A 246,306-nucleotide genomic window follows, 5' to 3' on the forward strand; every position below is an offset into this window, starting at 1 on the left:
TGAGGATTTTTATTTCCATACTGTGAAAAGCCACCTGCTGATTTGTGCATAACTTTTTTAAAAGTGGAGGAACGAGCTAACCTTACTGAACAGGAAGGTGTATGAAAGCATTGGCCATTGTTACATCCAGATATGTTGGTATAGAAGAATGCGGTGGATTCTATCACTTTTTCACCCCTTTTTAGCCATTTTGGCAGCTAACTAAGTAAGGCTTGTGAGGCTTTATCTAACAAATCCATTAGCAGATAACTTTATAAAATGTTTGTGGATCTCATAATTTAGCGTTTTAAACTCCCAGGTTTTATGAATCTTCAAGAACCTGTTTGTTGGATATCTTCACCAAATGCAGTATACGTAAAGATCAACGCATGTTAAGAGTGTATTAGCTTAAATTGAATTCAATAATATGAAAATTCTAAATATTTAATATTGTAATCATTTAAAGAATGCTGAGAGTTTGCTCTGCAAAAGTTATGTTGTCCTTAGGGCTGCTAGCAGCCCTAGTTGCAGGCATCCTTACTCTGCCATAAAGTTCCCCGGGCAATAGTGGGGCACTCAGTTCCTCTCCACTTAAGATATCTGATAAAGTAGCAGTAAAGATAAAATAAAGGATGGGAGAAAGTCTGTACCTGAGCATCATAGATGAAGGACTGGGATGGGGGGGAAGGGCAAAATCAATAAATCCCAAAGTCTCATTTTTGTGTAATAGAAAATAGCTTCTTTAACAGCCCACTGTGTTCATTCAGTGTTTACCCTTGGCAATCCTCTGTAGCTCTTCTCTAGGGACCAGTGTGTTACAGTAGTTAGAGAGTTGGTCTGCACTTGGGGAGAGAGAGAACAAGATTCGAATCTATTGTGAAATTCACTGTATAATCTTGGACCATCATTCTCCCTAAATCCAACCTACTTCACAGGTTGTTGTGAGGTTAAAATGATGGCAGGGGAGAATCATGCACACCATCTAGAGCTCCTGGGAGGAAAGGTGGAACAAAAATGAACAAATAAATTTTATAGGATCCCCACAATGTTGGTAAAGAGAAGGTAACGCACTTCCTTATCCTAGCCTCCACCTTATGAAATGGCCTGCCTGAGGTTGGGAATGCTCCCATTCTTCTGGCTTTCCACAAACTATGAAAAACTGAATAATTCTTGAGGGCTTTTTCACTCAGGTAACAGGCTATTCTGTAAGAAAAGGCTCTGAGAGATGCCTTGGTAGAGGGGCATGGACTGTAATTGGTCTACTGGGTACAGTCTGTTGATGTAGATATGTTTTTACTGGGTTGTTTCTATGCCATTAAAGAGGTCATGTTTAATTACATTGATTCAACAATGTTTTCATCTCTGCGTTTGGGTTTATGCTTGTTTTCAAATTTCTGCAACCCATCTGTGTGTGTATTTATTTAAGTGTGTAAAGTACTGTCAATCACAGCCAACTTATGGCAACTTCATTTTCAAATTCAAGAGATGAACAGAGGTGGTATGCCATTGCCTGCCACTGCATAACAACTTTGGGCTTCCTTGGTGGTCTCCCATCCACAAACTAACCAGGGACGACCCTAGGGTTACCAGGTGCCCACTGGTGGTGGGCAAACTCCCGGGGATTTGCCCCCTTATCCACCTATCGCTGAGCGATTGGCGGGAGGGGGCAAACTTCCAGAGCATGCCCACCACTGGCATGCACCTCAGGAGTGCACACTGTGCGTGCACTCCCATCCCTCGTGCTGGCTGCGGGAGCATCGCTGTGCTCTGATTTGGACCCAAACCAGCCAAATCGGAGCGCAGGAGCTCTCCCGTATCCGGTGCAACAACGTCACTTACAGAAGTGACGTCGCCACGCACTTGGCGTGATGACGTCACTTCCGGAAGTGACATTATCATGCTGCCACCGAAGCGCGCACATGTGCTGATGCATGCACACGGCGGTAAGTTCTAGGCCCCTATTCTCCCACTGAGAGGATAGAGGGATCTGGCAACCCTAGACAACCATGTTTAGCTTCTGAGATCTGACGAGATGCTAGCCTAGGTCAGGATCTGAAAAACATACTCTTTTGTATTTGTTCATTTAATTCCTAGCTGTTGATCATATTGTCTTGTACTGTATAATCCACCTTGGGTCTCAGTGAGAACGGGGAGCTATAAACAGACAAACCAATAGTAGAAGTATTAAGGCCCAGAAAGGATCATCGTCCTGTTCATTAGAAAAGATATCCACTCCTGACTTAAAGATGATATGAACATCAATAGAAATAAGATTAAGGTCCAGTAGGCTCATTTTTAAGTGTTTGTATTCATCTGTTGTTAAACTATGCTTATCTTTGATTACACCATGACAGTATGAAAAGAAAGAATCAGTCTAAGGCAGATGAAAATATAAACGCGGGGGATATAACAAAAATGCCAAGCTTGCTATTATTATTGTAGAAAATAACATGTTTTTAAGTGACATGATTTCCCCAACAAAAATCTGATTTGTGTGAATCACATTTAGCCACAAGAGGTATAAATTCCCCCCCCCCCCCCGCTCTTTGGTGTTTAGAACTTTATTGAATTTTGTTTGACACCACAGATGACAGTAAAAGTGATTAATTGCCGCTCATAATTGGAGTTTCATTCCAGTGGTTATTGCTTGTCAGTATCAATTAATAGCTCCACGAAAACCTCATTCATTTCACAATATTAAAGAATGATGGCTTGTGGGAATTATGCTAAAGTAGCATTTTCAATTAGGTTTTGGATTTTATAGTGTAATGAATAATAGTTTACTGTTTTATAATAGTTAGCAGTGATAGGTTATTGTTGTATTGCAATCACTCTAATCACATATATATGTTTCTTGGCAAAAATGCCATTGTTACAGGCATCATTTTTTTTAAAAAAAGGCTATTGTATGTAATTTGCTGCTTTTAAAATAAAGCTTCTTTAGGGTACATAAGAGAGAAATTTTGGTTATCTCAATTATAGAGCTTTGTTTCAATAATTAGGAAATAAGTACTGTTTCAAAGTAGTGAAACAGAACTTGTCTAACAGTCTAATGAGAAAAATTGTACCGTAAAATCTTCTGTATAGAAATTGAAGCTTCCCATGTTCAAAATGGCATTGTCACCTTTCTGAATCTCAGAACCACAAAGCCTCTTGCAGTGCAGTTCTAAGCAAAGTTATGCCCTTCTAAGCCCATTGACTTCAGTGGATTCAGAAGGATGTAACTCTAATTAGGATTGTACTGCCAGATTGCTACAAGTAGAGACTAGAGATGGACACGAACCGGGAAAATTGTGAACCATGCAGTTTGTTGTTCGTCAAGTTTCATGAACCACGAACTTTCATGAACTTGCCCTGGTTCACGAACCAGTTTGTTCGGTTCATGAAAATGTCACTTCTGGGTCAGCGGTCTGCAGAGAGCCCATCCCCTCTGTTGCCTAGGAAACTGATCAGCACCAGGCTGTCTGCAGTGATGAACTGAAATATGAATCAAATACACCAGGCTAAAATTTGTCATGGTTCATGAGAAATGAGCTCCCACAAACAGCTGGTTCATGAACCACAAACAAGCCCAGTTCGTGATGAACTTTGGTTCATATTTCGGTTCATGCCTGCCTCTAGTAGAGCCCCATTGCTTTCCATACTATTGATCTGGGCTAAGTGGTAGTTAGAGAATTGTAATAGGGTTAATAAAGGCAGATTCATTTATTGTGAGTTGTTCCTGGATGATGTCCCAGGGACTCATTCATTTATTGCAGTCATACTCCTCTTCCCCACCTCCTTGTACTCTAACTGACCCCACTGGCTTCAGCTGCCTTGTGGCTAGTTGTTTTTGGTAACATTCATGCTTATTTTCTTCTGTTGTATTTTGTTGCACAGGCTCATAAATGGGGTGCCTGGTCCCCAGGGGCCAAACTCGAGGGTGGGAGCCTGGGAAGCAGGATACTTACCCCTGCACCACCTGTTATGCCAGAAAATGATGTCAATTTCCAGCATGACATGGAAGCTATGAATTGTGCTGGGGAATAATTCACTGAAAATTGCTCCCAAACTTAGTGTTTGCAAGTGATTTTTAGTTAATTTTCGCCTAGTACAACTCGTAGCTGACTAGTACTCTGATCCAACATAAATTTGAGAGGGAGAGCTTTCAGATTCGGCTATCTGGAATACCATATACAGTATTCCAGATATTCTGGTCCAAAAATGCCAGTATAATATTCTGATTTAGGTTTTATTCAAAATTCCAAATGTATTTGGCTCCATTATTCTCTAGGGGGAATCTTTCTGGGGAGCTGGAGAGGCTGTTTTTCAAGAAAACTACACCAAAATTGCAGGAAACGTAGTCTTGCCTGTCCATTTAAGAATATCTGAGTTTCAAGTGAATTGGATCAAGAAGTCCAATTCTGTGTGTCCCTGAAACGGTGCCCCTAGCCACTCTCCATTATTTCCTAGAGGGGGGGATTATTCAGTGCTTTCTCCCAGTCAAAGACAAAAGCCTATAAAAGAGCCTTAGCCAAACACCCAAGAGCAACCACACTAGCCAAGCATCCCGATGCAAACAATAGCAACAAAGCCCAACAGAACCAATGCCAAACCAGAGAATCCCAGCACAACCAAACTGAAGCAAGGGACATTGGTACAAGTCCAACAGAACCAGTGTCACTCATAGGTGTAAGGAAAAACTCAGGGTTACTGCAAGCCCAACAGAATCAATGTTAAACTGGAGAATCCCAGCACCCAATTGGCAAGCCATTAGTACCAAGGGAGTCAGCCAGAACTAGCAATGGCATATGGCAAACAAGCAACAATTAACAAACCCACATAGAGTAACACTGCCTCCCTTCCCCCTCCCTCTGCAGCCTGGGAAACCTGCAAAAAGGGTGGGGTGGGGGGGTTAAATGTGAGGCAACCTTTAAAATGCAATTGCCATATATTCCTGAATATATCTGGATAATTCATGAATGTAAATACCATTTTATCTGATTATACCCAAAGAAGGCAGATATGTTCAGATATACCTGAATAAAACTGAATAGGTATTTTTCAAGTATATTTTTAAACCAGATATACAGAATCACACACCCCTATATATATATCCTGTTTTTCAGCACAAACGCATCCCTGCCTTGGCTTACGCTACCTTAAAATCTTAATTAAAAACCCATGGGTAATAATGACTCATAAGTTACTGTTAAGAATTCATCTGGCAGTGTGAATACTTTCGCCCCCTTCCCAAAAAAGTGAGAATGTTTTAGATACCCCCTTCAAGTATTTAAATGAGTCAGAGCATTTGTGCCATTGTTTTGATGAGATGGTGGATTCTGTTGGTATCTCAGGAGTAGCTACTATGAAACACTGAGTTGGATCTAGACTAAATCAGCATTTTACATCAACTCTCCCTTCCTGCTGCAGAACCCCCTTCACATCAGTGAAGAGACCATTGGGCTGCTCTGGAAAATATAGCCCCGATCCAACGTATTGTTAATGGTGTTGCAATTTATTTGTTATTATGCTGCAATTTTTGATATGCTCACCCATCATTATGCTACCTGTATATGAGCCAAATTTACCATTTCTCATTATTTATTGTCTCAATTCCTGTCAACAGCTCCAGGGGAAATTTTTCTTCAGGTGGAGGGGTCAACAGGTCAGCCATATTTTTGTGCTAGATGAGACAAAACCATCAACGCCTCAGTAACTTTTTGAGTGGTGATTGTTTGTGAGGAGGCACTGAGGCTTAAAAAAATCTTCAATATTAACTGAATTGTTTTTCCTTAGTCTCAGCTTTGAAAAGGAGAACATGGAGGTAGCTATTTGTAATTCCACATGATGAGTGGGAAAGTTGGTTTTTGAAGAAGCTCTGGATGATTACTTTAACGTGTTGTTAAACCTTCATACCATCTGGTCTGTGATCCAAAGGGACATGTATGTGCAAGTGCATATGTGCACCTGAAAAAAAAAATTGTTGCCACTTCCTGATAAAACGCTGTCTCTTTGGAAGTCACAGGCTGTTTTTTAACTCTTCAGTGAAAAGGGACAGCTTTAGGATTGGGTAGGAGCAGGGCTTTTTTTCAGCGGGAACGCAGTGGAACGGAGTTCCAGAACTTCTTGAAAATGGTCACATGGCTGGTGGCCCCGCCCCCTGAGCTCCAGACAGAGGGGAGTTTAGATTGCCCTCCATGCCACTGAGTGGCGTGGAGGGCAATCTAAACTCCCCTCTGTCTGGAGCTCAGGGGGCGGGGCACCAGCCATGTGACCATTTTCTCTGAGGGCAACCCACTGAGTTCCCCCACCTCTTTTCCCATTGGGTAGGAGAACTTTGAAGAGGGGAAAGTGATGGGGATTTGCGAAGGAACTTCATATTCAGCTTGTTTTGGTCACTCAAAATTTTCTTCAGACTACGGTTGCTAATCTCCAGGTGGGCCAAACCAAAACGTCACAACAAGTCAAAGAGTTATATCATATACATCATATGGCATGTTTAAAGATATAAACCCAATAAAGTTTTAAACTATATGCATGTAATCATATGCTACTCTTTTGGTATCTAGTAAAGTTCTCTAATGCCTAAGCAAAAAGTTCTCAATAACATAACAAGGGTAGGCTATAAATTTCAAGCCCACTCAAAGAACTAACAAAATATCCAAATCTTTTATAGAGAGAGTATCTCAGAATAGTAAAGTGCTGGTACATACAAACCATTCAAGAACTATATTGTACACACAGTTTGATAGGTCTTATATGTTACTAAAACAAAATTCACAATCTAATAATTCATCATGTTGTAGAAAGAAGTCCATTTTAAACCATTCTTTAAAGTGTCAGTGCAAATATAGTCCATTCATAAATAGTTCATATAAAGTTGTAGACTGTCCTGCTATATTTGAAGTAATCCAAATCGGTCCTTGACTCCTTCTTGTTTTGGTCACTCAAAATTTCCTTCATACTATGCTTGCTAACCTCCAGTTGGGGCCTAGAGATCTCCCAGGCTTACAACTGATCTCCAAATGACAGAGATCAGTTCCCCTGAAGAAAATTCCTGCTTTGGAGGGTGGACTTTATGGCTTTATACCTTCTCCTCCACAACCTCCTCTCTCCCCAGACTCCACCCCGCCCCAAATCACCAGGATTTTCCCAACCTGGAGTTGGCAACCCTATTTCAGACTCTTTCATGTTGTGATGGCATGTGTTTGGAGTGATTAAATTCAGATGATTCTTATATTGGTTTCAACAGAAATCAATTACCACATGTAACTTTTTTACTTACCTTCTAAATAGGACAAATTTTTCAGAGTGTTTTCCTCATCCAGTGCCGCCCCCCCCTCCAAAATTTCATGCAGATGAGAGATGCAATCCCTGGTTCTGAAGGCAATTAAAATTTCACCTGGCACAATGTGTCATGGGTGGGGTGAATGCTTCAAATTGACAAGAGCCATTTCCACACATCCTTAAGGGGACGGCCCACCCACCGAACACTGATGGCTTTTCTCCTTCACTACACATCTCCAGTTTCAAAGCGGTAGCAGGCTGTTTGGCTTTCATTTTTTTTCAGCACCTTTTCAGGGACATAGGAAAGTGCAGGCAATTGCGTTGTCGTAAAAGGCGCTGAAAAAGTGGAAGCCAAACAGCCTGCTACCGCTTTGAAATCGGAGACATGTGGAGTGAAGGAGAAAAGCCCTACATGCTTGGAGTATTCTAATAATGTCAAAGGTTATATCTTATAATATCTTATAATAGCAAAGTGGCCCTGATGTATCTTTAACCAAATGCTCTCAGTGGCTGTTGCTAGGCAACCAAGTAACAGTTAGGTCAGTATTTCAGGCTTTGAGCGGAACTACAAGTGACAAAAGGCACAGGTTGGACACTTGTCAGCTTCCCTCAAGTTTTGATGGGAAATGTAGGCATCCTGGTCTCGCAGCTTCGCTCTCTGACTGCTGTCCAATGGAATTTTCAACTGTCACTTTTCCAACATTCCGCCAAGCTGCCTACATTTCCCATCAAATCTTGAGGGAAGCTGACAAGTGTCCAACCTGTGCCTTTTGTCACTTGTGGTTCCGCTCTTTGTTTTTATCAGGAAAAGGCAGGAGTACGGCCCTTTCCAGGGCTGTTTTGGCCTTTGAGAGTGGATTCATGGGGGCCAGAACCTCCAGCAATCACTAGGTGGTTTGATACCATATGACATGCATGACAACTCAGGACCAGCTGCTTGCTACTGTTCAACAGCAGCCCCTCCCCGCAAAGCCAGTGTAGTGTAGTGGTTAGAGTTTCAGAATAGGATCTAGGAGACCCAGGTTCAAATCACCACTCTGCAGTGGAAACTCACTGGATGACCTTGATCTCGTCATACCTACCTCTCAGGGTTGTTGTGAGGATAATATGGAGGCAAGCAGAATGCTTTGGAATCCCCTCTGTGGAGAAAGGCAGTATATAAATGAAGTAAATTATTAAATATAGGTTACTATGGGGGCAGATAAAAGGTAAATTGTTTAGTGGGTTTGATGAGAGAAGGACATAAGGAAAGGTGAGCATGTGCTAGGAGGAGGGAAAGAGGAAATAGTATGAGGAAAGGGATATAGGGAAAAGTGAAATACCTCACAGAAGTCCTTGTAAGTTCCCCACCATGCATTTGGGCCCAGCTCAGCCAGCACCATGCAACTTGGCCGTAGGGGAGAGGCTACCTGGGGTGGAAGGTAGAAAGGTGACAACAGCCGTTTCCACACACGTTGGATAATGCACTTGCAATGCACTTTAGCGATCCTTTGGAAGTGGATCTTTTGTTTCACACACAAAAATCCAGTTCCAAATGAGCACTGAAAGTGCATTATCCAATGTGTGTGGAAGCAGCCAACAAGAGGGCAGACAAAGATGGTGGAAAGGAAACAAGGAAGCAGGAAAAGAGGGAGACGTTATGGGGGCAGGGAAGGGAAAGAGAACATGGGAGGGAGAGGGAAATGAGATGCCACCTGCAAGTCCTTGTAGGTCCCCAATTTATAGTTATATATTGAATATCATTTGTTTGTGGGGTGGTGAACCAGGCATACAGTAATTGCATATATGTGTCTCTGTGAGTTGCTGAGAGAGTACTACTGACTGAGTTTGAGAATGAAAGCCAGTTCCCTATGCAAACTAATACCAGAATAGGGGGAAAGATCACAAAAGGACCAATCTCTGGCCCTTTAGATGCCTGCCTACTGGCAGCCCTTCCACCTTACAAAGCGTACAACTAACATCTTTGCCTCTTTCTTTGAAGGAGCCAAGTGGTGGGCCTAAGAGGGAACTTGGACAAGGCTGAAATCTCTTCCTCTATTCCCCATCTCCCAACAAAATGTTTTCTTGTTAATCTGATAGCTCGTATACCTTTGGCAAGCAGCACACCTGCTCATGGAGCACAGGAGGCCTTCCTGCTTGCTCTTTTTTGCAGGTTTCCAAGCTGCTGAACCAACCAACAATGTGATTGGAGGAAATGATGTTTATTGAAACACCACTAAGCAACAATGTAATGTGGCATGAACAAGGGCCAAATGTTCTGGATGGACAGTGTGCATGTCAGGCACACATTTGGTGTTTCACTGTTCCTTGTTGCCATTACCTTACCCATCATTGGCCCAGTCATTTCAAATATGAAGGTTGGTGGAAATTTCATTTGAATTAGTTACTCTTCCAATGATAGCAAACAGGATGTCTCTGGATGTCAGGATGTCTGGGTTTTTTGTTGTTGTTTTACCAAGTTCCAGTCTATAGCAATATGTAAGCAAGTAGAAAGAGTGTATTAGGAGAAGCTGTATTTAGTTTTCTCCACTATGGTATGAAAATAAAGTTTTATACACTGTTGGGGAGGAGACAAAAAAGGGACATCCATCTGTATCACCCAACATGCTCCATTTCATTTTCCAGGTATAGCTTGACTTTCTAGAACTAGTCCCTTGAAACTGCTGTCCTTAGAAATATGACAGCTACTTTCTAAGTGTTAAGAAAAAAGTAAATTGCTTGTCTGTAGGGATTTCAGTGCTTTGCTCTTGAAGGAAGAAAATGGCCCTCACTTCTTCTTTGCTGTCTTTTCTGCTGTCTTCTTCTGCTAGTGCTTTTAAGGAAGAAGATCTGTGTAGTGTAAAAAGTAGGGTTTTTTACCAGATTTCAGCCTAATCAGTATATCTGCAGGAATTCTTATGCATGTCATATAACACTGTAATGTGGAAAAATAGATAAAGCACCAGGAGAGAAAAAAAGGAATCATGAAGGAAATAGATTCAGGCAGTGTTTTTTTTTCCTTTTTTTAAAAAAAAAGGTGCCCGCACTCATGATGTTCTTCCCTCTATGCCCAAGTCCGGAATGCCCAAGAAGTGCCACTCCATAAAGAAGTGCCAATACTCTGTAAAGAGGTGTCGTATGCTGTCCTAGCACAACCCCTTGAAAAAAGCCCTGGATTTAGAGTTGCCAGTTCTAGCTTGGGGAATTCTTGGAGATTTAAGGTAGTGCCTGAGAAATGGCAGCTTTTCAAGTGGGGAAAGCTGCCCTGTCCTCCATGGAACTGATCTTTGTACTCTGAAGATCAGTTGTACTTCCAGGAGAACTCTAGGCCTTATTTGGAGTTGTGTAATCCTAACTGTGTTGCAAGGTCTGCAATCCAGCAAATGCACAGAACGTTGCAGAAGTGAAAGTCAAAAAAAGTATTAGGTAAGGTTGCCAGCCCGAGGTCTGTACTTAGTACTAGTAGTATGTAACCTTTTTCTTAACCCAAATTTGCCTTGTCTCCTTATGTAGTTGCATTGCTTTCTCTTGTCACAACAACAGTATTTGGATGTCTCCCTCCACCCCGAACTTGTTCAATGCAATTTTCAAATGCTGAGAAAGTATAAGCGGGTTTATTTCAGTGACAACGATGAGAAGTCCCTAACTTTAGGAAGTCCATCGCTGTGCCAGTTAAACCTTAGGCTGACCATCTGGAAACAGACTCTGTGACATCCTAATGAGAGCCACTGGATGGGATTATGTTTGCCCCCCCCCAGTTGAAATGAAAGGCAGACACAAAGCTTGGGATTGAAATTGGGCCACTTTATTGATTACAACGTCACTACGGCAAAGAATCTAGTTAACTAGCAGTACAGGTCAAGCGCTGGGGTCACCTCGGACTTCCACCTTGACCTGTCCGGGTGAGCCCCCACTACCCCAGGGGTGAGCCATCCAATGAATGACTGTACCCGGCGGCCAGGCAAATGGTTCCCCCTCCAAGTCTGCAGCACCTCGCTGTACAGCAGGAGGGCCTTACTTGTATAGGGGAGCCACGCGGCAGTCTGCCCTCGCCGGTGGCTACCGTACAGCCCACCAGCTGCTCCGGACAGACCCCAATTCCTCACCAATGAGGATGTGCCAAGAGTCCAAGAAATTCCAAGAAATTCTGTTTCTTCTTATTCCTTGGCAGTTTTTTCCTTGGTACAACACATTTTTATTACCATCTAACATAGGAAAGTTTCAGAAAGTTCCTTGTCTTACTAGCAGAAGAAACTTTCCCTTTTTCAAAAAAACTGTACTTCCCATGACAGCCTTCATTTTGCATGATCCAAGTTGTGATGTATTTCTAGCTATTTTGAAAAGAGCAAACTGACAATCGGAACACCTTCGTAGCCTTCAGTAAAAAGGGAATCTCAGCATTGTGGGAAATGACTTGTTTTTTCACCAGTGAGTATCTGTTCTCATGGAATGGCTCTGGTTGCCAAGCTCATCTGTTGCAGTGCACAGAAGGATACAATCACACACACAAAATGTATTGTTAAAAACCTAATTACTATAAATTGTTGGTAATTGAAAGTAAACTGTTATACACAAGCCTTTCTCTTTAGAGCTATTGATTGAATTTGCTTGTGATACAACACTGAAAATTGTCCTTAGTTCCAGTGCTACTCAAAATTGCAAGACTCTTGGAATGATTTATTATTTATTTACTTAGAAAAAGTATGCGGTACCTCGCCGGACACCTGCTCAAGTTGACTCAAAAAGTAAAATAATACAATAAAATCATTAAAAAGCATACAAAATAATATTTAAAAGGCATAAAACCTCATCCGGGTATAAAAAGACCATAAAACAGTCAGCAACTCAAAAGATCATAAAACAATCCATTGGCTAAAGGCAATAAATAAATAAAAATAAAACAACAAAAGATGCCACCCCTCGGTAAAAAAGCTGGGCAAAAGGAAATGTTTTGTTCTGGTACTTAAAGGAGAGTAAGGGAGGCACCAGGCAAACCTCAAGGGGAGGTCATTCCAAAGACTACTAAAAAAGGTATGACTCTGTTTTGTACCCACATTACCTCTAGCAGTGGGGGAACACAGAGATGGATCCTAGCCCATCTTACCACTTCATTCGTTCGTTCGTTCGTTCGTTCATTCATTCATTCGCTTGTTTATTAAAATATTTGAATCCCTCCTTTCCTTTTGGCTCTCCTTTGAAGCCTTCTTTCAAGTGAACTAACTGCAGCCGTGTCCTGATCTAGCCAATCACAGTTCTCAGCTTGTGTCCAATCAGCTTTGCTCCAAGTGGCCTGTAGCTCCTCCCTGTCAGCTAAGGTAAATTATTTTGGACTTGGTTGAAAAGACAGAGCGCATGTAAAGTGCATCAGAGGTTTATGTATATAGAAGGAAAGCAAATGTGTAAGACCAGGAATCAGAGAGAAGCTAAAGTGCACCACTTCCAAATGCATTTTAAAAATTACATTAAGTAATTGTGCCTTTGTGGTGTTTGCAAGCAGCCAGTCTCTGAAATTTCCGAAGAGTGCCTTTTCTAACTTTTCCTTCCATCTATAACTTATTTCTAAAAAGCAAGGGAACGCTCCTAGAAGCTTTATAAGCAGAAGATAATTGTTCCCTACTCTTTGCAGTACCCTCACCAGCATCATAACATACATCAATTGGTAATGGTTAATTACTTGATGCTTTTGCCGTTCTGTCTCCTGGGGAGTAAATTAAATTTCTTTTCCTTAGCCTGGGAGATTTTTGTGAATATATAAAGCTTATTCTGAGTACCGGAAGCAACGTTATCTTATAGCTAGGCAGAATTGTGCCGTTGACCTGGGTTCTAGTAGAACATACACTGCAGTCAGCTGTTGATGTCTCTTTTCAGCACAGATGTACAGTAACATTTACACACAATTTCACATGGCTGAATATAACTGTTGAAAGTTCCAGTTATGCCCAGTGTACACACAGCAACAATGGAAATCATTCCAATAGTCAGGTGGTTTGTGATGGAGTTGTGTTACAAGAATCTGCTTTGGCCTTGTGAAAAAACAAACATAAAATAATAATAACATTCAATTTATATACCACCCTTCAGGATGACTTAACACCCACTCAGAGCAGTTTACAAAGTATGTTATTATTACCCTCACAACAAACACCCTGTGAGGTGAAGGGTTGTGTTGGTACAGAAGGGTAACTATTAGGACTGAACCATGTATTCACTTTACCAGCCAGCATGATGTAATGGTTAGACTGTCAAACTAGGATCTGAGAGAGAACAAGAGTCGAATCCCTACCCTACCAAGGAACTTCGCTGGGTGACCTTGGGCCACTCTCAGCCTGCTCTACCTCACAGGGTTGTCGCACTGTAATAATACTCTGTCACAATCAGAATATATCACCAACTTTGGCATTAAGAGCAGCCAAACTTTATGTACCCTATTGCCAGTTATTGCCAAAATGATGGGGGGAGGGGGATATGAGAAAGAATCCTTTTTTTACCTTTGTATAAGCTTTTGATTTATGAGACTAATAAAAACAGCAGTCTCTACACATCTGAAGAATCACTCAGCTGTTACAAGAGCACTGTACCTATTTCCTTCTCTTCTTCCTCAGAAATCCACGGAATCTGTTCTCTGACAGGGATTATTGTATGATTATATCCACGTGATGGTCTTTCTGATTTGTCTTTTCCTGCTGTCATCTAAGAGTTTCATGATGGCTCCTTGCATTTTATGCAGTGGGTTTTGTTTTTTGCTTGGCTGCATCCAGTGTTCAGGGCAACAAAAGTCTTGTGGTGATATTCCATAGACAGTATGACAGGAATTACATCAACAGGTTTAATTTTTGTGCTACAATAGTAGACTGTGGGGTTCAGGAAGGCAGTTTTTCCTTCCCAGATCCCATGTTTCCCCCCTTTTTCTGAGATATCTAAGAATGCCAAAATTAGAGATACAAAATAGTGAACTGTTTCGGTAGTTATGCAAGTAGGGATACTAAACAGGCTTCTGGAATATTACATCTTTTCTTCATCTTTTAAGGGTGCATGGTAAATAGGTTAGTGTGTGTATAGCTCTATTATTGGATGGTCAATCAATTTTAAAAATTCTATCTAGTGCATTTTATCCTAGTTTTATTCCAGAAATTTCAGGGCAACACACATATGCCCCGCCCCCTGCCCCGCACCACCATTCTATTCTTCCAACAATTCTGTGAGGTAAGTTTGATAAATCAGAAAGACCAACATATTGATATAATCCTGAGTTTCATAACAGAGCAAGGAGTTGAACCCCGATCTCCCTGTTCCTCATCCAGTATTGTTAGTACTAGACCACTCTAACACTGTACCACGCTCAAGGAGCAATCATACTCAGAAGTCCAAATTTTTAAAGTGGCACTTCCTCCCAAGAAAGCATACTTAGGATTGCAACTTGCGGTATACAGTTATCAACATGTAGCACAACAGGAGAAGCTGAAAATGCTCATCAGTGAATAGTTTGAATTGAGTATGAAACCTTTCTACCTAGTTTGTTTTCATATTAAATCTCCAGCTCTGTTGTTATATTGCCTAGTTTTTTACCATCTTGCAATTAAGTTTCTTTTAAAGAGGGCATCTCTGGTGTTTTGGATTTTATGTGATTGCTTCTCACTCTCTCGTTTTACAAACTGAGTAGCTATTTTACAGTCAATCGGATGGACCTGTTATGTTCTGTATGCATGTCAAAAGCACACAAAAAACCACTCCCCCGTTAAAGTGTGGGTGGCTGAATATTTAACCTGTGGTGTTAACGTTGCTGTACTTACTATGAAATCTAAAGCCTAACCACAATAAATTGTTGGGTTTTAAAAATTTATTTATCTTGCAATTCAGTCTTAAATATATGCAGAGCTAGTAGGTTGCCAACTTTGGATTGGGAAATTCCTGGAGATGTTGGGGTTTGAGCCTAGGAAAGGTAGAATTTGGGGGATGAAGGGCGTTCAGCAGGCGATAATGCCATACAGCCATTCTCTTCAGGAGAAGTGATCTCTGTCATCTGGAGATCAGTTGTAATTTCCGGAGATCTCCAGGCCCCACGTGGAAGCTGGTATCCCTAAGAGGTGGGCATTTAAACATTTAAATATTGATTCCCTGCCACCAAAATGATATTGCTGCTGAGTTATTAAGGTTCTATGAATATTAAGTGGCACTAGAAATTTCTTAGTGTTTAGTTATTATATTTTCAGTTGACATAGATATACTTCTACATGTATGTATGTATGTATGTATGTATGTATGTATGTATGTATGTATGTATGTATGTATGTATATGTCAACTAAAATATAATAACTAAACACTAAGAAATTTCTAGTGCCACTTAATATTCATTTTCTGCATTTCATTTGCTGCATTGATTTTGAACGGAGAAATTTGAATTCCTCCCATCCTTTTGACTGGGTAGTCATGATGACTTACCTATAATCGATTCCATCTCGTTTACTGTCTTCAAATTTGTTGTGCATTTTTCCTTTTTATTTATTAACAATCTGTATATTTGAAGTTTGAAAGCCTATGATGATAAAGTGGTTGAGAAATGTTTCAAAGACATTTATTTAAAACTGCATATCCTTCTTCATCTAATATTCAGAGAAGCTAAGAATATATTTAATACACAGAGCAACAATCCACAAATCCAATTATTACTAACAATACTGCCCCCAAACAATAAAGCCACACAAGCCAAGGTCCATGCTCAGTTAAACAGCAAAGCCTCATTGAAATAGCATAATAACTCCCCAGATTAGGAGTCCTCAATCTTATCAAGCCTATGGGTGCTTTTGGAAATTTGAGAATAGGTAGTGGGTGTCCTAACAAAATGTCTGCCATTAAGGATGCTAGGTCCCTGCCCAGGATAGGCAGGGATATGGGGGGATGCCGGGTCACCTTCCCCTTCACCAGCCCCACTAATCTGGTTGGTGGGAGAAAGGCAACCGGGGGGAGAAATGTTTGTGCACTCTCCTGTACTCCCCCCCCCCATCATGCTGAAGCACAGTTGAGTAAACATCCTCTCCAAAAGTACCCCACTGCCCATGTACCCCTCCACAGCCCCCTGCCCCTCGCTTAGCCCCAAGGTACCTGTCATCCATCGCTGTCATAGTGGCTGGGACCAATCACAAAAAGTTGGGCGGTTCTAAGAAATCTTACCAGGTTCCAAGCCAGGCATCGTCCTATGATGGAAGTGGCTGTTTCCAGATGGGTGTTTTGTAGAGGTGATGCCTCCTGGGCCCTTCTAAACCACTTCCTACTCCAATAAAGTGGAGAAGAACTCAAATTGGCTATTGGCTTTGGAGGAGATTTGTGTTCCACTTCTGAGTTTTAGCACTAAAATCAATATTTCAGGAAATACGGTGCTATAGGAGGGTCAAGAGTTTCACAGCTCCTTTAATCCTCCTGACCACAGCTCTATCCCATTTCCTTATCTGCTCTTTATATCCTTAAAACTAATCTAAGCTGATGATATAACACCTGCCTAGTCACTTTACATAAGACTATTTTTTCTGACCTTAGAAACATCTCATTGAGCAATTTAGGATACAGACAGGTGATTTATGGCTGGCTCCTCTTCCCTTTGTTTTTTAGAACTGCAACATCATCAACACCTACATTGTGTGCAGAGTGGCACAATTTACACAAAAGGAAATTGAACACCATCCTAAAAATGCATATTTTTGAGTGTTTATTCCTTATAAACTGGTGTGCTTTTTTGTCACTATTGCTTTTTGAGTAAAGTTCGGAACAGCCTTATAAAAATTTTCTTAATATGAAAGCCCCCCCCCCTCCGGTATATATAAGCTTGTGCTCATCTCTCTATTGCATGTACGTATCCACAACATTAAGGCACCAAGCCATACTTCAGATTCTTTTTTTATCTATGACTCACTGCCTGACCAGGATGTCCCAGGATAACTGGATCTTGTCAGATCTCAGAAGCTAAATAGGGTTGACCTGGTTAGTACTTGGATGGAAGACCACGAAAGAAGTCCAAGGTCTCTTTCCCTGGAAATCATATGCAACTTGACACACACATTGAAATCTATGGAACAGCCAATGCACAAGAATAAGAATAAGAATATAAGAACTGTCCATAAGATAGTGTTTTGTGCATTGTGTACTATTCTTCTCCTGTTTCTGCAGGGGAAGAAGGAGAGAAACAAACTGTAACAGTCACTCTTGTGGAATAGCTATTCTGTGCTATTGCAACCCCAACCGGAATGAAGAGGCAGACACAGGCTTGGATTAAAGGGCCGTTTATTAACATGACCATAACTTAATAAGGCAAGGGCCAACTAAGCGTACAGGTCAAGCCCTGGGGTCAACTCAGGACCTCCGCCTTGACCTGCCTGGGCGAGCCCCAACGCCTCAGGTGTAGGCCATCCCATGAATGACTGCAACCCGGCCAGCCAGGCAATGGATCCCCCCATCAAGCACCTAATGCCGCAGCTATATGGCATGAGGGGAGGCCTTGTGTTTGGGGATCCCCGCAGGCTTCTGCCAGTGCTACAGTAGCCGTCAACAAGCATACCGCAATAAACGGCAGACCCTGTTCCCCACCCTTGGGGAAGCGCCACTGGGTGCTCACCATCCTGCACCCTATTCCCAAAATCTCCTGCCAACGCCAGGGCCTAGCCTTGGCTTAGACCCTCGCGCCCCACAGATGGCCTAAAGCCAACCGAAGCCCTTGTCGCAAGTCATCTATGAATAATTCATTGCCCTCTGGTGATATATATACACCATCGCCTCCGTAGAGGTGGGCAAATTCGGCCCTAATCTTGGGGTGTGGCAAATAAATGCCCAAGCCTTGCCCCAAAGACCTCTTAATGGCGTGATTAGCCTTACGATGGGACCTTTCAATTGCCCTGGGCTCTAAGGCTTCCCGCCAAACCTGTCGCTGTAGCGTCTCTGACCACATTATAAGCACGCCCGGCCATCGGCTGCCTATAAATCTCAGGTCCTCAGCTACCTGCAGTGACAGGGCTTTGCCCCGCATAAGCCCAAGGTCATTACCACCCAGGTGGATGACCAAAATGTGCAGGGGAGGACCCTTTCATCCCTGAAACAAGAGGGGCAGCAGGCCAGGCCATCTGAGGCCACGCTGGCCCTGCCACTCCACCGTGGCCACAGCACTCAAACCCAGTTGAGATCCAATTGGCGTTCTCCTGGCCTGGTGGGCTGCCCAGAACACCATGCTGTGGCCACAAATCAGGATCCTCTTCCTCACATGGCCCGACACGGCACCTGAGGAAAGAGCAATTAGTTCGCCATTTAAAATTGAGGCAGGGGCCGGATATAGGACCTAAATGCCCTTGACCGCCACCTGCCCACTCTCTGTATTGCCTGCTGAAGGTACCCCATGGCTGCCGCCGTAGAGGCCGCCCCAATCTGGAAGGAATGAGTGCCGAATTTGACCCCCGACAAGCCAATTTTCTGTGCCCTCTCTGTCACAGCCCAAAACTGAAACTTAGTCAATGGGGCCTGATCTTCGTGGCAGAATAAGACCCCCTGGTTGTCCCCACGAAGCGTGACAAACTCCCTGAGGCCCTTAATAGGGTACAGCTCCTGCTCCGCGCAGGGGCCCAAGAGCAAGGTGCTCCCTCGCTGCCGCTGGTCTGTTTTGGACCTCCTAATCCCAATGGAGACTTTGTCCCCGACAAATTTAATGTCCTGGGCAGTCAAGGTCCAGCCAGACGCATCCGTACGTGATGAGGCCACCAGCTCACTGATGTGCAGGGCCCCAAAGAATGCTGTTAAGGAAGCAGCGTGAAAAAGCTTCCGTTCAAACAATGACTAGCAAACTTCCGCCCACGCCGTCCCCATCCCCTTCAACGCTGATGGGGAGATGGGCTGCCTAGGGTCACTTGGCGTTTTTATCTCCCTGGCCTAGCCTTCCAGAATCTTTCGAATCCTGAAAACACCCGTGAATTCAGGTAAGCCACATGCTTTGCTGGCAAAGGCTAAAGCGGCCAGCTGTCCCCTGATAGACTTCACTGCCAGGCCCTGCCCCTGCTGCACTACACAAAAGTGCATCAGGTGCTCCGGCGGGATAGGCCACGACTGCTGGAGCCCCGCCGACGCCCTGAACTGGTAAAGCTTCCCTACCGCACGGTCATAGGCCCGGCGTGTACTGGGGGCAATGGACAGCTGGATCGCTCTATTTACTTCCGCCATTCAAACTCCCATAGCTCCTGGGGCATCCTCACTGGCTGCCTGTCGGCCCAGGGGGCAAGCTGCCAGAATCGTTCCATCTGTGGCTACTTACTGAGGCTAAGTAGTGCTGGATCTTTCCAACTGCACAACCGCAGATGTGGAAAGTTTTCCTCTGAGCCAATCGTCTGGCTCCATTGAGTGGCATTTGCCTTGCTCACCCTTTTTGCTGATTTGTTGTTCTGCTATTTTATAAAGTTGGTTTTTTAAAAATACTTTATATTGATTTGCTTTATTATTGCCTTATTTGCTTTTATTTTACTTCAGCTGTGCTTCTTTAATGTCATTTTAAATAAATGCTCTATTCTGTGGTTTTTTTAAAAAAATGTTTATTACTATTGTTATTTTTGATTTATGAGTTGTGTGATGTCTTTTTAAAAAACTTGTATAATATTATTTTTATTGACTTATGCTGTAAGCTACACTGAGAATCTTACAGATGAAGAGAGGAATAGAAACTGATGAGTCAATGTTATACTGTTTTAACTGTCAAGACTTCTTCCAATTGTCAGTTAAGTTCTAGCACCCTGTTAAAGAACAATAGATCTCTGGACTAGATCTCTGGACAGAAAGAAAGACATTTCTATAGTATAGAACTACAGTGTAATCCTAAAAGCACTTTCCTGGGAGTAAGCTCCTTTGAATAAAATGGGACCTACTTCTGTGTAGACTTAAGATTGCTCTCTTAAAGTAGCAGAGTCTAATCCTAAGAAGATTTATACCTTTCAGTGTCCATGGGCTAAGAAGGGCTAGGATTGGACTGTTAATCAGTCCCTTTTTCAGGGAATTCTAAAAATTGTCATTCACTGAGGGTGGGCTAGGATGTCACAAAGAAGTCTCAGCACCCTCTCCAAATTACCATTTCAAGAATACCAAGGGATGTGCCATGACAAAATGATACAAAAATGGCACAAAGGGTACATTAATGGTACAAAATGCATATACAAAAGTTTGCCATGTTGAGGGCTTTGGCATCTGTAGTATAGATATACCCTCAGCGTTTTGATGGAAATGTGCCAGAGCAGATATAACTAGGGTTTTTTTTCTGATGGAGGAGGAAAATTTCCCACAGGTCAGGAATGGATTTCTCACTGAGAGCCAAGCTACAAGTGACACCTTACACAGGTTGGACACTTGTCAGCTTACCTCAAGTTTTTTTTATATAATTTTTTTTATTTTTAATTACTAACATCAAAAACTACAAAAGGGAACAAGGGAACAAGGGGAAAGGAAAGAAACAACATATGAAAAACAAACACTACATCTACAAGTATTGCATTCCCTTCATAATACAATTATTTAAAGTTAAACTTTCTAATATGCTATTAGATTGGTAGATCTAATAAAATACGAACTACAGCCAGGATCAGGTCTTCTTCCCCCCACCCCTGCGTCTCGGTCGCAGCTCTCTCTGCGCTCACTCCCTCCTCCCCATTCCCCCCTTCAGATTCTAAATCCTCTCTTTGCTGAAACTCTTGATGATTAAACACAAAGTCCCTCAGCTGTACTTCCGATGTTATCTTGTAGGCTTGGTCTTTATAACTGAACCAGATACCTTCCGGAAATAACCATTTGTATTTTATTTCACGCTTCCTCAGAAGAGCTGCAAACCTTTTATATTTGAATCGTCTTTTCCGGGCTAAAAATGGAACGTCCTTCAATATCTTAACCTTGTTACCCAGAAAGTCCAAGTCCACATTTTACGAATTATATAAGATGGTGTCCCGAGTCTTCTTAGATGAAAAATCGATAATAATCTCGCAAGGCAGCTGACGCTTCATTGCATATTTTGAAGATGTCCGGCAGACTTCCAGAACATCGCTTTTTAACTCTTCTTTAGTTGCCTTTGCGAATGACGCCAAAAGTTCCGACACTAAATCCTTTAAATTTTCACTTTCCTCCTCCTTCACATTCTGAAGACGCAATACCGTCTGAGCACGATCCACTTTTAACCCTATCAATTGATTCTCCAAAAGCTTTACTTCTTTGTTTGTTGCTTTCATGAGTACTGTGTTTTCCCGAGCAGACTGCTCTGCCCCAGACACTTACCTCAAGTTTTGATGGGAAATGTAGGCATCCTGGTTTTACAGCTTGGCTATCCATTACAGCTGCAAGACCAGGATGCCTACATTTCCCATCAAAACTTGAGGGAAGCTGACAAGTATCCAACCTGTGTCAGGTGTCACTTGTAGCTTGGCTCTGAGATTTGACTTAGGATAGGAATTTCCCTCAGGCTAAAACTTCTTGGTGTTTCCAGAATTGTTTTACTACAATGAATGGCAGGGAATATTTGCTTGAGTCATCCAACTTTGTGTAACTGAATAAATCCATTTTCCTATGGGCGTTTTGGGCGTTTTTGGCATGGAGCATTGTGGCCGATCCAGAATGCTACATTCTTTGTGCTTCTCTGTGATGTATCAGATCTCAGTCTGTCATACTCAGTTTTATGGAATAAACCCTTAGGAATGTTTTCGCAGAAGATGAAACCCCAAACCAGCTATATTTTATCTGCTGTGAAGGGGGGGGCATATATGTATTGCTGATTGACATTTTCCCCCTACATTTATTTTTATTTCATTTTTAAAATACATTGTACCAATTTAAAAGTGAAACCTGGTGGAAACAAAGTATTTTTGAACTATTTTTGAAGAGGGGTGGCTCTGACACAAATTAGGTTTGCTGGGATAAAGGCTCAGAATGTTCACTTGCTCAGGGAACAAAAAACGTTTTGAAGTCCAACTTCTATGAATGAAGAAAAAGTTGGTGGTGTTTCCCTGATCACCCATAGTCCTCATAGACTGTGGGATTTTCTTGCTTCCCCCTCTTGTTGCAGCATAGTGATCCCCCTGAAATTTTGTTACTGGTGGTCTGCAGACCCTCAGGAACAGTAGTGAGAGGGAATTGGAAGAAATTGCTCCCTTTCTGCCACAAATGGGAATGTCATTCAGTCTCACAAATTGTGTGGTTGGGTACATTCCAGTTGGTTTCAGATTAAAAAGTGCAACAAGATGTTATAGAAAAACAGAACTTGAAAGCTCAGAGACAGAGCAGAGAGTGGCTAAAGAAACAGGAACCTGAAAGTGGGTAGGTAAAGAAGGAGGTGATCGAAAATTGAGGAAAGAAGGCTCTAGTTTGAGACGAGGCCCTGAAGAAACTTCAGTCCCTTAGGAATGGGAAATTGAGGCCATGAGGGGGATGGAGAGAATAATGCTGAAGGGGGTGTTAAGTATAGGGTTGCCAGGTGGTTTCTGCAAAAATTCTGGACACAGGGGAGAGGGAGGGCCTGGTACTCGCCAAAGGAAAGATCTCACATACGCTCCTGGCCTTGATGCAATTATGTCACTTCTGGAAATGATGTTATAGCGCTGCCCACAGCTATCGATGCTGCTGGGCAGGGGCCTCTTCAGGGAAAGAGGAGGGGGCACTCCTGCCCCAGCCCAGGAGAAGCCACTCTTGTCTCTTTTGTTGCTATGATTGACTTGTAGTGCTGGAAGCAGAGGGGGGATGGGAGAGGAGGCAGGGAGGCAGAATGCGAACCCCCAATCCCCTTGCAGGCCCTGGGCCCATGCTATCTCCAGCAGCAGCAGCTGATTGGCTGGCTGTGCTGCCTGGAAGCAGGAGGGAGGGGAAGAAGGTGGAGGTGGCGCATGAACCTGAGTGCTTCTCTCAGCAGTGAGGGCCTGCTGGCACTGCTGGCCTGGTGCCTCTGCTGGCTTGCCTCAGCCAACTGCTCCTTCCGTGCATAAAAATACCAGGCATTTATACGTCTGGTATTTTCACTCCGTTTCCCCCAGACAATTTAAGAAAACACTGAACTGTTCAGGTGAAAGCTAGATACTTGCCAACCCTAGTTAAGGAGACGGAAGTAATACAGTGGTGGCCTAAAAAACAGGAACCTGAGGAAACAAGGGGTGACAGAAACATGGAAGTGAACTAGCCAAGGGAAAAAACTGCATAGTAACAATATACACAGGAAGTAGACGCAGGAGAGATTAGCAGGAAGGAAGTTGATAGGCAAAGGAAGGAACTAAAGATTTCTCATGTTGTTGAGTCCAGAGTCTAAATATCATCAGAGACTTCTGCCACTTGGGTCAAAAAACAGTGAGAGTTAACTGAACTCTGGGAATCCTGCTGGCATCCAATGTCATCTTACATTGGGAATAATTAGGTGAAACGGTAACTTTTAATTAATGTATTTAATGTGTTAGTCACTATTTGGTGGTGGAGAGTGCCCTCAAATCATAGCTGATCATAGCTGACTTGTAGTGACCCCTAGTGGGGTTTTCATGGCAAGAGACTAACAGAAGTGGTTTGGCATTGCCTGCTCCTGCAACCTTGGTCTTAGTTGGAAGTTAGCTTCTGAGATATGACAAGATCAGGCTCACCTGGACTATCCAGATCAGAGCTAGTCACTATTTAGTTTTGTAGTTTTGCATATTTCTATAATAATAATGTTAGCAGCAGTGAGTGGTAGCAACATAGCTGGAATATTCAGATTGATTTCAACTAATCCATCACCAGTGCCATTCTAAACAGAATTTATACACTGCATTTCTTTGGCTGCAATCTACTCACCTGTGATAAAATGCAAAATAATAGAGAACTAAGCTCTTTTCATTGGACAAAAACCAAACAGAAGTATGCTTCTAGAAAAAAAAATCAACTTACCCTTTGTATAACTCTGTTAAAAATACAGTCTCATGGAAAAGAATCTTACAGTCTTAGCTTCTGCAGCATGAATAGCTGCACTTCACCAAAACATACTCCTAATTTTGATAGAGCATTGTCTGAGATGAAGAAATGAAGCAGTTGCTGCACTTATGGGCAAATCATCCTCAAATGGAAGGAATTATAGCTAATTATACGGCAGTCAAAATGTGCATTCCTGTCTAGATATTACGCCTGGTTGGGTTTTTTTCCTGATATCAGTGTCTTGAATTCACCTTGTTTCCACAGAGGAGAGGCAGAATGGTCTGAGTTGATTCTTCATAATGTTTAACTATAAAAAACCAAAATGCTTACATTGAAAAAGGCCATTTAAAAAAAATAATAAGCTATCTTTCAAAAGATGTTGTTGTTTCAGTACACTTAATTCCAGCTATGAGTAATCCTGAAACGTATGCAATTTGAGCTGGATGGGGGAGCCACGCCCATAAGCAGCCACTCTTGTTCCCTTCCCCAGAGCAACACCTGGAACTCTGTATTCTGGTTTAATCCTTCTGATTGGTTGTTCGGAAGGGGAAACAGGGAGAGGTTCTTCCCTTTCCCACCAAACAGCTGGCAGTGAGGATTTTTAAAGAAGAGCTTTATGCGTCCCCTGCAGTTCTATATCTGGTATGTTAGATTCGAAGTCTAAAAGACTTCATATATATATATATATATATATATATATATATATATATATATATATATATATATGCATATTATGTATGCGTTCTGTATGTATGTCTTTATTGTCCAGCTCTTCCTCAGCTAACTACACACTGGTATATGGGAGTTGCCTCTCCTTTTTTATTCTTATAACAATCCTATGAGGCTGGATTGGCAGACAGATAGTGACTGCGTGTGGGATTGAACGAGATTGCCAAACCAAGCCTGGCAAGCATCAGGATTGGGGTTGGGGACATGGTGGGGGGAAAGCACTGCAAGTGTGCTAACATTTCAGGGAAAACCATAAAGTTTTCCTAGAGCTACCCACCATCACTTCTGGGTTTTCTAGGCTTGCCAGTCCCACCTCTCACCTGGCTGGTGAGAGGGAAAGGTGCGGGAATGTGGTGATGGGGGCAAATTGTGCCTCTGCATGCTCTGGAGGGCCCCATGTCATTCCAGGAATGATGTTGTTCCTGGCATGACATGGAAGTTGTGCATGGAATGGGTCATAATGAGAACCAACTGAGTAAAAATTGGCCCCCAATTTAGTGTTTGGGGTTGATTTTTGCTCAATCGGCCCCTGAATAACCCATTACTTTTGCGTTGTGTCAGGAATGACATCATTACTGGCATATTGAAGGGTGCTCCAGAATGTGTGCATGCTGTGTGTGTGCGTAAAGTAAGTACCCCCCCATGCAACTAGCTCCCCGCAATCCCCCCCCCATTCCCTGCTTTCACACACACCCCAGAGACCTGGAAACCCTAAGGTTTTCTCTGAAAGTGACATCATGCTTCAGTGTCACTTAAAACTGCTGCTTGGCATGGCAGTGGGCAATGATGATGATGATGATGATGATGATGATGATGATGATTGGCCCCTTGAACATTAATACACCGGACATAACAGTCGTGGAAAATCAAAAAGTCTGGATAATTGACTTTGCAATTCCTGGGGATGCCAGAGTTGAAGAAAAAGAACAAGAAAAAATGATTAAAAATAGAGATCTGGCAATAGAAACCACCCGACTATGGAAGAAGAATGCAACAGTCATTGGGCACTTGGAACCATCTCAAAAAACTTTGCAATTCATATGGAAAAACAGCAGCTTTCTGACATAACACCTACAGAACTGCAAAAGACGGCGCTACTTGGAACATTGTACATATTATGCCGATATCTGGTTGAGACTGGTTGAGGGAAGGCCAATCAATAATAACATGTGACCTCTGCTTATTGTTGATTGTGTTTCAGATAATTCAAATAATAATAATAAAACAACAACAACAACAACTGTACTTATATACTGCTCTTCTAGACAGATCAGTGCCTCACCCAGAGCGGTGAACAAGTTAGTGTTATTATTATCCACACAATACAGCTGGGGAGCAGGGGCTGAGAGGAGTGGCTTACCCAAGGCCACCTGCTGAGCTCATGGCAGCAATAAAATTCAAACCAGTAGAGTGCTGATTTGCAGCTGAACCACTGTGCTACAGCAGCTCTCTGCTAACAGCTCAGGGCGGGGGGGGGATCCTGGGGGGTCCTCTGCCCCCACCGGGAGGTTGGCAGCCCCAACTGGCAGTCCCAAATACACATCTTAGCTACTTCATCATACTGACTACAATTGAACAGGTTGTATTTACATTAATAAATATGACTCATCCTTATAGCAGGGGTGTTAAAGATATAGATGGGCAAGAATAGGAAAAAAACCGAACATGGTGTTCATTGTTCATTGCCACCCATGAGCAGGGACTCACGAACATTTACGAACATGACCTGTTCACAAACATGTTCATGGTTGGATGTTCAAGGGGGCTAGAACGGCCCCATTGGGATGTAGAGAGCCCATATTCGCAGGGAGTGTTCAGTAGGCTCTCCTCCAGACACAATCCAAGTTTGGTCAAGATTGCAATACAGATACCGGAGTAATACATTCCCAAAGCTGGCATCCCTAGAAAATGCCCATTCGATACAATAGGAGCAGGCAGCAGGACAGGTATCAATAATAAACAATAGCTTGGCTTCAGAGCCTGGCAGCAGCCCTGGAACCTGAGGGTGGGTAGATCCCCACCCATCACTCCCAGAAAAAATTCAAGCTCCAATGCATTCTCCCTCTCTGTAAAACTGTAAAAATATGGGAGCTCCACACTTGGTAAGTTGGGCTTAGATTGAGGCTTCCAGGGCAACAGAAAAAGTTCAGACAGAGTTCAAACAGTCCCTGCCTATGTTGCCAAGGGAATTGATTGATGGTGCCGGACTGTCTGGCTTGACGAACAGCAGAGGAACACAAGGAACGGGGCTTGGAATGAACAGATGTTCGTTTGGAACAGAGCCTCACAAACAGCTTGCTCACGAACAGCAGAATGGGTTGTTCGTGACTTTTTTTTAATTCGTATTGCTGTTCATGCCCATCTCTAGTTATAGATTGTAGCCCATGTATTGTTGCTTTGTAGTTACTATAAAGGAGACAGAGATGAAGTTATTGTTCCACTCTTGGGGATGGTACCAGGCCATTCAGCAGAAGAGCTAGTTTTCTTGCTGAGGTCAATGTACATATTACTGAAAGAATGGTTTTTTAAAAATGTAGCCATCTTGGATGCTGAAAGAACACTGTTAATCAAATATATAGAAGTACTCTAATGATTGTATTACTTGAAAGGTCTGTTGATCATATAATAAAGATGATGATGATCTTCTTATGCCAGTTTGGTGTAGTGGTTAAGAATGCGGGACTCTAATCTGGAGAGCCGGGTTTGGTTCCCCTCTCCTCCGTTTGAAGGGCCAGCTGGGTGACTTGGGTGTGTCACAGCTTCTATGAGCTCTCTCACCCCACCCACTTCACAGGGTGTTTGTTGTGGAGATAATAATGACATACTTTGTAAACAGCTCTGAGTGGGCATTAAGTTGTCCTGAAGGGCGGTATATAAATCGAATGTTGTTGTTGTTGTTATGGCCCACTGGGGGGTGGGGGAAGGGATGAGACCCATCAACACAAACAAGAATATTTTTGCTGTGGCCCATATAACATCTACTATGCTTATTCATAAGAGCTAGTTTGGTGTAGTGATTAAGAGCAGCAGGACTCTAATCTGGAAAACTGGGTTTGATTCCCCACTCCTCTGCTTGAAACCAGCTGGGGTCAGTCACAGCTTCTTGGAGCCCTCTCAGCCCCACCCACTTCACAGGGTGATTGTCATGAGGATAATAATAACACACTTTGTAAACCATTCTGAGAGGGTGTTAAGTTATTCTGAAGGACGTTATATAAATTGAATGTTGTTGTTGTAAGTTTTATTATTGTATATTCAGTGGAACTGTTCCTCTGTTATGCATACATAGGACCAGGGCTTTTTTTCAGCTGGAACGTGGTGGAATGGAGTTCTGGAACCTCTTGAAAATGGTCACATGTCTGGTGGCTCCGCCCCCTGATCTCCAGACAGAGGGGAGTTTAGATTGCCCTCCACACCACCGAGCAGTGCGGAGGGCAATCTAAACTCCCCTCTGTCTGGAGATCAGGGGGTGGGGCCACCAGACATGTGACCATTAGCAACCCACTGAGTTCCACCACTTCTTTTCCCAGAAAAAAAGCCCTGCATAGGATCGTATACTTGGCAAGTTGCAGCAGTTGTCTAGATAAAAATTTGGACTCCTGGATCACATCTTTCTTTGCTCATGCAAGCAGAGAATTCCCATTCTCTGGGAATTCTCTGCTGAGCAAAGCAGCAGAAAAGGTCCGGTGGTGTTGGTTCTGTGATGTTACCGAAGGGAATAATATTTGGCTTGAAACTCAGCTGGGTATCATGCATTAAAGCAAAATCATGAAAGTTGTGACCCTCAAATGAAAAAACACAGTTGTTTCACACAATGAGAATGTAGGGTTGCCAGGTGGGGTCTGGAGATCTCCTGGAATTAACTGATATCCAGACTATAGAGATCAGTTCCTCTGGATAAAATAGCTGCTTTGGAGAGTGGACTATATTGTATTATACCCCACTGAGGTCTCTCCTCAAACGCAGCCCTTTTCAGGTTCCACCCCCAAATCTCGAGGAATTTCCCAACCCTAAGGTGGCAAACCTAGAATGAACTTAATTGATCAGCGAAACCACAGCAAAACTTGAGCTCAAACAAAAATGCTATCAAATGCTTTTTCTTTCCCCATCTCCAAAGGAAAGATGGAGGCTCCATGAAATAGGCTCAGATTGTACCTAATGAATTTTTCACGGAAAGCACTCGAACACTTTGGTGACAGTTGCCAATAAGAACCCTGAGAGAGGGGGGGGAATGGGTGCATTTAATTGTGAACAGTATAGCGAGTAATACATTATGTCATTTTGGTTCTGTAATGTTCAGGGTGGGATTCCCCCCCCCTTCAGTCTCATGTACATAAATGTAGGTCTGGAAAGAGAAGCTGGAAAAAAAGAAGCTTTGTTTGAAATCCTTACTTGGGCTTACTTTAGAGTGACTGACTTGACACTATGATATTACTGATCAAGCATCGGGGCCTTTTGTATTCTGCAAATCATAGGCTTTACGAATAAATGCCTAATTCTGTCGCATGCCCCCTTCTGTTTGACGTTCCACTTGCAAATCAAATTTCTCTGCATATTCTTCATGTCTGTGCTCTGGAGTGAAATGGTATAATTTCTTTCTTAGCAGCTGCCAACCATTTCTGAGAGAAGTGAGCCTTTCTGTAGCATATTTCAATACTCCTACCGATTAATAACACAGCAGCAGGAAAAGACATGTTGTGCTGAGTTCAATTATCCTTCCATCCCAATTATACTATGACATTAAATCTTGTGACATTTAATAAGAAAGGGCATTTCACCCATGGCTACCTTGAGTGCTGACAATTTATGCAACAATGTTCCCTCGGAAGAATTTTTTAGAAGGCTTTTTTTAAAAAAAGAAAGAAAAAAAGAAGGCACTCTGACATGCTGCTATATCTACCACCCTGTGTTAATTAAATAAGATGTAGTGAAGTTGTTAATATTGCAGTTACCTGATACCTTAGACAAAGAGAAACAAATGAATTAAGCATCCTGGGCTTTGTAAATGTCTCAAAAAGTGAAAAAACAAAGCAGTGATTCAAAGAAAGACTGAGTAGAGGTATACCATGTTTTGTGTAGCGATTAAGAGCATGAGACTCTAATCTGGAGAGCTGGGTTTGATTCCCCACTCCTCCACTTGAAGCCAGCTGGGTGACCTTGGGCTAGTCATGGCTCTCTGGAGCTCTCTCAGCCCCACCCAACTCACAGGGTGTTTTGTTGCGGGGATAATAATGACATACTTTGTAAACAGCTCTGAGTGGTGTTAAGTCATCCTGAAGGGTGGTATATAAATCAAATGTTGTTGTTATTGTTGTTATTTATTTATTTATTTGTTTGTTTATGTTATTACCACTCTTCCTTTGAGAAGCTCAGGGTGGCAGACATGTTTCTTCCCCCCATTTTATCCTTGTAAGAACCGTGTGAGGTAGGTCAGGCTGAAAAAGAGAGAGCATCACTGGCCCAAAGTCACCGGTGTGGAGCATCCCCAGTTTGACACTCTCACTACTATACCATGGTGGTTTCTAAGTCTTTCGTAACACAAGACCATTTTGTGGTTATCTGTTGCTTACCTAAATGAGGTTTCCTCATAAATTAGCAGTCCTTGCAGACACAACTAGCAGCTCTTTCTCTCTTGTACAAAGCTCTGGTGAACATTCATAATATCTGGCGGCTGGTAGGTGGGTGGGAACAGATATTTCACACATTTTAGATCTATACTAATACCCTAGACTACTCTGATCTTGTCCAAGCTTGGAAGCTAAGCAAGTGACAAAACCAAGGTTGCTGTGCAGAGGAAGACAATGGCAAACCACCTTTGTTCATCCCTTGCCTTGAAAATCCCATTGGATGGAACTTCATGGGGTAGCCATCAGTTGGTCGTGATTAGGATTCGGTTTCGTTTTCTCAGCCATGCCGGACGCTCCTCTCGGTTGGTCCGGGAGGAAACGACCGGGCACCCTGACCGGGCGGCTGATCTGCAAGGATTAGCCCCCAGGACTCCCAGGGAGGGAGCCAGGGTCCGGGACGCGGCGGGAAGAACTCCCCGAAATCAATGCGGGGAGGGAATTGCCCGTTTGTCCCTATGGAGGCCGGCAGATGTGCGCGGCGCCTCGAGTGCCGCCGGGCAACGAGAAACGGCAAGTAAAAGAAACAGGCGGAAGCCTGTAAACAAGCGAATCCCTTCTGTTCTACAAGCGTTTGTGAAGGAGAGGTTGATCTGAAGAAGACTCGCTCTTCCCCTTAGTGGAGTTCCAGAATTTTGTTGGCGCCCCCCCCCCCCAAATGGCAGCAAAGAAGCAAAGTCCCGCTCTCGGTAAGTCAATCTCGGCCACCTTGCAGAAAGGGGAGTCGCTCGAAGAATTGGTGCGCAGGGCGGTGGTGGAAGCCATAAAACCCTTTGTTGACAAGCTGAACGAAACTGATCAAAGGGTGGGCTTAATTGAAAGCGAGGTGAAAACCATTAAGGCAGCAGCGGGGGGGGCAGAAAAGTCTGCTCTGGAAAGTGCGTCACTTGTGAAGGCTACAAAAAAGGAGCTGAAGTTGGTGGAGAACCAACTGATCGGGCTACAAGTGGAACGAACGCAGACAATTTTGCGTCTCCAAAACGTGAAAGAGGAGGAAAATGAGGATCTGTGGGATTTGGTCTCGGAACTACTGGCGACACCCGCGAGGACGACTAAAGAAGAGGTTAAAAGCGCCATTTTGGAGGTCCGTCGGGCTTCTTCAAAATATGCAACAAAGCGACAGTTGCCTCGTGAGATCATTATTGACTTTTCAACTAAAAAGATTCGGGACATCATCCTATATAACTCATACAATGCGGATTTGGACTTTATGGGTTTGAAAGTCAAGATTTTGAAGGACGTTCCATTTCTAGTCCGGAAACAGCGTTTTAAATATAAAAAGTTTGCAGCTCTTCTGAGGGACCATGGAATAAAGTACAAATGGTTATTCCCGGAAGGAATATGGTTCAGATATAAAGATCAGGCCTATAAGATATTATCAGAAGATCAACTAAAGGATTTTGAGAATAAAAACCCAGAACTCTGCTGCACCAAGAACGAAGAAAAGGAGGAGCCGGAGGGGGGGGGGGAGGAGGAGAGCATTGCAACAGCAGTTGCACAGAGAGAATTGCGTCCGGGACCCAGAAGGGGGAGGAAAGTTTAATCAGAATTTGAAATGTTTATTCTCTGTATGATTAACCACTCCATCATTATTCTATGGAGCTATTTTTGTATTATGACAGTATGAAGGGAAACATTGAAGTGTAGTGTTTAGTGTTTGTAGTTCATTCCCCCCCCCTTTTCTTTTTCCACTCCCCTTTGTCCCTTCCCTCTTCCCTTTCCTTGTGATAGTCTGGTGTAGTGTTTTGTAGTTATGAAAAATAAAAAAATTTATTAAAAAAAAAAAAAAAGGTTGGTCGTGATTAGATAGCACACTTTAAAAACAATTTTTATATGTACTTTCAAAAGGGTAAAGGCATGTATCATACATATACATTTGTCAGAGAACAAGGATGGGCTATCGGACAATTATAATGAGTGACAAGGTCATGAGATAAACAGAATGCTACTTACCTGGTGTCATAAGGTCTTTACCCAAAGATCTTGAAGACCCCTAACAAATCATCTCAACTGGAGAATCTCCCATTTTTACTTGTCAGAAGTAGAGTAATTAGCCCCATGGCACTGTGAGGATTTGAATTTTTTGCAGATTTTGCACAGCTTGGTTACCACCATAGAGTAGACTCTGGACTTTCACTTATGAAAAATGGCTGGGAAAAGATGTTGTTGTTGCTAAATATTCTTGGTGGTTCAATGTCCTGTAGAAGTGATGGGTTAGAACATTATTGTCAAGTACCAGTGCAAACCGCAACCTATACATAAGAGAGCCAGTTTGATATAGTGGCTAATAATAACATTCGATTTATATACTGCCCTTCAGGACAACCTGACATTCTGACATTCAAGGGTAGTATGAAACCATGTAATCTGACAGTTATTCTTGTGCCTCATTGTCTGGTTACATTTTCCTGTTCAGGAAAAAGAAGGGACAACAAGGGAACGATGTGACTCAGCAAATATCTGCCTGACATAGATAGTATCCAACCAGCACAGTTAGTTCATTTTACCAGTGAACAGAATCAGTTGGTATTTTTGTACGTCATCCCAGCTTTGGAAAGGCTTTCTAATCTTTATATGCATGGATCCTGTGTTTGTGTGCGCTATTCATTCTTTGCATCTGTCAAAAAAAGTATAGCATGGATTTACACACTGACGCCTACTGTGTGATGTAGTAAAACAATGTCTGCTCCATGGCCCGATGACAAGAAAGTAATATGTTGTCTGCTCTAAATGTAGATAAAATAACCTTTCCCTGATTTAAAAAAAAAAGACATTATGCAACCTGCACTGGTTTGGATCAAGATTTAACTGGAATTTATATATAACCTGGTTAAAGACTAGGCAACCCAGTGCATAACAGTTTGATCAAAATCTTCAGCCTATGTGAGGAATTTCATTTGCCCTGGAAACTCTTGCTTTTTGATACGACTTCCTGTTACTTCAGAGCAACAACTCCATTTTCAGTAACAAATGGAAGTAGAATTTTGTTTCCCTTTAAAAGAAAAAATCCAGGGTATTTTTAAGCCTCCCCAAATCAGTCATGTGACAGGTTTATCAAGTATGATGTGTCACATGATTGTGTCTTGTGTGGGATTTTTGACAAATACCTGACTCCTATTACAATCTGTTTGAAGCTGTGTGCCAGATTCGGTATGCGTTTTTGGAGGGAGGTTTGGATTTTCCCCAGTATTTGTGATGATTGCATGCTTCTGAACTGAGCCAAATCTTGTCTCATTCTGTGCGGCTTCAAGTCCTTTCTCCTGCCTTTAGTAATCTTAGCCAGTCAGGGATCACATAGCGACTTTGATGCTTCCAATACTGCATAGCCAGGCACTGTCACTGACATCAAAGTTAGCTGAGAATGAGTGAAATGCTTCCTGCCCCTTGTTGCCCTTTTAAGGAATGAATGTTTGTACATGTTTTTTTGACATGCTTCTCAAAGACTCGCTGGAAGGAGACGCTTTTTGATGCTTTTGGAAATATCCATGAAAAACCTGCCTTTGGTTTCAGTCTGTCTGTCTCTTCCTCTCATCAGAAATGGGACCAGGCCTCGAGCCCATGTTTTAGTCCACCTCTGCTTTCAAGGTGTTCTGGGCTCAAGTGTTTTAAGGATCAACATAATGTAGCCCTTGGTGCCAGCATGTCAACAGTCTGGATTGTGATCGGTTTAGGGTTCCTGAGAACTTCTGATTTGACAGGATTTTTACTAGATGCCTGGTCTAAGATATACATTCTTTCTATTTTTCTTCATCTATCCTCCTCTGCTTGTAATTGCTTCTCCCCTCCCTTCCTCTCATGTAAATCAAAATTTAAATAAGTGAGACCCAGCAGGAGATCTGTGGCCTGGCTCTTACTGTATCCTTTTCCTATTCACATGTGCACACAGCATTCGTGCACATGCTCCCAGCTTGCACGATGGCATCAGTTCCGGGAAGTGGTGTCACAGCGTGGGTCACAGGCCACCCTGGGAGTGCTCCCGGATCTGGCCACTGCACAGCACGGCAGTGCTCCCACGCTATGCAGTGGCCAGATTCCATGCAGTGGAGTCTGGCCATGCTATGCAGTGGGCCCAAAACAGGCCAAATCAGGCCCGATTCAATTGGGCCACTGCAGCGTCCAGAAGTGTACTGTGCCACCCGGGAGCATGCTGCACTACCTGGGGGCGGCCCCCCCTGGAGGTGCGTTCGCCCCTGCCAGCCAGGTAAGCGGGGATGGGAATTGGGGGACTGGCATCCCTACTTGGACACCACACAGAGGATCACTGACCTAACCTTTAAAATATTAATTTTATTAAAATATTCAGCTTGCTGTTCATTGCTGCATCTGAATGTTCCAGCTTGGGAGATACTGAAATCATTTTCAATCTTTGTAAATACTAAAAATTTATCCCACTGTGCATGGAAAGGGCAGATTGCTTAATGTGAAAGCAGGATGCTGATGGATTGCCTTAACTTGCAACATTACTTGGAGACAGCTGATAAAAATGTCTTCATATATAATCATTAGCAGTAGAATTTTCCAAAAAGCTGAGGGGGGTGGGGTGAGCCTGGGAAAAAACTGAAACATTGTAATATGTCAATATGCACATACATCATTTGCATTCTTTGATTTATGTAGAATTGTAAAAATGGCCCGTGTCACAAATGAAAAATCAGGGCTGCTCTCAAGAAGAATGCTGTAAAAGCCAATTGTAAGGGAGAGAGAGTGCCAAATAGAGTTATGCTGAAGTTGAGCTGTTTAGTATAAATCCGGGGGCACAGGGCATATCCATACCTAGCAATAGTGTTTCTGTAGGGCATGCCTCTTATGAAATATGTACACACCAGACGGACATCAGTGCCCTGGAATTGACTTACCATTCATACTATTGTGTGCTCCATTTCAGAGAAATACTTGCACATTGGTTCAGATCAAACCTACTTTAATGGAGACATTGCTTTGTTTGTTGGTTTACGTTATTACAGTCTGCCTTTCTTACTGAGACTCAAGGCGAATTACACAGTGTGTATATTTATTACACACACATACCTATGTAAGTAAGATTATATCCCCATCAATCTGAATTTTGCCTGCATCCATTCATACTTTCCCTCACTTCATTCCTATTTTCTGTGGCAGTTGGTGACAGAAACCTGGAAAATGTGCATATACTAGGCAATTTTAATCAAGACCCAGCGTTGTGTGTGTTTCAGTGTTGTGTATTACACTATTACATTACTATAGTTACAGTAAGGAGATCCAGGATTCCAATCTCTGCATGCCATGTAAAATTCATTGGGTAAATTTGAGCCAGTTTGCTGTAGTGGTTAGGAGCACCGGAGTCTAATCTGGAGAACCGGGTTTGATTCCTCATTCCTCCATTTGAAGCCAGCTGGGTGACTTTGGATCAGTCACAGCTTCTAGCTCACTCAGCCCCACCCACCTCACAGGGTGTTTTGTTGTGGGGATAATAATAGCATACTTTGTAAACCACTCTGAGTGGATGTTAAGTCATCCTGAAGTGCAGTATATAAATTGAATGTTGTTGCTGTTATTCTCTTTCAGCTTCACTTAGTTATCAATGTTAATGTGAAGATAAAATGACATCTGGGGAAACCATGCAGTCTACCTCAAATTCCTTGGAGGAATGGTGGGACAAAAATGATTTTAAGGTTGTTATTCGCCCTGAGCCCGCTTGCGGGGAGGATGGAATACAAATATGATATAAATAAATAAATAAATAAATAAATAAATAAATAAATAAATAAAACAGGGTTGTTAAAACAAATTCTCTTAATTCCTCTCTATCCAGTTTCTCCCTGAAACCCAAAAATCTTTTTCTTCTTTTTAGGAATTTGGAATCAGTTTCTAATCAATTCTTTTTTGATCAAAGGGAAATCTGAAGAGAGGAGGGGCAGGAAGGAAAGTTCTGCAGAATTTCACTCTGTAGATGCTCAGAGGCAGGTGACGTCTTCCCTAAGCCTTCTCAGCTTCCTGCTAGAATACCACCCTGGGTGTATAACATAAAACAACTTCAAGGGCTGAAGTTCCATAAAAGCACTTTGAATTCCCTTTGAAGAGAAATGAAAGAGAAATCCTGTATTTAAAAGAGAAAAAAAAAGAATAACAGGAATTAATGGACTTTGGAAAAAGAAATTCCCCACCCTATAACAACCCCAAACAAAAATGTAATAAAGAGGTCAAGCTCTTTACATTAAAACATGAATCTTCCCACATTATGTCACATGAAGTAACTGTAAGCATAATTTTTCAAAAAATACTTCTGAGGTGGACCAGTATTCAGGCACTGGTATTTGTCTACATACACGGCTATTCCTGATGATTTGCATCACTTCTATTAAAATAAAAGGCTTTGAAGGGAACTCAGTGATAGAGTCCATGTTTTGCAGGAGAATTCAGTCACTGACATCTCCAGTTAAAGGGATTTCAGATACTAGGGCAGGAGGAAAGATCTGCCTGAGACCTTGGAAAAAAGTTGCCTTTAAGAGAGAATCAGCTGAACGGACCAATCGTCTGTTGGTCTAGCATAAAGCAAATTAAAAAAAAACCCTTCCATCTTGAGGCAGGAACAATAGGTGGAGAGAAACAACCATTTGCCAAGTGGTAACTTTGCTGTCATAGGCGTGCAGCCACGGGGGAATCCATTTCATCAGTAACTTCCAGCTACATGCTGAGGATAATTTAACACTCTTCTTGCTTTCCCAAATATTTTCTCACAAGTACAGAAACATTCTCCTCACACACGGATCAGTGAGACAGAAAACTGTTTCCCTGTGTGGTTACATGTTTCGATAAATTACCCCGTTAGCAGTGATTTGTATTCATGGAGTACCCTGGGCCAGTATTGCTGCGGATGGCCTTGCAGACTCCATTGGCACCTGGCTTGTGATGCCAAGGGGAGTCAGAGCAGGTTGGGGTATAGAGCAGGCTGCCAGGGTCACATACACTGCAGACTGTATCTAGGAGCAGGAGCGGGAATAGCTAACTTATTGAAATCCACCGTATTTTTCTTTCTGACACTTCCTAAGGTAGGTGATCATGCAGTGTAGGACTCCCTGCTGTGGATTGCCTGGAAGGATTGATGGTTGTTTGTTGCGGAACGCTGTGGTGCTACAGAACAAGCACCGCACGTCCACTGTGAACTCCACTTTTTTGAAAACGTTACCTAGGGGTAGTGCAAGCATGCTGGAGAAAAGAGGACGGATGTATCAAGGGACCCAAGGAAAAGCAATAAAAGACATTTCAGAACCAGTGTTTTACAGTATGTACGTTCCTCAAATCCTACGATCCTGTGAGTTGACTTCGTGCCTTTAAAAATTCCAGCCATAGTGTCGACTTCCAACATGTATTCTGATGGCATTCAGGGACTATGACATCAAGCATTGACTTGCCTATATAAAATACTGCTGATGTGGGGAGTGACATGGCTCAGTGGTAGGGCATCAGCTTTGTATGCAGAAGGTAGGAGGTTCAATCCCCAGCACCTCCAGTTAAAAGGATCAGGTTGGAGGTGATGTTAAAAAGCTCCTCTGCAGACTCTCGAGAACTACTGCAAGTACAAGTAGGCAGTACTACTACTGACATCTTATTCAGTATAAGGCAGCTTCATGTGCCATTGGATGGGGCCATTTCTGTAGTGGTAATTCACATTGTTCAGATGTAAACAATCAATTTGATGGGGCATGGGACTCACCTGTCTGTGGGTATCAGCCTTAAGTCTTCTGGTTATTGGCATGAAGTACATTTGCACATTGAATCATATTATCTCTTATCAGGTAGAAGAATTATCCATTATAGTGGATAGGAGACATGTATATAATGCATTCTGAGGACATGCCGTTTCTTAAGCATATTCATAAGAAATCATTTCAGCTGTTACACTTGCCTGAGTTGCCTGCCAGTTTTGGTTGTGGCTTACTCATTACTAAACTTCTCTTCCACATCGCTGTGTGAACAAACACCCACATGCCAAGAAATGAGGGAATGGCCGTAGCACTGGGAAATCAGTGCTGACTAACTAGGCAAAGAGTAAAACAAAATGAGAAGGTGTGACATTTTGCTCTGTAGTGCAATATTTCTTACTCCCAATGTCATGCAGACATAGACCAAAATAAAGGTAGGAAAGCAAAATAGTTCCCTCCCGAACACATGCCATTCCAACACTGATTCTCATTGGTGTCGAGCATTATTTGATGAGGGGAAAAGATAATGACTCATATTGTTAGAGAGCAATTCTAAGCAGGTCTACTTGAATGTATGCAATGGGGCTTACTCCCAGGAAAGTTATCTTATGATTGCACTGTGAACCTTCATGTCTAAATATATATATTTATTAGAAGATGTCACAGTCAGCTTAGAAAGTCCTACCTAAGTCATTATGCTCAAACCCCTATAAGATTCACTCAGGTCCTATTCACCAGCTGTGAGCCAAGAGTCAGTTGTTTGGCTGTTTGGATGCATCCCAATGAATATGGGTGTGTCCGTTTGCATGATCACACTGCCTTCTCACACAATTAAGTGGCGCTTTCCGCAACAGCTTTCCCACCACTCATCTGCCATCACTGCCTCCTGTTTTAAAAGGTATATATTAAAAAAGAATGTTTGAGATTTTTGAGATGTACTAGTTAGCGTCTCTGTGTTCTTACAGAGGCCATTTTCACACGCATCCTGGGAGATCGTGCAAACTCACGGCATGAAGCGTCTTCCTAGCACAATCTCCCGGCATGATCCCCGTTAATGACCTGATGACGTCAGAAAAAGCGCTATTAAACAGGATCGTGCTGGGAAATCGCACTAGGAAGACTCTTTTATGTTGTGAGTTTTGCGTGATCTTCCGGGCATGTGGCCATGTGAAAACGGCCAATGTCTGCCCAAGAACCCAGTTAACCTTATGATCACGTCTCCTCAGACCGATGCCACTGACTGGACAAGTGTGAAAAGCAGGCAGAACAATCTCGCCAATTTAAATGTTTTCATCTGACTGCACAGGTGCAAAGAGGTGATGAACAGTGAGTAATTCCATACTTCGTACTCCTTGGTCAGTTGAACAACTAAGCCCCTTGGGGCTACTGCCATTTCTCTGGTAATTGAGGTTATACAGTCCTTGACCTGGACAAAAGCAATGGAGGTACAAATCAGGTACAAATCAGAGCAATGCTATTCACCAGATGAACTTCATCAGGGAATAAGGAGGCAATCCGATCTGAAGTTTCGAGTAATCAGGGACATTTAAACAAGTTCTGTTCTCAGCCGTGCTTGCCACAAAGTTCTCTGAAGGCCTGCTTCTAAGCAAACGTGCTTCAAATCATGCTGTACATGTCTGCTAAAAAATTATACCATTAAAAAAAAATAATGCCCTATAGTGGGTTGGTGGTTGAACATTTTTTGAGTTTCATGTTTCATTTTATGTCTCCTTAATCCTTGGGGATTTACATTGAGCCAAACTAATTCTGGCCAACAAAATGCTGCAGGATATCAACAATATGCCAAGTAAAATAAGGTTTGGAAGGATTAAAAGTGTGCTTCTGTGTGTCTTCATTTAGGGCTAATTGTACCACTGGATAAGTTGAAACAGCAAGCATCAGATGGAATATATGGGGCAAAAAATTAGCTGTATTTTTGCAGGCATCAACTGAACTTTCTGTCTCAGGCATCAAAGTGTTTCGGATCTTTTCTGGCTGTATTCCAATAATCATATGGAAAGAGTAAACTAGGATACCTAAAGGACCCTAACAGTCCTGGACGGACTCTTGTCTGTGAAAATAGTGTGGGAGGCCACAAGACAGATAAAACTTTTACATGGTGGTGCCCCATTTAGAAACTCTCTTTAGTATAAGCAGGGCTTTTTTTCAGCAGGAACGCGGTGGAACGGAGTTCCGGCACCTCTTGAAAATGGTCACATGGCTGGTGGCCCCGCCCCCTGATCTCCAGACAGAGGGGAGTTGATATTGCCCTCCGCGCCACTGAGTGGTGCGGAGGGCAATCTCAACTCCCCTCTGTCTGGAGATCAGGGGGCGGGGCCACCGGCCACGTGACCATTTTCACTGAGGGCAGTTTAAACTTTAAAAAACTCCCCCTTTGTTCCAGCTACCCAAACTGATGTCATTGTGTGGTCCTGAGTTCCACCACCTCTTTTTCCAGAAAAAAAGCCCTGAGTATAAGATTCTGTGGCACCTAATTCTGCTTGTTTTAGGGTCCAAGCTAAAGGAGTCCATTTCTTCCAGTCTTTTGTCATTGTGAGGGGCATTTCTCTCAAAGTCCAGGCTTCTGGTTTGTTTGTTTTCCACCATACATCTTAGACCCATTTATAAGCAAAAAAAAAACAACCCACCACAAATTCACTAAAAATGGCATAATGTGATGAGAAAAATTCAGCAGGTGGAATTAGAAAATGGCACAAAAAAATGAAAACAGATAGGTTTGATTCTCACAAGGGAGATGTAAAATCAGACCAAAGATTTTTAAGCTGAAATGGAGGAAAGGTGGAGTGTTTTCAAAAACTGGTAGCGTGATATAATGAAGGAATTGTCACAAGGCTGTCTGACAGTAAAAAGAGTGAGAGATTATCATTTATAGCTACACACACACACCATTCAAGAGCAATTCCATAAAGCTGTTTTTCAAACACTTTCATTCATTTCTGAATCTCTGAAAAGGTTGTGAACTATAACACTTCTTCTGGGGGGGGGGGAAACCCAGTTTTAAGAAAGAATGTAGTATTCTGAAAAGAAATGTACTATTAATATTTTGATAACATATTACACCTGTCTTATGGGGAATGAGAATTTGGGAGTAGGAAATGCCAAGAAATCTGTGAATTATTATAATATAAAAAGCCTATAAAATGCTGTCCTCGGCCACAGCTCTATAATGTTTAATATTGCATGATAATACTGAATATTGCATTCTACTTCTTGTATGCAACTTGTTAAGAAAAAGATCTATGTACTGCAAATGCTTAAGCTTGACAGTAAAACTAAGTGATTCTCTGTTACTCAATTTGTCAGTTTCCTAAATGATGAAATTACTTACAGTCACATTATAGTGGATAGGTTGCCTGGCCATGGTATAGAAACTGTTATTGGAGAAAGCTTTCTGGAGGAATATAACCATCCTGAGTCGGGCATTAGTACCTGGTTTAGATCATAGAGTTCCTCAGAGCTACAAAAATGTCCTTGTTCACTGTGACAAAGGGTATCCGATCTTCATGTAAGGTAGCAATCCCCGCCAGTGTGTTTTCTAGTGAGCACTGCTTCTTCCCCGAAGCAGAGTCATTCTCAGTTTTCCTGAACTTTGTAGGAGCAGAAGATTCTTTAGAAGACTGTCCCTCAGAGCCAAGCTACGCCTGACACAGGTTGGACACTTGTCAGCTTCCCTCAAGTTTTGATGGGAAATGTAGGCATCCTGGTCTTGCAGCTGTAATGAACAGCCAAGCTGTAAAACCAGAACGCCTACATTTCCCATAAAAACTTGAGGTAAGCTGACAAGTGTTCAACCTGTATAAGGCATCACTTGTAACTTGACTCTCAGTCTGAATCTGTGGGAGGCTACACAGGGAACCCTGCTGATCTGTGTTTATGAAACATAGGTGGATTTTGTAGTTACCTGTATTCTTGAAATTTGGGCATTGTCCCGTCACTCCACAAACATTAGATAAAATATGAGAGGTTTTCACAGCCATAATTAAACCCTTCGCCCCTCCCACCTACACATACTGCATTTCCATGGCCATTCCTGCTTCACATAGGCTATCATATGAAATGAAATGAAATGGTCAGATTTGGTAAGTAAAAAGACAAGTTCCTGCCTCAAGGAGTTTACGATCTACGGGATGGATCCTATGGGAGAGTTCAAGAAAGGAAGCTGATGGAGCAGGACTTTCCCTGATTATCTGTTATCTGAACCTCCTTTCTGAGAACTTGGAGACAAGCAAAAGCCACAACAAGATTAGGCTCTGCAGTGATGAGCGGGAGTAGGTTTGGTGTGGCGGTCAAGAGAAGCAGGACTCTAATCTGGAGAACCGGGTTTGATTTCCCACTTCTCTGCTTGAAGCCGGCTGGGTGACTGGGTCAGTCTTAGCTTCTTGAAGCTTTCTCAGCCCCAGCTGAGGATACTATTAACACACTTTGTAAACCACGCTGAGTGGGTGTTAAGTTGTCCTGAAGGGCTGTATATAAATCGAATGTTGTTAGGGTAAAATTGCTTCTTTCGCTTCCACTTGAGGCTTGCATCAGCGGAGAAAGAGAAAAGGGGATTTTTTAACCTTATTCCTCCTTGTAACATCTTGTCCCGGAGTGGCTTTTGCTAGTAAGGCTCTCCCAATCCTCAAGAGAATTTCAGGATAATTGGCTTGAGTGTTTGGGAAAGTCAGGGAAAGATCTGCTAAATGTTTCTGTGAACTCTTCTGCTAGACCCAACCCTATATTTTGACTGAACAGAGTATTGGTGAGAACCAGAACGTGAGCTGTTCTGGGGCAATCAGAATTCTTTGTGCACTAAAGGTCATGTTGGTAGTGAAACATACTCTGTAGATGTGTGTTGGATATATCAAAAAGACACAATGATGTATAACACTTTCACATAGGGCCAAGCTACAAGTGACAAATGACTCTTGCCTGGCAAGTGAACAGACTCACGTGTATTCCTTCCTGTTCACTTGCTATTCACTTGCGCTCCACTTGATCAAGTGAACAGGGAGGAATACACGTGAGTCTGTTCACTTGCCAGGCAAGTGTCATTTGTCACTTGTAGCTTGGCTCATAGTCAGCAAAGCTACAGCATATGTACGTGTAGTTTTCTTGAAATCTTGCTTCTGAAATATGATTTTTTAAACTTCCTGGCACTGGGAATTTTTTCCCCCTCTGAGCCTTTAAATATACAACATGCAAATCGGCACTTAGGAACTCTAAAGGCAAAATGTAAAAAAAATGACTAAAGTGAATCTCAAACTATAGGATTATATATCTTAATCTGATGCATTTGAGAGAAGTGTATGATATAAATTCATACTCTTCAGATATTAGGAAAGGTAAATGGGCTATTAGATCATACACTCTTCTTCCTGGCAATATTATGCTTTTAAGGATCTGTCTGTAGGACAAATATATTTTATCTGGAAGAAGCCACATCAGGAGATTGGCGATATGACATGTAATAATGGCTGACTACTGGCAATAAAGTGTTGGTTTATTTAAAACCAACCAGCAAGACCAAGTGGACTTTATAGGAATGGGGGACAAGATGTACTTTCTGATATCAAACTAATAAATGGTAACAGGAAGAGGGATACGGACCATATTTTACTGAGAGCATTGAAGGTGGCATCGAAGAGGAATTGAGTTAGGATCCTAAGTGTGATCCGAAGCAGAATTACACTATTATAATTCCACTGAAGTCAGTGGGATTAGAAGCGTGTAACTCAGTTTAGGACTGCACCATAGCGGTCATAGGAGGGGACTTCCACGTCTTCCCACCCCATCTCCAGCCTGCCATGACCCCCCAAATTCTGCTCCCATACATTGGAGGTCTTCTGGAATGGCACGGGGTGAAGTGGGGGTCTACAACAAGGGGGTGCTAAAAATCACCCATTCACTGTAGTCAGAAGTACTTTCTGTGACCAGGTAAAGAAATGTGATGTCTGTATTACTAATATCTCTAAGCAGGTTTTGCAAGTTTTTCTCTCGTTTCAGAAGATGCAATAGGACAAAAAAAAAGTCCTCCTCATGCTATGGGAAGACATACTTTTCTCAGATTGCTTTTACCTCTCTTCACTATTGTCTGTCTCTGGGGCAAGGGTGGGTGGACTGTGAGCTAGCATGCCAGAATAGGAAGGTTGCTTTGAAGAATTTCTTTAATGGAGGAGGTTTGACAGAGCGTTGTCCAAAGAGACCATAATTAAACAGTGATGTCAATCTCATTCCTTTGACTATCAAGAGACCATTGGGACAAAAGCCTCAATAACCTTAAACCAGCACCAAGTGGGCCCATAACATAAGTTATTTGGGAAGTGTCAGAGTGGAGAGATAATATTTATAAATATGCATCAATGGCTAAATTAACTACTTATCTATATAATAGACCGATGGCCAAATTTTGGGGGAAATGGAAAGATTTCTTTGACTACTTAGGTAGAAATTATTATTACTTAAGGTATTTTAGTACAAACATAAGAAGATAAAATACATGGAATAAAGGGCGGGGGAAGAAGTAGATATCATCGTTTATATAAGTAATAATAATAACATTCGATTTATATACTGCCCTTCAGGACAACTTAATACCCACTCAGAGCGGTTTACGAAGTATGTCATTATTATCCTCACAACAACAACAACACCCTGTGAGGTGGGTGGGGCTGAGAGAGCTCCAGAGAGTTGTGACTAGCCCAAAGTCACCCAGCTGGCTTCAAGTGGAGGAGTGGGGAATCAAACCCGGCTCTGCAGATTAGAGTCCCACGCTCTTAACCACTACACCAAACTGACCTGGTTAGTAAAACTAAACAAGGAGAGGGAAGGAGAGCTGTTACATAATTCTGTTTAGTTATGGCAAATTTTGAATGTATTCTTTACTAGTTCGACATAATTTCAAATGCAGTACTGTACAACTCTTAAAACTAATTTCAAATGTATTGTTTATATTAGATGGTATACGTCTCAACTTAATTTCCAATGTAGTGTCGGTTTAACTTTTTATTATGCACTTTCATCTTTTCTTTTTAAATAAAATCTCTTTTTTTAAAAAAATAACTTTTTGGAGGGTGAATTAGCCCTCTCGCCTCAATGTGAAAAGCAGAGGGCTCTGGGCCAAATTGAGAGCTCTCCCTGAGCATTCTTTTGAGCCACACCTACTGAGCATTAGTGTATACAGGCATCTGCATTGCTTGATTTCTCAAGATTATTGCTCACACTTGGTGACATGCAGCTGTACTTGTAGACTGACTCGGGTAAAATGCAGCATTTTTGAAATGATACGGAGTCATTTGAAACTGCCCCCTCTCCCATGTAAGGATGGTGTGGTTGATGAATTTGCATGAACTAGCCTCTGGAGTTGCATGATGTCACTTTTGTGTAGAGCAGTGTTAACTGAGATATCGCTTCACAGTTTAGATTGCTTTCAGTCTTACAACAACCCCGTGAGGTAGGTCTCTATGACTTCCATTTTACAAAGATGGAACTGAGGCTGACATCCCTTGCCACACAGTGAATTATTTCAGAGAGATGATCCTAAACTCTAGTCTGTAAGGACTGGATCACGCTGGTTCCTTCAACTAGTAGGATCCTTCATGGTCTCCATCACAAATTCAGAATCCTATCCATTGCAAAGCTGATGAATTCAGCAAGTTGTATCCAGTCTCTTGTTTTCTGTGAGTACAAGGATTCCTGCCCATGAAGCCTCTCCCTGTGGCAGCCCCCAATCCCCCCTGAAATCTTACATTGACCCCCTAGAAAAAGGATTTTTAGGGTATTTCAGACTGCTGCAATAGTAGGGGGAAGGGGGGAAATTCTTGTACACAGTTGGATGTCCTTACATCTGTGAAAATGTTAGTCTGGACCCAAGCCCCTCCCTTTTTTTAATCTGCTGGTAGTACAATATCCTCATAGACCCAGCGTTGAAATTTTTTGTTAGTAAAATTATCTCCCAATTGCTGTATGGTATTGAGATCTGGGGGAGGAAGATCAATTACTTCTAAAGTCAGAAAGAATCCAAAACCTCTGTATGAGGCGAATTCTGGCACTCCCTAAAGGGACACCGGCCGCCCATTTACAAGCTGAGTTGGGACTCCCTTCAGTGAGGGCTCGAGCCCACCTGATGATTATAAAATTTTTTGGGGGGGGGAACAGCTAAGAACTCCTGACTCATACAGTAAACTTAGTTTCCATCTACTGAATAACAAAGATAATGCTCGCCTTCAGTTTATTAACTACATCGTTGCCAGATATACTATCCCTGATGATTTATTGCAGCCCTCAGGGAATAGCTTTGATCTTCAGGATTGGGTCTTTAGAGAAGATACCCTAATTTATGCTTCTCTGATTTCTCAATTAAGGTTTGCCCCCTGGTTTAATATGATTTAAAAATATCATTGTAAGGCCTCCTACTTAACCAACATAACTGTGTATAATCTTAGGAGGACCTTTTCTTCATTGCGCTTTCAAACAATGCCTACAGAGATGCTAGTGGGTCGATATAAAAAGACGCCAGTTGACCAACGCATCTGTATATGTGGTCATTCAGCAGAGTACCTCCCTCATTATATCCTGGCTTGCCCTTTATACACAGAACCTAGGAATAAATTCCTGGCTAAGATCTTGCTTGCTCTATATCCCTTGTCTGTCTCTGATAAGATTTTTACGATGCTCTCCGACAAGGATTCTTTTATTTCCCTAAGACTGGTGGTTTTTGCTTTAGCTGCTAGGAAGATCAGAGCAAAGGAATCAGCCATTGATTCGCTGTGATTGCTTTTAGAAGGTTTTATTAATTTTTTAGTAGGGCATTTTATGTGGTTTTGAAGTGTTTGATTACCTGATCGCTTTGATTATGTATTATACTGACATTCGAGAGTGTTTTGATATTGTGAAGGCCAATGGCCGTATACAATAAAACGAATCTGATCTGATCTGGTAGTACGATACTGACAGTTGCTCCATCTTAAGGAGCTCTTCCATGAGAGGAAAAGCAATCTAAGCTGCAGGAAGTCAAGTTTGCTCAGTGTAGCAGTGGTGGGATACAGGCTAGTGCCATACGATGGACCACCTGTCCGTTTTGGTCACTGATATCCAAATCAATCTTACAGAGCTTCATTCTTGCATTATTAAATAAACAGCAACATCGAGAGGTGGGGTGCAACTATCCTCTAAATATGGAGAAAAACATACTTTTATTTCCATACCAGATTGTTACGCATACAAACAAACACATGGGCACTCAATTAAACTGGAATTTTCTATTGTTATGATAAATATAGCCTAGATTGACAGGCCATTCTAAACAGAGCTTACCCCTTTCTAATTCCATTGAAATCAATAGGCGTAGAAGGATATAACTCTGCTCAGGATGGAACTGTAAGGGTGCCAGTCCAGTCACCAGATAGAATCCCTCGTACTGCCCTAAGCTCTTCTGGAAGTGCTTTTCAGAGGCACAGGAAGCTGCCACTAGAAGGGGGAGAGTCAAAATTCCCTTGTTTGGTTGTAAGCAACATCATGGTTGCTTTCAGACTTCACAATAAATGATGTTTCTTTAAACAGTTCATTGCTCAAACCTCATTACTCATTTAAACAGTTCATTGCTCAAACTCCAGTTAGCTAACAGATATACATAACAGACCAGTTTGTGCATAAATCCTAATTAGTCTGCTGCTTCCTTCCTTCCTAGCCTCCAGGGAGCAACTCTGGATGCTATTCTTGGCATTGCCAAGTTGCTGGCAACCCTCACTACACATACTGTCTGTTTGCTCTTGGTCAGCTGCAATAAATAGGCAGGAAAGGGTGAGGTAAGTAACCTTGGCCAAGTCAAAGTCTAACCCAAGCCGCCTCCTCCTTGCTTTTGGCTGGGAATCACCAGTCTTCTGTTCACTCCCCCCACCCCTTTCTGCCTAGCTGTTTCTCTGAATTCATGAACATTTATACTTGGAAATAAAACAGTCTTCGCACCTGCTTTCTCAATTGCCCATCACTTTCTACTTTCCCTTTCTGCTAAGCCACTTCAATGCATCCTCCTAAAGTAAAAGAGAGAGACATCTTTTTTCAAGCTTTTCTCTTACCATTTTCCTGCTTTTTGTTTCTTTTCTGGAAATTATGAGGTCCCTAAAGCATATTGTAGGCCAGCACCAAAAGGGGAAGAGAGCTAGGAGGCAAGGCAACAAAATACACCAGACAACCATGATGGAGTTAAAAGAGGCCACAACTTTATTGATTTACAGCTTGCAGAACATTGGCACTGTATAGGGCATTGATCTGAACATCGACTGACCTGCCTGCCAGCCGATGACCACCATGCTCCCTTAGACCCCTGCTGAAGAGGGGGAACCATGGGATGACAGCAGGATAGATGTGGGTATGCACCACTGTGTGGATCCCCTGCCACCTAGGAGTGAGGTGGATGACAACCCCCGAGCTGGGCATGCACCTGTTATGCTGCACACCCCAGACCCTTTAAGGGGATCCCCATAATAAGGAAACTGAGCTCACGGGCCCTGTCCCCCCCCCCAAACAGATCAGTGCCCAATGCCCAAACAGCCTGCTCCATCAAAAATTGTGATGAAAGGGAGGGCCAGGTGGGATGCTGGCCATGAGCACAGTATCTAGGGGCTACCTCCATTTACAAGGGGTGATGGTGGACCTGAGAGGAGAGTGCACCTCCTAGGTCCCCAGCCCTCTCCCTACCCCTTGCCACCTGGGCCAGTCTGTTCTGATTGGCTGGCCCTGGCATTTGAATCTGGGTGGTGTATGCCGCGCTGCCGAGGCTGCAGGAAGCCCTCACCGCCCTACAACATGGTTCCCCTCTCTGTGCAGTCCGCAACTGAGACCCCCATTTCCTGCATGGTGAGACATCCCTAGTGGGGGGTGGAGAGAAGTCAGAGGGATGGAGATAAGCACAGTCAGTATCAGTAATTCACTACATCAGGAGTAGCAAGATTTTCGGTTGGTCTGTGTTTCCCTCTCTGTGTTTAGAGTTACAGCCTTCTAAATCAATTAAAGTCAGTGGGCTCAAAAGGGTATAACTCTGCTTAAGACTGTGTTGTAACAGTGCTACTAAATAAAGTGGAATTTCGGCATTCAGATGCCGCAACAAATCACTTAGTACGAACCACAGCTAACAGTCCAGGTACAAACCATGGTTCAAAAAACTAGATTTGAAACCTGCGTTCAGATAGGAAACTGAAGTTTAATCAAATCACAGTTTGTATACGACATGTTTGTTTGAGTGCAGCCCAAGCTGAGATGAAGTGGCACTACTGACACAATAAATCCCTTGTGCCGTTTTCTAAGGTATTCCTTGGCTACAGCAGAATTTGCAAGATTATTTGAAAAAAAAGAGAGAGATTCAATCCTTTATGACAAAGTAGAAATCATTGTTTTATGGCTATGAAAGAGATTCTCTTTGATCTCTTCCACAATTTATCCACTGACACACAATTTAAGAATGTTGCTTTCAATGCCCATCATGTCCATAGAACAATATTGATATTCAATAGAAAAATATAAATGACAAACCTTTATGGCCTAGAGGGATATTATTAGAAATGGCCCATAATTACTCCTTTTAACTTTTTATAATAAATCTGACTGAGTCATTGTCCTAAAGATCGGACAATCCCAGATGATCAACCAAACAATGATTTCCCATCATATTAAAGGATTTACTGTCCTTCAGGCCAAATTATGTTCTGTAGAGAAAGAGGTATGAATCTAAGCAACAAGCAAATCCCAAAAATGAATTGTGAAAGTGTTACAGTTTTATCTACCCTTCAATTCTTACTTATTACCTTATGAACAATATCTTCTTATTTCAGAAGGTTTTCAGTTAGATGGTGAAAAAGGACATGTAAATGGCTCAATCATTTCATTTCAAGCGAGGCCTGTTTTTCTGCCTTAACAGTAGAACATCGTTGCTTACAAAAGGCCACAAAATGCCACTGATATAAAAAAACAGATAGTTAACCTTTCAGCGGTATTACTGCTCTGCCATTATTCTAACTTTAGTGATCTTTCCATGGGTTCATTTATTCATTTAGCATAACTTATTTTCCATTATTATTTTAACAATGAAGGAATCATTGCTTTCATCAATGTATCAAATAAGAGTTGGTCTTAAAAGGGTAGCTTGGGCAGAATTGCTTGCCTAATTTACCAGATGGGAAAAGAAGAATACTATGTGATGGAGAAAGTGTGCGAACACTTCTGGGGGAAATAAGGTTGGCTGGTATCAGTAAGATTAGGTATGCCTCTCATTTGCCATTCTATGTTATGTGGCTTTGGAATTCAAACCATCCATTATAAAGTTTCCTAAAATCAAAAGAACAATTTTCAGTTCTCCTTACTTTTAAAGTCAGCCCTGCCTCTTCAGATATTTCTCCTTCCATTCAGTATTCTATTTTGTGACTTTCCTGTTCCCTAAATGGTGCAAACATAGAAGTTCTGTACTTTTTAACATATACTGAAATTCAGAAGCATCTTCCCCTTGATCCAAGTTACAGCAACAGGGGCTGTTCCACATATTGAATTTCTGACAATCTCCTAGCTATGAAATGATTAAAATGAAATGGTTGACATTGGGTTAGCTGTGGAGAACTGTGAGTGCAAATGCATCTTCCCTATCTACTCCTTTTCCCATCAGTCCCTTGTGATTTCCCAAAAAGACAATGCTTTGGAGGAAACCTGAGGACAAAATGGCATTTGTGAGGGGGACTGTAGTGATGGAAGTCAAGTTGGGCAAAATTGGCCACCCTCCACTTGCACAACTAGAAAAGTTGTTCTGCAGAGTGAGAGCCAAGCTACAAGTGATGCCTTACACGGGTTGGACACTTGTCAGCTTCCCTCAAGTTTTGATGGGAACTGTAGGCAGCTTGGCGGAATGTTGGACAAGTGACAGTTGAAAAGTCCATTGGACAGCAGTCAGAGAGCCAAGCTGCAAGACCAGGACGCCTACATTTCCCATCAAAACTTGAGGGAAGCTGACAAGTGTCCAACCTGTGTCAGGCGTCACTTGTAGCTTGGCTCTGAGAGAACGAGAAGGCAAAGTAGCCTGAAGCGGAGGAAAATCCACTCCGAACTCTGTCTACTTTTGGTTCATAGAGTCTAAACCTTGGTTTATAAAGTGCTTAAGACAGTAGGAATTGTAGGATAATTAAGTTAAAAAACTCAAACAAGCTTACATCAGAATAAAGGAGGGCAATCAAAAACAGGCCTAAAGTTCTCTACTTTACAGACCTGCATGATGCAGTGTTTAGAGTGTTGAAATACAATCCGGGAGACCCAGGTTTGAATGCCACCCTGCTGTGGAGGCTTTCCAGATACTCTTTCCAAACCTGACCTACTTTACAGGGTAAAATGGAGGAGCAGAAAACAGTGTAAGCCAATTGGTCCCCAGTGGGGAGAAAAGCAGGAGATACATGTATGCCTAGAGTTGCCAGCTCCAAGTTGGGAAATTCCTGGAGATCTGAGGAGTGAAACCTGGAGAAAGTGGGGTTTGGGCAGGGAAAGGACCTTGGCATGGCATAATTCCATAGAGTCCACCCCACAAAGTAGCCATTTTCTCCAGGTGAACTGATCTCTGTGGCCTGGAGACCAGTTGTAATTCCGGGAGATCTCCAGCCACTACCTGGAGGCTGGCAACCCTATGTATGCCTGTTGATACTAGCAGTTCTAATCTGATATTTCTGGAACATATTAGTTTCAGTCCATTTTTAAAATACATTTTAATTTTAGCCTCAGCTGATTTTTAATTGACGCTTCCTGTCAGTGGAAGAAGACTTTAAAAACCCCTGCTAGTTCCTGTGTGGATCTGAGAGCAGCTGCAGTCCAAGACAGAGTTACTTCAAAGGCCTACTCAGCAGATGCCATCCCAGGCAGGCAGAATCCGCATCCCCATAAGAAATACTTTGGTAGAAACTATAGTTAAGATCTAAAGGATCCTGGGGCCTCTGTTTTTACTTGAGTTAAAAAATTAAAACAGCAGGAGATATGCATCTTAGAAGTATTTTCCCCCCCTTTCTCCTCGTAGAGCATTTTCTTTTCTTCATTTGTTCTTTTTTTGCTTTGGGGAGAGTCAGGCAGAGGGAACACACAGTCAAACTGAGCTCACAGGAGCAAATAATTTTTTACACAGTTTGAAGATTATTTCTTAATCGCACAGGTTGAAATGGTTGCACGTGAGCCACACTTGTAGAGGGACGCTATTTTTTCCCCTCCCTTCTCAAATTCTGCTCTGGGAAAGCAATCAAACTGAAATGTTGCAAGTCCTGTGGGCTGTAATGCACGTCCTGCCCTTGGACCTCATGGGGAAATCTACAGGTGAAGACCAAGGTTTTGCATCGCTATGGCTCAGCTCTTGCACTTCCTGGCTGAACTGGCAAGCATCCAGGGAGATGTTTACCATCACTCTTTATGTATTTATCTTAAAGGGATGGTGTCAAAAAATAACTTTCTGTGGGCGGTTTTTCTACCACCCCCATCCCTGAATGTGATAGAGCCTGCTGGATCTGACTGGTCGTCTAGCTGGGCCAGTATCCAGTTTCACAAGTGAGCGATCACTTGCCCTGGAAGGCCAACAAGCAAGACCGAAGCTGAAGCCTCCCCCAAGATGTTGCCTTCTAGCACTGGATTTCAGCGGCTTCTTTAGATATTTATTTAGATAAATATCTGTTCCCCTGCTTTTCTCCCCAGCGGGGATTCAAAGGAGCGTGCAACACCATTTCCCTTTCTTTCATTGTACCCTCGCAAAACGCAGTCTGTGGAGTGAGTTAGGTTGAGAGAGAACAGCTGGGCCAAGGACTCCCAGCAAGGTCCTGTGGCCGCGTGGGGATTGGAACCGGGGCCTCCCAGAACCGTCTCTGACATTCTGACCACTACAGCAAGCTGCCTTTCACGGCACAAGAAGCCGCGCCTCCCACCCTAGCAGCTCAGCTATGCAGCCATGTAAAAACAACAACATAAGAGCGTGCCCGCCGAACCAGACCAGTGGTCTATGTAGTCCAGCATCCTCTTTCACACAGCGGCCAACGAAACCGGGCATAGAAGTTGAGGCCATCCCCTGCTGCTGCCCTCCAGCACTGATACTGAGAGGTTTGCTGCCTGTATATGTGGAGGCTCCCTATGACTAGCAGCCACTGAAGGATCTCTCCCCCGTGAACCTGTTTAACTTTAAAGCAATGTATGTTCACGGCTATTACGGCTTCCACCGGCGGTGAGTTCTACAGCTTTTACTTACTATTTCCCACCAATTTCATTGGGTGCCCCCAAGCTTTAGAACTGTGGCAGAGAGAAAGGAAAAGCTTCCTCTATTCACTTTCTTGACCCCGTGAATACTTTTTAAACCTCTGTCGTGTCTCCCCTTAGCTGACTTTTTCCCAGATTGAAAAGTCCCAGCTTTTCCTCATAGGAAAGGTCCTCCAACCCTCCAGTCATCTCAGCTGCCCTCCTTTGTATTTTTTCCAGCTTTGAAATATCCTTTTGGAGATACGGCAACCAGACCTGCACACAGTATTTGAAATGAGGCCAAGTCATAGCTTAATACAACAGCATTACAATACTGATCATTTTATTTTTAGCTCCTTTCTTAATAATTACTAACATGGAGTTTGCCATTTTCACCACTGCTGCACACTGAGTCGACATTTCCGTCGTGGTTTCCATAACGATACCAAGATCTTTCTATCTCGGTCTTATCCACTTCAGATCCCATCAGTATATATTTAATATTAGGATTTTTTTTGTTCTAATAGGCTTCATCTTACATTTATCCACATTGAACTTCATTTGCCACATAGTTTACCACTTTAGAGAGATCCTCCTACAGCTCTACAGAATCCATCTCGGTTTTTGCCATCCCGAATAACTTGGTATCGTCTTCAAATTTGACTACTCTACTGCTCACACCCAGTTTCAAATAATTTATGAACAAATTAAATAGCACCAGTCCCAATACCAAACATACAAATGATCAGTAACAAAACAACCCATAAAACAACCCGAGGCATAAAAACAGCATAATACAACATAAAAGGTATCCATAAGACAGTCCTCAGGCAGACCGTAAAACCATCTTTAAAAGATGGAACTCCTCAGTTAAAAGCTTGGGAATAAAAATGTTTCAGCCTGGCAACTGAAGAATAGTCAAGTAGGTGTCAGGCATTCCAAATGGGCAGTGCTGTCCCCACCCAAGAATTCCCTGTGTCTATACCAGATACAGATAAGAGGAATTAAACACAAATCAGGATATTTAACTAGCAGCTGCCTTGCTATATGATCCCTTTGGTTTCCTCGGTTAAGGGAACTGCAGTGCTTTTTACTCAGAACTCTTGTACAGAGGAAAGAATCCACATTGCAGTGTGATCCTAAGCAGAGTTACGTGTTAGACTTAATAGTTAAAAGTCCAGTAGCACCTTTAAGACTAACAAATTTTATTGAGGCATAAGCTTTCGAGAACCACAGCTCTCTTCGTCAAATGCATGTGTCAGAGCTGTGGTTCTTGAAAACAACCCTGAATTCCACACAATACTGCACAGCTGGCATGGGCTTCAGGACCATGGACAGCTCAATGGTTCCAGACTGCAAATGGAAGAGCATTCATTCTAGACCAGACAACTCTCAAGCAATGAGACAGAAAATAAGGGTCCTATTCCAAGCTACCACTTTTCCTCCTAAAGCAGTTGCCTGGTTCTATGAGACTTCAAAGGCCATGCTTTTTGTGAACCTCCGTGGCTCCCCAGCACGACTGATAAACAGAAAGATACAGAATATTCTTTTGGAATCTGTCATCCCACAAAAAGTTTTTTAAAAATTCAGAATGTGGGCCAGTGAGAAAAGTTAACTAATCTGAATTCAGCTGCAGCTAGAAGAAAACAATTGTCCAAATTAAATATTTGGTTAGAATCTGAACTGGTTTCTCAGGTGTTGTTTTTCTGACCATCAGGAAAATTCATTAATTTAAAGAAAGAATGCTCAAAGAGTGTGAATCCAGTGTTGGAGTTTGCACAGATGTGCATTGTTCGATATGAATGTGACCAGGTCATGCCAAGCCGATGATCCATTATGACATATTCTTTGATTCAAGGACAAAGTCATAATACATCTCTTACAGTGAAACCAGAAGACCCTTTTGCCACCATGCATAGAAATACATGCTTAATGAGAATCTATTTAAAAAGGAAAATATCCATGCATGCATTATGAAGAAAGAAATTATAACACAATATGGTCTTAGAAAACTTCTGGGTCTCTTGAAAAGCAATATAGATGAAAAAAGAAACCATCTTACATCCCATTTTCTGTAAATGTGTGTGTTGGCTTCTTCTTGACTTATGCCTTTCAAAAGAGGTGTATAGACCTTTGTGGTCTTTGTGGAATATCTAATCTCTGTGACGGTTGGTATTCTCTTGATTCTTAAATATGCAAACCAAAAAAAACCCCTCTTCATCAATTGTTCAAAAATTCATCACACTGCTAAATGCTGAATTTAGTAAATGAGAAGGGCATTGAGCATTATTCTACAGCCCTTGTATCTATTGGCTTTCTTGATCTGGCAAGGGCATTTCAACTGTAAATCCAGATAAAAGACATAATGGAAATGCAATGAGTGGGATTCTGCTTATGGAAGGGGGTGATTTCAACTGATTCCCCCTCTTTGCTGCACTCATTGTAGACCCCAAACTCATGTCTCATGCTGTTCCTCAGGAGAAGCATTTCAGGTAGCATTTTGGATAGCAGTAGAAGGGAACAGGTGAGAAGTTTCCATTCTACTGATGGAAATCATTTTTCTCAGTTGAAGATTAATATTGGATCCCACCTTTATTTATTTATTTATTTATTTATTTATTTATTTATTTATTTATTTATTTATTTATTTATTTTGCTAAAGGCTGTATCATGACTGGAAGTCTCTGTTCCTGTAGTACCCCGTATGCACAACACATTCTTATGCATGGCATCATTGATACTCTACACATAGCTCCTGAATCTTGGATTGTCAGAGCAATATGGAAAAATGCCATGGGGAAGTGGCTGTCACATCCTTTCCTGTAATATAAGAATTATCCCATCATGCTACAGTTTGCTGTTTGCATTTTTTGCCTGTAGGGGAAGATGCTGTGTTTGGTAATGCTCCATTGTGACACATCCCTTAAAGCTCCCAAAATCCCATCTAAAGATAAATGCATGTTTGAAAGCTACAAGCATGCTTCTTGCAAAATCCAGAGAACCAGTCATAGAAAGATAACTACATGTATAGATAGCATAAAATCACTCAGAGCCTATTATCCTCAAAGTAGTCTGAAGAAGGCATTAATCAAAACTTGATTTCTGGCCCTATTTTCAGGTAACTGTGTTTAGGGTTGAGTGGGATTACTCTAAAGATTATAACAGCATGTCAACATCCTGAAACTACTTATTTTATAACAGTCATCTGACTTCAGAAAGACAAGAGCTGGATATGTAGCTTCAGGTTGGCAAACTGAGACTGACAGACTTGCATATTCTTGTCAGGAGTTCATCTTCAGTACACTCCACCTGAAGTTGCTTGGACTCCTTTTATGCACAAATGTGGATTAAGGGCTGCATGTTCAGGAAACATTCTTCTAAAAGTGTGCTTTTGTCAAGGTTTGTCTAAACATTTAAGCATTTTGGCAGTCCTTCCAGATCATGTTATAAGCCCTTTTCAGATTTTACATCCAGATGTACTGGGAACCCACCAACTACGCAGAACCTGATCCCAATATGTGTGGTTACCTTCTTCTGAGAACGGGGGGACAGGTACATTTACAGATTTTAGATGCATAAAACATCCCCTGGGCAAGGCAAAATACATGTGTTGCCCATTTCATTCAACATGGCAATTGTGTATATGGGGAGCATCACAGGTAGTATATGCCCTTGATATGTGTGATTGCCAGTCTCCCAGCCCATGTGAACGCAATGTCTAAAAAGGTCTTAAATGATAAGTGAAACTCAATATAAACAGCCTGAACTAAAGGCCAGCCCACCCCCAAATTTTATCCCACGTCAGTATGCTTGTAAGCATTTGCACTTGTTTAAACAACACATGATGAAAGGGGTCCACATTGTTGGATCTATTCACACCTCTTGAGTTTTGGATTTCCGCCTTTAGGGCTATTACAATATTGTCGGATGGAAGCAGATGATGGTTGTATAAATCAAGGTGAAATTATATATAAAATCTTTCTTTTAAAAGACCCCCTCCAACATTTAGAGTTTTTAGTCTATGTAAAACATGCTCAGCAGCAAGCTTTACAGAAGAACAACTCTGTAAATAATCAATTTCATGAATTTGCTGTTTTTCTTTTAATGAACTGTGCCTAAGCAAATAATGATTTCCCCTTCATATTTATTGTTTATTTGGCAAATAAATCTTGGCTCACAGTTCACAAAGCAGTTTGCTGTGAGTTTTTCAAAACATGATGTCCATCTGTTTTCCAGTAACTCTTTGGGTAAATGGCATGTTTACTTCATGTACCTGGCATGTTCTGAATTGTGCTGCGCAATGTGCTGTCACAGAAAATGTCAGCAAGCATTTGGTGTATTTTCATTTACAATCATTAATGACCCATAAGCCTGCTACTAGCCATGCATAACTTCTAAAAAGACATTTTGGAATGGTACAATGAATGAATGGGTGATGTTACTACAGGGCACTATATGGTGTATTCTCATTAGGCTTATATATTCTGCCTGCAAGCATTTTTCATACACAGAATTTCTTCAGATCATATACACATAATCTATATATTGTTGAAGGCTTTCACGGCCGGAGAACCGTGGATTTGTTGTAGATTTTCCAGGCTGTATGGCCGTGGTCTTGGCATTGTAGTTCCTGACGTTTCGCCAGCAGCAATGGCTGGCATCTTCAGAGGTGTAGCACCAAAAGACAGAGACCTATCAGTGTCAATGTGTGGAGAAGATGTTAGCAGGTAATTTATATCTACTCAGGAAGGTGGGTTTGGGCTGAGTCATCCTGTAAGAGCTTCCCAGGGTGTGGAATGCTAATGGGGGGAAGCTTCACTGTATCCTGAGGAAGTTCTGTATCCTGAGATACAGAACTGTATCCTGAGAACAGCCCAGGAAATCTACAACAGCTAACTACACATGAGCTGTTCACATGAGCAGTTTAACGTCTAGAAGAGAAAGTTGTGCAGTAACATAAATGTTCTTTCCTGAGCAGGGGATGCTCAAAACATAGACAGAGCAGTGGGTTTCCGCTTCATATAATACAATGCTTTTGCTTGTAGACCACTCATGAGAGTGTTTAGTTTTGTGCTTCACTGACTGAACACATCAGAAACAACCCTTAGAATCACACTTGAACAGGACTTCTGCATTCCAGACAGCATGCTCTACCACCTCCTGTGCCGATGTCTATAATTTTAATCTGTTTAGTTTTGTTAAGTCATTCAATCTAATCCGATCCAAAATCTCTGCTCCCAGAATACATTGAAGCCACATTACTTTCCAGGTCTGAAGTAGTTTCAGGTGGGTAGCCATGTTGGTTTATAGTAGAAGAGCAAGAGTTGGGTTCGGTAGCACCTAAAAGATCAACCAGATTTGTTACTGTAGCTACACTCACACAAAGATTCTTGATGCTTTCTCAGTTAGTTAGTCATTTAGAATGTTTGTATGCTGCCACTTCAGCACTTGTTTGAGGTAGCTCACGACTAAAATAAAAACATGCCAATCCAATAAAAGTAAGTCAATAAAAACATTCCAAGCTAATAGAGAACAGGTTAATAAAAACATGGAAGCCAATAAAATGGTCAGTAAAAAGCATGCCAATCCAGTTAAAACACAGATCAATAAAAACATGCCAGGGCATAAAAGCAGCATAAAACAGACAGAGCAGTCTAAAATAATATTGTTAAAATAGCCCTCAGACTCAGAGGAGACCATAAAGTAGCTTTTAAAGGTGGATCCCCTTAGTTAAACAACTGGATAAAGACTGAGTAAAGAAAAGTATTTTGGCCTGGTTAATGCCTAAGGATAAGTAAGGTATGCACCAGGTGATCAAGCCTAAACACCCTTCAGAATTCATGGGCTTAGGAGATTGTCACTCAGCCCTGCAAGTGTGCTCAGCCAGCATGTGGAAGATAAAATTGACCAAGGCAATCTTAGTAACTGAAACTCTTGTTTAATTTCGTGTCCAGTACAGGCCAAGACTCTTAGGACTGGTCTAACCATGCAACATTTATGAGGTTAGTTGTAGATTTTCTGGGCTCTCTCTTCTACTGAACCCAACTCTTGCTCTTCTACTATAAATTCTCTTCTTTCCTGTTGAAATTGTGCTTATGCTTATGAATTTCAATGGCTTCCCTATGCAATCTGACAAAGTAGTTGGATGTGTTGTCCAGTATTTTAGTGTCCTGGAATAAGATACTGTGTCCTGTTTGAGTTAGGCTATGTTTAGCCACTGCTGATTTTTCAGGTTGGCCAAGTCTGCAGTGTCTTTCATGTTCTTTTATTCTTGTCTGGATGCTATGCTGTGTGGTCCCGATGTAAACTTGTCCACAGCTGCAGGGTGAGGGGGTCTCTACTGTCTTTTGCTGATCAGAGCACCTGTTGTATTTTTCTGGTGGGTCTGAATACTGTTTTTAGATTGTGCTTTTTCATGTTTTCCCATCTGAACAGTGATTCCTTTGATATATGGCAAAAACACTTTTCCTGTGGGAGACTGTTTTTCCTTAGTTGTTTGACTTATCCTTGGTTTAATAGCTCTTCTGATTTCATTTCTGGAGTAGCCATTTGCTTGAAGTGTGTGGTTTAGATGATTAATTTCCTCGTTGAGAAACTGCGGTTCACATATCCATCTTGCACAGTCTACTAATGTTTTTATTATGCCTCTTTTCTATCAAGGCTGGTGATTGGAGTTTTTGTGTAAGTACCAACCGTGTGAGTTGGTTTCCTGTAGACCTTGTGACCTAATTGAAAGTTTGCTTTGCGGATGACCAAGGTATCTGGAAATGGGAGTTTGCCCTCGATTTCTTTTTCCATGGTGAGTTGTATGTTCAGGTGGATATTGTTGAGTTGGTTTAAAAACTCCACCAATTCTTCCTCACCATGGCTCCAAATGATAAAGGGTATCATCCACAAACTGGAACCAGACTGTAGGTTTGGGAGGTGCTGATTCTAAAGCTGTTTTTTCAAAATGTTCCATGTAGAAGTTTGCTATAACCCGGTGGAGATGGCTTCCCATGGCCACCTCATCCATCTGTTCATAGAATTCGTTATCCCATTGGAAATAACTGGTTGTCAGACAATGGTGGAATAAGGCTGTTACATCCTCTGGAAAAATCTGATTAATAAGTGTGATTGTGTCTTTTACCGGAACCTTAGTAAAAAGGGATACAACATAAAAATTAATGAGTATATCCTGTGGATTGAGTTTCAGAGGACTGATTTTGTTGATGAAATGTGCTGAATCTTTGATGTAAGATGTGGTTTTTCCAATGTGGTCTTGTAGAAGATTGGCCAGATGTTTAGCTAATTCATATGTTGGTGAACCAATGGCACTCACAATGGGTCAGAGTGGGACTGAATCCAGGACACTAAAATACTGGACAACACATCCAACTACTTTGTCAGATTGCACAGGGAAGCCATTGAAATTCATAAGCATAAGCACAATTTCAACAGGAAAGAAGAGAGTTTAAGAATGAATAGGGCATGGTCTCCAGTCCTGAAAAACGCCAGACTAACAAAATACTCTACATCTTACAATAGCCCTGAAGATAAGATTAGCATATTAACCACCAATCCATATGCAAAAGAACCTCCTCAGATACAGTGAAGCTTCCCCCCATTAGCATTCCACACCCTGGGAAACTCTTACAGGATGATTCAGCCCAAACCCAGCTTCCTGAGTAGATAAAAATTACCTGCTAACATCTTCTCCACACATTGACACTGAGAGGTCTCTGTCTTTCAGTGCTACACCTCTGAAGATGTCCGTCACAGCTGCTGGCGAAACATCAGGAACTACAATGCCAAGACCACGGCCATACAGCCCAGAAAATCTACAACAACTAATGTTCTCCAGCCGTAAAAGCCTTCGACAATAGATTTATGAGAATGTACTATACCACTTTGGAAAGCAGGTAGACAGAGTCATATTTTAATGCTCTCTCACATAAAAACTCCCTGCAAATAAAAGACGAGCATATTATGGAGAATACTCTTGGCCTGGCCTTTTGCATGCTGTGTCAGTTTGCCACTTACAAGGAACTTATCCATGTAAGACAACACAGCTACCCAGCTTTTATTTGAAGCTGACCCAAAATACATGCACTACTGATTGGTTCAGATCTTTGATGCTTAGGACTTTGTTTCCAAGTCAAGCTCTAAGTGCTGTTCTGACCTTTAAATCACTATCGGCGCGATCCTAAACTCAGTTACAGCCTTCTTTGCCCATTGACTTCAGTAGATTTAGAAGGATATGACTCTGCTAAAGACTGAACTATCCATTTCCTGGCTCCAGTATCCCTTAGCAAGTGCCTTCTGCTATAAACATTCTAACAATGGTCTTCTCCTGACAGAGTGCTAGTTCAGAGGCTGAGACCAATGCAATTGCCTTTGTGTATGTTTGCATGTTTTGTTGTAAGTTGCCTTGGGGAAGCAGCTTGTGTAAATACAGCATTCATATTTAAAAGTAGATAGAATCAGTAACAAAAGTCCCATCTTGATGGTAGCTAGAAAGATAGATAGTACAGAGAGCGGGGTCTGTGTATTGCTCTGTGCAATTAAGTCTTGGAGTTGGCTGGGCTTACTGAGCTTCAATAAGCTCCACCCCTTCATCTGTGTAGCCTCATCTGCTGTTCTTGTTTCTTGACCATGCTGGTGTCTGCTGGGATGCAGGGATTGGCTTTTATGATATAGCAGTAGGAACAGCTGTATAAAGGCAAAAGGGCTTTCCCACTATTTTTCTATTACACAGCCTGGAAATTATAGTCATTATAAAATTGAGACAATTTATCCTGCTGGCATGAAATCCAACACAGAGAATTTACCGCAAGACGGGCATAATTGTGCTAAGTTTCGGAAAGATCAGCTGAGGAAAAAGAGTTCCTGCAATGTAAAAAAAATGCTTTTTGAAATACAGGCTTCTTGTATTGGCAATATTTTTTGCCAGTTTTTTAAAATACACCTTCAGGTTTCTGCATTCTGATTTAATTTGTCAGAAATTCAACCCATTTGAAAGAGACTTGGTCTTCTCTACGTTCATCTGTTATGTGTGCGTGTTTTCCACTTACCGTATGTAGAAGTTAAGATGGGCATTTATAGATGAGACTCTCAAACTCCTTTTTTATTTCTGCCTTTTGTTAAAGTTCTAGAACAATTTTCTTTCTTTAAAGGTTTTGACTTTAGATGAACAAAAATTGCTAAAAAATTATTTATTTCCAATTGTTATATTATTTTTCCTTTCCAGCTTTTGTTTCAAACTGTAATTTGGAAATGGCTGAGAATCTATATAACAAAATTGGAATCGAAGCATAACAGAGCAACAAACAAACACACAAAATTCTCTATCTGAAAAACATTATGAGCCCAAGAATGAGTTTGGGTGAAAACTCTGCATTTCACATTTCAGTGCTTCTGCCAAAGCTTATTCTTCTGCTGTACATTAAGAGTTCCAAGTTTAAATTCAAGCAATTGAATAATAATAAAAAAAAGACTTTCATTTTTTGACAAGGGGCCATTTGGGAGAAGGTGAAGTTGTTGAAATTGTACCAAATTAAATCTTGCAAGCTGTTTACAAACAAATAGCTTTTTAAGTGTTTTTCTCCTGGCATTACCTGTCTCTGTGTCCCACACTTCTTACCCGGAGGCATTCAAGCATTGATTCAACTGTTGTCGCTCTTCCTACAGTTCCACAGCTGTCTAAGCGGCCTTCGCACCTGCCACTTCTTCTCCATATGGGAATGTCCCCTCAGGTTGCCCTTAATGAATTGCATTAAAAATGAATTTGTATCTTGCGGGAAGAGCTGTATAGGCAGGCGGATTCATTTTACTATGGCTTGGAAACAGAGATATTCACCTTGACAGCAGAGAGGTCTGTGACGTGTAAGTCCCAGTGACTCTTTACACTATAGAATGCATGCAAGCCAGTATGCCACAATCCATGGCATGTGGCTGACAGTATATGTATATTTAGGCTTAATCTGAAGCCAGTGGAAAACCATTAGCCCTGAAGCCTCAATAACACACGAGATGACTTTTCTCCACCCACTTGATCGTGGGTGCCTTGCAAGCTACAAAAGGGTAAAATTTATATCAGGAAAGTTTCTCAAGATGCTGGCTATCTCTGCTGCTGTCCTCTTTATTGACAGCATGAATACTGAGCCATGCTGTACAAGGAACCTGACCCATGTTTTTAAAAAGCTGGCAGTCATTTGCTCTGTGAGCCAAAGAGAATTTTGTGAAGTTCAAACAGAGATGAGGTCAAATACAATTCTGCTGAGATGTCTGGACATGCTCTCCCGTAGTATAAGAAAGCACCAGATTTTTTTTAAAAAAAGTCTCTTCTTCAAATACGTGTGGCAGCTTTCACGTGGTACTTGGGCCTAGATTTCCCACTGAAGCCAATTGAGTATATAGTGGCTAACTTTTTTGGTAGGTGTGCCACCATTCAAGTTCATAGTGTCTCTTCAGTTTTTACCATACATTCCCTTTTAAGGTAGCCCTCTTCAGGTCTATTGAGCTGCGATTCAGCTGTGCAGAGTAGGAGAAAAAAACAGGCATGCATACCTAACTCTAAGCCACAGCAAGAACAATAGGCCCTCTTGATCTTCCTCAGGAGTTCTACACTGTGGCTCCATTGCTAATAGGGTTGCCAGTCCCCTGCTGGGGGAGGGGGATCCCCTGCTCCCACCCTCCACCCCCCACACCAGTATCCCCGTCTCTGGGAGAAAAGGCAGGGGAACGCGCCTCCAGGGCGTGCTCCCTGATGGTGTGGTGTGCTCTTGCCCGCTGCAGTAGTCTGATTTTGCCCTGAAACAGGTCCAATTCTGCTCAAAATGGGCCCAATTTGGCCTGCTGCAGAGTGGCCCCATTCAGACCAAATTGGGCTGCTGCAGAGTGCCGGAGCACTCCAGAGCCTGTCACGCCACCTTGGCAGAGCTCCCATGCTCTGCAGGGGCCCAATTTGGCCAGAAATGGGCTCGATTTGGCCTGCTGTGGAATGCAGGAGCGCTCCTGGGGCCTCACGTGGCCTATGCAATGATGTCACATCCCGGAAGTGACGTCATCAAGCCCGGGAGTGCACGATCACAGATAACCAAAAGGTGAATACCAGGTCTCCCGCCCAGAGGGTAAGGGGACCTGGTAACCTTCATTGCCAATGTTTGACTAACCATGTTCTAAAGGTGACTACAGGTTCCCTTAAATAAAATTTAAAACCCACTAACCCATATGAAGTTAAACAGCAATGTGTTGTGGTCTGCTTGACAGGCAACCAACGTGATGTATGGAACACCAGGGGAGCTATTAGGCATTGATGGTGGACTGCATTTGACCTGACAAGTCACAGGTTGAGAAGGTCTAGTTTTAGATGATCTTGATATGAAATACCCAGGAAGCTTATTTTATGAAATGTTTAGTAATGTGAAAAGACAGGGAGAAAGCAGTATATAAAACTGTTTGTCTCAGCATACCCTTGGTGGTAGTAGAGAGTGCCATCAAACTATAGCTGATTATAGCAACTCCTGGTGGGGTTTTCATGGCAAGAGACTAACAGAGGTGGTTTGCCATTGCCTGCCTCTGCGAGCATGGTCCTCGTTGGAGGTCTCCCATCCAATTACTAACCAAGGCTGACCCTGCTTAGCTTCTGAGATCTGATGAGCCCAGGCTTGCCTGGGATTTGCAGGTCATTTTCAGTATACCCTTATGTAAATCCATTTCTACGCATTTCTTAAGCAAGAGCCATTCAGAGCCCTCTGACATCTGATTCTGTGCACCAGAACTGAAACATTGAGAGGAAGATTGAGAGGAAGCTGAGCTTTCATTTCCTCTTCCAGTTTCCAGGTGTAAAGCTTGGGTAGGGCCAGAGCCACAAGCCTTTGGGAACAAGGAAAGGGTTTGTGTCCTTTAATTGTACCCTGTGGTCTTAAATGAGCTGGCCCACGGGGTCCAGGATTGACCCAAGATATGGACAGTTACTTTTATTTGTTTGCTTTATTTAAATTGCGTTTTTCCTACCATAAGTTGTTTTGGGTCCTTTCAGGAAGAAAACTGGGGAATTAAATGTTTAACTAACATAATCTTGTGAAAGCAAAAGTCTATCTTATTAACGTATACCTTATCTGAGTAGCATCTGCAGAGTAAGACTTATACCCCTGGAGTAAATTGACCTTAGCACAATAATTGTGACATGGTAAATTTCAGCAACCTTCGGGGTCTTGTGCTGATTGTATCAGTGGGACTAAATGAAGGATTGATTCAAGATTTGAGAGACACAAAGAGGAGATGGGTCACCAAGAAGGGCTGCTGCTGACCATTAGTTACTAATGTAGGGAACTGGGAAGAATGAAAGGAGTTGCTAAGGAAACAATACTGGAACCAGAGAACTGTAGCCAAAATTACAGCTAGCTATTTTAAGTGAACAAACACATGAACTGCAACCTTCCTAACTTCAGTAGCTCTTGGTCTATCTATCTACTAGACTTGTGCATTTCTTTCGTTATTAATTACAGTAATTATGAAAACGGAGTTTTTTGTAATTATAATAATTAATACAAAAACAAAACAAATCCCTTAGCTAAATAGCCTATAACAAAAGAAACCCATGCTTTTCTTCCCCTTTGTGTAGCAGTTTTCACAATTGCTGGAGGAAGTTTCTGTTTCTCTCTGTCTCCACTGTGTTTTCCTAATAAGGGCACACAAAGCTGTGTTCCTTAGAGAGAGGGGGAGAGACCCTCTGGGTTTTTTGATTGATTGCAGAATGTAGCCACTAAGATTATATATGTGTGTGAAGTAGTCCAATCCTGAAGCTTATGGGGTGGGATTTTGAAGAGTTGGTTTCACTTACTGCAACTTTCCTGTTTGTAGGAAAGAGGGAAGCGACTCTAAGGGAGAGGAATTGTTTGCAAGTTTTCTTGTGCCGAAGTACAATGTACCATTTTATACTATATTCGTCCTTTCTTACTTTCTTAGTTTTCTTCTTGAATATAGTTTCTGGTTTTGTGTGTGTGTTTTCTAATTCTTTCTGAAGCATTTTTTTGTTTTGTTTTTATTTGGAATTTGCTCCTTCCTGCCTTATTATTTGATCTGTGGTTTGCTTTCTGGCTTCTTTCTGTCATTTTTGGCTCTTTGGAGCCCAAATTTTTAATCCCCCCCCCAAACCAGTCTTATCTGCTTCATTAGGTCTTTGTTTCAGAGTGTGACTTGTTGTGATTTTGTGTTGTCTCAATGCCCTGCTCCTACCAAACCCTTTTGATTTCTAACTGTGCCCCCCACCCCCCCACACACACTGAAGCTGCTGTAGTTTTTTGGGGAATTATAATTAACTTGGGATTTGTTTGTCTTGTGTAAGTCAGTCTGTGCTGTATGTCTGGGTGTCCCTAGTAAAATACTTTAATTTTATTTATTTTATCACACCCAGTCCAGTAATAAAATTACACACATTTCATACATGCATTATAGTATCTCATCTGAAATCTGCGCATGAGCACATCATCATGGCTGGCAGAGGAACTTCTGGCTCTGGTGGGAAGAATGTGCATCATGGTAGGGGAGCCCTGACAGAGGAGCAGGGCGGGATGCCAGATTATGAAAAAGCAGCTGCTGCTAAGAGTAGCAGCAGTCTACCTGGCACTGAAAGTCTCCTCTGCAATCTCAAGCTACTGTTCTTTGAGCTAAATGGCTGCAGGGCCAATTCCTCAATCTGCTTGATGTGTCACTGTTTCCTATTCCTATCAATTTTCCTATAGACTTTAATTCATTTCATTTCATTTATTAGATTTTTGCCCTCCCTCCCCACAAGCAAGCTCAGGGCAGGTCACAACATTATAATAACAATACAGTAAAGTTAGAAAAATAACAATACACGATAAAAGAATAAAAAGGATTACAATGTAAAAGTTAAAAGCCAGATTTCCAAGATGTGGCCTTCTGTATTCACAAACAATACACCCCAACCCCCCTCCCCAATATCATGAGGTAGGGTGGGCAGATTACAAGAGTGTATTAACAAGCAGGTGGATCAAAAGGCCACAGCAGGGAGGCTGGATGGATAGTTCATCCAAGCCTCAACCCCACAGCTGTAAACCTGGTGTAATATCTCCATAACAAGCCACACAGGGCCTTAGTCTCGATGGAGAGAGAGTTTCACCAGGCCAATGCCAAGGTCAAAACGGCCCTGGCCCTAGTCTCCTTCTGGGGAGACCACCAGAAGATGTTTATTGGCAGAAGAAATGCCCTCCGGGGGAACATATAGCAAGAGGTGGTCCCACAGGTATGTTAAACATGGGAACATTTCATTGTTTCAAGGTGGGGGGGCCTTATTCTCTCTGTCTGATATTTGGAAGTGTAGATATCCTGGTGGAGTACTGTCACATCCCTGAGTTATGCCCAGCTCAGGTAGAAAACCAGGTGGATACAGACCCGAGGAAGGGGGTGTGGGGTAGTTCCATTGAAACCAATGGAGAAAAGTAACGGAATAGAATTATAAAAATGAAACAATGATAACGAATGAAACAATTTATGAAACCAAACCAAACAACCCAATAACAAAATAGTTCTTTTAGGAATTAATAATAAAAGCTAAAGGAACGAAACAAACTCTCCGGGGCCCTTTTCACACTACTTACTTGCTTCCGGAACATCACGAAATGCAGCGCAAAAAACGCGCTGCATTTCGCGATGTTCCGGAAACAAGTAAGTAGTGTGAAAAGGGCCCTGCTCAAGTCTACTATCTAGTATGCATTTATCCTGCTCTTCTTGGCATGCGTGGTTCTCCCTTCACCCCCTGGCTGCAGGGAACACATCTTCAGGGAAGATCAACCAGTCCCTGGCCCATCTACAGCACCACAGAATCCTTTTGACCTTTATGATCTAAATTGCTACGTCCTAATAAATAGAATTATATCTTTGCCACCGAGTTTAACGGTTGTAGTATTTGAACAACTATACTTTTAGTTATTTTATAAACTTGAGTAGCACTTGTGCCCTTATCATTACCAGAGCAAGTCCATTTTCTCCAGTTACAAAGATGCAAGAGAATTGCAGCACACTGCTACGCTTTATATCCTAACATGATTGTATGTTTCCATTCTCCAACACATTTTAACAAGGGTTAACTAGCATACACAATGTATGGTATGAAATGGTGGTTATTTAAATGTTAATATCTTTCCTTTTTTCCCCCCAATCTGATTGGGGAAAATAACCTACGAAAAGATTTCTGATGCAGGATAAAGTCTGCATAAATATTTCTTTTTCCTGAATAAGATGTGACACTGGGGAAAAGAATGTGGCGAATCTTAAAATAAGGTATAACTTTGCCCAGCAAATACAGCATGCTAATTTACAAACTTCTTGTTGGCACCTGTTCATCAGGATGGAAATTCACATCTGAACTGATTTTGTAGAAGACGAGCAGCTATATTAAAAATAAGTTCCCCGGTTCAGAAACAACTAGCGGCTGATTCGCATGGTTGCTTAGTAACAGGCAGTTTGTGGCAGAAATCTGCATGGAACCCATTCTTGTAAATGGATTCACACTGCACCTTGTTGTGAGGTACCTAGCTAGGCGCAGTTTGTGTACAAACGTAAGATTTGCAGAGCAATTCTACCCCCGCCCCCTTCCCAGCGAATAGTGCCTTGGCTCAGCTTCTCTGTCCAGGCCACTTTACGGAGTCATTTGTCTACCAACTATTTGTGACCAGCTTCTACTAGCACAAATTCCAATTGAGATCATTTTGCAGGAAGATGACTTCACATCAAGCATGACGTGGATGGGACATGGTGTTATGCAAATTCATACAGCGCAAAAAAAGCCTAAAGAGTGATAAAAATCCTAGCAATGAATAAGCAAGCTATATTGTCGAAGGCTTTCACGGCCAGAGAACGATGGTTGTTGTGGGTTTTCCAGGCTGTATTGCCGTAGTCTTGGCATTGTTGTTCCTGACGTTTCGCCAGCAGCTGTGGCTGGCATCTTCAGAGGTGTAGCACCAAAAGACAGAGATCTCTCAGTGTGAGAGATCTCTGTCTTTTTGTGCTACACCTCTGAAGAATGCCAGCCACAGCTGCTGGCGAAATGTCAGGAACTACAATGCCAAGACCATGGCAATACAGCCCAGAAAACCCACAACAACAATAAGCAAGCTGCTTCTAAAGAGCCGAGGAGAGAGAGGGGCACAATGCTGCAGGGAAAACTACAATTTCTTAATATATACAAAAATACTTTAGCAGATCGCGCTTTCCAAATACTGGATCTGCTTGCTTTTTTTTTTTTAAAGGATATTGTACAAAATGTTAATCTCTTAGGTGGCAGCTTCTAAGTAGCCAGTCATCTGAACGATTTTGCAACTTGTTGGATAATTTAGGTTTAGATAAAAGAAGGCAATTAGCATACTGCTGGCACTAATGAGCCAATTAGCACCGACAACATTACAAAGAGCTCAGTCACACAGGTAGCTAATCAGCTGTTCAGAACTGTCCTTGCTCAGGAGTGGAGAGCCAGCTAAATAAATTTTTCATATGCTAGCCAACTTGCAAGATCCGGTCACAGTGTGAGACAGCTCACGTTCATCTGGCTCACATCTGTATTGTTGGAAGGTATTCTTGAACTTCGTCATAGTTAGAGGTGAACGAAAGGCTCCGCAAATGTAATGCAGCCTAATCCAAAACCGAATGCTCATCAGGGAAAACCAGCCCCTGAAATGCTCCTTAACTTTAATGCTTAAAGTACATAGGATGTTGATCTAAGATCAATCTTGGACATTTTTTCAAAATTAAATGCTATACTTGAGTGCTTTGCAACAGCTATTTAGGAAGTGGGGAGTGTTTAATTTAATTTTTTTTGTTTTTGGCTTTTTGTTTTGTTTCTTTTCACAATCAAAATCATCCCTCCAAGTACCTTCCCCCGACAGTAGGAAGATGTGTTCTTAGAGAACACAAAAAACAAAAAATTAACCCCAAATCCCCATTCGTCTTATTTGTTTGGATTGTTTGGATTGTGACACTGAACAAGAGATACAATGAATGAAAAAAAAATAACTTCCTTTCTTCTCTCTTTCCCCTCCTGCCCCCCTCCCGCTTGCTGAGCTAAGGATAGCTGTGATGGTGCTAGACTTGTAGCAGCCATGAGAGTCTATGTGGTGTAGTGGTTAGCGTGTTGGACTAGGACCTCGGAGACCCAGGTTCAAATCCTTACTCTGCCATGAAAGCTCACTGAGTGATCTTGGGCCAGTCACACACTTTCTCAGCCAAACTGAATGAGGAAAAATGGAGGAGGGGAGAATGATGTCAGCTGCTTTAAATGCACACAGGTAGCCAACTGTCAGATGGCAGAATAGGAAGAGATTCCCCCTCCCCAACACACACACCCCTGGGAAATGTGGTGGATAATAAGATCCAGACCTTGAAATTTGTTGTTTGACATTCCCTCACTGAACCTCCTTCCTGTTTATGTGTTTTACTGGTTTATGTGTTTTGTTTAATTGTTGTTTTTAACTGATAGCTTTGATCATTTGCCACCTTGGGGACTTTGAGATGTGTGGAAAGGTGGCATAGCAATAAAATAAAAACATGTAAATAAGATGTTAAACAACCTGTGGGCTGCATTGAACAGGGTACACTGAGGCACAGTGCCTTGGATGTTGCCAAAGCAAAATATGGGGCACTGGTGAGGAGGTGGGGGCCGAGTTTATCTTGCCCCCCCCCACCTATGGAAGGCTAGGTGGCTGTCTAACCAAGATGACACCTGGCACCATCACAACAGCATAATAATACGTGTGAGTGGGGATGGAGAGATGAAGAAGGGCTGTCTCATTGCCTTGGTACCAGAATGGAAAGGAATGTAATAATGAAAATGAACCCGTGTAATAATGAAAAGGACCATTCACAAGGAAAACAACAGTTTTTACAAAGCAGAGCAGGTACCCAAAATATCTTGAGGATCCCTATAAAACTTGGGATGGCAGGGAGAAAATTAAAAGAAATGATTCTCAAGGAAAAGGTTAATTACCCACAGCCCTTAGGACAAATTGGCAGCCCTCCAAAACAGCATCCCACAGAAAGAATTGGGAGATGACTCAAGGATAACGTGGCATCATGTGGACTGAACCTAAAGATAGCATAGAAAAGAGAATTTTGCCTGGTGTGGCTTTTTGTTATCATTTTATTCCCCTGATGGCAATAACACACCTCACTTAGCAGAATTTTATCTCATGCGCTGCACTCAAAGGCACAGAAACCATCTCAGTGTCTGGAGTACAGGACTCCAGTCATCGCTGTTTGATGTCTTTGCTTCATAGGCATCACGGTCAATTCAGACATGCATCAAATAGTCGGAATGCATAGAGTAAACCATGAATATCTTGTACTTTTACACCTGCAATATTTTCAAAGGCAAGACACATGTTTCTCACCTGTACTAATCAGCAGGTCCTCAATCACTTGTGAATGTTGCTGGAGTTTGTAATACCTGGGTTTGGAATATAAACTTCCAATATAAACAAGTAACAATCACCTCTAGATTAGACTACTGCAACTCGCTCTACTCAGGGCTTCCCCTGGGCCTGATCCGGAGGCTACAGCTGATCCAAAATGCAGCTGTGTGCGTAATTGCAAGGGTCCCAATTAGGGAACATATAACACCTATACTACGCCCGCTGCACTGGTTACCAGTTGAGTACCGGGTCCGGTTCAAGGTTTTGGTGTTGACCTATAAAGCCCTATGTGGACTGGGCCCAGCATATCTGCAGGACCGCCTTCAACAAATAAACAACTGTTGGTGGTCCCTGGCCCAAGGGAGGCCCACCTGGCCTCGGCCAGAGCCAGGGCCTTTTCAGTCCTGGCACCGACCTGGTGGAACTCTCTGTCTGAGGAAACCAGGGCCCGGTAGGATTTATTATCTTTCCGTCAGGCCTGTAAGACAGAGATGTTCCACCAGGCATATGGTGGAGGCTAGGTTGGGCCCCCACTGGCCACACCACCCTACATATTATATGAGCCAGGGCTTGAAAAGCAGTATTTTTTCGTCGCCATCTGAAGAGAAGCTGTGTTGTATAAAGTTGTTTTAATGTTATTTGTTTACTGTTTTATCTGTTTTTAACTGTTATTTATGTAAATTGAAATGTTGTACTCCACCCTGAGCCTTCCTGGCGGGGAGAGCAGACTAAAAATCTAATATAATAATAAATAATAAATAAAACTTGACACATTCATAATACTCAACTTAAATATCAGGTGAGCAATGGCATTACCACCTCCTTTGTGGCTCCAACTGCCCCCTGTATTGTTTAGGAGAAGGGTGAAGGAACAGAGGAAGGTTTAGTCCCCACTGTGGCTCCTGAAATGTCATCAGTAATATGTGGGCAGATGTGCCGACAAGTCACAATCGACTTATGGCGATCCCAGCAAGGGGCGGTCAAGGCAAGTCAGAGGCAGAGCTGGTTTCCCAATGCCTTCCTCTGAAGAGTTTTCCTTGGTGGTCTCCCATCCAAGTACTGACCCTGCTTAGCTTCTGAGATCTCACAGGACCAGACTATACTATACCATGCCACCTTCCTTCCCCATCAGTAGCATAATGTGGTTCAATTAATTTTGGAAGACATTGAATTACTGTCTAATTTGGGGGGGGGATAGCTTGGTTTCCCAAGTTAATTGAAATGGTGTGAGGTAGTAACCCATGTCTACTCATTCTTTAGAAGACAACTCCCAACAAAAAACAGAGCCAGATATAAGCACTTGCTGCATTTGTACCATTATTTCCATGTTAGCTCCAGAAGAGGTAAAAGTCCCATGACTCTAGAAGTAAGAGGAATGTTTGCATACACCTTCCTTGCCTTCCTACAGCCTCGAAGTGTGAAATGAGCGATGTGCATCTAAAGTGCCACCAAGTTACAACTAACTTATGGCAACCATGTCGGGTTTTCAAGGCAGGAGATGAACAGAGGTGATTTGCCATGGCCCATCTTTGCATAACAACACTGGACTTCCTTGGTGATCTCCCATCTAAGTATTAACCAGGGCTGCCTGTGCTTAGCTTCTGAGATCTGACAAGGGGGGCTTGAGCATCCATTGGTTTGGCTCTTGCCCTCTTCAGTCAAGGATTCTATTGCTCCACAGGCAGTTTGGATTGCTCACGGGCAGCTTAAGCCTGTGTTTCTTTTTGCACATACACACGGTGAGTAGTAATCCCCTCACCTGTCACCACCGCCTTGCCACAATCTGTCACGGTTGCTTAATTGAAGAATGGACAAAATTAGTAATATCAATAAATATAATTAAAGTTAAAGTACATTTATTTTTATCCCGGCTTTCTCCCCAAAGGGAACCCAAAGCAGCTTATGTCATTCTCCTCGCCTCCATTTATCTTCACAACAGCCTTGTGAGGTAGGTTAGGCTGAGTGTGTGTGTGGTTGGCTCAAGGTCAGCCAGCAAGCTTCCCTGGCAGAGTGGGGAATCTAACTTGGGTCTCTCAGGTCATAGTCCATTACTCTAGCCACTGCACAATAAACATTATGTATTTTTTTTAAAAAAGTCTTATCAGTTGGTGTTTGTTTGAGTTTATCTGATAAACATTAATGGTCGCCAATCTATCTGTATATATTTAATTTTCCTTATCTCCACAAACCCAAGGTGGTTGTGTCTGCGTCAATTCACAAATGAGAGTTTTCACACACACCTGTGGGAGTCACATTGGCATCGTTTCATTACTTGATTCAATCTTCCATGAATAAAATCGCTTTCATCTACTAAGCAGGTAGTAGATGCAGCCACAAAACTGCTCATCGTGGTGCCAGAGGCAAGCCAAGCCAATACAAGGCTCAGCTCATGTGTTATCACAGCAGGAAAAAAAAGTGTGTTCTCTGCAAAATTCTTGACATTCCTACACAATTCTTGTATTCTCATACTTGAAAGAGAATTCTCACAAATCTGGCTCGATTGCACTAAATGAGATTTTAGTGAGCCTCTCTACAGATCTCTTGTTAGCGGGACTGTATAGTCATCTTGGCCCCCACCATGTTGGGATTTTAGCAAGTGGTCATGAACGTGTTAAATTGTTATTGTGATACTTAGTCAATTACTTTGCATAGGACCATTTAGCTCTAGAGTTAAGTTTCCCACCATAGAAAGGGGAGTCTTTATGCTTACTGAAGAAGAGCTGAGATTCACTATTGGACAACCAGTTTATGGGAGGGCAATTAGCTAGAAACATGTACTAAGGTTTTATTGCTCTTTGTTCAGTCTGTGTTCAGTTCAGTGTCTGAGTCTTTAAGTCTCTCCATCAAGATGTAGCCAGTTAGATAGCTGTTCTTTATTTTATCACCAATGTAATCTTTTTACCCTAATATGTAATATTTTTCTAGCACTAAACATGGAAGTCTATTCTTATTATGTTTTAATGCGCAATACTCTGCTCTGCTAATCAAATTCTTATACATCCAAGTTGTAGCATGGACAGCAATGACTGTTCCCTCCCTTCACACACACACCCCATGCACAGTTGCAGGGGTGGGCTATACTCTTCGCTATCTCGGAAATTGTGTTCTGTATTAATTATGATGTTGTTTTTATTCTGTTTTTAAAATGTATTTATAAATGCTCATAGATCCAGAGGAGTTAGCCGTGTTAGTCTGTAGTAGCAAAATCAAAAAGAGTCCAGTAGCACCTGCACCTGATGAAGAGAACGTGATTCTCGAAAGCTTATGCTACAATAAAATTGGTTAGTCTTAAAGGTGCTACTGGACTCTTTTTGATTTATAAATGCTGTAGCCCACTCTGAGCCCACTTGCGGGATAGAAGCCTAATTAATAATAGACTATGGAATTAGAATTCCTGCAAGTGAAAGGTATTCTCTTTGTAAATGCTCCCCACATTTAAAAAAAAACATTCCCAGGATATTGTAAGTAAGAACATCAGAAAGAAAGAAAGTGGTGTGGCCCTTTTCCTTTAGCAGAGGCTAGCTGACAATCTTGGAGTGATGCAATTCAGCATATTCTTTCCTGGCATTTTACTATACACTGTCTGGAATGATACAATCAAGAATTCTTCCACCCCACAGCTAGGAATGCTTGTTTGGCTGCTGGCGTGGCTTAGTTCCTTCTTACTAGATACCAGCGAGGACCTGATCGTTTGCCATCTGGATGTGGCCAAACAAATTGAGATGTGTCGTTTGTATGATTAGACTGCTTTCTTATAGCTCTCCCCTGCCATCTACCGCCATCACTTCCAATTGTTAAACAGCACTTGTTAAAGGGGGGGGGGGATGTATTGGAAATTTTGTGTTGCAACTTACTACTCAGCTCTTGCAATCACTTCCTGAAAACATGCCCCGACTGTACATGCAGGAGAAGCCATCAGTGCAATGTCTCCAGTGTCAGTCATTTAAAGGGTGCATCTGACCGTGCAAGTGCAACCGCGAGCGACTGTATACTTAACCAGTAGGTCACTGTAATGACTTGGCCAGGACCCTGAGGAATATGTGCCTCTTCTCTGATTTTTGAGATTTCCAGTGGAATTCTAAACAGTTACATCCGACTGATCCATTGACTTCAAAGGGTTTAGAACAACGTAACTCTGTTTAGGATTGCATGGCTTGTCATTTTTGTTATTTGTTCCTTATTACCACGGCATACCTTGCCCCTGTAGCACAAATGGATAATCCGCTTGGAGTCTCAATGACAGCGGGGGACTCTAAATAATATAAATAAAATAAAAATACTTTACAGCATAGGTGCAAAGCTGCTCGGTATGGCGCTTGAGACAAATTTAACAAAAGTCAAGGTGGTGTTCTGATTAGGAACTTGCTTTTCGGGTAGGTAAGAAGTCTGAGCAAGGCAAGTTTTCCTGGCAGTTGTGTTCTCAGCATAGCTGCTCATAACTTACCCTCTGCAGCCTGGAGGGATACGGTTCCGAATCCATCCAGCTCTTCCTTCCTCCACATTTTGTTTTCTGTGTCGCATGGGTCTGAAACAAATGAGCAAAAAGACAGGAGACAGAGCATAAGCAAATAGCTAAAATAATCAAATCAATTTGACATTCTCAAGAGAGTTAGAGGCAGAATCAATCACTTCTGTATTTCTCCCACTTGTTATTCTATTGAAAAAAATCGTGTTTAAAGTAGACTTATGGGAGATTTATCTGTAAGGTATTAGGGATTCTAATCATGTTTAAGGTTTATGCCTCCCTCTGGTATTATCCTTGTTTATAATAAACTAACTATAGTATAAATCCTGTTTCATGAGTCTGGTGTGATTGTTGCAAAGATTAATTATGATCATGGTGCAGATTTTTTTTTAAAAAAGTAAAGCCGTTCTATAGTTCTAACTCCTGGGCTGGATTTTGCTTTAACTGATAACAATTTACACATTCATAAATTCCCTAACCTCTTAAATATTTATAGTAAGAATAAAATTATATTGCCAAGATTTTACATTACATTATATCAGTGCCCCAAGGATAAATGTCTTGTTAGTCCTCTTATTTTAAATTACATCATAACTAGTTGACTTTATACAATGAGATTGGTTGTTTATCTCCAAAGAATGTCAATTCTCTAATTGGAGATTAGAAAAAAGAAGACAGACAGGCATTTAGGGTAACATTGTCTCGATAATATTAACGCATAAGCTTTTACTTTGTTCCAGAGGCCCCATTGGACACATACATCTCTGATGTACACACAGCAACTCAGTTTGTTTATGTATACCCCACTTTTCTCCTCAACAGGGAACCATCATTCTCCCTTCCTCCATTTTATCCTTACTACAACAACCAGGAGTGGTTGGTTAGAATCATAGAATCATAGGGTTGGAAGGGACCTCTAGGGTCATCTAGTCTAACCCCCTGTACAATGCAGGAAGTTCACAATTACCCCACCCCACCCCCATTGGGAGGGTGACTGCGAGAGGGTGACTGGCCCAATGTCATCCAGTGAACTTTCATGGAAGACTGGGGATTTGATTCTGAGTCTGCTGGATCCAACACTCTGTTATACCACATTGGATCTCTAAGGTGGTCCCAGTCAGAGCATGACACCAGGCAGGAAACTAGGGAAGTGGGAACACAGGGTTATGTCATGATGACAGCATGATATCATTTCTGGGGCAAACCTGTCATGTAATTCTAGGATTCAGTGGAAACTCTATGGCAGCGGGGGTTGAGAGCTAAAAGCAAGGGATACCCTGCAGGGAGCAAGAAAATGGCAACCTGGCACCCAGCCTACCTAGTTATTAATATCTTAGGATTTCATTTAACCATTTAGTTGTGCTCAGTTCTCAGTATTTAACGTTTAACCCGTCTAAATTTAGCAGAAAATGATAGAAATGTTTGAAAAGAATCAATTTAAATTTTAGTTTTAAATTTTATTTTTTCAGTATATTGAGATGCCCTCTGGAAGTCATTGCAGGTTCCCCACTAGCATATTTCTAGTTCTTGTTTTATTCTTGTAGCACATTGTATAAGTCGAGGTTATGGTAGAATGATAGTGAAGGATTTGTTTCAGTTGCGGGGGGGGGGTGGGGGGCTATATTTGTCTTGATTGAGAATTCTACCCCAGTGACCTGGAAGCCCCAGGTTCAGGATCTCAGTTCTGTCATCACCTCATTGAGTAACCTAGGTTAAGCAGCTGTCAGTGTGATCCTAAGTAGAGTTACATCATTCTAAGTCCTTTGAAGTCAAATGGGCTCTGAAGGATGTAACTCCTCTTGGGACTGCAGTGTATATCTCAGGTTCGCCCCACTTCGCACCATTGGCCTTCCCCATATTGTTGTAAGTTTTACTGCAGCAGTGTACACGAACCACCCTGAACACTAATGAAAATGCTATATAAATATTAAGGAATCCTTTAAGTGTCATGTCTGAATTAAGTCCCAAGCTGATGAAATGACATTTGCATTCATTAGAACTGAACACAACAGAAGGTAAGGCTGAGCTGCCTTTTACTTACAATATATTTCCTGCTCAGATCCACTGGACCAAACATGGTGTTTAATTTAAGCATTCATTGACGGGTTTGTTCTTTTGCCATCAGAAAGCCAGCGAGCAATACAGTTCAATTACATTTCCTGCAAAGTTTTTTGTTGCATCGCCAGTTTGAAAGGCACAAGGCTGCCAGTGTCTCCAGTGGGTCAAGCAGTAACTAACTTTAGAAGCACTGCTGTGAGATAACGTAGATGCAAAAGTTGATCCAGTGCTTATGATTTATTTTTCTGAACTTACAGCACTTCTCCATCTCTGGAGTCTTCAACTGAAGGAAAATGATCTGGGAAGAGACTTTCCCCCAGCACTAGGTGTTGTTACTTAATTTGGCATCCACTGATAGTCTACCTGAATTAAAATTAATCTCCAGTTTTGTTAATATAAGGATTACCACTCCCCACCCCCACCCCCTGCTTTTAAGGGACATTTAGTGGATAGCCCAGGCAAGCTCAAAGCCAAGCTACAAGTGACGCCTTACACAGGTTGGACACTTGTCAGTTTCCCTCAAGTTTTGATGGGAAATGTAGGTGTCCTGGTTTTACAGCTTGGCTCTCCATTACAGCTGCAAGACCAGGACGCCTACATTTCCCATCAAAACTTGAGGGAAGCTGACAAGTGTCCAACCTGTTACCACCAAGGGCAAGATGCCCTAGGAACCCAATAAATCAATAAATTATTTACTCGAAATCTTATTATTCGTGTCTTGCTCACCATGTAAATAAAAGATATACAATCAGTCAAATATTTACAATGTGTACATATACAATTACATAAATACACACATATGTAACCTGTGTCAGGCATCACTTGTAGCTTGGCTCTCAGTCTCATCAGATCACAGACTCTAAGCAGTTTCAGCCTTGGTTAGTAATTGGAAGGGGACACCTCCAAGAAAAACCAGGGCTACAAAGGCAGGCAAAGTCTCTTGCCTTGAAAACCCTAGCCGGGGTTGCCATAAGTCAGCTACAACTTGCCAGCACTTTCTACCACCAGTGTTTGAGAGATATTTGACCAGCTGCTTTTATTTTTTCAGTAGGAGGCTACTGTTCTTCATTCTTCTCCTCATAGTGTTACCAACCTCCAGGTGAAGGCTGGAGTTCTCCAGGAATTACAACTGATCTCTAGACTACAGAGATCAGTTCCTCCAGAGGAAATGGCAACTTCAGAGGGTGGACTCTCTGGTATCGCATCCCTACTGAGATCCCCTCGCCAAAAAACGGTCCACCCCCAGGCACCGTCCCCAAATTTCCAGGAATTTCCCAAGCCAGTGCAGGCAATCTGGTACCAGTTCCAACCAGCATCACTTTATCTAAGTCAGATCTGCATGGCGTTCTACGCAGGATATATTTAAGAGCTCTTAAGATCAGGGCCTGAAACATCTTTTTCTCTTTCGGCCTTTTTCTTTTATACATTCAATCGGATGAAGAGATCTGGAGAATTTGAATGTATGTACATTTGGTTGGTCCGAATAAAAAGTATTAATAGTTTTTGCTTTGCAATATTGCTATGGATCAACTTTTTGCAACCTCTAACACAGAAGGTGAAAAGCATACATGGATAAATGGGCTTGTCACAGAATCACAGAGTTGGAAGGGGCCATACAGACTTTCTAGTCCAACCCCCTGCCCAATGCAGGATGAGCCTAAAGCATCTCTGACAAATATTCCTCTAGCCTCTTCTTGAAAATTGCCAGTGAAGGGGAGCTCACAACCTCCCCAGACAGCTGATTCCACCTTTGAACTACTCTGACTGTGAAAAAGTTTTTCCTAATATCCAGCCAGTACCTTTCTGCATGTAATTTAAGCCCGTTGCTTTGAGTCCTATCCTTTGCTGCCAACTGGAACAGCTCCTTGCCCTCCTCCAAATGACAGCCTTTCAGATATTTAAAGAGAATAATCTTGTTCCCCCTCAACCTCCTCTTCTCCAAACTAAACATTCACAAGGGCCTCAGCCTTTCCTCGTAGGGCTCAGTCTCCAGACCCCAGATCATCCTCATTGCTCTCTTTTGCACCCTCTCAATTTTGTCCACATCCATTTTGAAGTGAGGCCTCCAGAACCGCGCACAGTACTCCAGGTGAGGCCTGATCAAGGCACCTGGAGTACTGTGTGCAGTTCTGGAGGCCTCATCATTTTTATATAGCTGAGACCATCGTCCTAAAACTTGCTTACTTTTGAGGAATTTCTTTGAATTAATGGGAACTATATTAAGCAAAATGGTCTGAAAGTCTACCAAGAGTTTTTAGAAAGTGGTAGGGCCAGGTGGGGCTTTTGCTTAGCAAGGCTTCTGAATGGCCATTGGAGATTTGATTGGCTGTGTGGATTTTTTTAAATGCTGCTTTAGCAGCCACTGCTACAACAGTGGATCTTTATTGTGTGTCTGAAATGGTGGCAGCCATTGTATGGCTGGCTCCACCTAATGAGGCAGCCATTTTGTGGCAACCGTTTTGTGGCTGGGCCCACCACATTGTGTCAGAATTACAAATAAGCAGCAGGCTCTAAAAGATTGGGAGCCACTATGCATGACTTTTATTATAACTGTGGCTAGATCTTTTCTTTGATCCCTGATTATACAGCAGAGTATCTTGACCCCTAATCAGAGTAGTAGTAAGGAACAGATTCCTGGGTGGAGTTACCAAGATCTAGGTGGGGCCTGGAGAGCTCTCAGAATTACAGCTGCATTTCATACTACTGAGATTAGTTCCTCTGGAGAAACTGGCTGACTTGGAAGATGGACTCTATGGCAGCTCTGAGCTGAGGCCTCTCTCCTCCTCAAACCCCAGGATCCACCCCCAAATTTCCAGGAATTTCCCAGCCTGGAGTTGGCAACCCTGTTTCTAGGTCATACTGTGTCCCTCTAAATCCGCCTATGGAAGCCACTTCTGCCAGTGCTCATGGTTCAGTTACACAGAACCTCCCCTCACCTGAATTAAGATAAGTAGTGACCTGAAGCATCAATTTACAAAATTTTATTGCAACGCCACACAGAAATGGAACAAGTTAAAATCTGTGTGTTAAAATGGATGAAAAACTTTGGCGAAACTATCCCCATGAACCAATGGGAATATCTATGGACTAAAGATATTAAATGTACAGTTTGTCAGTTGTTAAGAGAGAACTGGTATAAAACGTTCTTTAGATGGTATACTACCCCAAAGACATTGTGAGAATTAGTAAGGACTATAGGGGACAGTACTGGAAATGTCAGTGCATGGATGCAACATTTTATCATATGTGGGGGACATGTAAGAAAGCACAAAGATATTGGATAAAGATACATGAAGATTCTCAAACTCAGGTATGACCTAAATGCACAAAATATGCTATTAAACATTTTACCAAAACATGTAACAAAAGAACAAGGAGATCTTTTCCAGTACATGGTGACAGCTGCAAGAGTACTATATGCAGCGAAATGGAAAACAGAATTGTGCCCTGACACGCCAGAGTGGATAGACAAGATTTATGAATGCGCATCAATGGCCAAATTAACTTCTATGTGCACAATAAACCAATAGTGGAATTCTGGAAAAAATGGAAATATTTCTTCGGCTACTTAGGATAAACTAAGATAAATTAAGGTAATATGATACAAAGATAAAACACAGAAGAAATGATTGATTAAAAATTATTGATACTAAAGTTTGAGTATAAGTAACTAAGGAGAGGGAATGAGAGCTATTATAAAATTTAGTTGTGTTGTTATTTACTCTGAATATATCTATTAGCCTAATTTAAATTCAAACATAGAGCTTGTATAAGTTCTTATGCACATTCTATTGTTATATCTTTTCTTTTTAAATAAAATCTTTCTAAAAAAATTTAAAAGAACCTCCTCTGACCCCGGTCAGCAGAACAGAAAGGTAGATGGATCCCAGAAATATATTTACCACCTAGAGAACATCAATATTCCCATCTGATTTTTAAGTGCGTAGACTTGTTGATGTAAAGATTTGATTTCCTTGTGACTGCATCTGTTCTTAAATCGTCTCCTTACGGTTCCCCCTCCCTTTGTCACCTTCAATAAACCTTTTTAAGTGCCTTTTAAGTAGACCTCTTCCTCTGCCTGATAAATCTGTAAACTCAAGAATAACATCTCCTGTAAGCCAGGCCCTTTTTTTCACTTCAACAGTTTTAAGAGAATGAGAGCAGGCACATTTCTTCCCTCTGAAGTTTCCGTCTCCGATTGACCAAATGTGCTGGACTCAGATATAGATGGCTAAAGCGTTGTGTATTCCAGGCCAAAGTAATTCTCATCTTTTGCAGTCTTTACTTTCAGAACCATTTCCTCTGGCATTCTTTGGTGATGTTTAGGATTATTATAATGGGATTGAAATGTCAAATTATATGCTTTGTTTAAAAGACGTAAACCTAAATGCAGAGCGCATCTCCAGTGAAGGAAAGCAATTGCACTGACAGTTTGTAAATGCATGCATAATGACACGTTGTATGCTTAGGTGCATATTTTCCAGGGAGATTGCTGGGTATTTTACTGATAACTTGGAACTACTAATGTTTTAATTACAGGCAGATACTGCTGCTGCTTTTCCAGATTAAAAAAAGATATTTTTCTTATTAAAACCAAATTCTAATTTATGATTAAGTGTGTGCAAAGCCTGTGGGTAATTTATATGCCAGAGCTGCATAGACATAACTCTGGGCAGTTTATTTTATTTACCAGAACATTCCTGAGCACCTACCAATCATGTCCAAATAACATCAAAACATAAAAATAAGGTAACAAAAATGAATAGGGCTGCATTCTTTTGCACATAAGTCATATTGAACTCAATGAGGCTTACTTCTGAGCAGGGCTTTTTTTCTGAGAAAAGAGGTGATGGAACTCTCAAGAGGGAAATGAGGGGGAAACACATAGCCCCCCTTACCAAACGGCCATTTCCTCCAGGGGAACTGATCTCTGTCTGGAGATTGGGGGCGGGGCCACTGGACACGAGAGGTACCGGAACTCTGTTCCACTGCGTTCCCGCTGAAAAAAAGCCCTGCTTCTGAGTAACCATGTTCAGAAGGTTGCCTGTTTCTTTCCAATCTCTGCAACAGAGGAAGGAGGGAGGAAGAATAGGGAGGCAACTTTTGACTCTAAGATATGTCAAGATTGATCAATAAAGGAATTTTTTTTAAAATTGCTCCTCTAGTAATAATCACATTTGCAGTTTCCAAGTGGGAATACAGCAGAACCATTGTTATTAGAAAGAATACAATATTCACACTACTACAACCGCTATGCTTCAGACAAACACTGTGATGGCATCACAGCCTGGGTCTCTCAGACAAGCTACTTCTGTGGCAGACCACAAAATAATTGATTGTTGGAAGGGGGCACTGGGTATGTGACAGTGCTGTCCTAAGCAGACTTACCCCCTTATAAGCCCATTGACTTCAATTGTGTTAGAAAGGTATGACTTTACTTAGGAGGAAATGGTAGGGAAAAGCAACAATAGAACTTTTGATTGGACAGGTAATTTGAAAAACATTGATCATAATTAAGGTTGTTCAAGTAAGAAGTTAATTGTCCTTGAAAACTGAATCATGAGCTGTCTAGTAGTAGTGGTCATGGAAACTAGAAATCCATGGGACTACAGCAGAGGAAAATCAGACAGCAGCATCTATAGCTAAAATCAGAGGCTGTTGTTATCAGATACGGAAAGAAGGCTTGGGTCATATGCAGAGTACATCTGTGAGTAAATATTTCCCCAGAATTTGCAGTAACATATATGTACCCCTTGATTAAATAAATCAAAAAGGCCAAACTCAGTGGTTTCAGAAGTTTCATGAACCCAGTAAATGTACTTTAATTTTTTAGACATATTTTAATGAGAACAGTCTCTTCATGTAGGTCAGCATCTTAATATATAATGGCTTGGATCCTACCAGCTTTGGACACCCAAATGGCTATGGCAAGGATCATGGGACCTGCATTGGCAAAAACCATGTGGGGCAGGGCTGTGGTAAGGAGGCTGATTGGGTGAGATTGGTCAGAAAAGCGAGCTGGATACAACCCAATGGTACAGAATAGTGTATTTTGACTCTCCCCCCCCCCATGGTAGAAGAACCTAAAATAAATTTAGTGGATATGTAGTTATTAGGCCTGATACTCATAGTTAAATAAGCATGGTAAAAATGAAATTTGAAAATATTTGTGTGATGTTGTATTTGCCATAAAAGGAGCCACATATCTGTACCACTGGTGAAAAAAAAATAACCTATTTCATTGTTATAATCATTTTGATGTAATGGTGAACTTTGCTTGTGACATCAGTGCCTCGAAGCATTGCCTTTAGCTGAGTTTCAAAACATTTTCATATTCTTGAAGATGGAGCTAGCGCCTTCCCCTTCAAATTTAGCTGAAAGGTACTTTCCGTGTGATAGGGATACCATGAATTTTCCACTGAAGCTTTTTGCTGTTAAACTTCCCCAGTTCACCACAATCGAGCTTTGAGCCGGTCAGGAATTGGATTGCATTGAGCAAGCTGAGCAGCTGCCAAATAAGTTTGCAGCTACGTGTTGGTCAGAAGCTGGCTCACAGCTGATTGGGGGATTACACAGAGAGAGGGGGGGGAGAGAGCTGCACAGAGAAGATGGAGCTCAGAAGTAATTGGCTTCTGAGCTCCCCGTTGCAAAAAGGAGAAAAAAGAGATTATTTCTCTCCTTCTTTCAGCAACCCAAGCCAATAGCTTGTGAGGAAGAGAAGAAAAACAATCTTATTTCTTTCTCCCCACCCCAACTGTAGAGCTTGGGCAGTGGAGAACCTGAATGGACTCCTCCTTTTCTGCACAACCCAAGCTGACAGCTTGGGCTGAGGAGAAAAGAAGGGAAATCAGCTGCATTTCTGCTCACCCACTCCCCGCCCCAGTAAATCTGCTGTATCTCAAGAAGCCTGGGAAGCGGCAAAGTTCTCTGGATAGATCAGAAGAACCAGACTTCCAATGGATCAGCTAGGAGTCAGCTGCTAATTCCCCCTTCTGCCGTAAAATACTTCGCCAGGCACAAAGCAAAATTCCCCAGCAGGAGAGCAGATCTGATAGCTGCACTTTAGCCTCTTCTTTTGAATAGACTCAAACAGGTTGCAAACAGTTCATTGATTTATTGTTTGCCTGATCACCACTGGCCAATGGGAAGTACGCCAAACTGGTGCGTGTTCAAGAACCCCCTATTGTGTGATGAGAATTGAGATCTAATAAGTGAGCATCTCAGGAACAATTAATAAGTGGTCAGCAACAAAAGAGGAGCTGATCCAATGGCTTGTTCCATACTGTCTCATGCTCCAGCCAAAATATGGGGTAATATTCAGGTGATATGGAACCAACTCTTTGATAATGCCTGTGTGATTCCAAGGCCCAAGCACTACCTGGGAAGTATGAGAAGAAACCATGCTGTTAACAGTAACATATGAATTGGTCCTTCATCCGCAGTATTGCAGTCAGCAGTGTTACTCACAGTTAAGTGGATTCGGTTTTTAGCATCTGGCTGAATGTAAAGGCACAGCATCTAACTCTATGTATGATTACCTTTTAAATAGAGAATACTTGATTGTCTTACCCTACTGTATAGAACTGCCTTTTGTGGAAATAAAAATATGTTCAGTGAAGATAGTCTAACGGAATCAACCTAATTAGACTTCTGTAAAGTTAATTGTCGCTCCATTACGTGTTTACTTTGGTTTTCCATACAATGAGTGCCTGGTTTGAAAGAGGGTAAAGGATTAATGCATTGTACTGTAACTATGAATTTCATTTGCGGAGTATATAACTCATTGTAGCGATACTTTGAAATTAATGAACCTTCACAGTTCATTACAGATAAAAATGTTACACTCCCTCCTTCTCAATACGATAGAAGCAGAGTGTCCGCTATGTAAACAAGTCCTGGATTCCATTGGTGAACTATTATTTTTGTGGCCACGAAGCATCAATGGCTTATTTCCCTTGGTATGCTTCTGAGCTTTCTTCTCAAATTTTGTGAGATATATTGAATAACCAGTGAACTCTGACTCCTGCAAAAATCCCCAAATGCATTTTAATTAGGTCTCCGGATTTCCTTTAATGAAGATTTAAGTGCTTTCTTTTTCATCCTACCCATTGCAGCTTGTTCTCACTCACAGCAACTGCGGAATTATAATGATTTATTAATTAAAAACTCGATATCAGGCTAAGTGTTGTTGTTGTATCAGTAAATTAGTTTGGGCTTTCAAAGAGCCCTCAGTGCCATATCAGATTGCAAGAAAATGGCTCTCGGACTGGACAAACAAGGGAATTAAGGATTGGTATAAAATGACCATCTGAAAATGCATCTGGATAAGAGCTATTTTCGAAAAGGATCAAGAGACAAAATGGTCCACTTAAGGATCATTGGTTATTTCTCTGTCTCTTTTTTAAAAATCCTCAACTTGAAGCATGCTGGACCTGAAAATTGCCTTTCAGGTGGGAATCAGAGCTGGCTGCAAAACAAAATGGCATCCACAATGCAAACCGCATGTAATAATGATAAAACAAATGCAAAAGGATTATAACAGAAACAAGCATTTTATGTGGTGCTGCTGCCTCTAAATTCAGTATGTGCAGACAATATCTGGAAAATGGGAATGCATTAAAAAAGAGATGAATTTGCAGGCCAGACATTTAAGAAAGTTTTAATGAGACTGTAAAATATTATGATAAGCTCTTGTTCAAAATATACTCTGCACTGGTCACTGCAGTATTAAGGAGATAAAAAGTCACAGAGACAAAGAAAAGCATAATTACAAACCAGACAGAGAGGTAGTATTACCATGATAAAGTTTTGACAGTAATCCAGGCTGCTGGAAAGGAACAATCAGAAAGCTCAATCCTAATGCAAGAACTTTTGCTAAAGATACGAATTTGCAAACTCTGTTGGTCTCAAGAAAACTAATTTACAAGTAAGTGTAGCCCTATGGAGATGATGTGTTAGGTGGAGAGAAGTGACGCACAATGGATAAGTGCAATCAATTACTCTACTGTTCCTGCCCTTGCTCCTCCTGCCTGAGTGTTATGCGTTGCACATCACTTTTGCATGGCACTCAATGTAGCAATGCTACAGACTTGAGATTTTGAGAGGTACAAACCGCGTGGGCTCTTGCATAAATGTGAAGTCAGACGATGTTGGGTGGCAGACCTGGGTAGGGCATTTAGACTACAAACATCTTCATAGGGCTTAAGTTTATGATGATGAGTTTGGATTAGAGATGGGCACAATCCGCATTACGATCGAAAAAAACCCACGATAATGGCGATCACGCGATCATGACCCGGCGGATCGTGATCGTCCACGGCCAACGATCCAGCGATCGAGAGGGGCCTGGATCGGGGCGATCGGGCTCAGATCGGGGATCCAGACACTCAGGCACCAGCAATCTATTCCCCTGGCAACAGAGCCAGGGGAATGCCTGAGCTGTGTTTGCCCTCTTTCTGTTGCCCTGGAAACCCGAATGGAAGCCCAGCTTTCCTTGATCAGCAGGGCTTCCTTCCAACCATGGAGCAGCAAAGTAGTCACCAGTTGGGAGAAGACACCCAGGGGAGGGAGGGGGAAGGGGGTGTTCTGTAGCCATGGGCACTCCAATCTCATCCCTGCAAACCCTGATAGGCAGCTCTGACGGCTAAACACAGACGGCCAAACACAAACACAGATGCCGCCGGCATCACCCACCATTCCTGTATCGCTGGGAACAGCAGGGCGCCCCTCCGCTTTTGCCTCCACGATCCACGGATCGGGAACGGGAGATGATCGGTGTGGATCGTTTATTTGGGATCATTGCTGGCCCCAATCCACGATCAGTTGGATTGTTAATTTTTTTTGGATCGTGCCCATCTCTAGTTTGGATACAGTATTGTGTAGCTTTCCCTACAAAAGACTGTAAATTGGTTAAAAGTTGAGTTGATGAATATATCAACTAGGATCATCTGAAACAACAAGATGACACCAAATTATTTAGAAGAACAAATTATTTAGAAGACCAAAATTTTAGTGCAATAGCACCTTAAAGATCAACAAGATTTTCCAGGGTATAAGATTTCAAGAGTCAAGCTCCCTTCATCAGCATTTGAAAAGGGAGCTTCTCTCTCAAAAGTTTATACCTCAGAAAATCTTGTTGGCCCTTAAGGTGCTACTGCACTCAAATATTGCTCTTCTAATGCAGACCAATATGGCCGCTTACCTGAAACCAAATTAAATAGAGGATAGAAAATCCTAAGATGACTTCAAAGTGCTTCCCTTTAAACCTGGCAATTCCAAACGGTTGAATCCCTTCTCATCTTTGAACAACTTTACAAAATGAATGTAACTCAGCAATCAGAAAATTATTTTATAAAAATTAAGCCTTTTTGCCAACCTCTCTGGGTCATCAGCATAACAAAGGAATGATTAGAAGGCAGAGTTGCAAGTTAGAAAAAATGCAACTTTTAATAATCATAGAATCCTAAAGAAAAGATTTAATATTGATGTCTATTTTTAATCAAAATTAATCTGTAAGTCAAATATTTTGGCAACTGTGATTTGCCCCGTGGTTTAAAAGGACCTGTATAAACCACCAAAGTTCAAGTCAAACCAGCAAACTACCTAAATACTCCAGCTTCCCTGGTGGCTTCCAGGAAAGCCCTATGAACTGATATAGATGCAACCTGGATCCTGACCATTTTTTCCAGTTTTGCCTCTAGAAAACAAAAATTGTCTATCTAGTCTAGCGTTCTGTTTCCAGTAGTGGTCCAGGACTCCCAGAAGGGGAGAGGGTACACTTTACTGGGGCCAGAGTGTGAGGGGCCTGGCCCAGGTTGCAATCTTACCATAAGGTGGAAAATGAGATAAAATGTAGATTATGCCTGAGGATATTTATAGAAACTTATTTTCTTGTATTTATTTATCTGTTGTCCAGATTTCTTGTGAGATTTGCTGGAGCAAATCAGAAGCAGTGTTAGAGCAGCAATCTCAAGTAACATTCACAACTGCTGGACCTCCCAGGTCTATCATATCAAGTACTACCAGTCCCAGAGTTCCTTTTGTATAGGCAGGAGAGAGGGACACTTTGTGGGAAGGGCAAAGCAAATCACCATAAGAGAGTGAGGGCAAGTGCTACTGGTTCTTCTGGTGGGGTTTGCTGGTAGGATTGCCAGGTGTCTGCTTTCACCCCGACAGTCCAGTATTTGGAGGGACTGTCCGTGGGAAACGTTTCCCCAATACCAGACACCTGGACCCTCCCCCATCACACAGGCCATCCGCCTAGCCTCCTGCAGTTGTGCAGTACCTCTGCCAGCCTGGCAGAAGGGGACAGCCAGCCCAGGCTTCCAGAAGTGAGTTGTCGCAATGACGTCTCACCTGGTACTAATGTCATCATGCTGGACAGGAGTGCATGCACAGGATGGTTAACAATTGGTTAGTATGCACCCCTCTCCCTTTCCTCAGGCTCCAGTATTATTCTGGACCCCATCTGGCAGCCTATTTGCAGGCCCAAAGTAAATATGTCTAATTCAATCACAGTCACAAACACACAAGCTGAAGTGGTAGCTATAAATACCAACCAGGCAGCCAGAAATATAAGGAGGTAAAAGAAGGGGAACAAAAAGAGATGAAAGAGAACCAGTCTATTCTCTAGTTTTCCAAATCAGACAAGGCCTTTCTGCAGTCAGGCAACAATATAGTAAGTAGGCAAGACGACAAACAAAATCAAGGTGAAAATGATTTCCATTTAGAGACAGAGTTTGTGGAAACTAATTTCCAGTGAAGTGTGCATAGTTTTACACACTTGCCAGTGATGGTGGAAGAAGCTGAAAGAAGTTTCAGCCAGCGAGCACTCATCAAAAACTGTGGGCGTTCTACAATGGGGCAAGAACACTTAAGCCAACTAGACATCTTGTCTATTGAGTGTAAACTTGCAACAGAAATTGAGCAGCTAGTTCATGCTTTTGAAATGAAAATGACCAGAAAAATAAAACTTTAAGTTAATTTGAGTGAAGTTTTCAGCCTTGTCCATTAGAATTTTTTTTTAAAAATACACTGGCAGGAAGGTCAATGTATAGTGACCAAAACTTATGAAATAGTTAGCAAACTTGTACTGGGCCTGAAAAGTTAACGCTAGGGCTCTGCAGTGGTCAACAAGATGAAGACAATTATTAATTGTTCCTCCTTAGTATTGGTGATCAAATACATTTGAAGGTTGTGGTTTTATTTATTTATTTTATTTAAACTATATACTGCTTTCTAGCAGCACTTATAGTTGTTAATATCATGGATAATAGTCATTAACAGACCTGTCCCCCCCTCCCCCCAGGACTTAATCTGAACTATTTTAAAAACTTGGGCTAGTGGCCATGACAATATCCCATAGCAAAGATGTTCATTAGTTACATTGCAATACTATGCTGAGTTACCCCACTCTGAGGCCAATAAACTCAGTGGCTTGTATAGGATTGCGTTGTTAACTAACTAATTCATTCCAGATTAGTTTAGTCTAAAATCTGCCTTGCCATATTCCTTGGAAGGAAGCCTTGCTTCCTACTCTTAACTGTATAGGAAGAGGCTCTGAACTTCTGAATACTTGTTGGGGAGTACCCTGTGCCTTACTTTATTTTTTTTCACACTTAGTTGAGATGTTGAAAGCCATTTCCAAGGCATTGATTGATTGATTGATTGATTGATTGATTGATTGATTGATTGATTGATTGATTGATTGATTGATTGATTGATTGATTGATTGATTGATTGATTGATTGATTGATTGATTGATTGACTTTCTCACTGAAATTCAAGGTGGATTACATCGTGTGAGATTAGTACAATCAGTAGCAAGGACATTTCCATACAGTGTCAAGGACATTTCCATAAACAATGTCATAGGATAAATCAAAACAAGTTTACAAAGACATAGCATTAGCAAGGATCCAATATGGAGTTGAAGAATTACTGAAACAGAACATAATCCATTCTAGGACTGACATTAGACAACATGAAATACAGGTAGTATATAGGAGTACATGTTTAAAGCAACAGATAATATATAAGGCAACATAGTGGTGAAGTCTATGGTCCCTAACTCATTAGTGAAGCATCTGAGACCCCCCTCCCTACAATATCACCCTCCTATCTGAGTATTAGTTTGCATATTCCCAGGAATGACCAGGCAATACTGCATAGCCAATATGCAACGCTCAGACAGGAACCAACATGGTGTGTGGTTAGAGTGTTGGGCTAGGATTTGAGAGCCCAGGTTCAAATCATGGGCTAGTCACACTCTCTCATCCTAATCTATACTTCACAGGGTTGTTGTGAGGATACAATAGAGAAGACGAGAATGTTATATGCCGCTTTAGGTTCCCACTGGAGAAAAAGGTGGGGTATAAATAAAGTAAATATATAAATTTTTCGCACATGTGTTGTATGAAAAATAGCATACTTTGGCACGATGGAAGCACATGTGTGAGTCCAAGCTTAACAGTCTTTCTGGACTGTAGTGAATTCCAGTTGATCCAGAACAGGAAACCACTGAATAGAGATTACAATTTGAGAGCTGGGAGAAAGGAGGCCAGTGTGGGTAAACAATTCTTTTTCCAAACTCTGGACACTGAGGAGGTCTGTCGCATTTTTGTCTAAAGCTATCTGACGTCCCCTGTATGAAATGAAATTCACGCTTATCTCTAAAAGCCTGCCACAGTTCCCTTTGAATGATACATTGTTTATCGCACACACCACAGAGAAAAGCTCCTTTGCAAAAGAAAAATAACTGTAAAAATAGATTTAATTTTTTTCCTCACTTCTCTGTCTGGCCTCTTTCATCTACTAGTTTCCTTCACACCTTTCACATTTAATACTTTTTCCTGTTTTCCTTCCAAATCTTGTTCAACTCTTCCCCTTTTCTTTCCCCACCTGTTTTAATTGTATGTTTTCTTTCTTTGTTACCACCATCCATTCTATCTTCATTTGTATTTATATGCAATAGAACTAAGAATACCCAATTGAATGACAGTGCGAACAACAAACTGTCCCGGCTGACATAGTGTATCATCCATGGTTCTGCAGCTGATTATAATTAAAGAGCCAAACTATGTCAACATTGGGAGCAAGAGATCAACAAGGAGCTTGAGAAAGCCCAACTCAACATTAATGATAACTGACATGTTGATTAATGTTTCTGCAGCCCAAACCCTGGTTGTTATGAGCCCTTTGTTAGGAAGTGGCACAGTTAAAGTATCACAATAACAAATAAATATAAACCAGAGCACCTTGTGTGATTGTTTGCATAGATCAGTGCATGGTTCATCCTTGGATTTTAGTCTCATAAATCCTTTAGTCATAAAATGTTTTGCTTGCCATTTTCCTCAGTGGTTAATCTGGCATCCATTCTACCTCTCCAATCACTTTAACTTAAAGATTTCATTTTTCATTTTTAAAGAATCAAGTTTGTTTTAATTGCTGAGCCCCATTTGGCTCTAGAGCCATAGGTTACATTGTAGTCACTGGATCAATGAGAGGGTTTTTTTGTGTCATAATTGTTCTATTTGCCTTAATGTTGAAGTGAATTTGTACCTGAAATGCTGAGATTTTTTTAAATAGTTTCTATTTAAGAGCAGTAAGCAAGGCAGCCTATTGGTGCCTTAATGGAGTCCTGGATACAGATCTAAAGATATAAAAAGCATAAAAAAGATCTCAGAGGTGCATTGTACCTTAAAAAAATGGGAAATAGGATCTGAAGAGGAGGATACAGGCAGCAGGACAGTCTCGAAACATGATCTGAATGAAGAGCAATACTTGTTCCCACTTGAACTGCTCTTTTCTTTGAGGAAAGCATGAAGGAAAATTAAGTCTGAGGGACTGGTTCTTTGTGAAAGTATCTTTGGGAACATGGCTTAAAACCACTGCTGTCTTCTTGTATATTTAATTTGAATGGGGCTTGCTGAGGAGAATGTCTTACTGGAGTGTACCTTATGCCCAAAACTGAGGAAAAGAGACTGAAATAGGCTATAGATGTTCTCCAGGTCATATGGGAGTCACACATCCATGAACAGGTCCCCAAAAGCTAAGAACACGTTTAGACTGTCCAGTTGCCTTGGTTTTTCCCACAGAACTGCCATTGTAGACATACTTAGTTATGTCATTGAAATCCGGCCCCAGCTTTGTGGGAGCTGCTTCCAGCTATGCAGGTAGCAGAGATAACATTTAAAGGGTATCTCAATCGTATTGACATAAAGGTTGGTGCAACCATGGTCCACTATGTAGGGAACTGAATCCAGGGTCCGTTGTTCTTTCATTCATGTAAAACTCTGAAATGTTAAAATGATAAATGTTTGAGGCTGTCCAATTCTAAAAGAGTTTTTAATTGATTGTCTTTCATTGACCCAGTTAATTGATTATATTTAAATGTATTTGCATATTATCATTGCCACAGTGCAAGTCCCTGTTGGGTAGATGACTGAAAAAGTATGACCAAGATGAGTAGCTGTGTTAGTCTGTCTATAGCAGTAGAAAAGAGCAGGAGCATCTATAAGATTAACAAAGTTTTCATGAGTTGTGACTCATGAAAACCCTACCACAAATACCCTACCACAAATTTTGTTAGTCTTATAGTCTTATAGGTGCTTAGCCCACTAATTAAAAATTTTCCCCCACTGGCTGATCAGCTAAACTTCAGATTTTATATAGAATTGCCATGTGTTCAGCTAGTGAGTTCAGCCTGTCATTGCTGGCTCAGGGAAATCTGAGTGTATTCAGCAAATCTTGAATTCTGAAATTTCTGACTGAATCATTATGATCCTAAATAACTACAGATCTAGTAATCTAGTAATGTTGAAATGCCTTCTCTATGAATTCTGACTCAATAAAGAGATTATGATCGTTTGTCTAAGTTATTGACGGCAGATGGTTTCATGTATTTCATCTATAATGGTAGGCAATAGAGATGGGCACGAACTGGGAAAATTCTGAACCATGCGGTTCATGGTTTGTCTCGTTTCATGAACCACGAACTTTCACGAACTTGCCCCAGTTCACGAGCCAGTTCATTCAGTTCATGAAAATGTCACTTCCAGGTCAGCAGAAGGTCTGCAGAGACCCCATCCCCCCCGTTGCCTAGGAAACTGATTGATCAGCACCAAGCTGTCTGAAGTGAAGAACTGAAATATGAACCAAATGAACCAGGTAAAATTTATTATGTTTCATGAGAAATGAGCTCCCACGAACTGGCCTGATTCGCAAACCACAAACTGGCTCAGTTTGTGACAAACTTTGGTTCGTATTTCGGTTCGTGCCTGCCTCTAGAAGACAATCATTTTGACCCAAATGCATTGTCTACCTGTGAAGATATTGGTTTGCCAGAAAACAACATGGGGGGAAAGAGATGAGGGTTATACTTTGTTGGACACATTGGGGGAAGCCAAGCTCAAGTGGTGCTACCAGCATCTCAGGGATGTACCTTGTGAAGTTTCAGGAGGCAGTGATGGGCATAAATCATACCTATTGCCTTCTCTTGCATCGCTAGCCCCAGAGTCGCTGCTGGTGCCATGATTGCTAGGTCAGAAATCTGGTCTGAGTTCCAAGCAAAATGATCTGGTATGCCACTCTTAGCCCATGTGCCAGGAATAACCTACCCCTGCTATAGAGAGTTGCCAAAACTCCCATAGCTCTGGCAGGAAAACCTTTTGGAGCATCCATTGCTGTAGTATTTGCATTGCTGAAGCTAAGCGGGTATAACTTTGGTCAGTGTCCAGATGGGAGACTGATGGAAACCCTGTAAAAACTGTTCTGATTTTTCAAAAAAACAAGGGAATATCATGGTTCATGTATCTTATTGATGTTTTTGTTGATTCTAAAGAAATGCACCAACCATTTACATACTACTCAAATCCAGAGGGGTAGCTATAGTAGTTTGTAGCAACTTAAAAGACTAACATATTCCTTGAATCATAAGCTTTGCAATCAGATGCATCTGGCCACAGGGCTCTTTGTTGTCGCTTTTTGTACATAGTGCTGCTTTCTGAACACAATGCTGGCTGTTCCCTAATCTAAATTAGACGACGCAGATAAAAGTACTGGGCTCTTAAACACCAGCAGTCTTTTGTGAATGTTGATTATTGTACAAAGAGATCCACTGTTCTGGTTCCCAAAAGGTGTGTGCAGAATAGATGGAGCTAACGGCATTCATTTTCATTATTTAAAGGCCAGAGGATTGAGCTGGAGACTTTGAAGCCATTTATCCTCACACCTGCCATGGCTTTGTTTGTTTGTTCATTTCTACTTGCCAGATCCCTCATGTTCCTTGACAATTAAGAACTTTTAAAGAAAAAAGATTATCTGGTTTGCGAAGGGATAAAGTAACCTCCCTTTGCTGGCAGTTGGGAAATCGCGGATGAGTTTGACTGTAAACACCACTCACATTTGAAGGCAAATTTTTGGATGCTCCTGCAGTTCTTATAGATCAGCTCATTTAAAGTTAATCAGTCAATACACAATTAAGCAAGACAGAAAGAAGGGGAAGGAAAGAAATCAGTGCAGGCTGTTTCAGTGTGGCAATTATCATTTGAAGTTGGTATGGGTTTCAAAATGAGTCCTCATGAATGGAGATGAGTGTTTCCTCTCACAAAAATGCCTAATCTTGTCTCCATGTCTGCTACTTTCCCCTCCCTCCTTTTTGACAGCCAGCAAAAGAATATCTTACATTTTTTTAAAAAAAGAAACGTTTTGCACATATAGCAGATACCATGAAAGAGCATCACAAACTACAAAGAAGAAGGGGGTAGGGAATGGATGTAAGGCATTGCCCTTTAGTTTCCTTCTTCTCCTCCTCACTGTAAATCGTGAACGTATTTCTCCACTGGCTTTCTGAAGTCTGAATCTTGCTTCTGACTCTATGCTTTTAACACCAGAAATGTTTCTCACTCTCTCCCCACAAGACAGCGCATAGACAAGCAATGGAGGCACTTGTTAGAGTTATATTCAAGAGTTAGTTGTGTTTATACCCCATGTGTTAGAAAACATGCGTGACCCATGCAGATATACCATAAGTGGTGTAGTGGTTAGAGTGTTGGACTAGGATCTGGGAGACCCAGGGTCGAATCCCCACTCTGCCATGAATTTATTTATTTTATTTATTTACTTTAGATTTTTATTCCACCCTCCCCACGAGGCAGGCCCAGGGTGGATTACATTGAGTTAAAAACATTCCATATAATTTACGTCCTAAAAAACAACTTAAACAACAGTATCAAAACAGTGTAGTATAAAATATAAATATGAAATAGTTTATATACAAGATGGCAGCAATCAAATTCGCTAGTTGGAGGCAGTCGGTCCGCCAATCGGGAAAACTAGATGGTGGACAACTCTAATAGGGAGGGCTCAGATCTTCACTTGTCCTCTACCAGGCCAGGGAAGGCCTGGCCTAACCTCAACCATGCACCTGGCAGAACATCTCTGCCTTACAGGCCTGGCGGAATGACAGTAAATCTTGCTGGGCCCTGGTCTCACTAGACAGAGAGTTCCACCAGGTCAGTGCCAGGAGTGAAAAGGCCCTGGCTGTAGTCGAGGTCAGGCGGGCCTCCCTGGGGCTGGGGACCACCAATACTTTCTTATCTCCTGATCAGAGTGTTCTCCGGGGCACATGAAAGCTTGCCATGTGACCTTGGGCCAATCACACACACTCAGCCTAACCTACCTCAGGATGAAATGGAGGAGAGGAGAATGATGTAATCTGCTTTGGGTCCCATTGGGGAGAAAGGTAGAGTACCAGTGAAGTAAATAAGTAAATAAGTAACATGAAGCTGCCTTAAACTGAGTCAGGTTGTTGGTCTGTGAAGGTTAGCATTGTCTGCTCTGACTGGAAGTGGCTCTCGAGGTCCTCGGGTAGAGGTTTTCCACATCACCTGCCACTTGATCCTGCAAGCAAAAGAGCTGCTGTGCCACTGAACCACGCTCCCACTTCATATGTTGAACTAGGGCTTTTTTTGTTGTGGTACTCACTGGTACTGAGTACCGGTACCTTTTGGGGGACTCTCCCAGGGCGGGAGAATCAGTGGATATCACTGCAAGCTTACATAAAAGTACCAACACCTTTTAAAACAAACAAAGCAATGTGTGGAACTATTTTTCCCGTAACAAAGAAATTGTAATAGAGTGGAGGTGTGGGTTTTCCCCATAAAGAACATATTATTGTTCCTTTTGCTGTTTATTTCATACATAACCCTGTTACAATTTATGGAGATTCCAATGTTATCCATATTCCTGTTAGCAAGTTAGACATTGTAAAAAGGAGACTAGAAAGAGACTAGGAGTGGGTAGTTCTCTACAGAAAGTAATTATCCTCTTTCAGTGTTTGTTTACATTGCTACGCTAGTCACCAGTGGCATCTGCCCTTACTGACTAGAAAGTTGTCTGCCCTTACTGACTGGAAAGTTAATCACTTGTTTGTTTATTTGACTATTTATTTGAATGACTTCTATCCTGCCTTTCTCCTCAAAGGCCCCAAAGATGCACACGTTTACCAGATTCAACAATTAAAACATTCACCAGTTAAATGGCCTCTCAAATGGACCCAGTATGCAACTTTTTAAAAAAAAAACTATTAATGATGGGGCCCTCCCAATATCCTCAGGTAAGCTGTTGCACATGGTTATGGTCATGACTAAACATGGGCACAAATGGGAAAAAAAAGAACAAGCTGTTCGTTGTTCATTGCCATCCACGAACAACGAACAATGAACAGTAACGAACATGACCCTGTTCACAAACATGTTCGTTGTTTGTGGCCCCTTAAAGATCCCTTTAATCTATCAGCTGGCAGGAGGCGGGGGCAAGGCCCTTTAAATACCCCACAAACTGACCTTCCCAATGTCCAGTACCCACCAAGTTTTCAGGGGACATAGTCCTCACTGTCCTCCGAAGACCCCCCCCCCAAGTTTCAGAGAGATTGCACCCTGGGAAAAGCATGATCCATGTGTCCCCCCACTTTGCTGTCATTTTCACAGTGGCAAAACTGGGACTGCCTGTTGGAAGGCAGCTACTTTGAGGGATTACAAACTGACCTTCCCAATGTCCAATACCCACCAAATTTGTAGGAGACATAGTCCTCACTGTCCTCCAAAGGACCCCCCCCCCAAGTTTCAGAGAGATTGCACCCTGGGAAAGGCATGATCCATGTGCCCCCCCCTTTGCTGTTATTTTCTGTTTGCAGTGGCAAAACCGGGACTGCCTGTTGGAAGGCAGCTAATTTTAGGGGTTACAGACTGACCTTCCCCATGTCCAATACCCAGAAAATTTGCAGGGGACATAGTCCTCACTGTCCTCGAAAGACCCCCCAAGTTTCAGAGAGATTGCACCCCGGGAAAGGCATGATCCATGGGTCCTTCCCTTTGTTGTCATTTTCTCTCCATAGTGGCAAAAATGGGACTCTCTGCTGGAAGTACTTTGAAGGGTTAAAGCCAGAAGGAAAGCCAGAAGGAGTTCAAACAGAGTTCAGTCCCTGCTGTTGCCAGGGGAATTGATTGAAAGGCCCCAGACTGTCTGGCTTGACGAATGGCGAAGGCAATGAACGAGGCTTGCAACAACCACTTGTTCGTTTAGAATGGAGCCTCACGAACGGCTTGTTCATGAACAGACGAACGGGCTGTTCGTGTTTTTTTTCCATTCATAATGCTGTTCATGCCCGTGTCTAGTTATGACTGATAAGATCAGACTTCTGAGACAAGTTCATTTGTGTTTGGCATAAGAATGGACTTAATCACTATGTTGCCTTACCTACTACCTGTTCTCTTAAATATGTACTCCTATGAGCTACCTGTGCTTCATGTGGTCTACTGTCAGCCCTAGAATTGCTTATGTTCTGTTTCAGCAGTTCTTCAACTCTGGATGGATTCGTACTAATGCTGTGTCTTTGTGGACTTGTATCTATTTACCCTATGATATTGTTTATGGAAATGTTCCTGACTGTCTCACACTGTGTAATCTGCCTTGAGTCTCAGTGAGAAAGATGGACTATAAATGCATTCAATCAATTAATTGATTGATTAATTGATTAATTAATTAATAAGAATGTAATGCAACTATGGCTGTCTATTTCTACCTCTTGCATCACTTGTAAGATTGTGTTTGTTTGTTTTTCTTCGGCTCTGGTGTATATGTCTACCCAGGTGAACTGATAGAGCAGATTTGTGGTCCAGGAAAGTACCATAAAAAGGCTGTATTTTTTCACTGTGGTTAAATAATTCTTGATTCCATTGTACTAGATGAATTTGTTAAAGCCAGTGAGCCAGTTTGGTGTGTGAGCCAGTTTGGTATAGTGGTTAAGAGCGTGGGACTCTAATCTGGAGAACTGGGTTTGATTCCCCACTCCTCCACTTGAAGCCAGCTGGGTGACAGTCACAGCTTCTAGGAGAGGCCCTCAGAGGGTGTTTTGTTGTGGAGATAATAATAACATACTTTGTAAACCGCTCTGAGTGGGTGTTAAGTCATCCTGAAGGGCGGTATATAAATCAAATGTTGTTGTTAAAGCGATACATATATGAAAGTGCCCCAACCACAGCATTTAATAATAAAAATAACAGTAATAATAACTGTGTGTTTATATACCACTCTTCTAGACAGATTAGTGCCCACTCAGAACAGTAAACAAAGTCAGAGTTATTATTGTGTCCATAATACAGCTGGTAAGCAGGAGCTGAGAGGAGTGGCTTACCCAAGGCCACCTACTGAGCACATGGCACTAGTGGGATTCAAACCAGCAGAGTGCTGATTGACAACCCAACCATTTAACCACTATGCTACATCAGCTCTTAGTTTGCATATGTGATGTGATGAAGCCACTTCTACCCGCCATGGTCACGGTCAGAATTGGGAAGCAAAGAGCTGCTATTGGACATCTGATACAGAGTCCTTGTGGCAAGTGATGACTTCATATTGTATGAATCAGCCCTTAGTCAGATGAATAAATGAAGCGACTTAATTTTTTTTATTGGTTCTGAATTTTTATTTTATTTGTTACATATTTTATTGTGATGATTTTTTTTCTTTGAGGTATCATTGGAGATTTTTTTTTAAAAACTTGCATCAGCAGACATGAGCTATGAAGAAGCAGGGTAAAAATGAATAAATAAATAAAAATATCAGCGCTCCAGGGGTTGCCATATGGCAAAGCCTCTGTTTCTTATAACCTTACAATGGCTGCTGGCTTTCTGAAAGAGATTTGGGTGTGCAAAAAGAAATCCGTCAGGTGCAGTCAGGTTTACCTTTTCAAGCGATCTTATTAAGGGTCATCACATCAGACAGGAATTTAAGGTTTATTTAGTAGTGCTTGGGATTTCTTTAAGAAGCAATGGAATCACAAGAGTGATCCATCCTATCAATAAATTTCAAATAACTGGGAAGACTTCATGAGTGTTTGGAAGGACTGCATCAGGTTTTCAAGTTCAGTTTACACTGGGGGAGAAGCAGGGGTTTAGAAAGCACTACGCTCCAAAGACAAAGACCGCCTCTTTTGTAGTCCTTTTAGATATATGTGCTATTTCATATCTTCCCATTCCAGATGAAGAAATGGAAACAGGCTGAAGATTTGGAGGTGGAGAGGCCAAACAAAGTTTTGCAAAGATAAAGAGTCCTGGGAAATTCCCCAGTGAAAGAGATTAATCAGCGTCATGTCCAAGGAATAGGAGCATCTTCTGCTACAGTAGCCAGAAAAAAGAGAGGGAGGGGGGGAAACAGTTCACTTAAATCCTTGGATGCCCACAGTGCTATCCTAAGCAGAGTTACACTCTAAGTCCATAGAAGTCAATGGGCTTAGAAGGATTTAACTGTTTAGAATTGTACTGGTAGTCTGTGTCTAGATCTGACTAAGCAATGCACTCTGAAAGGCCAGCCATAAGAGTCTCAGAGTTTGTCTTCATCACAAAGCAGTATGATAGCTGTCTTCCATTGTTCTTGTAAAAATTAAGCAAATGTCTCCATCTCACCACTTTTGTTTTGGAATTGTTGCATCGGAACACCACTTCTTTAAATCATGTTACTGTCCTCAGAACTTGCAAGAGGAGATGAGTTAGAACCCCTTACAAAAAGGAGAGCGTGTAATCAAAAGTACTAGTTAGAAGAAACAAGTAGAAATGTGCACTTGAAAAAAAAACGGTATTTTTCAAATTCGCATTTGGGGACAGTTTCCATACTGGTGTTTTGGTACCCAATATTATATCTGATTTTGGATTCAAATTCCAAATTTTTTCAGGTCCATTATTCCCTATAGGGGGTAGGTCTCTTTTGAGGGCTGGCATGGCTGTTTTTCAGGCAAGTGACACATACACTAAAGATCCCACAAGTTTCATTTGAATTTGATCAAGGGGGTCAAATACTATCCTGAACAAGGCAGCTGCAGCCATCCTACTTGTCACCATTCTTTCCTGGGGGGGGGGGGCTTATGCTTAACTTCAGGGCAAAGAAACAGATAGCTAAACACAAGAGCAAACACTGGCTAAAAGCCTTCCATGCAAACAGAACCAACAATCCTAACAGAACCAACATAAAACCAAAGAATCACTGCAGAAACACAAGCAAGTGTGACAAGCCCAACACGTCACAGAATCCAAGCAAAACCCAGATCCAATGTGGCAAGCCCAACCGAAGCAATGTCAAACCAGAGAATCCAACTTGAAAAATCCCCTGCTGCAAAAACACAAAAAAATCAAATCCTTTTAGGAACAGAGAAAAGGCAAAGCAGTTAAAAATTCCAAAACAATCCAACCCAAGAAATGAGAACCTAATAAATCAGGACCCGCCTTTAAACCTCTTTAAAAGCAGCACAAAAACCACAAGGAAAATTTCTTTTAAAAAGAACCAGACAGAAAACAAAGGCTCCCTTCCACTCTCACTACAACTCCCCCAGGAGAAAAAAAAACCACAGAGAAAAACTTGAAATAATATTGTGAAGTGATTTTAATTGTAAGCCACTTCAAGCTGGACTCTGAAGAGGTGGCATAGAAATATAATAAATAAATAAATAAATATTTTCTGTGCGCAACCAGAGCCATGGATGACCAAGCTGCAGGACAGGCCTGCTTTTTATACCCTTGGCTTATGCTCAGAGAACCATGGAAGGCTGTGAGAAAATTTCCATGATTGGACGGACAGTTCTAGTGCTTCCCTTAACATCTGATCCCATTGCCTGCCAGAGCTCCCTCTCCCCTCCCTCTTGTTGATCAGGAAACTTGTTAAAAAGAAGAAAAACAATTCTGGGAACATTAAAATGCTGGCCCCGGATATTTACAATTATATCAGGAAATATTCAGGACCCAATTAACTGTATTCTGAGAATCCAGAATATCACTCAAAATACCCAGTTATATCAGGAAAATGTCGATAAGATTTTTTTTGGTATACATATTCAGACTGGAAATATCCAAATGCATGTCCCTTGAAACAAGAAAAATGTTTCTCTCACACACACCACAACTAATATTCAAGCTGTACTTGTGGATATAAGAGTGGTAAGCTGCAGTACTGCACATCAAGCTCTGCTCATGACCTGAGTTAGATTCTGGCAGAAGCCAGGTTCAAGTAGCTGACTCAAGGTTGACTCAGCCTTTCATCCTTCCAAGGTCGGTAAAAAGAGTACCCAGGTTCCTGGAGATAAAGTGTAGATGACAGGGGAAAGCAATGACAAAACATCCTGTAACAAAAAAAAACTGCCAAGAAAACGTCGTGATGCGATGTCCCCCCCATGGGTCAGTAATGACTCAGTGCTTGCGCAGGGGACTACCTTTACCTTACCTTTACTTGTGGATATGATGATATATCTGTTGCTGACCAGTACTATTTCTGTTTGAGGTTGATGAGTTTCATATTCAGATGTTTCCCCAAACCGAACAACAAACAGGCCCCATCCTGACTCTGACACAGCAGGGGTCTTCTTCCTACACTATCCTTAAATTGAATACTCAGTTACTTCCATTACCACTGATAATATGTTTTCTTTTTTACCTGGAATTAATTTAATTGCCGATTTATTCCAAAGATAGCTCTGCTTTTGGTTTGATTGGTGCATCTCTGCTGATTGTTTATTAATGTTTTTACTCCTGGTTTATATTTTTAGAATTGAAAGTAATCTTTTATTGATCAGTGGGTTGGATTATGTGCTTATTTTGCTGATTTTAAAATTATTTTGCTACTGGACACCTCAAGAGCCATCTTACTGTGAGAGCGGTATTAAATACTTTGTTAAAATAAAACAAACAAAAATATGGGGAGGGGGGTCTATAAGGTATGTGCCCATGTTTCCTGCTTTGATCACATGTTACCTGTTATAATGTAAGTGTCCTTTCACACAATAGGTATGTATTGGAGTACAGACCTGAAGTAAGATATTTTATGGAGAGGGGCATGAGTACACTGAACGGCTAGGCTAGATTTGCCAGGCCCCCATTTACCTAAACCCTGTGACTCATTGGGCAGGGCTTGATGATGTAATAGCGGAATTCCACTGCGGTCCCACTGGATAGTTGCATTAACAGTAGCACTTCCACCCACCATGTTGCACAATCATGTTGCTTGGAAGAGACTGTTTACCAGACTAAAAATAACTAACTCCATACTAAATGCATATAGCTTTAGTGTAAAATTATTGCCTGCCATCTCCAATTTATCTGTGCCATACTTATCGTTCACAAGCAGGCATAGATCTAAACTACGGCACAGTATCAGATGTCCGAGGAAAAGGGACATGGTTATGATCATGCTACAAGTGTTTCGTTGATTAAATGAATGCATTGCATTCCTTTCTCAAGTGATATTGTAGAGCATAGGACTGCGGGATAGGATTCAAAACTATGTTTGGAGAGCCTGGGAGTGGGGGGGGGATAGAAATTAACCAGTGCCTTAAGCACTAAAAGGGGAGATTCTTACCCTACCTGCAAATCACTTGCTCCAACCTCTTGTTGCCAGATAGATGGATGTGGTTATGGTGCCATGAGGGGAAAGGACTGTATGCCTATTGGCAGTCTTAGCATTCATAAAATGTATTATTCTTGGCACAGAGGTGTTTAGGTTCTCTCAAGGGCCTTATGTTTGTGTAGTGAGAGGGGATGGGGCTTAAGAAGACTGCCTGGATATTATTCCCCTCAGCTATTAATAACAAAGTATTTCTTTTTCTGTAGTGAATAGTTCTGGAGTTTAATCTTGCATTATACCCCATTCATTCCTTTAGCCCTAATCTCAGATTTGGGGGGGTGGGGAGCAGTGAGGGCAGGATATTAACAGCGGCTATTCATTGGTGCAAAAAAGGTGGTGGTGAAGAGTCCTTGTGTGGAAGCAGAGCGTGTGTGAGTGTGTGTATGCGTGCCATCACATCATAATCAATATATGATGATCCCAGCAAGGGGTCTGGAAAACCAGCTGTGCTTCTCACTTGCCTATGATGATGATGACCCAGCAAGGGGTTGTCAAGGCAAGTGAGAGGCACAGCTGGTTTTCCAGTGCCTTCCTCTGCAGAGTCTTCCTTGGTGGTCTCCCATCCAAGTACTGACCCTGCTTAGCTTCCAAGATCTGACAAGATCGGGCTATACCATGCCGCTTTCCCTCCTGCATTTAAAGGTAATTTCATTATATTGCATTTGGAGAAATTATGTTTGGAAGCTATTCACTCACTACATGTAAAAACCCCTGTTTTTAAAAAACCTCTTTTCACTTCTGTGGCTTCAAACCTACTTTATCGATGTGGGCATGGGACCTCAGTGACAAACTGTTGTCTGGAAAGAAGTGGAAGTACATCCATCTTACCTGTACCCAAACATTTGTGTGTGCTAAATGTGGATAAGTTTTAGTGAGAACTTTGCAGAGAATGAAAATAAAGGGAGCTGGCAATGTCTAGCCCACATATGTGCTAGTAGAAAAGAAATCCAAAAATGGAGTGATTCATTAGACTTCAAAGGGGGAGAGACTGATCCTAAGCTGGTAGTTATCATTTAAGCCCTATTATTACCTATATAGTGCTATGCAATACTGTGAGGGAATCTGAGCGATAAATGAGAAACAGGGTTGAAAATGTGAAAAGAAAGAGAAGTAACAGCAATCATGTAAAAGTTCCATAGCAGTGCGGAAACACTGTTGACCAGAGAAAAGTCTGAACTGTTCATGTTCTTAGGAAAGGGGTATGAACCAGGATGTTTTCCCACAGTCTCTTTCAGCAAGTGGCTAGTTTTCAGTGTTCAAAAAACACCTGTCAATCAAGACAGTTCTTGTAAGATCCCCTTTGCAAACATTAAAAACCTGAGTAAGGTAAGTGTTTTAGGAATAAAATGTGATGAATAACATTAAGTAATCATTCAGATGTGGAAATTGGATCACATGAGCAATCTGAAAGTGTTAGCAACATGGAAGAATCCACTAATTGAAAAGAATTGCATTTGGAAGCTACAGAAAATGCAGTGTCATATGAGGTCAAACATGGGAAAGCATGTTTGTAGCAACTGCAGTGCAATTGTTCATTTGGGTTATTGCCAAAATGAATTTAGCACTCTTTGATTGGAGGGGAGAGGTGGAAATCTGAGACACTAGAACGTCTCACTTTTCGATGAGGGTCTGGCTGTCTCCAGTAGAAAATTACACTAGGTGCTCTGCAGCATATAGATTTTGTACCTAATACTGATTAGGTTACCACCAAGGGACAGGGAGAGAAATAGGAAAATGGTAACTACCATGAGTCACATCACTTTACAGTTCTTTGATTGGAGGATAGTTATAGATTTATGAGCTGTTGTATTACATTGCAAACCGCCTTAGGCACATATTTGCGGACAGGCAGCATACACATTTTTCAAGTGAATACATAAATGGAGGGCTAGGACCAAACATCTTTCCCCCCCAAAAGCCTAACTATGAGAAGGCAGAGCAACGGCAACTAGAGACTTGCAAAACTAAACACAGTTGGCAGTATTGCATCACATTGTAACGGATATAGCCAGAAATACAGCGGGACTAAATTTGACCAAAAATATCATAGAGGATGCCTGTGCATGCAGGAATAGAGTCAGCTTGGTCCCTCAGCCGGACATACCTTGAAGGGAGTCTAGAGGTTTAGAATAGAACAATCTTGGAGAGGATCAAGAAACAAAATTGTAACACAATTATATGGCCCTGTATAGATTAGAAACTGTCTAATGCTTACCAATAGATATTATTTATTGAGGCCCAGGTGCAGAGAAGCGCCTGAGAATGGCAAAAATACCCAGGTTTGCAGAAGTGATGTTATGATTCAAGGATGGGTGGATTGTTTGTTGGCCCAGAAGATACACATATATTTGAGAAATTTGTAATCACTATTTTTACATAAATTGTTAAGATAAAAATTATCAAGAATGAACTCACAATTTTCATATCTTTAAACACATGAAACTGCCCTGTACTGAATCGGTCCATCAAAATCGGTATTGTCTACTCAGACCAGCAGCAGCTCTCCAACACCTCAGGCTGAGATTTTTCAGACCCCTTTTGCACGTACAGTTTAAAGCGCTATTTCTGAGCAGTCGGGGCAATTGCAAGGGCTTTGGCTAGACACCCGCTCCTTTCACATTGTTCCTAGCAGTTTTGATTTGGCCTCTTGTGATTCCTTTCAGAGCTGCCTTGAAGCCTCTGTTCAGTTTCAGGCTTTCAAGGCATTGCAGTGCACGTCACCTTTTTTAAAAACTTTGAGCATGCGTAGTAACGTTTCAACATTACTATGTCTTCTGACCAACAAGGCCTCCCCCATGCCCACCTTTATGTCAACCACCCACATCCATCCCACTGTTCTCAGGGGTAAGGCAGGACTTCCCTTTGCATGGGGGGGGGGAGAGCCGAATTGTACCGAGCCCCAGCTCAGCTGAGATGCGCCAAGCTGGGGCTTAGCTGGAGTGGCCGCTCTCCTGCTCCGCAGATGAGCCCTGGCTTGGTGTGTCTCAGCTGAGCATGCAGTGAGCTGCAGCTCAGCTGGGGTGGCTGCTCTCCTGACCAGGAGAGCCATGGGCATGGCTCACTGCGCATCTCAATGGAGCTGGGGCTGGGTACAAGTCTGCTCACCCCCCCCCATGCAAAGGGAAGTCCTGCCTTACCCCTGGGCTCAGTGGAGTGGGGGTGGGTGGTTGAAGGGTGGGAATGGGGGAGGGGCTTGTCGGTCAGAAGATGTAATAACATTGAAACATTACTAGACATGCTCAAAGATTTAAAAAGGTGACGTGCAAATGAAAGTCTTGCCTTACCACTGGGAACAGTGGGGTGGGGGTGGGTGGTTGACAGGAGCGCTGCAGAGGAGAGCGGCTGCCCAAGCTGAGCTGCGGCAAGCCTGCTCTGCTTGCCCGGGAGGGCTGCAGAGTGGCCAAAAACAATGGTGGAAAAGGAGTTCAGAGAGCTGACTTGGGTGGATATGGTTGATTCCACACAAACCAATCATCTCACAGGGAAAAGGAGAGGGGAGGAAGCACTGCAAAAGTGTTCACACTGGCATGAATCTGGCCAGCCCTGACTGGGCAGCTGATTAAAAATTAAATTGCGGTATGTCCACAGGGAGAACAACTGGGGTAACGCGGACAAAGAGCAGTACCGTGTCCCATGACTAGCTTGCAAGTGTGAAACCCCTGCAAATATGGGACGTGGAACAGGTACGGACACACTTTAAAATCTGAGTGTGAAAAGTACCTTACCTCTGTTGATTTAGCTAATATTGAAAATGTTGAATAATTATGTTTCCATAAAAGCTTAAAATGGAAGCAGAGACTCTCCCATAGTATTTACTTATGTACTATCTCTGCAAATGGATCTGAAATGTTACTGAGGTGTATTTCTTGCCAGGAGTTAAATGATCTGATATAGAAATAACTTAGAACTTCTTAAGTGCACGCCTACATCTGAATCAGGCCTGGCCAGAGTAATCCAGAACAGCATGTTTCAGAAGTGAACAAAACTCACATTTCCACATGGCAGATCCAAATCAGTCATTTGGATTCCCTCACAGTTGGCTTCTTTCTGAGGCAAAAAGACTAAAGCCAGGAGTTCCCTGAAATATTGGTATTTTTCTTGACCACATCGAAGAGTAGGTTCCAAATTACAAAAGTAAAACTTCTGATAGACCCAAACACTGTCCCTGTCCGAAGGAAACTCACTAAATCAGAAAAAGAGTCACAGCTTCTTTCTTGAGCAACACTATTCATTGTAAGGTGTTAGGAACGGGACACGTCTGTAACCTGGACAGAACTGCAGCACAATTCTAAAGATGCTTTCACGGGAGTAAGTCCCATCAAATAGTATGATTCTGAGTAGACCTGCCTGAATGGCACTGAAAATGCAGCAAGCCATTGCAATAAACAAATTGCTAGATAGTCTTTTATTAAAGCATGGCAAGGTTTATAAAGTGATCTTGTAACTAAGGCAGAATAATTCCCTCCTAAATAACTCCTTACTTGCTAAATATCCACATTGATATTTTGAGAGTAATTTATTCTTCTTCGTAGATAAATTTGGATTAAGTTAGGAAGAGGCATTGGATTAGATGACTTTGAGGTAACTTCTAGTTCAGGTACCTTGCGTTTTAATCAGGTAATAACAAGATAAACTCATCTATCTCCTCTGCCACAAAAATGTTTATTTTAAATCAATCAACCATAGGCCAATTCGTCTTCTCTCCCTCCTATCAACACACAACACTTTTATTGCAAATCATTCAGCCAGTTCATTTCATCCATTTCTTTGCTCTGAGTCCAGCACATGTTTTATTTTTACCTTAAATTTAATTTAATAGACATTTTAGCACGATTGCATGATGTGCAGTTATGTCCTTTGTGTAGGATTGTCAGCCCCCTGGCCCAGCTACTACCTGTGCCACACCTGGCTGGCAGGAGAGGGTATTGTTGAGAAATGGCACATGTGTGCTCCATAGTGTTTTCAAAGACATCATTTCCAATTCAAACTGGAAGTGACAGGGCCTCTGCAGGGCTAATTCTTTAGGAATATTCACAAAACATAGAAAACACCCTATATTTGGGGCCAATTCCTGAAGAGTCAGCCCTGCTGAGCCCCCGTCACTTCTCGGTTTGAACCTCACATGATGTCATTGATAGCCCCATAGAGTACAAATGTGCTTTGCACACATGCTTGTGAGAAAAACCAGAACACCCCTCCCCCAAGATTTGAAGGTAGGGGGTCCTGGCAACCCTGCCTTTTTGCCTACTGGCTCCCCAAAAACATCATGTTGTTCTTTGCAGGAGACTATCACAAAGTCTGCACCAGCTCAGTGAAATATACGTGGCCATGTATGCCGTCCCTGGGACCTCGCAACTTGACTCTGACCTACGTGAGGATGCTGATTCCATTTATATGAAGTGCTTCCACAAGAGGCCAAATCTACATATGCAGTAGAAGGAGGTGGTTGGATAGGCTGTAGGGATGCAGACGGAAATGTTGTTTGGGTCCATCTTGTTTTTGTTTGTTACAAATTGAGACGCCTTTAATATAGCTGTTGTTAATTGATTCAGCTGATATATCCATTAGTTTCACCATCATCACCACAACATTTGATTTATATACTGCCCTTCAAGACAACTTAATGCCCACTCAGGGTGGTTTACAAAGTGTGTGGTTATTATTTCCACAACAACAATCACTCTGTGAGGTGAGTGGGGCTGAGAGAGCTCCGAAGAACTGTGACTGACCCAAGGTCACCCAGTTGGCTTCAAATGGACGAGCGGGGAATCAAACCCGGTTCTCCAGATTAGAGTCCCACCACTCTTAACCACTACACCAAACTGGCTCTCATTGAGAAACACATCCCCAGGTATAACTGTAATGCCCACGCATAATTGGTTTGGGATGATATTGTCAGGAATTGTGCCCTTCCCTCAACAAATCTTCCATTCCAGCTTTGAAGCAGATAGTTCAAAGTTTCTCTTTAGTGGATACGCTTAAAATTCTCACTTACAGAGCAGGCCAGGAGGGAAGAAATGGAATGGCTGAGGCAAGCAGATTCTCTGTGCTGAATCAAAAAGAGTCCAGTAGCACCTTTAAGACTAACCAACTTTATTGTAGCATAAGCTTTCGAGAATCACAGTTCTCTTCATCAGATGAAGAAACTGGTTTCTTCTTGCCCTCCATGCATCTGACGAAGAGAACTGTGATTCTTGAAAGCTTATGCTACAATAAAGTTGGTTAGTCTTAAAGGTGCTACTGGACTCTTTTTGATTTTGCTACTACAGACTAACACGGCTAACTCCTCTGCATCAGTGCCGAATGATTTCCACCCTAAGCAATTGAGCCAGCAAAGCGATTGGGGCAAATGCTGTGCACAGAAGTGTTAATCACAGTTGATGTGGGATGTACAAACATGAGACAAGAGTTCTAGTTGGATGCAAGTAGCCCTTCCCTCATGCTTCTTCTCCTTTACCCCAAGCAATGGGAACTGAAAGTAACATGCAGTGGGGGCAGGCATTCTGGTGCCACCTGAAATATAGCCCCATTTGATCTCAGTTTCGATTTGAAAGTTATAGGAAGTTTCATTTGGACTTATTACTGTTCTGAAGTTAACAAACAGTTAATGTAGAATTTTAAAATTATATTCCAAATTCACCTTCCACGTGGACTGTACCATTTCAGCCTGCAGATGGAGGATTCTGTTTTCAAGATGCCACGGTTTTATTCCAGCCTGCTGTCTGCTGTGTTCATTTCATATTTTTCAATATAGCTTAGCATTCAGAATGATACTATCCTCTCTACTCTTTCATGTATAGATCCAGCCTCACATATTTGCAAATAAGATTGTGTGTGTTACTGGTTGGGGCATTACTATGTTCAATCCTTTTAAGTATTTTCTAAAAGCCTAAGATAACATGGGAACAAAACAATGGGAAAGTGATGTGCTAATCATCTTTTATAAATACATTGGAGGACTTCTGCATTGCTAAAATAAATTTCAACCTACCTCACTTTTGCCAAAAAATTGAAATTTATAGCTGAGAAGGTGTATTTTAGCATGGAACATCCTCCGACTTGTAATTCATCACTTTGTAGCCCTAGCAGTTTCTTCATTCACAATCAAGTGAACTCTGATTGCTTTATAATTGCACAAATGCAGGTAATGAAAAGTCCTTGGTTGTTGGGGTTTGGGTTTCTTTTTTTTTGCCCCATCTGGCCTTCCTTTGTATCCATCTGTTTCTTTCACTCAGTGTGCTGGAATCTTGCTACATGAAATGGAATCTAAACCCCTAACATAAGCCCTATGCAAGCCACCAACCTACGCCATGGCAAAGACTTCTCAAGAATCATCAGTTGCACCATTCTGACTATTCCTCAGATTTGTGAGTGCCTATGTGCACTATCGTGTATGAGCAGCTTTTAAAATCATGCTTTGTACTGAGTAGGTTCACTTATTAAGTAAGCAATGTTCTCTGGTTTCAGCTGATGCATTTCTGGCATGGGAAAGGGCACCGTTGAGCATCATTCTTCCAATTCAGCAGTTAACAACACATGGAAGACTTTTGCACAGACTCTGTTTGATGCTACTGTTTGAATGGTAAGTACTGCACAACGATACATTAACAAATTCTTTGGAGGGGGGAATCTTAAACTCTGCAAAATCAGCAACAAACCCACGTGTGTGTGTTCTGTAGTGTTGTTTTTTTTTAAGCTACATGACAGTTAATAAGTTCGGTGTTTGATTATTCTGTCGTAGTGCTTCGGTCTGATTCTAATTTCTGGCCTTGTTTATTGCTTTTTAAAAACACTGTAATATAAATCCCTTTGTGGCTCACAAGGGCAATTCATGTGTTCCTCACTTCAGTTTATTTAAGTAAGTGCTAGTGAATTTGACTTTTACCTGGAAGCTGACACAATGCTTATTGGGCACGAGCCAGTGAAACCCCATTGATTTTGCTGGTTGAAATTTATGTACCTAGTAAAATCACTTGGACCAAAAAGTGCTTTGCTTTCACTTGGTCGTGCCCATTGAGAGGATAACTGTCTGCTTTTTGTATTCTTTCAGGTGTGTATGTATGTTTTTACTATATAGATGTGAGGCCTTAGATGTAAATGCAGTGGTTTTTAACTGGTGTTGTACCCTCCATCAGGTTACAAAGGACAGCAGCATATTAACGCAATCCAAAGCAGGTTTCCTCAGGAAAAAGTCCCTTTATGTTCAGGGGATGTTACTGTCAGATGAACATGCATAGAATCACACTGTTAGAAATCTTGTTCGATCAATGAAACCCTGAATATGATATTTGCAGTGCAATCCTAATGTCTATTGACCTCAATAGACTTAGGAAGGTATAACTCTGTTTAGATTTGCACTGTTCATTCCACAATGCTAATTCTTCTGAAATCCAGGGGTTCGGGATAATATAGGTCCTCTTTGGAATTAGATCTCTATCTTTTACAGTGTTTCAGCTTCTTAAGTTTAACAGCCTTGTGTGGCCCTAAGAAAGGTACCATTTTTAATTCCTGGCTCAAAGAGGTGTTGCTCCAGCAAACAAGATCATATTTTAAATTATTCATAATTATTTCCAAGGTAGTCTCTGAAACACTATGGCATTAATTAATTTAGCACACAGCTGGGGTTATCCTCACAGACATTCACTTTGCAAATGATTATTTCTGCCGCAGAAAATTAGACACAAAATCAAACATTTTAGTAATGCATTCTCCTTCTGTGATTCTCAGCAATTGAAAGTAATGAATTGCTTCCCCTTTTGACACATGAAGAAGCTTTTATGCTGTGAGAAGAGTTTTAAAAAATACGCAATTTGAATTTAACTTTGAAATCAAAGCACTTTCCTGTGATGAAAATTGGACATACACATACAAAAATCTCTCACAGTAATAGCATTAAATGTACCAAAAGTTCCATCAGGAGATCAATGATAGTGCTGTGGTCTACTTTATAAAGGTAAGGATAGTGATTTTGAAAGTGTTTATGTGTACATTGCAATAAGTATAAACTATATATCCGTTTAATGGCAAAAGCTCTGAGTACTTAAAAATGAAAGTAAATGCTGACTGGCTTATATTAATCACGACCTTCCTCCCCCTCACACACATACAATTTAAAGCTGTAATTAATCTTCATGAAAGCCAGAATGAGTTTTAATGTGGATTCCTCTGACAAGTGAATAGCATTGCCATCTCAAATTTTTCAACCAGTCACCGTGTAAGTCAGAATTTTTGTTTGTTTATACAGCTGAAAACTAGACAGCCAGCATGGTGTAGTAGTGTCTGACTAGCATCTGGGAGACTCGGGTTTGAATCCACACTCTGCCATGAACGTTTGCTAGGTGACCTTGGAACATTCACTCTGACTCAACCTACTCTACCTCATGAGGTTGTTGTCGTGAGGATAAAATGGAAGAGGAGAGAATGATGCTATGAGCCATTTTGGGTCCCTACTGGAGAGAAAAGCGGGGTCTACATATCTCAATAAATAAAATTAGCTTTTCGGTCATTGGTAGTGAGTGACAGGGAAATAACTGACCACCAATGAGCACTAACTGCTCACCACTTGAGAACAGTCAGCAACTGTATGGAGCAATTAATATATAATTCCTTGCTCAGTTGGGATATTTGTATTATATGGCTTACATGAGAGAACAAAGGACAGCATAGCTCTAAAGTCATAACATTACTTTTTGAAAAAGGGAAAAGGGAAATGGGAAAAGGGAAATGGTTTTAGCCAGTTCCTCCTCCCAGATCCTCACATTGTGTGCAGTGCAATTGCTAGGGGCACACTGAACCCCAGGGACAATATTTTGGGGAGCGGGGGGCCATGTGGAGAAGGGAGAGACAGGAAAGTTCCATTTGGCAAGCAGAGTTCTGCTCACTGTTCATTGGATACAAACCAATCAAACCAATCAAGAAGCATCCAACCAGTTCCAAGAGTCTTCTGGAATCAACAGAGTATATTTCTGTGGTTTCACAGAAGGATGGACTAAAACGCTCTGAATAAACAATAAAATGAAATAGGTTTTAACAAGATGTCAGCAAACCAACAAAAGCAGATTACCACCAACTGACCTCAAGTCCCGTATAAGTTCTTATGAACAGAATTAGTCCTTCAGGTAACCTGAACCCAGGCTTTGAATTGGGCCCAGAAGCAAAACAGGACTCCAGTATAGCTGACTAGCATAGGGCTGATATGTTCATCCCATTCCAGGGATGAAATCCCAGGGGATTTCAGTTAGGATCCTAACAGCCACATTTTGAACCAACTTAACCTTCTGGATTTTCTTCAGAGCACTCACAATGCTGGAATAAATGTTGTTAGTCTTTAAGGTGCTACTGGGCTCCTAATTAATTTTGCTACCACCAGCTAGCACAGCTACCCACTCACCCCCACTGTACGAGTTATTCCATAATATTGTTTCACTTCATAGTTACCTTAGTCAAATCAACCCAGAGATGTATCAGCTCTGCCAGGGAAGTTGTTGATTTTGGTCATGGAAGTGCTCAGTACTTCTATGCCAGTCCAAGTGCAGGGAGCCAGAGTGCCACTGCAAAGTTCATTCTGTTTCCTCAAGCCAGAGAATCTAGTGAGATTGAAAGAATCGTTTTAATGAAATTATTTCTGAGGGGATAAAGTTGCTACAAACTGATGTTATCATACCAGTTTTGAAGCATGACAAATATTTTGTTTAAATATGCCCCCATGTGGTGATTGCTGGCATTTAACACTGAAAAGGTCTCACCTTGAGGGGAAGGATACTAGCTCTGACCACAAGTTGCTATGTTTAGATAATAATTTTACCACACGGAACTGGCATGATAAATTCACCTCTTGGTTACTTTACCAGAAGGTGAGAATCTCCCTCCCCCCTTTTTGGCAGGCCTTAGAAGTTAATACTGTTAATGCTTTCTTCTGTCCTGATTTCAGTAAATTATACAGTATTCATATTAAGATTAATACTGCTTTATTGTCAAGATTCAGCAGATGTTAATGTTCGATCCTGTGGGCCCATTGGCCTGAAAGATGGGGAATAAGATAGAAATCATAACCAAGCATTCATCTATCTAACACATCTGTGATTTCAGTGACTTCTTTAAAACAAACAAACAAAATAGAGTTGCTGCCGTGCAAGAAACCTAGAACTCTTTCAGCTTCTCGAGGGTTTTCACTGGATTTATTATTTTTGTTCTTGCAAGATTCTCCATGCTTAAAATGTTGCTGAGTAAACACAGTGTGTGAGCAGCCTAATTTTTGGCTCTCTGCTTTCTGTTGGCATTGAAGCGCTGAGCACCCTCCATGACCAAAGACAATAACTCCCCTGACAACGCTGTCACATTGCTTGGTTGCTTCTGCTGAGTTCACTGTGAAGTGAAACAGTACTACAGATGTAGTCTTGGCAAATCAGAAAATACACTTCTGAGCACGGAAAGCAAAATCTGTAGTAGAAAATAAAGGAGGAGGACCAGTTTCAGGCACTTTTCTGAGCAAACTGGTTGCCAACGTGATAAATGTACACACAAAGCTAAATTAACAAAAATTCAGATTCAGAACTTGGGTTTAGAATTCAAAATTTAGAAAATCTGGAATTTCCGAATATCAGGAACTCCATCAGGAATACCCATTTTCCACTTTAAAAAACACAAAAAGGCAGACCACTTGTTACAGGCTTCCTTTAATCCTCTGACCCTTTCTGTGCCTATGCCAACAGTACCAGCTACGATGGCCAAGCAGCTGTGCTAAGCTTTAGGAAATTACTGCAATCTGGGCATTAACCCTGAACAGTGCAAATGCCGCCAGGGCAGCATGGGCATGACATCATGGATAGCTGGGCAGCACTGGCAGGTAGCCAGGCAGTGTCGGGTAAGTGAGAACTGTTTCCCTAATTGGGGGGGGTGTCTCCTTGCCCCTCTGCTCCCTGCTTTCCAGGGCCTCTGGCTAATCCTGCTGCCCTCAAAATAAGGAAGTTGCATGGCCTCACAGTGCCCACTATAGTCACCCACTGCAGCGCTCCGTACTGAATCTTCAAATAGCTGAACATGCTTCCAATGGAGAGGTGGGCCCAAGTCATGCCGGTGCTTTAGTGCCTTCCTGCATGCATGTGTTCAGCCAAACAAACATCTGCAGTACAATAGTAAAAATGCTTCAAGATTATTAACCTTGGGAGCTCCAGAGTTTCCCCAGCCTCTGTCCAATAGGGCCACTGACCTGTCACTAATGGTTGGGGTGACTGGACGGCCAAGTGCAGTTGGAAGGGCAGGGGCAACTTCTGATCCATGCGCTTCTGCAACATTGCCCACCTGAAGCCTGTCATTCTTCTCCTCCCCCACCTCCGATGTGTGTGTACTGGAAGAGGAGTTTCTCCCAACCACAATGCTGATTTGCACAGGGGCATTTCTCTGGAAATGGATGGTGGAAGCAAAACCTTCCTTGAGGATAACTGCTAAGCTCTCATCTGAATTGATACTGGTGGGGCTCCATGGGATAGATTTGGAAGGGAATGTCTCGTGCTTCTTGTAAATCTCCCCACCCCAATCACAAAAGTGCCAGCACAATTATTGCCCAAGCTGCCAGTGTCAATCTCAATGCTGATTCCATCCTTGTCCTTCTCTTTTGCATCAGCTCTTTAGGTAAAAAGTGCCCCTTTCTTTGCTCCCTTCTTATATTCCTGGAGCTGGCTGCCTTGTAGACAGGTGACACTGGAATATGCTTAAGGTTTATTCTCACCTGCTCCACCCTGAACCAGCAGCATCTTTGCCATCTCCTTGGCAGAAACACACACCCTGCCTGTTGCCGTTTTGCAGTACCAGTGCTGAACAAGGCAGCTGGCCGACAGATTTGGGGTTGAGCGGGGACTCAACAAGAGCTCTCAATGCTCTTCCTCCTCTCCCTCTCATTCGCCTCTTAGTAGAGGGTGCTGCAGTGGCTACAGGCAGTAGACCTGCAGCCTTCCCCATATATCAACATCCTCTCTACCACACCCATGTTTTATACTGCCGGAAGACTTTCCTATCTAGATCTGTCTAACAAACCATATTCCTGATGTACCCTCAAAGGGAAGTAAATTTAATATAAAATATCCCTATTCAGCCACAATCTACTTAATCTGTTTTATTCCTAACATAAACTAAGTGGTAGAGAGGAAATCACATTGTAGGTTGAAGTGCAAAGAAGAGGGCATAAAGAAGTCTGCTTCATTATGCAGAGCACTAATCAAGGTAATGGTCAGAGGACAGAAGAGGAATTATGTAAGCAGCTATGCCTCCCTTTCTGTACTTGGAAAGGAGCAATGTGAAAGTACTTTCTGGTGTCTGTGTCTGCTTCAGGATTTCATACATTCAGATAGGCATCACTCACAGGCTTTGCTCTCATCCCATTTCCCACCCTCCCTTGGCAAGACCAATCAGAGGACACTGAGCTCCCTGCCCCACCCACCCTTGGTGCCAAGCTCTTGGGGAAGGTTTCAGTTTCATGTCTGAAGAAGCAGGCCAAGCTGTCTGACGAATAGATTTTACTTTCCTCCTTTTGCAAGCAGCCCAGCCTACTTCCATCGGAGCCAATAGGACTCCAAATATCCGGAATTAGCCCCAATATCCGTAACTAAAAATTTTGGATTCGGAATTATTTGTAATTATGAATATAGCATTATTCGGTGTGTCCGAATATAATTTGTATTCTAAATATAGCATTATTCAGTGTGTCCGAATATTTCTGAATTTGAATTGTACATCCCTAATGTTAAAAGAATAAGGGTGCAGATCAGCCAAAACTGTTGTCATCCATGACTGAACTGATATCCATGATATCCATCGCCCATAACAATAGCCTACAAACTCTTTTATGGGAATAAAATTGTTCCTTCTTTATTTGATTCTCTCAGAGGCTGAGGCTAGGACAGATCTCCATTTTATACTTTGCCTCCCTTCAGAATATTTATCATATTCACTTGCTTTGATCAGTCACTACAGAGGGAATTTATTCTCATGTTGCTTGTGTAATCAGCTAGCTTTGAATTTTGAGTTTCATACAAAATCAAATAGCTTCTTTGAGAACTGCCACAACAAGGCAAATGAATGCAAGTCTCATAAATAAATACTAGTCAATAGTTCAACAATCTAGTATATTTAGAACAGAATCACGCTCAGTTGGTTTAAAAATAAAGTGAGGAAGGGGGCAGACATTTATTAGGCTTAGATTTATATAGCATTCTGCTACATACTTTCTGAATCAAAACCCTTTGAGTTGAGTGACACCTGGAGTGGCTTAGGAATCGGTCCTGGGACCTGTTCTATTCAACATTTTTATAAATGATTTGGATGAAGGAATAGAGGGAATGCTTATTAAATTTGCAGATGATACTCAATTGGGAGGGTAGCAAATATGGTAGAAGATAGAGTCAGGATACAGGATGAGCTTGACTGGCTGGAAAACTGGGCTGAAACAAATAAAATTAATTTCACCAGAGATAAATGCAAAGTTCTGCATTTAAGTAGGAAAAAATCAAATGCAAAATTATAGGATGGGGGAGGTTTGTCTTGGCAGTAGTATGTGTGAAAAGGATCTAGGGCTCTTGGTAGATCATACACTGAACATGAGTCAGCAGTGTGATGTAGTAGATAAGAAGGCAAATGCAATTTTGGGCTGTATCAACAGAAGCATAGTGTCCAGATCATGATAAGTTATGGTATCACTCACTCTGGTTAGATCTCACCTAAGAGTATTGTATTCAGTTTTGGGCACCACAATTTAAGAAGACTATAGACAACCTGGAACATGTCCAGAGGAAGGCAATGAAGATAGTGAGGGGTCTGGAGACCAAGTCCTATGAGGAAAGATTGAAGAAGCTTGGTATGTTTAGCCTGGAGGTGGAGCCAACTGAGAGGTGATATGATAACTATCTTCAAGTACTCGAAGGACTGTCATATAGAGGATGGTGTGGAGTTGTTTTCTAGAAGGTCCAGAAGGTTGGACCAGAACCAACAGGTTGAAATTAAATCAAAAGAGTTTTCAACTAAACATTAGGAAGAACTTCCTGACAGTTACAGTGGTCCCTTCCTCGGGATGTGGTGGGTTCTCTTTCTCTGGAGGTTTTGAAGCAGAGACTAGATGGCCATCTGACAGCAATGCTGATTCTGTGAACCTAGACAGATCATGAGAGGGAGGGCAGGAAGGGTTACATCAGTGCTTCGTTCTTGTGGCCCCTTCTTACATGCCCAGGGTAATGCCGATCACCATCTTGGGGTCAGGTAGCAATTTTCCTCAGGCCAGTTTGGCTAGTGATCTTGACAGTGTTTTCCTGTCTTATGGGCATGGAGCAGGATCACTCGGTGTGTGGAGGGGAGGTAGTTGTGAATTTCCTGCATTGTGCACAGGGTTGGACTAGATGACCCTGGAGGTCCCTTCCAACCCAATGATTCTATGATTCTGATTCTATTATTGCTATTCACTCAGCAAAGGCAGTACCAATGGAATGCCCAAGACCGTTCCCACACAGTAATGAAGGTCTTGCTTTCTGTGGTAAGGGTGTACATTGTGGAAGTCCCAAGCTGAAAATATACATGAAAATCACTGTTTCAGGTTATTGCCATGATTTTCTGATATGGTTAGACAAATATAGGATTCTTAGCATTATGAAAAACACACATACACCTGAAAAATCTGTGTAGTTTTTCATGTTCCAGGCTTACTATCAGCAGCATCAGGCATCTTGTTTTCCTATGATCCTCTAAATTACCTAGGAAGAGCCTAGCGGAGAGGCATATCTGGCTCCTCCTTTCCTCCCTCCTTTGTGGGGGCAGAGCCCTTTCCTCCTCTGTAAGTAGGATGGTTGGGAGCACTTTGATCAGGGGACCCATAAAATTTGACCCATTGGTCCAATTTGCTTGAAACTTTGTGAGGGGGCTCTTTATTGGACAGGCAGCCCTAGCAACTCGGCAAGTTTGGTGTAATTTCATTTAAAAACAGCCACTCTAGCCCCCATGAAATAGTCCCTCCATGGGAACCAGAATAATTCTGGAACCCCCCCCCCAAAAAAAACCTGTACCTTCATCCCAAAACAGTACTGTGGGTCCCAAATACCATTGAATACCAGTATTTATGCCCTTCCCAAATTCTGAATCTGAAAAATAGCCTCTTTTTTTTCAAGTGCACAACCATAGAGGGTAGGACTCAGGAATGCCAGGCAAGGGGGATGCAGACACTGGGGAACACATAACTGACCATTCACAAAAGGTGTTCCTGACAGCTTTCCAATAGTTCACCCATATATCAATCAAGGGGCATGAGTTTGGGTCCTACTAAGGAGAATAACAGCAAGAAGGCAAAGCTGACCTTCAAGAGGGCAACAAGGTGAGTAGCGGCAAAACAGAAGGAGGCTGTACTAGAACCCACAATTCACGAGCTGTCTTCTGGCCACACAGGAACAAAAACTCACATAGGACATTCAGATTTCCTCAGCTGCCATGGCATCAAACCAGCCATGCCTACCAAGGTTGGTAGGACAACAGAGAAAGGACGAGTGCAGTGGAGATGCACAGGTATCGCATATCCAAAGATGCTTGTTCTACCCCCATATGTGGCTAGAAAGCCCAAAAAGGAGTCCTAGGCATAAGCAAGAATTTTGCTCCACTGAACATAATCACTGGGGATGGACCACTCATGCTGACTGGCTGCCCCACAAGACCATCATTTTGGTCAGCAATCCCATCCACTATCTCCCCCTTCAGTTCAGGAGGACCATTACCACCCGCAGCTCCTATTCATCCCAGCAACCTTGGCACTCCATCCCTGCCTATTCCCACTCCATCATGCAGACTACATGGCTTATCGGATGCCATCAGTGATCTGAGGGAGTATGTAGAATATTTCTATCCAGCAACTCCTGTGTAATGATTTGGAAGGAGGTTTGTGACATTGGGTTAAAGCAATGACTATATGATAAAAAGAATACAAATGCAATAGAACAGTGAATCCAGAAGGACTAAAACTAATTAAAAGCAGCAACAGTGTAAAAAAAATAGTCTAATAGTCTAAAATAGTAATAGTCTAAAAACCATAAAAACTCATAAACATTCTTGCATATTAGTACATATTCTGGCAAATGAGAATGTAAACACTGCAATACAAGTGGGTGAAAAAAGAATATCCTTTATGGCATGCATAGACCTCAGTTTCATGAGCAAACTCTAGGCAGAGTCCAAGCAAAGTTCCTACTTTGTTCAGACTATAGTCTGACCTCTCCAGACCTTCATTTTTATCTTTACAGCACAGACCATCAGCCAAAAGGATGGCTTTAAATGACTCCTGAAGATGAGCATTGATTTAGTGCTGATGAATTCCCATTTATTTTCTATCCTGATTTATTAGCACTATTCAAGAGAGCTTTGTTTACCTCATTCAGAACTGTTAAAATGGGGGGGGAAGCACTCCAGAGTGCTTCAGGTCTTGATTTTACTTCGATGATGTTTGTTAACCTTTGTGCCGATGTAGAACAAGAGCTATAATTGAAAAAAAAAACCAACAAAGTGAGCAGTAGCTTGCAAAGTTTCATTTTAAGAAAAAAGATAATAGTGTCACCGAATATTCACTGTATAGATATAATATTCTCCAAGAGGCATTCAGCCAGTACAGATACAAAAATCATCCATCCGTAGTTCCTTTTCTTGTTCTAAGGAGGAAAAACACTTAATCAACTTGAGCTCCAGTCGAGTTCTTGTTCACGGATAACGAGTTGCGCATAACCATGGGTGGGCCCAGTTATGGGCAGACATTTAATCTGTATCAAAAGGTATATCCAGTCTCATCAGTGAAGACCAGACAGCATTGCAATGCAGACAGGATGCATATCTTAGATGTGTGTTTGCATCAGTGTGAGCAGGCGTCTGCTTCTGCTCATATATTTTGATCAGGATATTTGCATCCTGTGATATTGTCAGATCTTGGAAGTTAAGCAGGGTCAGTCCTGGTTAGTAATTGGATGGAAGGCCGTCAAGAAAGGCTAGGGCTGCTTCACAGAGAGAGGAAATGGTAAACCACCTCTGAACATCTCTTGCCCTAAAAACCCTATGGAGTTGCTGTAAGTTGGCTGCAGATAGACAGCAAAAAAAAAATGCAAATAGAATAAAATATGGACTAGGGCTCTCCAGGCTAAAGCTTTAGTGATGGTGAGTTTCCTTATGTTCCATCACATGAGAGGGATAAGAATTTGAGGTGGGATCTAGCACACCCAACATTATTACGGTTTAAAGAATGTTTTTCACATTCCCCTTGTTGAAACTGAAGCAGAGAAAAATTTGGATTGAAGCTTTATTTTTTTTCACATAGCAGAATGTAACTGAAAACAATTGTTAGAAAATGTAGAATGTGCAAACACCCACATACATTTGCAGTTCATATTAAGAATTCATCTATAAATGATGGTACACTTGCAGTCCTAAATTTGAAGTCCATTGACTTAGGGTCAGATTAGACATGACCAGGCCTGGTGCCACCATTGAGGCGGTGAGGTGGGGGCCACGGGGCCAGAGGGGGCGCCGGCGGGGGTGCCAGGGGGGGAGGTGTGCACCACAGAGCTAGCGTACCTGGCCTGTGCCGCCGCTGCTGCCGGCCAACCCCACGCCGCCGCTGCTGCCACACTTCCCCAAGCGGGCACAGCAGCCACTGGCCAGGGACGGCAGGCGGCCAGGGCAGCGTGCGGAGCATGGGCAGCCTTCTCACGCCGCCCCAGCCACCCGCCTGCCAATGGCCCAGGCTTTACTGCGTGATGACATCATCGTGTGATGATGTCATCACACAGTCTGGGGGTATGTGCGCGCTGTGCGTACACGCACAGGAGGGTTGCTGCAGGCGCCAGAAAGCCTGGCACCGGCAGTGGACATGACAGCATCCACGGGTCCAACCATTATAAAGATATTTGGAAATGCTACAAGGCCTCCATCCTGAACAGGTCCAGAGCACAGTAGGGAGAGGTGCTTTTATCCCATGCCTTTTCATGTGCCAATACAGCCAAAGGGGTTACTGTAATTTAAACACCATTAGATGGCTTTTAAATAGCCATGGCACCCACAGGTGGAACTCATGGATGCCTTTAGAAGTGTGTAAATCTGGTTAGGATTTCACTGTCACTGGTCCTAACCAGAATTTTCTCTAGGCCAGGCTGCTACAAGAAGCCAAATTATCTTTCACAGAACTGAGCTGGGTCTCTTAACATACATCTGGTAATCCTAAAGCCAAGTTAATAATCAAGTAAGAAAGAAACATATAAACAGTCCAATTAGGCATGCCAACAGCTTACCCCTGCCCCTCTTACGTGCCCACTGATGCTGATGGTGGTGATGAGAGAAAAAGAGCAGGAAATGGTGTCTGACCCCAGAATCTAAGTTGTGATTTTCACCATAGTGATTTAGGGTGGGGGTTCTAGAGTGCCAACCAGAAGTGACATCACTTCTGGGGCCGGATGCCCTAAAATTTACTGGGGGTTACAGGCTCAGGCTCAGGCTTGGCAATCCTAGGTCCAACCCAACATGGTATCTGTATTCCAGCTTTTGTCAAAGTAGCATGGGAAGACACTGTGGGGCTTCCCCAACACTTGTGGTTAAATGTGAATAGAACAAAATGTATGAATTCACCCATACAGTCTCTCTTCTAAATATACAAATTAGCTCTTCACTTGGGCTGACAAGGAACAGCTGCTGTGGCTCTGACCAAAATGAATTAGCTATGGAAAACCACAAGGTCTCGGCCAATGAAAGATATCTGAAGTAAAATAAATAATTTTAAAGGAAACCTTGAAGAAAGTCAAGAAAACATGTTTCCCCAAAGTGATCAAAAAGAGAAGGCAAAATAGTAAATATTCATATTTCAACAAGAAAGAAAGAAAGGAAGAAAGATCCTACCACTGTTCAGCTTACCCACCTGGAGCTTTTCATTCAAGGGGTTAGAACTAGGAAGGATTTTGTTAAATTAAGACGGTGATAGAACTGATAAGATCCTGGAAGCAAGACATTCTTTTATTCTTCAGAAACTGATATTTTCTTCTTTCATAAAAAAAGGCTTACTTTGCAGTACAAAAAAGTTCTTTCATTTTCAAATCTGTTTCTATAATTTCTTCCCAGAGGGTGCATAAGCCAGGAGCCTTATCTGGCATACACTCTATTCTTGCCTGATAGTTACTAGTCTTTCCCTGCGGATAATACTCCATTGTCATTCTAAAAGAAAAACCTGGGGCTTAAACATAAATTAAAATATAGTTTTCAATTGTCCATAGACAAAGGATAACAAATATAGGCTTCCGGGATTGTAAGAGGAGATCTGTACACAAACAAAACTCTGCATTGAAGGGAAAGACACAAATAATGCAGCCTTATTGTTTTTCCCTCTGGATCCATCCATTGGTAGGAGACCCGTCAAAAGATAGATACACCACCTCATTACTGAATTCATGAGAACTTTTGAAAAGAGATGTTCAGGTTACTTTTATCCCAGGCAATTTTCCAAAACAACAATCCACAGTCATTTAATTTCAACAAAGTTAAACTGTTATCTTTAACCTGCATTAAAGATAGGGTAGAGTATGGCTATAGAAAATGAAAGACCCAAATCATCTGGATTGCCGTGTCAAATATAAGGCACTATGAAGATAAAATTAAGCTCCTTACAGTGAAAGTCTAAGCAGAGCCCGGTGATGGTGTGTTCAATGTCCCATTAATTTTACATTTACCTGAAAGGAAGACTAGTCATTTTCCCATATGTGCTGTCAAGAGTGGGGCATATTAAATTTGCATACAATTATGTACAGTAATTTTTTTTAAACTTAGGGTTTAACCTTTTCTTAAGGAGGATTGCCTTACATTCAGGACCATCTTCCTTCCAGGTAAATATAGTAATTGCAGAGTGGAATATATGCTTCAATCTCTCCCTCTCATATCAATGAGACTTTCATGTTTAATTTTGATTCTTTTCTTTATTTTAAAAAATTTATATCCCGCCTTTCTGCCAAAATAGGACCACCAAGGTGACTAATGATTAAAAGCAAAACATTATAAAATACATCTTAAAATCAGTTAAACCATCAATAAATATATATTAAAACACCAGAGTTAAAACATAGGGCAGTTAAGGAGAAGTCACTGAATGAAACAAAAAAAATCTTCACCCACCAGTGGAAGACAGTGATGGAACACTCTGGAGAGGGAATTCTACAGTTTTGATGCCATGACTGAGAAGGCTCTCTCTTGGGTTGCCACTAGACATGGGAACCAGTGGTTTGTGGTTCGGTGCCGCCAATGAACCCCAACTAACAAACCGAAACGAACATTTCCCACTGACAAACCAGTTCAAGGTTTGTGGTTCGTGGGTGTCAGAACGGCCCCTGTTGGACTTAGAGAGCCCATATTCCAAGGGAGTGTTTAGCAGGCTCTCCTCCAGCCAGCACCCAAGTTTAGTCAAAATTGCAATAGGGATTTTGGAGTTATACCCTCTCCAATCCAAGGCCCCCAGGAAACTCCCATTCGATACAATTAGAGCCACCAATTAACATTGGCCCAGTGTACAAGGGGTTGGCCATCAGAACTGCTTATCAGGGTTTGCAGGGATGAGATTGGAGTGCCCATGACTACAGAACATCCCCTTCCCCCTCCCTCCCCCTGGGTGTCTTCTCCCATGTAACCAATTGTAACCTATTTGCAGCTCCTTGGTTGGAAGGAAGACCTGCCGATCAAGGTAAGCTGGGCTTCGATTTGGGTTTCCAGGGCGACAGAAGGAGTGCAGAGGAGTTAGCCGTGTTAGTCTGTACTAGCAAAATCAAAAAGAGTCCAGTAGCACCTTTAAGACTAACCAATTTTATTGTAGCATAAGCTTTCGAGAATCAAGTTCTCTTCGTCAGATGCCTGATACAGATACTGGCCAAATACAGAAGAGCAGGAGAGAGAAGAGAGGCGGCAATTAGGGGGGGAGGGGGAGGGAGCAATCAAAACATTCCTTTGCTAGTATATGTAAACATCTCCTTTTGGTGTGTGTATCAGTTGGCTTCAAAGGAGTTTGCCCTGTTAGTTTGTAGCAGCCAAACAGCTAGACCATCCAATTCCAATGTAGTATGGGCCTTCGACAACCACAGCTCTCCCTGCCAGATGCATCTGACAAAGAGATCTGTGGTTCCCGAAAGCCCACACCAGGTGCCACTGAGCTCCCCCAGACCCCACCTCTGTAAAGGAAATCTGTTACCTGTGGTAATGTGATAACCATTCATAGTCCCTATTCAGTCCCAGCTTGACAGAGTCAAATTTGCATATGAATTCCAGTTCAGCAGCCTCCCGTTGGATTTTGTTTTTGAAAGGTTTCTGTTGAACTACAGTGACCTTTAAGTCTTTGATGGAATGTCCTGGTAGATTGAAGTGTTCTCCCACTGGTTTCTGGACGTTTCCATTTCTAATGTCAAATTTGTGTCCATTTATTCTTTTGCGTAGAGGTTGGCTGGTTTGTCCAATGTACAGAGCAGAAGGACATTGTTGGCACATGAGGGCATATATCAGATTGGAGGATGAGCAGCTGTAAGAGCCAGAGACAGTGTAGTTGATGCCATTGGGTCCTGTAATTGTATTCCCTGGGTAGATATAGGGGCAGAGCTGGCATCTGGGTCTGTTGCAGGGCCTGGTACCTGTGCTGGTGACTCTGCTGGCCGATTCATGGTTGTGAGTGAGAAGTCGTTTAAGATTGGGGGGCTGTCTGTAGGCAAGGAAAGGTCTTCCACCCAGGGCTTCTGAGAGAGAGGTATCATTTTCCAGGATGGGTTGTAGCTCACTGATGATACGTTGGATGGGTTTGAGCTGGGAGCTATAGGTGACAACCAGTGGTGTTCTGTTGTTAGTTCCTTTAGGTTTGTCCTGGAGTAGGCTGTTTCTGGGTACTAGTCTGGCCCTGTTGATTTGTTTCTTCACTTCATTTGGTGGGTACAAGCATTCCCCCAGCTCCGTTTCCAAGGGAACTGATTGATGGTGCCTGACTGTCTGGCTTCATGAACCGCGGACAAATGCAACAAACCGGGCTTCCAACGAACGCTGGTTCGTTGGCCATGGACCCTCATGAACCGCCGGTTTGCGAACAGATGATCAGGTGGTTCGTGGGTTTTTTTGGTTCGTACTGTGGTTCGTGCCTATGTCTAGTTGCCACCCACCTAAACTCAAAAGGTGCAGGCTCCTGAAGCAAGGTCTCTGAAGAAAACTGTAGTGGTTGGATAGGTTCATATTGGAGTAGACTGTACTTTGAGGTATGCCAGACCCAAACTATATTGGGATTTAAAGCAACATCAATTCGATTATCTACATTTTTCTGAGGGTAAAATTACACCAGCATGGACTATGGTCCCAGGTAAAATTCTGTGCACTGTGACGTGATACATACAGTGGTAGGTGCAGAATTCTTCTCAAAGGAACCACCTATAATCCTCTCCACCTACCAGCAATCCTACCTGATACCATAAAAATGCTTCCACTGTCCCAATCACAGTACAGCAGAATATTCAAATAGGGTTGTAAACGCAACGGTGGCACTCAGCGGGAGATTGCGGGGAGGCAGGGACCTACCAGATTAATGTTACACCAATGTGATGAATTCACTTCTAGTTGAATTCACCCCACCCCCTTTTTTCCTCAGACACCCTGTTGAGCAGTGGTGGGGAATGAAGGGTCCAGGGCAGGGGAAACGGCAGACTGGGGAAACAACAACCCTGCATTTTCAAGGAGGCTGTAGCACTCTCAGACTTTATTTATTTTATTGGACTTTTAGTCTGCTCTTCCGGCAGAGCGGAGTACAACATAGTAATGTACATAAAGCTAAAAAAAATGGTAGCAGTTTGATGTGGTGGTTAAGAGTGTGGGACTCTAATCTGGAGAACCGGGTTTGATTTCCCACTCCTCCACTTGAAGCCAGCTGGGTGACCTTGGGTCAGTCACAGCTCTTTCAGAGCTTTCTCAGCCCCACCCACCTCACAGGGTGTTTTGTTGTCGGGATAATAATAACATACTTTGTAAACTGTTCTGAGCGGGTGTTAAGTTATCCTGAAGGGCGGTATATAAATTGAATGTTGTTGTTGTTGTTGTTGTTACATTGTGTTAAAACATCATCATAATGCGGTGCATACAGGGCATCCCCATTTTCCAAATATCAGGGCCCATGGGGCAGGATGGCCATCCACCTGTTGGCAACTTAGAACAAGAGGGCACATGTCCCCCTGCCTCATTGGCGGGAGGCCAGTTGGAGAACCCATCCGCCTCAACCCCCATAAACCTGGCAGAACATCTCTGTCTTACAAGCCCAACGGAACAATAGTAAGTGCTGCTGGGTTCAGGTCTCCAAAGACAGAGAGTTCCACCAGGTCAAGGTGAGATGAATCTCCTTGGGGCCAGGGATCACCAGCAGCTGTTTTTCTGCTAACCAGAGCAGGGTGAGAGACGGTCGCCCAGGTATGTTGGTCCCAGTCCACAAAGGGCCTTAAACGTTAAAACCAAAACCTTGAACCTGGTCCAGAATTCCACTGGGAGCCAATGCAGATGGCACAGATCAGGTATAATGTGCATCCGGAACAGTATCCCAGTTAGAATCTGGTCACACTCCAGCCTATGCACTCCAGCATGCGAGCTACCTGCCACAGAAAGAGGGGTGTGGTGTTCACAGTAGGCGGATGCTTGCAAACATTGGCATAGAGATAGCAATGGTACACCCAGAGCCCCAAGGCAGAAGAAGAAAGAGGTCCTGAGGCACTTTACCTTCCACAGATTGTGGAGGGGAAGGCCCATATCCTATGTATTATATACTAGTGTGAGATAGACTAATCTTATGAATAGATAGCAGGACATTAGTAAGCAACTCTTCTGTATTGCTTAGAGGAACTCCTGCATTTTCAACACATTTTCCAGGGAGGATTTTAAAACCCCCACAGAAATGCCAATCAGGGATAACCTGTCTTTCTCCATGTCTAAACATATCCTCTCGGCAGTTCTGTCTTGCCTGGAATTGCAACGTCAAGACACATCTAAGACGACAGTAATTCTGGGGTTGATTTAATCAATTGCAGGAGGAGTATGCAATTGTTCATGTCCTGCCAACTCTGCTTATTTCATCTATGTTATTATTTTGCGGGGGGGAGGGGGGGGGAGCATCTTTCTGTCTCTTGACAAGGTGTTGTGCAGCAAAAAAAGTGCATGCAGCATACTAATGGATTTCGAGGGGAAGGCGATGCTGGATCAGCATTTCTCCCGAAGTACCTGCCATTTCTGGAATTATAAAGCAGCCTGTTTTGAAGCTGGGGTATAAATTCAGGGTTTTGGTCTTTGTGAAAGTTATGAAGCATTGAACCTTACACTGAAGAAGGTGTTTGTCTACCAAATATATAATTGGAAAATTAGGGAACAAGGTACTCCGCTTTTTAGCACTTCTCAATGATTCCCTGTGTGAACACAGCTAACTGTGATTTGTGTTGAATGTGTGTACTTGCTCTACTTTAATGAAACCAAACCAAGATTTTTACAGGGGGAAAGAAAAATAAACCAATTATTTTGAAAAAATATATTTTGTGTGCATTTCTTTGCTGCACGGGCACACTTTTTGTGATCTACCGTTGACATGGACACCTATGCTACTGATAGGAACTTCCTCTCAATAATATCCTATTTATTTTCTATTCTTCATTTCTCCTTTGTAGAAAGAAACCCATTTACCTTGACAATAAAAAAAAATCCCCATCACTTATAGAAGGATAACCTTCTCACTTCCTTCTTTTGTATCAGCATGTCAGCACAACAATAAACATTGACCACGTGATTGGAAATGCAGTAACTAAGCAGGGGCAGCAGATAACCAAAACTAATTTAAACATCAAATTGAGTGCTTTGTGTCCAGAATTCCCAGACTCCTCCTTTTTTTTATAATAAAATTTTATTGGGTGGGTTCACGTAAATTTCAAAAACATTTTACAGCAATATACCCCTTTTCTTAATTTATGTTATCCCACCCCCCTCCCCTTTTCCCTTGTTGACTCCCAACAGCACTCTGACTCCTTTTCTCCTAATAACTAACTCTAGTCTAAATTGCTTTTCCCCTGTTGTTTAAGGCAAAGTTTTATCTTATATTTCTAAATCTCTCAGTAGTTATCAAGAGACCACAACTGATCTTTCACGTCCCATTTCTTTTCTAAATATTTTTTAAGTTTACCCCAATCTTCCACAAATTCCCTTGGATTTCGTTCTTTCAATTTCCTTGTTAATTTGTCCGTTTCCGCCATGTGCAACAATTTCTGAATCCAATCTTGAATTTCTGGTAGCTTCTCCTGTCTCCAGTGTTGAGCATACAGTAGTCTTGCAGTCACCATCATGTAATAAACCAGGACTCTATCCTTAACATTAACATTTTCCATATTTAACTCCAATAATAATAGTTCTGGGCTTTTTGCTATATCGCTTTTCAAAATTGATGACATTTCAGCAAAAATCTTAGACCAAAATAGCTTAGCTTTTTCACAAGTCCACCACATACGATACATTGAACCTTCGTGTTTTTTACATTTCCAGCATTTGTTTGACATTTGATTGTTGGCATTTGCTAGTTTTTCTGGTGTTAAATACCATCTGTACATCATCTTATAGCCGTTCTCTTTTAGACTAGTAGCTGTCAATATTTTTATTGTATTTCTCCAAAGATATTCCCAAGTGTCCATTGTAATTTCTCTATTAAAATTCATTGCCCATTTTACCATTTGAACTTTAACTGTTTCATCCTCCGTGTACCATTTCAACAAAAGTTTATATATCTTAGAGATAATTTTTAGGCCATCACCTAACAAAAGTTCTTCCAGGTCCCCATGTTCCTGTCTAAAGCCTTTCTTCCTTTTATCAGTTTCAAATAGGTCTTTAATTTGCCTAAATTGTAACCATCCATATTGAAATGGTAACTCTATATTGTCTTTAATCCTAGGTTCGCTTTTGTCCCACTTCAACAGTTCTTTGTAGGTTATCCATTCTTCTCCTTTATATTCCAGACTTGGTTTCACAACTTCAGCTGGTACTATCCACAATGGTCTTTCTTCACCTAAAAACATCTTATATTTTTGCCATACCACAAAAAGATTCTTTCTGACATAATGATGAAGAAACATAGAGTCCATTTTGTATTTATCATACCACAAATATGTATGCCATCCAAACAGCTTATTATGTCCCTCTAGAGCCAATAATTTATGATTAGACAATTTTACCCATTCTCTCAGCCAAGTTAGGCATATTGCCTCATGATACAGACTCCTCCTTCTGTGATATCAAAGCACAATACTGAGCAATGCCTTCTGGCCGCACTGGAATTCCTTTTGTATGATTCAGAGGGTACAGAATTGGGATAGGTGGCACAATGGCTTGACCTGCCTAAGTTTCTCTGGTACACAATTGCAAGAGCATGAAGGCTAAGGTCAGCCATCCGACTGGAGTGGAAAACAAGGGGGCCTAGGCTGCAGTCTCCGGAAGGCTTTCTTGGGCATGAGCCCCAGGAAGAAAATGGGACTTACTTATGAGTAGACCTGCTTCAGGTTGCTCTCATACATCTTTTTCAAGCTCCCCGCCCCCCTTGGTTTACAGAAAGCATACACTGCACCAGATGTTCAAATGACTTACGTTGAGGCTAGTTCACATGGTACGCAAGCATACAAATGGTGGGAGAAAGGAGGAGATACTCTGAGCAAGCCTTACCCTCCCTACCCATTTGGTGTGCCAGCCCCGTGTCCACTGCCACCAGCTGTCCGTATGGTGGTTTAACATCCAGAGAGGATCAGAGGTTCCGATCATGTGGCTGATTCTAAAATATTAGCTGGGAGGTCAGCTACACAGTCTGAAGCCACACGTGTAGGATTGGACTCTATTCAGAAGAAAAGCCACTGCATGGGTGGCCATGGGTGGAACTGGTAGTAGGTGCTCTCCAATGAGTAGAAAAACATTTCTCACCCCATTCCCAACCACCTTTAGTCTAAGCTACTCTTGGGTTATGTACAGCTTTGGTTATTTACTTACTTCATTTATACCCCTCCGTTTTCCAGTTGGAACCCAAAACAGCTGACAACATTCTTCTGTCCTCCATTTTATCCTCACAGCAACAACTCCGTGATGACTCAGGTTCAGCTGGGACAGTATGATTGGCCCAAGGTCACCCAGCGAGCTTCCATGGGAGAGTGGGGATTCAAACCTGAGGCTCCCAGATCCTAGTCTGACACTCAACCGCAGCACTGCATTAGTTCACTTAAACTGATCCAGGGAATATTAAATATCAATTCCACCATAAAAGTTTAGCCGCTCAAATGTTTCAAGGCCATGTGTGTACTTCCCCTCCCTTGGCAACAACCGTCTTAAGCACAGATGGTCAATTAATGCCTATGAAATAGAGAAATGTTCCTCTTTAAAGTACTTAATGATAACAACAACAACATTCGATTTATATATTGCCCTTCAGGACAACTTTATGCCCGCTCAGATCAGTTTACAAAGTATGTTATTATTATCCCCAAAAGCAGGTTCAGGGTGGATAAAAATCACCCTGTGAGGTGGGTGGGGCTGAGAGGGCTCCTAGAAGCTGTGACTGACCCAAAGTCACCCAGCTAGTTTCAAGTGGAGGAGTGGGGAATCAAACCCGGCTCTCCAGGTTAGAGTCCTGCCGCTCTTAACCACTACACCAAACTAGGCATAGTTATCCAAGGGTCCCAATCATGGCAGGCTCACCTTAATACTACTCTAACAACTGTGCAACACGCTATTTATATTTCAATGTATATACCGCCCACCCTCAGGGGCTCTGGGTGGTGAACAAGTTAAAATCAATAAAAACAAGGAAACAACAATTCTAAAATCAACATACAAAACAATAATGAAATAAATTAACCAGGTGCAATGGTGGGGAGAATCCCCCCACACACACCAAAGGTGAGAGGCCGACATGGCACCACCCCCTTCAACCACCGAACGCCTGGCGGAACAGCTCTGTCTTACAGGCCTGGCGGAACGATAATATGTCCCGCTGGTCCCGGGTCTCCATTGACAGAGCATTCCACCAGGCTGGGGCCAGGACTGAAAAGGCCCTGGCCCTGGTTGAAGCGAGGCGGGCTTCCTTAGGGCTGGGGACCACCAGTAAACATTTATCTGCTAATTGAAGCGGTCTCCGGGGAACGTACAGGGAGAGGCGGTCCCGAAGATATGCTGGTCCCAACCCGCTCAGGGCTTTAAAGGTAAGAACCAATACCTTGAACGTGATTCGGAATTCAACCGGAAGCCAGTGCAGCTGGCGCAGGACAGGTGTGATATGTGACTGGTAGGATATACCAGTCAGGTCCCGTGCCGCCACATTCTGGACCAGTTGTAGTTTCCGGATCAGGCCCAGGGGTAGCCTGGTCTGACAAAGATGGAAAAATGCAGACTTGGCAACCGCCGTGACCTGGGCCTCCATCGACAGGGAGGCATCCAGGAGCACACCCAGACTCTTCAGTGGTATTAAATTTTTTTAAAAATATGGGTATTATTTTAAAATTCTTTTTCTCAAAGGGTGGCCAATAAATCCCACCAGCCCTAAAGGTCTTTTAGGGCAAGGTGATAGTGCAACTTTTATATGGGGCAGAAATTTGGGGGTTGGAATGAATTTTTTTTTTAAGCAATTAGAAATGATCCAGAACCCCTTTCTAAGGAAAATCTTGGGCCTCCCCCAGGGAACCCCTGTGTCTCACTTAAGACTGGAACTTGTTCTACCATCAATTACATCAAGAGTGCATTGGAAGCTATTAAAATATTATAAAAAACTTGACAGCTCCCCAGGTGACCATTTGATAAAATACAGTTTCCAGTATTATAGTGACATGAGCCAGTGATCTAAACTACTTTCACCTACTTTACATCCATATTCCCTGCCCTCTCTAGAGACGGTAAAGCACTGGGATTCAGGCAAAATACGGGAGTGGATTTTTGGTAAGGATTCTTTACATGATATTAGCCAGGTATGCCACTCTCAATTCTCTCTTTGGTACCCTAGGTTTAAGAAAAATAAATTCCTTTCACGTTACCTAGCTGACCTTCCTAACAGTCATTTAAAGAAGGCATTTACCCAAGTGCATTTCTAATCCATGCCATCACCAAATATTCAGGGTAGATATCAAAAAATACCAGAGGCTCAGGGCCATTGCCTTTGCAGTTCCAATGAGGTGGAAGATATTGTTCACTACATTTTACACTTCCCCTTTTATGAGCTCATTAGAAATAAATTTTTGAACCCACTCCTCACAATTTTCTCTGGTTCAAAGGAGGAATCCATTGAGTTTTTACTGACTGATGCCATCCCAGACTTTTAAGGTGGCCACTTTTATCTTTCTATCAACAAACATAAGAAAGATACTAATCCCAGCTGCCCCTACAAGACTTATAGCTTCCACGAGAATTTTAGCTAAATTATCAATATATTTTATCCCAGGGTTTTATTGTATTATTTATTTGTACATATATTTTAAATTTTGTTAACTTGAATTTTGTTATGATGGACTGTCTAATTGGTACTGAAATGAATCGTGCTATTTGTATTTTGTTATGATGGCCTGTCTAACTTGTACTGAAATGTGCCGTGCTATGGGGTTAGGATGTTATGGCCCACGGCTACAACAATAAATACTTTGTACTTCCCCTCCTGCTTTTACATGTGGCCACGAAGGATTGTGATCCATGGGTTGGCTCCTACCACTTTGTTCAGCTGAGTGTGTCATCTTCTTCTAGTGGAAGGGGTCTTATGACAGAAGAAGGCTTCATCCACCAAAGGAGCATTCCACCCTTAGCGAATGGAGTGGAAGGATACAATCATCCCATTGGTTGGATTCTCCAGAAGACCATGCAAGGAATTGATGGAAGGGATATTTCCCCACCTTCCTCTTTCTCAAGCTACCTGCCACCTGCCCTATAATGCATCTCTGAGGATCGACAGAGCAGATTAGGGGCCTGCAGCAATGAAGGGGGTATCAAGTGAAATTACGTCCCCCCCCCCCTTTCCATTCATGGCTTGCACCTGCAGAAGAGAGGGAAAGAGGGTTTGTTTTCTTTATTAGCCCTTTTTGCTGCAGCCCCTACCCCATCCTATGGTGCATTTTGTTTGTGAGGATCTGCCAATGGGGCAAATGGACAGGGTGTTTGAGGGAGGGGAAGGCGGGGAAAGCTCCGCTCTGCCAACACCTTCCATGAATTATTTTGGTGACTCTAATCCCCAGGTTTGCCAGACCATGTTTATTTTAGACTCTAGGACAGAGGAATCATTTAAAAATAATATGAAGAGGAGGGGGAAACAACTAAACTGAATACAGCTGCTGTGAACATAAATTCTTGCTAGTTTTTGAACATGTCCCTGACTATCCATCTTCGTTTGATTTCATTCCCTTAAATCACAGGAAATGCTTCCGCTGTATCATTAGATAACAGCATCTACTTAAGTATCTGAACATTTTCACCACAAATAGCAAGAATGTCAGCAAGGGCATTTTGCATGAATGATGGCTATTTGCTCACATTTGCGTGAGAAGAAACTTGTTCAAATGAATGTTTAAAAAAAGCAATAACACAGACGGGACCTGTATCAAATAAATATGCAAAATTGACAGAAATTGTGGGAAATCATTTGCCTGCTCTTTGCCAAGTTTTAAAAACAACAACTAGAATGACCTGAAAGTTTTTAGTCTTTGTATTCATGAGATATTGATAATTTCTTTCAACATCGACTATATATCCCAGTTTTCGCCCCAATGGGGACCCAATGCTGAGAGAGTGTGTTACCATGTGACTTTTACAGCAGAACGGGGATTCAAACCTGTTTTTTTCCAGATTGTACTATGACACTTTAACCATAATGGCCCTTTTCACACTACTTACCTGCTCCCGAAACGTTGCAAAATATCGCACAAAAAACGTGGAAGATAGCATCTTCTCGCAAGAGTTTTGTGCGATGTCGCGCAAAACTCTCGCGAGAAGACGCTATCTTCCCCGGATTTTGCGTGCTATTTTGCAATGTTCCGGGAGCAGTTAAGCAGTGTGAAAAGGGCCACTGTCTCTCTTCGTTATTTTGGTCAACTTTATTACTGAGACCACAGCCCTCTCTATCTTATCTTACTGGATACAGCAGCAAGTGGTAAATTGTATGGTAATGGCTACTTTCTTTGTAATAACAATCATGTGTGGTAATATTCCAAAGCATGGATTGTAACCCCACTGGCATCTTCAGCAGAAAGGACTGAGGTCACAGTGGGACCCTCACTACTAGGGGTGTGCACTGCTAAAAAATTCTGGTTTCCCGCTTCGGGTTTCCTGAAGCAGGTAGGGAGGGGGGGGCGATCAATTGGGCAGCAAGGAAGCATGAAGCCAGCTCCACGCCACCGCCTCTGCTGCTGCAGTGACCAGCTGGGCGGCGGGGAAGTGCAGAGCCAGCTCCTCTGACCCTTCCTCCCCCTCAAATGGCTGCCATGGCACGGGGAAAGCGCTTAAAGGGTAGAAGGCTCTGCGCCTTGTTTGCAAATGTGGCGCAGAGCCTTCTACCCTTTAAGCTCTTTCCCTCTCCAGCTGGCTGGAGGGAGGGGGGAGAACTTAAAGGGTAGAAGGCTCCCTGCACCACTTGCAGATGGCATGGGCATTTTTCCCTTTAACCCCCCCCCCAGCATGCCCAGGAGGCCCTTTAATCTTCAGCTCACCCGCGGGCCAGCTGAAGTTTAAAGGGCTCCAAAGCTTCCCGAAGTGACCTCAATCGCTTCGGGAAGCTTTGATTTGGATGTTCCAAAACGGGGCCAGCATACTGGCCCTGATTTGGAAAACCCGAATCTTTACAGATCGGGTCCGATTCGGGCATTTTTTCCAAATTTGGAATCCAAAGCGCACATCCCTACTCACTACTATAAACCCAAGATAAAGATATGCACAGGCTGAAGAATTGTGTAGGAACCATATCTGAGAAGCAGCACAGAATAATATAGAGCCAGTGTGGTGTAGTGGTTAGAGTATCAGACTGGGATCTAGGAGGCCCACGCTTGAATCCTCACTCTGCCATGAGTGAGTATTTGGGTATTTGGGTCCCATTTGGGTCCCAAATATGCAGAGAAATAAATACTAATCGTAGAAGATAGGGTGTGAAGCAGGGCAGATACTGTGGGAGTTAATATATGAGGAAAGCAGCACAGAGGTAGGGCTTGAGTTAAAGGTTGTGGGACATCTGAAAAGCAGGAAAGGAATATTGTTTCATAAATCTGAGAAACACCAATCTGTTGGATCCCATCCGATATGTGTGTTCATCGTTCAGTCATCTGATGTGAGCTGAGAGAATACTAAGGACTTGAGGCAGTTGGTCATCTTGTTGATGCATGAGATGACTCGAAGATGAAAATGGCACCCGCATTTCTATGACACCTGAGCCATGGCAGGGGTGATTTATGATGGTGTGAAAAAAGTAAATGAACTCAAACAGAATGCTGACATTCACAGTATGAAAAATTTCTTTGCTGCCTTGAAATCTGTCCATGACCTATTTTTAACAGTGCCAGAAAATATTCAAGAAAGCAGAATGTGCCATTACCAGATCAATTATGTGAACTGCCAGCTATTAACTTGAGCCGCTGCCCTTAATGACATCTGGTCAGAAGTGTACTCATGGCATTGTATCCTACACGTGCTCACACATCCTTTTTTTAAAAGTTAAACACACACACACCCCATTAGCGTGGATCAATTAGAATATCCATGTGCAAAAACTTATTTATACAAGCAGACCCCCCTTCAAGAGTATGAATTTTACACTGGCAACATTTCCATCAAACCGTCCAACTGATTGGCCCTTACTGCAAAATTGTCACAGCAGCAATTTAATGTCTTTCATACTGGGAATGACAACCATTTTGCTAAACAGGGAAAAGTCTTACAATCAGCAACTGAGAACCCGCTATCTGCATAGCCCATTCTGAGCTCTGCTTCTTGTTTACATTAAAATGTGGCAGAATACTAAGTTTTTATAGACAGAGGCATCTATGGCAATCTTAGATGGGCAGAGCTGGCACAGCATAGTGGCTAAGAGAATAAACTGTGATCTACAAAGTTCCCTGTTCAAATTTCATCTCTGCCACAAACTTTATGGAAAGCCACTTTTTTATGGTTTTGCTTTTTTATGGTTTATTCTTTGGTGCTGCTAACTTTTGAGAGTTTTTTTCATTAATATTGTTTTATTGGTTAGTATTATTGAGTTGTATCTAATGTTATTATGTAATAAAACCATTTTATTTAATGAGCATGTATAAATGTTAAATAAATGATAAATAAATGTTAAAGTAATAAAATTTATTATGGAGACAAACAGCTGATTTTAGAGGGCCATCATAAGGATCAATACAATGTATAGGAAGCACTTTGAACCCTGAAAGCTATATTGTGACTGCATTATTATCATCCATATATCTGATTATCAACATTGATAAATATGTGGATAAATAAATATGGAAACAGAAGTCAGAAACAGACAAGAAAGATCTTTTTACAAACCTGGAAAAATTCATATTTTTCAGGAAAAAAAATGAATTATTTAAAAAATATATTAGAAGTTAAAAGCCCCCCCCCCCAATAATAGAAGCAGGCAGTGCCTGTAGCTTTAAGAAATAAATACCATCAGTGGCTGTTGCTAGGCAACCACAACAGTATTGTCGCCTTTCAAGGATTGGGTTCTGTCACTAAAAGGCAAAGCTAGGGGCAGAGCCCTTTCTAGAACTGTTTTGGCATTTGAGGGAGGAAACATCAAAGCCAGAGCTACTAAAAAAACACTGGGCAGCCTGATACCATGTGATTTGCATGACTTAACTAGGCCTGGCTGCTTACTACTGTTCAACAGCAGCCACTCCAAGAAAGCCAGTGCAATGTAGTAGTTGGAGTTTTGGTCTAGGATCTAGGAGACCCATGTTTGAATTCCCACTATGGCTGCCAATCCCCCACCCAGGGTGGGGGATACCGTGTTCCCACCTCCCCCCCCCTGACTCCACTTACCTAGCCAGCAGGGGGGCACACTGCCCAGGGCACCCCCTGGTGGCACGGCATGCCCCCGGGCAGCGCGGTGTACCTCCATGCCCCACCATGGCGCCCCCCCACACCCTGCAATGGGCCCATTTTGGACCAAATTGGGCCTGCGGAAGGCGATTCAGCCCTTTGGTGAGCACAAGAGGGCACACCAGGCCGCTCTTTGATCTGCATGATGACACCACTTCCCGGAAGTGACATCATCACACACGCCAGGAGCGCACGCATGAGAAAGAACGCTGGACACCACAGATGGTGAATGCCACATTCCCAGTCTCCCGCCGAGGGACTAAATGGACCGGGCAACCCTAATTCCCACTCTTCCATGGAAAGTTCCTGGGTGACATAGGCCAGTCACAAACTTTCAGCCCTTCACAGCATTGCTGTGAGGATAAAATGGAGAAGAGAAGACCAGTGGAAGCTGCTTTGGGTCTCCAGTGTGGAGAAATGTAGGGTGGAGTCTTGGAGTGGATGCAGGCTACTGAACTGAAGTTTAAACTTAATAAGACAGAAGTACTACTGGTGAGCTAGAGTTGCCAACCTCCAGGTGGTCGTTGGGGATCTCCTGGAATGACAACTGATTTCCAGTGCACATAAATCAGTTCTCCTAGAGAAAATAGTGGCTTGGGAGGATGGAGTGTATGGCATTATACTCTGCTGAGGTCCCATCCTTCCTCAAACACTGCCCTCTCCAGGCTCCTTCCTCCAAATCTCCAGGAATTTCCCCAAGCTGGAGCCTGCAACCCTATGGTGAGCAGAAGGTCTGACCCAGGAGTTTAAGTTGTCACCCATTCTGGATGGGGTTACACTACCTTTGAAGGGCTAGGTCCATAGTATGGGAGTGCTTTTGGACCAAGGCCTCCTGCTGGATAAGCAGGTAGCAGCTGTGACCAATAGTGATTTTACCAGCTTCAGTTGGTTAGCCAGCTGTGGCCTTTCCTGGGCAGGAGAGATCTAGCCACTCTGGTATATGCCCTGGTTACCTCTAGATTAGATAACTGTGATGTACTCTTTGGGGCTGCCCTTGAAAAGTGTTAGAAAATTTCAATGGGTGCAGACAGCTGCAGCCAGGATGTTTGTTGACTAGAGTGAATCGGAAGGAACATATTAGCCCAGTCTTTGCTCATCTACACTGGCTTCCAGTTTGATTTGGGGCACAATTCATGGTACTGGTGCTGACATTTAAAGCCCAGTATGATACGGAACCAAGGTACCTGAAGTACCACCTACTCCCTTATGAACCCACCCGACCACTATGGCCATTTTCAGAGGCCCTGCTTTGGGTGCCCCACCTTCGGAGTCTCAGCAGGTGGCAGCTTTAGAGAGGGCCTTCTCAGTAGTGGCACCAACTCTCTTTTCAGGGAGATTGATCAGTTCCCTTCTGTTGCTGTCTTCCACCAATGGGTGAAGACTTCTTCGTTTTGCTCGGCATTCCCTCAACCATCCCTCCTCCTTCCTCAATGTTTTAAGTGTTGTTTTTCTCTTTCGTATTCATTTTAAGCTCTGGTTTTAAATTGTTTTAATGACTTATTTGTATGCTGTTTTAATGCTTTTTTAAGATGCAATTTTAATTTGTATGTTTTAATTTGTTAGCAGACTTGGCCCTATGAGGGAAGAAAGGCAGTGCAAAAATCTTGTAAATAAATGAATAAATAATACAAGATGAATAAATAATACGAAATGGGAAGACATATAAAAGGTAGGTCACTTGGTGCATGGCAAGGAGAGAAAGAGTCAAGGAAAGGTGAGGAGTATATGGGTGTTGCCAGGAAGAGGAAAAGGAAATAGTGTGGGGAATTGAGATCCATGGAAAAGTGAGGTACCCTCCACAAGTCCTTGTGGATTCCCCACTATGCAACTGGGCCATAGTTTTTTCAGGAAGAGGCTGCTGAGGGAGGGAAGGAGGAAAAACTGAGGGAGTAGATAAAAGTTGGTTCGTGAGAAGAGGAGAAGGAAGCAAAAAAAAAGGGAGAGGCTATGGGGGTTTTCAAGGAAGTGAAAGATGAAATAGTGGTGAAGCGGAACTAAGATGCTGTCTTGCTTAATAATGGCAACTACACCAACAACATGTCATACAGTTTTCCCACATGATCTCTCTATTACTTACATTCTTGATGCATTATGGGAAGTAGCGTCACTGAAGCTGGGATCACACTATTTGGACATTGCTAGAAATGAGCTTTAGAGACTGCTGAGAATTCCAAAGGATTCAAGACAGAGTACAGAATTAGGATCTAGCTATTAGTGACTCAGTCTTCTGAAACCAGTGGGAAAATGTGTTACTGTGAAGAGTCTGTAGGTAATAACTTTTTTCGTAATGTGCTTGTTTTCTTTATTGTTCCTTCCAATCTTTGTTTCTATTTCTTAATTAAAGCCATGCTCAGAATGGGTAATGTAGTCACTTAAACTCTCTTTACGATGCCATTCTCAAGAGCTCAGCTCTTTAATGTTGTAATTATGCCATCATTATAAATGCAACTCTTTATTATGTGGGGTGTAATATACTTGTGGGAAGAAGGGAAAGAGGTTTTATATATCTCTATCGCTACTTTCAAAATTTTCCAGCTTAAGGAGAAATTGCATTGGATTTTATCCCTGTGAACAAATGAAGTATTTAATGTGGCTGAAATTCTCTGAAGACAAGGTCTACAAAACAACAGCTCCTCATTTATTTCATGCTCTCCTTGGCATCTTACATCAGGAAGAATAATGTTAAGTCAAGCTTCAACAATTTTTTTGTTGGTCAAATAAATATCTGTTCTGGCACTGATTTATAGTGAATTTTCTAGGCATTTCCAGCGCTCAGCAGAAATGCCCAAACTGACAGTATTTTGAAAGGTTACAAGATGCTTAACTTCAGTATGACACTCTAATGGAAATTGGATTAGTTCTCGTTAAGCAGTTGCATGATGATTCCAGGCAATGTCAAATTGTCTGAAATATATTAGCAGATAACAATATTTCTGCTTTACCAAAGCCGCTATATAATGACTGGAGTGGAGGGGATCACAGCTGCCTCCTCCTTGAAAATAAACATACAATTACTTATGAACTCACATAGCATCTTTTGCTAATAGTGGCCTGGATCGAAAGGTGCTGTTCCCCTCCTTCCATAAGCCGAAAGGCAACTTTTGGCCCAGCATAATGGTTTGGATACTTCTCAATGGGGAATTGTACCATAAATAGTTTGAAAACAATGGAATCAGTATGGAAATTAAAAATCGAGGGCTGCAAGCACAGAGAACTTTGTTCTGTTCCAGTCTACATACACGACATTTTTATAGCACTCCAGGGGCTAACCTATACATACCAGGAGCAGACTGGGAAGTGAAAACAGCTCCAGAGGAAGTCAAACTGAGCAGCTCCTACAGCACTGCAGAGTTGCTCAGCACATTGGAGCTGACAGTGGGCATTAGCTCACCCATAGTATCATCCTCCAAACTCGAAGCAGTGCGAGACAGTTAGTGAGCTGACACAAACTGCTATGGCTGGTAGGGGGGTCCAGGCCAAGTTGCCCCTGAGAATTTGCCAGAGTAGCTGGGGCTTGACTTTGCTTGCTCCAGGCCATGAGTCAAACTCAGGGCAGTGGCCCACCAGGAAAGTTCTCTGTTATGTTAAATGGCCAATTCCATCCCCCCACCATATGCACTCAGATCTGATTCTATTGGAGCTAATAGTTAAAGACTCCATATAGTTCACCAGCCATATCACTGCCAGCTTGTTTCATATATATTTATATGTGGTGGTGGTGGTAGAGAGTGCTCTCAAGTCATAGCTGATTTATGGCAACCCCTGGCAGTGTTTTCATGGCAAGAGACTAACAGAGGTGGTTTGCCATTGCCTGCCTCTGCAACCACTGGTCTTCGTTGGCGGTCTCCCATCCAATTTCTAACCAAGGCCAACCCTGCTTAGCAGCTGAGATGAGACATGATCAGGCTCACGTGGGCTATACAGATCAGGGCATATATTTATATAACATGTCAGTAAATCAAACATGGGAGTATCTATGCCAAACCAGGTCAGGGAAGGATCGTAGATGAATGAGAACATCTTCTTTTCTAATGGGTATGATAATAGTTTCCCACTGATTTCTGTCAAGTGCATATTTCATCTAGTAATTTAAGTTTTGAAAAGCTACACTAAGCTCAGGATGGAAAATAGTGTTCATAGTGTTTTGCTATTAAGCATTTTCAGCGCTTAAATTCCTCATGCTTTGGATGGCTACCCGAAAGCAGGGGTCCATTGTGCAGTACAGGCAGTTCTATATAACCCCTTGGTTAGGAAAATGTTAGAGAAATAACAGGCTAGTGGCTTTATCCAATATGCCAATCAGGAGTACATGAATCGAACAAGACTTCCTCATCTCAGCTAGGAATAGCCGTTGCTCAGACATTCCCGACTATGTTGTTAACAGACAGCTGAACAAGCATCTCACCTTAGAAGTCTCTTAAATGGAGCCATGAACTCACCTGCATGCAAAGCTTTTGTGAATGTGACAAGGCATTGCTAAACCCGATCTGCCATTCCTCCCTCTCCCCTCTTTTTGTTTGATGGAGCCCAGACACAGGATTTTAACATCAAAGAAACGAAAACAAAATGTTTTTTCTCTCCCTCTCCAGAAGGGGACTTTAATCTATGAATGAAATACCAATATGGTGATTGGATTTTCTTTTGCACAGCATGGTTGAAGATTTGACCTGACATCTGCTGAAGTGAAATTACCAGGCCTTGCCCTTATTAATGCTTTTAAAAGAGCAAGTGTGGGGGGGGGTGGGGTGGGAATACATACACCTAAAATACATGCATCACAGATGTTTGGCTGGGGCTCAAAGTGTGAGTCCATGCTTTGCATACCAAAATTCTCAATCTCCAGTGAAAGAATAGCAAGTATTTGGTGAGACTGGTACTGTGGGGAGAAATTTCAGTCAGAGTTGAAAATACTGAGCTAGATTTGCCCATGTTCTGATTTGGTATATGTCCGCTACATATGTTCATATCTAGGTACTGTGAAAAGTTAGCTGGAAATACATTTTTATGTCTTTGTAAAAATGTGCCTAGGATTTACTCGGTAGTAGCTGTCACTCAAGTTTATAGCTGATATTATTTATCTGAAGATAATCAGATAACTAGATCATCCCATCTGCTGAACCATATTCTTATTAAAAGATTTACCATATGTACAGTCATTCCCATTTAATAATGTTGATATAAAAATAATCTACAAAATGCATAATCCATTTCAGATGACACCTTGAGTACCATAGAAATTAATACACAATCTTATCTGAGGATAGCCTATGAAACTACACTTTTTTGCAGCTCAGTGATACGTTTTTTCATTGTCTTGTTCGTTTAAAATATATAATAATAGGAAAGCAAATATTGATGTGGAACCTTTGGGTCCCATGACATATCCCACATGCACGTGTGCACATGCGCACACAGAGACAAAGACTTTTTAAAACATAAAAAATGGCCTGTATTAGAACAGAATAGGTGTTTGTTATAAAGGAGACTTACCAAAGGCCAGGCAAAACCAATAAAGAACAGTGTGAGAGCCAGCCACATAGTGGTTAGAATACTAGACTAGAATCTGGGAGACCGGAGTTCAAATCCCCACTCTGCCATGGCAGCTTGATGAGTGACCTTGGACGAGTCACACAGTTAAGAACAATGTAAGTAGCTTTGGGTTCCCATTGGGGTAAAAGGTGGGGTATAAATGAAGTAAATAAATAAATAAAGCACAGTGCCGTGTCACCAAATATTAACATTTCTGAACAAAACATGCTGAAATATAAAAATGTATTTGTTCTTATAACAATCTTCTTAAACATAAAAAGTTGCACCAACAAGCGTTTAGGTCATGAGTTTGCAATCTTGGTTGAATCTGTGAGTACTTCTGGAGTTTTGAGAATGGCAAGCGGGTACCACCCCAGAATGGCCACCATGGAGGCTGTGTGACCAATCACAAAAAGTTGGAAAGGGGCAAGCTTAGAATCGTCCTACGATTGAGGCAGCTGTTTATGAATAGATGCTCACTGCAGACACAAAGTTGATGTTTCCTGTTAGGGCTGTTCATTACAAAATTCCCAAGCCAAAAGTATGCATGGAAATCACTCCAGTTATTACCATGAATTTTCTGGAATGGTGACACAAATCTGGGATGCTTGGGAATTCTGAAACCCACCTCGCCAAAAAGTCTGTGCTGAATTGATGTTTGTGTGCCTACCACCAGCAATACAGCAAGCATCTTATTTTTCTCCAGTTCTGCAAATTTCCCAGGCAGTGGCCCAGAAAAGGTGGATTCTGGCCAGCACAAGCCAGGTGCGGGACCTGGGAGAACTGGCTCCTTATTCTTCCCACCCTCTGCTTTTTGGGGGTGGAGCCTTTTTTTCTTCTACAAGTAGGATGGCTGGCGACACTTTGTTCTGGGGCCCATTTAATTGGCCCCCTTGGTCCAATTTGCTTAATACATGGCGATTCTTTAGTGGACAAGCAGTATTGGCTCCTCTGCAATTTTGGTGTAATTTGGTTGAAAAACAGACACTCCACACATCCTGAAAAAGTCCCCCGTGGGGGATTATGACAGAGCTATGGATGGGGTGGGAGTAGACAGGGAGGTTTTCAGCAAAGGAAGCTTTCCTCACTTTGTGAAAGGAAACAAACATCAGACCACAACAATGAAGGATGCCAAATGCAAACTTTTCATCAGAAAGGTAGATTTGATTTTTTTTCCCATCAAAAGATATGGTTTTTTCTCATTTTTCTATCAGCGATTTTCCGTCACCATCATTTTTCCATCACCATGTAAGAGAAGGAAAATGAAATGAATGCAGACAGGGTCCCCCCACCCCCAGTGCTGGTGGCCAACTTGACCTCTACGTTCTCCTCATAGGTATCAGTAGACAGTATCTGGTTTAGACAGGCAAGCTGTGTGCAGCCTGAGAGTGTCTATGTATTTCTGAGAGAAAACACTGAGTTGGAGCAAAGCAAGCAACCTGTGTGGAAGCCTGTGTGTCTGTGACAGAACATTCATTCTCTCTGAAGCAGACAAACAATGTTAGTGCCTGAGAGAGAAAGTCTATGTATATTTGAGTGAGAGATTGATCTGTCTGAAGCAGGCAAACTGTGTGTGCTCCTGAGAGAGAAAGTTATATATAATGGTATGATTGAACCTATGTAAGGAAACTTTAAAATCTGATATCTTTGAAACTATCAAGCTTAAGCAATAGTGTGGAACTGATATGGTTCTTGTAAAAATAAAAGGGTTTTTTCTTTGTTTTTTGTTCAAATCATTAAACACCTCCTCAAATCCTGGATCTGAAATTACAATGAAATTTTTCTTGAAAGACTCACCGATCTCATGGCATGTTATGAAGCACCTCCTGCTCCAATGATGTGAAAGAAAGCCAGGATTGGCTTGTTTGCTTTGGTAAAGAGATACATTTGGGAAGAAGGAAGATCAGTGTCAGGAAACCAATGGTGGAGGTCTTATTGCCCACAGGCACAACAGTGGGGAACGGTACTCTGCGTGTTGACCTTTGAATACAAGCTGAGTCCTTGATGGAATCTGATGACTTCCTTTGAGTTCAAACTTTGGGATCAAACTTTGGCAAAAAAGAGAAATAGCATCTAAATAAAATACTGTGTTCCTAAGTTTACAGTGAATACCAGACAGGTGAGCTCGTTGTTCATTCACATACAGAAAAGCAGCCAGTGATGGTATCAGTAGGATATCTAAGGCCTATTTTGAGGCCTGCGGCAAGACTCAAATTTTAAATCACCAAAAAGAGAGGTATAATGATTAATACATCAGTATTGTTTCCCCACCATACGTTGCTTTTCATCACTGCTGAGCACACTGTATCTCTCTCTCTTTTGCTCACCAGTGTTGCTGGGTTTTTTTGCTTGTTCTAATTTCTCACAGCATTTGTGACTCCAAGTGAGCTTGAAAAATGCTTGTGAAAATGTATGGCACTTTGGAAGAAATATGAAATAAACACCAAAATGTAGTCATAGGTACCCTGTGCCCAAAGCCATAAAAATTCTGTATGAATCTAACAGAAATGCAGTCAGTCAGTCAGGAAGTCAGTCAATCTGTCCCTTTATTGGGAATTCACAAAATGCAAAATTCAATCCAAATTCAAACATCTCTTCAGAGCTTAAATCTTGTAGTCCCCAATTCTCATAGCAATTCAAAGAAACCTCACTACTGAGATGGTAATATGAGGGCACTGATATGACAGAAGAAGGCAAACAAGTCTCACTTCTCGGAGTCTATAACTGTTATACAAAATAGAGTTAATTAGGGCTCCCGTATTTGGATGTAAAACTCACATCAGAGCAATATGTGAGCAATTGACTCTGGTTCCCTGTTATTGCATAGGCAAGTTCTTTCATGGTAGGGCAATTTCTCAAATCTTCCATAAAGGACTGCAGACGGATAGATGTTGAGTCTTGCTAACATAAAGGGACGGCATAAATGTAGGATTGCAAACTGTGTAAAATAAGTAACAAAAGTCCCTGTCTTGGTATTATAGTGAACTGCAAAGGGGAGCAGGCTTTGTCTGCAAGAGACCAGAGAGTTTGTTCCTCAGTGTCAAGAAGTCTCTGTTTCAAGGATCTAAATGCTTGACATCAGGGGTCATTTCATAGAAAAAGAGCTGGAGGAACTCATTAGCAAAACTCATTACCATATTCCATGCCCCTTGACATCACTGGAAGTGTGTCATTAGCATATCTGATTTGCATGTGCCACACCCCCTGGCATCACCTATCCTGGCTGTTTTGGACCCAATCCTGGCCATTCAGGGCCGAAATTGGGCCCAAAATGGCAAAAAGGAGCTGAAAATGGCCAAAAAGGGGCCCAAAATGGTCAAGGTCAGGCCGCTGCTGAGTGGGAGAGTGATCCACCACCCGTCAGAGGCCCAATCCGTGCCGTTTCGGCCCCAGTCCAGGCTGAAACGGGCCTACAATGGCCGAAAGTCAGGTAGACGGGGCCACCTGACATGGAACCTCTTTGGGGAACTGCTGGAACTGTGTTCCTTGCGTTCCACCTCGAAATGAGTCATGCTTGAAATTAATCTAGCGTAAAGGGAATCTAGAGGTATACCAATTGACTGAATTTTCCTCAAGATTAGATGAAAATGAGTCTGACAACATTAGGGAGATATAACTGTTAGGTCCTGCCCTATAATGGAGGCATAGCTAGAATTTCAGTGTCAAAAGCCAAGCTCTAGTCAGGGGACCCTGCCCTGTCTCCAGGCACATGGCCTCGTAGCCTGCACAATTTGGAATCCCAAGCGTACATCACAAGAATGTAGCCTGGATCTGCTCAACATGTGAGCTGAACAAGTTGATCCAAATAGGGATACCATAAAGTAATTGGGACACCACTTTTGCATTACTCTGGTTTCTTCAGATCGTATAAACGGACATTCTTTACCAGGGTAAGTCAGATTCTCTGATCAGTTTCTTACAGGCAAATGAAGCAGAAGTCAGAGCTGATCTTCTTTCATGAAGCCAGCGCTGATCTTCAGGAGATCTTTCTCACCTGTCTCAGATCCTGGCTGTGATAATTTCATTCAAAAGGGTAGAAATGGGTAAATGGAGACTCCCAGATCTACACAGAACAACCTTACACTGAATCAGGCCAGTGGTCCCTCAAGGTCAGTATTATCTGCCCAGATTAGAAGCAGCTTTCCAGATATTGTGCAGGTGCAAAGTATGGTACTACACTTCTGATGAATTTTACCAGAGAATGAGGCAAACCAACCAGCTGCTCATTTTACGTGGAACTGAGCAAGTTTGAACAATGTATGTTTGCGTTAAAAAAAATAAATCAGACATCCCCATACTTCCACACCAGGATAGAGCATAGATCTGTTTCTTCTAAAAAAAAATATTCATCTTCCAAGGCAAAGATTTTTTTTTTCATGAATAGGTGAAAGTTGTGGAGGTTGTTTGTGTTGCAAACAAACTGCTGTCTGTGGATTTTCACCACAGGCATCAGATCCCGTATTTGAATGACAATTCTACCAGTCCATGGAGTAGATAACAGCCATGAACATTGGTCCAAAACATCATGTGATGCTCCTGGAAATGCTGCATCCTTTCCTAACACAGCCCTTCTCTGTGCCGTGGCTGTTCAGCTGGTTGGGCCTCCATCTTAATGGAATCACCAGAATATACAAACTATTGAAACAGAATGTATGTTGTACAGGTAGCTTGTGAGAGAAAAATGTAAATAATTGCCTTCTACAGGAGGATTTCCACATATGGAGAGTGGGTGACAGTTTTCACCTGATCCCACTTCAGCTGCAGACCTCCAAATTCCCCTTGTGCTGCTCCTGGGGGTTTCCCCTGCCACGGGAGGTGCATTTTAAATGACCACATTTGGGGCAGTGGGGAGAGAAGTAGTACTCCAGAAATTACTGGTGGATATAAACCGTTATTTATGTTTCCATTATGTATGGGTGTGAATCTAAATTTTAACCATTAGCTCAGCCAACCCAAGTTTTGGAAGTTTCACTGTTAGCATTATTTACATATGCTTTCATTGGAAGTTCATCGTTGTAAATATAACAAAGCTATTAAGGAATCCATTCCAAATCTTCAGTGCAACAGATTATGCATCTTCAGTGTATATCTCTCTGCTTTTAGCAACTTACCCATTTTTCAAAAAAATCTGCAGTGTATGAGTTTAGAAATGCACATCATTTCCCTTTCAAGAAGTAGAAAAGAGCTTTACATATTATGAAAATGTTCATAATCAATGGCCTTAGAAGGATGTAACTCAGTTTAAGATTACAGTGCAAAGGAATTCTGTGTATCTTCTTCACTGTGCTTCAAGCTGTCGAAAGCCAAGCTCTAGTCAGCTTTGCCTCTTGTTCACAGTTTTAAGTGCCGTGCAAGCCCTGCAGTTAAACTCTGTTAAAGTCAGTGGGAACTTTACTATTGATATTGGTATCCATATGACACAGATAAGATGTCTAAGGATAGAGCAGACAGCTGAAATTGTCCACCCCGCTTTCCAAACCAAATGTGATGTGATGTATGATCCTGCACTGGGCAGGGGGTTGGACTAGATGGTCTGTATGGCCCCTTCCAACTCTATGATTCTATGATTCTATGATTTGATATATAAGTAGAATTCAAGAATTGATAGATTTCCACAATCAGTTCCTACTGTTGGTTGCAGCGAGTCCCTTTGAAGGAGGATGAATTTGTTTGTGCATCTTCCATTCTGGCAAGTGGAAGCGGAACTTATTAATGCATAATTTCCATTATATAAGTTCAGTCTGTAAAAAAAGGGAAGGGTTGGCAAGAAAGACAGGATTGGGTCCAGCAGTTCCCATGGATCCCTCTTCGTGCTGCAGACTCCCCACCCCCCAACCCCACTGTGTCATTCCTCAGGATCCCTATCCAGTGGATTGCAATGAGAGGGAGAAAGACCGGACATTTAGTCAGGATCCAATCCAGGGAGAAGTCTGCTTCTTTCTCATATCAGCTGAGAAGAGTCCGTTAAAATAAATTCAGTAAGCTATGAATACACTATATGTTAAATGACCAATAGTCCTATCTTCAAGTGCTGTCCAAACAAGAATGAGGGGCTGGTGGTTGGGTGTATTATTTGCTTGCTTGACCAATTAAATGCATAACACAGATGAAAATAAAATGAGGCATTTGAAAGAAGAAATGCCTTTGTCAGGTAACTAAAGGGGGCTATACCAAGAAGGTCTCCTCCTGAGCACCGGGCAGGAATGGTTGTGGCAGGTTAGGTCCAGGGCTGGACTTCTCCTTCAAAGTACTTCCCTGGAGGGCCACCAGGAGCCAGCTGAGTCAGGTAGCCCCTGGTGTACTAGAATTACCACAGGAGTCACTCATCTTGCCTTGCTCCAGGTCAGTTTTGACATCTCAGTCTGCCCCTGGTTACCCTGTGAATGGAATAGGGTTTCCAACCTCCAGAAGAGGCCTGGCGTTCTCCCATGATGCCAACTGCCCTCCAGACTTCAGAGATCCTGGTGGAAATGACAGCTTTGGAGGGTGGAAGTTATTGCATCACATCTCCACTGAACCCCCCCCCCTCTCCTCCCCAAACTCCACCCTCTGCCGGCACTGCCCCCAAATCTCCAGGAATTTCCCAGTCTGCATTTGGCAACCCAAGGAGAAAAGCTGAGAATGAAGGTTGACTAAAGGGGGGATTTGAATCTCTTAAATACAGAATGAGGAGTTTTTAAAGTCACAAAACAAGTTGACTATTTGTAAAACTTTGTTTTTTCTGTGTCTAGGCTGTCTTCTCAAGATTTTCTTATAGAAGTTGGAAAGTTAGATAGGATTGCTTAATGTTACACATGGCATTTAGGACTCCGTTTTTATAGCAGATTCTTCTGACTGCAGAATTCGACTCTACTGTAGCAATATTAGGAAGTTTTTCCTGAATTGGGAAATTCATGGAGATTTGGGGGAGCAGGGTGGGATTTGGGTAGGGTTCCCAGGTGCCCACCAGTGGCAGGCAAACTCTCCCAGTTTCCCCCCTTGCCTGCTGATCTCTGGCAATGAGTGAGGTGTTGCAAGCCGTCCCCCCATTGCCTGCCACTGTCAGGCACCCTGCATAAAAGTGCTGCACACAGTCCCGGTGGACATGACGACATCACTTCTCAAAGTGACATCATGCCAGCTGCAGGAGTGTTCCTGCACTTTGTGTGGGGCTAATTTTGACCCCCAAACAGGCTGATTCATAAAGAATTGACCCCTTGCAAAGTACAGCTGGCGCAACAATGTCACTTCCAGAAGTTTCATCATCAAGCAGAGACCAGGAGTGCTTGCATGAAGACAAGAAAGAAAAGTAAGCACCCAGGAGACCTAGGTTTGGGGGAGGGACCTCAGCAGGGTCTAATGCCATAGAGCCCACCCTCCAAAGTAGCCATTGTCTCCAGGAGAACTGATCTCTGTAGTCTGGAGATTGTTGTAATTCCCAGAGATCTCTAGGCCTCATCGGGCAACCCTGGGATTTTAGTGTGGAAGTCCAGCTCCCTGGTTCATGAGTTCAGGCTGTGGTTTTACATTTAAAGTATACATTACCCTCTAAAGGGAGCCCCCTCATAATACCATTACATCCACAGTCTAAAATTAACCAAAGTATACTGCTGGTTATAAGGCCAGTGCCCAGGATAAACATCCTCTATATCTAAATGGAGTGCAGTGTTCAGGCCCAGCTTGAACAGCCATTTTGTCATTATGCAAGAGCCGGGGTGCTTATGGTTACTAAACGACCTCAAAGTGTGCTCCCAAAACTCAAGACGTCTGGAACTAATTAGAGAGAATTTCCTGTGGAGCTCAAGAAAGTTGAATTTTTATCTATCACTATAAATACTTAAAAAGTCAGCCCAGGTGGGAAAGAGACTGCAGGGAAACACATGAGCCGATAAGGAAGAAACCTCTCCTAGGAAAATGTTTTGCCAGGTCTGAGAGAAGAGAAGAGGAAAGAAAGGCTGTGGTTGCCAGGCTAACTCATGGCCTACTCTGAAATCATTTGGCTATGCCAGTCTGAGGAGAAGAGACATTTGGCCTGAGCTTCAGGCTTTAAATGAGCTCAGGTTTAGATGCTTGGCCAGCTTTTTTGCGGGTGACAACAGGAGAGATCCCTCCCTTTTCGTTAATCACACACACATGAAAACATGAAGCCACCTTATAGTGAGTCAGATCTTCAGCCGATCACAATCAGTATTGTATACTCTGAGTGGCAGCAGGTATCCGGTCTTTCACATCACTTGTTACCCCATCCTTTTAACTAGAGATGTTGGGAATTGAACCTGGGGCCTTCTGCACACTGTCAGAAGCTCTGCCACTGAGCTACTACTCAGCCCTTCTAAAAAGGCTATGTTGAAGATTGTCAGACGCCCGTGTACAAAAGTGGAACAGGGTGTAGGAAAGAGGGGCATTGGATGAAATTGAGTGAAAAAGCTGTCTGGACCCAACCCTTGTTAATTTTTTGGCATTTGTTAAGTTTCTCAGCACGTTGTGTCATTTTTTATTTTTATTATGGCTAGGGCCCTCAAAAACTGGTCATGGTACAGGCCTCTGTGGCCCTCTTAGAAAGCCCGGTGAGAAGAATGTTCTTCAATGGTAAAACATGGCTAACTCCTCTGGGTCTTCAACGGTAATGCTCTAGAAAGAGCCCGGTTTCCCTCACATCCAATATTTGATTAATTGGCTGGCCTTTTTGGAGAAGAGGTGGGTGGGGGTGGGCAGCAGCATGTAACACGTGGAAAGGATTAGAAGAAATAAAAGTAGAAAATGGTTTTGACCTAGTTCAAGGAGCCAGTGGTTTTCAGCCACAAAATTAATGACAGGAAACTGGAAAGCAGCTTTCAGGGTCACAAAACCACTGGACATGAAGGTCAGTTCGTAGCCTTTTCAGTATGCAGCTTTATCTTTAAGGTTTCGGCAGAGGAGGCAAGAGAAGGAGAGCAAGGCCTTGTCAGCCTGAGAACTCCAATAATAAACATGGGAAGCTCACCCACTGCTATCCTCGCAGGTGCACGCATTTACTGCAGAATCTTCTGCCTGACTGCAATAATGGCAACAGAGTTTATAAAAGCCGCATGCATCTTTGCACAGAGCTTTATTGTACGCTACAAAACCTGCTGCTTAAACAAGCAGGGCTCATGGAGTGTGTAATATTCAACTCTTGTTTGTGATTATACCTTTTCCCAGGATATAATAGATTCTGGGTGCAGTCTGGAAAGATACCACCTATAGTATGTTTTGCAATGGTAGGAACACCTTGTAACTGAAATCAGTGAGATTATTACAGAGCCAGTGATTTAAGGACTTCAATCTGGTACGCAGCAATGTTGTGTACATAAAGAGTCATCAATCTGATTGTGTATTATGGAAAGAGTCCAGCAAAAGAAAGCTCTGGTACTGACATAAAAGAAAGGTCTGGTTCTCACATACATGCATCTCCTTTAATTACTCTCTACTGATGAGTGGCAGCTAAATGTGTGAACCAGATTTGTTGGAAGATAGTTGTATCTGAAGTGACATTAGGAGATATGAAGTTCTGTATCAAATGTGATATCTGTAATGACCTAGTTAGACCTGCGTATGCGGAACCCAGAAAGAAATTCCTGACCAAGATTTTAAATGCTATATATTCCTCTTCTGACTCCAATAAATTAATTCACATGCTATCCAACATGGATGCTTCTGTGGCCTATAAAGTGGCACTTTTTGTCTTGGCTTCTAGAAAATAAGAGCAAGTGCGGTATCTAAGAAAGCTTCTCATAATTCTGAGCAGTAAACTTGCTCATGATTTGAATAATTTTAATGTTCTCTGTTCTCAGAGATTTTTAAAATTTTTATGGTTGTAAGTTTTCTATATATGTTCTGTCTTGTAAAGGCCAATGGCCACATACAATAAATTTACCTACCTAGTTAGACCTGCAAATGATCCCTTGATGTTGCTGTCTACAAGTGATGAGCACCCATGCATAAAGCAATCTTTAGTAAGGCCCAGATGAAGCAATGGAATGAGCCTTTCAAACAATCTAACAGTGACATCTCAAGCAGAGTTATGTTTCTTAAGCTCATTTCTTAAGCTCACTTAGCTAAGCCCGGGGCTCATTTTGAAGGAACTCATAGAGTTCTGGCAGTTCCCCAAAGAGGTCACACGTCAGGTGCACCCACCCACCTGATTCTCGGCCACTTTGGGCCCATTTGGGCCTGGATTGGGGCTGAAACAGCCCGGATCGGGCCTCTGATGGGTGGTGGATCACTCTCCCACTCAGCAGCAGCCCGATCCTGACCATTTCGGGCCCCTGTCAGCCATTTTCAGCCCCATTTGCCATTTTGGGCCCAATTTCAGCCCTGAATGGCCAGGATTGGGTCCAAAACAGCCAGGATAGGTGATGTCAGGGGGTATGGCACAAGCAAATCAGTTATGCGAATGACACACTTCCGGAGATGGCAAGGGGCGTGGCATATGCTAATGAGTTATGTTAATGAATTCCCCTAGCTCTTTTTCTATGAAATGACCCCTGGCTAAGCCCATTGGACAAGTTCATTATAACTTTGTTTAAGATGGCACCATTAGGATATTAATCAATGTATGTCGGAGGAGCTGAATCAGAGCAGCAATCCCCATTCTCACCCTACTGTAGGGAGAAATCCTATGCACGTTAAACCACATGTGTATTAGCTCGTCCATGGAATCAAGGACCCTGCAATTTCTGAACAGAATCTTTACATACGGTTGCCAACCTCACGGTGGGACTTGGAGTTGTTCTGAAGTTCAAATGGATTTCCAGATTACAGAGCTCAGTTCTCCTGGAGGAAATTTTGTTTGTTTGTTGGCCACCTTTCTCACTGAGACACAAGGCCGATTACCGGGGCTTTTTTTCTGGGAAAATAGGGGCTGGAACTCAGTGGTGGAAGTCAGGACCGCACAATGACATTACTTTAGGTCAGCTGGAACAAGGGGGGAATTTTTTAAAGTTTAAATCGCCTTTGGTGGAAATGGTCACATGGCCGGTGGCCCCGCCCCCTGATCTCCAGACAGGGGGGAGTTTAGATTGCCCTCTGTGCCACATGGCGCGGAGAGCAATCTAAACTCCCCTCTGTCTGGAGATCAGGGGGCGGGGCCACCGGCCATGTGACCATTTTCAAGAGGTGCTGGAACTCCATTCCACCGTGTTCCAGCTGAAAAAAAAGCCCTGACGATTACACAGTGTAAGAATATGATGAACAATTGAGACACTCAATAAACAGGTTTGGAGGGCCAGGCTGTATGAAATCACATCTCTGCCGACTTACTTCCTCTTCCCAGATCCTGCCCTTCCTAGGCATTGCCCCCAAATCTCCAGGAAATTGCACAGTCAAAGTTTACATGTTCAAGTTTACAGCTTTCACTGTAGAATGAGTATATGCATGTGTTTAGAGTTGAGGTAGTTTAGGGTGCTGGATTCTTCTGAATAAATTGAAGCTGTGGCCAGAAGTGCCTTTTATCATGTTTGTCTGGTTAGCCAGCTGGGTTAGCTGCAGCTGGGTAGAAAAGATCTGGCCACTGTGTGGCATGCCCTGGTTACATGTAGATTAGATTACTGCAATGCGCTATACATGGGTCTGCCCTTAAGAAGTATCCAGAAACTTCAACTGGTGCAAAATGCTGCAGCCAGCATGCTGACTAGAGAGGCAACCCGGGAGAGGGCCTTCTTGATCACAGCATCAAAACTCTTGCATTTTCTCCACAGGTATATTTGTCTGTCTCCTGTTGCCATCTTCCCCCAGCGGGTGAAGACTTTTTAGTTTCATTTGGTATTCCCTCAGTGGTCCCTCCATTGTGCCCAATGTTTTAATCGTTATTTATATGTCTTGGTATGTTTTTAGTTCTGATTTAAACATTTTAATGATTTTATTGTTGTTGTTTTGGCTGGTTTTTATTGTTTTAAAATGTGATTTTTACTATGTATGTTTTAATGGATTAGCTACCTCGGTGACTCTAATATGGGCAGAAAGGTGGTATATACATTTTGTTAAATAAATAAATATGAATAATTATGGGTGAGGCCAGATGCTGTGATTCCTGTATGCACCAATTTGTTGGGGGTAAGCTGTAGTTACAACTGGCTAATATTTGCTGGACTGTGCCACAGGTGTAGCAGTGCCATCCTAAGCAGAGAGACATCCTTCTAAGTCCATTGAAATCAATGTGCTTAGTAGGGTATGCAGTTATGTGCCCATCCTTATTTCTGTATTTTTCATCTTCTGAGAACTGGTTTTTCTGCAATTTCCACTCAGCTACCTGCTCTCTGCAAAAAAAATACAGGGCATTGAATGCTGAAGGTGCATCTTCGGACGTTAATCAGAAAACAACGGAAACTGGCCATAGTGGATTATGGAGATGGTCTGGCAAAGCAGGCGGAGATCACTAGACACTTGCACTACCCCCCAGAAAGGGAGATGACAATAAAACCACAGCACAGTAAGTCATTTAGAAGAGATTGGCACATTTCCCCCACTCTTCATTTCCAGACCCAATCATCTAACTAAATGAAGTGTGAAATAAAGCTCTGCCTAAATCATTAGACAACGCCAAAGCCCTTCCTTTCAAAGTCTCCGGAGTCTTTATAGTTTTCAATCCAAGCCTGATTCCTAACAAAATAATTCAGGAAAGTCTGTTGCTCAAAGTTAACACACCAACATGCCATGGGATTTTCTAAGCGTTGTAAAAGTAAGCCCAAAGTAAGTGCAATTGGAATCGTCATGATTCCTCTTTTCACATGTTGAATGACAGAAGGATTGCTCTTTTTTTAGAGCATAAAATGGGTAGATAAGTCGATGATAATTATATGAAACCCACAGAAAATGAGTAGATAAACCATTCCCCTTCCTTGCCATGTCTACTGACAGTCACCGTGGGTCCCCAGAAACAAATTCGCTCTGGGCCACCCATGGCCAACCAAACATGATATGGCACTTGACATGGAAAGCACAAATAAGCCCAGAATTAATTATCTTTATGCCTACACGTATTCTTCCATTCTCCACACTGGTAATATACTTAGTTTTCTGTAAACAGAGGGAGAAATCATTCCCCTCTTTCCCATCGTCCTTTACAGACACGCATACTAGGAACTGATAGATCCTCCTGGTACGCACGGCCACCATGTTATTTCAAAACGACAACACACAAGTTGTCAGCTTCAGTGCATGTGAATCAGAACCCTGAACAATCAGGGTTTCATGCAGCCTGTAAAAAGGTTGTACACTCAAGCAACATTCCTAGTTTGCCCCTCTCAGACAGCATGGCAGTTGTGCATAATGGGAGGATCACAAGTAGTTCATGCTCCTAATCCATGTGGTCAGCAGGTTCCCAGTACATCTAAAAAGGGCTCATATGGGCAAGTCTATGTGTGGGAAAATACACTTGAACATCTCATCACATCTAGTTTGTCCCTTTATCGGTCCAGTAATAAAGCTCCCAACGTGCAGCTAATTGAGATGAAATTGCACATCACTGTAAATTAAGCAGTGCCCAAGCATTTTTTTTTCTTTCTCATTTTCTTTTCAGCTTTATGCTAAACCTCTGTGCTGGCACCTCTGAAAGGGAGAAGGTGAGCCATCTCATCCGAAAACAAAAGCTCGTACATCATATTCCCATCAGACATTTTCTTGCATAGGATATCAAATACGTAGACAAGTAGCATAAAGGGGCCTCGTTTTAGCCGTGTTGGCCGTTTTTTAAATTGCTAAAGAATGGCAACGTTTGCAACACTACGCTCCATTATGATGAACTGTACTAAATTAAAGAGACAGGCTTCTACGAATAAGGGCCACGTGATAACTGTCTATATCATAAGAGCAGTGGTATTTTTATACTAAGGCCATAGATCAAATGGCTAATTAGATTCACACACCATGGACACCGGCCTTTAATGTTCAACTTTGCTGAGCAACAAACGGTTGCATTTGTTTCCTGCCTAATGACACTGAGCTTCCTCGGGAACTCCGAAGTCAATCAAAGCACTCAAAGCAGAGAGAAATGGTTATGAGATGATCCCATGTATTGGAGGCAGAGCATGGAATTGCCTTCAACCACCAGTGTCTTCTTTTGTTAATATGCCAGTGGGCCGCTTATGCTTGCATGTACTGCTGGTTGCTTCGTGCATTTTGCTGTTCCACATCTCTGTCAAGCACTCTCGACAGCAGCAATCTAGTGTGATCCAGGAGGACCAGCAGTGAATTGGAGAGGCCTGACTGGGTTGAGCCACTATGCCTGGGTTTAACCTACATTATAAGGCTGTTGTTAGAGAGAAGTGGGATCATGCATGCATACGCCTCACAGGATAGCTGCCCCAGGGTCCATGGAAGAAGGCAAACAAGTGAATGAACAATATGTTACGAGTTACATTCACACTGGAAAACCAGTGCACAAGAGCGACTCACTGGTGGACTAAATTTATATACTGAACGCATAAATGCTTTACTCCTTTCAGTGCTTCCCACCATTCATTTCAAGTAAAGCAGCAGATACATATGCCTTGACATCTGGTCCCTACAGGGTGAATGCAGGACATGCTCACACACAGGGAGCGTGCGCCTCTTTGGATAGGCATTTGGCTTGATATAGATCCCAGTTTGTTTAGTTTGACATGTAATACGTTTTCGGAGTAGAGGTTCATTATCAGCTTTAACAGTCTCCTGGGTAGACATGCAGTGTTAAGTTTGTTCCATAGTCTTGCCTGGGGCACAGAATCAAAGGCAGCCCATAGGTCAATAAATGTCGCATATAGGGAGCCAGACATTTCTAACACATGTTTACTTACCTGCGAGGCAAGCATAAAGCGGTGGTCCATGCAAGTGTGGCCCTTTCTAAAGCCAGCTTATTCGTCCCCCCAGTACCTCCTCTTTATCTGTCCAGTTTAGCAATTTTTTTTGTAAAAGAGATGCATACAGTTTACCAGTTATTGCCAGGAAGCTGATTGGTTGATAATTTCTTGGATCGGTTTTGTCACCCTTTTTTATCGATGGGTGTAATCAGTGATGTTTTACAGGTGTCTGGTATAATTCCATTCGAGTTTACCCATGTAAATAGAGGTGCAAGCAGTTGAGCCCACCAGTTGGGAGCTAACTTGCTTGGCAGGGAATGTGTCAAGGGCAGGCCAGACGACGTCCTTGTTTTCAAAGCTTTGATCAATTCAACTACCTCCCGACAGGTAACAGGTTCCCATTTTGGAACTTGCTTGAGATTGAGTTCAAAGTCCAATTCTGGTTCAAGGTTATGTTTCTTACAGAGGTTTTTAAAATGTTTTTCCCAGGTAGTTGATGATATGAGGGTTGCAGTGTTGCATTGTGGCTTCAGAATTGGTGTAATTAGGTGCCGTAGAGTTGCATCGGATTTCCCTTTGGCAACTGCAATTATCTTGTCCCATAGAGATTTCATAGACTGGTGCTTTTTTCTCCTTCAGTATGGTTTTATATTCCCTCCTGGCTCGTATCAATGAATGTCTTATGAGGGTGGTATGACTAAAGAGCTTATAGTTCCGCTTAACTTGGTTTTTGGCCTTCCTGGTGAGTCCTGCAGCCATGGTTGCTACTTCAACCATGAATATAAGGTAAGCCAGATGCCACTTGTCAGATGTCCACATTTGGTCCATGAGCTCATAAGAAGCCACATTATACTGGGTCACATTATAAGGCTAATATTGTACACTGTCTCTCAGGCAGAGATTTTCCCCACCATTGTTATCAGAGACCCTTTTTGCTGGAGATGCTAGGGACTGAACCTGGGACCTTTTGCATGCAAAGCATATACTCTATTACTGAATTGTAGCTACTCCCCCTATCCTACTGAACCTTAGTTTAAGTGTTTCTATTCACATATCATATGATCCCCCTCCTCTATTCTCACAGACTTTCTATAATTGTGTGGTGCTGGTAGAAAGTGTTTGCAAGTTGTAGATGACTTATGGCAACCCCTGCTGGGTTTTTCACAGCAAGAGTCTAATAGGGGTGGTTTGCCATTGCCTGCCTATGGTCTTCCTTAGTGGTCTCCCATCCAGTTGCTAACTAAGGCCGACCCAGCTTAGCTTCTGAGATCTGACAAACTAGGCTAACCTGGGCTATTCAGGTCAGAGTGTGCAGTTCTATAGGCTTATTAAAGTATCATATCCTCTTATGACATGTATATATGCTGGAGTTTCTAAAATCACTGCATGATGCATAAACACTGTTTCCCGTTTGGCATTTGTTAATGACATAAGAAATACCCTATTTGTGATTAAATTCTGAAATATTTCCTCTAACTGTATACCACAACTAATTCTTTGGGTTTTCTTGTAAATGCTGAAGATTTTTCCATAGAAAGGTTTCAGAAAAAAATTTTGTAACTCTCATGAGTCGGTTGTAATGCAAAGGGAATTTTAATTTGACATTAACAATGTATACTTCACAGCTGCCATTTTGATGAAAACAACTGAGGACTTCCTCTATAGCTTATAGCTTGACTGGACCCAGTTATAGCTTTTGGAAAGATTTGATCATAATGATGATCATCAATATTGTGTAGCTGCATCAGTGTCGTCTTAGAAGTTTATAAAAATTTACTAATACCAGAGCCCTACAATCTAAAAGCCAAAGAACAATGAAAGGACGGTGGAAATTTGACAGTTCAAGTAATACGGAGTTTAAAGTCTGCAGAAATGTTTTGACTTAAAAATAAATTTTGCAGTTCAACATGTACCACATAAATGTTATTGTCTGCATAGTCCAACCATGTGGTAAGGAGAGTTTTGCCACACTTCTGTATCCAATCAGAAATTTATAAAAGCAGAAAAGTGCTAAACTTTTCCTTAGCACATGGGTGGTTAGGAATGCCATCCTCCCAACTCCTCTTTTTTGCTGATGTTTGGAGTAGCAACAGGAGAAAAATTTAAAAATGGCTGTCGGGGCTATGGTGTGATATCATACCTCTCCTGGAACCACCTAACACTATATGGTAAAGCCATAGAGTATTTGGTGATTCCTAAAAGGGACTGACTTCACTTCCAGGGGAACCAGCAGGAGAACCTGGGGACAGGAATATGGGAGGAGGCATCAGTGACGATGTGACCTGGAAGTGATGTGAGTACTCTCTAGGAATTGCCAGAAACTCTACAGTTTACCTACAGATGTGTAATATCACTTCTGGGTTCCTCCAAGAAGTGATGTCCCACCATTGCTGCTCCCCCCACATGTCCCTACCCCCCTGGATCTCCCACTGATTGTTAGCCTGTGCCTGGCAACCCTGTGAATAGATGATACAGACAACTGGCTTCCAGTGAGGTGGTATGTCCACTTCAGAAGATGGCCACGTCATAAATGGTTGCTTGTATTTGATGATATCTGTTGTCAAGTGTAGGGGTGAAGGGGAAGCAGTCCTGCTGTAGTTGAAGCTCATGTCCTAGCAGGGCCGGATCGAGGGGGGGTAGTCTGCCCCTGGCGCTGCCAGGGAGGGGGTGCCGGGAGCAGCTGCCAGAGCACATAGGCCTGCATGGGCAGCCTCGCAGCCCCCTGCACTGCCTTTCACCTGCCCTGCAGGACAGGGGGCAGCCAGCTTGCCACGCACCCCTTGTCCCGCAGGGCAGGCAAAGGGCAGCGCAGCTGCCCACGCCATTCGCCTGCCCCGCAGGAGAGGGGGCAGCCGGCCGCCCCCTGTCCTGCGGGGCAGGCGAATGGCACGGACAGTGTCACAGCCCCCACACTGCCTTTTGCCTGCCCTGCAGGACAGGGGGTGCGCGGCAAGCCAGCTGCCCCCTGTCCTGCGGGGCAGGCAAAAGGCTGCCCGCACCAATCACCTGCGGAGAAGTGAATGGTGTGGGCGGCTTCACAGCCCCACATGCTGCCTCCAGCGCCCCGTGTGATGACATCACCAAAATGACATCATCACGCCGCACCGGGACCATGCGCGAGGCCGAACTAGGGTTGCCCTGGGCGCCAGCAACCCTAGATCTGGCCCTGTGTCCTAGGGCAAGCATCACTAGTAATACCACAATATTGTCAGCTATATATATCCTCAGATTCACCTGGAGGTTAATTTAGGCATCATTGTAGGAATTTCTTGTTCTGCGACCGGGGACCAGTCCACCGGTAGCTGTTGGTTCGTTGCTTGGGTTTGCCTCTTACTGTAGGCATGTAAAAAGTGCAACCTCACTTGATCTCCCTAGTACTGAACTGATATCTCTGCTAAGAATAATGTGCCAGCAGCAAAAAGGTCTTAAGCAAGACTGGAAGTTTTATTTAAAAAGGCAAAAGAGAATACAAGTGGAGAAACAAGGCACCATCTCAGGGCCTCGTCTCTGCTGAACATTAGAACACTACAGAGATAGATACAGAGTACAAAATCATTAGCTAGACGTAACAATGATACAAAACAACTAAGATATCCTCCCCCCCCCAGTCAAGAGCTCTTGAGACCCCGCCCCCCATTGCAGAGAGCAGACACCTGTCAGGTCTCTGTCCTCTAACAAGCATCTTGTGTCTTCACCTTTGATATGCAATTAGTTACATTGTAAATTACAAAGGAATGTTCACTTTTTAACCAGCCATAACTTGGGATGGTCTGTCCCTTCCGGCAATAAGCTGTTTGCTCCGGTCCTTATCCCCAAAAGACCCTCTAAAGGTATTAACAATCAGCAACTTTTGTGGCTTTATCTGGTTTCAGTCACACAAAGTGAAACCTTCTGCCTGCTCTCTGGAAAGAGACTTTATTGAACAGAGAGAGAGCCTTTGGAAGATCTCTATGCCAAGCTGAAGCTGGTTCCATATTACCAGCATAGGCCTGGATCCAGCCCAATTCCAAAATTCTGACCTCAGGCATTCTTTAAACATTTCCAGAAGGGTCACTGTTTCCACCTTCCCTATTGTTGCTCGCACAGTACTCCAGGTATAGTTTTCAGCCTCATAGTTAAAAGCAGACTATACAATTACATACTACATGTCATGTGGCAATCTAAATCCCTACCTTTTATTTATTTATCAAAGTATTTATATGACACTCTCTTGGGTAAATCAGCATTCCAAGCAGGCTTTTACCTGACTCATTCTATAACTGTTTCTGTGAAAACGCCAAGGTAAATTGGCCTTCAGTTCATGACAGAGGCCTGGCTTTTGTGCTACGTTAATGCAATAGTATCTGCAGAAGAGAACTTTACATCCTCCCTCTGCAGGCAGCCATGTCTCTGACATCCTGAAGTGGGAGTGACAAATTGGTGGAAATTGCTCCCTCTTCTTCTGGTCATAGAAGTGCTTTCTGCGAGTAGAAAATACAGCTAGAATTCAGGCCAGACAGTTGCAATTTCTAGCCATAAAGTCTTACCCACCCCAGCTTAGAATATAAACTTAACAATATTTATTTTTAAAAAACATATATTCTGATTGAGTCTACCCCCTCTAGGGTTACCAGCCTCCAGGTGGTAGCTGGAGATCTCCCGGAATTACAACTGATCTCCAGGCAACAGAGACCAGTTTCTCTGGAGAAAATGGCTGCTCTGAAGGGTGAACTCTATGGCATTATACCCCACTGAGGCCCCTCCCCTCCCCAAACCCCACCTTCTACAGGCTCCACCCCCAAAATCTCCAGGAATTTACCAGTCTGGACCTGGCAACCCTAACCCCCTCCCAGTCTGATCATATTATATGAACTCTTCTGAACAAGAGTTGTCAGCATCCAGATGGGGCCTGGAAATATGCCAGTGTTACAAGAGATCTCCAGAATACATTGACCTAGTCCCCTAGAGAAAATGGCTGCTTTGGAGGGTGGACTACGGGGCCTTCTTTCTCTCTGATCTGCCTCCCCAAACCTCTCCACCCTCCAAATCTCCAGGAATTTCCCAATCCAGAGTTGGCAACCCTGCTCCAAACACAGTCAAGAGCTGGAATGTAGTTTCCTATTAAAAGTGAAGCAAGGCCAAGGTCATCCTCAGAATGGTTAGCCGGGCCCTCGGTTCAATCAGGCAACTGAAACAATAGGTTTTTAATTATGTGCAGCAAGCCATGGCCAAATATTATGGGTTATGTTTTTCACAGAGTGCCATCAATCCATAAAAAAAAATGTCAAATAAATTTGAACGATGTTGGGAAATCACAGCCTAATTACTAGTAGTACTGCAGCAGAGAAACAGAGGAGCTAAATTCATCAAATAAATTATTCTTCATGAATTATTTCCTTCGCTGTAGGCATTATTAGTATGATATACATTGATGAACTCCTGATTTAGCTGCTTTTTGGCACATTATAATGATGTCAATTTTCCTTATTTATGTAGTCATTCTTCACAATGGCGCTGTGCAGGCCTTGTATAATGTGCTACAGGTGCAGTTACCCATTAATGAATTAAGCATTTGGCAAAGACAAATAAGGAAAACACTTGTTACCTAAGAATGAGAAAACAACAGTAAGGAAGTTCCGCTATGGTGGTGGGTTTTTTTTTTAAGTTATTCTGTGATTTTAGATTAGTGTTTGCTGTGATAGCCTCTTAATGGTGTTTGTGTGGTTTACAGTGGCCATAAAAATCTCTGAACTGGATAAGTATAGCTCTAGGAACAAGTATGAGGTGATTCACTCCTGGATCTCCAATGGCCCCTTTAAATACCTCATATATATTGATCAAAGCAACTAGAGAATGAAGACATAGGCAAAGTGGTTGGATCTCATTTGGGAGACTATAGTATAATTAACTTCTAGAGAAAGGTAGAATGTGTGTTACTTCCCTAGACGTTCTCTGCTCAGTCTGGATTTTAAGCAGTATGAAGTGTTGTTTCCTTAACAACCTTAAATTTTCTCTGAGCCTTTCTAAATGTATTTGTTTGGTTGGGAAAATGTTTGTGCTGCCTCTTCAGAGACTTGTTCAGGGCAGCTCCCAGCTACAAAAATTCAACAAAACCGTAAAGCCATTGAAAGCAGGCCAGAGCATAGAAACAAACCATGAAAAAGCTTCACTCTCACCTGCTCTGTCTCCTTGTGTAAAGCAGGGCCGGATCGACGGGAGGGCAGGGGGTAGTCTGCCCCCAGTGCCATCAAAGAGGGGGCACCGGGTGCAGCTGCCAGCTGCTGAGAGCATGTGGGCAGCTGAGCAGAGGGCTGGGAGCCTGCCTGTGCCATTCGCCTGCCCCGAGGGCAGGGGGCACACAGCAAGACAGCCACCCCCTCAGTGGGGCAGGTAAATGGCACACGTGGCCTCCCAGCCACCCGCGCTGCCGCCGCCAGCTCCACAGTGCGCCGGGGCAGTTGGCTCGCTGCGTGGGCAGTGAGCTGCACCCTGTGTGATGATGTCATGGAAATGATGTCATCACGCAGTGCCAGGAGTGTGAGCGCACTGCGTGAGCGCTCAAGAGGCCAAACTTGGGTTGCCCTGGGTGCCGGCAACCCTACATACAGCCCTGGTGTAAAGGTCCATCAAGTTGCAGCCAACTTATGCAACCAGATGGTTTTCAAGGCAGAAGACAGACCTAGGTGGTTTGCTATTGCCTGCCTCTGCATAGCAACCCTAGACTTCCTTGGTCATCTCCCATCCAAGTACTAACCAGGGCTGACCCTGCTTAGCAGACAAGATCTGGTAAAATCAAGATAGCTTGGCTTATCCAGGTCAGAACTACCTGATCTACCCCAGCATGAAAATAAGATGCTCTTGCTTTTGTGTCCTGCTAATTTTTCTATCTCAATGGGCTAGAACTTAAAAAAAAAGTCTTGCTTATGCAAAGCTAGTCTTGTGATAAGCAGCCAGTGATGTAGGAATTATCCAAGGGAATGCACGAAGCTTCCCACCAAACTCTGCTGATCACCTTAAGAAGCAAGCACGTTACGTACTGCAAGGATTTTCATAGAATCATAGGGTTGGAAGGTACCTCCAGGAGTATCTAGTCCAACCCCATGCACAATACAGGAAATTCACAACTCCCTTCCCCCCCACACCCCCAGTAACTCTTGCTGCATGCCCAAAAGATAGCAAAACACCATCAGGATCCCTAGCCAAACTAGGCTAGGGACCTTTAGTTGATCTAAAATTGAGTATTGTGTAGGGAAAAGATCGTATTTAGTTTGAGAAGACGCACAGAAGTTGGAATAGGAGATATAATACTGATGAACTCTGATTAAGGTATGTTCTGTGTACTCTGTATTTTATTATTACAACTCTTGTAGTGCAAAATCTTAATGTTCCCCTGACCCTGTTATTCCCTTTTCTTCTTTTGTACCCCTCTTTGTTCTGAAAATAAAAAAAAAATTAAAAAGGATCCCTAGTCAAACTGGCCTTGGGAAAATTGTTTCCTGGCCCCAAAAGCAGCAATCGGCATTACCCTGGGCATGTAAGAAGGGACCACAAGAACTAAGCACTGATGTAACCCTTCCTGCCCTCCCCTCTCATGATTAGAGATGGGCACGAACCAGAAAAAAACCGAATGATGTGGTTCGTGGTTCATCAGATTTCACGAACCACAAACCATGAACTTTCACAAACCTGCCCCTCGTTCACGAACTGGTTCGTTTGGTTCGCAAAAATGTCACATCTGGGTCAGAAAATCATCACTTCCAGGTCAGCAGAAGGTCACTTCCGGGCTAGCAGAAGGTCACTTCTGTATCAGCATAAGGTCTGCAGGAAGTCCATCCCCTGTTGCCTAGGAAACTGATTGATTGGCACCAGGCAGCCTTCAGCAACGAACCAAAAAACGAACCAAATGAACCAGCCTAAAAGTTCGTGGCGGTTCGTCAGAAATGGAATCTGACAAACCATGGTTCGCAAACCACGAACCAGCCTGGTTCATGCTTAATTTTGGTTCGTATTTCGGTTCGTGACCTTCTCTACTCATGATCTGCCTAGGTTCACAAAATCAGCATTGTTGTCGGATGACCATCTAGCCTCTGCTTAAAAAACCTCCAAAGAAGGGGAGAGCCCACCACCTTCCAAGGAAGACTGTTCCACTGAGGAATCGCTCTGTCAGGAAGTTCTTCCTAATGTTTAGCCAAAAATTCCTTTGATTTAATTTCAACCTGTTGGTTCTGGTCCGACTTTCTGGGGCAACAGAAAACAACTCTGCACTATCCTCTATATGACAGCCCTTCAAGTACTTGAAGATGGATATCATATCACTTCTCAGTCCTGTCTTCTCCAGGCTAAACATACCGAACTCCTTCAACCTTTCCTCATAGGACTTGGTCTTCAGACCTCTCACCATCTTTGTTGCTCTCCTCTGGACACGTTCCAGCTTGTCTATATGCTTCTTAAATTGATACAGGCCCAAATCACATTTGCCTTTAGCTACCCAATCACATTGGTGCTGACTCATTTTAGTATATGGTCTACTAAGACCCCTAAATCCTTTTCACACATACTACTACCAAGACAAGTCTCCCCCATCCTATAAGAATGTAAGGAATCCAAAAACTAAAGACCATTGGGTCAAACTAGACATGCAGGGTTTTAAAGAGCTGGGTGTGGGTTTCCCAACTCAGGTTCTCATAGCCACACAGCCCCTATGGGGAATTGCTGTTTAAAAAAAGAAGACGAGCCCAAGCTGCCTCAGAACACCACTGCGGGCCTCCAGTGGGGTGGGAGAAAAATGAAATGAAAAAAATGGCCAATGGCATGATATTATTTCCAGGAAAATTTGGAAATGATGACATGCCTCTCTAGGAACAGGCTGAAACACTAGGGTGAAACCATAGAGTTTTTAGTGATTACTAGAGAGGACTGACATCACTTCTTGGATTTCCTGGAAATGATGTCATGCCATCACCCAATAGCCACCTCCTATATCCCTCCTGGTCTCCTGCTGGTTGACAGATTGACAGATTCTCCTGGCAATTGGTGGAGATATGGGGGAATTACCAGATCTTGGGGGTGGGTCTTACCAGCAACATCATCAGGTAACATGTTGACTTCACTCCTGTGCATCAGGAAGTGACCTCAGTGCATCACTTTAGGATGCCAAGGATACTCTATTATTTGGGTGAAATTCTGGGATTTAACCTATTGTTTAGCTCTATGATTTAATCATAAGAGTTTTGCCCAAATACCCCAGTGATGCACTGATGTCATTTCTGGATGCAAGAGAAGTGGCGGCAGCACATCTGGATGCTGCTGACATTCTCCCTCCCAGTTTCCCACCATCCCCTCCCAGCAGCCAGCTGACTGGTGGTGGAAAGCACCCGCTGGTGACGGGGAGGTGATACTTATTCTGATTTGTTACATCTATATGCCACTTCTTCTGTTCTGAGGAGCTCTGGAAAGTTTTGGGGGACCACAAGAGCTGGAAGTCTTGGGTTCCATGTCCTAGCTCCATGTCCTAGGTATCCCCTGGCCATCTGAATGTCCAAAGCAGGATGCTGGACTTGATGGACCATTGGTGTGAGCCACCACAGCTGCTCAAATGTTCTTAGAAATCTGCTGTCTCCACAGAAAACCAACTCGTCTCCCATAGCTTCCAGCTCACATTACCTAAAGGCAAACAAAATTTAAACTGACCGGTTTCCAATGTGAACTGAAGAACACAGAAATGATAGTAAATTTGAATCCTACCTTGTGAAATATGGAGAGGTTCACTGATGCCAGCATCAAGGTGTTATAACTCTCCATATGAACCATTGGAGACGTTCTATAAATAATACAGGCATCCTTGTCTTATGTCATTACTTATGCAGGAGACTGAATAAGTTTTCACTGGCAGCTATGCATGTCTTAATTTCGCTCGGCAACTTTTATGATTTACATAATGGATGTTTTTAAATAACAATGTGCAACTGTGCTTCTTCTCAGACATATAATGATAAGGATGATGAACCTGCCCACAGTTGTGCAAATAAGTTGTATTGATTCCTATGAGACTTAAATAGGTCTAACTGCCTTCAGGCTTGTAAGCAAGGCTTGTAAGCAAAGAATACAGTATAAACCTGTGCATCTCTCTGAGATTTCCTATTCTCATCTATAAAGTAATATACAATGCAGGCCCACAGAAATTCTCTATTGAATTTATGAGCATCTTCCTTGCTTGCAGAAGATAAATTAAAAGCCTTTTCCCTGCTCAGCCTTCTTTGCAAGTTTTAGAGCTTCTCTGTCACTTCCTCTTTTTTTGCTGGTAATGTCCCAAGTATCGAGTCAGGTAGATCCGGACTCGTTCGTTCATACTTTAATTCTTGAAAGAAAGCAGACAAGCTGAACTGATCCACGCTGCATTACAAAATGGCCACACGTTCAACATACTGGACGTCACAAGTTTGGTTTCAGGTACAGGCAACTGAGAGATATGTAAGATCTATGTTAAAAAGCAGGAGGCTTATTCTGTCTGAACCGGGGTCCTGCGGACTGCACAAGCTCCCCGGTACATAGATCTGCTCTAAGTGTAAGACACCCATGAACATACCTGACCTGCAAGGTCATCTCAGTTCACAACACGTCTACTTTTCGATGTAGCAGGAATGCTCCTTGCCATGGCAATCATGTTTACCACATTAACCCCTTGGTCATCTCGACTCTGTCCACATGAAGCTGCCTTCCACCAAGTCACAGCATTTGAGCTATCAAGGTCAGTCTTGCTTACTCTGTCTGGAAGTGGCTCTGTAGGGTCTCCAGTAGAAGTGCCTCATGTTACCTACTAAGTGAGCCTTCTCATCAGAGATGCTGGTGATTGAAACTGCATGCAAAGCTCTTCTTCTGAGCCATGGGTGGGGTTCCAATAGCTCCCTTTGTGCATTGTCCTCTCTCCTAGGCTCTGAACTGGGGTAGTAACCTGTGAAATTTAGAATACTTTTAGAAAATAGATAGAGGCTCCTATTATGTATGCCCCTCACCAGGGCTTTTTTCTGGGAAAAGATGTGGTGGAACTTAGTGGGTTGCCCTCGGAAAAAATGGTCACATGGCTGGTGGCCCCACCCCCTGATCTCCAGACAGAGGGGAGTTTAGATTGCCTAGCGTGGAGGGCAATCTAAACTCCCCTCTGTCTGGAGATCAGGGGGCGAAGCCACCAGCCATGTGATCCTTTTCAAGAGGTTCCGGAACTCCGTTCCACCATGTTCCAGCTGAAAAAAAGCCCGGCCCCTCACTCTTTTTCATCTTTCACTCTGTGCATTGAAGACTTGTTCTTGAAACGTAGCTTTAGTCTTCTTGTGTTTAATACTGGCCACCGTCAATTATTTCTCAGCTTTATTACCGAAAATTCAACTGAAGTCTTGCAGCGAACGTAATGAATTCACACCCTATTCAAACAAATCCAATTTAACGAAACATTTTAAGAACAGCTTTATTTAGAATATTTATAATGCGCATGCTGAACTTCCTTATTTGGTTCCACAAACACAAAGGGGAACAAATTATTCTTCCAGCAGCTCTCTGCTGTATTTCAGATTAGAAATGGGCTTTAGCTGTGAGTTCCTTTCTAGCACTTTGCATCCCATTATTATGCTACCATTGTGCTCGAACTGTTGCGAGAGTAATCCTGCACAGGTCTATTCAAGCTCCTACTCATCTCTATTCAAGGGAGCCTTCTCCCAGGAAAGAGACTGTGAATTTCAGTCTCTAACATTCCTTAATAGGAGCCTTGTTCAAGCAACATGCCTGTAAAAGGGGAGGGGGGAGGAGTGCCGGAGTGCCAGTGAAGCAGGTGGGAATCAGAGACGGAGTGTTTTCAGTGGTGGCAGCTCACCAGTGGAATCCCCTCCTCCTCCTCAAGGCTTACCTGACGGCCAAACTTCAAGTGACGCCTGACCCTAGTTGGACACTTGTCAGCTTCCCTCTAGTTTTGATGGGAAATGTAGGCATCCTGGTCTTGCAGCTTGGCTCTCCGACTGCTGTCCAATGGACTTTTCAACTGTCACTTGTCCAACATTCTGCCAAGCTGCCTACATTTCTCATCAAAATTTGAGGGAAGCTGACAAGTGTCTAACTAGTGTCAGCTGTCACTTGTAGTTTGGCCCCCAGACTACCTCTAGGAGCTGGGTCAAAACATTTCTCTTCATTCAGACTTTTAAATAAGATCTTTTGTAGTTGTTTGATGATGCGCTTTAAGTCTGAAGGCGGTTTTACCAATATTGTTTTAGACTGTTCTTTTTTAATGCTGCATTTATGCTTGACTTTTTTAACTGGTTTTACTTTTTTGCTTGTTGGCATTGTTTTGTTGTTTTAATTGTGAGCTGCCTCAAGCACAGTCCATTGAAGTAACATATACATTTTCTAAATAAAATAAGTAAGTATGTATGTATGTATCACACGCCCATCTTGGCAATTTACAATAAATTAAAAACATATAAAATACACTGTATTAACAGAATAGGAAATGAGAGCCTGCCAGAATGGGAACTATCCATTTTCCTGAGAAGCAGAGAAAAAAATGAACAGAAGTACATTACTACCATTCATCATTTTTAACAGTCAATTCACAGCAAGACTGCCAAGAATTACTGGGCCCCCAGGCAAAATTCTCCTCCCCCGCACCACACACACACTACCAAGACCCAACCTCATATGGGAGGAGGGTTGCCAACAGATCTGGAGAAAAATGTCCTTTTCAATTAATAGAGTCTAAACATGTGGGAATGGGCGCTGGAAACTTTTCATGGCATGGAGGTAGGAAACATCACCTGGTAAATAATATCTTATTGATCCTCTGTTAGAGGGATAGGGCTTTTTTTTAAAAAGGAGAGGAAATTATGATGCCGGTAACTTTAATATCTATGTGCGCTAAATATTTTTTCCGTTCTATTCATCACATGTTCATGCCTCACTTACATGAAGGACTCAGAGCTGTCTGCATAGTTCTCTGTTTTGTGCTGTGATATGTTAGAGAGACTGGGCCAAGGTTACACGTGCTTCTTCACTGTCCCTCCCTCAGTAAAGGTCCTATTGAATTTGTGCACCAGTGTCTTACCTGGCTCTGTAAGCTTGAAGGCAACACGACACACACCTCACCACATATCCCTGTTGACAGTACTGGGGCATAGTTATTATTTAATAATAATAATAATAATAAATAACATTCGATTTATATACTGCCCTTCAGCATAACTTAACGCCCACTCAGAGCGGTTTTCAAAGTATGTTATTATTGTCCCCACAACAATCACCCTGTGGGGCTGAGAAAGCTGTGAGATAGCTGTGACTGAACCAAGGTCACCCTGCTGGCTTCAAGCAGAGGAGTGAGGAATCAAACCCAGTTCTCCAGATTAGAGTCCTGCCGCTCATAACCACTGAACTGGCTCTCAAATTTAATTTTTAAATTAATTCAAAAAATAGATCATTAGCTAATTGATTTAAATTAATTAATTTAAATTTAATTGCATACATTCTTAAAGACCAGCTGGCAAAGGCCAGAAGGGACTGGAATGTTCCTGGGGGGGGGGCATTCCAGCGTTATGGGGTATGCAAGTAGGTGCTTTCTATGTGAACTATAACTATGTGAACTATAACTTCCTATTTTTCAAAGTACAGGGATAATAGAAAAGATCAGATGAACTCATGGAATTCGGGAAGCTGTGATAACAAACACAATCCTTGTTCTTAATAATAATAATAACAGTGTGCTTATATACTGCCCTTCTGGATTAGTGCCCCACTCAGAGCAATGGACAAAGTCGGTTATTATTAACCCCACAATACAGCTGGGGAGCTGGGGCTGAGAGGAGTGCCTTCCCCAAGGCCACCTGCAGAGCTTATGGCAGTCGTGGGAACTGATCAATAGCTGCTTCAAGGACTCAGATTCTTGGCTAACTTATTTTCTCATGATTTCCTACACCAAACAAGGGTATCCATATTTGAAACATCTTGTTGAAATATATAACAATAGTTAGTCCATTCTTGTTACTTTTTGAATTAACAAAGTCTGTGTCAAATTAGTGATTACAAGTTTCTCGTACATCTGAATATCTTCTGGCCCTCCACCAGTACATCTATTATATTGTCATCTTCTATGAAGATAGACATTCGTGCCATTCTGATACTCCCTGCACTTAGGCCTTCATACATTATATGCATTAATACATTAATATGAGTTAGATGGCTCCTCTAATATACACATGGCAATACAACTGTGTAACTCTATTGTTTTATACTCCTCTCCAAGTTTATTTTATTCTAGGTATCTAGACTACCTTAGCGGCCTATCTAGTTATGGGACCAGGCAAGCCTTGTTTCTGTGTGCCGAGGTGTCTTGAATAACTTTGTTGGTCATATCCCACAATTGTTCATCCATGACACATTGATAGACCTTTCCTCTATGAATCTGTCTATTAAAGCAGTCTATTTTTGTGTCCATCACTATCTCCAAGGATAGCAGTAGGAGAAGAAAGGGAGTGCAGGAGCTGGAAGATCCCACAAGATTATTCTCATAATGACAAACCAAGTGTGAAACATTCTAAGAATTAAAAACAGATTAATCTGTTCGTAACCCTTCTGTAACTGACCACAGCTCCATGTGAAAACTGTGATTCAAGCAAGTTTAGGCTATCACAACACCCTCCCAGAAGTAAGTTTCAAATGGCTGGGTTGGAATTACTTGAACTACACTGGGAGCTATTATAGGCAACTTCCTTGCCCTATAGAGCTACGTCCACATGGTTCTGCTCTGAGTAACCACCCATGTGGAAGGGTGGACATATGGACTGGGCCTAAAAGAAGATCATTAATAGAACAGAGTGCCTAGGGCATCTTCCTTGGGCCTTTCCAAGGAACTGTCAAGACTGCTTAATGTAGAAGTAAGATCCCAAATAACAAATACAAATGTAAAACATGCTCTTTTCTATATACCTGTAACCAGCCTTAATTTCTCCTTATCTGAAGGCACAACATCCATCACAACATACTAGCCTGGAGTGAATATTGATTAATGATCACATATGCAAACAGCAGCTCATTATTCAAACTATTTATGCTTCAATAGTGCTCCTCAGACGTAAATGCTCTGTGGACCAAGATAACAGCTTCGTTGAATGTTATTTATATTCAATTTACCCAGTTCGGCTGCCACCATAGTGTTGGGAATTTTGTGCTTTTGTGTAAGTCATTCCTAACCATCAATCTTTCCCTTGATGATTATGGGCTGTTTGAAATGCTCTAGGAAATGTTCAGAAATGCAATTTTTTAATATATGAGTGGTGCCTGGATGCACATTGAAATATTTGACTAATTGCTAAAATTCTGGGTGATTTTTTTCCCAATGCATGCCAATATTTTACCGTGGGAAGCTTTGCTATCACATAGCAAGATATTCTGAAATCCTGAAAATAAACGAGAATTAGAGGGCAATCTAGGGAATTCTTGCACATCAGCTAAAAACGGATCACTCATCTTTATACAGCATAGTTCCTGGTTTGGGTGACTCAGTCCTTAGAGAATTGCCAAACAGAAATGGTTCCATTGCGGTGAGCATTAGTCATGCACACCCATGCACAGTGGTTCACGTAATCACAGCTAAAATGTTCTTTCTTAATCAAATACATTTCCTTGAGCTTTCACCATCTAATCCTATGCATATTTATTCGTATATCAGTCCTACTGTATTCAGTGGTGATTACTTCCAGAAAAATGTGTGTAGGATTGCAACCTTAATTTTATGAGATTAAGGTAGAACTTAATCTTATGTGACCATCTCAATGGTCTTGTTTTTGTTGCTATTTATAATTTTATTTAATCTTATTTTGAAAAAGTTGCCTCATAGCAACTTGGATGGAAAAGCAGAATAGAAATGTGTTAAATAATCAAACACTATAGAAATCAAGACCTAGCTACACAATTTGTTTCTGCAAGATCTGTTTGCCTGTGATAGAAAAGCTTCACAGTCACTAGCATTTGTATATTCATTTCATTTCACAATTCTTATTCAAATGAATGGAATTAACGGGGCTTTTGCTTTTCATTTTTTTTATTCATTTGAAAATGAATGCACGTTATGTCACTCTGTTGTGAGACTATGACTTCTAGATCAATATGGAGTTTGGGAAACTTAGACTGGAGATTTATTTGAGTGGCACTTATGGTGCAATGAGAGAAGGAAAAGGAATGAATTCTCAGTTCCAAAAAAGTAGAGTTCAAAGAAGACAACAGCAAGACAAAGCTTAAATCTGGAGAGATCCTGTAAATATACTGACACTGGAAGAATTTTCCCTGGTCTGTAAAGAATCCACAATATTGTGCTGCCTACTGATAGTGTTTATCCGCCTCTGCTGTGCAATATGTGTATGTTTGTAAATAAGCAGATATTGCATACTGTAAGTCTCCAAAGGGAGCTCATCTAAAAGAAACTAAACCCTCTAACACCAGTCAGACACCTGCTCTTTGGAGAAAAGAAGATGTTCTATATACTGGGATGTTAATGCTGATGGAGAGTGACCCACTGAAAGGATAAATGATAGTTTACAGAGTGATCCTGTGCATGGCTGTTCATAAGGAATCCTACTGAATTAAGTGGGATTTACTCCCTAATAAGTATACGTGCAATGTTTCTGCAATCCGAATAGCCCAGACTAGCCTGAAGCTAAGCAGGCTAAGTATTTGGATGGGAAACCACCAAACAAGGCCAGGGTTGCTACACAGCGGCAGGCAATGGTAAATCACTTGTTTGCCTCTTTCCTGGAAAATCCTATGCGGTTGCCATAAATCGGCTGCAACTTGATGGCACTTTACACCACGAAGTATATCTCGAAACAAAAGCTTAGATCTAACACAGGGTTTCTATCCCAGGAACATTTTGTGGATCCTTTGGGGCTGTTGTGGGGAAGGGGAAGTAAATTGTGTTCCATGAGAGGACAGTGTTCTGTCCCCAGATGTGGTCCACTGGTTCCAAGCCAACATCTTTTACCGTTCAGCTTGTGAAAGTTGTAAGCTAATAGGTCACAAAAATGCCTAACTGAAGTGCTTCTGGTTAAATGGCACATTGTGTTCTGTGAACATTATGTAGAACCATGTGGGTAAAGTCTCTCAAGATGAACGTCCTTCGTCTTTCCAGAAGAGAGAATGTATACATTAGGGCTGTATAATTAGTAGCTTTTAAAATTATTTTTTAACCTTACAGTTTTAAAACATATCCTACTGGAAAAATAATAGTTTTATTTTTTTCCTCCTGAGGCATCACCATCAAAGGACTGATAGACTGAACTGCAGAATTCCCATTGGGTACTAATCAACTAGAATATAAACCTGTCCTGTTCTGCCATAGAAGCTTGCTAAGCGACCTTGGGCCAGTCACGCTCTGTCAGCCTAACCTAGCTCACAGGGTTATTATAAGGATAAAATGGAGGAGAGGATAATGATATGAGCTGCTTTGGGTCTCCAATGTGGAGAAGGGTAGGGTATAAATTAGAGATGGGCATGAACCAAAATACGAACCAAAATTAAGCATGAACCAGGCCGGTTCGTGGTTTGCGAACCACAATTCATCAGATCCCATTTCTGATGAACTGCCATGAACTTTTAGGCTGGTTCATTTGGTTGGCTTTTTGGTTCATCACTGCAGACATCCTGGTGTCAATCAATCAGTTTCCTAGGCAACAGGGGATGGACTTCCTGCAGACCTTCTGCTGACCTGGAAGTGAACTTCTGCTGGCCTGGAAGTGACCTTCTGCTGACCCAGAAGTGATGATTTTCTGACCTGGATGTGCCGTTTTCATGAACCAAATGAACCAGTTCGCAAACCAGGGGCAGGTTCATGAAAGTTCATGGTTCGTGAAATTTGACAAACCACGAGCCACATGGTTCGGTTTTTTTCCGCTTCGTGCCCATCTCTGGTATAAATGAAGTGAATACATAAAAAGTTAATAAATAAATATTTGCAGGGAAATGGAACACGTATACTCTGTGCTAGAACTTAGAGCTGTTTCAGTCACAGTAACCACATTCCTGACAGAAAATGTGAGAAAATATAATTGTTTAATGTGTGACAGTTATTTCTGCACATTTTCCAGGGAAACAAATAAAATGGTTGCCAATGACAACCCAAATTATTTTTATATTAATTTTTGTCTCTTTATTCCTTCAAGGAACTCAGGGCAGTTTACATTGTTCTCCCTTCTTCCAATTTAATTTCACAATAGCTCTGTCAGATCGGGAAGTGTGAGAGAGTGACTGAGTGCCCCAAGTTCATCTGATGAGTTTCATTACTGAAAGGGGATTTGAAAAAGGTTTCAGCGCTTTCACCACTACAAGATGCTGCTGTCATTTTTAAATAAAGCACTGTTCATATGTAGGGTGCCTTACAGAATAAAGGAATGATAAATTAATGGCCCCGACAGAAAGGGACAGGAAAGAGGAAGGGACAAAGAGAGGAAAGGGTAAGAAGAGACAAACATGGATTCAGTCTAAAATAGGTAGCCCAAGAATCCACAGATTGACTAACAGGGAAATATTTGGTAAAAGGCTAACAGATTAACATTAGAAACAAAGCTCAGAACTGTCCCCCGTCTATCACCAGTGTGTCACATAAGAGTCACTATTATAATATTTGCCCAGAAAAGACTGTGGTGTATATTTCCTTCTCATTTTACAATTACATATCAGAACACTGGGATCCTAAAAATCTCTAGGTTTTTCTTACGAGTATGTATATGTCTGCAGTTTATTTTCATTGTTTGATTTTGTGTTGCTCCTTTAGATAATTATCACTTGCTAACTAGAAACATGAAGCCGTTTACTTTGGGTAAATCTAATAGAGGGATGGGGATTACTACAGTGTAAATGCTTTGAGAATTATTGTCACTATCTGCATGTGGAGAATGAAGCTGTAATTAACAGTGACCAGATACGTACAGTATTAAATTGCATTCTCTCTCAAAATTGTTTATGATGGAACCAGATCTCTTTAATTTTAGGCCAGTTCAGTGTAGTTTTATGGAACTCTGGTGATTTTCAAAAGGGGGCCTCTTTTGTTTTGTAAGGTTCTGATGTATGGAACAAAATAAAATATAGAAGCACGATGAGTCATGAAAATCTAACTTAAAAAGTAGGCAGGCCTCCACAGATTATATGAGGTCATCACAATCCGTATTAGCAGAATGTGCCACAAGCATTAAAAAAAGCCCTAGAAACACATGCAAAGCCAGTAATTCTGTAGTCTGTTTTTTATTTTGATCAAAGTTTGATAGATAACACATAGGAATAAATATATTGAAGCATAATGTTCTAAATATTTCTATTTTCATCTGTTAACCTAAAGGTTAAATACTGAGAAACTAATATAAATTTTAAATGAGACCACAAAATAATAGCTGGGTATCCTTGATCCCCCCCTTTCAAATAACTGGGTGCCCCCCTACTCTCCTAACCATACAGGAGGATTTCTTACTTGATATTAATAGAAAGCAGAGTTGTTGGCCGTCTGTCTAGAGTGGGATGTTTGGCACCCCAAGACAAGTGAATGAGCAGAGACACAAGGGCCGTTTCCACACGGCTTACCTTCTTCCGAAAACTTCCAAAAAACAGCGTCTTTTCACGCTGTTATCGTGCGAAATCACGCGAGAAGACTCTCTCTTCTGCGATAACAGCGTCTTCTCGCACAATTTCGTGTGATAACAGCGTCTTCCTGGCGCGATTTTGCATGCAAAGTCGCTGTTTTTCGGAAGTTTTCGGAAGAAGGTAAGCCGTGTGGAAACGGCCAAGAAAAAGCCAGTGTTCCAGACTGGACACCAAGGGGAGCATTTTGTGCCTCCACTAATATCTGTCCTTTTCTAGGCAAAATGCTTAGGCATCATGACAGCATTAGATCCCCAACCAAGAATCACTTCACACATGTGCATAACAACTTGGTTAATGTCCCATTAATGTTGCCATGTACCCATGAGTGGGGACTTCAACCCACACCCTCTGCTGCCTGCCCTTCTTCCAGTAAACTTTGGGAGGAAGGGGGGAGGGAAACACTGCTGAAATTTTCATGTCCCTTTAGTTGAACACCTGGAAGTGACATCTCTTCCCCCTCCACAATGCTCTAGGAAATGACTCAATCTCTCTGGTATTTACCATAGAGTTTTGGGGATTCCTAGAGTATTATCGCCACCTTAACTGTACCAAGTACGTTTTTTATCAAATCAACCAGTCACCTGTAGGTGAGATAGCATGTTACCATGGTCTCTATATTTTCTAGCTACTTGGCTTCAATGTTTCATCTGAGTCTGAACTCAGCTTGAGCCTTCTAAATGAGACCTCCAGGCACCAGAACAACCAATGGTACCAAACAGTACCAATTTCATTATCTTATCTATTCATACTTAAACTCATGCAGCTGATTTTGCTGCTGCTACTAATAATAGACATTTTTATTACTTTTTTCATTCATGCACATCCCTGGTATTCAATGTGCAGATTTAACATCTGCCCAGCTGTCTTTAATAAGGTCATTTTTTTCCTGAGTAGTATATTCCAGCCTGCTCTTCAAGATGATATAAAATTTCCTGTATCAGTCTATAAATGTAGAAGATTATATAAAAATGTGATTTGCACACTAAGCCACTACAGTGAGTATTTTGCATGGAGAAGCACAATTTCACTTTTATTACAATGGCCTAGTTTCTAAGGTGCTTGAATCTCTAGTCATTCTTTGCTACAGACACTAATTTGGCTTTTTAAATATTCTACTTAAGAGTAAAACTTGGGTTTAATGATATCCTTTTCATAGGGATTGCTGACTACTTTTATTTTAACTGGTGTTTTAGTGACACAAACTGTAACTGGCAGTAGTTGGGTCGTGTACTGAACGGGCATTTGAGCCTTGGAAGTTAACACAAGACATCTAATCCCTGGCTTCCGTCTCTTAAGTGTACATTCATCACTGAATTAGCAGCCAGTAGCAAAACGATCATCTTGACCTTTACATGGAAGTGTTTATCCTGCTCCTGTAGTGAAATTTTCAATTCTTGGCTTCAGGGGTCCCCCAAGGAGAGGAGTTGCAGGAATAAATGTGACAGGATATTTGTTCAGCTAGGATTTTCATTTTCTGTATAAGATTTATTGATTTGAATTCATTCATCATCCCAGCTGAGGAAGAAAAGAAAGTAATGAAGTATATAATGGAGAAAACAACTTCTTTAGAAATTTCTTCAGAAAATCATTAGTTGTTTTTCTCCTTTGGTGCTCTCTTTAAAAAGTAGGTTAATTTTGTCATTTCAGCCGTGGAACAAATGTTTAACGAAAGCTCTGTATTTTGTGGCATTTTGATGGCTTTTCCACCTACATTCCACTCTTTTCAAGCAAGAAATAATACATTTAGTAGTAGTACCAATATTAAATCTCTATCAATAACTGAATCTGTCCGTTGCCCCAATATTATAAATTACAGGCGTCTGTTGATAACAAATAGTCCATTATGTCTGTGATCACTGACATGACCAAAAAGGGAAATAAACCACATTCCATGGATCATATTTACAACAGTAAATAACTTGATCTGTTCCAGTCTTGGAGAGGTTAGGTACCACCTGAGACAGAACTGGTAAAACTTCTCTTTCAAATCCACATTACAAAACCCCCACCATTTTATGATCTGGTCATTCTATTTCCAATTGTTACATACACAAATGTGTAAAAAGTAGCAAACAGATCAAGCTCAATGGAAAATATATTTTGTTAGCACAGAAATAGTGATGGTATAGAATGTTCTCAAACATTCTAACTGCAAAAGGGAATATTGAAAATTTAATGGAGAACAAGATGAGGCGTTTCAAGTATGTATCTGGGAAAATGGGCACATTTTTTCTAAATAGATAAGTAGAATTGGGGGAGGGGATATCCAGGGCCTAGATATGGGAGAGGTTGTATGCTGGAAAAGGGCCAGATACAGAAGACGTTTGAGAAGCGGAGGAAGATGAGGAAAATATAGGGCCCAAATAGAAGAATGAATAGCGACAACTGTAGACAGTTACATTCAAATTCAAAATGACCTCCAAAATCTTTACTTTTAGTATATACAAGATTCAGAGAGGAGGGGAAATCCCACCCACACCCACACCCTCTGCTGGCCCTTCTTTTCCCCTTGTTCTGATCCTTTCCCATCCTTCTCATCATCACAGGCTTTCTTCCTCAAACTCTCCTTCATACACTTTCCTGCACTAGGGTTCCCATTCACCCAGTGGGATCCCCCACTCCCACCTTTCACCCCCCCCCACACACACACACCGCTTACCTGGCTAGCGGGAAGAGAGGCAGGGAAAGGTGTGGATTCAGTCTATAATAGGTAGGCAGGGGACTGTGACAGGATTACTGATATCATCGCACCGCCCCGAGTGTGCTCCCACGCTTCTCATCCTGCTGTGAAGTGCATGCACACTCCCCCACCTTGCGCGATGATGTGCCAGCATGAGACCACGTGTGAGCACATGTGAGAAGCACACCAGGAATGTGAAAAAGGTAAGTGCCATGTCCCCCTCCTCTCACTGGGAGGATAAGGGGATCTGGCTACCCTATCCTGCACCCATCTGTCCATTGCCCATGGGACTAAATGACGTTGCTACAATTACCTTCTGGTCATCATTCTCAGAGAGGGGCACCAATAAGAATGGCCTTCTGGCATAGTATAGGATGGCCCAGAATTGTTGCCATCCCATTTTCAAAAGGACAGGCTTATAAAAGAGTAAACTTGAGGGTTAATGCAAGATTTTATTTTATATTCACATTGCAGAGAGAGGAAGAGAAAGTACATCTAGGACTGGTTAGATTCATTGCATTCTACAAGAGAGATAGAACAAAAAATAATAGATCTAGTCTGATTAAAAATACTCATAGTCATCTATCACAAGGCACATTTCAGGATCAGGGAGGAGTGTTTATTAGAGTTTCAGAAGAGAAATATCTCCTGAAGAATAAACATACATTAGCTCAGATTTGCAGCTGTTGTCTCTTTTTCCCTCCTTCCCTCAGTGGCAATGACATTATTCAGATTATAGAAGGCAAACTAGACAATTCATTTTATAAGAGAAGCAAGACAGAGTACAAGAGGTGGAACTCGTAAAGCTCTGGATATTTTTGTAACTGTGAGCAGAGGGCTCACAATGAATAACATTGCTATACATCCCAATGCAATTTCCAGGGCAGAATTAATTACATTCCAGAGTATCTTCGGAATCTTAGGTTTGGTTCAGCAACAAAAATCCACCTGAAGCCAATGGCCAATATAATTGCCAACTCCAGCCTTGGAAACTCTTGGGGAGTAGGCAGTGGTGACGGGGGAGGGTGGAGTTTAGGGAGGGCAAGGGAGCTCAGTGGGGTTCATAGAGTCTACCTGCTGACTTTCCTCCAGGGGAACTGATCTCATTTGTAATTGAGACCTCTCTAGGCCTTACCTTGTAATTGATAAACAGTATGGATATGTCATTGGTCTATTTTGCCATCATTTGCTTTTTCCTGCATAGATAATTGTGAGAAAAAGTGGGTTGTTCAGAACTCCACAGATACACTACCGCTGCAGTTTCCATGAGTGGCCAAGATCAGAAAATGCAATGGAAGCATGCCTTGTGTCCACACTTCATTCACCTTCTGTACCCACAGACGATTGAGGGGAGTGGAGGCCATACCTATGTGCAAATAGGCCAAAGTGTATGCTAAGAACTTAAGACATGACCATCTGAATGTGTGGTAGCCTGGAGGAAGCAAAGGGAAAGCTCCTGTTTCATTTTATTTTTAAAATATGTTTTACCATGCTTTTCTCCTGTTCTATGGAATTTTGAGCTTCTTTGGTACACACACACACCGGGTCATACAAATCCACAAATTACCATTTAAAACAGAGATATGGAGCAAACAGCTTCTCTGTCATTCCACATCTTAATTGTCCCTTCAGGCAAGACTGATGTCAGTCCTTTCTCAGGCAGCAATACTTGAAGCTGGCAGGAAAAAAAACTACTGGCATGATAGTATTATGTTATTTCCAGGGAAAACCCAGAAGTGATGTCAGGCCTCTCTATGAATCACCAGGAACTCTATGGTTTTCCCTGGAAGTGACATAATGTTGTCTTGCCAATGGTGCTCCCTCATGTGCTCACCCCCAGACTCCAGTGGCTGGCCAACCATATGTTAGTCAGCCCTAGTGAATGCCTTAAGATATTTACTTGTATGTACACATGCTGAGACTACCTTTTTATACACAGACAAAGCCATAGAAAGACTACTTTTGGTTACAGCTCCATATCATACTTTGATATAGTATATAATTTAATTACTTTTTATAATTTATTTATTTTGTAATATACATACCATACTAACTAGATTTGTTTTTATTCATCAGAATTATGTTAGGTATTCACTTCCTGAATGAATTGTCGCAATACAGAATTAAACATGCTTACACCCACTGAATTAACTTAATTTTTTATGAGGTTGTGGCCAATACGTGTTTGCCCCCCCACACACACACACACATATTATCTGTGGAGAGCCAGTTTGGTGTAGCAGTTAAGAGCAGCAGGACTCTAATCTGGAAAACCGGGTTTGATTCCCGACTCCTCCGCTTAAAGCTAGCTGAGTGACCTCGAGTCAGTCACAGCTTTCTCAGAGCTTTCTCAGCCCCACCCACCTCACAGGGTGATTGTCATGAGGATAATAATAACACACTTTGTAAATCGTTCTGTGTGCGCCTTTAAAGAAGGTATATAAATCTAATGTTATTATTATTATCACTCTGTGGAGACAAACTTAACATATAACTGTCAATTGTGTGAATGAGTCTTGATTGTAGTATATTCAGAACCTTTCAAAAGGTTACTAGGACAACGGAACAATTAAAAGAGCTGTCAGGACTTCTCATCTGCCAATTGTGTGCACTGAAAAGATTTTAAGATGACAGTGGAATGGATGTTACCGTTTTTGATGTTCAGCCATGGCATGTGGAAAAGACTTTGGATTGGGCAGTTATGCTAAGCATTTCTTTCAAGCTAGAGAAAGGATTCAGTACTGACAATACTGCTTATGTGACTTGGGACTTAAAAACCCTAGCCTGACGCTTTAGCTTGCAGACAAAATCAATTACCTAAAGGTCCAGGTTTTGGATAACTCTCCTGATCTCTTGGGTCTGCAGTGCTAGCCAAGAATTTTATGAAATGATTTGTTTGAAATATATTTCTTATCCGCATGGGAAAAATACAGCGCATTTGTGCTTTCCCAGAAAAAAATAACCAAAAGTTCATAGATAAGTTGGCTTCACTTTGTGCTAAGCATGTTGGTTTCCTGAGAGCAATCAAACATGTATGTACAAATGGAGATAAAATCCACAAATACACATACCGGATTGGATCCCACCAAGTTTTTCACTCAGTCTTGTCAAATTCCCTTCCCTTTCACAGCCCCTGTTCCACATGGCTTTTGTCCATGCAGATTTGTTTGTTTACATTATTTATAATCTGCCGTTCTCGCTGAGAGTCTCTACATGAGAAGCATAGGCACATGTTCATCAAGAGTAGGGAGACACAATGTTAGCCAGGAAGCATAGTTTTAAAAGACAGAGCAATTGGAGATTATGCATCAGAAGGTTTGTTAATTTCAATTTTGCCTCTCCGAAGGCTGTGTCAATTCACCTCTCCAGTCTAAAGCTGTGTGGGATCACAGAGGGCAGAGAGGAATGGAAATAGGCTGGAGCTGCCTTCCAGAGCCAGGCTTGGACCTGGAGAGGTTATAATGGGCTGAAGTTTCCCTTCTGGCATTTCACAACCCCTTCACACAGCTCCAGAGTATAGCAAAGCCTTTGCCCTGCTGCCGGCTCTGTTTTTTTAAACTACCATTCCTGGCTAACATTGCATCTCCTGACACGTGTTCTTCACATGTCAGATGTCTCGTGTAGAGAGACTCGAGACTCAGTGTGAATTACACAGTGTACGTCAATTCAGTCAGTGGCTGGGACATTCAATAAAAGTACATTCCATAAAAAATACAACCGGAATTTGAAAAAAGCAGAAATCCAATATAGAGCTGAAACAACGCTGAAACAAAACATAAGCAAATTGACGTGACCTATTGACATGGAGAAACTATCCCGTAGGAACATAATTACAGCAAAAGATAGTGTGCAGTAGTATAGTCAGTAAACAGTCCCATCCCATGTTCTTGCCTTTGTTTTGGTGAAAGAACAGGACTTCTCCTTTTTTCACCAATAGAAAAGCTAGTTGAGTCCAATTCACTATTTAAGGGGGGGGGGAAGAATGAGAAATCACTGCTACCTGGTTATAAGAAACATGTTACATCCAAGATTCTGCTCTCATAGTTAGGTTGCATGGCAAAAGAACAGTGTGATAAAAAAATGCTAAGTATTGAATTCATGGTTGGGCGTCTAATTTATCGTCCTCCTGGTGCAGATATAAAACTAAACATGCTTAGGAGGTTAGGTATGTGACATGGGCTTGCGTACTTCCTCATCCTCCACCTATGGCTAGCTTGCATTAACTGTGGTGCAGTGTTACAGCTGCAACAGCACTAGCCAGGACAAGCTTTAATGGAGGAAGGAAAGGTGGAATTTACATGGACCAAGGAAGGAAGGAATGCACTAGCTCACAGCACACTAATGCTAGATCACTAGCATAATGCCTGCACTAGGCTTCTCTCTGCATATCCACATCCTTGTGACTTTCAATAGCCTTTTTCATGGTTAGTTATTGAAGGAAATGTTTATATTATTCACTAATACCTAGCATGTCTATAGCAGTTTCAAACACATGGCCCTTAGACTGAAAATTCCATGGTTCAGGAAGTCTTTGATCTAACCACAATTGTTGTGAGGCCTAAATGTGAACACGCGGACCCACTGAGGTTTCTTTCAAAATTAAGATTGCAAACCAGGATTAAACACAAGTTTGGAATCCTGGACCTGTATTATGCCACTCTGTTCAGCAAAGTATGAAGTCTTCCTCTTGCCTAAAGATTCTTCTTCCTACTTATGTTGTTGTTCAGAAGAAGCTCTTCCATCAGAAGAACACTCCTTAGGCTTGGGGGAAGGCCTCAGTTCAGACTTTACAGAAGAGAATGGTAGGAAACAGTCCCAGGATTCTGAGCTCTTGTTTATAATTCTAGTTTGTGGGCAAGAAATAAACTCTCATTTGTTCAAGTGCCCAAATTTAGAAATCTCACCATCTTTGTGGTTAGGCTTCAGATCCACATGGGAGTGCATGAGCTCAACAATAACCCTCCAGGATTATTCAGGTGTGCGTGTGTGTGTGTGTGTGTGTGTGTGTGTGTGTGAGAGAGAGAGAGAGAGAGAGAGAGAGAGAGAGAGAGAGAGAGAGAGAGAGAGATCTTAAAATAGGTTTAAAAAGTGACTTGATTAAGGTTACCTAGTGAGTGTATGCAGAAGCAAGATGAGAACCAAAGATTTCTGATTATCAGGTCATTCTCTTAGCCATTGTAATGTACAGCCTTTCTACTAGAATTTTTAACATTGATACAAAAATACTGCAGAAGATTTTTGAATGTGATTCGACTCCTTGGTTATTAGCAAAAAACTAGCATACTAGTGTAGCATTTCTGAGGATGCAACTTTGTTGGGATTTTAGCAAGTGTCCTTTGTTGGGATTTTAGCAAATGTCTTCTGTTGGGATTTTAGCAAGTGTCCTTTCAGTCATTTTTTTTATTTTTCAGTATTTTCAATAACAACAAAAGGGATGATATTCTTTTAACAAAAGTATAATAGCTACAGAAGCTCTTAACTTTGGTGTTACATATTACAAAATGTATACATTATAAGAGGGGTTTCAAATAAAGATATATGGAACACTGATTATGAATTTTAACATTGTCTTATCAATTGTACAAACATTGAACTGTCTTCCCTCTTATTGAAATTACCCCCTCCCCCCCTCCCCTAACTAAGATTCCGTAATCCCTTCCCAATCCCACCCCACTTCCCCTGTGAACAAAGATATAGTTTGATATGGTCAGTAGTCAAGTGTTATATACTATTGCTAAGCGTGAGGAAAGAAAACAGAATTATGGGATTAAAGCACTTGACCACACATTTTAAGCAGTTGTCTATACCTTGTGGGTTAACACCCCACTTAAGCACTTGGCATACTTACCATGGTAGAAGCGCTGTAATACCTCAGGGAGCTAAACCAAGATTACAATTATACTTTTCCCTCCACTAAACCTATTTTGATATATTATTAAACATTATTCTTATTAGATTACATTTGGTTATTTCTGTGCAGACAACTAAGAAATAAAAGTCAAGAAAATGGCTATTGAGTGTGTCTGATTGGAATTTTACTACTCTTTTGGGGAGTAGTTGGTTTTGAACTTTTCTTCTTGTATGAGGTGTTCTCAAAATCCATAGATATCTCCAGATCGATGTTCTGTAGCTGGTTCAAACCTGATTCTTGATCATCTGCCAGATAGATTCTTTCTTTGTATTTAACTTGAAGCTTTGTGAAGTTTGACCATTTGTAGTCTATTCTTGCTTTCATAAGAGTTTCTGTAATCGGTTTGAGTTCTTTTCACTTATTGAGAATTTCTTTTGGCAGATTGGTAAGGACGGCAATAGGGGTTCCATTATATGGAAATGAGTTCTGTAGTTTAGCCATTTCTAGGATCTTTTTCCTTAACCTCCAGTCTGAGAATGTTACTAAAATGTCTCTAGGTCCTTTCCTTTGAGGGTTGTTTGGAAAGCCGAGCAGGTAAGCTTTCGTGATACTGTTTTTTAGCTTTAGGTTTTTTGTTAACCATTTTGTTAGAAATGACATTGGATCTTCATTTATTGCTTCTTCCTCATCAATCCCTCTAAATTTAAGATTAAGTTGATGATTTGAAAGTTCTAGGGATTGTATTCTATTTTGCATTAAATCATTTTCTTTTTGTAAGACTTGGATTTCGTTTTCCAAAGAGATACTCAGATCCATTGCACAGTCAGCTTTTTGAATAGCTTTAGTAATGTCAAGTTTTATATTAGTAATCTGATCAGTTAGGTATGTATTTTTGTCCAGGATTCTTTGCTCCATACTTTGTAATAATAAAGGCAGATTGGTTTCGGGAGGAGTTTTACCTGTCAAGTTTGCCTCCGACGCCATTTTAGCTGCGTCTTCTCCAGTGCCGTTCTGAGTTTCGGTTAGTTGGGGCACGGGGAAATAGTCTTGGAGTCTTCTAAATGTTTTGTTGTTTGCATTCTTCTTTTCTGCACTATGCTTGCCCATATTTTGGATATTCATATAGATATAATTTTTTTAGAAATTAAAATTGGTTTGGGAGTGAACAGAGCTCAGGTTTCTGTGACCATCTTTCTCTGAAGTGATGCCACGCCCCCGTGTCCTTTCAGTCATGAAAGAGTTAAATTTTTGTTCTGTTTTGTTTAGTTAGATAGCTAGTTAGCATAAGACCACTTAGTTGTCAAGTAAAAGCTCCCACCATAGAAAGAGGAATCTTTAGTCTTAATGAAGGGATTTGGGATTGTCTATTGGAGGAACCAGTTTATTGGGAGGCAACCACTAAGTTTATATTGTTCTTTGTCCACTCTAAATCACTCACTCTCAGTCTTTCTTCTCTTCTAGTCTGATCATCAAGATGTAATTAGTTAGCTATTCTTTATTTTCTCACCAATGTACCCTTTTCCCTGATATGTAGAAAAAGTATTTTTCTAGAGCTAAAACCACAGAAGTCCGTCTACTTATTTCTACTGTACTGATATTAAACTCTGCAACTTTAAGCCCCAAACAAACTTTTGCAGTCCCCCAGCACATATCACCTCAAAAATGCCCCATGAAATCCTACTACTTGGAGAGAGGGGGACCACAGAGACAGGGTATTTCAGGCTACTATAGAAAGGAGGAGATGTGAAAGGCAAGCTCCATAGTTGGAAGTCATTGCACCCATGGAAATGCTGTACCTCAGTCCAACCCTTCAACTGGGAAGTTACCAAAGCTATTTGTGTCATTCATTCATGGAGTTTCCCAATTTATTTACTGGGAGTCCTAAAAGATATAGATGACTGAAAGCAACAGTGAAAGTAACAGGTGATCAAAATCCATTTAATCATTACAGTTAGAGTGGTGCTAGCAAATAAATAGAGGAGGAAAGAAGTCCAGATTAATGGCCTGTTAAAAAGAATGTGGAATGCTTTGAACATCATTAACCTTGCAGATTTGGAAGGGCAGGGAACTATTAAGGCTGAAATATTTTACATTAGGGTAGAATCTTATATTCGGGTATAGAAGATACCTGCCAACCGAAATATTGGCTTTCTGAATTATGTTATTCATAATATACCTTGCACATTGCTTTGTGTGAAATGTGCCAACGGATGTGAATACTTCTCAGAGTTGAAAATGGTAATATTATTAAAACTATTATATACACATTTTTTTATACTGACCAAACCCAACGGCTATTATAGGAGACTCATTTCAGATTATTTATTTAAAAGTTTGTTAAAGTACTGATGCCAGAGACAGATGGCTAAGGAAAGGACTATTCCCAGCCAGGCCGAGCCAGATGAGGAGATACTCTGGCAGTCTGGCTGCTTTCAACCAGTAGGCTAAACTACAGTTTGCTGCAATGGGCATGAATGCATCTTGTTTATCATGCTTGCACACCCACCTCCCTCTTTCATCCAGAGTGCAACCAAAGTGCAACCAAAGATTCTTAGTTTGAAACACACTCCAGTTTCAATGCCATGACGTACAAATGCAGGCACTGGAGTAAACTGGAGTTTGCTTCTGCTCTGCAAGACAGGGTTTTAAACTATAGTTAAATTCTGGTTTAGACACCAATTTGTTGGGGTGGGGGAAAATTCTTATTAATCTGGACCCCTGCATTCATAGGCCACCATGAACTACAGCTTGTTCCTAGCAAAGCATTTCTTAGCATCGCATTTTCATGCTGCTTCTTTCATTCCCATGCACATGCCAGATCAGGGCTACCACCTTGCGTTTGAAAGACAAAATAATATGCTACATTTTGAGCGTAACAGCTCCAATCTGCTTAGTTGCTCCATCATAAATATCCACACATTTACAAGATCCACGTGTTGCACCTGCTTGCAGCTCAGAAAGCCTCACCTGTTCATTGGAGTCTGGAGACTGCCAAAGAACACAACATATGATGAGAGGAGGAGATTAACAGTGCACTCCTAAGCATAGTTACCCAGTTCTAAGCCCACTAAAGTCAATGTGTGTAACTCTGCTTAGGATCAGACTGTTATGGTACAATCCAGTGCAGATTTACTCCAGTCCGGGTTCACCAGGGCTCAACTGTGGGAGTTAAGGTGCCAGCCAGTACTTTCCCTGGCACCTGCCAAGCTTTTCAGAAAGTGGGCAGTGCTATTGTAAGACAAGGCTTGTTGTTGGCTGTCTTCATTAAAATGAAAGGGTTTTCTATGGCTGCAAGACAGCCAAAGCCACTGCAGGAACCAGAAGACTGGGAAGCACCTGGACTTCCTTGCATCAGTGTGTGGTTCCATCCCCCCTCAAGCTTTCCTTCTTTTTCTTCCTCAGTCTTTTTCTTCCTTCCTCCCCACTCAGGCTTTCCTTCATTTCTTTTTATTCCCCCTTCTCTCTCTCCCTTCGTCACCTTTATTCCTCTTCTAGGATTCTTTTGCAAAGCTAGGAGTGAGGTATTGCATTTGGCAGCCGTTTGGGTGCTCCTCCTGTGGCAACCATTTGGGGGTGGAACATCAAGTATATAAGAGGAAGACTTTCAAGCATCTTCTGTGAAAACAACCATTTGAATAGGCTATATATAGATTTGGATAGAGATGGGCACGATCCCAAAAAAATTAACGATCCAGCTGATCGTGGATCGGCGCCGGCGATGATCCCGAATTAACGATCCACGCCAATCATCTCCCATTCCCGAGCCGTGGATCGCGGATCGTGGAGGCCAAAGCGGGGCGTGCTGCTATTCCCAGCTATGTGGGAAGGTGGGTGGTGGCGGCGGCCGCCGGGCCTGGCGGGCACGGAGAGGTGGTGACAAGCCGCCTCCCCTCAGATCCCATTCAGCAAGGTCTATGTTTGGCTGTCAGAGCTGCCTATCAGGGTTTGCAGGGATGAGATTGGAGTGCCCATGGCTACAGAACACCCCCTTCCCCCTCCCTCTCCTGGGTGTCTTCTCCCAACTTGTGACTGCTTTGCTGCTCCATGGTTGGAAGGAAGCCCTGCTGATCAAGGAAAGCTGGGCTTCCATTCAGGTTTCCAGGGCGACAGAAGGAGGGCAAACACAGCTCAGGCATTCCCCTGGCTCCGTTGCCAGGGGAATAGTTTGCTGGCACCTGAGTGTCTGGATCCCCAATCCGAGCCCAAACGCAACGATCCAGGCCTCTCCCGATCGCTGGATCGTTGGCCATGGACGATCACGATCCGCCGGGTCACGATCGCACGATCACCATTATTGTGGTTTTTTTTCGATCGTAATGCGGATCATGCCCATCTCTAGATTTGGATGCTACGGCTTTCCAGCTTCTGCTATTGGGGGGGGGGGTGCATGTGTGTGTGTGCGCACGCACGTGCATGCATTTGTGTTACTCATTCTCCTTGATATTTGCTAGCAAATGTCAAATTGTTAACGTTTTACTAGTCAGACTTAATTTTCTAAAGGTCATTATGTCTTCCATTTGCTATGCAGCTCCAGCCTTTCAATAAAATTTAGATGCTGAGCAATGCTTAAAAATAATTCATTAATTGAATTTTTTTTTAGAACATCAGGTTCTGAGTCCAGTGCCAGCTTAGAGACCAACGTGATTTCCAATGTATTAGCTTCCAAGAGTCAAAGCTCCCTTCTTCAGATACAAGTAGGAGTGGAGATCCCTGAGCCTTTATATCCCAGTCAGGAGGTTATATCCACTCCATATCTGAAATTGTACATGATGTGCAAGAAGCCCAACCCAGTTTGGCTGAGGAGACAATGAGAAAATTAAAATGTCAAAATGGTAAACTAAAACCAGAGCCACTTGTGGGTCAAATTCTAAAGCATGGAAGGCAAGGATACAGCTGGCCTGTAGACTCTCCTGAGCTAACTCCTATTAACAGATTCCTGTTCCATCTGCGTGTGTTACAAGCTTTGGATCAGTTTTTAGTTATCCCAATATGGAGTGTACTGCAAGTAGCACAACACATGGAGCAAATAAAATTGACACTGTTACTAACCATTTAGGATATGCAAGAGAAGCAGCATTTTCAGCCGGTAACTATAGTGACAAGTCCAATCATTAAAAAAAAAAAGAATCCATGTCAGTCTGCCTCCTGATTTTGATTTAAAACTGTGTGTCAGCTACATTTTGATTTATGTCAGCTAACATTTGGGATCTTGTTTTCTTCAAAATAGATATTTGGATTTAGCTGCATCTTGGCTGGTTTGTGCTTCACCTTGAACAGTCTTCTTTACAGCAAGAGATTTTAACAAGTTTCAAAAGGACATTTTAAAATGAACATTAAAACATCTCAAGGACTTGGGGGTGGGTGGGAGTTACATGCTCAGGCTCCAATAAAGACACAGCGAAGTTTGTTTCATTTTGTCATGTCAGGGATTATCTGGGAGACAACTTTGACGTGGTTGGTTCCAACACTGCAGTATAAAAAACAGATGTGGTGCAAAGGCTACCTCAAAAAAGAAGTGTCAACAAGAATAAGGACCCTCAGATTCACCTGGGCAGCCAGATTTGCTGCCTGCGGGGGGGGGTGGGGGGAGACATGGCAGCCACCATGTCCAGGTCTCCCAGAGTTCCCTGGGCAGGCCTATGGCCCAATTAGATTCAAATTTCCCAACCAGCCAATTGGGGCAGGGCAGGGCAGGGCTTGGGATAAATAAGAGTCTCCTGCCCCCCCCCCTCAATTTGGAGGCATTCGGCGCAAGCCCACCCAGCCCTCCCTATATTGAAAGGGTTTGGGGGGGCGTTCCTGCTCCGGGGGATTGTTTGTTGTGGGTTTTTTCCCCTTTCATCACAATTTTGTGGGTATTTTTGCATTGGGATAGGGTCCCTTTGCGGGGGAGACAGAGCCTGCGCGCTCCATTTCCCCATTAAAGGGATTCCCATAAGGAATCTTGGGGTGAGTCGAGGAGGTGCATGCCGAGCTCAGGGTCTGCCAGGGCAGACTCATGCCCAGGTGGCAAGGGAGTCACACAGGGGTGTACACCCATGTGATATCCCACAGACTGTCATTTCTTGGTCCCCCCACCCCTCAGCTGGGGTCTGAGGTGGTGGTTGGTCATCAACTAGCAGGCGGGTCAGTTGATGCTTGGGATCTGACCCCTATGCTTTGCCAATGCTCCTTTCAGCTGTAATTTCAATAAAGTTGTGACCTTCTTTTCTCCAGCCGCCTGTGTTGGATGGTTTTTTTTAATCATCGTGTTGTCTTCCCTTCTGCCCCCCTTCAGCACTGGGCTGCAAGTGTCCTAGGTATATCAGCTGCTGGGGACTTTCCCACTTATGTGGATGCTGCTAATTCTTGGTTTGCAGCCCAAGAACCATCTCAGTCCTTGTGCAGATTGTGTCTTTCAGATATGCAGATTCTGCACAACTGGAACCCTAAAAAGCCAAACTCTGAGAGGAACTTGGGCATCACCTAACTTTTCATTAAGCTAAACTTATTTGGGTCTGGATCCAAGCCTGCTAGGCTCTCATAAGAAGGAGGGACAATTCCCTCATCCTACTACATCCCAAGTTGTTGCCGAGGGTTCCTGGACTCTCAGAAGCAGCTTTTGGAGAAGTGCAAAATGAAGAGGAAGGCACCAGCGCTCCATCTTGCTCACCAGGCTCCACTTGGGTTCTTTGGCTCCAACCCATTTTTACAAGGATGGTCACTGTTGTGTCTTGCTTGAAGGGGCAGTTCAAAATGTCATTTGCTGTAACACTTCTGCCATGAGCTGGCTGAGAAATAACAACAACAACAACATTTGATTTATATACCGCCCTTCAGGACTTCTTAACACCCACTCAGAGCAGTTTACAAGTATGCTGTCATTATCCCCACAACAAACACCCTGTGAGGTGGGTGGGGCTGAGAGAGATCCTAGATGCTGTGACTGACCCAAGGTCACCCAGTTGGCTTCAAGTGGAGGAGTGGAGAAGCAAACCCAGTTCTCCAGATTAGAGTCCTGGCACTCTTAACCACTACACCAAACTGGCTCTCAGTGTCATCACATGCCATCCTAGTTCCGTTGTGCCTGTCCAGTTGTAATGTAATGGTTGTAATGGATAACCCATCGACCTGTTACTTTATTTTGTGCAGCAGCAGCAACAATAGCAACAACATTGTTCCTGTTCTTCTTCTTCCTTTTCCTGTCTTCCTTCTTTCCATTCTGTTCTACTCACTGTCTTTGTCTTCTTTTCTTCCCCCTGTACACTCTTCTCTTTTATTTTTATTTTTCCTCTTTTTTCCGTCTTAAGAACTGTTCTTCAATTTGTCTTTCCCTGCTTCCCCAATGCTTAATTTGTGCTAGGACTTTCCAGGACTCTGTTTTCAGTGCCAGGAATTCATCCTTGTAAGGAATTAATGAGATATTAATTCCCATTAGAGTTCTAATTTAAAGACCATGTACAGACAAGATGAAAACCACTTCATTTCCCCAAAGCTGACTAAGGACAAGTTTATTATACTGATTCAAACATATATTTTCAGAACACACACACAGTATGCGTACCCATCAATTCAGAAAACTAAGTAAAAGTTCATGCTATAGGATTTTGTGCTATGGGAGAATTTAAGGTAGAGTGTGGAAAAAGGGGATGATACTTGGGGGGGGGGGGTTAAAACATGAAAGAATAATTGCTCAGGAGAAAGTTTATGCGGAAACATTTGCCATGGTGCAATTTTAGAGTTCTGCTGCCTTAATGCCCAAGATCGAGCGTCCCAACAAGTGCCTGGCTTTCTTTCATATTCTGAAAATGGCCCACAAGTGAAGATTCCTGCAGAAAATTGTTTTGTTTTGTTTTGTTTTACCTGAGGGTCTTAACATAACAGTACATTTGGGGGTACAGTTTTTAAAACTTTACAACCCCTGGAACGTGAAAAAAATTGTAAAGCAAATCCCAGAAGGAGGAGTTCTAGGCATGTGCTAGTCTAACTTTAGCTCTAGTGCAGTAATATTTAATATTAATAATTAAGTGCTGCCTTATCAGCAAAATTTATGCCTGTCCTTTGCTTTCCTTCTTTTTGGTTTAGTGACTCTTCAGTGCATTTGTTTGTTGGGGTCTTCCTTTCTCTTCCAACAATGGCAGATCTTTCCCCATTGAATAGGCTTTCCCAGGGCTTTTTTTCTGGGAAAAGAGGTGGTGGAACTCAGTGGGTTGTCCTCGGAGAAAATCATCACATGGCTGGTGGCCCCGCCCCCTGATCTCCAGACAGAGGGGAGTGTAGATTGCCCTCCACGCCGCTCAGCGACACGGAGGGCAATATAAACTCCCCTCTGTCTGGAGATCAGGGGGCGGGGCCACCAGCCATGTGACCATTTTCAAGATGTTCCGGAACTCCGTTCCACCACATTCCTGCTGAAAAAAAGCCCTGTGCTTTCCACTTATGCATTCTGTTACTTAGCTGAACCATCTTGTATTATCATTCAGTAGCATTTGCTTAGAGAAACAGGTTATATTAAATCTCTGCACAAAAATCAGGCAACAGATGTCTTGAGAACATAGCAAAATATATTTTCACTATACAAACACTGGAACATAGGGATAGTAAATTCAAAAGTTGTGCAGTTAGTTAATGACATGACATAGGGTTAGCTCCAAAGGTGTCTTTCTGCATGCAGTAAATCTCTCATGCTCACTCAAGGGTATTTTATGTATCACACTAAACCATTGCATGAGAAATGTGAAACTAAATCCAAAGTTGTTTTTTCACTTGCAAAGAAGTTCCTGCAACTTCTTGCACAAGTGAAAGCACTCAGAACCCCTGTACAACCATCCTACTATAACACTACTTATTTATTCTAAATTATTTAAAATGTTAAGCCACTTTTTCACTAAGCTTATGGTCCCCAAGGTAGAAAACAATTAAAACATTAGAACAACAATTCAAAAGAGATAAATATATAGAAACTATTAAAATATATAAACACATGAGCAGGAGAAAGAGGCAATAAGTGTCAATGAAGGAAAGCCAGACAAAACAGAAAAGTCTTTACCTGCTGGTAGAAGACGATGATAAAAGGGGACAGATGAATCTCCCTTGGGAGCAATTTAATAGTTCATGGTTCTTTGGCTACAATACATTCAGTACAATCCTAAAAGGTTAGTCCAGTTTAATCCCTTTGATTTCAAAGGGTTTAATTTAGAGCAACTCTTTTTAGAATTTGTTGTAACGCTTATTGAAATTGACTTCCAAGTGTTATATTGCCCTGCATAATGGATGATAGAAGTTGAAGTGCTGATAATCACTTTCCAGGAAAGAAGAGAGAAATCATTCTGTATGTCACATCTGAATTTTCTCTGTAACCTTTCCCAGGACTTGGGTTTCTTTTTTGTCCTTGTTACTTAAGGTCCGCTACCCACTCCCTGAACCCCAACCAGGATATTCTTGGCAATCTTGTTCATCTTAATTTCCATTCATATACAAAGAAAACTACCATTTCCTTTAATTTGTAGCTTATGTAGCATAATTCAAGTTCAACCCTCAAGACAGTCAATATGTTTTTATAGAGTAAATGCTGAGAAAATATGACCCTATAAACAGGACAGAATGGAGAAGAGACTGGAGTTGCCGAAGATTAGCAGGAATCCGCTTTGGAACACTGAAGCATTCCGTGCTCTTGTGAGAAAATTACATTATTTCCATTAATTTCCCAAGGTCTAAGAGATGCTTGGAATCCTTGGTCTATAATATGTTCTTCCCACAGTAACTGCTACATCACTGCCTACACATTGATGCATCTAATTATCATGGTCCTTCTTGGCCGTGTTCAATAGAAATTGAAACTAGGTGATTAGAAACTGCTGTCTGCAAAATCAGTAGTTTCATCTTGTTGCAAAAGCCAATGTTCTTTAAAACATCTCTGAAATTAGACAGAGGAAGTAGCAAAAGACATTTTAAGGAGATACCAGGTTCACATAGAGGTTTAATAAGTCTGCCTGCTGCAGTCATAGTAATACCAGTGTTCAGTAATCTTTAAATATCACATCAGTATTGAAACTATCGCCCTCCCTGCTCTGCTCAATTATTTTGCTGTTCAAGGCAAAGAACTTGTTGGTGCTACTTATATAGTTGTACTGAATTGATCAGGGGGGCACCTTTTTATAGAGTTGATAAGACTGTCATTCAGATGTCTGCAAAAAAAACAGTTGTGTTTTTTAAAACATTAAATTGTTTATTGGAAGTTTCATACTATTTTTATTCCATTGATTTCTCTAATTTTGTGATCCAATTTTGTTTCACTGTTGTATATAATGTCTGTTAGTTAGTTAGTTAGTTAGTTAGTTAGTTAGTTAGTTAGTTAGTTAGTTAGTTAGTTAGTTAGTTAGTTAGTTCGTTCGTTCGTTCGTTCGTTCGTTCGGTCGGTCGGTCGGTCGGTCGGTCGGTCGGTCGGTCGGTCGGTCGGTCGGTCGGTCGGTCGGTCGGTCGGTCGGTCGGTTCAGTCGATCGTTAGTAAGTAAAGGGGGGACTAGATGGGTGAGTGGAGTGTGATCTGATTGGATCTGATTGGCTGCACCATAGGAGAGGAGAGAACCGGAGTTTTAGGGCCAAGCTGCACATGACGAATGACACTTGAACGGCAAGTGTATTTCTCCCTGTTCACTTGCCCTCCACTCAATCCACTTGCCATTCAAGTGTCATTCGTCATGTGTAGCTTGGCCCTTAGTCAGAGAGCTCTGAGAAAGTGTTCATTCTGATCAAAACAGGCAACTTGTGAGGAGCTTGAACTGGCTGTGTGGTATTCTGAGAAATTCTGTCTAAGTCAGACAAATTGTGTGTGCGCCTGAGGCAGCCTGTGTATATCCAAGTGTGAGATTAAACTATCTAAGTCAGATAAGCTGTGTGGAAAGGCTTGAGTGAATCTATGTCTGCATGGATGTGAAGAGAGTTTATTCTTTTAGTGAAGATCTGGGTGGAAAATGACTCTGTATGATTGAGTCTGAAAATAACTTTAAGAACATATAATTATATTTGAAACAACCAAGATTAAGAAATATTCTGAAACCAATACTCTTTATCAAAACTCTGCAACCATCACTCTTACGTACTTACAAAATGAGCCCCTGTGAAGCACAGGAGCCCCAAATTTGGGCCCCAAATCACTCTCCCAGTGCGGATGTCATTCAATTCCAGGCTTTCCTTTGATCCCTGAATTGGAAATTTCTCTTAGCCACCCAGTTCTCTAATATTGGATAAAAGGACCTAGATCAATAAATCAATACTAGCCTATCCTGTTGTACCTATTATTAGGATAGCCTATCTGATAAGTTTTGCACACTGTCAAGTGCAATATCAGTTCTAAGACTTTGGGAGTCTGAAAAGTTTGTGTCTCCAAGGAAACATGACTGACCTTTAGAAGGGCAGGAGGGGCTGACCTTCAATATGGTAAGGCTAGGAGCCAAAGATATGCACAGGCATTTAGCTTGCACAGGCTGCTAGCCTAGATGAATGTTTGACACCTTTCCTTTTGATCAGCTGACACACTCTCACACACCCACCATATTGCACGCTCACTGGGAAATCCTCTCTGTTTCTAAAGCAGTTTGCCATCTGGCATTGAGTCCTGCCATTAGAGAAGAGTCAAGTCCTAAGCCCCCTTTGGCTCACAGCACTAGTTCTGCATTTCTTTGGATCATCTTCAAAGGATGTTAAACTCTGCCACCATCTGTACCGAGTTACACAACTCATGCTGAACGACATCCTCATTGCATTGCACAAAATCTGTCAATGGGTATCCTTCCTGGAGATTCCAAATACTGTAGCTAGATAAGAGCGCATCTAGACCAAAATAGTAGACATGACAGGAACTTCCTGGCTGTAACTGTAATATATTTGGTGGCTGATGTTATATATAAATAATGTTATACAGGGGTCATTTCCTAGAAAAAGAACTGCAGGAACTCATTAGCATAACTCATTAGTATATCTCATTAGCATATGCCACACACCCTGACATCACCGGACGTGTGTCAGAAGACACCATCCACCCCTCAGGCCCCTTTCCCCCAAAATCTCCAGGTATTTCCTTAAAGCAGAATGAACTCAAAGCAGCTTGCCCTCCTCTGGAGAGCCAGCCCTGCTTGCATGCAGGCACGCACTCACTCACTCACTCTCTCTCACAAGTCAGAATGATGTTCAAAGCAGAATGAATTCAAAGCAGAATGAATTTAATGATGTTCAAAGCAGAATGAATTCAAAGCAGCTTACATTCCTTTAGAACCCAGCCCCACTCGGCTTGCACTCATTCACTCATTCTCTCTCTCTCTCTCTCTCTCTCTCTCTCTCTCTCTCTCTCTCTCTCTCATGAGTCACAAATGAAAATAAAGACGAGGACAGCCAGGATGAAAAGGAATCACATGGGCGGGACCAAAACCCATGTGACCTCTTTTCAGATCTACCAGAACTCCGTTCCGGCACGTTCCGCCTCCAAATGAGCCCTAATGTTATAGTTGAGGAAGAATAGAGCTCCCAGCCTATCGTACTCAGGTACTAACTTGTGGCCATACTAACTTTAAATAAGGCATGAGTAGGGATGCCAGGCCCCCCTTAACCCCCCAGTGGGAAGGGGACCTGGAACTTACCTTTCATCACTTCCCGGGTTCGTGCCCATGTACTTCCATGCCTATTCGATTACATCACTTATGGGAAGTGACATTATCGCGCAGGTGCGGGAGTTCACATGAGCTTCTCAGCGGGCTGATTTGGGCTCCAAGCAGACCTGATTTGGCCTGTTTCAGGTTCTCTGAGAAGCATGGGAATGTTCTCTGGGGTGGCACAATAACATTACTCCCGAAGGTGAAGTTGTTGCACCCCCCTGGGGGAGCACCCAGGAGGCCAGTTCTCCCATCTTTTCCCCCCACCTGCCAGGTGAGTTGAGTCGGGGGTGGAGGGTGGGTGGGTGGGACAAGGGTCCCAGAGAAGCTGTTGGGCTCTGCACTGTTTGCTGCAGCAGGCTTTTGCTGCAAGTTGGCCATCCTGCCCTTCATGTGAGAGACTCACTGGTCAACTTTTGAGGACCCAAGATGGGCTTTTTGGGCCTCCTTCATATTGGCCTTGAAGGAGACCTTTCAATGCCTGCTTCCAGAGTCCTGGGAAGTGATGATATTCTCTAATTGGGCTGGTCTTTTGATTGGTTAGACCATGAATAGTTTTGAGAGGAATAGTGCAAGTTGTTATAGAATAGGTAGGTATACTTGACAAGCACCCTGAGCCATATAAGGATGGCATTGTTCTCAAGCCAATTAGGAGCCAGTGGTTTTGCCCAAAGCACTGGTAGCCATGGTAGACTGCTTGTTAGCCCTAATTTGAACTAATTCAGGAAAATTTAACTGATATAGATCAGCCATTAATAAACTAGTTCACTAGTGTCTCTAGCCTTATTTGGGAGCATTAGTACAAATGTTCACTGGTTGACTGGCATATCAAATCTTGTTTCTTAAAAATTATTTTTATAAATTATTTAAGCACCCTTTGGTGCTCCAATGAACACAACACCAGATAGGGTTGCCCAGCCACAGCCTGGAACCCCTGGGAGCATTTGGGAAGTTAGGACAAATGCTCTCACATCATGCCAGTGCACAACGAAAACCAGAAGTGACATCATGACATTGCGGGGACATTCTAGGAATTGCAAAAATAGTGCTTGGCAAATCATAGAGTACTCCCCCCCTCAAAAAAAAACATGACATCATTTCTATTTTTGCCAGAACTGACATCATATGATGGCACAAAGCCAGTGCACCATACCCCAGTTTGTTACCGTTTTTCTCTCACCACCAGTCTTTCAGGTGCCAGCAGGCAACAACAGGTGTTACGAGGAGTTCTCTTAGCATACTTTAATTCCAGAGGCCTGGCATACTAGAGAAGGCCTGGCAAAAACAGAGCTCGGTTTAAGCACAAACTAAGTAAGTAACAGTTTAGAACCTCGGATTATAAAATGTCTCAAAATACAACGAAAATGTGAAAAATTACTTGTAATGCCATGGAACCCCTCAAATGTTACATAGTTGAGGGCCTCGTCGTATCTTAATCCACCCCTGGAAGATAGAAATCTAAGACTCTTCCTCTTTTTCTCTTTGGTTTTTTCAGGGCTTAGTTGCTCCGAATCCAGACCCATATGCTATACTAAATCATTGCATTATATTTTACATATTTGTACTGCCCTTCTGCTTCAATTCATTATATATACAGACTTCAGACCTAGTGTGTTATTTTTAAGTACTTCTGCTTGAGCACCATTTAATTGGTGCAGTTCATACTGCATATTGACATGTGCCTTTTAAAGAGAAGGCAGCTGCTTCTGATTAAGCCCATGTTCCTAAGAATAGAATAGATTTTTTTCCTCTTCATTCCTACTGTGGCATACCAATGGTGCTTTGCATACAAGTCTATTTAGCTGCTTCTGAAGTGCCTAACAAATTACCCCTCTGATCTCTTTGGTGTGTTTACTGTAGAGAATATGTAGCTACTGCTATTCCTTCCATCCCGCCACAAATTAAAAGATAACTATATATTAACTGGAAGAGAAGGCATGGCCTAGTGGAAAAGCATCAGTTTTGCATGCAGAACGTCTCAGATTCAGTCCCAGGCCTCTTCAGCTAAAAAAGTATCAGATAGTGGGTGATCTGGAACATGTCGACTGAGACCTGCAGAGAGTGTCTTGCCACAATTCTGACTCGATATACAACAGTTTCATGTCTTCAACTGTATCATGTGCCAAGGTAACCAGGGTCCCAGTCCAGAGACACTGGCATGTGATCTGCCCACGTGCTGCTGCACATGTGTCTCTAACAACAGAAACTCAGACTTTTCCAACACATAATTGGTTGAAGTTAGTTTTGACAATGTGTCTGGGGAGGACATAAGGGGGACTGAATCCAAGCCTACATTTCCCTGCAAGCCATTTTTTTTCTTTGATAGACAAGAATAGAGAGGAAAAATTAAGTCAGTCCAAATGGATTCAGTTGGACAATACACAGCCCTCTGCATGGTGGTGAGCTGTGCTCCCTGGTAACCCTCCCACCATGCTTGCTTCATTGGTCATCAATGTGAGGATGTAATATTTGAAAAGGGACAACTCAAACAAGCATCTGCTCACTGTGTGTGGTCATTTTCTTAGATCGAAATAAGGAATCAACTGTGCAATTTGAGCCTATTTGCATTAGATTTGGTCCAATTATTATATTATTTTTAGTTATTTAAAATACTTGCATGCCACCTTTCTACCCAAAATTGGGTTGTATATGATCAGATCTGGGCCCATGAGTGCAGCACACAGAGTTCCTGGTCTAGTGAGATAAGCCCTATATGTAGGGATCCCAGGTGCCCGCCAGTGACAATCTCCTGGCAGTTTACCTGCCTGCCTCCCACCACTGGCAGGCAACCTAGGAACACATGCAGCACGCAGGATCCCAGTGGAAGTGATGACATCACTTCCAGAAGTGATGTCATTGGGCAGGTTGCAGGAGTGCTCCCGTGCTTCATTTGGGGACAATTTGGGCCCCCAAAGGGGCTGATTCTCAAAAAGAAGAAAATAGGTAAGTATTAGTCCCGTTCCCCCCCACCCCGCAACCCTACCTATGGGAAATCTGGAGTGTAGATCTAATCCATCCATTTCCGAAAACTGCATACACAGAATCAGTTTACATGAGTGGTTGCAGAAGATTCCTGAGCAGATGGCTTTTGCATGCATGTCAATCATACTGCATCAGTGCATGCAGAGATACATTTTAATGTCTGAATTTGTGCAACAGAATTTCTGGCATTGTGTTTTGGTGGTTTGATTTATTTATTATTTAAGAAAGCTATATCTCTTATTTAAGAAAGCTATATCTCACTCTTTACATCTTCTCAGTACTAAAAGTACAATAAAAAAAACATAAAACTATATCCTATGTTCACAGTCATAAAAGTACAATACAGTACAAAGATTTGTACACATACTCAATATTTTTATGGTACTGTACTTTTATTTTAGACAGAAAGAAAGAGATAAAGAGAGAGATTTAAAACCCTCAGTCCATAGCCTAAATATAATGGAACATCATCCTAAGACACAAAAGGCAAACCGTGTTGCCTAGAATTCACTTCTTATCCCCATGCAGGAGCACATGTGGGGATAAAAAGCGAGTCTCAGCAACGGACTTACCTGGCCGTGAGAGCTAAGAAACTGAGTCTGTGTCCACAGGGGTTCAGGGAAAAGACACCACCATGAGTCACCACCAGAGCAGCCAGGGGAGCTGCACCGGTCCCTCCTGGGCGGCTCAAGCGCAGGGAGGAGACATTCCACTTGAGCGCCCGCCGGAGTAGCCACCAGAGACACACCAGTCCCTCCTGGGCCTCGGCCACTGGCCCAGGAGGCCCAGACACGGGGAGGAGACGTACCACCTGAGCACCTGCTGGAGCAGCCATTGGAGCTGTGCCGGTCCCTCCTGGGCCTCAGCTGCTGGCCTACGCAGCACCAGGGACAGCACAGGCCACCCCAAGGATGGCAGTGGCTGAGGGAATGGACGGCTGAGCCATGCCTTCACCCTCCGAGCTGCAGATGCTGGCCCGAACAGCAACAGTGGCAGCAGGAGCCTTGGCGTGGAGGGCCAAGCATGTGGCCAGGGCACCAGGTTTTCTAGAGCCCATGGTTTATACAATGGGCTTGGTTGCTAGTATTCCATAACTGAGTACCATAACTGAGGTGCCACTACAGAGAAGGCTCTTTCCCAGGTGGCAACCCACCTTACTTCATTAGGTGGGGGCACTTGGAAAAAGGCCAGAAGACCTTAACTTACCTATTCACACAGCCTTTGTAACAAGATAGTTATTTGTTGCTGCCCCTACTTTATGGCCCACGGTGCATGGTACACTTTAAACTGGTGCTTATATTGATTGGTGCTGAATCAATTTGGGCTCTTGCCATTCTGCACTGCATGACCTTGAGGCGATTTGGTGTTTGTTTTCTTATTCCAGATGAGCTGAGATGTATCTGTTTGAAGCCGCCTGTTGTGGGGGCTGGAGCCAACATCCCATTTTTAAAAAATTTCAGCGCATGAGTCGTAACGTTGCAATGTATCCACCATCCCCTTTCTTCTCCCTGCCCCTGTATTTGCAGATTAGGCAGTTCCGTGCCCACTGGAGAGGCAGTTGGTGGCAGAGTTCTGAGGGGAAGCCTACGAAGTACTTTAATGTATGTTTCACTAGATTCTAACAGATTGCTCTGGTGTGGTTTGAATTCTCTGCTTGGTGCAAAATCATGCCTCTCTGCCAGAACAAAATATTCAAATGCTGCTACCCCAAAAAAGGTTGTTATCGTTGGCCTTCTCACATCATGTGACCGTGTTCAGGGATGGGGAAGGTGTATTCTTGAGACAAGCCCCCCACCCCCATTTACAAATCACCATGAACATGAGCCTCCCAGTTATAAATAAAGGAAATAAAAAAGTAAACCCAAGAAGTCAAGGAACAGGACAGGTTAAAGCAGTAGAATGTATAAATATTACAGCATTGCAAGACATACCCCTAATTTAAAAAGGAGAGGGGAATAGATGCCTGGTTGCTTGGGCAGGCTTCTCTTAATGCCAAAGGGGGGGGATTAAGATGAGCGTGGAGAGCTGGGGAGGGAGTGGTTTTGAGAGATGCCGCCGCGAGGGATGTTCCTTCCCTCACTTAAGAAAAAAATAAAAGGGGAGTGTATGCAGAGCTGGGGAGGGAGGGAGCAGTTTCCACAGCCATTTGAGAAACGATGACGCAGCGTTACGATCCTTCCGTCGCTTAAGAAAAAAAATAATAAAGAGGGAGTGTATGAAGACCTGAGGAGGGAGTGGTTTCCACCACATGGCCAATCAATCAGCGCCCAGGAAAAGGAAAAGGGGGGAAGCAATTAGAGACTAAGAATTCTGCACACACACAGAATGCTTCAGTGGCAACTCAACAACAGCTTCAAAAAAAGTCGCCTTATGTGCTCATGGAAAAAAGCCAGGGAAAAGCCAGGGAAAGGTCAGTTCTGCATCTCGCACCTCCTTTCTTCATGTGGAAATCTGAAGATCAAGAGAAGCAAAATGGAATCAGATTCACCCTAAACTGAGTGTGCAGAAACCCCCTATGTAAAGTGATTTGAGGATGGCTGCCTCAAACAGCATTTACATCTGTATGTGAACCTTATGTGAATCACTGTGGCCATTTCAAACAGCACTCTTTTTCTGGCAATGCTGAGCAGGCTTTTTTCGAAGTTTAGCACTGTAGACTCTGGTGTTAATGCACTGCTATAGTGGTAGCGTACCATACATGCAATACCAATGTTTACCACTGTAGCACTATAGAGTTATAGCACAAATCACTCTCTGTTCCAAAAGAGAGGGAGAAGAACATGGTGGAAATGGGTGGGAAAATAAAAAAAGCAATGAAGGCAGAAATGTCACAGCCATTTTAAACAATGAACTACAGCAAATCAGAAGCACACAAATACTTGTGAACAGGAGAAAGGGATTTTTTTAAAAAGGCTCAACCCCACATTGCAAATGGAACACAAGTGGTTTGGGGTGAAATGGTTAAAATTCACTCTGGCAGCCAAACCAATTTGTGTCCGGAATGGCACAAAAAAATCCACTAACACCCAGCAGCCAAAATAGTTTACAAAAGCTGTGTGAAAAGGCCCTAAGGTAGAAATGTGCTGAAGAAGGCAGTTCTTTAAGTATCCTGGTCCCAGATTGTTTGGGATTTTAATGGTAATGATCAGCATATTGAATTGGACCTAGGAGTAAGCAAACTTCCAATGTAATTCTGCCAGGACTGGCCTAATATGTTCTGTAATATCAGTACAAATTATAGTATGCCCGGGCAAATAAGCTTTGAGCCAAGTGCAGAAGGCGCATCAGGGCTGCTGCTTCTATTATTAACCCTGGTGGGTTCCAGAAAAAGTAAGGGCACATAGTTGGTAACAACAAGAACTTTAATGAGGTAAGAAAACAGAGAAGCTTCAGCTGAGAAGGGGTGGGAAGTAATAACTGGGTTCCAAAGACAAGTAGGCCTTTCATGCTGGCCAAACTACAAGTGATGCCTGACACAGGTTGGACACTTGTCAACTTCTCTCAAGTTTTGATGGGAAATGTAGGCAGCTTGGCAGAATGTTGGGCAAGTGACAGTTGAAAAGTCCATTGGACAGCAGTCGGAGTGCCAAGCTGCAAGACCAGGACACCTACATTTCCCATCAAAACTTGAGGGAAGCTGACAAGTGTCCAACCTGTGTCAGGCGTCACTTGTAGCTTGGCCCTAAGGGGCTGCCCTCTGCAGGAATGCCCTCCCAGGTTCCAGGCCTTTCTTCCCAGGGCTCTCCTGGCAATATAACACATGCAGTATAACACTAGTAACCTTACTCCTTCAGGTTTTCCCTCAGACTTCTGTTCTTTCCATCCCTTTTCCTCTGCCATCTCCTTCCTCCCCTTAGGGAAAAGGTAACTGTTCCTTAGATCAGAGTCAGGGCTGTTGGGGAATGTAGTACCTCAGTAATTCCTTTATAGTTCTCTGTAGTCAGCCACAAATGGTATCCTGGCTGCAACCATGGAAATTTCTGAACCTTGTTTCCAAGGACAGCCCCGTGTAGAGGGCATTGTGATAATCCATTCTGAATGTGATCAGAGCCCAGGTGGCCAAATCCTTCCTGCTGAGAAGCCTAAACTGGGCAAACTGGGCACTGCATGTCACAGGGGATAGATACACCTCTATCTGTAATTCTACAAGGCTACAAGGCTGCTAATTCAGAGGGAGGGTGACACACACACCCATTCAAACCAAACTGTCATCTTATATCTCCACTGATTTTATTGTCAACCAACAACACCAAATCAGTCTTGTCTGGTGTGCAGTTTAAAGCTCTTTAGGAGCCAGGCATTTGGAGAAATGATTATACACAGCTTGCCTTCAGAAGGTAGCTTTTTGAAAAGAAAAAAGAAAAAAAGCCACCTGTCACCTGCCGATTATTTGAAGCTATAAGCTGTGTCCATATGATCTGTTGACATATTTGCCACAGTCTTAAAAAAACTCAGCAATCAGACCCAACTATAAAACAAAAATGCTTGAAATATTATATACAGCTACATCTGCCATGAAAATGTGACAGCTAGAGACAGTTTCTCAAAAAGTCATAACAAGAATTAAAAAAGAAGAAAAACACCCTCTAAAGATTGGTGCTCAGGTGAGCCTATATGGATAACTACATATCCTACTGAAGGGGCCTCTGTCCAAAGTCCTTGTTACATTCCGATGAAAGGAGCTTAAGTTTCCCTACTTTATTTTAGCTGATGGGTTTGAACTATTTTAAGAGCACTGTTTCACTCCTGAATATAAGTTGACTTCATTTTTCAGGGCATGCGTTTCAAAATACGTTCCTCATTATTTTTAAAAGAATAATTATAATTCCTACTTTCTGTACACTATATCGTTTCCATATGCTGAGACTTGCTTTGTTGTTATTGGAAAATTCTCTCTGCTTTACATTGATTTCAGTGGGATTTATGTGTAGATAATTGTGGGCATACTGCATACTCATAACCTTGTGGAACAAATCATTATTTCACCATTTTATAGACAGATAAATGAAGCAGAAGCAGCAACTTGCCCTCGACAACTCAGATAAAATTTGAAGCTAGCTTCTCAGATCCATAGCTGACAGTAGGCTTGATGGAAAACACTGTCAGTCTTATTACATGCCTTCTTAACAAATGCCTTTCACTGCTAATCTGTTCCATGAGAGTTATGTTCTCGTGTTTCCCACATGTCCTTCCTCTGCTAGAAGAAATTCTTCAGGATGTGATTCTTCAGGCCACTGTTTTCTTTCCATTATGGCTCAGCTTCTTGTGTTATTTTTAACAGCAATACTTCTCTGGAGAAAAACTACAACAGACCTTTTCAGGCGTTATGTTTCTGGGTGCTCCTGTTGAAATTATCAGGAGAATATGTTACGCAAAATTATCTCATGATCCATTTTGTCTGAAAAAGGCAATATGCATATTTTGCAGCTTTCTGTACAGACTACCTGAAAACTGGATGGATTTTTGAAGTATGCATTCACAAATACTGAAGCTGCAAACTACGCACATTGCCCTTTTCACACAAAATGGCAGTTGCACATACTGAGATGATTATATGTAGTGCCCTCTTCTGGTGTGTGTGATAGGAATACCAGAAACATAATGCTTGAAAAGGGCTAGATTTGGGTCCAGTAGCACCTTAAAGACCAACTAGATTTCCAAAGTATGAGCTTTCAAGAGTCAGAGCTCCCTTCTTCAGCAGCAATCAGTTTGCTAACTGGAGGCAACCAATCTGTCAGTTGGAAGTTGGGTGGTGGACAACTCTAATAAGGAGGAGTCAGATCTTTAGATCTCCTCTGTCCAGGCCGGTGGAGGCCTAGCCTAGCCTCAAACATATGCCTGGCAGAACATCTCTGTCTTACAGGCCCGGCAGAAAATATTAAATCCTGCTAGGCCCTGGTCTCAACTAGGGGTGTGCACGCTGAAAATACTCAGATTTCCTGCTTCGGATTTACCCAAAGCAGGAAAAACATTCGGAAATACCCAAAATCCAAAGCGGCAAGCCACTTCGGATTCAGGTATTTTAATCACTTCGGAATGCTCTGTAAAGATTCAGAGCATTCCAAAGTGATTCAGGTAGCTAGGTTTTCTCCCAGCAAACCCACGCCCCACTGTCAACCCCCCCACTTAGCCCCCCTCCCTAACAGCTGGCAGGTGGCAGGGGGGATTCCCCCGCTGCCTGCCAGCAGATAGTTTAAAGGACCCTGTTCTGCCACTTGCAGCAGGGCCTTTTAAAAACACACAATCTCCAGCCCCCCAGCCCCCCCCCACTTACCTTTGCACTGCTGAGGTGCAGGCTTATGCCTGCATCCCTGCTGCCTCCTTTGCCTGCCGGTGTCAGAGCCAAGGAGGAGCTCCTCAGCCCCGACATTGGCGGGCGAACGGACCACCTGGCGGGGGGTGCAGACTTAAGCCTGCATCCCTGCCACCTCCTTCGCCTGCCGGTGTCAGACATCAGCAGACGAATGGAGCACCCGGTGTGGGGTGCAGGCTTAAGCCTGCATCCTTGCAACCTCCTTAGCCTGCTGGTGTCGGGGCCAAGGAAGAACTCCTTGGCCTTGGCATCGGCGGGCAAACGGAGCACCCAGCCGGGGGGGGGGGTTGCAGGCTTATGCCTGCATCCCCACTGCCTCCTTCGCCTGCCGCTGATGCAGCCGAGGAGTTTCCTGGTCCCGACAGCAGCGCCAGCACTCAGACACTCATTGGGGAAGCCCCCGATGGGCAGCTGATTTGAAGGTTTAAATGCCCCTTTCCCTGCTGCTCGCAGCGGCAGGAAAACGGCATTTAAACCTGAAGCTTCCTGAAGCCTTACGAATGCTTCAGGAAGGTTTGCTTCGGGATTTCCGAATGCTGGCCCCGATTCGGAAATCCCTAAGCATTCTGGATTGGGTCCAAGTCGGGTATTTTACCCAAATCGGATTCCCGAAGCACACACGCCTAGTCTCAACTAGACAGAGTTCCACCAGGTTGGAGCCAGGACTGAAAAAGCCCTGGCTCTGGTTGAGGCCAGGCAGGCCTCCCTGGGGACTGAGATCACCAATAATAAATATAATAAAACCTATAATAACAACATAGGAAGACCTCGGTTTCCAGAAAGAATAAAACCTTCGCAGTGGCCCTTCAAAGCAAAGCAAAACCAAGCACTGTTTCCAGAGTGGGTGGATGTAGACTTGTGAACTACTTACAACAACACTGTTCAATAAATACACCTGTTAGTAAGACATAAATTCACATCTTATGTAAGAGTGCAATTGACACGTGACTCTTTTTGACTTGTTATTGCTTGCTCCCACTACTGATTATAGGAAGCAAAAAACTATTCCCTTACTTTTCTGTCTATGCCTCAAACTCCCTCCTTCTTTTCCTTCTCACTCCCAAGATATTTAACAAAGAGGCAGATGGTGTCAGTCCTGGGAAGTACATACTCACTGAGTTCACACATGGGAAAATAAATGTGTTTACAAAAAGAATACAGAAGGATGGACTTTCCCCCAAGAATAGCGATAAGGACAATCCAATCTTTATGTAAAGCCCTTAGGACAAATAATTTTTAGTTTTGAGATTGGTTGTGATCAATATGCTATCCAACTCTGTATATCCTTATCCAAATCTCCTGGTGATGTGGAAGAGCTCCTGAATTGCTGCCATGCTGCGGTGGTTAGTTGGCTAACTGTGAAAAAATTGAAACCAAACCTGAAAAGACTGAGGTAATGCTTGTTGGGAAGGCTGAGATTTTGAAGGACATTACACTCCTCATTTTTGATGGAGTTCAGCTGACCGGGTGTTATACTGGATCTAACCATTACTGCTGGAGAAGCAAGTTAATGCAAAAAATACTTTTGCCCAATTCAGTCTAGCTTGGAAAATGATCCCCTACCTTGATTGGGCCAATCTGGCCACCTGGATCCACACCACAGTAACATTGAGACTAGGCTGTTGTAAAGCTCTTTACATTGGTCTTCCTTCATAATCAATTTGGAGACTGCAGTTGGTGCAGAACGCCATGGCGTGGCTATTATTGGAAGCTAGACTGAGCATGCATATTATTCCCATTCTGCAATCACTCCATTACCTTACGGGGCTCAATTTAAGGTATTGGTTATCACATACAAAGCCCTTTATGGCCTCAGTTCCTTGTATATATGGGGCCATCTCTCCCTTATGCTCTGCTATGACAGTTTCACCTATCCGAGCAGGGCCTTCTGAAGGTGCCAACCAACAGATGGGCAAAATCATCAGCTGCCCATACACTCATAATTGAATTATTCCAGATGGCTTTACAACACAGGGCTGTACTGTACAGAATGGTTAGAAAGCTATTTGGGTAAAGGTTTAGGGACGGTTGTCTGTTGCTATAAGCAGGATCCTACTATGTAATTTTTGCATCATTTAATGTGTCATGTTAATACTTACATTTTGCTTCAGTTCTGCTTTCAGGTTCCTGAGTTGTTCCAGATTTCTGAAAGCACCCCAAGTAACTCAGCTTAAGCTGAGCTTGTCAGAACTTGTGAAGCTAAGCAGGGTTGGTGCTTGTACTTACTACTTACTATTTAGTACTTGTATGGGAGAGCATCAAGGATGACTGGAGTTGCTATGCAGAGGAAAGCAGGGACAAACAACCTCTATTTGTCTGTTGCCTGGGGTGCCCCAAGGATGAGCTCACTATGAGAACTCCCACACACATGCATGCACACACACACAGACACACACACACACTGAGACATCACAATCTCCATCCAAACCCAAGACAAAAGTTAGGTTCATTCCCATACAGGCTTTGATGGAGAAACAAAATTGGACCTTAACACACATGTGTATATCCTATACACTGGGTGATGCCAAACTCTCCTCCCTTCTGTCATTTCCCCTGCCTTTGCACTATATACACTACAGACCTTTTCTTTAATGAAAACCTCTTCTGAGTAAAAAACAAAAATCTGAGCTACTTTCCTCCACTCTAGCAGGTTTTTTTTAGAAACAGTACGTGGACTAGGAGAGCACTGCAAATGCGGTTATCTGCTAAGCAGCACAGAGAAAAATCGTATGAAATAAAAGCTTTTTAAAAAGAAAAATCTCGAGCAGATCTTTTCACAATGTTTTCCTGGCTCTTTGAGAGGATGCTTGAGCGACTCTGCAGCAACCAGAGAGCTGCCTTGGGAGACTCTAGCTGTAAACAACAATAATAACAACATTCAATTTATATACCTTCAGGATGACTTAACACCCACTCAGAGCGGTTTACAGAGTGTGACATTATTATCCCCACAACAACAATCACCCTGTGAGGTGGGTGGGGCTGAGAGAGCTCTGAGAGAGCTGTGACTGACCCAAGGTCACCCAGCTGGCTTCAAGTGGAGGAGTGGGGAATCAAATCCAGTTCTCCAGATTAGAGTCCTGCTGCTTGTAGCCACTACACCATCTGTCTCTTTCCTGACAGCCAAAGAGACTGCCAGGTAGGTTCCCCCACCCCCCATCACATTGGACCAGTTTTTTCAAAACAAGAAATGAGATCAGCCTAACAAAATATTCTGTGGGAAGGAATTGAGGGTTATACTCAGCAGTAGCACAGTCTGGGGGGGCAGGGGGAGGAGTCTGTTGCCCTCACTATTTTACATGTCATCTTGTTGCTGTTGTTCATATATATTTTCTCTAGTGTGTAGGAAGCACTCTACGAAATGCCGACTGCCAGCTCTTACACACCATTCCCTATTAGATAGCAAAGCGGCTATTCCTGTTGTTTTTCTCCTGGCCTCAATGATCCGCCACACTGGTTGGCTTTGCCAGCTGTTTTGTTCAATTCTGTGTTGCTTCGGCCTCATGCTGCTGTGGATATCAAAGTGGGAAAGAAATGAATAGTTAGAGAGACAGGTTTTGGAGGAATAGAAGGAGGGGTGCAGAGCCTTTCCTCAAGACAATTCTGAGATCCAAATAGTTCTGAAAGGGAACTTCTAGAGCGGTGACAGAAAGAGGCCAAAAATGCCCTGTGAAACAGTTGCAGGTTAGGAGGTAGTCACCTAACCTGTGAGTATGTCTGGACTTAAGATATTCATATTCCAAGTACTACTGTTTGAGCAAGCGAACTTAGTGCCAGTAAAGCTTACTAAATTATTTAGAAAATGCGATTTCTCCCCTGAAAATCTTTCCAACAAGTAAGAATGACTCTCTAAAAAGGTATTTTGTTTTAATTGTTTCACCCTACATTTAAAATTCACACCTTGGTTTGTGTCTAGCATTCTGGAAATTATTTTTCAGCCTGGTCTCGCTAAGGAACACAGAAGACGACTGAGCTAATATTTGTGAAGCTCTTGAGAGCCCCCAAAGGAAAGTGCAATGAAAGCATTAACCAAGACATGCAAATTGCACTTCCAGCTCTCTCTTTCTCTTTCTGAGCGGCTCCCATAAGAGGCTGCCCGTTCTGACTGTCAACAAAAACGGTGGCATTGTTTCCTTCAAATTATTCTTAGGCTGTCTTCCGGTGTCATGGACACACTAGTGTTTGTGACAAGAATGATCCTGCTTCATTCTTGGGCTGAGCTGCCCCCTTCCCTCTCCTCATCTTCACTTCTGTTTTGAGCTGAGAGAGAGCACGTTTTTTGTTTGTTGCTTTATTGGTTTTCTGGCATTCACATTTGGGCACTTCAACGTATCAGAGTTTGTTTCGTCCCCACAAGCTGGGGTTCTAAACCATTGCTTAATCCTGCAAGTACAAGAACCCTAGAATAGATCATGTTTGTTCTTATCAAAAATATCATCTGGAGCACTCTGCAGGAATTGGAGGGACCCCCTTTGTGGAAACAGAATCTTTTGCTCCTATTAGGTTTTGTTTGGATACATGCCTGACAGAAAAGTAAATTCTGGTATAAAGGTAAAAAGGTAAAGATAGTCCCCTGTGCAAGCACTGAGTCATTACTGACCCATGGGGGGACATCACATCTTGGCAGACTTTTTGTTACAGGGTGGTTTGCCATTGCCTTCCCCAGTCATCTACACTTTACCCCCAGGAACCTGGGTACTCATTTTACCAACCTCAGAAGGGTGGAAGGCTGAGTCAACCTTGAGCTGGCTATGTGAACCCGGCTTCCGCCAGGATCAAATTCAGGTCATGAGCAGAGCTTGGGCTGCAGTACTGCAGCTTACTACTCTGTGCCGCCGGGCTCCCTGAGTTCAGGTATAAACACAATGAAGTCATCAATAGGATCTCTTTCCTTTATCTCTCCATTTTTATCCACCCTTCCTCCAAGCAGTTCAAGGTAGTTTTTTTAAAAAATTGTTTTATTTACTTTAGATTTTTATTCTGCCCTCCCCACAAGCAGGCTCAGGGCAGATTACAATAAATTAAAACACATCATATAATTTATACACTATAAAACAGTTAAAACATTTTAAAACTTCAATAGCACAGCATACAAACAGTATACATGGTTCGCCCCTCTTTTACTTTATCTTCACAACAACCATCCCATGAGGGTGTTTAGATTCAGAAAAACTGACTGGCCCAAGGTAACCTAGGGACTTCATAGCTGTGTAGAGATTTGATCATGACTGTAGGTCTCCTGACTCCAGATTCAACACTCTATTTTCACCACACTCTGTCCTTAATGTAGAGTAGATGCTCCTAAACCACTAGAATGTATTTATAAGCATGGGTTCAAATAGTAGTAATAGAAATGTGATTATTCCCAGGGCCGGCGCCACCATTGAGGCAGTGAGGCAGGCGCTATGGGCACAGAGGCGCCGAAGGGGGCGCTGGAGGGGGTGCCGGGGGCGGAGGAACATGCCAGAGAGCTGGCGTGCCTGACCTGCAGCTGCTGCAGCCAGTCAGCCCCACGCTGCCTCCCCCACCACCAACACATGCCCCCCGCCTGGGCAGAGCAGCCTGTTACCCAAACTGTTATTTTTATGGGGAAATTAGCTAGTAGTCTGGGACTAAATTAAGCGTGGATCTTACCCAACGTATATCAAGGTCCACTTCCAATGCAGCAAGAAAGGGAGGTGATTGCTTCAAATAAAATGTTGTTTTAATGCAATAATGTTGCGTGTGCCTGTATCAATACACATTCAATCAAGAACACACAAGTACTAAGAAAATAGATCAAGGAAAGAATAGAGCCATTTGCCTAAGCAGGTTCCCACCAGAGTACGATGAGACTGGGATAATCTCTGGGAACCTGTCACGGCAGGAAGATAGAGGTCAGCAGCGGAGAGTTAGTCTAACGACTAGCAGAGAGATAGGCAAGGATGTGGATAGGGAAGGCGCCCGCGTGCTCGAGAGCAAGGGCAGCCTGCTTAAATACCCAAAAAATGGGCTTTGAAGCATGTGTGTTCCTAAGGGCTCTCAGGAATAAAAACAAAAGGTTTGTATTGCTCCTATCTCTAAGACGAATGGGCCACTTTTAGAGTCAGGATATCCTATAGTAACACCTGGGGGAGGGGGGCGGGAAGCAGGAAAGGAGGAAAGGGGATGTCAGGTTGATTTATGCCAGGAATGCCGCGGCCGCATGGTTCTGGTGTCATTAAGTGTGTTTGGATTGCCGGCTCCTGATGTCCATTGCTGAGGCGGCCTCCCTTAGATGCTGTTAGAGCCATGGCTTCTCTCTGGGCATATTTTCCAAGCTAGTTGGCAGGTTGCTCGCTATCTGGGCAGAATGAGTGTGATACTGGGCCCAAATGGAGCAGAGGTCCAGGGAAGCAGGTAACAGCATCAAGCGCAGTTCATGGTACAACAGCAAACATGACAGTACAGTCCCACATAGAGTTCCTGGCCTGCGTGTGTAATAACGGTGTGGCAAAAGCACTTGGCACAGTTTAGCAAGTGATGGCAGGCAGGGGGTCATAGGCAACAATTCACAGGCCAGGCACGGCAGGCGTCCGTGGCGGCATGTGGATCCTCCCCACCCACCTGCTGCACCGGACTGGGAGCACAGGCAGCTTCCGTGCACCATCCCAGCCACCCACCAGCCAATGGGGCCGGCTTGCTGAGTAATGATATCATCATGCGGTCTGGGGGCGCATGCGTGCACTACATGCGCATGCACATAGGGGCAGCCGCGGGCGCCAGAAACCCTGGCACCGCCCCTGACTATTCCCCTTCTTCAATATTTATAGGTGAGGTGGATTACTAATCCATGGTCATGGTAATGACTATGGATTATTCAGGAGTAAATAAGAAATGAGGCATAGACTTTATGTGTCACATATGCTCTCCAGCAAAGTAATGCTTGTCAGGAACAATAAGAAGTGCTCAAGAGACGGCGCACTCTTCTTTTTTTTGTTTCCTCTGACACTGGTCTATAGTCACACCACACTGTTGTATAAGGACACTTTTTGCAGGAAAGGCAAGGAGCCCAGTTGCGCTGACATCCTTCCTCTAGGGACCCAAAGTTTACCGACAGAAAAGTCTACTGGCTCCAATTATCCTGTGAATCAGCAGTCAAATTGGGTATGTTTTTATTGTGACACTCCCTCCTATGTAAAAATGAGATATGTGTGACAAGTTTAATGAGGATGAGGGGAAAATACCAATGCGGTTGTACCTTGCAGAGAAATCATAAAAGAGAAGGACACAGCAGGGGATGGAGTTCAACAGGAGGGATTTATTCAATGGTGAGCATTTGTCAAAACAATCCTAATGATGTAGCCACAAAAAAAGATGAAAATTCAGGGTAGCATGACTGATCACAGGTTACTACCCTCCAGGAATGTTCATGCTCCCCAAATTAAACAGCACAACAATAGCTATTGTATGGAGTATCTAATGAGACAAGAAATAAAATATAAAATAGAAGAGTGCCTTTGAGTCATCTGACGAAGAGAACTGTGATTCTCGAAAGCTTATGCTACCGTAAAGTTGGTTAGTCTTAAAGGTGCTACCAGACTCTACTATTTTGCTACCACAGACTAACATAGCTAACTCCTCTGGATCTTTGGTGGATTTCGCACTAGGAGTATTCCTCACCGTTTATGAGCAGTTTTCACGGTCGTGTCGCTTCGAATTGGCACCAGCGAGTTTCACACCTAATCAGAAGCTCCAAATTTGCGTTGCACAGCCTGGATAGACACCTGCCTGGAAGCTTCTGTTCCGTTTCGGACTTTCGGGGCATTGCAGTGTACGTCAGCTTTTTTTTTTTAAACTTTGAGCATGCATGGTAATGACCCTGCATTACATCTTTGGACAGACAAGCCTCCCCCCATGCCATCCTTCAACCACCCACCTCCACCTCACTCTTCCTGGGGTAAGGCAGGACTTGCCTCCCCAGGGGTTAGGCATGGGGGGGGGAGAGCAGACTCATACCTGCCTCTGGCTCTGCTGAGACACGCTGAGCCAGGGCTTGGCGTGCCTTCTGAAGGGCTGCAAAATGTATGGGGATTGCACGCGCACACACTCCAGAGAGCAGAGGCTGCAGCAGCTCTTGAACCCACTGGCACAATTTGGCTGAGCTTAGCACACGGGCTGCATGAAGTGGAGAGCCAGTTGAGAGCCTCTGTGTGTGTGTACACGTCTCTCTCTCTCTCCCCCTCTCCCTCACACCAGTAATGTAACTTTAACATCCACGCCACTCACTCCTCCTCCCCCACCTCACGCTCTCACTCGCTGGCTTGAAAAGATGGAGGAGGAAGATGAAAGAGAAGCCCTGCCACTCTGACAGCGTTTTGAGAGATGCTCTTGAGAGAGGGAGAGAAAAGGAAATGGATCCACGCTGAGGAGAAGGGGAGGAAAACAACCCAACCTGGCTTAAAGAGTAAACAGGCAGCGCCAGGGCGCAGGGATAACACATAAAGCGGAGAAAGGGGAATGAAGTTAAAACACCCCCCCTCCCTTTCAGGTCCCACTCAAAGGAAAAGTATATGCCAGAGTCATATAGTAAGAGAGACTGTACGTGCAGCCAAAAAAATGGCGGAAAAGAGGAGTTCAGAGAGCTGAATTATGTGGGTGTGGTTAATTTCACACAAACCAATCAGCGACCAGGGAAAAGAAGAGGGGGGGAGGGCTGCAAAACGTTCACATTGGCATTAATAGAGTCTGCCTTGACTGGGCAGCTGATTAAAAATTAACATCGGGGTATATCCGCAGGGAGAAAAATCGGGGTAATGGGGGGAAACAGCGGCACTGCGTCCAATAACTAGCTTGTATATGTGAAACCCCTGCAAACATGGGATGTGGAACAGGTACAGACACACTTTAAAACCCGAGTGCGAAAAGTACCTTTGAGTCATCTTGTTTTTATAGCATATTTAGGCTAGTATCCTTATTAGGTACAAGAAATCAAAGCTGGAAGGCTATCTGAATTTTATTCTTGAACTGAGGAAACACTCAGAAAGCTCATTTTGTTAGTTTTAACAAAAAAACTTTGGAGTATGAGCCACTTCCGTTCTGGATTGGCCAAAAGTTCTTCACAGAATACAGAAAGAATTGTTATAATCTGTGATGTCACCCGTTCTCCCTTATGTTTCTGCTTCTTTGTAGGCAATATCACATTCTCCCAGTACCAAATGTGAGAACTACCTGAGAAAATGTGATTCCTCCCCACATAGTAAATGTTGCAGTTGCAAAATTGTTAGCTAACAAGTCAATTGGCTTCCATGGCATAACTCTTCATAGGATTGCACTGTACAAAACTTTACCATAGGAACTAACAGTGTCTGGGCTAATATCCCAGTACCTCTGGGTAAAGGGTGCCTGTTTCTCCCACCCATCCCTATGCTTGTGCATGAACTTTGGCCAGTAGTCCAGAACAGAAACTTTACCTGATGGCCAGAATCATCTATCTACCTATACCGCACTTTTCTCCCCGATGGGGACCCAAAGCAACCTAAAAACAATATACCAGTAAGATGTAACGACAGCAGCCCAGGATCTCAAAAAAGAAACTTAAGTCAAATTGCTATGGGCTGGCACTTGAAAACCAACATGACGGTACTTAAAAGACTTTGCAGGGGAAGGAATTAACAAAGTCATGGTGCCAGTCCTCCAGCCTCTATCCCCCGCTACTTCTCACCCGCCAGTTGGGGGGGGCGGAAGTATGGGGAATGGGTTCAGGAGGCAAAATGCCTCCCGGGCAAGCCGACAGTGGGCACGCTCCTGGTAGAGCGTGTTGATATCACTTTCAGGAATGACATCATAGTACTGGCTGTGGGAATGCTCCCACACTTCACTTGTGGCCGGTTTGAATCAACCCAGCACGAAGTGCAGGAGCATTCCCACAGCCAATGTGATGACGTCACTCTCAGAAGTGATGTCATCGTGTTGGTGCCAGGAGTGTGCACGAGCTTTGGATGCACACAAAATTCCTCAAAATGGTGAGTACCAGGTATCCCCCCTACCGCTGGGAGGGCAAGGGGACCTGGTAACCCTATGGCGCCACTACTGTGGAGGCTTCATTTCAGAAGGTGGGAAATAAGAACAAAGGGCCTCTATTGAAAAATGTAAAGAAATAAGTAAGTTCATAAGAAAGCAACTCTGCATCAAATTGCAGAGGTACTTTGAGAAATAAAAAATAGACACTACCTTTCATGGTTCTAATATAGAATGAGATTATGCTTGAGACAAAAAGAAAGACAATTTACCAACTGGCAGAGAATATGATTTAGGACTGTGAAAGTTATCAAACTTAAAGAAATAGCTATCAGGAAGCCATGGCCACCATTCTTATCATTAGCAGAATTTCAGCATTATTCGAGATGATGAATGCAATGAATAGATGAGATGATTTTACGTTTTTTTTAATTTCATTTAGTTTTTTGTTTTGAACATAATTGATCAAAGAAATCACAGATCATAATATCCTGGCTTCTCAACACAGATTCTAGAGAGGACAGTCAATGAAATTAATTGGTGCAGACAAAAGAAAAATCATGTCGGGTTTTGAATATCATCATCTTGAATGCACTCTCTCGGAAGCAAGATTGCTTATCGTAAAGGTCATCAGCACCAAACACTTTCCACCTTATGATGAAACACTGTTAAAGACACCCACCTGCTTTGTTGTGGGGGGGGGGGCGGTCTGATTAATTAACCATTTCACTTGATCTCTTAAGCATTTTAGTTCTAAAATATGTACTGAAAGGACTTTAGATTTTGCTTTTTGAAGAAAAATGACCACTGGCAGAATGTGAAAATAATAAGGAAGTGTAAGAATCTAAAGAGGAAGCAAATTTATCAGATTTACTAGCCTGAAATATTACATTTTTGTCACACATAGACCCTGTTTTCACTGATACACAATTTATATGGAATATTTACTTTCTTCCTTTTTTACTTACTTATTTCATTTATATCCTGCCTTTTCCCAAGGGGGACCCAAAGCAGCATACACTGTTTCCCCCTATATATATTATATATATAATTTATACTTTGTCTCATTTATACTTGTACTGTGAGTATAATATAAATACTGCATATAATGTAAATATCGTGCATATCATGTAAATACATATAATGTATACAACTTGTTGAAAAATGCATACATTTTAAAGATCATAAGTGTGGCCAGAACAGAAATGCCACCAGAAAAAGAATCATGGGTTCTTAAGAGGAAAAAAAGGATATTTGCAGGTTGACCGCAGGGTTTGGTAATTTTAGAAATTCAAAGGATTGGATCCTATCAACTGTTCCAGAGGTGTAAAGGGGGAGGAGGGACAACAAGTCTTGCAACGAGTGGAAAAGGTGGTAGGATGTAATTCAGATCAATCCTAAACAGAAACAGCGGCCGTTTTCACACACCTGTAAATGCCTCCAGAAAATCGCACAAAACTTGCAGCATGACGGCATCTTCATAGTGCGATTTCTTTTTTAATGGCGTGATGATGTCAGAAATCGGGCCATTACACAGGAAATCGCGCTATGAAGACACTGTTGTGCTGTGAATTTTTATGCGATTTTCCAGAGGTTTTGGGCATGTGAAAGCCAGCATTTAGCATAATCCGTTCAGGGTTGGATCCAATCATTCTCTTTCACTCAGTAGGGCCCAATGGCTCCCTTCAGCAGAGTCTTCCTCCTACAGAGAAAGAGTTTATTCAGCAAAGAAAGGCTTCCTCTGACAGAGAAGAGGTCTTTTTTTCCCTCAGAAAAAGTCATTCTCTATTCAAGGTTTTTCACTGTTGAAGGAAGATTCAACAGAAGAGAATCATAGGATCCATCCTTTTAGGAACTGCATGTCTGAGCTATGTATCACATTCAGACATATTCAGCCTAATTTCTAAGCAGGATCCAAGAATTGGGGTGGGGGGGGGGGGGTGAATGAGTAAACTTTAACAGAACCTGGCAGTCTGGGGGAGGGACAGCACAAAGCGCAAGCCATTTATGTTATTTCAGACATTTTTCTTTTGTTATTCATAAGATTGTATGTAGGGGATAGGATTATGTGTGTGTACAGAGGCCTGAGCTACAGATTTGTACTGGGACTACGAAAAATATGCTTGTGCCCTGTTCCTATAGAGAAAGGAACCAGAACTTAGGCCTGTTTGGAAGCTCCGTCTTTTCTCGAGGGAGCTCTTTTCTTGAATCACAGGGACAAATTTATGCAGAACTGGTTCATACGTACTTTACCTAACGTTTGGTTGGCAGTGGAAAGTGTCACTATTTCATGCAACATGTAAACTAGTTTTCAGTGGGAACTTCCATTCAGCATTATTGGAGATTGCAACCCATCTGTTGAAGTGGCAAAGACCACGCAGCACAGTAATCATTTATGGCTGGAGGGAACTGGTAGTTTGGCACTGATGTAGTATAGGGAGTAGCATTTAAGCGTAAGATTGAGGAGACCCAGGTTCAAATCCTGACTCTATTATGACAATTTCTAGACTTTTGCCCCCTCACTCCAATTAAATTACCTTGCAGAGCTGTTGAGAGGCTAAAACGGCAGAGGGGAGGACATGAGTTCCTTGGAGGAAGGGCAGAATAAAAATGTAATATAAAATAATGGGGGGCTCCTTGGAAGAAAGGGGGAGTCAGATAATGATTTGTAACCTATGAGATCTGCTAGCAGAATTGACTCATGGACTTTCCTGCGTTCTCTTCCTGCTGTAGTCCACAGAGTTGTCCTGAAGTGTTTTTCTTGGGGTCAGTGGATTCCCATGAACAGCACCGAGGGCAAAGTGTTCTTCTGTTGGAAGCAGGCAGTGCACTACAACCCATGAGTAATGCATATTTCAATTACACTAAAAAGCACTTTTGAAAGGAAAAGGAATCATGAGAGGAAACCGGATAAATAAACAAACTTTTATGAGCCACTCTTGTATCTAAAAATTGTAAACTTGTTGGGCATTTATACTTAAGAAACTTTGGAAAGGGTCATGAATATTAACAATGGTAGTAAAGATCTTTGCAAAAAAAACCCTCTCTTATTGGAACACTGGTTGGCATTCAAATATCTTTTGAAGGGAACTTGGCTATGCCCAAAGAATTTTTTGTTCTTTCCTGTACTTCATGGGATTTTATATGTTCTTTCTTTAAACATCAGACCTGCAGATTTTGAAAGTTTCCCTTACCCCAAATTAAAAAGTAGTAGTACAGGTTACTTGTCGAGAATAGATATGGGCACGAACAGGGGAAAAAAACCGAACACGATGTTAGTTATTCGTTGCCATCCATGAACAGGGAATCACGAACAACCACGAACATTACCCTGTTCACGAACATGTTCGTGGTTGGCTGTTTGTGGGAAGGAGGGGGAGACTTGGAAGGGAAGAAAGTTCCCTGCGCCGTTTGCAAAGGGCATGGGGAACCTCCTTCCCTTCAAAGTCTCCCAGCCGGCTGGAGGGAGGGGAGACTCTGAAGAGAAGAAGGTTCCCCATGCCCTTTGCGAACGGCGTGGGGAACCTCCTTCACTTCAAAGTCTTTCTCCTTCCAGCCAGCTGGAGCAGCAGGGAGAAGATCATTTCACCCCAGCAGGCTGCACTCAGCTGCTTGTCAGGGGTTTCCCTGACAAGCAGCTGAGTGGGGGATTTAAATGTCCCTCTTCCTGCACTGCGCAGCAGCAGGGAGAGGGAAATTTAAACCCCAGCAGGCTGCAATCAGCCCTTGTCAGGGTTTTCCCTGACAAGCGGCTGAGTGGGGGGGGGGTGAAGTGCCCCTGGCTTAGATTGGGGTTTCCAGGGCAACAGGAGTTCAAACAGAGTTCAGAAAGTCCATGCCTACTGTTGCCAAGGGAATTGATTGAAAGGCACCAGACTGTCTGGCTTGACAAACGGCTGATGAACACCATGAACAGGGCTTGGAACCAACACATGTTCGTGGGGAACTGGGCCTCAGGAACAGCTTGCTTGCAAACAGCTGATCTGGCTGTTTGTGGCTTTTTTTGTTCGTATTGCTGTTCGTGCCCACCTCTAGTCAAGAAACAGAAACTTGCCCTTGAGATCCTACAGAAGTAGCCATGCTGTTTTTGTTTGCTTGTACGTTCAAACTGCAAATAACCTTTTTAAATCTATCCCTCTTATTCAAAGGGAAGAAATGCATATATTCTCTGCCACCTTTTGAATGGAAGTGGGTAAGGGCGGAGAGACTGGATTTTGCCTTCCCTTTTCTCCACCAAACATAACTGGAGCTGCATGCATAACACACATCTCTTTTGGCCTGACCTGGCCTGGGATTTTCATCTTGGAGAAAATATATACTTAGCAAGCCTCTGTATGCACACTTCCTCTCATTGGGTTGGGGCTCATCTCTTTCAAACTAAGTTGCAAAGGAGCTGTGGAAGCATCAACCACACAGATATTTTTACTAGTAATTCCCTTCTCAATTCCCGTTTCCATGGCAGCAACATCAAAGTCTTGCAAGCCACTCTAGAATATGTGTGTATGTCGGAACCACGATTCTCATTCATTGCAGAATTTGGTTACCGGTCTTCTGAACAGGAAATACGGTGTGTTTGATAAAGTTGACACGCTGTAGGCAAAAATATGCATCTACTTAAACACACAGCTGGCTGATTAACTAAATTTACAACTGCTGTCAATGTGGCTATTAAACTTAGGAAGAAAAAAATGGAAGCTACAGTTAAATATGTTAAGCCAAAAAACTATGCAAGAAAAACCATGAAGGAGCCACTTACTACAACAAATTGGAAAATTCGGGCTTCTTCCTCATTAAAAAAGTCCAGAAGATTAAATGAATCTCCCTCCTCCTGAGCACTTTGAGATGTCGTAAACCCTGTTGTAGTGCAAAGCTGGAAGTGTCCCAAGGAAATGTGGTTCTTTTCCCAGTACATTTTATAGTGACCGTAAGAAGCCAACCATGTTGACCACAACATCCCGGACTTCTCCTGATGTTTTAGCAGGAAAACAGTGTCCACTTGTCCTTTATTTCCTAAGACGCACAGAAGTCAAGAATCTGGAAATCACATCCTGAGGTATGGAAGAAGGCCTTATAATCTCAGTGGCTCTACGAAACTTACCAATTTAAAAGAAGTTTGGGGAAGAGGCAGTCAAGTGAAATACCCCCCCCCCCTTTTTTTAATAGTCAATGTACACAGGGCAGTGACCCATATATCTCTCCCAGGAGAAATTCTTGATCTCATACTGATGTCTGAAATCACTATTGGATGTATGGATATTAGGGATGGATTCCTAGTGGAGAGGGAAAGATACTCTGCACATATTCAGGGGTACTTTTTTCTTTTCTTCACAGTGGGACTGTGACCTGATCTTGAATAAGTTTTGGTGTTTTCTGTAGCCAATCATATGTCTAAATTTTATCAGAAGCAATAAAATAGCATTGATCTAAAGCCATCTCTGGTGCCTACAAAGTAGTAAGATAAATTGAATACATTCTTTGAGCACCAAGCAGCACTGAAGTCTAAACTTGATTACAAGGATGAATTTGTTTTCCAAAATAAAACCATTGTTATGCCCATATGGTTTGAGGCAGGCAATAACTAGAACTGAGTAACCTGGAAAGACTTCATGGGCATATTCCAGCAAATGCAAATCACAGCTGTATGCCACTGAAATCAATGTTGGTTTAAGCATTTGTCTTTGAATTTGTTACATTTCATTTCAGTGGGGACAACGCAGTATGAGAAACATAGGTCTATCACTCCAAAATGGCACCTGTGGGTTTATGAGAGACTGAGTTATTGTTGCAGGGGAGAGTCCCTCAAAAGGAAATGATCTAACCATGGCACCGGCATACAACATACTGTGTTATTCAGACACACCCCTACGCAAAAAAAACAAATCCAGCATGTGGCCTGCTTCATGTCTGGGGGTCGATACAGCCTGGGAGAATCCCAATGTTACCATGGCAACCATAAAGTCTGAAGCAACTCCTGACAGAGTAGTCTCCTCATTAATGTTGAAGTCCCCCAGAACTATCAGCCTAGAGAGGTGCAAAGCCCAGTTGGCCAGAACCTCTGTCCGTCTCAGGGCCAAGCTACACATGACGAATGACACTTGAACAGCAAGTGGATTGAGTGGAGGGCAAGTAAACAGGGAGAAATACACTTGCCGTTCAAGTGTCATTCGTCATGTGTAGCTTGGCCCTCAGTAGGGTGTCTACTAGTACACCAGCAGAACACCCATCCTGTCCCTGGTATTCCACACAAGGCCCACCCACTCATGGAAAACACATCCTGGAGAAGAATCACTACTCCACCCCCCGTTCCCCTATTCGAGGTTGATGAAGGACCGAGTAACCTGGGAGGGGGGAGTCAATTGAGTAAGAGTCACTACCTCCTCTTCAGCCAACCAGGTCTCAGCGAGTTCAAAACTACCCTACTGGATTGTATCCTGGAGGGTTGCAGTCGTATTACTCACTGAATCAGGGTCAGAGAGGGAGAAAACCTCTGGGCCGTGCACTGTCATGACTAGGAATGGATTGGAGATTGCACAGTGTATGAGCATTTCTACATCTCATCTGCCTCCGTACAATAATTTATTTATTATAGACAATGGTCATCATGAGTAGGGTTTAGATGTATGGGTTTTAATGTTTGTATTCTACTATGGGTATTTTATTATATTCTTGATTTTTAATTTCTGTATTTCATTTTACTATTATATTATTGAAATTAATGTTTGTATTTCATGTGTATGTTGTAAACTGCCTCGAGCACCAGACATGGTGGAGAGGCGGTATATAAGTTGAATAAATAAATTAAATAAATAAACTCTCCAGGTCAGTGAATTATCACCCCAGGAATTCTAAATATGTTTTCAGGTGGCCTCATCTGCACAATAGTCTTGTTCCTTCTCGTTCGGACACGGATTAATTGAAAACTATGCTACCTGCAAACAGGAGCTTGTATGTGATCAAGGCCATGGATATTCATTCAGAAAGTCACTGCCTCAAAATTGCCACATCACAGCTATCTATCTATCTATCTATCTATCTATCTATCTATCTATCTATCTATCTATCTATCTATCTATTCAGGGATTTTTTGGGGGGGAAAGAGGTGGTGGAACTCAGTGGGTTGCCCTCGGAGAAAATGGTCACATGGCTGGTGGCCCCGCCCCCTGATCTCCAGACAGAGGGGAGTTTAGATTGTCCTCCAGAGGGCAATCTAAACTCCCCTCTGTCTGGAGATCAGGGGGCGGGGCCACCAGCCATGTGACCATTTTCAAGAGGTTCCAGAACTCCGTTCCACCACGATCTAGTTGAAAAAAAGCCCTCTACCTACCTACCTATCTATCTATCTAAAATTTCTATTCCACCCTCCCCACGAGTGGGCTCAGGGCGGATAACAACATATTAAAATACAAAATGTTATGAATGTTGAAGGGAATGATGTAACAAAAGTGAGGACAAGAAACTGGGAAACGGTTTGTTTGTAATACTGACTGTTAACTGTGAGATCCTTTAACTTGACTCCAGTAGCAAATATTGTCCGTAGAGTTATTGTGGGAACAATAAAGAGTTTCTTAGATGGTCCTGAGTGAAAACTGAGCAACTGAGTTCTCGAAAGGAGGCCCCTCTAGGTTGCTGCTCTAAAGTTTTCATTAGATGCAAATCACTATAATGGATTTAAAAGAGAGGAAGAAGCAAGGAGCCTTACTGGGAGAGCCCATGAAATAGCACAGCACATGTGCAAGGGAAAATAATCACAGTGGCTGTGGTAACTGAAGGCGAAATGTGTTATTTGCATCCGTTTATAACCCAACCGGGATGCAATTTACATCTTATGGCAGTAATGGAAGGTGATGGATGTAATCACAGACGACCTATCACAACGTGAAGTCAGTGAAGGTTCTGAAAACTGTTCTTTTTTTTTAAAAAAAAAATGTTATAGCTACCAGTCAGAGTCGAAGATTGTTCTGAAGGCAGCTGGAGAGAAAATGCAAAGATTTCGCACCTCGAGGGGAAAAATATTTAAGAGATACTCCACTCTGAGAAGGCTACCCTGTTTACTCTATGCATTTCCCTGCCCCTGTTTTGCATCATAGAAAATTGTTTTCCTAAAAGGCCAGGCCTGCATCTTCTACTGCTCAATTCAGTGGCAGAGGCAATATTATCAAGGTTTCTGTTAAAAAGGTCAGAGCCAATGGACATCAAGTCAAGTAAGGACTATTAAAGATCAAATGACATTGTGATCAATCTCAGAAAAACAAGTCAATCACATGTAGGGTAAGGAAAATCAAGACTACTCTGGAATTCCAAATATGTGAAGTCTTTAAGACTAACTCAGCATGACTAATTCCAGCATGAACTTTTGTGAGTCAAAGCCAAAGATCTGATGAAGTGAGCTCTGACTCATGAAAGCTCATGCTGGAATAAACTTGGTCAATCTTGAAGGTGTCATATGATTTCTGCTTTACTTTGCTGCAACAGACTAACACAGCTACCCCTTTTGATATTTCTAATGTTTGTGTGATGAAATGCTTAGAGTTGGATCCAAAAATCGTTTTCCACTAATTAGAGCTGCTGTAGCACAGTGGTTAAGTGGTTCAGCTGTGAATCAGCACTCTACTGGTTCGAATCCCACTATTGCCATGAGCTTAGCTTTGAGTAAGCCACTCCTCTCAGCCCCAGCTCCTCAGCTGTATTGTGGAGATAATAATAACAGTCTAGAAGAGCAGTATATAAGCGCAGTTATTATTAATGAAAGAGAGCTGATTTTTGCCCATTCCTTCTCTCACTGAAAACCCTCAGTTTTCCACTCATTCTATTCCTGTCCCTCCAGGAGCAGATTTCACAGAGTTACTGTATCTGTTTGCAAATGTTTCTTGTAATTTCATAGTCATCATACCAAAAGGTTTTTCAATTTTATTTATGTTGTCATTTTTTTCTATTATGACACTCTGTGTTTTAGATGCTCAGTGCTAATAACCCATTCGAACCATTACAGCTATGATTCTTTGCATGGTTTTCTTCACATAAGCATGATTGCTTACAATCTTAAAATGAAATCCGGCAGACAGAATTAGCATTCCACAAATGGTTGCCTGCCCCCAGGTGGTGCCTAGAATTCTCCCAGAATTGTAACTGATCTACAGAGATCAGTTCCACGGACAAAGAAGAAGATTTAGAAGGTGGACTGTATGGAATCACATCCCTTCTGAGTTCTCTCCCCTCTCCAAACTCCACCCTCCAGGATCCCGCTCCCCCAAATCTCCAGGAATTTCCCAGCCTGGAGTTGGCAACTCTTCCCACAGTTAAGCAATTTTTAAGTCCAATCGTTTTCTATGGTAGAAATTTAAGCATAGGTTTAATCCTCCAACTGAAATCAAAGGCAACTAGAAGGTCTTAATTTCCGCGAGATTGTGACCATGTATTATTTGGACCTAATCCAGCTAGAGTTAGCTGTGAATAAATCCCATTGAAAATGATGATACTTGATTCTGATGTGATCCATTATTAGTTTCAAAAGAATAGAATTGTGACTAAATGTAGTTGCATTGGGGCTAATTTTAAAACGTATTGCTTGTGCATACTTATTGAAATTTAACAACAAGGAAAGAAAGCCAAAAAGTATCTAACGGCAAAATTATTTTAATAAGCCTTTCCCAAAGTTTTCTATGGGCATCAGCAATTTTGGAAATGCTTTTAAGTACCAAGGACCACATTTTCATGCAAGCGCCTTTTATTAGTAAAGAACAAAGGGGAATTTAAAACATCATATATAAGCAGATTTATTTCTGTTCGGAGTGTGTTTGAACATTTCTTAAAAGGCCTCAGCTTCTTTTTAAAGGAAAATGTCTTATGTTCATGTAACCCTAGATGTTTCAGCTATAAAGGGGAGTCATACATTCTGGCATGAGTTGAGTTGAATATTCCCCCATCTCTTACAATATCGACTCTTGTTTCACTAGAAAGGAAGTTTCAAACATTAAAACATATTAACATTTCCCAGAGTAAGTCCCTAGTCCCCAGTTTTTCCAACTCTTATTACTGTCAGAGAAATGAAAGCATCAACATTTTTCCACAGTAGAAAGGAAAAGCAACTGTACAAAAGTTTGCTAGCCTATTGATTTAATCTAAATGTATGAAAGGGAAATTCCAAGTTATCATTTCTGAGCAACTCAAAACTGAAAAAAGAATACATCAAATTGCATCTGCTTTGTTATTGATTTTTAATGACATTTTCAACTCCTTATTGATGTGAATGCTATTTTGTTTCTGTTATACCAATAAAGGGATGATGATGATGATGATGATGATGATAAATGACATTTTTAAAAACCAGAACTTTCAAAGGTAGAAGTTCAGTTTCTGTGTAGTTCAATTAATATTTTCCACAGGGAACAATTTACCTTCCAAAGTTTATAATGTCATGTGGCTAAACTGACGTGTGTTCATTAATAGAGATGGGCATGAACCACAAAAAAACTGAACCATGAGGTTCGTGGTTCGTGGATTTTTACAAACCAGGAACCACAATCTGGCACAAACTGAGCACAAACTTAACAGGCGGCCATTTGAGAGGTGGGAAGGCTGTTTTCGGCCTCCTCCACCACCCTGCGAACCCACGCAGCAGTGGAAGAGGCCAAAAACGCCCTTCCTGCCCCTCGTGGGAGAAGGGGGAGGATGCCACGGGCCCGCAGGGCAGGGTAAGTGTGGGGCTGGGGCTAAGGCTGGGGCTGGAGGAGTGGAGGCTGGGGTTTGGGCAGTTTAAAGGGCCCTGCTGCTTGCAAGCCGCAGGAAAAGTTTATATTTTAAACTGCCCCTTTACGACCCAAACGAACCAATAGACCAGTTCATGGAAGTTCATGGAAACAAGCTTCCACAAACCACTGGTTCGCGAACCCTGAACCAGCCTGGTTCGTGCATTTTTTGGGGTCGTAATTCGATTTGTGCCCATCTCTATTCATTAATATCAACTTACTAGATAATTAGCAGATGGTATCTTGTGCCTTGCCATTTAAAGCATATCACAGGAAAATGGTCAAACAGATGCCACAAATATTGTATGCATGTGGGTATAAAGTGCCATTAAGTTGCAGACAATATGGCAGCTCATAGGGTTTTCAAGGCAAGATACATTCAGAAGGGGGGTTGCCATTTATTGCCTCTGTGTAGCAACCCTGGACTTCTTTGGTGGTCTTCCATCCAAGTACTGATCAGGGCCAGGCTTGTTCAGCTTCTGGGATCTGATAAGATAAGGCTAGCCTGGGCTGTCCAGGGAAGGGCATTATATGTATAAGAGAGCATTTATACTTCTTTGGTGGGCAAGAGTGGGAATGGGTACCCTAATATTCAGGCAAGTTATTGTGCGTTTGTATACCTATAGGTGGCATCCCCTTAAACAATACAGAGTTTTAAAAAAGAATCTCAAACTCCACTTTAAAACCAGCTTAAATCCAAAATTCATGGAACTTTTGGGAAAGACTATACAGTATTTCTTGTCCTATCCAGCTGTAAATGGAGTTGTGATCTACTGAGGGGGAGAAAAATAAGCTTAATCAGAGACTGATAGCCTCTTGGTTCTTTCATACATCTTCAAGATACATCAGCCATATCCTCCCAATGGGCACAGAACAGTTTTTCAGTGTGCCATGATGGTACAGTGTGCCATGTTGATACTTCTAAAACCATATATGTACATTATCTAAAGAGTTCCATATACCGCACTTTTGCATTTGTGAGAAGCAGGGCTCATTTCGAGGGGGAATGCGCAGGAACACAGTTCTGGCAGTACCCCAAAGAGGTCACATGTCAGGTGGCCCCACCCACCTGACTCTTGGCCATTTTGGGCCCCTTTCAGCCTGAATTGGGGCCAAAACGGCCTGGATTGGGCCGCTGACAGGTGGTGGATCACTCTCCTGCTCGCCAGCGGCCTGATCCTGACCATTTTGGGCCCCTTTTCGGCCATTTTCAGCCCCTTTTTGCCATTTTGGGCCCAAATGGCCAGGATTGGGTCCAAAACAGCCAGGTTAGGTGATGTCAGGGGGTATGGCATATGCAAATCAGTTATACTAATGACACACATCCGGTGATGGCAAGGGGCATGGCATATGCTAATGAGTTGTGCTAATAAGTTATGCTAATGAGTTCCTCCAGCTCTTTTCTTCAAAATGACCCCTGGTGAGAAGTATTTTTCATCCACCTTTACCTCCAAATAATTGTCCAGATTCTCATAGTGGACTTGAAACATAAACAGAGTCTCTCTACATGAGTTATCTGACACATGAAGAATAAATGTCAGGAGATGCAATGTTAGCCAGGAAAGGTGGTTAAAGAAGAGAGAGCTGGCGACAGGGCAGTGTGTGAAGGGACTGTGAAATACTAGAAGAGAAACTTCAGCCCGTTATAACCTCTCCAGGTCCAAGCCTGGCTCTGGAAGGCAGCTCCAGCCCATTTCCATTCCTTGCTGCCCTCTGGTTGAGATCCCACACAGTTCTAGACTGGAGAGGTGAAATCGACAGAGCCTTTGGGGCGGTGAAGATGAAATTAACATACTTTCTGAGGAGTGATCTAGCTTTTTAAACTACACTTCCCAGCCAACATTGCATCTCCTGACACTTGACGAACATGCGCTGAGGCAGAGAGATTCTGAGGCTATTGTTCTTTAGGCAAGACACAGTGCAGAGCAGCATTACTGAAGTACATGTACTCAAAGAGCTATGTTGACATTCCTTAATCTCTGATGGCACAAGGACTTTCTAAATGCATAACATTATGAGCAAAGAGGCTCTTGGCTGTTCCTTTAGAAAAGAATGGAAATAACTAATCGCTGGACAGAACTTTATATCTAGACATAAATTTACGTTGGATAAATGCATGTCTTGTTGCATTTGGCTTAGTAACACGATTCTCCATATAACCTGCTTCACATGTACAGTATTTTGATATCATACTTGATCAATACATATTTTGACTAAATTTATAATGGAGCCCATATTTGGACTAATATGTCACCCAGGCTGGCATATTAAAAGAACAATCAACAATAATTTAATATAAGGGGTGGACTTAAGGCTATTCTAAAACTTATCTAACCTTCTGTCTGTATTTAAATGCCTATCAACTGTTCCTGTGCTGAAGCTAGCATTTGTAAGATACCATCCTAGGATAAAGTGTTTTCTCACTTGGATGAAATTAGACCTAGATAAACCGAAGGAGGAAATTTATTGAAGCCATCTTTAAAAAGGGAGATGTTAGTCCACTGCTGGATTTGGTGACCAATTACTGAAGATCTTTGATAAGGTTTGGCTCATGATGTTACAGACTAGCACTGGTCTGACTCAGAGCCAATATCGGGTGTACCAAAGAAAAATGCACTGACTCTCCTAGTTAACTCCATGACAATTTTAATGGCTTTTAAGATGAGATTTTAATTTGAATGTTTCAAATTTGTTAGCCACTTTGGTGGCTCTGTGGCGGCAAAAGGCAGGGTAGAAATCTTGTTAATAAAAAAAATAAAAATAATTGGTTTCTTCACTTTTCAAAAGTGCATTAATGCAGTTTCCAGCTTCCTTCTGCACAAAATAGTAACATCTGTATACATAACAATTTAGCATTTTAAATATTTGCATTTAGATTATTCTACCATCAGTGGTAAATTGATAGAAATTATTTTCCACTTATGTTTTTCAGAAATAAAAGAACTTCATACAAAATGGAAGCTGCCACTACAGAAGGGAAAAGATTGCACTTCAGGCTTAAAATCTTTTCATTGATCCATGAACCATTTCCAGGTTCCTTTCCTACGTCTAACTGTCAGGCTTGAAAAATAACATGCTGCCTCAGTGGGACAAAGAGATGCTAATGGTAAGAAGGCTTTTTATTCACACGGCTGAATAGAAGAGTTCCAGGAACAATGGCTTCAAAAGTTTCGTGCTTGTATGTCCTCACGGTAGTTTGTTGGGCAAGTGCGCTTTGGTACTTAAGTATAACACGTCCCACTTCATCCTACACAGTCCACAGAACTTATGACAGCATCTCAATGGCTAGAAAAAATGTCTCCTTTGGCAACATAAGGACTCGACCAATCAATCCCCATTCATTTGATTTCCTCATAAATGAGCCTGAGAAGTGTGAGAACAATGCCCCTTTTCTCGTTATTCTCATCAGTACGACTCACAAAGAATTTGACGCAAGACAAGCTATTCGAGAGACATGGGGAGATGAGAACAACTTCAAAGGTATTAAAATCTCCACTCTCTTTCTTCTGGGAAAAAACACAGACTCTGTGTTAAACCAGATGGTAGAGCAAGAAAGTCAAATTTTCCACGACATTATCGTGGAGGACTTCATTGACTCCTATCATAACCTGACTCTGAAAACACTAATGGGAATGCGGTGGGTGGCCACATTTTGCTCAAAAGCCAAGTATGTCATGAAAACAGACAGTGATATTTTTGTAAATATGGACAATCTTATCTACAAATTGCTAAAACCCAACACAAAGCCAAGACGGAGGTACTTCACTGGCTATGTCATCAATGGAGGTCCAATAAGGGATGTCCGTAGCAAATGGTACATGCCTAGGGACTTGTATCCGGAGAGTAACTACCCACCATTTTGCTCAGGCACTGGCTATATTTTTTCAGCCGATGTAGCAGAGATGATTTATAAAACCTCCCTCCATACTAGACTTCTTCATCTTGAAGATGTGTATGTGGGACTCTGTCTGCGGAAGCTTGGCATTCATCCTTTCCAAAACAGTGGCTTTAATCACTGGAAGATGGCCTACAGCCTGTGCCGATATCGACGTGTTATCACAGTGCATCAGATATCTCCTGAAGAAATGCACAGAATTTGGAATGACATGTCAAGCAAAAAGCATCTCAGATGTTAGGACTTTTTACAGATGTAAATACTTTTTTTCCCCCATCTGAGTAGAGAGGAATCTGATGGTATGTTATAACTGGAAACTGGGATATTAACTTCCAGGTGGGAGTGTCCTTTAATACGTTGTATTTGGTTGTTCTTTACAACTTTTACTTTGGGTTCATACAAGCTGCAGGTTCTATTGATAATGGTCTTATTTCTCGTAATCAGAAAGGTTAGAATCACACCTGTCAACTTCAACCTTATAACTGTATACATAAGAGGACAATTGTATATCTATTCCACTACAAATCTGAAATAGGAACCTTACTGTAAGATGAGAGTGTACAATAAGAGGCCCCTGGGGCTCCTTCAGCTAACCTGCAAGTTCTTGATGAAGTGGTGATAATCCCAGCTACCTAACAAAATATCCCTCATGCAGACTGTGATCCATTTAAACATGTGGCTTTATTATGGTCTTGTGTTCCAAATTGTGTGCCATTTGTTCTTCAGGATTTCCTGAGCGATCAGTTTTGAATATAAACTTTAGTACAGATAGAATGTGATTAGTTCCAAGATCAGGTGAGATCGGGCATGTTCAGGGTGGCATGGCCATAGGCAGGTCTTTTTTTCTGGGAAAAGAGGTGGTGGAACTCAGTGGGTTGCCAGCACAGGGGGCAACTCCTGGTGGGAAGTAGTGCCCCTGGTACCACATGTGCACGCGCAAAGTCCCTGTGCATTAATGAAAGCTCTATAAATGTACACATGGAATCACAGAGCTCTTGGGATTCCAAGTATGCATTCACACACCCACACAGCCCATCTCAGCAATTAAAATACATATTGTAAATTGTAATGTTATGCAAGTTCTTTTTTTAAATGCACTTTCATGATTTCCTCACACTAAATCCAAAACGAGGCCTCAAAATGCACTAAAATCCTGTTATTAACATACAAAACAGAAAGAATGTGCCAAATTAATTTTAGACTGGATTGGATCCCCAGTTATAGGATAAATGGGTTCGTAGGCTCTGTTTCTCCTCAAAAGTATCCGGGCTAGGATTGGCAGCTCCAGGTTGTGAAATTCCTGGAGATTTGAGGGGTGGAGCTTGGTGAGGGCAGGGTTTGGGGAGGGGCTAGAGCTCAGCAGGTTATAATGCCATAGTCTTCGCCTTCCAAAACAGCCATTTTCTCCAGAGGAACTGATCTCTGTTGGTTGTAATTCCAAGAGATCTCCAGCCACCACCTGGAGGCTGGCAACCCTAATCTGGGCCCAATACCAAAAGTACCGCCTTCCAAAGTTTTAATAGATATATGGGAAGCAGAACAAAAACTGAATGCCCGTGACCTAACTGGCTTGTGAACTTATACCCAGCCAATGGACCAGGGGGAAAACTTCACTCTCTTTAGGATCCACCTCACAAGCCCAGCCAGCTCAACACTGGTTGGCTAGTAGGCTTGCCAGCTCCCCGTTGGGAAATTCCTGGAGAAATTCCTAGGTGGGTGAAACCTGGAGAAAGTGGGAGTTAGGGAGGGAAAGGACTTTGGCACGGCATAATTCCATAGAGTCCTCCCCCCAAAGTAGCCATTTTCTCCAGGTGAACTGATCTTTGTGGCCTGGAGACCAGTTGTAATTTCAGGAGATCTCCAGCCACTACCTGGAGGCTGGCAAACCTATTGGCTAGCCAGGTAATTTTGAACCTAGGTTGCTCATGCAGCCCTGCAGGAGCTCCTGGGAGCTGCCGGGCCCCGTGTTCATAGTGGTTGCACCATGCCCTTACACCCTTGCCAACTGCAAATGGGGGGGGGCTGGTGAGTCTGGGGCCATGGGCTTTAGCAAATGACATATCTATTTTTATAAAATAGTGAAATCAGTTGTACAGTTAGAAAAAGCCTGGTACAGACTATTAAAAATAGTATGCTTTTCATATGGTTTTTAAGAAATATGTGATATCATTAAAGAGAGAAAATGTTACCGGAACAACATCCATTTGTGCATCACTGATCCAAGCCAATCATTTACTTTTTAACAAACCAAAGTGTATTTTCAACTATAGCAGGCAGCCCACTGGGCAGATCCATGATGGCAGAATTACATTGGGCAGGCATTTGGTTTTTCTTTAAAAATAAAAATCTGTGGGTTAAGTAGCATGCCAATCAAAAGGAAGATTTCTTTACCAGTTCAGTTGTTCTACCGCTGCTAAATTGTATAGGCAATTTTAGCAACAATAAAAACAAAGATCAGCTTTAAAAAATTCCAACTACTTAAAAAATACATTTTTAAAAATCAGTTCATAGAGGACAGTTGTAATTCTCCCACCCTCCCTCAATTGTATCAGCATTTTTATGGACTCACCCATGTAAAGAACACCTTGACCTTTTTCCTGGATAGCAGAACCAGCATTCTGGTGACAGGAGATGACAACACCCCCGCAAGGTTAAGGAAGTACTATTTGTGCGGTAAATCTTCCATTTGTTCTGCTCTGCTCAATGCCTCAGAGTGAACGCAACCATACTGTATCAATCGTCTTGTTTTTCTCTTTGCGACATCCAGTGATATAAAACAGAATTCCAGGGGCACCTTAAAGACTAACACTATTTATTGCGGCATGAACTTTCGCAAGTCAGAGCACACTTTATCAGATGTGTGAAGGTTTCATCTGTAAGGCAAGAATGTTAGGCAGGTTCACTTACTTAACAGATGTACAGTTGAATGCATCTACTGAAGGGAGCCATGGGTTGTGAAAGTTTATGCTGGAATAAATATTGTTAGTCTTTAAGGTGCAACTGGACTCCTATTTTAACTCACTGCTGCAGACCAGCACAGCTACCCATCAGGAATTCGTTGCAGTGATTTTAACAGAGAATACAAAGGTTAAACTCCCTCCTACAATTACGGGCAGCCTCCTTTCTCATTGCAACATTCATATACATATTCTGCTTATTTCTTTACTTAGATATTCCATTGAAAGTGCAGGCCTAAGCAGAGCAGCCTTTTAACATCCATCGATTTAGAAGATTATAACTGTGCTGGGGATGGAGCTGTTGAGCATCTTTGATGTTTGTGGTCGACTCAGCCGTCTGCTCTTTTTAGAAGCGACACCTGCAACATGACACACAGGTCTCGGGGTTGTGACTCGTCTGTTGTACTCACTAGATTCAACCTCCACTCCTAAGAAGAGATTGGTCCTCTCATCTTTGACAGTACCAAGTCACCTATTTTCAGGGGGAAAGAGAGCAGATGTCACTACATTGTACACAGCACTTTAGGTCCCAAATCGATGCAGGCAGCAGTATACCAAAATGATTATCAATACTGTCAAACCCAACAATGCCGATCCTCCGTTGTACAAACAGAATAGAGGTTCACTGAAAACAGCAGTGATGCCCAGACTCTGGGAGCTTTGAAAAGGAGACACACACCCACACACCATGGCTGAATCCACACACCCGTGGAGCGTCCCGGTGTTGCGCTAAATATTCGCTAAACACCCGGAAGTGTAGCGTCTTTCTAGTGCGATTTGGAAATCTTTCTAGCGTGATTTCTGAATCGCGCTAGAAAGACGCTACACTTCCGGGTGTTTAGCGAACATTTAGCGCAACACCGGGACTCTCCGCGGGTGTGTGGATTCAGCCCAAATCGCACACTGCTTGAGAAAGTCAGTTTCAACTGCAGTTTGATATGTGGCATGGGCAAGAAGGATTGTTTGAGAAATTCAAGCACGACGATCCCCTGGGCTGCATAGAGATGCACATCAAAAAGAGGCCCGCAGTGCTGCGAACATGTTTTGAGCTCTGCTTGAGAATGTAGCATATAAACAAATGCAACGGTGATATATGATAATGCCTCTGACTTTCCTGTAACTGCCACCTCCTCTTCCCTCCAGTTCTTTTGATCTCAATCATAGGTTTTAAGCGTGGGATTCCCTGGGGGGTAAGTAAGTAAGTTGCGGGTTTGTTTTTGAAAGCAAGAAGGGAAGAAAATATGACAGAGCTCGCATACTGTACAGATTTTTTTTAAAAAAACAGGAAATTATTGCTACTAGAAACATGACTCAGAAACTTAGGCCCAAGTGACACATGATGCTCAGTCACGTGTCATTATTCCTCCATCGATATCTATATATATATAAAGGCAAGTGTCGTGACTGACTCACCCAGCCCAAACCCCTGGACCTAGAAACATGAAATTTGGGGAGAACATTCCTTTCATGATATAAACACCCACTAAGAAGGGATTTTAAGAAATTCATCCCCCTAAGGAGGTAAAATGTGTTTTCTCAAAGGGCCACTCTTCCCTGATTGGGCCAGCCTTTCCAGGTCATTTGCATATGTGGGCTGGTTGGGGCTCACAGTATTCCACACCTCATCCCCTCCAGAGACTGTTGGAATACAGAGGTCATTTGCGTACGTGGCCTGATTGGTCCTCACCCTCCACATTCTAAACAGTATGCAGTTGCTATTGGGAGTCATTGAATGTGTCCTGAGGTAAAATGCACCTCCCAGTCTTCCCCTAAAAGTTCACTGGGTTGCCAACTCAAAAAACACATACACAAACCAAAAAATGTTACATACCCATAAGTATTATAACTGGATTTGAAGTAGTTAAACACCGTAGTGAAACACAGTTATCAAGCTATATTATATATATTAAAAAATAGAACTCCAGAGGCTGCAGCTTCAGCAGAAGACCTGTGGGGGTGGGGGAGGGGGAGGGGGAGGGGGAGGGGGAGGCATCTGCTTAACTCTGTCTCCCCCTTGCCATTTATTTAACGAAACTATCAAATTCTGTGAACACTCCCCAGATAGAACAATCAGAACATTCTTTTTGTAAGGCTAGAGCGGTTTGCATGCAGGAACTAAGAACACTGATTCTGTAAAGGAATTCCATGAAGTATCTCCCATTTATAAAATTTCTCAGCCAAATCAGAGATCATCAGTTTTTTGTCTCTGTTGCTTTTGTAGTAAAAAACAAAACAAAAAACCAAAAAGCCCTGCCACTTCTAGTCACATGACACCGAGGTTCCTTTCATAAATAATTTGATGAATACTTTTTTATTTTAAACAAACAGTAGTTAAAAAAAACAAATCAAATCATACAAGCCATACGTTAACTATAAATCGTCTGACGAAGTTATTGGCAAATGGAGTCTGGGCTAGTAGTATATTTCATAAGTTACTATATTGTCGTTAAAGATATAAAACTGTGAAATGTCCCTGAGTCTAATGTTTCCTTCTAATACCATATCAGAATTGTGCATCCTGAGCATACTACAGTCATGCTTCTCAGAACGTTTCTGAAATGTTCAGCCAGCTGCCTAAAAATGATACGAAGTGATTATCAGTGCCTGAGCAGAGGTACGCCCTTCTAAGCCCATTGACTTCAATGGACTCGGAAGGGTGTATCCCTTTTAAAAATTGCTCTGTAAAATCAGTTGACTTTGATGGGGATGTGTATTGTACCCAATGGCCTTACCCTATTCTGCCGGTGCATTTTACTCATCAAGGCATGGAAACCATTTCTGATCACCAGTATGCAAGGAGGCCATTGCTCAAATGGCAACAGGACTGTGGATAATATATGCAGGTAGACATGTTCATTGAACTTTTACACACACTTGCAAATGACTTCTTCTATGAAATACATATTTTTTCCCAATAAGAGACAATAGGTGATAAGATGCCATGTATTGGGTTAGATCTGAACGCGCTGTCCTGCAGGCATAAGGCATTTACATTAGCAGATGGTCACTTCTATTGGCAGAGGAATGGAGCATTTTTGCCAGTTCTTTTCTTTCACTTCTGACTCACATTTCACTCCCATGCTGTTTTGAAGGTTCCCGAACTTCTAGAAGCACAATTTCAGGGGGCTCAGTAGGCTGCAGAAGGAGGGTTGAGCAAGCCCATTACACATTTTCAGTATTTTGGATCTAGCCCATGATATTCACATGGCTAGTTTTTACACATAAATCTGAACAGAAACAGGCCTTTAATCTTTTATATTATTTTAACCATAGTAACGTACTAGATTGGTGGTAGGCATTTGCCGTAGAAGTCCCAGAATACAATGGAATTGGATTTTAATATAACCAAAGTATCAGTGATTTCACCATGAAACTAACATAGCTATATTTTGTATCTGGTGCCTATCAAACAACGGCTTCATATGTGTGAAGTCACAAATCAAATAGTCCCATCACAAGTCAGATCCCATAGAAGAATGTTCTCATCCTCCGAGATACCCAGCAAGCCATCTGAGCTGTTTTATGACACAGTAGGGAATGCTATGTCTTATTGGACCGACATTGGTGGATGAAAGTTCTTCTTAAAGCAAGAAAACCAAAGCGTAGTTAACTTTCAGCAGACCGATCAAACCAAGCAGTCAGTATGAAATCTATGTATCTTAGGCAGTTAATCTTCAAAAATATTCAAAGTACATAGCAAGCACTTAATACTGTATGCTGTTCAAGCTGCCCAGAAAGCCAAAGTCTCTGCTCATTGTTTTGTGAACTGTAACAATCAAATCAATGGGTGGTCCATACCTGACCACACTTCGAGTTGCGAGATGCAGGGTAAATGCAGAAGCTCTCACACTGATACATGCACACAAAGGTGAAAACGTTTCCTTTACAACCCAAAGTTCTGGAATGCTTGGGAAGAGAAACCAAGCTCACTTCAAACCACCAGGAATCTGTTGCCTCAACAAATTACTTCTTTGGACACTTCTGTAATCATTTCACTTTTATAGGCTGGAATTACTATCATTCTTCTACTCCATGCCTTGGTTTTAGGGCAATGGATAGTCGGATGTACAGATCTCGTTGCCCAGTCCTAAGACTGATAGATGCTTTACAACTCACCTGCTTGAATCCACAGGAAAATGTCCATTTTGAGGAAGCTATAAAAGGGTTTCATATTTTTCATATTTTTCATGGCTTGGATAAAATAACAATAACAGTAGGTGCAGAACTGTAAAAAATGTTAAAATTTTCCAACATCCCTCCGTTGCTTGGCTTTAAAACCTCTGCTCTCACAGCATCACACAGACAATGGTGAACAGCTATTTGCCGTTAAATGATCTTTCAGATGGAACCCACAGGAAACTGCCTCATACTGAACCCACTGATCTGTCAAGGTCAGCTTTGTGTACTCCGGCTGGCAGTAGCTGTTCAGGATCTCAGGTAGAGGTCGTATTGTCCCACCCTTTTTTAGCTGGCAATACCAGGGACTGAACCTTCTGCCAAGCAGCTTTTCTACCATTGAGAGCAAAACCACAAGTGACAAAAGGCACAGACTGGACACTTGTCAGCTTCCCTCAAGTTTTGATGGGAAATGTAGGCATCCTGGGCCGATTCCAGACGACTAACCTTAAATCGCTCCATGCCGCCCTCTTCCGGATCGCGACGGGGAAAATGCGAAATATCGCGTTTCCTCGCGCGAGTTTTGCGCGTCGTCGCGCAAAACTCGCGCGAGGAAACGCGATATTTCGCATTTTCCCCGTCGCGATCCGGAAGAGGGCGGCATGGAGCGATTTAAGGTTAGTCGTCTGGAATCGGCCCTGGTCTCACAGCTTGGCTCTCCGACTGCTGTCCAATGGACTTTTCAACTATCACTTGTCCAACATTCCACCAAGCTGCCTACATTTCCCATCAAAACTTGAGGGAAGCTGACAAGTGTCCAGTCTGTGCCTTTTGTCACTTGTGGTTCTGCTCTGAGTCACAACAACCTCATCCCTAGTGAAAAGCTGAGCCGATCTAGAACTAGATGCTTACTTTCTCTTTGCCCCATCTGCTTCCACATGATAGCTTCAATCCACACGGTCGCTTCCTACATGGCAGTCGTTACACACTTTTTAAAATGCTGTGCATTGTTGTGTGTGTTTAAAAATATCCATCATGTGACACAGTGTTATTACATGAAGAGTTGCTTTTAATAATAATAATAACAACATTCGATTTATATACCGGCCTTCAGGACAACTTAATGCCCACTCAGAGCGGTTTACAAAGTATGTCATTATTATCCCCACAACAAACACCCTGTGAGGTGAGTGGGGCTGAGAGAGCTCCAGAGAGCTGTGATTAGCCCAAGGTCACCCAGGTGGCTTCAAGCGGAGGAGTGGGGAATCAAACCCCGTTCTCCAGATTAGAGTCCCATGCTTTTAACCACTACACTAAACTGGCTTCCCTCATCCCATCACTGGTGGGTGGGCAAACTTTATTACTGTGTGTAATAACAGTCAAGGAGGAGAGATACCATGTGACAGCAAGTGGGCACAGTTAAAGCAAGAGATAATCCAACTATATGATTCAACGTATCATGAAATTTCATATTCCATTCTTCTGAGATGCTGGCTGGCTTTGTAAAGTTTGTGTTACCATTTGGTTTTCCCTTATTGCTGGAAGACAGTCAAGGGATACAAAACTGACACATCATTAGATCATTTAGCAATACATAGAGATGTAATCAGTGATCAGTGTTAGGAAAACAGGACAAGAAAATGTAGTGGAAACCAAACAGCTGGCTACAGATGCAGCAGTAAAAAAATAAGGAGCAAAACTGTCCATGGGGAAAAAGTTTTCAACAGTGAAATCATAACATCTGCCTGAGCCAGAGGTTTGTTTGTTTTAATTTCCCCCAGCATTGCATTAATGTTTGGCTCTGTCTTCTGTGAGGGGGCATATTTGTAAATACTGATCATGGAAAATGTTGTGTGTGTGTATATATATATATGTATATATATATTTTAAATCAACTTCTTCTGTATCTCACAGCATATATCTGTAGAGTCAGTTTGCGATGTAACATTTTGTTATGCATGGAGCTGCATCAGGCTTTTTCTCTGTCAGTGTTTCAAGAGCCTTAAGCATGAATGCCCTGATTTTGAATGTACAAGCCTTTTAAAGAACCAATTTTATACATTTCTTAATTATTTTGATCAAATGGGGAAAAAATGAAATCACAAAGAGAACTGGACAACGGGGCATTACGCTTGTATTTGTTCTTTAACCTGGTAGTGTTTGGTCGCAGTAAGATTGTAAAAAACCGACAGACAGTATTTGTTTTAAATTTTCTTTGAGGAACACAGGTTGCTTGCATTATTTTAAAAATTTATTTGTTTCATGTAGGGGAATTATTCATTTTTTGTTACCATTGTAAACATATTCTGAATTGTAAAAAACATAGGTTGGATCCAGTCAGCTTTTCTACTGCTGCAAAAAGGAGAGGGAGCCTTTTTGACTACCAACTCCTGGGATCAGCATGGACAAAAGCCATGCATGGTAGGGGTTGTAGTAGGGACAAGCATTGGGTGAGATTGAATGAAAAATTGGTGGGATCTAATCCCATGTTTGGTTTTTGTTGAAATGTAAATGCAAAAAGCACATATGGCCAACATGCTTTCAGAAGACTAAACTTTTGAAGAAGTATTTCATTATAGTTTTCTTTAATGGGTGACTTGGAAAGATTCCAGAATCTTTTAGGTTCAGGGGATAAAATTATCTCTTATCGGGATTAAACTAAGACAGATACCCATAGAGGATACAGAGAACAGAGGTAATTAGCTAAGAAAACCTGTTGACATTATCTGAACTTTAGATGTACCATTATATACAAATGGCTGTATTTATGTATTTATTTGTCAAAATTGTATATATTGTTTTATCTACTGTAACTGTCTACAAGTGCTTTCTTCTAGTTGAAAAGTATTATCTCGGGGTCTTTGGGGGTGCCAGCCAAACTGCTAATCATTTTTTTAAATAAATGTTTAAGGATAAAGAAAAATTTTAAAAAACGTCTTGTACAGTTTATTCTCTTTTTTTGGCACTCTTACTGAAATGTAAGCTAGTCTCTGATAACACCAAGCTGAACTATAGCCACATCTGTCATGAGGAGGAGTGTTATTTTGCTGATTGCTTTCAAACACTGGGAAAAATAAAGGGGGGGATGTTGTATTTAGACATCATTTCTACAATATTTCCTCAGAAACACATGTAATTAAAATTCTTGTGTTAGACTAACATCTACAACTCTAGTCAGGCTTATTGGATGCTTAAAAGTAGGCCCAACCTGTTCTCAACCAGCATCTTGTTTCAGTTCAGCCATTGGGAGCCCATTTCAAGTCTCATCTTGCCATGCAGAGTCCTATGATAGAAGAAAGAAAGGATAGAATTGCAATAAATAAATTCAATTACAGCTAGGTTAACATTTACCATAATACTAAGTGCATCATATAAACTGCATATTTCAACCATGGATAGCAAATTAAATGTCAAGTATGAGCCCAGTGTTCAGTATTTCCTTACAGATGCTGAAGCAAATTAAAATATTGTGACTGGTTCAGAGAGTTGCTGGGAGAACAACACAAAGGTAAATGATAATCAGGACAAAACAGGTTTGCCTAGACTCGATGCTGAGGAGAGGGAGGTTATTGCATGTATTCAACTGATAGCAAGACTATAAGAAATAGACTTAAATCAATAGAATATAAGAACAAAAAGTATTCTGATAGCAGTTCAAACCATTATATTAGGGAGCTATGAAACTGTCTTCCTTGGTGACCCTATCTGCTTGTCTAGACAGGCATGGCAGACTTGCTTTGTGTATCTCACATGTGGTCAGACAAGATTGCATACTTTCCTACTACAATTATTTGCACCCCAACAGTAGCACTTTATCTTTGCACAAGACCACCTGTCAGTCTGATTTCCTGTCCTGGGAGCCTTTACAATATCTAGCCCTTTATGTGTCATTCCCTTAGTGCCTATTGGGTCAAGAGGAAAATGTAAGATAAACTAAATAATGAAGTTCATTTTTTTCCCCTCTGGCAGAAGAAAGCACAAAATCCTCATGTTCACTGCTATACTTCATGTTTGCATTAGGCTCAGCTCTCCCACAGAGCTCTATAATGGCTTCCAGGCAGCAGCAGTTCACCTGTAATATCAATAGGAATTGAGTGAACATATGAAGCTGCCTTATACCTAGATCACTGACCCCATCTAGTTTAGCAACTGGCAGAGGTTGTCTCGAGCAGAGAAAGGATTTTCCAAGCTCCTGTTATCAGAAATGCTTTAACTGGAAACTGAGGGGTGGAATCTAGTACTACCTGTATCCAAAACATGTTCTACAACTGCACATTCCTCTGTTTCCAGAACTCTCCATTGCTGGAAACATGGACAACCAGCAAGAGTTTAACATTACAGAGCAGTGTCCGAATGCACTGGAGCACTGTTACCAAACGTCATTCATTCATCATTCATAGTTCCGTAGAACACAGTGAGTGCCCTGGGTCTTATCGCCCATTCAAAACTGTTCAATACAACTCCAAAGAGGAGAAAAATCCCTGTTCTAAATGACAGTGGCATATTCTAAACAGGCTTTTTAATCTATAGTTCCCACGATTTGTTCAATATGGTTTTTACAGACCAGAGGATGCTGTAGTCAATTTGTTGATCCAGTATTTTCTGAGCTGCTTGTCCATCCAAAAGGATTTTGTGACAAGTTTTCTACTTAAAACTAAAGATGCTTAAACACACACTGTTTCAGCTCACATCCTATTGACCAGTTGCAAACAGGGAGCTGGTTTTTTGATGATCAGTTTGACTGTTCATCAACCTGTTTGTGGCTGTTTGGCAGGTTGCTTCATTGTATTCCTAACCACGCCGTACAGTATGATTGGCTTTTTCT

The 246,306-nt window shown here is 42.3% G+C and overlaps 1 protein-coding gene across 1 annotated transcript; it reads left to right on the top strand.

The window, feature by feature from the left end:
• Positions 1 to 111,814: 111,814 nt before the first annotated feature.
• On the top strand, positions 111,815 to 234,956 carry B3GALT1 (beta-1,3-galactosyltransferase 1). The gene is made up of 2 exons (XM_054972487.1): positions 111,815 to 111,870; positions 233,446 to 234,956. The coding sequence occupies exon 2, from the start codon at positions 233,669 to 233,671 to the stop codon at positions 234,647 to 234,649; it is 981 nt and encodes a 326-aa protein (XP_054828462.1). The 5' UTR covers positions 111,815 to 111,870; positions 233,446 to 233,668; the 3' UTR covers positions 234,650 to 234,956.
• The last annotated feature ends 11,350 nt before the right edge of the window (positions 234,957 to 246,306 follow it).

The sequence above is a fragment of the Eublepharis macularius genome, chromosome 2 (genome assembly GCF_028583425.1).
Source record: "Eublepharis macularius isolate TG4126 chromosome 2, MPM_Emac_v1.0, whole genome shotgun sequence".
NCBI lineage: Eukaryota > Metazoa > Chordata > Lepidosauria > Squamata > Eublepharidae > Eublepharis > Eublepharis macularius.

Bases quoted from the DNA above. Each gene is read 5' to 3' on its own strand.
- B3GALT1 (XM_054972487.1), top strand. From the start codon at position 233,669: ATGGCTTCAAAAGTTTCGTGCTTGTATGTCCTCACGGTAGTTTGTTGG.